At 38.9% G+C, this 275,279-nt stretch overlaps 4 protein-coding genes across 13 annotated transcripts; 3 read left to right on the forward strand and 1 right to left on the reverse strand.

The window, feature by feature from the left end:
• Positions 1 to 30,986: 30,986 nt before the first annotated feature.
• On the reverse strand, positions 30,987 to 91,090 carry VEZT (vezatin, adherens junctions transmembrane protein). Of its 6 annotated transcripts, none has more exons than XM_074902723.1 (12): positions 91,010 to 91,090; positions 74,850 to 74,984; positions 67,019 to 67,108; positions 64,371 to 64,546; positions 61,325 to 61,600; positions 56,155 to 56,292; positions 48,375 to 48,522; positions 44,926 to 45,257; positions 44,068 to 44,261; positions 38,660 to 38,760; positions 37,279 to 37,486; positions 30,987 to 33,304 (listed from the first exon to the last, which is right to left on the reverse strand). In XM_074902723.1, the coding sequence occupies exons 1-12, from the start codon at positions 91,043 to 91,045 to the stop codon at positions 32,715 to 32,717; spliced, it is 2,424 nt and encodes an 807-aa protein (XP_074758824.1). In that variant the 5' UTR covers positions 91,046 to 91,090; the 3' UTR covers positions 30,987 to 32,714. The 6 variants fall into 6 exon arrangements, with proteins under 6 accessions (XP_074758824.1, XP_074758822.1, XP_074758825.1 ...); XM_074902721.1 differs by having other exon boundaries at positions 56,155 to 56,304; XM_074902727.1 differs by lacking the exon at positions 30,987 to 33,304 and adding an exon at positions 33,368 to 34,100.
• A 262-nt stretch (positions 91,091 to 91,352) lies between these two features.
• FGD6 (FYVE, RhoGEF and PH domain containing 6) lies at positions 91,353 to 166,448 on the forward strand. Of its 3 annotated transcripts, XM_074902729.1 has the most exons (23): positions 91,353 to 91,482; positions 101,099 to 103,541; positions 104,710 to 104,718; positions 113,489 to 113,514; positions 120,918 to 121,057; positions 124,498 to 124,565; positions 124,658 to 124,688; positions 133,606 to 133,757; positions 134,584 to 134,740; positions 135,953 to 136,040; positions 141,579 to 141,629; positions 144,262 to 144,320; positions 144,464 to 144,535; positions 145,047 to 145,115; positions 146,713 to 146,796; positions 147,960 to 148,039; positions 152,579 to 152,681; positions 153,186 to 153,332; positions 154,171 to 154,273; positions 155,805 to 155,932; positions 156,657 to 156,785; positions 160,479 to 160,621; positions 163,298 to 166,448. In XM_074902729.1, exons 1-23 carry the CDS (start codon positions 91,470 to 91,472, stop codon positions 163,332 to 163,334), a joined length of 4,332 nt encoding a protein of 1,443 aa, XP_074758830.1. In that variant the 5' UTR covers positions 91,353 to 91,469; the 3' UTR covers positions 163,335 to 166,448. The 3 variants fall into 3 exon arrangements, 2 of the variants coding, with proteins under 2 accessions (XP_074758830.1, XP_074758829.1); XM_074902728.1 differs by lacking the exons at positions 104,710 to 104,718; positions 113,489 to 113,514 and having other exon boundaries at positions 120,910 to 121,057; XR_012633400.1 differs by lacking the exons at positions 104,710 to 104,718; positions 113,489 to 113,514; positions 163,298 to 166,448 and having other exon boundaries at positions 120,910 to 121,057; positions 156,657 to 157,144; positions 160,479 to 160,615.
• Positions 166,449 to 169,250: 2,802 nt separating this feature from the next.
• On the forward strand, positions 169,251 to 225,844 carry NR2C1 (nuclear receptor subfamily 2 group C member 1). 3 transcript variants are annotated; one of them, XM_074902730.1, is made up of 15 exons: positions 169,263 to 169,367; positions 189,000 to 189,075; positions 193,918 to 194,025; positions 198,725 to 198,955; positions 202,380 to 202,461; positions 205,836 to 206,015; positions 207,461 to 207,608; positions 207,700 to 207,790; positions 209,091 to 209,275; positions 212,701 to 212,863; positions 214,901 to 215,022; positions 218,154 to 218,293; positions 220,211 to 220,348; positions 224,646 to 224,751; positions 225,285 to 225,844. In XM_074902730.1, the coding sequence occupies exons 2-15, from the start codon at positions 189,022 to 189,024 to the stop codon at positions 225,457 to 225,459; spliced, it is 1,923 nt and encodes a 640-aa protein (XP_074758831.1). In that variant the 5' UTR covers positions 169,263 to 169,367; positions 189,000 to 189,021; the 3' UTR covers positions 225,460 to 225,844. The 3 variants fall into 3 exon arrangements, with proteins under 3 accessions (XP_074758832.1, XP_074758831.1, XP_074758834.1); XM_074902731.1 differs by lacking the exon at positions 189,000 to 189,075 and having other exon boundaries at positions 169,251 to 169,367; XM_074902733.1 differs by lacking the exon at positions 198,725 to 198,955.
• Positions 225,845 to 236,108: 10,264 nt separating this feature from the next.
• Positions 236,109 to 251,105, forward strand: NDUFA12 (NADH:ubiquinone oxidoreductase subunit A12). Its single transcript, XM_074902734.1, has 4 exons — positions 236,109 to 236,268; positions 240,284 to 240,366; positions 241,308 to 241,395; positions 250,833 to 251,105. The coding sequence occupies exons 1-4, from the start codon at positions 236,180 to 236,182 to the stop codon at positions 251,011 to 251,013; spliced, it is 441 nt and encodes a 146-aa protein (XP_074758835.1). The 5' UTR covers positions 236,109 to 236,179; the 3' UTR covers positions 251,014 to 251,105.
• The last annotated feature ends 24,174 nt before the right edge of the window (positions 251,106 to 275,279 follow it).

Here is a 275,279-nt window from a genome sequence, read left to right on the forward strand (position 1 = left end):
AGGCTAGAAGAGAGCAGGATACGCTATTGCAACTATTCTCCAGTGACAGTTGATTTGGCTAAAGGTTCCTTTTTAAATTACACCTCATTCTATCAATAACTTGTACTCAGAAGGCATCTGATCTCTGCCCTATCTCTGGGGCATCTAATAGTGTTATGCCAGCATCACCATCATTAAACACCAGGTGGAATCATTAAGTTCTTTAATTTGTTTTTCCTTTGTTATTTTTAAAGCCAAAGTTGACAGAGCTGTTGATGAAAAATGAAGTTCCAGAGGCAACTGTAAGCCACATAAATGACATCAGTGCAGCCAGAGAACTGAGGAATTTGCAGAGGAAGATCCGGAGCATTGTGGATGACTGGCTGCAGTATTACCGCACAGCCCTAGGTCAGGCACGGTCAGAAAACAGCTGGGGATGTGGGTTTATGATCGTGTTTCTCTGTCAGCAGGTACCACAGTAGACTTAATAGTCCTCTGAAAGTCAGCCCGAGATTGACCATCAGAGAATACTGACACTGCTGGCTTAAACACTGAACTAGACAGGAGGCCAGTGGGCAACCTATTACTCAAATTGGTGAGCAAGTACATGGGATACATAGTTCTTCTGGGGACAGCACATATTTCTATGTTGAGTGTTTCCATACAGCATGGCATTAAAATTGCCAGGCAAGTGCTGAAGAATCCCACTCCACAACTGACAGAGCTGTGTCAGAGTGCCACTGCACTACAGGGATGGGGACATTTAGCCCAGACGCAGCAGCGTGTTAACACACTGTACTGTTCCCAGGGCCAGGCTAATACCTCTGTGTGATACTTCACTGAGCCGAGCACATCGACTTGGTCAGGGATTGCTGCAGTGAGGTACATTTCACAGTACAGACTTGCCCTGTGTAGATCCTTGAGATATATTTGGGTTGAACAGACAGTGGATTCCAGTCCTGTATTGAGGAAACTACTGGGGTCAACAGGACAGGTAATGACCCGTCTGATTCCCTACTTCATTTTTAGTACAGCTTTTGTTAGACTGAGACTGTGGAGGTGGAGGAAGAAAGGTTTGGAAAAGTGAAGGAAAAAAGCGTGTAGTAACTAAAAACCTTTTTTGAAGACTGTTGCTCTGTATGCATTAGCTGTAACATGTACATGAACTACTTGATAAAGTAATCCACTGTGAGTTCACATAACTGCTATCTGCATGAAAGCTAGGCATGGGCAGAAGGCTAATATAAACTTGATTTCTGCCTTGAATGGAATTAAATTGATTTAGAGATCTCATGCTGGTGCATTACATGCCATGGGAATCATTCTGTGAGTGCTTGATGCATAAAAGTCTCCTTAAGAATACAAACAAAAGCTATAAGAACATGCTGCAGTTTACTGAACCAGTGGTTCAGAATGGTGCAGTAAAATTGGCACTGCCTGAATTCTGTCTTTGCTGATTAATTGAGAAGAAGATACATTCCTTATATTGGAGTCCTGTTATGGTGAAGACAGTTTGAGCACCACTGTGTTCCTTTGGCAGGATTCATTTTCCCTCTTCTACTTTGTCAACATCATCGTCAACACTGATAATGTTTTCTTCTGGATTATAATCTAGCCACCATTAAAAACAGCCAACATGCCAATTAGTTATACCTAATCCAACAGTAGGGAACTGGTTCTGGGCAGGAAGAGGGAGGTATAAAAGGGTGAGGATCAGATTTAACATCTACCTAAGTTAAGGAAGGGGATCCTTCCCCTCTACATAGCACTACTGAGGCCATACCTGGAGTACTGTGTTTAGTTCTGGGCTCACTGGTACCAGAGAGACATGGACATACTGGAGACAGTCCAGTGAAGGGCCATGAAGATGATGAAGAGATTGGAGCATTTCTCCTATGAGGAAAGGCTGAGAGAGCTCGGAACTGTTCAGCTTGGAGAGGCTTGGGGATCTCATCAATATATGTATATACCTGATGGGAGGATACATAGAGGATGGAGCCAGGCTCTTCTCAGTGGTGCTCACTGACAGGACCACAGGCAATGAGCAGGAACTGAAATAGAGGAAGTTCCCTCTGAACATGAGAAAACACTTTTTCACTGTGAGGGGGACCAAGCACTGGAATGGGTTACCCAGAGAGGTTGTGGAGTTTCCCACCTTGGGAGATATTCAAAAGCCAACTGGACATGGTCCTGGGCAACTGGCTGTAGGTGGCCCCGATTGAGCAGGGGAGCTGGACCAGATGACCTCCAGAGGTCCCTTCCAACTTCAACCATTCTCTGATTCTGTAATTGTGTGATTAACTTTCACTATTAATTTTTCTAATTTTTCAGTTTGGCTCACACAGCAGATGAGTTACATTTATAAGTGCAAAACCACCATCAGTTACCACATCAGGGCTTACTTTGTCACTGATTTCAGCAGTGGTGGTGTATTTCAGGAACTGACTGCATACGCCTTCAGAAAATGTCTGACCTTCCTCTGCGACCCTTAAGGAAAGGCATAATTCAGTCTGCAGATGCTCTTCCAGTTACTTCAGGTATGCAGAGATTGCAAGGGAAGAGGAAAGAGAACAGCCAAGCTCCCAAGTCAGAAGCACCTCTCCTCCTAGATCATATGCAGTCGCCTCCTCCTTGCAGCATGCAGCAGGAACCATACTCTTATCCTTGCAGGTAAATGGTGGGGACAAAGTGAGGAGATGAAAGAACTACTTTTCCCCCAAGTCACTAAATGGTTCTTTTAGGATTGCTTACTTATGCTACACATAAGAATTTACATTCTTCTCCCATGAGATGTTATTATCAATACCTCAGGGCCTTCATATATCCCTGTATGATACTCTAAAAGCAGCAACAACAATGAAGCAGCAGTTGCAAAGGTTTGGAAAAATACCCGTGTTAGAACTTTAAATACTATTTCAGCAAATCAGATTAACCTGTTCTTACTATCAGCTACATTTTTGATAGTAGCATCCAAAAAACTCTCTTTGGGAGCAGTGCCTCACTATACCAGGCACTGGTATACCAGCATTTATGAAGCTGCAAGCCCTGTGTGTCATGTGCTTGACTGATGCTCTGCTCTTCCAAGTGCCACTACCTGCCAAGTATAATATATAGAAAATATGAACTTCAGACTTGCGTTCTAAGAGTTTGTTTAGAGTCGTAGTCATACTATTTTGTTTTACTTCTTAAAAATGTGTAAGGGAAGTCAGAGAAATGGAGGGAATGTTGTTTTCAGCATCTTTCCCAAGTCCTTGATTTTTCAAGCAAGACAGCCTGTATTTGATTTCAAATTATCTGCTAGTCTCAGACAAATGTCTTTTTAATCAATCCATTAAAGCAAAGAGGTTTGCAATATCCTTAGCAATCATCTGAAACCTGACTTCATGCATCCATGGCATATCTTACTAATGCAAGATACTTGTCTGTTTTGTTTTGCCATTAAACTTTCACTTACTTGCTGTTATTTTCTCATACATGTTCTACTAAACAGTAGTACCAAATCAGAGAAGCTGCATACAACTAAGTTCAATGTAAATAAAAGAAGGAATGTACTGTATGTCATTAATTCACAGTAAGGAAATCTAAGCTAAGATGGGACAACGAAGGCTCCAGCATAAATATTGATGGTAGTAGTTTACTAGCAGTTAATTTCTGGATATGGCTAAGTAGTTCACCTAGGCCTCCAAGCTGTTACACCATTGCATAGGATGCATTGCATATGGATGAAAAGCAGTAGTAACTTTTCAGACCCAAGTAATCCACAGTTGTCATTCATGTTGTGTCGGCAGTTTCTCATAACAGGAAAACAAGGTGACATGATTCCTAACTGTATTTTTGGTGGCTCCCTTGTGTCTTTGATGCAACTTCGGTTTTACTGATACCTTTCCTATGGGTGAATAGCAACAGTGCTTTTTTACAAACTCAACGATGTCTAAAAATGACCAAAGTTAAAGGCACAGAGTAGTTTTAATTTCATATGACTAGTCTGTAGCTCAACTAATAAAGTAAAAATACCATAAATCGCAAGTATTTTATTATTGATCCTAGTATGATGAAATTGTAATCTTGTTTTACATACATGTGAATCTGAAAACCCAAATTTTGCACATTCTCCTGCATGGTCTGTGAGATCAGTTATGGTCACTTCTCCTTGATCCGTTTATTTTAGACTTATTTCTTTTTTCCATCTGCTCTCTCCAGCCCAACATCTGATTGAGGCCGGTGCTCCTCATAGCTCTCTCTTTTAATGCTTTTCTTCTGGCACAGCCATTTAGGGATTGTTCCAACATCCTCAAATACAGCAACAATCTTTACATTAGCTTCAGAAGGCCACAGGGGAGGCCGGTGGGTTTTAGAGTCTATTGGGTTTTTTTCTGGTCTAAACCTTTCATAGAATTTGCTCTCACTATGATGAAGCTGTGTTCAAAAGGTACCATCATCTAGAGCAGGGTGGCAGGTTCTTATTGATGACATAATGTCTTTGCTAGAGATCTAGAGATAAGGCTCTGGAACCTGGCACTCCTGCTGCCTGCTTTACAGGAGCAAACAACCTACAGAATCCCCCCCAAAATGTTGAAGGACTTATCAAACAAATTAGTCTTCACCACATTCATGAAAGACAAATAACACCAACGCACATAGCTCATACACATGAATATAAAATGAGTATACTACAATCAGCTGTCTGATATAAGAGGTACCTGTAAGACCTTCAAATAATTAGGGAGTAGCCTTTGAAGTCTGCGCTTGGCTGCTACCAAAGCCTGCCTGGCTAGCTCATCTGGTTAAAGTACGTCCCTCTTTCTCCTGCCGGCTTGGTTTCAGAGGCTGTGTTTTGGCATAAGCCAGGAGGTCCACAGAACTCATGGTTGCATCAGACCTTAAGAAACACCTGAAACACTTAGATGACTGCATGTCTTACATAACAGGGCATGACTGGGCCTAGGCCTCTCATTTATAGTGATGATTTTAAATTATTCTTCAATCTGTACTTGATTTATTTGACAATCTAACTTGCTAACACTTTCCCCTATATTTTCTCTTCCTCTTGGCAGGGACAAACTGTGGGTCAGATCCCAGGCTGCTTGTCCTGCTGTGCTTCGAAGAATTATGATAGGGGAGGAAGGAAAAACATGCAGGTGCAGTAATCATCGGATTCCCTATGTGTCAGACCTGGAGTATGATCACCTCATTAACAATCAGATATCTTTTAAGGAGCAGATTATAGTGGTCTGTGTCTCATCTTCTTCACAAACAAACAAGGATCCTAGTGAAGACAAGATAGAGCAGCTGTATAAAAGAAAGAACAAGAACAGAAGTATGCCATGTGCTCAGGTGGGTTTTATCAGACAGTAAATAGTTTTTCCAACACATGATTGAAAACTTTAAAGGCTGTTTTTGGAATAATTTTCTGTTTATCTGGTTGCTATAATATCTGAAAAGTTGTGTCATGAGAAATGTCTAATTGGCACCAACTCCAAGTATGTGTTCTATAGGAAATTTAATATTAAAAAAATACTTCCAAAGTAGAAAAAAAATTTAGAAATGCTAGTTTCCTACAAAACCAGGGTATTTAAAAAAAAACCAAACCTCTTTCTGAAAACTGAATACTACTTGAATCTGTATCTTTGAATATGGAGTAAATTGCTATTCCCAATTTAGAGGAATTCCTCGCATCATTCTTTTTTCTGGAACAGCTGAGGGAGTAACCCTGAATAATCCCTTGGTGTAGAGCAGGGACCTCAAACCTTGACTGAAAATCCCTAGAATTGAGTTTGGAGGGGCTTTCTAACTCTGTGGCACAGGAAACCCTGTGGGGTGTGTGTGTGGCTACTGTGGCCTTGTGGGCACCAAGGATTAGTAATCACAACAATCTTTTGCATCAGTTGAGCAGAAACCTGTGATTTGGTAGCAGTGTGACAAAATGTTTTGTGAAACATTTTGGCTTCCAGGAATCAGCACTTTGTAATAAAAATGAATGAAAAAAACATTTCACACAGAAGCATGCTGCTAGAAAATTTCAAACCAGTTCATTTTCCTTACAGTGTAAACTTAGCGAGTAGTAATATAATGCATCCATTTAATTCACATTCCCATGGCCAAGTACTAAGGAAATCACAGCACAAAGTGTCTTTGTAAAAGTCTGTATTTAAAAGGACTGGAAATACAAGTAAGTTAAAGTTTGGAAGGGCAAAAAGGCAAATGATAAATAATATGATAAACACTTTAAAATAAGGAATATTTTTTGTTTCAATGTCCCCCAGACATTGTCTATTCCTAAAATTACCTGAAAATTTCTCAGTAAAGCTAGCAGTGGAAGTGGTAGTTGATTCGCAGAAAAAAGACTCTACAACTCGAATAGAGTTATAAAGCAGGTATGTTTACTCCGGCGCCAGGGTGCAAGGGAATCTCTCCACAAAGCTTGCACACCCACCCCACATTTTACCAAAACCTCATAGAGTGGATATACATACTTATTGGATTATATAACACAAACATACATATGCATGAGTAAGGCTGGGTTAGTTCGAAAGGCTGGTGTCAGCAGTTTATGTTCTCTTTGCACTCACACATTGCCTCCTGGTGGTCATCTTCAGGGGTCTTTGGGAGGAAGGCTCGTAGTCTTTCTCACCTTGTTTTTTCCCCGGAGCATGCACAGATTCTCTTGGCCAATTTCTTGAATAACAAGAGTGTTTTTCAGACGGTTTACTTTCTATCTTATCTAAGAGAACCAATAGAACTTCTACCATCCGTATATGGCTATCTTTACTCATTACCAAGATTCCAACTAGTTAGAGCACACCTGTTTCTTAAGGACAAAAGCATAATATTTTGCTGAACATTGTAGTTCTTGATAGATTTTCACAGGGAACTGCTTTGTTCTGATGAACACAGTAGTCCTTGGTAAAATTCCACAGAACAGTCTGAGCAAGCAGGATTCTTAGCAATATTAAAAAACCACTATAAGTAACACTATAACTTGCTATAAGTAAGTAAATAAGTTGCTAAGCAGATTTCTATAAGTAAATAAGTAAATAAATCTCAAAACAAGTAATCATTTCTCTGTATCATAGTAGAGACTCAAAAGGCTTTTTTATCATCTTGACATAGTGGGCACAACAGTAAACATCAGCGACTGCTGTATTCGAAATCTTCCGCTTGTCACTAGACATTAGTGGAGCTGCACCGACATTAAAACGTTAAGAGGATTTGAGTCTGTGTAGATGCAGCTTCAGTATCAACTAAGGCATTAAAATTACTTCTTTTGCTATGTCTTATTTGTCCATTCTTTGAGAAACTGGTCACACAGCAACTATAATTTCTGATTTGCATTTGAAAAAGTTAGCACAGAAGGGGTCAAATTCTGGCCTTCGTGAAGTCTTTGGGAACAAACTCCCATGCATTTCAGCACCAGCAGAATTTTTTGACCCAGAAGCAAAGGCTAAATCTGAATTAAATATCTACCTTTTACATAAAGAGAAGAGGAAGGAAGTAAGGGTGTTTTCAGACTTTAATTTTCATATTGTTCTTTCCTCCTGGAGGCCTGGAAAACCTCAGGCCCAAAAACCTATTTGGGAAAGCAGTGGAAAAAAGGCTTGTGTATTGCCTCCTTGTCTCACAGTGAGGTCCTGTAGTGGGCCCCTGTCCACTAATGGCAGGAGCACAAGACTTCTAGAAGCCAGGATTCCAGGGGATTATGACAAATCCATAAGGAGTCTGCACAGTGACCAGCTACCACCCCTGTTCTCACAACTATGAAGTCTAGTTTTATAAATCAGAGGACCTGTTTCTTTTAAGAAGAGAGGAAGGCACCCACAAAGAGAAACTGAGAAATTTAGAAGCCTCTGTCATCAAACTTACAGTGTAAAGAGCCATTGCTACCTGGTCTGAAGGAGAATTCAGTTAAGTTCATAAGCAGTTCTTTAGAAGGAATGTTACTAGCTTAATTGGTTGGGCAAAATTTACCACCTACTTGATTATATAATTGTCCTTCCTTTGTTGCTTCAGGGTTATCTGGATTCCTTTCGCCTCCTCAGATATGATACTGCTTCTGCAGATGCATTGACAGACCATAAGGGTTCCTTACTGGAAAAGAGACATAATGTAGCTCCTGGCATGGTTTTGGTATGTTAAAACTATTATAGTCAATTATTTAACTTTTAATGCCATTACTGTGATCTGGTTAGAAATGAGTGACTTTGGGATGGCTCCGTGTCATGAGTATTTGGGCCATCAGGAGAGTGGAATGCTTATCTTCCTTCCTGAGGAATACTGAAGTTGTCCCAGCAACCCCAAATCTTCTTTATCTGTTAGTAGTTCAGGATTTACAATGCATCAGGTCAGTCTCATTCCACTGCAAAGGGCAAGGAGCACATGCTAGTTGCCACAGCATTAGAAAAGGAACAGGATTTCTTCCACTGAACTTCGTAGGTTAGATCTAGCCATCTATATGCACTTAACCCCATTTCTGCTTCATCTGTGGCAAAAAGTCTTGAAGCACATCACATAACAGCATGTTTTAGTCTTTAAAAAAATAAAACTTTTGTTTTCCAACATTCTGAGAGCACTCTTTCCAAATCAGGGAAAAGTCTAAGATGAAACATGCACTGAAGTTAGTTTTAAGTATTTGCATAGTTTTCATATGTGGTCGGGAAACATTATAATTTCTTGCAAGAGATTAACTCATAGGTGATTTATCCTATGGAAGTTTTGCATGCAAATCATACATTGCATGTTTGGAAATACATTACCGTAACACTGTGAAGAAAGGATTCTCCAGATCTTGTTCGCTTCTGTTGACAAGCTGTTCACCTCTGTCGCAAGCTGTTATTAGGCTGAGAAAATGCAATCTTGTTTTGCATTGCACAGAATTGCATCGTAATTGGATTTTAATAATCCCCACATCTTTCTGTAAACACCAGCACAAACACGGTTTCGCTTGGTTATTTTAGTACTTTCTCCCAGTAGAAGAGAGTGCCCACTAATTGTTTTTTGGTTATTCTTTGTTCACTTCCTAATTACAGTGAGGAACAAGTACTGCTTCCTGTGTTTGCTCTACACATTTTTAGTAGTGGCCGTGGCATTAGAACAGAAAACCTTTCAGATATGGTCTCATCTTAACTACTGTAAAATTAAGGCTATTTCTGTTAGTTAGGAACGAGCTATTCCTGCAGAAAGAAAAACTTCTCTACACGACACTTATCTGTGATCAACGTCTCTGTCCACTGGGTGACACCAGCAGCCTATCCGACATTGCTTAGCTGTGTATAATACTACAAAACACGTCTGAAGATTAAATTCTGAAACACACAGCTTATGTTTTCTTTCCTCTCTGGTGGCAAAGTGATATAAATAAACGGGAAAAACAAAATGCAGAAAACTTCTTCCAAACCTACTACCTGTAGTTTACAAAGCTGAAGGAGACAAAAGTGGGAAATGCTCTGTGAAATGCACAATGAACTAAGGGTCTGCTGTAGAGAAAGATGAAGATGACATGCTTTAGTCTGAATGTCCCACAGCAGATAAAAGTGATTGTTAACAGCTCTGAGGAACTCAGGTGACCAATTATTGAGGCGCAGTTTAATTCTTTTCCATGTTACGTTTTTGCATTCCCATATGAAAATAATTTATTATTTTTGAAAGAAAAATTAGGAAAAAACAGGCCATTTTTTTGTGGCTGATGAACTCTTAGAACATCTCAGAAACTACTTCTGGTTTAAAAATCATTTAAAGACATTCTATAGTATATGTGCAGGATTTTGTTTCATTTTGATTTGCTTGGTTTTTTAACTTTACCTGTAATTCAATGCTACAAAGATTAGCCACCAGTACAAGCAGCAGTTTCAGTCAGTACCCAGCTACAGCCATATATAAACAAAAGATGCATGAGGAGTAAAACCTGAAACCTAATTAACCTGTCAGCATGGTCTCAATGACTGTTTTTAAAAACTGAATGGTAAAGACAAGGCGGCTATTTCTTTTGCTTGAACAAGAAACTAACCATTGTTTAAGGAAGAATGGAGTTTGTTTTTAGAAGGAATGTGTTAATAGGCCTTTCTATCAATATGCATAATGCCTCTCAGATGGTAAATAATCACTCCAAGAAAACAAAAAGGCCAACGGGTATGAGCTATGTCACCTGGCATAGTGAACATCCTATGCAGATGGAGCCTTCTTTGCGGTTTCCTGGGAGGTATTCATTCCATCCTCAAGCAATTTCCAGTCAGACTCATCCAGCTGTTACCATGCTCAGACAAAACAGCTTTATCTACAAGAGCAGTAGCTATTCAGAACAGTTTCACAGGACTGGCTTTGAAGGGCAGACTTTACCAAAGCTGTACTACAGGATACAAGCATTCTCTAGGGTCCAGGGAGCACTAAGGAAACCTGCTAGAAGTAGCAGCTCCAGCTCTTGCAAAGAGCAGAAGGAAGATAAGAAGCTGTCAAATGCAACTCAGCCAGAAGTCATTTCCAGAGCAGCTCAAAAGCAAAATAACAGGTAATGTTCAGAAGTTCTGGAATATGAAGTAGGCTATGGTTCTTTTCTGTTGGACAAAAGCATGACCTCTGCTGAAGGACTGGGACTGGCCTGATTCCAGTTTAGAAGTAATAATCATTAAGAATGAAGTCACTATATTTAGGGTAGAACACAACTGTCATTTTTTTGTAGTTCTGAAAAATAAGACATGACAAAATGCCAGGTCACACTTGATTGTCTGGAATGTTTGAAGCTGATCACAGAGAGCTCCAGAAGGATTGTGCAATGTTCAGTAATTGATAATCAGTTGGTGTATGAAATTCACTGTCAATAAGTGCAGAGTAATTTACAGGGGGGAAAAGAATCATAATTACTTATACAGATGCAAACATGGACACAATAGCTCTTAACACTGAAGTAAGACTCATTCGTTGACATATCCCTGAAAACTTCTGATCAGTGCTCTGCAAATGGTCATAATGCAAGCAGAATGTTAGTTAAAGGGTAAATAAAACATTCCTGAGATTCTGGTACACAGCACATGACTGTCTTCACTGCATCTCAAAAAAGGTTATAATATGGAATGGCTATTTGTATAAGGAAGGGCTAAATAGGGTAGCTTACAAAAGAGACGGAGACAAGATATGAGAAAGTTTTATCAAGCAAAAATGGTGTGGCAAAGGAATAAGAAATAATTATTGATTGTTTCTTAAAACACGGGCACCAATGAAGAGATAAGCAGCAGATTTGAAATAAAAGGAAGTTCTTTTTCTCACAGCACATCATTAAAGTGTGGAACTTTGCCACAGGATGTTGTCGAGGCCAAAAGCATAAGTGTATTCGAATGGAAATAGATAAATTCCTGAAGTTTAGCTCCATTGGCAGATATCAAATGGGATGGCCCAGACACAGCTTTTGGTTGAGGAAATCCCTGAATCGTTAACTGCTTATGGCTGATATGGGTCACAAAGAATAGGATTTTCTTATAAATGCTCTTCCGCTCCTCCCCCAGCTATCAGCCACTCACAAAGATGGGATACTGGACAGGTTAGATGAGCCTTTGGTATAAGCCTGCACAGCTGCTTTTACACCAGCATGTGCAAAGTTGTTGCTTTAATTGGGGTGAAACTTTAATAAAAGGATTAGGGAGGGAAATGCAGAATTCATGAGGAGAAAGTTCTTTGCCTCTGAAGTCATCCTCAGCTACATATATCAAACAATTTTGTATATATTTTAATTTGTAAAGCTTCAGTAAATCAAAGTTCATGTTCCCAGGCTCTCTCAAACTGCGTAAAAGTAGGATTAAAAATTTACTTATTTTTACATGCTTTCTTCTTGAGGCGTAGAACTCATTTCCTCTGGCCCTTGGGAATTTCTTCAAATGATCAGGTAAAAAACTTCAAAATGAAACACAGTTGTCCTCTGTGTCTAATGAAACAAAAGACTACCCTTAGTACACTGAGAAGGACAAAGTCCATCCTTAATTTCCTACTAAAATAACTATTGTTCAGCTAAATAAATACAAGTGAGTTTAAGAGAAGGAATTCATGGCTTCAAAGAAAAAGAACTGAGTTTAAGTTTTAATGAACATATTAGGCAAGAAGGAAATGTTGTATGATATTAAACATTTGCTTTTAGACAGATTTCTATATAGTCTTAGATGCCTCAAGGAAATGGTTTTACAGAAGCACTACAATAACGTAGTTGCTCCCAGGGGCAGTTGCTTCTCTCTGATCATGGCATGCACTTCCTGCCATATGGAGAATTGCTCTCTCTCCCCCTGCCCCCCTAAAAATCTTCCGCCAGGACTTCATTCCTGTGCCTTCAAAATGTTAGGGAGCTGTCTGTTTGAGGGGCAGGAGGCAGAAGGGAACCAAAGTTTTTATTTTATTTGTAAGACATGTCTTTTCAAAAGCATTGTTTGTGCTGAATTTAAAAAACCACAACCACCAAACACCAAACATTCCTGCTGTTTTCTTTCCCATAGGATTTTCATTCCTCTTTTTTCCAAAGTAGATGCCTTTTCTGTGTACTTTACAAATTTATAATCATACATTACGCAAATAAATTACTAGGATAACAAATATATAAATCTAACAATAACAAAGCATGGTGTGCTTACATACATATACACACCCAAACACACACTGCTGTTCCACTTTTAAGAATTAACTTAAGCCAATATACTGGTTTTCATCCATCAGTGCTGTACTACACAGAATGATGGTTAAATATTGTGGGAGCTAGCTGAGGGGAACTGACATCAAATGATTACATTTCTAGATTTATAATCATCTCTGGATGTGACTGACTGAGTGCTAGCAGCACAATTCTTAAAGGTTGCATTTTCCAATTTCTGGAGCACGTCAGACTGACACTGATGCAGTGGAGGTAAGGCAGCCTGAGGTCAAAACCAAATCCGTGGGTCTGGAAATGTGTTCCTGCACTTGAAGAATGCAACATGAGCTGTGGAAGTTACTTACATTTACTTAGCTCTCACTTGCAGTGTAGACACATAGTCACAGATGGAAAGTAGCAGCTTTAGATTTCAATCCATTAGTCCAGATTGTCTGTTTATCCCAAACAATAACAAAGGTAACTGGCCTCTCCAGCAAGTAGCAGTGTGCCTGGTTTGTGTAACTGGTAACTGGCTAAGTATGAAACACGGACAGAAGTCCCCCAAATGCATGAGGAAGCGAGAAGAGGAAAAATAAAAACGAAGCAGGAAGGGGAAAAAGCTTGCCCTCAGTAACACCTCCTGCAATTGCCTTTAGTGGTGAGACTCACACACCCCTATAAACAGGTATCTGTGGAGAAATCAGCCATACAAGCATAGATGCAAGGCCCTGGATGAAGAGCAGGAGAATCCATGGGTTTTCCCCCCTAAGATGTGAATATGTACAAGAATTCCAGAAAAGGTCAGGTGAAACCAGTCTGACATTAACCTATCCCAAACTTCTTCCCCAGCCAGTGTTCTAGCATGCAGGTTTGAAATGGGAAATGTAATAAAGATTTCATTAAATCCACTAGTGACTTTTTTATTGCCATTCCTAGATGACTACAGGTTGAAACAGCATAGCGATAAGGGGCAGTACACATTTATAACTGGTTGTAGAAGTGATGCTAAGCTATCAGTATGAGAAACTTCACAGATGAGATTTTCTTGATTCTTCTCCCTTGAAAAACAGAGTAGTGCCCTGAAAACAGTGAGGGAAAATCACACCAATGTATTTAATTCCAGCTGATCTCAAGATCTACAATTTTTTAAACAAAGTCTAGGTTCTGTAATTGCATTTGCCTTGCCGGCTTTGTAAGTGCACTCATTACGATACAGACTGAATGCTTTGAGCTGATTCTGCAGCTTATCAATAGCATGGAAGGAATTCAGGCCATTCAGTGAGTTTGGACTTGTCTGGATTCAAGAGCTGAATGAGAGTCCTCTGGGAATATCATTCAGAATTGTTTCTACCATTTTCTGCTGCAGATAATTCAAGATGACAATGTTTTTAGTAATTTTTCTCTGGTAAAAGTAATGCTTATGAAATAGCCCAGGATGTGGAATCCTCTATTTATATACAGAACCTAACAATACACTCAGCAACTGTTTGTACAGTTTTCTGTTTCACAAAAGCTGTTCTGGAAAGGCCAGAGTCAGGAACTTACAGGATAATCAGTCTCTATGCTGCTTCTACTCTTGACTTCTTTGACTAACTATGAATGCTAGTTTGCTCATTGTCTGGTGATAATGTACTTGTTTGCTTATTAACCATTAAATTATTCATTATCTTGTTCCAAATTTCTCAGCCAAGCAGCCATCAAACAATACATTTTTGTTACTGTCATCCTACTGAACAGGCAACTTTTGTTTTCAGGTTAGGCCTTTAGTTAGGCAGATCTTCTGCAATGACAGTTCTTAATTTTTTTCATAGTCTAGAAACAATCTCAAGAGAACATGTAGCCTCACCATTTTCACCAGTAAAAAATCAGCTCTGTCAGTGCAATTGTGGAGACAAGAGATAGTACAGAGGCCTGACAAAAGCTGTAGACATCTACAAAACAGACCTTTAGACTCGAATTGGATTTCTAAAGTCTTTCACAGCCCCTGAAGAGAAACGGGCACTTCCACAATGCAGTTAATCTCCTGCCAATGTATGATGGAAGCGGCTCAAATGAATCACATGCTGGAAATGCCTGTTTCTCTCTTGTGGCATTCAGCCATAGGTGAGGTGAATTCCACTCTCACTGCTTAAGCTGTTCATAAAGACTCAGTGATAGAGAAGCCACAATATCCTTACAAAAATATATCTGAATGCTTTATACTCAGATTGCTTGACAGCTTTTTGTATTTAATCTTTCTTCATACAGTTAAAGCACATTATTTCTTGCTCTGTTTATCATAGACATGGAAAACAGCCATTCTCTTTCTTTCTGTGGCAGGTCATACTTTTATGTTCCTTCTGCCTCCTGTAACTATACTCCCACACTTAGTCTTCACGTCTGTATACTAAACAAGCACAGGTTATGCAACCTTTCTTTACAGGTCATATTTTCTGGAGCTCAGGTCATTCTCCTTGCTTTCCTGCCAGTCCTTGCTGGTCAATACACATTTGGCCACTCCAGCACTGCTGAGCTTACAAGTTATACTTTGTATTTCACAGGTTAGATTCCTATTTGCACACCCCACAATGATTAAAAGTTGCATGTCATCATCAGCACAGATAATCTATAACATGAAAAGGACAGCTCAACCTTCTTGTTGGTACATTACTAGCCCGAGAAGGGTGGTACTACAAAACCCAAACAGATAACAAAGCTTTCATTAAATGTATTTCAACGCTGGTGATTAAATTTAAATGAACTTTAGCATGATCAAATCTTTTTTACTTGAACATCTGAACAGACGTGCACACATACACATGATGTTGTCGAATTGTTTCTCTGAGGGGCAATTTGAATCAACAGAATTGTTTTTATAATATGAACATGTGAAGTTCGCTAATCTGCATGCAATATTCCTAGACAGAAGCAAGAAGGAAATTAACCTCAAGAATGACCGTCTAGGTCAAAAAAGCCAGGGAAAGAGAACTTGTGGTAACTTGAAGACAGCCTCATTTTAATCCTTCAGTCAGCTGGAAAGATTCAGAAGGACACATAAGGGAAAAAGTATGGGCTGAACTCCCAAAATCCCAACTATGGATTGCTTAATGTCTCTGTTAAATCTCTAAAAGTTCCCCTTCTCCCAAAGGTTAAAAGTGAATCAGGACGGAAATATATATGTTTATAAAACCAACCTGCTGTTGCCAATAATAAAACTATTTTTTGGACTTATTCTGACATATCACTGCTCTGAAGTTCATAATTTCTTTAGTATTAAAGTTCATCTTTGACCTTTCACCTTTTTATGTGGAAGAATTAGTCAGGGAGAAAAAAACATTCCTCTTTGCCCTGGCTTGCTTATTATGACTCCTTCAAGAATTTCAGTCTGAGGCTATTTGCCAGAACTATGTTTAGTACTGAGAGGAGAAAGAACCTCCCCCACTGCAAAATGCCGCCATCCAAATTTATCTCTTGGCTTTCACTAAAGACTAGGGTTTTAAAACACTCTGGATTAAATTTACCCCAGTAGGGGTAAAAGAGTTTTGCTATGCCAGGTTATACCTACTGAGAAAAGTTGACCTTCAGAACTGCTTGATAACGAACCTTCTTATTCTATAAATTCCTGGTGTTTTAGGAGTGAACCAAGCCAAAAAGATATCCCATAGAAGATAAAATTATTAATCATGCCATAAAACGCCAGCCTGTGAAAGTCACATGCTACAGAAGGTCATAATGAGAGTGACAGAAATTTGAAAAACACTGGAAAACTTTGGTAACATTTATGTATTATGCAAGCAAAGCAAAGCACAGCTTCAAGCGGACTTGAATTTTATGCTTGAAGGCACAAATTGATTGCTTGTGGTGGAAGGAATAATGAAATTCCTCTGTGTCATAATATCACAGAATCAACCAGGTGAATTGTAATGGAAAGGGCTACATTCCTCTGACAGCAACAGTGATTGCCAGAGGCAGCCTTCTTATTTATATTCACTTAGAAAAGTTTCAATGCATTGTGTATTCATACATCAGATCATCTTTGGAATAGATTTATCTATCCCTTCTATCAGACTCTTCATTTTGTACAATTACAGACCACATATGTATCAGAGAATAGCAGTGTTATTTTCAAAGCATTCTGTAGGTAATCTTGCAGTGGCAAAGGCTGCTTCCCTATCTGCTTGTTATAATTTTCATCATTAGCCAAACTGAAACAGAGTCAGAGCTCTAAGTGATATAACAAACTTGCACCCCTACCACATTTTGGCAGTAGGATAATGCCAGTGGCAAAACAGACCCAACATGAGAGGAGTGTTGTGTGTTGCTTCCTTATCAACATGGCAGTGAAAGACAATTAAATTGGACAACACAACATGTAAGGGCTTGCAGCAGCAAGAAGCAGCTAATTCAGACTATCTATATGGGGAACCCAAAGGCTAGAAGAGACCAGGCAGTGGTGCCGAAACCAAAGCACAAATCCCTGGCACGTGGAGCAAGGGAGTAAACTGGCCTGTAGGTGGGTGGAGGTTTCTTCTCTGTGCTCCTGCCGCAGAGAAGGAAAGAACATGCAGAATGGGGGGAGAATGATAATAGAGATAACAGAAAAGTATGAGAGACTGGACATCAGATCAGAAGGATCTGTGTAATGAGAAATACAATAGGGAAGGGGAGATAAGACCAATTATGGGAAGCAGATGAAGCACTGGTTATGAAAAAGGAAAGAAGCAGGGAAAGAAACACAGGTACAAGTAAAGTATGAGAAAGAAACTAAAAAGAGAATAGGGAAATCAAGAGAGAGTCAGGAAAATCAGAATGAATGCAAAGAGTTCACCTGAGGGAGAAAATACACAGACATAAAGAAGTACATATATCCAGAGAATCAGTAGCTGAGGCCAAACGTTACGGTCATTTCTACCTCCTGACATACACTCAAAATTATAAGGAGAGCTTACAGGATGCTGCTTACAACACTGGATTTAAGCAAGGGACCAGAGAAATTAGGACCTGTGCCATAGTGTACCATGTATTAAACTATTCATCACTTCCAAATCTGCACTGCTGTGAGCACTCCTCTCACAATCAGGTAAACAGAACTGTTCATAGTAATGAGACAAGCTACTTCACTGAAAGAAAAACGTTTCAGAGTAAAAGACTGCTATCATAATAACTTTTGCCTATAAAACTGCAAAATACATGATATAAAATGTTTTTTCTCCCTTTCAATTACCTAGAGGCAAAAGCAGCTTTCTATGTCATGGTCATCAGTGCTTATATTACAGATGAATACATGTTGGTGTGAGCATAAAATGAAGATAATTCAGTGGTCCTCTGGATTTCCTTCTAGTGAATACATCCATTGTTACTTGAATATGCATTACCCTGAAGTATTCAAAGAGTCCTGACTTGGAGTCCTGCATGCTGAGCTTCCATGAAATAAGTTAAATATTTCCAATTGTGTAACACTGGTAACATCCCACAACACAAGCAGCTTTGGATAGTACATCAGCTTAAATGACTTTTATAGTTTTAAATTCAATGAAGCCAATTTTCATTTAAACAAAGGCTCCTTTACTCTGCCAGAACAATGACACAGGCCTCCACGTCAGTGAGAATCTGGCCCAGCTATATCACTGTTTCTTTACTGACTGAGAAAATGCTGTTTCTCTCACCTTAATTCTTTTTATATCTATTATTTCAACAGGCTTTTCTTCAAGCCCTAATTCTGAGATCATCCATATATTCCATCTGTGTGAAACAAGTCTTTGCAACATGTTAAAAAAGTATTTATATTTTCTTGAACTTGCTCTGGTAATTTTGAGTCTGGGGACATTGAAACCAAAATGGCCCAATCCAACAAACTGATCCCAAACCAACAGATATACTCTAAAAATCAACAGAAATACTCTAAAAATCCAGAAGGTCGCCTCCTTTCAGTTGTTGAGATCTTACTACAAAATGCATCATTAATCTGACCTGTTTAAGAATTCTAAATTCTACACAAAACAGAATTTGGCTTTTAACTCGTCTGTTTTGTTGAAGATGTCATGATTAAGATAGTCATCTACAAATGACAGCTTCAGGAAACATGCAAATGATTGACACATTATGAAATACACTTCAGAATCAAAAGCAAGTTCGAAATTGTGGAAATAGAGTTGAAAAATCTTTCTGGATCTTTCAGAACAGCTCTGAATTAGCTTTAGTCTGCTGGTTTACTTTTCCAGGGAGAGAAAATTGCTGAAGTTTCAGATTTTGCGCTTATTTTGAATCCATATGGCTTTGAACATCAGGCCTAGTTAATTCCTGTAGGTTTACAATCACTTGTCAAATGATCTTGGTCACCTCTCTTCTCTAGAAAACTGTTTCCAATGAGATAAGTATTTAAACAGGAAAGTTCATTGCTACTTATAAAAGTTTAGAAGTAGGATACCCTACTTCTATTCCTTTTCAGTAAAAAAACAAACAAAAATTTAGTTAACATGTGCAAAAGAAAAAACCCAAACAAACAGCTGTTTTTCCCTATTCCTAACATATTTGTCTGTGTTCATCTTCAAATACATCATGTTATGCCATACCTAAACTATTACCTGGATGGATGGTGGTGAGTTTTGATAGTCCATGAAGCAGCATGCAAAATGTTGGTTTATACACTCCAGTGTGCTGTGTTTTGAAATCTTGGAGGGACTAGAAAAATGTGATTTTTTTTTTTTTTTAATTTCTTAAATGAAATAAAATATTTTGCATAACAAAATCATGAAAGGTGAAAGCTGTAAGCCATAAGTTGTAAGTCAGGCTACCTAACAAACAACTTCCTGTGTTTGTTTCTCAACCTATCATCTTAATTTAGAATAAGGGGTTGCTCTTGCTAATTCTGCAATTTTTTTTGTTCTCTTTGGCAGATGTACATTCAAGGAAAGCTACTCTTTGCCAACTGTATTTTCAATGGGTACAGCAAGTCAACTAAAGACCTTCAAAAACAAATAGCTAAGACAAGGAGTGATTATCGCATGGGTTACTGTCTTCCAAGTGATTTCAGGTTCAGGTACTTCTTTTATCATCAGGGTTTTATCATCATCTTCATTCTGAGACCTTTGGCTTATTTGTTCATTTTCTTAAAGCACTGTGACTCAGAGCAGCAAGTACAGCAGTCAATTACAAAGCCTTTGCACCTTTTTGGTGTGTTTACAAGTTCTCCATCTTGTATATTCCTTCCTATCCAATTCAACAGTTAAGACTGTCTAACCCTTAACTGCTGAGCTACAGCATCTTTACTGGCAGTTACTGGCAAAGAGGAAATAACAAAACAGAGGTGAAGGTCCTGGGCACATCCCTCATTTCTTTTGTGCATGTCTGACTAAGACTGACTTGTTTTATGGGCTGTTCTATTTACATTTTGGCACAATCCATACAAATTTAATTGCAATTAAATGGCCAATTACTTTTGTCAGGTGTCTTCTGGCAACTAGCTTCTTCATTTAATTAATAGTTGCAGGGAAGCTTTAGAAGCATAACCTGGAGAAACAGCAGCACATGGTCAAATACTTCACAGCTGCATACTGAGCGATACAGCTCACAGAGGGAGCATCCCCAGGAGCTAAAGTGTATGCTGCAACAAGTTAGCTCTCTTGTAGACGAGTTTCCAAAGCAGAAACAAAGACAGGCAGAAAGAGGAAATAATTGCAAATTTTGCAATATATTTATTATTTAGCCTTTTGAAACAATATAATTATTTTTCATTTAGGGGTGCTGCAAACCAGTAATCAAACTGGAACATCAGAGTGCTTGGTATGAATGCAAACAAAGGCCACTGCATTCCACTACTGATGTAACCAATACATCTTGCAGGGTGTGATGATGGTGATGATGCTCTATTAAACTAGTGTTAATAGATGAGAAGCAGTTGACAGCAGTGACAGCAAGGAACACAGGATATAGCCCCAAAAGAACTGTGCAGTCTTTTGCTGAGCTGCTCTTAGCTAGCTTTCACCAGTCACGGAAGGTCTGTTCTTTTACTTCTTTGTAGCTTAACAAAACAATGTATTTCTTTTATATCGGGCAGCAGCAGCAAACAGCACATACTCTAGTCGTAGTCCATTCTTCTCTGAAGAAAGCTTGTCATTTCACATGTGTACACAGAACAATTACTGGAATAGTAGAGAAGTCAGCAATTAAATATGACAGGTAATTAACAGTAGCATTTTCAAGTGCATTAATTACTGGCCTACTGCACTTTCCCTCCAAGTCAGTGGCAAGCTTTCTTGATTGCAGTCAGGACAGATTAGCTTTAGGCTGGGTGTTTTGCAAATACTTCTCTGAGTGACTAGAAAGGCTGCCTGGCCCGTGGAATTCCCTGTGATGGTTCTTCTCCGTGCTAGAATCTTCCTAAATATTTCCCACTGTGGCATTATCCCTAAATGCAACTTTAGAAGCAAATGTACGCAGTCACACAGATGGGCATTTGACTAACCTAAAATCTAAGCATAACCAATGTCACATGTGGTTGGAGCCAGCATGGTTATTCTACATGTGTTTCTGCTCCTTGCTACCACAGTGCCATGACAAGAAATCCTTAAATGCTACCAGTGGGACATTCCACAGGGTTCGTGCACCGACAGGCTGTGAGCACATGGGCAGGTGCAACTGGGGGTACAAAAACAGTTTTAATGAAGGAGAGAGTGATAAAGAGTCTGAGAGAAAACCAAGGCTAGGTGACATAGCTATTTCCATATACACTACTATAATTACATAGGTGGTGCTAAAGGTGTGATTAATTTAATCCTTAAGTGTCTAATTACAGGTGAGACAGTAGGCTCTCCAAGAGCAGATACTCCCCTCTTGTCAGCTGATCTTCCAACCTCAAAACTGCCAAATACTAAACACATAGGTGTATGTGCATGTTCTGTTCACCTTCTTTATTTCAGTACCTTGGATGCACTGTAATGGACCTTTGAACTCTTCCCTCCTGCATACCATGCTGTGGAACAGATACTATTCAGAGGGCAGCTGTAGCTCAAGGAAGATCCTGCACTGCTAAAAAGGGATTAGCATCAGTAAAACATTGAAAATCTTGCTTTTCGCTGGGAGGATAAAAGAAGCACTATACTTTCTTTATCTGTTCATGAAAAGATTTATTGGGAGATGGCATTTTCTTGTTTGGGAAGTAAGCAAACAGGTCCTACCCTGCATTCATTTTTTCCTCTTCATCTACGTGGAAGATGAGTTAAGCATGGAGACAGCATAGAGGACTGACTGCCTTAAGTTGAAGCCACATTTCTAGGAAAAAAGTGCCCTTAGATCCCCCTTCCAAATCTCAGCTCAAAACTTGCTTCACTCAGGAAGACCACAGGTTTCTTAGCAAATGTCAGCAGAAACAACCATCCATGAGACTCATGGACTTTATTTCTCAGTACATTTTTTGTGTTTTGTCCATTTGTTTACATCATGGGTATCCCATTCTAGGTTTCTTCTTCACTATCTTATAAAAGTATGGACTATGCTGCAAAATAACCCTAGGGAAGACAAATACAGTAGAACTGATTACACGTTGAGATCAGTGGAACAATATAATAGCAGTCTGAATGACAAACTTTTTAGGACTGGTCTGGCTTCGTCTCAGACCAGGTTACCTGATACAGTGTGAGTATTTCCAATATGAAGCAGCACAGTAGAAGGATGAGAAGAACAGGTTTTAATGAGAGAAAGGAGAAATACAGCAATACAGCTGATACAAAAAAAAGTACACAGTATAACACAAGTGTCTAATAAATTAGCAGAGAACTTGAGAAACAGGAAGAAAGTTTCAGATGGTTGAAGAAAGAGGCTTGCTCAAAAAGATACAATCTTAAGTCTTCAGAGATATATATATACATTCTTGGCAGTATAGGAAACGTACAGTTCTTACATAGAAAATACTGACTGTCTGAAATGGTAGTATCAATTCCTGAAGAATATTTGCATATGGTACATTATGAAGAGTACACACAGGCAGTTTATCATTCAAAAAATCTCCAAGTAAAGGAAAACATTGCAGACCCCTCTTGGTAAACACACTTCTTCTAACAGCAGCAACTGGATCTGTTCAGTATTCCATATGAAAACAAACAAACCAACCTGGAAATAGCAAAGAATAAGCAAGACCTTTTGTACTACACAAGACTGATGCACCAATTAGGCAGCAAGATTCAATACATAAGAATAAATACTCCTGCCTCACCAAGCTTCCCCTTGCCTTTCAAGATCAAATTATTTCCCTTCCCCAGTTATCTCTGAGCTTTCCTTCCTGGGGATATGAATTAGGTGAAAGTGAGTCATACCTAAGTGAGAAGAGTGGTCAATAGCTGTTAACCTTAAAACTAATACAGGGAAAGTTTAGAGGAAGAGGTGTGCATCAGCCACAGCTCCTAACATCAGCAGAACACAGCCTTTGTTCTAATAATAACATGTAAGCACTATGAGGGAGACACAGAGCTTCAAGATAAAAGGAGCCAGTCAGTACTGTTGACACTATTTTGGCATTTTTGAAGCACACAGAGGAAGACATCTCCTGCAGAGCACCTACACCTGGTTCCTAAGTTAAAGATCTACCTGCTACCATCAGTCTCCTCAACTGACACATTATTCTCTTCTTAAAGCCCCACCAACTAGCAATTTCTGTGATGCTAAAAGGGATTCTGCTAATAGTTGCCACATGGTTGCACAGCATACAGGTCTCTAAAAGATGATGGGAAGAGGCAACTGGAAGCATATGACACACAGAAGAACATTCTTTCTTCAGTCATCACTTATGACAAGAGTAATCAGGGTTCATTACTAAAGTGCTTGTACTAAGGAGCCAGCAAAATATACTGCAGAAACTAACTATTGCCAGGATTGCTTAAAATTAATTTAATCTTCGGGATGAAAGAGGAATTATAAATAAACTTCTGTACAAAAGATCAAAGGGCTGATACAACATTTATGTGTCCCTGTAAAAGCATTCCCTATTCTATTCAATCATTACTAATTGAAGGATGGGTAAGTCACATCCATACCACCTAGACAGCTGTCAGGGATACAGGATAAGGAGAAAAAGCGATACATGGGAGTAGTGAGGCAGAATTTTACTACAGATGCAGAAGAAATAATAGCAACCAAAAAGACTTTGAAAGTGATTACCATTACAATTGAGAAAATGACTTCTGAAACTGGGGAAACCCAGCCAAAACCAGTTTAAAGTGGCTTAAAAATAATCCTGGTAATGCATATCATCAAATATGTAAAGAATACTTTAGGACCTGATTCATATCCATGGGAAAAAGGAAGGAGGTAAAGTGGGAAAGGAGAAACAAAAGGGTTTGGGAAAATATCACAGGCAAGAAACCCTATCACAAAGAAAGGACAGAAAACCTGCCTGAGGATGATCTAATCAACTGTGTTTAAAGCAACAGCAGCAAATGGCAGGGTAGTTGCAGAAGAGGCTCCCAGTGGAGCCAAACCACACAGGTTGTCAGTGTAGTCGAAGAAGAGACTGAGGTCATACAGAGCTTAAAGGAAAAGATATGGACATTGATTTATATACAGCTTGATACACCAGCACAGCAGGACCAAGTCTTTCTGTGGAAACAAAATGCAGATAAAATAGAGGGGGTTTTAAGAGCTCCTGAAGGCTACCAGTCTGGTGAACATTTCATGTCTCCACACTGAAAAGAAATTGCAGATCTTTCCCAGCATCTGCAGACTTCTGCGTGTATCACATGTGATTTTCCTCTGTAGCCCTGCCAGAAGTCTTCTGCTGCATTTTGTCTTTTTAATATTTCTTCTTATATTTTAGCTCTCATTATTTAAGCAATTAAACAGCAGCTTATCAATATTCTTTTCTTTCCCTTCCCTGTGGTTTCCTTGGCAATGTATACTGCCCTTAGGCCCTGTTTTGGGAGATTCTAAGACCTAGCAGGCAGAAAATGTTGAGGAATGTGTATTTGTTTACATGCTTAAGACAGGGCAGATGGGCACACAGGCACTCCCAGCAGCTCAGGTGCAAAACCTTGGTAAGAGAAAACAAGATTAAACAGCTCTTCTAATTAAGGGTGTAAAATCAGCATGCATTTTAAATACCTCCATACAGCCTGCCTGGTAGAACAGAATTCAGTTCTTTTGCCATTAGACAGCAAGAATTAAGTTTTTGTTTACCTTCTGAGTAAGTAACTGGGAAGTTTGATATGAGAAAAATAGTTCTTTGTTAGACAAGCCTTTCAGTGTGATACTTGTCAATACACATGTACAATATGAAGAGTGTGGGTGTATATATATACACATATATATAAAAAACCCCTCACACGAATTCCTCAAATTAAGTTAAGAAACAATCCATTAATGCTGCTCAATAAAAATTCAGAATGGTTCAATTCAGGTGAGGTTTAGTAGTAATTGTGTTCTGAAAATGTGATCTTTGGCAGTGGGAAAGGTTTAAGCGTGACTGCTAGATCCCAGAGCTTCCAGAGCTCAAGGCTAGGCAGCTGTGGAGCCAAAGCATATTGGCATAGCAGCCAGAGAGCTTGTTTCCAGCCCCCACTGCAGGAAGAAGCAAGCTTGTTCAGGGGAACACAGACTCAGCCATAACTGCCACACTCCTGTTGGAAACAAGAAGTAAAGCTCATGTAATGAAGAATATGTGTTCAAACATCAGTCTTGCTGAGGAGACATTACCATCTTATGATCATTAAGGAGGGAGATTTCTGGAAGTGAATGTTCTGAAGTTCAGAAAGGATCGGGAGGGCCGGATTGAAATGCAGGTCAAAGCTCCTTGGAAAGAAGATCAGGACAGACAAGTTACCAGCCCTAAGAATCTTTCTGTTTACAAGTTTATGACTGGGAATGTGCAGCAGCACATTGGTGTGGATTTCCTGTAACCTGCCATTTCATAGGTGCATGCAGACTGTCTGTGAACACTCACGCTAGGACATTAAAAACTTTGAGTACAATGTCATACTGAGCAACGCAGGAACAGACAGCATGAACTTGTTTAAATCTGACCAGCTGTTGCTTTGGATGAAAGATCTGAAGGACAATTCATAGATTTCTGGCTTACATCCCATAATACATTTAAAGCCTATTACTATTATTTTAGAAACAGAGATATCAAACATTATAAAACAGCCCTCATTTATGGTGCTTTTATTGAGATCAAATGCGTGATGACTACTGAAGATATTAAGCACTGACTTTTCTCTTTTTTTTTTTTTATTTAGGAATGGACCTCTTTTTAATAGCACAAAGTAACGGAAAGCATTGGTCACTCTCTATTTGGAAATTTGAGATTATTTTCAGTTCTCGTCCATTCAGCTGGAGAAGGTCAGGAAGCAGTCTTTAAATATTAAGATTTGAGCAAAAATCAAGCCAACTAATGATACTTATCTGGGGACCTTGTACTTGAATTACAGTGATTTCTAAAACACAACTGATGTTTTTCAGTAAGCCAGAATTACTTATAAAAGCGCAGTATACACCAAAAGTGTGGTATAAATTTGAGCTGCTATACATTACTATTTCCATTCTGACTGTAGTACTCTCCATTATGGTGTCTACCCTCTGTTTCAATTCTCAAGTCAAGTGGGAAAGTCAGTATACATTTCTAGATCTAGTCATTCCAATGCTGAAGATACAGAAGAATCAAGCTGTGTTACAAACACACACAAAAAGAATTCGTGTGTTATTTTAAAATCTGAACCTCTTAAGAGTGGTGGTAAAGGGAGAGGAGCATGGGTGTCAAGACAGACCAGAAGGGTTAAACAGTCAGCAAAAAACCCCATGCATGGTAATTTCAGTTTTGCTGGAAGTATAATAAACAGTCCATAGATACTCTGTGGAGTAAGACACAACAGGCACAACAGGTCTTGGGCAGCCTAGGCCTGAAGAACAAAAAAAATTGAGTCAAAATGAGTGAGGAAAACAATGAGTGGCATCATCCTCAATCAACACAAAATACGGAGATGAAGGATGCAACATACCGAGTTGAGTTTCTGCCACTGCAGTACAGACACTAATGATGTAACTCACAGCATGTAAACATTAATTCAAACCGATTTAAATTTGAGCTATGGCATTCCTCCTCATCACCCAGGCATGTATTCCCTCCCTCTCCCCTGAGATGCTACTACTCTTTCAACGACACAATGAATTAGTTGAGGGAGCCAGCTGCAAGTTATAGCAGTGGTGCATTTTCAGCCAGATCCATGTCCTGAATCACGGAGTTATTACAAAAGACAGCCTAAAGGGGGGACTGAGATTGCAAAGCCATGGCAGGGTTGTGGCAGCCTGGACCTGGACTGGTTTATGCTGCTATAGAACAGCATCCCCTAAAGCAGACTGTCCGTGAGGCCTTTCAGATTTAAAGCTGAGAAGGTATAAAGGTCAAAATATGCTGATCATGTGAAAGTATTCAAGTATGGTCCTATTTAACCCTTTAAAAATAAGCTACTTTGTAACAAACAAAGTTTTGTTTGTTTTTTCCTTGTCTACTTTGTTTCTTTTCTTTTGTTTCTTTTTCCTTGTCTACTAAATTATAATCACCTCTTCAAAATCCTATGTTCAATTCAGAAAGTGTAATGTGGGCTAACAGAGCATTCAAGCTGTTGAGTCAAGTTTTATTCTGGCAAACTTGCCCATAATTAGAGACGGCAGTGTGAAAGGTGAGGCAGGTATTGAGAACGGTTACATACTGATCTGTAGCTCAACCTATACTGCTGTATCCATCTACAAATGTTCATGGTAGGTAGATTTCACCCCTACCTAGGACCACGTCTTATCATCACAGTTACAGTACCATTACATCTGATTACTGCACAAATTTCCAAGTCAAATAAAATTCAAGGTGGTAAAATAAAAACATACATAAGGGAACTGAATATAATGAGAATACAAATAAAATAAAGCATAAACCTCCAAGCACTTTAAAAATTAACCACAGAAGCCTTCCGTTTGATCCCTGATATCTACAGATCCACTGCCATGTTTCTTGTGCGATAATATATTTTGTGATACAAGCTTATTCACCAGAGACCAGAACAGTCAAGCTGAAATTGAAACAAGTGTTGTTTGGCATCTTTAGTTTGTGTTAGACCAGGTGGCAGCTGTTGGAAGATCATTTTGATTTAACAACTTTTTGTTTTGTTAGCAAAGAAAAACATTGTCAGTCAAATCCTGCTGAAAGTGAATAAATATTTCTCCTCTGTTAGACCAAATATTTTTATTTGTCATCCTAATAGCTAGGGATAAAAGATCAGAAAAGAATTTTTTCCTATATGGACTCAAATATATTTGAATGCTTCAGTGGTTTATGTGAGGTGATTATTACTCTAACCTTAGCACTGCCGATTTTACGTCTGGAGTACTTCAAATTGGACAGATTTCTAAGGAAAGCAACCAAAAGGTGGAAAACATGACCTCTGCAGAAGGACTGAGAGAAGTGGGCTTGCTCATTTTAAAAAAGAAAATTGGAAAACATTATTGACAAATCTTGTTTGTAAAAGACTGTAATAAAGATGAGCGCACAGTGGCATTGGGACTAGTGATAATTGACCAAACATGAGACTGAAGAAATTTATAGAAGAGAATTCCATTGGGACGTTGTGAAGCTGACAGCCACTACCACTGGCTCAACAAGACCCTGAGCCACAAATTGTTGGGGAGTAGCCTCGGGAAACATCACTACACAATCTCTCTTTTCTCATACTCCTCCTTCAGCATCTGCTACTAGTTCCTGTCCCAGACAAGATCCCAGAGTAGCCTGACGCTTTATACTGACCAGGTGCCATTCTCACACTCTGCCTGCTTTTTCAGAAAGACAGTATCAAAACCTGTTCATTCTAAAGAGTAATTAGCCCTGGGAACAAGCCACTTGCAGCAACAAGCAGCCCTTCACTAACTACTTTAAAGAACACGGGAAGTTTAGTATATTTGACCCGTTTCTGTTAAGAAAAAGGAAAAAATTTAAAAAAGGGATAGAATACAAGATTACAAAGTTCAGTGTGGGCCAACAACTCTACACAGTCCACCACTTAAATGGTTTTTTACTAACAAATTAATAAGACATTTGCAAAATCTGCACATCAGATACACATAAAATTTCCAATATTGTAAACAGTTGAGTCACATACAGATAGGCGTGCTCACCACAAAGTCTGAAACCTCAGTAAAACTGGCTACTCTACCAGATTCCATCTTCCATATAGAAAAATAAGGGCAAGATTCAGTGATGTCTAGTAAACCTCTGTCAGGAGTAAACCTATCATTACTGCAACTGATAGCAGGAAGCCTTCACATTTGTGAATCTTTCTTATAGTTGACACAGGTACATCTGAATCTATTTGAAAGATGCTTGATTATCTGTAATTCTCAAAATTTGCTTCCCTTACACTGCTATTTCATTTCTGTCATGAAGACAACAGACCCAAAAAAAGGGACAGATCTTTGCCCCCATTTAAGCCTTTATCTAGGTGGTTAGCTGTAAAGTTAAGTGACATAAAAGATGTCGTGCTAGATTGCAATCCAACCTAAGAAGTAAATATTGTCTGTAGCGTGCCTTTCAGGTAGGACAGGAGGAGAAGAAATGATTTAACCCTATATAATTACTTGCTTCTTTACAACTTCACAGAGCTGCTAATTAGAAATGGAATAGGGAAAATGCATTTATTGGTAGCTCTGCTCTTTGCAAAGAATTTTGGCTGCTGCTATCCTTTGGCATAACCCATTATTTAGCATGGATTTCCTGATTAACACATTTCAAAAAGTTACAAAGCTTGAAGAAGTTCTGTTTTCACAAAAATCCCTATCTAGGGTAATGAGCCGAAGAACACAGGACAGCCCTCAGACCTTGACATGCTCAATATATTATTAATAACACAAGTCTTTAGCACTAATGCATATTTCAGTGTGTGCATATATATTAAATGCAACAACAAATCACGATTGCCAAGAAATCTGTCAGGAAATCGTTTGTCAAGAAATCTGAAGGAATCTACAGCATGTACGTACAGTCCTTTCAAATTACATAATTATAAGGTAATCTGGATTCTAAAAGACTATTTCTATGTAGATGGAACTTGGTTATTAAATCAAGGGAAGCCATGCTTTGTGTGCTGCACACTGTTAGCCATAGTTTTCTGCAGGGAGAATATTAAATAAATCAAAAGAAATGATTGACCAAAATAACTGATGGCTGTTACATATAGCTGTAATGAGGCAGAGAAAGCAAGTGAGCCCAGGTGTTCATATGTGTAGCTTCTAAGACTGCATTAAGTAAAACCATGGAAAACAGTTAAATTGCTTGTAGAAAAATCTATTTGTTCAAAATAGGATCAGAACTTGCTCCAAAAAGTCATCCTTTGATCATACCCATGTCTAATGTTAAGGCTGCAATTTCACACTACATCACCTTTGCCAATAATGTAAATGTGAGCAATCCTGAGTCTCACAACAGGAACACAGTATGTGCTGATACAGCTGCTTGGAGGTAAATGCTGTAAACTGCATCACTGCAATAAGAACGGTGAAAAGTAACCTCTAAAAAAAGGTGGATTTTTGACCTAAATTTTGACCCTAGTGAGCTGGTTTATAGTTATATAAATTATATAACTAATATATAATAATATATTATGGCCACAAAACCCTGTGTTGACCCAGCTGGTAAGTGAAAATGAACAAATGATGGGGTTTCTTAGGCCAGTTTCATCAACAAGACCAGCGTATTATAAAACTTGGCCCTAAGTAAGCCACCAAAGTAGATTCTCCAGGTCTTTTACTAAGGACTCCAGCAAAGGAATGAAAAGCTAACAACTGTTATAATTGTGAGATCTGAAGCCTATTTTAGTAGCGATGCAAAGCACTCAGACTACTACTGACTTCATCCAAAACTGAGAACAATGATAACTCGTATCCTAAATCTGATCATTTTTCCAGGTTGGTATCGTAGCCATACACATTGTAAATTAAGGTTTGGATCCCATGGGAAAAGTTCAGGAGTATCACTTCTGGGATACACATCAGCTCATGAGATGCTGGTGGATGAGTTCATGAAAAAGTAGTAATGGAACAAACATTTAGGCAGAACAATTAGCTAGGAACAAAAAATATCTGGGCACTTTGTGAACTCAAGGATCTCAAGTCGAGGTTGAGAAAGACTTCTTTTCCAGAAGCACGGACAATGCTTCAAACACAATTTATCCAACGCAGTTGTTCTAGACTTGGTAAAATAACCTGCTTACCACAGAGAAAATAAAACAGTTTTCAACATCTTAACCTAACCTTTACAGGTTACAGAAGAATATACTCTACCACTAAGAGGAGGCTTAGCTTCTGAATACACTATGAGAAGCATTCTTTTTTCTTTTACGAGTTCCCCAAGACATCATCCATTCATCTTCCAGTCACCTACACAAAATTAAGGGCACAGAACACAGTATTACTGGTTAATGAAAAAAGGCAAAACTTTATCTTCCCAAAATCCGTGTGTGAGGGAGAATACCGACATAATATTGTGAAAGAACAGTGTAAGTCACATTCCCTTCTCTATCAGTTGATATCTACCTCTTAATGGTCTGTGAAAAAATCCACATATTTAACAGCATTCATACAAAATCACTAATAGAAGAGAGAGGCTGAAAGAAAGCTCTCGTTTTCTGACATACGGTCAAGAGTGCCACCCTAAGTCGCTGACCTTCATTAGCTTCCCCAACTCCCACAACAGCATCCAAGGAAAGATACTGTGCCAAACCACTTGCATCTAAAAAACCCTTTATAGAATCAGCAAGAGACAATAAATCCCCTAAGTAACAGATGAGGTGTTTTGTGACTGGAATTGTATCCAGGCCCAAGGAGAGCATTCTGTACAAAGAGGCAGCATTCTTGCCATTAGAGACATGAGGCCTTTGTTTCATTTTGTGTCAGAGGGCAAAAGGAAGAGAAGGCAGTGAAACCATTAACCCGCTCCTCTGTGAGGTGAGCATCCATTTGCTGCTCCTCGTAACACCACCACAGAGAAAGAAAACAACCCACATAACCTCATACCAAACATCCAGACTTCAGCGTCAACTAAGTTACAAGATACACCTTAGAAAATACACAATTCTTGTTCTCTCATGGATTCTTAATCACACAGGTTATAGCTGTGATCTAAAGAAAAATGAAAGAACATCAGGGAAAAGCAAATACGCTGTTTAAACAAAGTACCGTATGTTGTTAAGCACTCAGATGTATTTGCTTTAAGAAAATTACTTCAGGACATAATCAAAAATGTACCAACAATCATCACATCAAATCAAACAATTATATTAAGGTTCAATTTACAAAAGGTTAACAAATAATTAATACCTGTTTTAATAAATAGGTGTTTACTTCTCATCTATTATTAATCCAGAGATAGCTTCTAGCTGCCTACAGTACTTTCTACTGATGTGTTTCTAACCCTCCCTAACTTGTACTACACATGAATTAACATGAATTACAAGATCTAGAAATTATTTATTAACCCTTCATAAAATTCTAAATAAACCTTAATATGAAGCATGACTAACTTTATACTATTTCAGCCCCATACCCCAAGACACATCAAATACTAGCTCTTTCAAGTTTTTATTTAAAATTCTACATTTTAGTTGGGAGCCACATCACTAGCCACAGAATCACAAATGCCTACGGTGGCTTAGCCAACACACTGCAGAGACAAGTAGTGAAACAAAAGTGGTGGGGAAAGATCACAGGGAACAGTTCAGGTTCTTCCAAAAAGAAATGTCCTGGCTTTTTTGATGGAACAAACATCAATACCACGATAGCAGAATCAGAGAGAAAAAATTCAGTCTGTTGTGATTCAAGACATTGTTTTTCCTTTTTTTTAGAACCAAAAAAATCCACATTACATTATAATATAAATAAATAAAACAGAAAACAGAAAGGTAAATTCCAAAACCCACCACTAGGATCGTAAAAAGGGAACGGCCAACTATTTCTTGGATGCAGCCTACACTTCTCTTACCTGCAAATTTTCAAATACTTAGAAGTCCTATTTAGTGTATCAGACTTAGGGAACAAGATGTATTATAGTTAGGTCTCCTTTTTTTCCATCCAGTATCTTCAAACCTTCACCTTAGTTTTTTCCATAAAATTGCCTGCTGTTGGTTTAACGAAGTTCAGCTCAGACTAATACTTTTCCTTCACTTTCAGAGCCTCTATCTTCATTCTCACAGGCCTCCCCAAGGTCTTCACACTCCTGTCTCTTCTCTTCCTCCTCCTCCTCCTCGTCCTCCTCCTCATCTCCAAAAGTCTCTTCTTGCATTGTAGTAAAAGTGAAAGACCTGGCAGCAACTTGTGCAGCCAGACCAGATGTGAAGTTTAAATCTGTTGATATGTGGAGCTGGGCCAGCCTATGCTTGATTTTTGAATGTAATGCATCCTTAGATGGAGACTGTGAAACCTCTACTCCATCCATATTGCTTGGCTTGAGTTCTTCAACTTCGCCTTCATGCTGATAACACATTCTTTCTTCAGCCCCTGTAGAAATACCTTCATCAGCAGTACTGTCTTTGTTTTTTTCCATCTCAGGATCTTCATACAAGTATTCTGTCCTGCTTTTATCAGCAGCATTCACTTTTGGATTAGAGTCTTTTTCTTCAGATTTATCACAACTTTGGCTGCAGTCCTGATTTTCTGTATCTGAATTCATATGTGATTCCATATTATTTGGTAGCTTCAGCAGTTCTACAGGAGACAAGGGTTTCACTGCAGCTTAAAAAGGGGGAAAAAATTAAATGATAACTAAAAGCAAGCTGCTACATATAAATAATTTATTTGTGTCTGAAAAGATGCAAGATTGTAAGGGTCAAAATGGCTTAAAAAAACCCCAAAACAACAAAAACCACAATCAAACAAAACTTAAAATAAAACAGTGTTTTGTAATCACAAAGATGAAGTGAAATGTGATAGCTGCTTGTTGTAACTACTCCTTAAAATCTGTGTCATAAAGAGACAGCACGAAATTGATGATGCTTAAAACCGGCATCAAACATAGATGATGCATTCAATGTTAAAGTAAAAAACAAGAAAAACTACTGCACTGTATACAGATAAGAACTTTCTTCGTTTTAAGCAACAGTTTACCTAATCCATTAACGACAGCTGGTTCATGAAAAAGTCCTCATAGGCAATATCTGATCTCATACACCACAACATATAAATACAATACGTATTCATACAGTCAGATAAGGTGTCCTCACAAATAAAGTGTGGTTTAATTTAGCCTCTCTTGAAGTTAGTAGCAGCAGCGAGTCCCATTGCCAGCAACGGGATGCTTGCCAGGAAGTCTCTCCTCTCCCAGTGTTAAGGGTTAGTATAACTTGGTACAATCACTTCTTGAAGAACAGACGTCTTTCTTTTTAAGAAAACGATATAATGTCCATTTCCAAGTAACAGATTCCCTAAACTGCAGTAGCTCCATTACAGTAGCAGCACGAACATAAATGAGAGCGGCAACAGCAGATTCCCAAGTAGCATTTCCCTTTCTAATTCCATTCTGACTTTACCCCTGTAAGCAGAGATGAAAATAACTCTGGGCAATACACAAACTTTTAACGGGAAACAAAATTTACGGTATTGATTTTTCTATCGCATCCTATTTTAGTAATATTTACTTTAGCTAGCTGAATACAGGCACATAATTTGGTTGTCACATTGATAATATTTGTCATTATCACACTGAAAGACTGTGACTTCAAATTTGTACTGTATTGTTTGTTTTAAAACCTTATATACCAAAGGAGCACTGCACCAGATTTATCTCGATTGTTAATAGGGTAGATCTCTCCCCATTTTGTAAAAAACATGCTCCTGCTTATTTCTGCCCATTTGTTTGAAGAGGCAGGAATATGCACAGTAATCTTATCATTTGGGAGTGAACTTGTTGCTTACTTCCTCCAAAGAATACTTCCAAAGCCAAAATTTCTTGAAAAAAACCAGATACTTCAGATTGGTAGCTGGCCAATTTGCTGAGTTGATTAGGTAATAAGGGAGGTGGAATTCATCAATTCTCAGAGTGTAGCTTCACAACTCTGAGAAACAGCTGTATAAGAACTATTGTATGGACAAGGTTGGAGAAGGGGAAACAGCTGGGTACAACACAACCACTGCCAGAATGAACTTTTTGGGGGGAAGAGGTTAGAGGAAAGACTAGAAGTGATTTTGCACCAGAAGAAAGTTGTTTTCCAACGTTTGGCTGGTAAATGAAAACGAAGCCCCTAACAACTTCACAGACCTCTTCAAAGCCACTTCCATTTTACAGGCTCAAGAGGATGCCAAAGGACAAAAAATATAAGGTCACCAACACTTCTATAAATTACCTACCGCCCATAAATTACCTACTGTAAGTAGTATTACCATGGTGCTGGGCCTTGGCAAATTTGCTTTAGTCTGGTGCTCTGCTAAGATGGTGTTTTTCTCCTGGAATTCAATCTATCATCTCCAGTTGACTTCATGCTGTGTTCTTTAGACATATCAACTTGTTTGGGGCTGACCTCTTTTATGTGGAAACCCTCACTAGCTCCTCCTTCAACAAACCAAAACCCCTAACAAATCACAATGGCTTGCTGGGTGACTTGACTAACAGACTAAAGCCTTTGAATATTTCAGGATCTTTTTTTTTTACAATAACCACAAGTTAGGAGAACACAGGATTTCTGGAATACAATTGTCCTGTAAAAGCAAGATTTAAGAGAGCTATGGAAAAGTGTGATATCGTGGCCATCCGTTGGCTTGGGCCAATGAAGAACAAGAATATGAATCTTTCTGGGTTTAAATACTCCAGATAAAGTAAGTCACAAATGTGGAAAACACAGCTCACAAAAATGTTTCTTTAAGGAATGACTTGTGTGTATGGATAAATTAAAGTCTGCAGCAATAATATAGCAGGGTTCATTATGTCATATTTAACTGACTTGTGTTTTTTTTGAAGACATCGTGAAGAAATTCCTTAAAAAACAGTAGAAGATGTTATGCCTGCTGTCCATATCAGTCTTTCAGACTAGACACACACAGCCTCTGAGCCAAAAAGAGACAATATTTATTACCTTCATGAACTGCCCTCTTTTTTCCCAGTTTTGTACAGGATGGAAGTAATCAATGATCAGTCTTAGGCAGTTGGAGGAAATCACACTTTCCTCCTTCCCCACCACTGAATCTCTAATCCTAAACCAACGTAGTACCTATACATGGAAAGGAAAGGAACAAACATGAGCCACAAAGGCTTCCAGGTGAATAGTTAATGAAGACTACAGAAGTCAGCTGACTCTTTCCAGCTATGGCCACAAATGGCCTGAGGATATATGGATGTGGACAGGTAACGTGCTAAACTAGATAAGGAAATATTCTACACAAGCTCTCCTGACAAGTACTCTTTCTGCAGCAGTCACTAGATCTGTCAAGACTTGAACTGGAGGGAGGATTTCTTCCTCCTCCCTTCAGCAAGGAGTAAGGGAAGACTTAAAGAGATTTATGTGAAGAGTTGTGTGGTGTCACATCTAACACCAGAACGATTATACAGAAACCCTGTTCTTGAGCAGACTGATGCAATCTGGTGTCTTAGGTTTTTTTAATTCAACTATAAGAGAAGTCATTACCAATGGCCAAGTGATTTCTTTTACCATAGTCATAGCTAAATGGACATGAAGTAAGCTGTGAAGAACAGATATTTTTGTGGATTTGATGTCAACAGAAACAGTCTCATAAATAGGTATGGTCTGTTACTGTGTGTTCCCAATAAATTATTAAAAGATGCAATCCATGGTCTTTTTTTCTGGTAGACATTGGCAGAAGCAGAATCCTTGGATATGTTACCAGACTTGAGGGTTGGTTTTCATAACACAGAACTTGAAACTTTTTAGAGGGCTTTTCCTAACTCATCTTTAAGAGGAAGGAATGAAAATGGAAAAAAGAAGGGAAAAAGGAAAAGACGAACTACTGCCAATTCTGAAGATAATAAATCAAACAGCTCAAGCAGTGAAAAGAATCAGGTTGTATCCAGTCTTATTGCTGGAACAGAGACAGACTGGTTGAGGCAAGAGAAATTTTCATATTCCTGCCTTCAAGTGCAAGTGGATGGAGCAGTTCTCACAGTTGATAAAGGCTAGTTTAGAAGAACTCTTCTTGTTAGGTGCTTTTTTGTTGTTTTGTTTGGTGGTTTTGTTTGTTTTTAAACCCATATTCTATATACTTACTTTCTCATGGAAACTAAAGCCAGTCTTACTCTTTTATGACCCTTTAATATTGCAAAGACTAGCTCTTCACTTTAACCTATATGTTTTTCTAAGTCTGGGATAATCTCTGAAGGTTTCTTTAAATTCTGGAAAGTAATTTATTTATTTATGCACCCTGATTAAGATTCATATTACTGGAAAGCCATGAAATAAAGTCAGTTCTGTTTTCATGGTTTATACCTGACAGTTCTCTTTATGCTTTCTTAATATTTTGTGTGTTTAATATTTTAGCTCACTTTTGAGAGCCAAATTCCCATTTCTCTGACTTCTTTTCAATAAATAGTAAAATGATTGCTGTAAGTAATATGAAGAGATGGAATAGCAAACTAAGGCCACGCAGATCTATCAAAGACATTACTATAGCTAAGCACTGTCCAAATTCTAACATAGTCAGAAGCTGATGGCAGACACCTACCCTTTCTTAGAAAGGCATTAATTTTCAAAAGCAATGCTTACCATGGTCACTGAATAGCAGCTGTTTCCATTTCTGTCTTTCTATTTCTGAAGCTTTAAATCCCAGTACAGATTTCAATTCTTGTAACACCCTCTTAGATTCTTGTCTCTCTCGTTCTTGTCTCTCTCTTTCTTCCTGGGAAAAGCAGTAAAAATCTTCCCTTTTGTATTCATTCTCTGTATCTGAATAATCAACATATGCTTCCAATTCCTACAGAAGAAGAAAAAAAAAAAAGATCTTCACTGTCAGTGTAGACCCTTGTCCTACAATCTGATGCACAATCAAGTGATCTCAACACAAGCCAACCACAGTAATAGGATGGAGTCCTGTTTGAGTAGAGCCAGTGGATCTGACACTGCTCTCAGTTATATATGTATAATTTTGGAGCAAGTACACTCATTGAAAGTTAACTTTACTGCAGTCATCTAGGATTTACTTTCATAAACAATTATGATCAAGTGATATATCTTGAAAAGGGGAGTCTATTTCCCCATAATTACAGGTGGAAATAAGCAATGATGATGTGGGTTACTTTTTTTTTTTTTTTTAAAATTTACACTGTAAGGAATTCCTCCTCAATCAGGCATCTTGCTAATTTAAGTTCTGTAAATCCCTAGTAACAGCCTGTTGAGAACAGCAGACTCCTCCAATTTTAACTATATTGGCTTACAAGCATGAAAAAACAGACCTCTGTTTATGTTGTAACAGACAGCCAGTAAAGTTATTAGTCCTAGCAATTTGTTATGGAAAAAAATCTAGAAGGAATACATGTCGGTAGGCTTGGGAGAAGGTGAGGGAAGGACAGAGCAGAACACGGGTGCTTTCAGAATGCATCTGCCACTCAGGTCTGGGATGGAGGAGGCCAGCCTCTCTCCAAGATGGCCCAACACATGAGTTCTCCAAACACCACAAAACTGTCCAGTGTCACAGTCTGTTTTAGGTATCCAAAACTGCAGAGATTACTCAAACTAAAGTCAGGCTGGTTTGTTTTGGAGCTTGTAACTTTTTTTATCTGTGTCAGTTCATCTAACAATATGCAAGTAGGACTATTTCATATACCGCCTTTTAGCAATTCACATTTTTTTTTCTATATTACTCTGACTTGTGTTGCTGCTCTGCTTTTGTCACTTACTTCTAATGATATATATGAGAAGAAGTGAACGCTAGTGCTCTTTTTTCCAGGATGGGGAATACCTCCCCATGGAACAGCAAAAGGAATATACATAATCTTTTTCTCTAAGTCCAATTATGAAATGGCACTGGTTACCTACTGGATCTGTCTTGGCAAGACAAGAAGATCACTGCACAAGCAACTGAAAAAGGAATGGATACAGCAAACAAACCCCTTAATTATTCTTTCAAATGGTCCTTTTTTTTTTTTACCTGCTCTTCAGGGATTGGATCTTTGTTTTCTATGTATATGGCAGGCTGTGTTAAAGGTACTGTAGTACGCTGTAGGTTGTCACAGGAAACTTCAAGTTTGCCTTGAGAGGGAGAGAAGAAAAGGGAGTAAAAAAAAGAAAAAGATTGAGTGTTGAATGATGTTTTTGACTCATTCAGGCAGGACTGACACACATGAAAATAACGGTGAGAAGACTGATTAGAATACATTGAAACACTGTGTTAGAGAGCACTTAAATAACACCTATTTTGATATAAGATGGGTCTGATGAAGTTAATCTTTAAATACTTAAACTAACAAATTCCCAAATTTTTATTGACTTTGAAAACCTGCAGATGGCAAGAAAAATTGGTAAAACCAAAAACCAGACTTGGTGTTTAAAAAAAAGTTTAAAAGTTTAAAAAGAGAAGTAAAATAGAAAAATTATAGGCAAATCAGCTTCAAATCATTGGAAAATATTGGAAGAAATAATCAAGCAAAATTTGCAGGAAGCTATATGGAAGGTAGAAAAGAGAGGTGACAGCCAGTGAAGGTTTGCTGAAAACAGAAGATGTCAAATCACTCCATTTTCATATTTCAACGCAGTAACAGGTCTTATGAATAAAAAGAAGCCAAAGAAATTCTGCATTTTGTTTTCAGTATGGCTTTTGACATGGTGTCATGGCATACTCATAGGCAAAATGCATAGGCCAGGAGAAGTTTGTACTGGGTGCATAGAACAGTCTCTTGAACAACCAGCGTAGTTACCATTTTCAGACAGGAAAATATACTGATTGAGGACTTTTCTCAAGTCCAATACTCATTAATATTTCCAATGGGTGAAAGAAAAGTGCTTCAGCTCATTAAATCTGCTGACATTGGGATAATCTGCAAGGATACTGAAGGGCACAATAAGAATCAAAAATAATACTGGAAACTCAGAGATACAGCCCAGGAAGAACTCGATTTCAGATACAGCAGTTTGGTGACAGTGGCTGCAAATTTCTGTGCTTTGGTACAGTCAAATGCACAAATATATGACAACTGACTGGGGAGCACCACTGCAAAAAAAATGTGAGGAGCCTAACAGCCAACTATACCCTGCTGCAAACAAAAAGCAAAACTACATACTAGTACACGTAAACAACAGCACTGACTGTTAGACACATGAAATTACATTTCTACTCTGGCACTGATCAGGCTGTGGATGGAACATAGTGCCCAGTCTGGGGCTACTTCATTCAATAATACTGTGGACCAACTAGAGGGAGACCTGACAGTGGAAATGATCAGAGGACTAAAAGTATAGTCGTGAGGGAAGACCTGAAGGACACAGAGTCATGTAGAGAAGATAGAAAAAAACATATTAACTGTCTTCAAAAATGTAAGAGCTATAAAGAAGAAATGGGTTTCCACTGTGGGTAGATCAAAAGTACTGCTTTTAAATTGCAGCAACAGCTATTTAAATTCAGTAATAACTTTCTGCTGGTAATGGACTTAAGTGCTGGAATAGATGCTGGAAATACTGTAAAATGTATCTAAAGAGAGGTTTGTAGAAACAGGTAAACAACATTTACTCACAAACACTAATTTACCCTTGAGAAGGGAAATGGGCTAAATGACCTTGCCAAGCCCCACCTATCCCTCTTTTCAAATTCTAATCTATACACTGAACACTTAGGGAAAATAGGCAGCTCACATTAATGACAATTTTAGTGGTGCTCAGTTACTTGCTTTTGCAAACAAGGAAAGTATGTAATTCCCTAGTTGTCTGGGCTGAGCTAAAGATTTGACATTCCAGAAATATCTAAATGCAGTTTAAAAGAAAGGTGAAGCATGTTGTAAAATTTGACACATGGAAAATTGACAGGAGATATTTATCAAGGCCCCTTGTCCATTGCATAACTTTGCCTTGTAATAAAAACATTTTAATAATAATAATAATAATAATAATAATGACAGCAACAATAGAAATATGCTCCTGAAGGTATGAAGACAAATTTGGAAGAGTATATCTAAGTTACCAATTAAAATCTCGCCTTCCCAAACTAGGAGTAAACCAGCTGCTCTAATATCTACAGACTGCTCTAATATCTACAGTCTACAGACTGCTCTGTCTGCCACCTATATGGGATGATGCCATTGCTAAGGATATGCTTCAATATCATGAATTCACAGTGTTTAACTAAAACTGCTGCCGTGCAGTGAATTAAAGGACTGCAAGATCCAGCAGCTTGCAGCAGAGTACTATGGCCTTGCTCTTATGAATATCTAAAAAAGTTGTATACATTTGCAAAGATAAAGACAGTTTAAAAGAAAAGAGCATTGAATTTAAAGTTTGAGGGATATTATTTCAAAGATCATTAAAGCAACACTGTAACTAGCCACAAAGGGTATCCCATTCTGTAAAATTAGCAGCAGATTACTGCATGCTTACATTGTTGAGGCCTTAAGTGGTAAATCAGTTTTATCAGTGACAAAAAAAGGTGAAAGAATAAAGATGACTGAAAGTCTAGAATCAACTTATGTTGGAAATAAGCAAAGATCTACATGTAGATCAATGATAAATAAGGCTATCATTACCCAATGAATTTAAGTAGAGGTGAATTCCCCTCAAGGTGCTAAAGCCCCACTTGCTCTCAGGCTCTTCTCTATCTGGCAGGATCAGTGACTAACGGCACTGGTTCTAGAAATACACTAAATATCCTGTAAACAAAGAGGCCAAACAGCATTCAACTAAAGTAACCATATACTATAATATATGCTAGTATCACCACCCATGAAAGGCTGATGGGAATGTATGAATGTTCAGTCAGTTAGACTTCAAGGCTTGGCTTTGACAGAGTTTGACAAAATGAACTATTTAACATAGCTTGAGAAACCTGCTTTGACACATAATGATTTAGGGCAAGAAGTATGTAGTGCTTGCGGAAGGAGACTTATCTGTTTAAGCAGAAAACAACTAAAGATACACAAAACTGCTCTGAAAATAAGTGATAGGCAGCTATACATGATGCTACAACTAGGATAGCCCACAGTTCAAAACAGCTCCTTAGTGGTTGGAAACTTCCAACTCCTGCTTTTGTTGAAAGCATGCTGATGCTGGATGGACCAATATGTTCCCAGTTTCTTCCTCTCTGAGGAGCAACATGGGCCTTTTGCTGCTGCAGCTGCTGAGCTGAGTTCTACTTCTCATGGAAGAAAACCTTCCAGTGCTGAAAGCAATAGGAACAAAGACAGACAAGCAAAGATATGTTTTTGCTTAGTATATAAACATGGTCAGAATGAAACCCAAGCAAACAGTAAATTTAAATATTGGACACATTTGTATTTAAAGAAGAAAAAAGACTTACTTTGTTTAAATACTAAGCACAATTATGAGATACTGCTTTTAAAAATATTTAACAAATATATACAGCTTTTAGGTAATGAAATATTTCCTCTCAAAACTGGGTCTAAGCCATCACAAACAGCTGCCTCTTCAGCAATGTTCATAACTGACATTGAAAATGGTATTTCTACTGCTCTACTGGTTGAACTAGTTAGTTGAACTAAACATCTATTGCAGCAAAAGTGCTGGGCATCCACTCAGACACAACAGTTTACTACCACGGGGTTCTTACTACAGGTCTTGTCAAAAGATTAGTTTAGTTTTGGATAATAGTATATAAAGACAAAAGAAAGATGTGCTTAGCTGCTATATTATTTCATCAGGAAGGTGTCTTCTTACAAAGAGCTTTCAGGAAGCATTGAAAAAAAGCCAAGATGATTTAATGAAGTAATTCACATAATCGTAACTGACAGCCAGCTGTTAAGATTTGTAGAAAGACAGCAGAAGAATTAGACTTGATTTTATGCACAGCTTGAAAAGGTCAGCTCACAGAAGCTGGTCTGCTTAGAAATACATCAGGAAAGTCAAAGTAGTCAGATAAAAATAGTTTTCAATGACCAACATAATTTAAAAGTAGCTCCTGTGGAGTAATTCAGTAAACTTGTTGCCAGATAGAGATTCAACACCAGCACATTTTCAGGAAAGTCACTGGGCAAAAGTGAAAGTGAAGGATTTTGGAATTTTTTATTTCCCACACAGTACCTCCCTTCTAGATCACACACTAGGTTATTTTTGTACTGAACTTTAAAAGGAAGCAAATTACCATAAAAATGCCTGCAGTGATATTTATACACAAAGTAAAAATAAAACTAAAATAACTAAAAATCCTATGGCATGCAGTCTAGAAGAGCATTTAAGGAAAGGGGAAAAAAAAAAATCAGTAGAACTGCTGGTTGTTGAGGGTATCAACGAAACACAACAGGCCAGTACATGCAAATGTATCAGACCACATCTAATATCCTCATAAGTTGTTTTACGCAGTACTGAGATGGAAGTTGTAAGACTAGACTATCAGGCAAAGTACACACAAATTTGGTTATATCATGTCTGGACCTGCATGGAGCCTGCATTAGGCCTCCCAGTGCTCCCAGTTCTGATGTAAGCACGAACAAGGTCAGCTTGCATACCTCTAGGCCCACAGCAGTCTATCTATCTACTGGATATCCCACCCATGTATCATTAAGAGCTTAGCTCACTACAGATTTGGATTGCTGTAGGTAACTTGCTGATACCCCAAGTCATCATTTTCCTAATGCAGTCTCCATTACGAGCATTTTTCAGATGCTGGCCTGTGCCTTCCTAGGACAGTAAAAAAAGTTCCTGGAAGAAAAGAAAGATTAGAAATTATAGGTTCAACTCCATGTCAGGAGAGCCTGAGCTCACTTCCATTAGTTAAGCTAGTTATGATTCACAAGAACCACATGGGTAGTACAGGTCACTGAGGAGAGGGACATGAGGCAAAACACTGGGATATGGGCTCAGTGTGACTTTTAAGCACACAGAAGATTAGCTCTAGATTAGCACTCGCTCTCTCTCAGAAAGCAGGCAAATGGGTATTATATGTTCAATACATCTTCTACAATTTAAAATGTTCAAGGAAATGTTATTGTCAAGAAAGTTTCATGACAAAGCCATTGTCATTTCAATTAACTATGTAACTTTTACTCAGTAAATAAATGAAAATCTCAGGTATGGTTCATTAAAATCCTACCCCTTCACATGTGATTCACCAATCAAAGGTAAAAAGCCATTATCGGCCTACACCTGGAAATGTAACAATCTGAATCCACAGGTCTAACAGACTGAGTTAACGTGTTTACTTTTTTTGCTGAAACAAAAGCATCAAGGTCATCACAACGAAAAAGTCTGACATATGTATATAGTTTTCCAAGCTGTATAGTGGTAAGACCTTCTTCAGCTCAAATTCTGATACATGGGCTGACCACTGTTTTGATCCATTTGACCATTCCATCTCTAGAGTGTATCCCATTAGTTGTTAAATTTCTCTCTCACATTTACCTTTTTTATTCGGGTTTCTTCCACTCATTTTTTCCACCTGAGAAATGGCTTCTTCCCAGCAGCTGTTGCTTGCCTGGATATGAGGCTGAATAAACTTTAGTTTTTGTTCCAGAACCTGATGGGCTTCTGTTGTCAACTCAGGTGTCTCCTTAGTGCTAACAATTTTCTCAAGCTCATCCTCAAGAATTATTACCCTAAGTGATGAGAAGGTGAAAGGAAATAAGTAAGAATAAATACTTGACTTCATCATTCCTTCGAGTATTTAATTTAATATCCTGTTAATTTCTTCAAGTTTTAAGAATCTAACTCAGCCAACTCCTCAAAGATGACCCAAAATTTTAAAAATAATCCTTTTCTCCACATCGATACATTGCTCTCCTGCATTCACTATAGTAATTCTTATATGTAAGATTAAAGGAGTAGGACAATTTCAACTATTTCACCAAGGCAGTGAGGAATCTTTAAAAACATTTACTAGGTAGTTAGTATGAGCTAAACTTTCTTATAAAGCATTTGGTATGTTGCAAAATTGATGAAAGATGTTTTCAGAATTTTTCAAGGGAGTGACATGTGAGGCAAGATCTTAATGCACTGCTTAGCTTTGAATTTTCACCAGACACTTAAATAACCAAGAAACAATATCAGATTCCATATTGAACCAAGGATTTTTGACCTCCTACTATGTGAAGATATGCCTATCATTCCATAGATATGACTATATATGATATAGTCATAGATATGACTATACATATCTGCCTTTTATGGTTTTAATCTGGGATACAAGCTGACAACTCAAAGAACTCAAGTTTGAAGCCTTCTTCTTACAGGCATATTCTCATAATTCATGTGTAAACTTACTCATTGAGCAGTGCCTTGAGATGAAGCTGCAAGCTGCGTACTGCTGCCTGAAGACTGTTCAGCTCTCTTGACTTCTGCTTTGTTCTGGTTGGCCATTCAAAACCTGACTGATGCTGAGTTTCAAAGTATCGATAAAACTCATAGCTTCGCTTAAGCTCCTCTAAGCAAGCAGCGTGTGTATGAGGTAGGCCTTGAGTCACATCAGACAAGATATGATGAGGCAGCCGTTCAGGGGAGACCAAGGGCTTAGGGGACGCGTTGGCTGGGGAGAGAAGCAGCACCAGCCTTCTGAAGAATTCTGAACTCTGCCCTACCCAGAGCTGAAAGAGGACCTGCAAAACAGGGTATGGTTAGCTCTGTGCACCTGGGAAGACAGCCAGCATCCAAAGTAAATGTACAGATACACCATGGGAAAACATTCCTTGGCCAGCAATAGGAACTTTGAAAAACTGAGAAAATCTGCTGAATGTCTTTGAAGGGTATCCCAGACCACGTGAGGTTCAGATTTTGCAAGCCTTAGGTGACTGTTAATTATTCAATGAAGGATATTATGAGCAATGATGCTCAGAAGGTTGTCAGAGGCCTAAAAACTCGTATTCTCAGCCAGTTTCATTATTTGCTATAATCTCCACATACCCTACAGCTCATAAAGGGCTGCTTAAATTCCAGCTGAAGCAAAGACATTTTTTTCCTTTATAATGCTAAGCTATTGTTGCTATGATCTACTAACTACCACACTGCCCCACACCCAACCTCAAAACATGTCTAACTGTACTGTACTTCAACAAAAAAAATTCTACATCTGAAGAAAGCTGTGCTGCTAACAATTTTTATTTTTTTTCAGTTGAAGTGTGAAATTTCACCAATACCACTAAGGCAGCTTGTAAGAAATTAATTGATTCACAGTGTTATATATGGTACAAAAGAGGTCAGTCCATCTGGGAGCAAGGAAACGCTCTATTTCAATTTCTTGAGAACTTCCACTTCCAATGAAACTAAAAGAACGGTTTTCTTAATTTAGGGAAGACTGTTGGCTCAGTAGACCATAACAGAGCAGTAGCATCTTATATCTCTAAAATGAAAAGGAAAGGTTATGACACTTTTCTCTGCAATACTGGCCCTTACTAAAAGGCATCAACTGTAGGTGACTATGAGGTGTAGTCTGAAATCTGTTCTCAAGCATTTCAGACCAAGGAAGATGAAGTAATTACTCATCATGCTTTTTTCCACCCCGCCTTCATCTACAAAATAGGAGTACATCAACATCAACAATGTACTCGTACTGTGATTTTGGATCTATAGGATTTGAAATAATATATTTACGTTTTTGTACTCATACTACTATGGACAAGTAGCATTTTTTTCCACTGTGCAAACAATCAAGAGCAAAATGTTCAGAATATTAATACAAAAAATGAAATGCCTTCAGACAGATGTGGTCTGATATACCTCAAGGGCATATAAAAAAATACTTGGATGCAAACTAATATTCCAAAAGGAAAAAAAAATAATTCTCAATTTACAGAAGATGGTTATGAAAAGAAAGAACACAGAAAGATATTAAATTAATTTGGGGCACACATATATATTAAAATAAAAAGCAAACAAATAGGCAGCAATTACCCAAGTGTCCCTGATAGTGTGGTGCTCTGGATAGAAAGTTAAGAGCCCATGCTGTAATAAGCACAAAAAAAGACCAATTTCTTCCACCAGACACAAGGCAAAAGCAGAGAAAAAGTAGCACACAAAAGTAGTGGACTCCAGGGATTGATAATAATAATAATCCAAAACCTACCTGAAAAAAGGCACAATGATGAGAGAAAAGGAAATTTCAGATGTTTAGGGTTGCAAATAGCTTGCTCTGCCAATGACTTCTGATGATTTTTACTGACAACTAAATTTCACCCAAAACATCCATCTGGTCTCCTTCTCAGCTTTAATCAGTTTTTTTTCTTAAGCCAAAAATTTTCACTCTTTAAATTGGTTTAGCTCAAGGACAAGGCAGCCAAAAGACACAGGCTACATTGGTCGTATGGCCTAGACATGGACTTGAATGAAAATGAAAATATTAACCAAATCTGGATACACATCTGTATTCTACCTGCATTTTAGCAAGACAAGTTCTCTCAAATTAAAAAAAAACCTGAAGAGGACTGACCATAAATCCAGGGCTTGCAACACAAATATGTCCCAAGGTTATCGAAGTATATCTATTTTATTATCTATGCCAGAATCTGTTTGAGGACTGATTTATGTTAATTTAGCTTGGTTCAACTACACAATACCTAGCCTACATAGTTATGAGTTAATGTAAACTGAGATCTACTAGTTGTGAGCTTAACTGTACCCAGAAAGCATCCCAACCAGTGGAACTAAAGCAGATTTTGGTTAAATTACTGCAAAATGCAGGTAAACAAAGACATAGCTTACAAGCTTGGGCACCTCTGACTGGTTGCTTGTGCTTAAAAAGAAGTGGGTAAATAAATGGGATGAATAGTTGCAATTAGAACTTTAGCTAAGGAAAAGGAAAAAAAAACCAAACAAACAACAAAAGTTTACATCTGATGTAGCTCCTACTTTACATCTAGTTAGACAAAGCCTCAAAGCAGCAATCACTATTACTGGTAACATTCACTGTCAGAATAAAAGAAGTTAAAGTCTAGGAATTAAGTGAATAAAATGTAACAAGAGCCAACCCCACAGAAACACAGAAGCCAGATAATAATGGAATTTTCCATTAAAAAAATAATGTTAAAAGGGAGCTGCCTCAGCGGAGAACCACTAGAGTGTGGAAGGCTTGCATTCAAATTAGATCTTCTTTCCAATTGCAAACATTGACTCATGCAAATTAAAAATACCTAACATCTCAAAACAAAATACATATAAAGGCCATTATATGGTTGTCATTCTGTTCAGTTAAATGTTTTTCAAAGATCAAAGAACCACACTGGCTCATAGCAGCAGGGGTTCAAGCTTATGATATCTAGTCACTCTTCAGTGTAACTAAATGCAGCTATTTCCCCTGGCAATTACAACTAATTTATATCCTATGATGTTTCTCTTTTTATTCAAGTCAAGAGATTAGCTAAAAAAGATGTAAGTACAAATCTGGAAATTATTTTATTCAGCTGGGAATCAAGTGAAATCAGAGAGCAAAAAATCATGTTTAAGGATATTGATCAAGCTGACTATAAAACACTGGCTTGAATTTCCAGGATTTGCCAAAACCAATGCTGATGTATTGTGCAACTTCTCTTCAACTACATGAAAAAAAAAAATCACTAAATGCAAATAAATGTAGGAACGTGTGATATGAGACTAATTACATCTCCCCCTCAGTTGACTGTGTTACTACAAGCTAGTACAAACAAGCCACAGCTTCACAACAGCTGAAAGAGATTTTCACCAGGAGCCTGCATGGATGCGTCTGTCCATCTAGGAGAGGTTACCTTGAGCGCAGGCAAGCTGAAGCCATCAGTTAGATTGTGTGCCTCCTCTTCAGAGACCTGCTCTTCGCTCAGTCCCAGACCCAGCTCCTTAAACGGGACTACACAGATGTAGCTGGTCACGTTGTCACTCTCTGAGTTCAGAGGGTAGGTTTAGCTGGAGTTAAGGTGGTTAACAAAGCAACTTTTGCATTAAACACACAGAAAAGTAAAAAACCACCTATATGAGGTTTCTTATTTCTGGTAATTTGTATGAAAGCACATACATTCCACGCAAACTCACCTGAATGCTGTTTAATTGGATGTTTTGCAATCCTTGTTCAGAGCACAAGTTTTAAAGGCTCTTAGAAGGATGAGAGATAAGACACTGACAAAACACCTTTGGCTAAATACAAACATATAAAAAGAAACAAAACAGACTGATGAAAAATCCCTGCATCCCTTTCAAGTGAGGAAAATATCTTTAAATATTTTCTAAGAAGTAGTTCATGTCAGTCTTAAACCAGAAATCATATATTTAACAGAGGAAAGAGGAGAACCATTGTGCAATTTTAAGTTTCAAAGGTAGCCTGTGTTATAGACCAAACTCAGGAGATGCAAATTCCCTGCAAGTCCTGTCTGTGGAGGAACCACCCAGAGATCTCCACAATAACTGCTCTTTTGACATTTCAGACGGTACCGTGAAAAACAGGAGCTCCCTGACTGTCACACCATTAATTTTATTGATTTAATCGTGTAAAAACACCATGATCTTGACAGGAACAGTGGCAAACTGTTACCTACCAACACTATTCAGCACATTTAAGCTCGGAATATGAGAATGTGCATTTCCAGTCATCAGAAATGCTTAAGAAGTAGGAAGCAAGCACAATATAATTGATACCAGAAAACAGATAAAAATACTTCATAGACTAGGCAGCATTTATTTTAGAATAGCACTAATTTTAGGCTGGGAAGGGGGGAGGAAGAGGAACAGTTCAAGATTTCTGACCATTTTGGATAGTTACCCAGTCACAAAATAATAAAATTTGCTTTAAATTAGAAACCTACAACTTACGGTCATAAGAACATCTGTTCCACAGAAATACATAAAAAGTATTATTTGTGAAGCATTCATGAAAATAAGGCCTTAATTTTAACTATGTTTTTTCATTTATATCTTGATTTACAAATTGAAGACTCTCATCTCTTGGGGCACATAAAGATGATTACAAGCACCTGCCTCCTGTCCAACTAATGTGTTTTTCTGGGGAAGCTAAAAGTCCCATCCACTTTGACTCCCAAATTTTCCGTGTGCTAAATCCTCATAGGATTAAACTTGTAATAATGGTTTGCCCAAGAACATTTTTACCAGTTGAGTAAAAGAACATTGCATAAAATAATATTTCTGTGGCCCAGAAAACAGCAATACTAAGTGTCCAGGCGCTAAACAAACAACTACATTTCTCCGTAATTTCTACCCTAAATCCAGGAAGAAAGAAGTTTATTAAGCTTATTCTCCAGAAGCCTGAGTGCAGACAAAAACCTGCAAGGCAAATCACTTAGAATATATTGTTGCCAGCAGCTGCTGCCTCACATAAACATGGTGTCTATTCTAAATTAACCTGACAGCAGGCCCAGCAGATGGAGCACATGGGACAAGGATGGCAACTCCCATCAGAGATTGAAAAGTCATGTCAAAACCCTTCAGGGCCAGTTATCTCAGGCCAGTTATTTCTTGTTAATCTTTTCCTGCAACAAGACATTTCCAACAGGAACACTATTAAAAAGCAGTTTGGACACATGTGAATTTGTAAGTTGTGCTAAAAAAATACTCCTAAGAAACCTCTCAAATGTGTGGTCTGACCCAAGGAGCCACTTACTGATATTACATCTCAGCTAGGAATTCCCAGTGGACTCACACACCTCCTGCCTTGCCCTCCTCTATTGTAGCCCTCCCACTCCCATTTCTATGTGATAGATGAAAGCAGTGAACCGATCCCATGCCCTATTAGCTTCCTAAGGACTAAACCTTTAGAAAGTTTAAACACATACACACCAACATATACATATACATATACACAAACATACTTCCTTCATGTGCTTTGCTCTAAAATGCAGAAGTTTTAGTGCTAATGTTTTCTATTAAAGTGAAAATACAGTAACTAACCATAGGTTAGTTACATTTTTCTATGTCCTTGTGAAAACATTTTATTCATCTGTTTAACTTATATTCCTTATTAGCTTGGAAGAAGGCAAAGCTACTTAATAATAAACTGTCAAATCCAGAATAAAATATCTGTATCATGAATGTCTAACCTCTGTCAGGAGGCTGATCTTATTTACCTATAGAAAAGCAAGAACAGAACACTAACGTACTGCTGTATGTAACAATGTAATATTCATACTTCGCTCTGCAAAAGCACATTCCCATCTGAAAATCTAACAGGAGGGTCTCACAAAATCCCTGAGAAATCCAAGCTGCTCCTTTACAAAATTCTCACCTGCTCACCAGGTGGGAAGGGATGAGCTACGTAAGCATGGGATAAACTGGCTGGTCAAAGGAGAAACATCACACTGAAAAATACCCAAGTATCTTTACTCAGACCTCCCAGCACTGCATTTCTGATTTAGGCTTTTATGACCCAAAGAAGATACTACTTTTTGTTTAGTTTACTGTTTTCTTGTGTGAGCTTTCTCTTTCCCAACTTAAAGGTATGTGGTTTTTCAAATATGTCATGATGCAATAACTAAATTTTTACAGAGAAGGAATAATTTTTTACTAGATTTACTAGAGGAAATTTGCAAGTTTCCCTGTGCTCAGTGCATCTCAAAAACATGGAATGTATTTTATATGCATTTCACCTTAATGGGGTAAGATATCATTCAGTTTAAAATACTGCTATCCAATGTCTGCGTTTATAACACTATTTATGCCTTGTCATCAGAGAATGACACCTTGCACTTACAATAAAATTAAAGTTTTTTCAGTTTATATGATCCAACACCCAGGTCTTACCTATCAATATAGTTCAATAAATTGGAGTATCACACCATCTTGCACCAGCTGAGGATAATCAACATCATCCAGTAACATAAGCTACATAATTTCCTCCATCAAGTTTGCACATAATTAAATAATTGAATAAACCATAAATTTCCATGATACAGAACGCACAAGGCTCTAGAGTATAAAAATATCAAGGAGCTAGCATGCCAACTGAAGTACTGCCTGAGTTACTACACAATTCAATGGAGTGTAGTGCAGAGATCTGCTGAACTAGTAGTGATTGGTCTGCACAACATCCTGTAAATACTTAACCCAAGATGCCTAATTTCTAGTTTAAACTTTTGCCATTGCATCCTGCTATACCCTTATCTTCCAGATTCAAAGAGAAATACTCTTCTCTTTTCTCTCTTCTGACTTTATTCTATGATTTTGAGCAATGTACTCTTTCCGATATGAACAAATCAGGTTAAGAACGTTATGAGAAAATGCTGAATTGTTTCTGTAGGTACTCAACTGTCCCTTCACATAAAATGTAAGGAATATGACCTTCCATGTCATTAAATTACTGGTCCACCAAGTTTGATACAAATGCCTGCTGTAAGGGTAAAGTATAATTGCATATTTTTTCTATTTTACATGGGAATAAATTTTAATTAGGAGAGTATTAATTTATTCTACTCGCTGAAGTCAGCTGTCTAGCTAAAATATTACTAAGCTTCTATTTTTACTGAAGCAAATAATGACAACATATCAAGTTCATGCAATTTGTATTGCCATGGATAAAACTGTGAATTAAGATTTTTAACTCTCTGTAACAGGTTCATCAGACAGACTTCCCTCTAACACATCTGAGATATACATTAACATAAAAGCCTAATTTGCTGCAGGTATTTTGGCCGAAGAAATAATACTGATGGTTACAAAATCTACACCTAATGAATTAGCATAGATCAATATATCCCTTAATATTTAAGATGTTTTTACTAATTTATTGTTATTTAGTCACTCATTTGTGTCTCCAATTAAGATTAATACTTAAATTGGACAGTTTTTAAGACTCAGCCCAACAGTTACCAGCTCAGCCCCTCAAGTATATTTTCTTCCTTTTCTCTCTTGAAGTTGTAACGAAGTGGCTTAAGTTCAAAGCAGTTTCCCTTTGGCTTCCAATAGGATTAGTCTTAGTGATTCAAAGTATGAATTTGAGACTTATCTCAGAAATAATCAAGTACATTAAAGTATATGTTTAGCAACCTACTCAAGATTACTAACAAAAATATCTCTCCAGGCAGTGTAAAATAGAGAACAATAAGATTTGAAGTTTGCATTTTTTGACAAGATGAGATACAAATCTATAAATGTTTTAAAGATTAAACATTTTTCTACTTTACTGCATAGTTTTAAAGATCTACATTTTGCTTATTTCTGAACACTTTTTTGACTTAACATTACATGCATGCAACTTGTCCTAGAAAACAGTTCTTATAAGGCTGTTCAGGTGATTTTGTTAAGCACACAATTTTCAAAGTAGAGAAAATTATCAGTCCTTACTAAGCCATGAGTAAATTGATCTTGTTGCAAATTATTTTTGAAAGGAATATTCTGACATAGTAAGCTTGAAAAAATTCAGCTGCAGATATTTCTAAAAAGTTCCGAATATATAAGAATGTTTTAAATGAAAGCTTCAATCAAAGTATACCTTTTACTACATTAGTAAATTTAATACCATTTCCTACAATAATTTAACCATTATATCTAATAATAGGCATGTCTCAGTTCAAGTCATGTTTACCATAGCCTTAAGGCAACAATTATCTTCACCGAACTCTAAACTTCCATCTCGGATTTCCATGTTTATTGTAGGAAACACAAGGATGAAGGAAAATAGGACATACTTCACATTATCATCCTTTTGTAGGCCTGTATACCACTCACAGACTAGGACCTTATTTTGATTAGTGGACATCACACAGAGAGCATCTCTGGAGTCAAAGGCTCACTGCTGTTGTTGAATGACAAGTATCATGCCTACGTTGCAGTATCTACTGAAAACTGTCAACCAAGGAAAGCAAACTGTAATATAGAAGGTTATGTCCCATTTACACATGCACCTAAATGTTTCCATGAAATGCACACTCCATGGTTCAAAGTAGGGTCTGTCATATGTATTTGCTCACCCTCTTAAGAAATTACTACTTCCTTATTCTTTAAAGAGAAAAATCACCCAAAAGAATGATCAGCCATCAGTTAAAATGGAACTAAGATTTGATCTTTAGTGTACTAGCTGGGAAGATTCAATTTTTATTGCCATTGAGACTATGAGGTGTTTCACATATTAAATTTATACTGAAAATTGTTCCAAGTGAAAATAATTCTGTTTTTCACTTGCCTAAATACAGAAATACACCTGCTTTGCAACAAAAATACAAAGCAATATCCAGTAAAACAAAAAATATTTATTTAACCAGTATTATGACTAACCAGGGAAAATAGGTTTTAGGGGTTTTTAATGTAATCTTCTAATATTAATCCAAATTTTAAATATTTGGAATGTTTCTCCAGTATCTTTAATAAAAGCATTTTGTTTTGCTGATGCCAGTGTAAATCATTAGCAGTGCTACTGGATTCATGTGTCTCACAATGCGCAGAAAAAGCAAATTTCAAAAAGCAATTCATACTCAACCTAGAGGAGTTAAAGTCAAGAACATCTGATTTTGTGCAAAGCAGAACTTACTAAAAAGAACTGTAAAAGTCAGAATTGAGACCTCACTTTCAGACTTTGGATGGGAGTTCCTTTTCTTTAATTTATCAACATTCCTTTCCTTCAATTTATCATCTCACTTAATTTAATCTCTCCAGTTCCTCTTTCTCCTTGCTGTAGGCCAGATTTGTGCTAACAATCTGATGACGGACAAGGGCATTAAAGTTGTCACAAGTGGCAGCTGTGAATGCTTTCAACATGAAGGAATCTTTGTCCCCTCCAGCATAATAGTACTATTTAATTGCACAAGGCACTGGAATCTATTTGAAAGATGCTCCTTGCCATCAATACCCACGTAATGCACATAACATTTTCAGGTATTCATGATACGCAGGGAAAAATTCAAACTAAGGCAACTTGGAATTACCTTAAAGATGCTCTTAATTATCTTGGTGGGGAGGAGGAATCCTTCTCTCACCTTCCTTACATTTAAATTCCTTACTTTCGATTTTCATGCACTGGAAAATTGGCTCAGCCTGCATCTCAACTCACATGCTACCACTGTTTTTGCCACTACATTCTGCACAAATATAATGCTTCCCTTTCCATTTGTCAAGAACTATATACGCCTAACTTCCATAAATTTTTGGCAGTTTATTACTGCTGGACCTTACTACTGTGACACTTTTGTGAAAATTTGGCATAATGCTGCTTGCATCTTTAAAATATTTCAGAGACAGATATAAATGTCAAATTATCCAAAGTAAACAAAACTTTACTTTCTCCCATTCCTTAATTTAAAAGCCATTCCTTAAATTTAGTAGTTACAAAACTACCAAACTTAAGGACAGTCTAATACATGCCAATATTCCTTGAACCTGTAACTTCCCCTGCCACAGCAACAATCTACACACCTGTCATAACCACTGCTGGACTGACTTCCCTGATGCTGGAGGATATTTGGGAAGGCCATGTAACTGATCCTGTTTTCAGATCTCTCTTCCCATGTTCTTAGAAGTGATTCTTGATTATTTCCAAGGTAGGTATCAATTGCTTTTATCAACGTGTCTGAAGCAGTCAGAGTATTTTTTTCTTTCTTGACATAGCAAATACACCTTACTCCTCAGAGCTAAGAGTGGTCTTGGGCCTAGAATGAGGATGCCTATCCCTACACAACTTACTATTTTGCAAAGAAATACTCATTTCCTTCAAAATGAATTCATGCACCTGTAGCTTTGTGTGCCTCTGTGTGTGTACACATCATCACTCAATATATCCATCCAGTTGCCAGGCAAAATATATTAGTCAAATATTTTCCAGGAAGACAAAACAAGTAATTTGCCATGTCGGATTTTCAACTCTCACATTACCACCAGCTTTTGTTTCCCTGCATGTTTTTTTTCAGATCAGGAACATATCTGTTTTAGTCTTTACTATAATACAGCGTGAAGACATCGTTATTTCCTATATAGTACAGTATAGTACAATAAACACAGAAAACCCCCTTGAAATGGCTAGTGCCATTAAAGAAAGTATACAACTCACTGAAGAAATACAGATTACACTTCACAAAATGGAATCTGAACAAAGTGTTCTGCTTTGATTCAGAGTAGAAACGCCTCACTCTTAATGTGCTTTTTGGCTAATTAATGTGATCAGAATTTCACCCAGCTTGTCTGAAACAGGTAATCAACTTACCTTTGAACACAGGAATGTTGAGTGGAAGGTCATACTGTTTAGAGAAGAAAGTATTTTGGTGCAAGGGAAAGAGGTGGCTAAGAGGAATTATAAAACAAAGTGCCAAATGACTCTGAAACACATTATGAGTACTCACACCAAAGACATGGGTGTCAGTAACTGGGACAATGTTTTCAGTGCACAGAATCTTATCTCACACTGCACAGTACAAAAAAAGACAAAGATTTAAAGAATGTTCCAAACCAAGCAGAAGTCTCAGTTTACAATGTTACTTTTAATCTTGTCTAGATATGTAATTAGATACTGTATGTTTCTAGATATCTAATTCTAAACATTGTCACAATTACAGGTAGGAAGCATGGAATATCTGAACTCACAGGTTTTTACAAAAAGGATATTTTTTCAGCATGTATAGAGTAGCCAGTCTTGAAGCTCGAAAGTTGGCTCTGACAGATCGATAAACAGCTTTCCGGAGACCAATAAGATGCTGACTAGGATGCTGTCCAGCTTTATTAAATGGGCAAGCGGCACTGACCCTGTCAAGCAAACTTGAAAAGTAAAATGTGATACAACTGTACAGATGTCCTAAAGTATTTTTAAAAGTCAGTACATCAGATTTTCTTACCCATTACTTAGAAAACTTTTTCAAACCACCCAGTAACTATGAGAACAAAAAAAATTCCATCATATTAATGACATATTTAAACAAAATTTCAGGTAAGCAGCCAGGATTCCTCATTAGACCGCCCGATTCTGTTCTCATCTGAGCCATAGCAAAACTCCTGAGGATATTTGTCTTCTCCAGTTTTCCAAAATGATACACTAAGGCCATAACATTATCCCCAATACAAAACTATCAGAAGCGCACTGTAAGCTTTGGAAGTTTTAACACACAGATATTTAACATATACCTCTTTATATGCAAACTTGTTCTTTAAATAATTCTTGCAGAAAAAGCGTGCTACTACATATTGCTCTTCATGCAAAACACTATATTCTTTCAACCTTCTCCACGCAGAATCTTCTCTAGGTCAGCAGAAATATTATTTGATTGGTGACATAGATTTTATCATTATGCAATGAATTACAGCTGTGTTTATGGGAGTCTGAAAGGTAACATAAGAAATGTAGACAACTCTAAAAGCATATTTGAAAATATATTTTGGTGTCCACATATTCAGGGGAATGCACCATTTAAAAGAAACTGTGACATTTGCCTAACAGAATACACTTCCAAATGGCTTTAAAACTGTAAGAAATTGCCTCATCTGGAAATGAACTGAATTGTGAACTAGGTGAATGTTAAATATGTCTGTGCAATACTAAGCAGTAGAAAAGTAAAAAAAAGATTAATATCCAGTTACATCTATTCATATACAGTCTGATGCCAAACCTATGACTGCAACACTGAAAACAGTGCATTCTACTTGCTGGGACTGTTTTTACTAGAATCAACTCAGGAATGGATGTAGTGTGGACAACAGGATGATGAATTGTGATTAATTGTTGGCTGGACTGGAAGTCTGCTTCTGCTTTCACCTTTCTCAGGGTACAGTGAGGAGGTGATTTCATGTCCACAGTCACTTAAAAGGGAAAAGCACACAGGGTATCTGGTAAAACTGAGGTGGGTTGCTACACTGGTAACTATTTCTGCAGCCCATCTGACTGAAGAGCTAAGCCAGCAGATCTGACCCTGCTGGAAAAATGTCAGTCCTACTGCACGTGCATAACCGGACCGAGAAGGGAGAAAACTTATCACCTTCACCGTCAAATATGAAAAGCAATGCAGCCCACCCAGTGAGCAAGGCTGGACATATATCAGTATGTTAAACATGATTAACACAAGGAGATTCATGCCAAATACTGCAGTAAATTGAATATGCTAGCTGAAATACCCTATTAAAATATCTGTGTACCATATTAAATTATGTGAGTTATGATAAAATGGTTTATATAACATCTCAGAAAGTACTTTAAAATATGAATAAAACCAAACTGTGTTAATTTCAACTTCTAAACATAAATTTAAAATGTTAGTCTTGCTATACATTCCATAGGGAACACAACATGTAATATAGTACGTGCCAATCTCTAACGTTTCCCTAGCTTTTGAAGGTAAGAACTGGAAGTATTTATTTATGGATAAACTCTCACATCAGTTTGTAGACTCAAGACCTGAGTGAATTGTCAGAAGCAGGCTCAAAGAAAAGGAGTAATAACTTTCTACTCTAAAAAAGAGAGAGATATCTATATTCTGCTACAGCAATGTAAACATTTCCAGCTCCTATACAGACCAAATATAGCACAACTCATGTGCAGCATTTACTGCCAGTATTCAGCAAAACAATTTGCTTTACCTCTCAGAAGGCTTGTTTCAGTGTTTTTATAAAATAATTCTTTATTCCAGTAATCTAAATTAGTATAGCTTGCTACAAATGTCTATATGCCAGACAAGCCATATCCCTGACTTTCTTATGTTCCATTTATCTTCTGTATATTTTATTTGGACTCATGCAAAGCTGATAACATTTTGTATGAGCCACAAATAGCAAGAAGAAAAAAGGTTGAGGGTCAATTTCCTCTTTCCTACTGCCCCAAACCAATTTTACTTGTAAAGAACAGTGATGTATTTCTCCATTAATCTCACAAGCCATATTTTAAATCGGCTCTCAACTTCTAAAAAAAAATTGTATAGACGTGTTAATAAAAACCTATTACTGCACTCCAATATGAAAGCAGTTCTATAAAGATACTGTATATACACCAATATGTGATTGTAGAGCTTGATTCTAGTTTAGAAAGGAAGCATTTTGGAGAGAAGCTCATTATTTCAGTGACAGACAAGGAAATAACTACTTGGTGCTTATTGCTGCAGCCTTTCATTACATATTCCTACAGTTTTTATTTTCTAATATGCAAGACAACGGACATACTTTCATTACCCAGTGGAAATCCCAGGCTGCAGCTGGAGATCAGGCCTCATTTGTCTAATTGCAAATGAAGCAATTAGACAGAAATACTGCCATTCAGCCAGAGCAGAGCACTGCCCTACCTTGGCTACACAATCTCTGCAATCCAAACCACCCTGGTGAGGTATCGGCCATCTCTGCATCGCAGAGCTTGTACCATGCAGACATACCTGAAAAGCCAACAGCAGTGTTAAACACTTCTGAAGGACATTCTGAAATCAGAATATCCAGTTGCTTTTGAGAGCAGCTAATATAACAGAGGCCTGACAGGGTTCTTAGTTCCTTTTCTAAGGTGCTGTGGGGTTTTTGTGTGGGAGGGGGGTGAGGGCAAAATGATGCTTGAACTAGTTAAGCATATAGCAGTCACTACCACACAGCAGTAAACCAGTGAAGCTGTGGACAACTGACCAAAATCTCATCAAGAATAATTTCACATTTACAAAGACAGCCAAATATCAATTAACAAGGGGTAAATAGGGTAGAATAAAGCAAAGTCATAGATATTTCAAAGCATATGTAAATCAGTCTACAAGAACACAGCAACGGATGGTGCAATGGGGAGAAAAAACCAGCAGTGGAACACAAGGAACTTCAGGCCAAAGCTGCAGACCTAGGCTTGCCGTATCAGAGTTTGGCTAAGTACAGCTATCCAAAATCTGAACTCAGTACTATTTAAATGTCAGCTTTGGTATCTTTCCATTCACAATATGGTTAATGCGCAGTCCAAACTAAGCTGAGCTAGCAGTATATTAAAACAACAGCATACATATCATTGAACAGGCTGCTGTGCTACATGGTTGAAATCCCATTCCTTCAAGGATGTAAAATGACATAGGAAGGTACTCAGCAGCTTTTCAGATGCAATCATTTCTATTGCCATGTGACTCTTTCTGAACAGGCATTAAGACTTTGACAAGGTTACTACAAGAGAACATACTAAACTTTGTTTTGCTAAGGTTTACTGTGACAAAAATTCTGGAAGAAAAAAGGAGTAGCTAGTTTTTTGGATCACACATGAAGTGCTATCTCAAACAAAGAATTTAATGGTGCCTTGTGCAGCAGCATCTCTTGCATATATGGATGCACAAAAGGACACTCTGGAGTTACAACTTCCTCCAGGCTACACAAACCAAAACCTATAGAGCACTGAGAGTTCTTCATACTGAACAACTGTTCCAGTGAGGATACTGGCACAGTCAGACTTCTCCCACTCCATCCCTACTCCGAAGTCTTTTGAAAAGCTTGCCAAAGCTTTAAGTAAAGAGGCTATTAGATCAAGCATCAGCTTGAAGATCAGTCTGGTTTTTGTTCATCTGTTATCTAAGATATGTAGTAAAAGAACAAGGCACCAACAACTTAGACTTTGACCACAAGTTCATTTGCTCAAACTTAGGAAAAAATCCAAATGTTTTTCTTATTTGTAATTTGGACAAGCCCTAACAATAATTTCTCTTAAGAACCCGTTTGCAAAGATAAGACTGCCTATTGCTTAACTATATGCTTCTTCAGCAAAAAAACAAACCAAAACAAAACACATAGCTAGGCAGACTGAAGACATGCTTATGCATTCCAAAGGGAGAATGAAACATTTCTTCAGTGAAGCATACTGAAGGTATCTCAAGCTAGAAAATTAATTCAAAATGTTAAGTCTACTTGTATGTAAAAACATGTGCCTGAGCGCAGAATAGTTGGTCTAGCATGAACAATTTCTTGGTGCACACAAGGGAATTTTTAATTGTTTTTAGAAACAAATCAACTGGATTTTAACTGCCAGTGCTTCCCACCTCCTTTTAACCTTAAGTATAACTGGCACATATCTAACCATAGGTTGTTACAAGGGAAAAGCACACATGGCAATTAGAGTGCACAGAAGTGGGCCTGTTGGCTTTGGGATCACTGCATACACTGAACATGTTCTGATGTTCTTCCACTAATAAATAAGCAAAAATTATCCAATAGCTACAAAAGCTAAATAACCAGGAACACTTTCACGTCTCTTAAGCAGACAAGAGGCAAATTCAGAAGCAAATAATACAAGAATCTAAACTTCTCAACAATTGTATGCAAGAGAAAAAGAGTAATGTAAACTTTATGTGAGGTGGGAAATGACCTTTGATGGTCTTTGCTGATTGCTGTGTTGTCATTACTTCAGACTGTTACTTATTAAATAAAACCAGAATGGTTTGCATGTCATTTTGTTTCTAAAATATAAATGATTACTTGCAGGTCAGTTTATTTACATATATTTGGTAATAGATACAAAAAACTCTCAAACAACCAACCCTCTAAATGACTCCCAAAATAGTTAACTGTATTGGTTCAAAATCCATTTATTCATGTATTTCATTGCTAGCAGAGCAGATTTCAAAGGCATATAAGTTTTGTGAGACTTAATTCTCCTTCAGGATGAAGGGTTTTAACACTGAGTTGTTAGAATTCATACTTTCAGTATGATTGGTATTTTGTGTAAATAAAAAGCTTTAAGTATTATGTTTTTCAGTAACTCCACTTGTTATGGGAGACAGCGTAACAAGACAATTTTAGAAGAAATCTGACCAGAATGGATCTGTGTATTAAATAAAATGAAATATAGACTCACAGGGTAAATCCTCTGGAAATTACTTCAGTCTCTTGAATGAGTCGTAGAGCTTTCCTCACGAGATTAGTAAAAGCTCGGCTATTTGCCACTGTTTCTTCCAGCTGGATACAGTATTTTTGCAGGGACATTTGCAGCTTGGCTGTCCTCCATGTGCCCCACACTCGAAAGACTGCATAGACAAGCAGAACTAGTCCCCACAGCAGCCACGATGATTCCTTCCACCATGAAGGGAGCATAAGCAGTGCACTTACAAAGGCAAGAAACAGTGAGACATCCCTGCAAACAGAGAAAGTATTGTCAACCACAGATTCCTAAGGTCAAACAAGTGGAAAAATCATGAAGATTTCAGTTACATTTGAGATGACAACATTAAGGGGCTTTAATGTAGGTCCTGAAGGGAGCTGTATACACCAAAAACTATTCCTGGTGGCAGATTCAGATGTATGCATATGTGATATTGGTTGGTATACTCTACGGAAATATTTCTGACTTTTTTATGGCACAAGTAGAAGAATGATGCACCACTTTGAAAGGTCAGTTTCTCCTACACGTATGACTTTAAAAAAAAAAAGAAAACAAAATAGAAAAAGAAAAAAACTTGGCTACTCAGCATTATAAGCCAGGGTGTGTAAGAACTGGAATATCTGTACTTCCAGGTTCAAGAGTACAGTAGGGAAGGGCATGTTTCTTTTGGTAACAAAACCCTCAAGTAACGCCAGCTTTATTTTTTTCAGAGTCTGACTCATTTAACTTGGATACCAATACACCACTAGTTTTTAACACATTTTTATAAAGATGGCTTGTATAATAATTCTAAATAATGTGGCAACTTTTGAAAATCCTTAAGGAATTACTAGTGGCTCAGTTCAGTTATTTCTCAAGGACATTTTAAAAACTCCATAAAGCTGTTATTTTCATATAGAAAAATTCAACAAAAATAAGTAACTGCTAGAAAACACACCATGTTTCATGTATAGTATTATAGTTGTGGTTTTGTAAAATTATGGCAGTCTTCACAGAATTGGATGGGATATGGACTTCAAGGTGCATAACAACTTTACTTTTTCAGAATTTTTTTGAAAGATAAATATTCACTTTCTTCACTGTTAAAGCTGCACGTCCTGTATTTAATTTTGGAAGTCTTCACAAGGAGTATTTTCCCATTTCTGAAATAAGACATGATCTCTGGGTTTCTATTTTCTGGACAGTTTTGTGGTCATATTTCAACAAGCTTTACAAGTGTTAAGTCTTCAAGGCTACTGATAGGTTTCAGTAAAGGTCCAGGGTTAAAATATTCCAGATAAGTAATTAACTTTAAAAAGGACAGACACACAGTTTATCACTTCCTTGGTACATTAAAAAAAATAAATCACACAAAAAAATTAATCACAACAATGAAAGACTGGAAGGGATTTAAGAGCTCACTTTGTTTTCAGCTTCTGGTCAACCCAGATCACTGCAGATAGACTGAAGAAGAAAATGGAGACTCCACAAGCCACCCAGGTAGCTATTTCAACTCATAAGTATCCTTAGAGTTCAAAAGATTTCCCCAAGTCCAGTCTGAATCATTGAGAAATTAATCACATTATTTTCCCTCACATCCTTCCCTTTTCTGAACAGAATAAACAATTGATCACCACCTTCTTATTGACTACCCTCTATACATCGTAACACTGTTCCCTCCCACCTCAATTTTCTCCATTTTGGCCAAACAATCCTAGCACACTCTAGTGTCCCTGAAAGATTACATTTTCTGAACTGATTATTCTTCTTTTTCTGTTCTGGACTGTCTCTAAATTACCTGTGCCTCTCCAAGTGTGGCATCCAAAGCCAGACGCTGTAGTCTAACACAAGGCTTAGGGAAATGGACAGAAAAGTAACCCCCTGTGTCCTGCATATAACAAGGACACCAGGATAAGGTTTGCCATTTTCTGTATAATTTACTGACTCATTCAATTTATACTCTGCAATGATGTGCATATCCTTTTCTGAAGTAGTACTGCCTACCCAATTATTCACCACTTTAATTAAATTAACAATTAATTTTTTCCTTCTCAAATGTAGCAGTAGACTTCTGTCTTTATTGACTTTTCTATTGATTTCAAGATATTTCTCTATGCTACTTTTGAACTTCACTCTGTCAAAATACTTACAAACTTGGTGTCATCTGTAAGCTAAGCAATATTCACAGATTTTGTAAGTGTAGTTTATCATCTGAACAGTTAAAGAAACAATGAATAGTGCTAAGACCAGGACAAACTATTGGAAAAATCTGGTTCAAAAGTTCCCTCCTTTGACAGAGAGCATCAATAATGACATATTACAGCTTAAACAGTTGGGTTTTTTAACCTGCTGTGGCTTTATAATAATTTTATCTATCTTCCTAACATAGGTATGAAAACATAGCACTGGCCTGTATTAGGAGATATTTTTATCTACCGATTTCTGTCCATTTCTGAAAAAGTCACTGTCAGAACACCCACCGTCCTCGTTATTTTTCAGATACAGGTGGTCACTGTTCAGCAACTGCTGCAGCTAGCTCCTTCAGTATTGGTGAATTTCACCAGCCTCTGCTGGTTTCAGTGCATCTTATTTATATATACCGAGTCTGTCCTTCTGGTATTCTACGTCCGAAAATTAATTGTACGCACCCACCCACGCAATGTATTTTATGAAGATCAAGGCAAAGAAAACACTTTTCAATTCAGTCTTCACAATCATATCTCATTTATCAAAATCACCATTGTATAGCTTTAGAAATTAATGAATTAATCAACCATGTTCTTCCTTATAGCGCATAATAGGGTTTGGAAGTATCCATTCATGTTCATGTAGCTGTCTCAGACTAAAACTCACTCTTGCAATAAAATGTCCGAGGAAAAAAATGTGCTTATACCAAAATTTGGGGACTAGGGTACCAAAGACTCAAAGGCCTGAGAGGAAAAAAAAAAAGTTGCTTTATTGCTGCATTTTACATAAAGAACCCACAATATATTTTTTGCTTGTTTCTCAGTGAATACAGTGGTAGATATTCTCTGTACAATACCAAATATTAGGAGTTGCTAGGGAGCGTAGTGTTGGAAGCTGTCTGTTTTCCTGTTGCTTACACTGCCCTGCAGACAGGATACTGGGGTCAAGGAACTCAATCAGTTCCACATCCTCCTGCAGCAGAACTTCCTGTTGCAGGATGGTACGGAGCGTGTCAAATCGAAATCCAACATCCTTACCACAAATGGGCAGGAGAAAAAAACAGGCATTAGTGAAGAATATACGAATTCTTAAAAATAAGTTAGCAGTACAAGAAAAGCACCCAGACACTCTACTGACAACAATCTACTCCCAAAGACTGTCGGAATGTTCCACATATATCACAATTAGCTACTTTGTTTTTATTAAACTTGCTTAACTTTAAAACTCACATACTACCTAACAGTTCAGTCTTGCAGGATGCATCACACTGACTTTGTGATGTGACCTAGATAGTAACAATACCTGGAAACATGCCACAGATTATGCCAATATATTTGCGTAAGAATCAGAGAGGTACTATATCTATCAGAAGATCATTAATAAAACAGCAAACACTTTTTTTTTTTTAAGCCATGAAATAATTTACATCATTACAAACAAACAAAAATTAGAAAGAGTAAGAGAGAGATTAGAAATCAGTCAACAAAAAGTCACCTGTGGACACTTAAAAACAGTAGGGTCAATGCACTGGTCTCAAGCCCCAAGTCAAGGCAGTGAAGTCCTCTCCTGCAGGATTCTGTGCCTTTCCCAAGGGAACTTGATCTAAACATGCAACAGCATGGGACTCTGAAGACCTCACACTTGCCAAACTCCAGGCAAACTTCAGGGAGTTACTTGTGGACTTGATGCCAGGATAAGCATTTGTTATTTTTTTCCCCTACAACCATAGCTCTTCAAGACAAATACACAGCTCTTGAAGACAAATGTATCCATCAGAGAAGTCCCCTGAAATTTTAATTTGCATACTGCACCAAACTATAATTACAGAACACTTCAAGTTAAGAATGTCATAACAAAACCCAGTAAACATTGAACATGTGCATCTTTGCATCTAGCCAGACTACAGGAGGGAGAGTATTTCTGAAAACCCTCCAATAAAAGCTGTTAACCGAAGTTATGACATTTCACAGTACAAAATCGGTTTAGTGCTGTCATTGACAGAATGAGATTCTTTATGAAACCAAGATAGCTAGTCAAAAGTTTAACTTGAGGTAACTTGCATTCTACTTTTAATGGAAAACATCTGTTTCAGGATTGTGTGCAAGAGGAAACTCTTCCCTTCTCCGATGCATCCTGTGCCATTTCAGTACCCTACTGTAGCAAGCAGCAGGAGAAACATGTTTTCCATATTCTGTGGTTGTGTCTCCATCTCAAGAAAGTAAGGCTAAAAAAAGCTGTTAAGATGACACCTTTGATTCATAGGGGAAGAGGGAGGAAGGAAAAAGACAACCAAAGATCGTTAATAAGAAGTTTCAGAGGAAATTTTGTCCTCTTGAGATAAGGGAGAAGAGAGAGCAACTGGACTCAGCAGAGCTCTCTGAGAAATGGAAACCCCTAACTTCTCATATTGCTCAACTTTTTTTTTTTTTTTTAAGCTACGTTTGAAGACATCATCCCTACATAATGTTAGAAAAAAAATAAATCAAAATTCTAAGTTTTAGATTCTGGAACAGTCTGACTAATGTGACATTTGCAAGCCAGACTAGGAACCTCAAGCAGCTGGGTGCAAGTTAAAGCACACCTCAGACAAGCCCAGGCTAAGGACTGAACTGGCTAGAAAGTGGTGCTGCAGAGAACGGGTGTAAAGGCAGCACAAAACTATTTTTAGCTATCTAAGGTAGAACTATCACCCTTCAGATCTACCCCACACAGGCTGACTTCGGCCCTAATAGTTCCTGCAGGCTCTGGGAGTAGGAGAATACAACTTCTGGTGAGGTAGATGGACACCCAGCTGGCTTCTGAACTGCAGAGAGCACATAGGTAGTACAGAGACCTGTTCTTGCCTCTCTCTACAGCCAGGCCACTACACAGATGTCACCTGCTCTTAATGGCAACGCTGTTCTGAAGCACTATAATGGAGGTGCCTTAGTTTGCTTTATTTTTTCCAGACGCAGAAGAACTGTGGACAGAAGTGCAGAAACAAATAGGCCAGGATGGGTCCAGGAGTATTGGAGCTGCACTGTGGTGGAGTTTCAGCTTTTTAGCCTGAGCTAAAAAGCTGAAACAGAGGGTGAAGCAATACTCAGGTAAAGCTCTAGAGCCTTCTGTCTTAAGCTGTGTCTGCACGGCATGAGGCTGCAACATACGGATTTTCTCAGTCAGCGTCTCCATGCTGCCTTCCACTGAAGGGGGTAGCTAGGTTAATTCCTTTCAGCTTTCAAGAATTTCTTTAATTTCCCACACATTTTATTTTAATTTCTCTTCCACATTTTGAACATCTTCAACCTGGCTACTGATATTTTTCCTGTTCTTATGTGCCCAATTTACCTGGCACAGTGGCTCTGAAAACCAGAATCAATATTATCTGAAGAATAAGTAGAACTCTTAGAGCCAAAACCAACAATACAGACCAAAGATGGTGCTCAGAGGACAAGGTATGGAGGAGAGGAAGACTTGTGGATCAGGAAAGGAAACGGGAAAAAAAAAAAAAAAGCAATCACTTACCAGTCGGTGAAGTATGTCATCATTTTTCTTATACTGTAGAAAAGGAAACCAACTTCTAAAGAACTCAACTAGTTTTGACAGGATGCCTTGCTGAAGGGAACAGAAATTACTCCAATTAAAAAAAAAAAAAGCCAAAAATAAATAAATAACAACAGACAATTCCTTTATTTCTGCATTTGCTTTTCTTGTTAACTCAGACTTAAGTACCTCTAAGGAAGTTTTGCTTACACTGTCTGGCCTAACTTCAGAGTATGCTAAGGGAACATCTGCTTCCCGTCAGCTTGCCTGTACACAAGCACGTGAAATAAAGCTTTCAATAACCCCACCTATTTGGAGCATAATGGATTGTTATGTTGTACTGTTAAAAATAACTACAGCTAGAATTAGTTTGATCTCAAGTTGGCAGCTACCACATCAATATGAAAGACTTTCTCTCTCCTTGAAGATAAAAAAACCCAGGTTAAATGGCTGACAGGGACAGAAGTAAAAGACCAGAAGAGGAACAACCTCTCTTTGGTAGGCCACCGCAGCTTGGGGACAAGGTTTGATTTGTGAACAGAGACAGGGAAGAGTGACTGTATGAAGGGAACTGTCCCAGAAACTCCCTTTCCCAACCAGCATGTGCTATCAGGTACTTTATCTCCATGTTGTTTCCCATGCAACCTAAATCCACACTTTCATCTGAGCTGTAAACAGAACTTTGAACGCCACTATTTAGAGGGACTTCTTCTCAGTCATCACATGTTTTACTCCTGTATCTTCCTAAAATGTGGTGCATGAAAGATTGTAATTAAATACATGCATGATTTTGCTTTACTCTGCAGCCATTCAATAAAAAAAAAATTGAGTTTTTGACACACACTATGTATCTATTTTCCTAAGACTAGGCTGACAGGAGGTATTTTTCAAAATATTTACTTACACATATTTCATGAACTCTGAGGCCCTACCTCTTAATCTTCAGACTGCTAACCTCCAGACTGCTGACATGTAATACAATCAAAACGAAATGCATGCAAAAAAAAAATTGTGGAGCACTTACATTTTGTGGCATACTGTTTCAAAATAAAAACCCCAAAACCAAAACAGATTATAATAGCTTAATGTATAAAGGGAGTCTGTACTGGATCAGATTCTTCTGTCTCTCCCTCTTTGCTTTTTTTTCCCCCTTTTTTCCCCAACTATAAAGGTAGGAAACAGAAGAGTAAAACGAAGTAACATGAACTTGGAGCTTTGTGGTTAGCCCTGTGATGAGCCCGACAGCCCTCTGAAAGGCAGTGTGAAACAAGTTTGATGCAGCAAGCCAGGGCAGAAGGGCTTTGAGTAACATCAGAAATTGTCACCCTAAATCCCTTATGCTTCAACAATTTTTGAAATAACTTACTTTAGCATCCATTTAGGTAACCTAACTCAAGTTTTTCTTTACATATGTCTCACCTTTCTATGTTAGAAATTGCAGACCTATGCCAAAAGGAAGTGTTTTTAGGTCAGTGGAGAGACAAAGCAGTAATAGGGGTTTTTTAAATGATAGTGAGCTATCCCAGCAATCCATAGTTCTTAGACTGGAATAAATCCAAGTGATTGTACTTTGATGTTGCTCAAGAGCACTGACATAAGATGGAAGAGAAGTTTGTCACAAACTCCAGCACTAGGTTATCTTCCAAGTTTCTTGTCAAGTGATGCAAAATAAAACAAAATTTTCCCATTACAATTTGTAGAAAATTGAGATTCAATAAAGGTCCTTGCTTTGCATCTGAGTTGCAGACAGATACTTCATTCAGAAGTACTTTTACCTGTACTTTGAAAGCATAATACAGAAAGAATTTCCATTTACTATTTCAAATTATGCTGCTTGGAGCCTACCACTTTCAATGCTTAGCCTTCATAAATCTGGGGTTTTATCATCAACATTTGAACCTATACCAAGGATAATTTCAAACTGCTACCAGCTGAGTAAACTAGACTGTGGAATTACTGAAAAAAAACCCCCCACTAGTGTGCTGCATAAGTAATATTTTGGTTTACTTCCCATGTTTTAGTTTAAAAATAAAAATCTGAGCTTGCATAAACAGTCAACAGGCATGTCAATGCTTGAAAACACAAAACAAGACAACCCACTGTCTTGGGCTGTGACCCAGTAGAGTACAGTAACACATTAAAATATTCAGATCCTTTGAATAGTGTCTCACAGTTTGCATTCCCATTGGGAGTGTTACTGACAAGTAAAACAACTTTCATCAACACACAAGTCAGGTCATGTTGCCAGTGCTTCTGGAGCATTCTTCTTACAACTTTAGAACACCACTCAGTCAAACTCTCTGTAAACTGAATAACAGAGATGTATAACTCCTAACATTAAAAAAAAAACCAGCATAGGACATGCACATTTTAGGTACATTCATTTGAATCTAAAATAAAATTCTAATGAACCTGAAATGGCAAACTATCAGGTATCTAAAATAGCATTCCCATTGGCACCTTCCAATTCTATGCACTTCAGAAATAAGATACTACTAAATATTAAATACCTTCCAGCTACCCAGAGCTAGCATTAAGTTGGTGGGAGCCCTAGACAAATGCAAAGGACTGGCCCCTCTGCCTTTCCACATCAGATCACCTGCACGGATACTGAGGGGTAGCCCCAACACAATCCTCAGTAGCTGCCTCTAGCACCAGCCCTGTTCTAGTGATGAAATATTATCACATCTAAGATGGGTTAAGGTGTGACAGTATAATAAATTTAAATATTCAGATACGCACAGCAGTCCAGGAAAATCACTGAGAAAGGAAAAATGTAAATGGAAAGAAACGCATTCCTTAAAGATCAAGTAGAATTATGTAAATAGGGCTTAATTCCAGAAAACAGGTCTACAAGTTCTAGCAAACAGTGATTTGAGTACCAAGTGATCATGAGACCAGAAGTTTAGCTGTAACTTTCCCCAGAGATTGGTACAGCCAGAAACACTGCACATATAATTACTGTGCTAAATCACATCTCTGTACTCCCTCAGATGAGAGCATTGCATCTCATCAGCCCTCATAGAATCACAGAATCTTCTAGGTTGGAAAAGACCTTGAAGATGATCCAGTCCAACCATTAACCTCACATTGACAGTTCCCAACCTCACCATATCCCTCAGCACTATGTTGACCTGACTCTTAAACACCTCCAGGGATGGGGACTCCACCACTGCCCTGGGCAGCCCATTCCAACGCCTAACAACCCATTCTGGAAAGAAATGCTTCCTAATATCTAGTCTAAACTTTCCCTGGTGCAATTTGAGGCCATTCCCTCTTATTCTATCACTTATTACTTGGCTAAAGAGACTCATCTCCAGCTCTCTGCAACCTCATTTCAGGGAGCTGTAGAGGGCGATGAGGTCTCCCCTCAGCCTCCTCTGCTCCAGACTAAACACCCCCAGTTCCCTCAGCCGCTCCCCGTACGACCTGTGCTCCAGACCCTGCACCAGCTCCGTTGCCCTTCTCTGGACACGCTCGAGTCATTCAATGTCCTTTTTGTAGTGAGTGGAACAAAACTGAACACAAGGGGCCCAAAACTGAACACAAACCTCAGAACACAACCCTAAAGGACCTTTACAGCAGAATGTTCATTAGGATCATGCTCTGATTAAAAAAAACCACCAAAACCACACACACAGAGAACTATGTAAGATGTGCTTCAAATTCAACAGATGCTTCTGCCTTTTGTCAAGCCTGAAACAAGCTCTGCTTAGCAGGGCAGAAAAACACAGCAGCAATGTTGTATCAGTCATTACGAACTTCTTTTTATTTCAGATTTGTTTTTTCAGTCCCTGAAGATCCCAAACTACATCTTTGCCTTGCCAAAATCTTGCTATATGTCACCATATCTGCATCTGCAAAGGGTTTCTACTTGACTGAATACAAAAGGAGTAAACAATCTCAACTCAAAGACAAAGAAATATTGCAGTTCTTCTATTTTTATTTAATAAAGTGTTTAAGGCATTTGGAATCTTGCTTTTCAGAACAGAAGGAAAATGATATACACATACTAGGCATCACTCAGCATGAATCATCATCTACTCCCTGTGATTGTATTTTGCATTACACTAAGCCTCAACTAAGATCATTTTACGTTAGAACTGTGGGTAGGTACATATTCAGAACTCAGAAATTATTTGTTTCCCAGACATTTTATGATTTCAGTAGGTTAAGGCCAGTGAAGGCTGAGAGAAGGGAAGTGATAATAGTATCATGTAAAAATGATTAAATGATTGATTGGATGGGAGTGTAAATTATTTGCCTGTATGTCATACAAAAGTTTCAACAAAGCCTCAGACACTAAGTCCAGTCTACTTCAAACATGTGGCCAGCTGACTCTCCTTCATTCTCTTTCCTACCAAAATGGCACACAGAAATCAAATGACAAAAACCAGACTTTCCTACATCAGATTACAAAAGAAAAGTGTTAATGTTCCCAAACAGGTACTGGAACAGCAGCACGAAGTACCTATGACATTTTATCACTAGAAATTACACACAGGTTTCTTCCTTATTTCCACTACATATCCTTGTCTAGACAGAGATGAGACAATGTGAATGTCATCCTAGTATTTGCAAGACACAGACAGCCCATTTTCACACACCCACTCCCTTCAAGGTGCAAGGCAACCCATGACAAATTACATCTACATCTGACACAATACTGGAGGACTTGCTCCCAACACAACAAAATCAAGTGCAAAATGCTTGAGAGGAAAAACCAGAATACCTGAGGCTTTTAAAAAACAGTATATCTTAATATTTTTGAGGTTCTTAACCCCACAGCACTTTTGTAATAAATGTGGTGGAAATTATATATATGAACACCGCATCATACTGCTTTACTGATTTCCACAAAAGTAATTACGCAAAATAAAGTAATGCAGCTAACAAGTGATAGTCCATGCATTACTTCATAGTAATAAACAGATAATCAGCCAATGAAATATGTCACCTTAATTTTCTATTAACAGTGATTTAATTAAAGTCTTCCTGCACTAAGCCAGAATAGGTTATCTTCAATGTAAATGTACCACAAAACTGCCAATAGCTTTAAAGCTGTTTTTTCAAGTAGTTTCTTGAGGGTTATGGTGAGTGTCAGCTGCCATTTCGAAAAAGTAAGGGTAGCAGGCCTAATATTTCCATTAATACTTTTAAAGGTAGTCTAAATTAAATTGTAAAAAATTGTGCGTTAAACCCTGAATTAAATTCAGCCTTGCCTTGTGCCCGATAGAAGCAATCATTATCACAAATGTAATAGCTATCCACATCAAGAGTAACTAGAAATCAATTTATTCACTAAATTAAAAATAATCTTACATTAGAGAAACCAGCCAAGGAAGCATGGAGACGCTGCAAGAATCACTTCTCCTCCTCCCATCAGTTAATCTGTATTCTGGGCTCACAAATCCCCAGCATACTAGACTGGAGTTCTGTATGAAGGTTCTTCATAATCTTTTCTACGTGATTGCTGAACTCTTTGAAAAGCTTTAAACTCTACAAGAACACTGCTGAATAGTACTCAACTTGGGGATTCTTATTACAGTATGATTATTTTTTACAGGCTGTCTAATCCATGTGCTGGACACGCAGTGGTACTTACTGGTCTACTCAATGGATATGCACCCTACATCTTATCTACATGGTCATCTTTGATCAGAAAGTGGGGCATGAGAGAAAGGAGACATAGCACACTTCCACAGGACTGACTACAAGTCTCAGAAACTGCAGACTGAGGCTGTGAAGCAAAGTGTGCAGTGCACCTGCCCAACAGGTAAACACAAACTATGTCAAATCTATCCATGAAGATAGAGTCCAACAGGACTGAAGACCAAAGCAAAATGTTTCATGTTTTATTATCCTGTCTTTTCAAATGGACTGATGAGTGTGTGAGGAAGCTTATATAATCTATACAAAGAATGGTTGAAATTAATATCACCACACGAAAATATGACCCATCAAAACTTCTCTGAATACTGTTAGATGAATAAGCTTCACACTGCAACTTCTAAATTTCCACTTCAAAGACTGTGCATGTCAGTCCTTTCAAGTACACCATACTATTGCAAATATTTCAAAAAACACATTCTTCCTCCTGATCAGAAAAAAAATCGACTGATGTTATCCACATCAATTCACACACTTCTGAATCCTACCCCACCTAAGATCCTACACAGGGCAGAATAGATTAAAAATGCCACAAGAAAAAAATACTTCTGACCTAAAACAAGGGAGGAACAAGAGGGACTTGTACAAAACTGGAAAAATGTTGCTGAAATAAAGCCTAACTAACAACTGTGTCTATTACTCAGCTAATTCCTTGAAGCATCTGAGAACTGAGTAATGGATATATGTCAAGATGGCATTATTTGAGAAAAGATCCTAAGAAAAGCATCAGCTCTCCTCATTTGCCATATGATCCCCCATCCACCAAAACCTGTAAGGAGACCTTCTGGAGATCTCAGGACTACTCATATCATATTGCCTATGTTCAGGAAAAACAGGATGCTCTCCCCAGTTCACTGCCAGCCAATTGTGAGGGTGGAACATTGTAGAGCAGAGAAGCAGCAGAGGTTACAAACAAGAAAGTGGTTGTGAACCTCTGATTTGAAGATGGCTGAGGTATAAATCAAGAATGAACAACAGGAAAACTGAACTCCAATGGAAGGTTAAAAGCCACAGCAGGCAAGAATCAGATGACGTAAGGTGCACAAAAATGGAAGATCCATTTTTGTGTAGATATGGGGAGAGAGGAGAAAGAAATGGTAATTTTTCAGAGTCAACACATCAACCCATGAATGCTTGGTTTGGGCTTTTCCCTGTGAGTTCTGCCCATCTCAACCTGCAGTGGCCAGGACAGAGAAGTCTACATGGAAGCCTCTTTTTTCCCCCTGATTTAGCACATAGTGGAGCATGCCCACTGAACTCTCCACTGTGGAAGTGAAAGAGGTAGGCAGAAAATAACTGCTCTTTGCACGCTCCATCTAGGTGCTATGGAGAAGACAGACAGACTACTGAATTTTCAATATACTTGTTGCAAAGAGATTGCTACATTAGCTGCCTCAGGAGAGGAATTTCCTCACCCACACTATGGCTCCTTGTCCGAGTCACACTGCCTGTACACTACCAATAACAGTAAAATACCATTGAATTTTAATAAGGAAAACAAAAAATGTGTAGGCTGTAGTAAGTGTTAAATGGCCAAATTCTCAAGCATAATTTTAGTAACAAAATGTTCTAAAAAAATCCACAAGTCTTTACTTAAAATGATAGAGAAATAAGAAGTCTGAGCTAATCAGCTGATGATCTTGTCAGCTGTTACTATTAGAAAATTGCCATAACCTAAGCACAGTTCTCCTATCTCATTCAGATTGGTTATTGTATTTATTCTTCCCAGAAGTCCTCTTTCTTAATATGCTTTGTCACAGAGTAAGCAATATTTAGCAACTGAATGCCAGAGAAGGGCTGGGAACCATAAATATTCTGTTTCAGAAAATTACAGGTTTTATTCCCAGAACATCATGCCAAGCTCACATAATAATATCCAGTAAATAATATAAAACACAAAAAATTCATTGTCACAGTCTCTTGCTTCACTAGCTTACATAAGTGCAAATAAACACTCCAAACTATACTGGTAAACCATGCATTTCCAAACACATTTGTAGATAAGATATGACAACTGGTCGGGGGTTTTTTTTGTTTTGTTTTCTTTTTTTAAAGAAATTCATGTTTATCTCCTCTGATTTCACTATTTGTGAAGTAATGTGGTTGTGAGAAGAGAAATACTCAGGAACAGGAGAGTGCTTACTTTCTGGGCAGCATGCACAGTCTGCTCTTTCTGTCTTTCCGCTGCTGCACATTGCTCTGCCTTCTGTGACACAGATGAACATACTTCAAAATCTGTGTGTCCCAAATCCTGCAGATATTGGTAAAGTGGGGAATTCTGAAAGAAAGTTAAATAAGCAAAGTAAGAAAAAACAGTGTTAAAAATCATTCCCCATTTCCCACAAAATACAACTGCACAAACATAGCAACCACACAACTAGCAATGGATGGACTGAGAGCAGCCCTGCACTGGCCTTTGGGATAGTAGTGGGTGAAAAATTGGACATGAGCCAGCAATGTGCACTTGTGGCCCTGAAAGCCAACCATATCCTGGGCTGCATCGAGAAGTGCGGTGAGAACCTCTGGTGAGAACCCACCTGGAGTACTTTGTTCATCTCTAGGGACCCCAGCACAGGACAGACATGGATCTGTTGGAGTGGGTTCAGAGGACCACGAAAACAATTACAGGGCTGAAACACCTCTCCTATGAGGAAAGGCTGAGAGAATCGGGGTTGTTCAGCCTGGAGAAGAGAAGGCTCCAGGAAGACCTTAGTGTAGTCTTTCAGTAATTAAAGGGGGCTTATAAGAAAGATGGAGACAGACTTTTTACCAAGGCCTGTCGTGACAGGACAAGGGAGAAAAGCTTTAAACTAAAAGAGGGAAGATTTAGATTAGCTATCAGGAAGAATATTTTCACAGTGAAGGTGGTGAGATACTGGCACCAGTTGTCCAGAGGAGCTGTGGATACCCCCTCCCTGGAAGTGTTCAAGGCCAGGTTGGTCAAGGATTTGAGCAAGCTGGTCTATTGGAAGGCTCATGGCAGGGGGATTGGACTAGATGGTCTTTAAGGTCCCTTCCAACACAAACCATTCTGTGATTCTATGCAACTGGAAAAAAAATCCCACAGTTAATAGCAAAGAAGTCAGAATTTTGCTTTAAATATCCCCCTGAAGTTTTATCCTGACCATAGTCAACATCCAAAACAACGTGATGAGAAATAAACATGCAACCAGTCAAATTTTCCCACAGCAATATTTTTTCTAGGTTATCTGATAGGGTTCTTTAGCTTACAGCTTACATGTTTTCAATAAATAATGTACTGGGTAATATATTTTAAAATATTATTGTGTGACTTCTGAATATTTAATTACAGTTTTCCTAAAGTTTATAAAAATTGAATAGATTATACTTTGAACCACTTCTACTGAAACAAACTTTAAAACTAGAGCACTTTTCAAACTTCAGTAAATGAAACCTCAGTGTAACCTGACTAGGTACCTACACAGTGTTTTACAGAAATGGAAAAACAAATTAGAAAAAGGCTTCTGCTCTCTCCAAGGATGGTACTAGCACTTCTGACAAATGAGTATCACAGTTATTTAAAAAAACCCCACAAAACAAAAAAAGACCCCACCCAGCTTTTTTAAGCTACTGACAAAACTACTAATTTACAAAAAGTCCTTAATGAAACTTCTTAGAGAAAGCATGGAATTCTGATTCCCAGAAAGTGGGTTTTTACATGTTTAGACAGTTATCTGTATAGACTTCTGAAATTTTTTGGTCACCTACATTAGATATCTAGATTTACTTAACTCTTATTTTCCTGTTTGCAACCACATATATGGCAGTATCTAAGACAGATTTGATGGAAAGGACATTTATGCTAACTCCAGTTCTACTCAGGACACGTAAAGAGACTTTTGTTTTTAAGAAAACATCTTAGCAACCAGTCCTAAATAGCCTAGTTAGTCTGGGATTCATTCTGACTTCTGAAAAATGTTATCAACACCCCACACTGCACAGGAAGACTGCAATTTTTAAAATAATAACATACTATTAGTAACAAAAATACTGTAAATAAAAATTAAAAGCTCTACAGTAAATAATGCACAGAAGTCTGCAGAAACAACCACCAACAGAACATCTACTACAAATTGTTACATTAACTATCATTAACTTTCTGGTATAAATTGCAAAGGTGATCCATCCACTACAACTATGTACCAACATAGCCAAATCTCAAATGACTGCTTGCCATACAATAAAACTTGGAAGCAATCATTTGTATTAGCTGAACAAATTAAACTTGTTACCTCTTGGGATTTTTCATTTAAACCCATCACCAAAGTACTATATGCAAAGTCACACTTTTGCACGCTCTCCTTGAGTTACTCACAACACATTCAGCATCCAGTCATTACCTGAAACTCAAACATTCCTACCAACTCACAGGTACAGACAATACCCCTCACCCACAATGACAATGATTGTGCAAAATATTAGGACAGGTTAATGACTCACTTCCTTCTGGGAATTTTTCCAGCATGACAACTCAATCCTATCTTTTTTCTAAGTACTCTCCCCTCATGGTTAGACTTCTTTTTCAAATGCATCTAACTCTAATTAAACAATGTGCTGTTCTGGACAGCCTGGAAAGAAGGTATGTCTCTCCCTAAGGAGAACATGACATTTTACCAGAATTACTTAACTAAAATGGAAAAGAAAACATAAATAAGTATTCTAGTCTATTAAGACACTGTTAAATTCACTTAACTTCAGGACAAAACTCAGAATGCGAATGGATATGCACGACCTTGTCTTCTTAAAAAGGTTTTCATACAAAGCCAGGCTGTGCACTGGCAGAGCACCTGGAACAACCTGAGCACTCTAACATGAGAGGCTTTAGGGTAGCATGGAGATTTCAGCCAGAACCAATTTTTCCCATTTAGATGAAGACACATAGACAAAACAGTGAGTGAACAGAGAATGTTTTATTCAAAATAATACTAAAACAGTCTGATGCTTGGTCCAGGCAGGACTCCAAGGAAATCATATCTAGGCTCTTGGCAGACCTGTCCATCATCTTGATCATACTTGTCACAAGCAAGGCCAGCCATCATCTGACACATGACTATTCTTGTACTTTACTGGTACTCACCTATACCCAGACAGCTAGCAAAACAAACTAAATATACCACGGAGTTTTTCCACTATATCTCAGGGTGAACCTTGCTTTGGGGTCCATGATGAGATAATCTTCTAAAAGCTCATCAAGAAAACCGGTCTAATGCTGCTTAGATTGGTTCCATTTCCCCATAAAAATGGATGAAGGAAGGCAGAGAGAGAGACAGATACTCTGTCCACTGAAGACAGAATAAGCTAAAATCCTGAATGCTACATTTAGTGAAATATTGCAAAGATGTAAGAATGACCAATTCTCCCCTCTTACTGGGTATTTGGCAACATCAAAACCTTCCATCTAACTGTAATTAGTACATTTTCTACTCTACAGAAATAGAAAAAAATAACTATCTCTCCAAATGTTAACGAAACTTTAGCCCCTAGCTAGGATGGATAATTTTATTTGTTCTTGTAATGGAGGTGGAATACAGGCACTTTACTAGGTTTTACATAATTCCTTTTGATTCACTTTTTGAAAGTTTTACAGGGTCTCATTATGGGTAGATCTGCAATTGTTCATCACTGCTCAGAACCAGAAATCAGTTTTCTGATTATTGAGTTAGCAAATGATCACTGATTAAAATTTAACTTGAATATTTATCACATATTCCTTCAAGTACGTAAGGGTTCTCCTCTTTCAGTTTCTCAGAAAGTACTCTGGCTACGATAATCCTCCTTTAACACATTTCTTTGGCTCCACATGCTTTCTCTTTCCCATTCTTTTCTAAAAGATTAGTAATGTAATTTAAACGCACATTAGAAAACATTTTTTATTAACTCAAGTGACCAAGAAATATACTGTGACTAAATTCCTTTATGCTGTAAGTAAAATCACATTGTTCCCCATTCTGAATCCATTAGTAGCATGCAAGATGTGGGCAAAGAAAGCACTGAATAAAAAGTGCGTTGAGGCCCTTGTGAAATTAGATTATTAAGAACCTTAATGAACCGAACATAAAATTCTCCCATTAAGAGTGAAGTTTCTTGTGTAGCACACTCAGCTGTACATTTTGCTCAGAAAATTTGAAGATTACACTCCTATCAGAAATATGACTGATGACATATATACATTCGCTTGTGCTGACATAAATAAATAAATAGTGTGTGTTTATTTACTGCTCAGCTTTAAGTTATACTGACAAACCTGTCACCAGTAAAGCTGTTTGGTCTGTATAACTCACTGATGATGTATCCACCAGTCTACAGCAAATCTCTTCTGGCTAGAAGATCCAGTAAAAGAATTTTAAAAGGTTGAAGGGTAGATTTTATGCATGTGAACATGAAAGTTCCAATATTATCAAAGAATCAGAAAATTAACAATGCAAGTACAGAATTGCAATAAGATACCATTAAAATATCCTATTCTGTATACTGTTTGATTCAATACAAGAAACTAAAGTATTATACTTAATGCTTACAAAGCATTTTTCATCTTCACAGAGTTTTAAAACCAATAATTAAATCTTATAATGTGTCTGATATGCCACAAATTATAGCTCTGGATTTCTAGCTTACATCCTTACCCAAACTTCTCACTCCTAAATTCATTATTTCCCATAAAAAAGACCACAGATATGCATATATTCCTGCATATGCACTTCTGTCAGAAAAGTTCCTTGGTTTCAATTCAGCCTGTCATCCATCAGCATTGTCAGGCTCAGCGGTTTTCACCTGCAAATGCACTGATAATATTAAAAAAAAAATCTGCTTCTTGGTTGGGGAAAATAGATCTGCTTTTTTTCCTCCCAACTTTCTTTGCCCAAAATTCATGCCTTCTTTTTTTTAACAGTCCAACATTAAAAAAAAAAAAAGAGCAACTTATTTTACCTTTCTGCATATATTATAGATACTACAATTTTAGTTTAAGAAATTCAAAATATATAAGAAAGTTTATCCTTGCAAGCAGTAATAGGTTGTAATTTAAAAAACCTATAATTTAGACTTGGGAGAAAGCTTTTATGTTAGGATGTGAAGTAAAGGGACAGTAAGGTTGTTTCAGTGGATGGCATGAAAACAAAATTTAAAATATAAAATCTCATCTTCCTAGCAATACAGCATCATATTATTCTGGAATAATCTATTTCCATGTATTTATGAATCTTTACTTTCAACCACTCTCAGAAAATAACCAGAATAGTTACTATTATTCATGTTTAACAATCAGGTTTGTTTATTTATTTCTAGTTGTCTCTGAATAACATGGTAATGAATCATTTACAAAGTAGAGGGAACAAATCCGTTAATAATTCAGCTTATTGTTATGTTACCATCATACTACCAGTTACTGATGGGAAATATCTAAAGTAAGTGAAGATACCAAGACAGGATTTTTCAGCAATATGCTGTATTTATTTCTGAAGTTTCTTCTAAGTTTCTTCTTCTTCTAAGTCACTTTCTGAGACCACCTAGATACAAGAGACAGGCGTTACATTTACAGCCAGGGAATTTTTTAATTATGTTATTTGTCCAAAATGTGTGCTGGAAATGTGTTCCAGGACAGACAGAAAACAAAATGTGGTTATTCTTTGGTGTATTTCATACAGATTATACATGGAAAAACCTGTTAAGTAAAGCAAGGTAGTCAGAAACTGTTGATGTACTAAGTAGGAATATACTTTTTGCAAATTTTAAGAATTAGGGTTTTCTGGGGACTGAGCAGAGACTGACAAAAGACACTTATCTTCCTATGACTTTTCTAATTCACTACAGCCAGTCATATTGCAAAGCCATTCAACTGTAACTAGATATTTATAGTATAGGTTTATATAAGCTCCCATTTCCAGAATCAAGAAAGAAAATCCTTTCCTCCTCATTCATAACCCCCTGAGCATATTTATTTTAGATACATACTACCAAAATTTAACTCACATACATATGTTTAATTACAACTCTCCTTTCTTCATTGATGAAAGTGGTTGAGTCTCATTCTAAAGATATATTATGCAGAATTAAAGAACAGTCCACTAAATCAGTTTGGTTCTTTAACCCTTTCCCAGTGCTTACTAATGCCACTGGCCATACAGCACTGACTTCGTTATAAAAAAAAAAAAAAAAAATCACCTTAACTGAAGACTAAACATCATGTTTGCAACTCTAAGCCTACAGTAGAAATAAATACAAAAAACCCAAACCCAAGCCAAACATTAAAAGATAATCAAACATATAACATTGACTACTGCTATGTCATGGAAAGGTTGTCATAGTAGAGAATTCCCTACTTTCAGAAAAGAGCTTGATTTTGATAGATATCTACTCAAATACTTACATCTATTGCAGCCGTGCAAGCACAGACATTGCACTTCAGCATGTGAGGTATTTTGTGTGTATTCTGAGAAAAACCTTTGCAATCACAAACTAGATTAAGACACTGTTAGCTTTCATAGTCTTGTTACAATAGCAGTTGAAAATCAAAGCCACACCCAAATTATTTTTGCTGATGCATCATGAAGTAAATGACTCAGGATTTCTCCATTAAAGGCAGGGGCTTCCCACACCCAATGCTCTTTACTATGATAAAATTTACTACCTAGTAAACCCCTACTCTAGTTTCCAACCATGGCTAATGGAACAGATGACCCTTAAAAGTAATATTTAATTCCACTTCACAAAATAAGATGTCTAAAGATCTCTTCTTAAAATATGTATATGTTTTTTCAAAGCTGAGGTTTGCAATATGACAAAACCACCGTGGGAGCTTAAATCACCTCCAAAATAAGTTATAAATTATCAGCTGAAAAAAACCCACCATTTCTATCACAGAGAGAGCAAAGGGTAAGATATGCTGAACAGGTGGCTAAACTCAGAACAAAATAAACAGTATTGAAATCTCACCCCACCTCTCAAAACACAGATTTGAAGAAGTTGAGCTAACACTCACAGACAGCGCGATCTTTGTCTCCTGGAAGAGGGTATTCCATTTTTCTCTTCGGTACCGCTCCCATGCACCTGACAGAATCTCACCCACCTCCCCGTTTCTTTCCGCTTGTCCCTCCAGGATGACCCGAGCCGAGGATGAGAAGCAGCTGTCAGTGTAATTGCACCCGTGCCCCTGCACAGTAGCATTTTCCTGACAGCATCAGCGGACGCCGTTTGAAACTTCCCAGGACTGTGCGATTTCTCCTGACTAATGTGGCTTTCTCACTGGGGGGAGGGAGACGAGGATGACAGATTGCTAAAGGCTTTTAAAAAGATACTGCTTGAAAGAATTACTGCACATCGATCTTCTATATAGCCATTAATAAGACTTTCCAAGCAAGAGTATTTAAAAGCCTTGGTCATATTCTCTCTCCTGGCTGGTAACCACCTCCTCCTGTGCTCCAACTGACAAAGAGCCAGGCACTTGACAGGGCTAATATTAGACAATGAGTTCAAGGCAGTGAAAGAGTCATTTAAATTTCCTATTCTGCTTTCACTGCCACAGGAACATAGACCTCTCCAGCACTACTGTACCATCTGATTTAGAAGCAGGCTCTCAAGAACTTCTGAAGCCATTAATCTGTTACTGTTCCTGGGTATTTTCTGCATGCACCCACATGTCCTGAAGAGTTAGGAAAGTTTTAGAGTTTGTGTATAGTTCTGTATCACTGGATCTGTAACATAAGAAAGCTTTTTCCTTTGCATTTTCAGCAGGTGCTTGCACATTACCATTGTGGAAAAATCTTAGAAAGAAATATTATGTACTAGAAAAAGCCCTGAAAGTCACTGTGAGCTCTGGTTTATTTACCTGTTCAGAAGTTGGCCTGTGAATACAGGTGAAAAGCTGAGCAGGACCTTTCTGAAAAGGACAGAGATGAAGAATACCTGAAAAACTGGAAGTGGTAAACATCACGTTCCCTGGAGGATGGGGTAACAGGCCAGCCAGACTATGTACCTGGAGCTTTGGGTGGGAAGTCACTGATCACACAGGTCATCGGCCTAGCCTGACACAAGTAAACTGGTTTGGTTTATAGCAGTTACTAACAACTCATAGATTTTATTCTTCACTTACATTCAAAACTAAATGAAATTAATGCACCTGACTGGTAAAACTAGTGGAATATTTCGGAAACATTTTTGGAAACCTCTTTAAAACACCAGCTCCAAAGAATCAACTTGTTTATCCATTGTTAATTCCGACTCCTAATAGCAACAAACTATAAGCAAATATCTTGATTGAAATGAAAGGTATCCAAAAGCCAAGAGACATTATAAAGCCTAAAAGAAAAGTACAGTCAGTCATTTATTTTATTCAAGTGTCTTAAAGAAGCTGATTCATCACTTGAAGTTGTGAGAGCAGTACTGTGGTATTAACCTTCCTGTAAATGTGACCTCAGACTAATTAACAAAGAGGAGGGTTAAAAAATATTTGGACCAACAGACCTCAAAATTTACTATGAATCATCATGTACTTTTATATTTAAATTTTCTGTTAAATATAATAAAGGCAATATGGGTTTACATACCATACAGCCCATTTAATTCTTTCCTCTATTTGTTCAGATACAACATTAGTGTTGTCCAAAAACACCTGATGAGTTTACTTGGCCTTTGCAACAACCAGACTGTTCTTTATACAGTTTTAAGCCTGCAGTTTCTTTTATTTTCTCTCTGGTATCACCTGCCTCGCAGTCATGTGATGAAAAGGTGTACAGCCTGTCTGTCCTCCTCTTCCTTAGTGGACTGTTGAGAAGCAAAATATCCCAGATAGCCCATCCGTCACTAGACCAGGTGCCTCTACAGTACAGTGCAATTTGTAGCAGAGATAATCAACCCAGGCTGCATTTACATGGTCAATTTAATCAGCCATTACCAGTGGGTGCAGATGAAAGCTGCAGTACCATTTTAGAACACTAATGATAATATTTATACAGCCAAATGGTGAGATGGAACAAGGAACTGATCTGATTGTAAAAAAAATAAAAGCCATCTTTTTTTTTTTTTTTTTTTTTCTTTCTTTCTTTCTTAGCCAGGTTAGTTTATAGTCTAATCAGTCTCCTGAGCCAGGTTACAGCATCACTCACAAATCCAGGTGCCAGCATAAGGAAGAAGATGAGAATAAGCTGGAAAAGAGCCAAGCCCAAATACCTCTCTGGCAACAGCCCACTCTTCAGGCAGACAATGCACAGTCTCAGAACCAGCTCATCAGAATAACAAGTAAACTCTGGTTTTGACGGAACTGTGTATTTAAAATTGGCTTTTTATTTCATGCATATATATATATATATATATATAAAATGAGAGTACTACATCTATCATCCACTCAATATTCAGTGAGAAAAATCCTGTTGAGGGAGTATTACTAACACTACCATTGAAGTTATGTCAGTGTTCTTTTTTAGTTTCTTCTTTTTCCTAATTTATAACGTTTGAGATGTTATTTTTTTAAATACAACATTTATAAGCCTGATGCTTGACAAAAATCACATTACTTTGCAAGTCCTAAAATTTTCAGGTTTTTGAATGAATATGACTTAAAATTTTCATCACAACAAAAGGTTTCTGAGGTTAGGTTTCCTGGCATTTTTATTTGGTTGTTTCATTTTTAATCAAAATAATTTTAGAACAGCTCAATTTAGGTAGAGAAAGCATTTGTGGAAACAAACACCACTGAGTGTTCTGATAAAAGCTACATTTGGTTGAAAAGGGTTCAGATGAGCACCTCAATTTAGTGATGCACCAGTATTCTAAGCAAAGAAATATCATTTTAGACATGTATTACTATTGTAGGCACACAGTGAACACATCAGCTAAAGGCTGTTCTGAATGTAGTTGTACTATACTGGGAAATGGTAGTGCCTCTTGCTGGAATCTCTCTTAAATCTTACAGAAATCTGCATTTCAGAACATTCTATGTAGTCACCGTCCATGCCCCTCAGCACCAAGCAGCATCTTGGCTTGTTGCCTAAATACGCAGTGAGATGCCTTCCTGAACCTGACATTTGAACACATTATGATGTTGCCCAATATTTCCCAAGTACTTCTGTCTTACGTCCCTCCTAAATGGACTCCATCATTCCTACCTCCTCCCCACACAGGCCAGACCCAGTGCCATGTAGTTGCCAGCTCTGCTGAGCCCTGGTGCTTCCTTTCTCTCTCAGGATGGCATGCTGCTTGTAAAGCACTTTTCCACTGTTTTCAGGACTCATTTTTTACATTAGCTTCTTCCACTACAGGAAGAAGACAAAGAACGCAGACCATGTCTTGGCCAGTCTCTAGAAAGAGTAATTCCATTTCTGCGTGTATTTCCCCCCAATGACGGGAAGATGACAGCTTGAGCAAGGGCTAGTGTGAAATGACAGTACCTGTTACACGTTTAGAATCTTTGTTCCGAGTTCGTGGGTTCCAATTCTAGGTTCAGTAGAGCTGTGTTCAATATTTCCCATAGATATAAACTTTTGAATTTGGACATGAGATTTTTTAGTCTCTTTGTGTTCATCCTCAGCTTGTTTTCTTTTTAAATGCAGATTAGGATGGATTCTGAAATTTGATGCAGATAGGTGAGCCAAAGAAAGTCTCATTTTGTTAATTTGATATTATTCTCCCATTTGCACAAAACAAAATTTGAAGTCAGGAAAGATACATATACAATTTATATTGTATTTTTCAGTCTGGGATTTCTAATGGGACAAGCAGTAAACCCCAAATTTAAAAGTCTGGAATCATACTAAAGATCAGATTTTCTAGACCTAGAATAAAAGATTAGATTCAACAGTGACACTACCATCATGACACTCAGCCACCCTTTACTGGGGCTATTCCTTAACATGTATTTCCATTAGTACCGAAATAGCTAACAAATAGCAACTTTACGTAAATAATATGGACAGAACTGGTTGTAAGAATGGCACAAGATTCATGAGTTAATTAAAACAATGCCTCAAGTGCATTGAGAGTTTTTATTTCCTAATTAAACTTAAAAAGAAAAAAAACAAAACAAAACAACAGAGATATCTTTATGGCAATGAAATTATTTCAACACTACGTTTTACACAATTCTACATGCAAGGCCTTATATTTCAAACACTGTGTATGAAAAAGCCCTAAAAAATGTAAGGTGGTGGAAGTTTGACACTGTGCATGTCAAAATCTCCTTTTTTAGTGCAATCTGGTGAAAAATCTTGCAGAGATTATCTTTCTTCTGCAAACACAGCATTAAAATGGAAAACAACAAATGTCAGCTCCAATGCTTCCATCAGAACCGTACAGAACATACACCTGACACAATCAGGAAGACTTTCTGGGGTTAGATTCCAACAACAGGCTGAGTGAACCTGAAGGAGGAGCATCTCTCACACATGAGGAAAGGCTGAGAGACTTGGGGGACCTCTTCAATGTATGTAAATACCTGGCGGGAGGATACATAGAGGATGGAGCCAGGCTCTTCTCAGTGGTGCTCACTGACAGGACCACAGGCAATGAGCAGGAACTGAAATACAGGAGGTTCCCTCTGAACATGAGAAAACACTTTTTCACTGTGAGGGGGATCAAGCACTGGCATAGGTTGCCCAGAGAGGTTGTGAAGTCTCCATCCTTGGGAAGATACTCAAAAGCCGACTAGACACAGTCCTGTGCTCTAGGTGGCCCTGCCTGAGCATGGGAGTTGGACCAGATGACGTCCAGAGGTCCCTTCTAACCTCAACCATTCTGTGATTCTGTGAGCATAGCTTTAATATCTATCCATATGTGAAAAACAAACTTGCTTAAGCTCATTAAAATATAGTACAAATGACTCAGCTGGAAGCAGAAATTGGGAGCTGAAAATGCACTCAAAGAGCAGTGTTTGGATCACCTTCATCCCAGTGTTCTGAAAGAATGGGCATAGGAGATCAGAGATCCAGCAGGAAGGATTTTTAAAAAATCTATAAACTCAAAAGTGGAAAAAAACAAACATAGTGCATACATTTACAAGGAAAAAACCAAAAAAGGCAATCAGGAGTATGTCAGGCCTATGAATCTGATCAAAAGCCAGCATGCTACTGAGAATAATTATTTCTTGCAAAATTCAAAGACAAAGAAGAAAACAGATGATCATCAAAGAAACTATCACATGGGTTCATCAGAGGTAGATTGTGCTAAACTCACAACATCTTTCTTTGATGAGACAGTTAATTTGCCTAGATAAAGGAAATGCAGGAAGATTATATGGACTTTTTATACTGTGCCATATGATGTATGGACTTCTGATACTGAGCCATATCAGTTAAGATGAAAAAGATGGGAAAGGAACCAAATATGTAGATGGCAGAGATAACAATGGGTTACGCTGAACAGAAAGCTATCAGATCAGAAACAGGTTACTAATGGAGTTCCTAAAGAATGAGTCTTTGGACAAAGCTTTTTAATTTTCCTTAATTAACCTTATAACAAAAAAGGACGCTAACAAAATTTCCCGATAACATCAAGTAACTCATATAATCAGAAAAGGATTGAAACCTCATGCAAAAGGAAACAACATACAAAAGGAACTGGATGACCTTGAGTGGGCATGCAATTTAACAAGTAGACAACAGCATGACCTTACACAGAGGGACTAATAAAACCAAACTCTCCAATAATGCAGAAGCCGTTCATAAAAATAAGGACAGACATAAAGTGGTTACCCTATCATATCACATTACAACAAGTCAAACAGTATGAAGACTTGAAAAAGTTGTTGGCAGGCCAAGGATGCAAGAAACAAAGTATTCCCAGCAGAAGCACGTGAAAGTAGTTGTACAAGACCCCAGCAAGAACACGATTACCATGCTGCAAGCTCAGGTAAATAAAGATGAACTCAAACTGGAGTAGATGTAAAAAACCCCAACAAAGAAACAAACCAAAAACCAAACAAAAAATTAAGACGAGGAAAATCTGTTTTGTGAAAGGAAGCTAAAATATATTAGATTATTCTATTTAGCAAAATTCTTAGCCAGGATAAGATTGCTTTCTATGAATACATGAGGAGAGGTAAATTCTAGAGAACTATAAGAAGGATATATGCCAATGGACAAGATAGCAGAAGTGCAAGTAGGTATGAAGTGGCCATGAATAAATTTCAAGCCAGAAATTAGATGTCAGTTATTAACTGCCAAAGCAATGAAGTTCTCATACAGTCCTCCCACTGCAATAATGATGCAGAAATTTAACCAGTTTGAATAAGGAGCTTATTTAATTTAAACATTAAAAAAAAAAAACACCAAACAAACAAACAAACAAAACAGGGAGGAGATGTCATTGTCCAAACAACAACAAAAAAACCCCTAACACAATTCCAGTCTCATAGCAAAATAGACAAAACACTGCAGTTTTCCAGAGGACTTGGGTACACTAACTACACGTAGTGTGCACTGCCACTACAGCATTCTGTGTTCTAGCCCATTTTGTAAAAAATTCATCTCAAGTAACTTAACATCAAATTTCCTATCTCATGATCTCCCTTAATAAATTAAGGCAGACATTATTAAAGAATGCCATTCATTATTCCTCCACTTTTTAGTACAATCTGCTCTACCCTGCAACAATTTTTAACTTGATACACTGCTAGCAGATGAGCTCAGGCCAAGAATATCAGTAGAACCTCTGCTTCCTGGATTCTGTCCCTTCCCCTTAATATTTGTAGCATTTTAATTACAAGAGCAACCAGTTGTAACAAATGCAAGAACTGAAGTGCTGAGGACTATACAGTGAAATGAAAATTGCTGGCTGCTGTAGGAATTAATTTATAAACTGGGCAGAGTATGGCAGCACTTACTGGGTAGAGTAAAATGTCTGTCATTCAATATTGTTCAGTCACAGTGATCTGCAATGGCTCTTGAACTGGATGGAAAAAAATGCTTTTTCAAGGCAGTGATGCCATGTCTGTTCTTCCCTTCCTTCAGAGATACATTAATGTAAAAGATACTCTGACAGCGAGACAAATGATCAGTCCATAAATACCTATCAGTGGGCTATCATATGTTTGATGTGGCAAAACTGGTAATGTAGACAGCTGTCATTGATGTGTTCAGGGCCTGATGGACAGGAAAATGTCACTGTGCATAACTGTGACGTGTAACAGGTGAAGCACATCCTATGTGTTTCTCTTCCCTCTCCTACCCATTCTGTTGTGTATGAAAAACATGAAGGACTACTCCTCTCCTGATTATGCATTTGTTAGCACATCACGACTCGTTATAATATTGACTGATACTTGCTCACAAGAGCTTCAAAAGCACAGAGAAAACAGCTATTCACTGTAACCTAGGTCTGAATGCTGAAGACCTCCTTGCAACAGTGACTATCGAAGAACAACATAGGAAGTGACCTGCTGAGCTGCAGAAAAAAACGTAGTTGCTTTCCAGAAACCACAAATAATTAACGGGAGAGTTTGGGGCCCAAGAAAAAGATTTTAAAAGTAATTAAAAAAACCCACACATTGTAGCATTTACTACTCAAATACTTTTCCGCGCCTTGCTACTTCCCATCTAGTTCGTTTGTGTGGCGTATGTTCATCATTCTCTGTCGAACCTTTACTTTAGAACAGCATGAACCCTGTTGAGCACTTCTGAAGATAATTTTTGCAGTTATTTCAAGGTGCCCATTATTATCAGCAGATATCTCACCAAGCTCTGCACCCTAACAATCAGCCCATCAAAAAAACCCCTGTATCGTTCCCAGTGTTGCTTATTTGATGTTATAGTTGTACACTAATACATGAAACATACATTCTGCCACTCAGTATACCTGTGTGTATATAACACACACATATACTTGATACAGTACCATATCAAAGAGCCTTTCCTAGTCATGAAAATCAATTCCCAAAATGCAAAGAAAATAGTGACGTGCATATGCACATGAAAGGAAGATCTTTTACTCCCTATGCAGCAGAACTTTTTCAATCAGAACTGTAACTGTTGCACGAACTGAAGAACTGTGGAACTGTAAAACTCGTACCACTTTTACTGAAGAAGGAAATGCAGATGGCAGGCATTTTATCTGTGAAAGAAACTCTCATCAGGGATTTATGCCATTAAAGGAAATGATTTAACATAGAAGTAATGTAAATAACAGATTTTGTTAGGATTCAAGGTCGGTTGTGGATAAACACAAAACTTTGTGGTGCAGGCCAAAGCCACATACAGGTAGTACTTACGCAGCTGAGAAGAAATCATTCCTTATGTAAGGAGCTTTTTGCATCCTGGTACAAACAGAAGTCTTATAACTATTATAATAATTAGTAATTCGAAAGTCAGTATTTCTCTAGAATCACTTTGTCTGTACACCTGCAAAAACAGGTGCGCCCTCCACAAAGATGCAATTACATTTATGTGCTGCAAACTGATCTGATTTTGTTACTGAACTGCAACAGCAGATATATTGAGCCACTTGTTTCAAAGAAGGCCAAGACGGTACTGTAGCCCCACTATCTAACAAGACATGCAAATAATTGTAAAACTTTTATGCAAACCCTAGAAATAATACCAACACTAGAAAGATAAGGTAGTTTCAGTATTTACAAGGCATGCTGAAATGCACCATTTAGGTGAACTACACTGATTGAGAAGCTGGGTTTATGAGCTACACAGCGAGTTTACTACCTTCACCCTCGATCCCACGGTCAGGGCAGAGCCGTGGGAAGCATCACGCACGCCCTGTGCTCTCTGCACCCGCACGGATGAGCCGGCGCGAACCCGGCCGGCCCTTTACCCCTCCTCAGCCCCTAGCGGGTCCGACGGGCGGCGCGGGCAGCTCTAAGGGACACGGGCCTCCCGAGATCCCTCACCGAGGTCGCAACGCCGACAGCCCGAAACGCGGGGACAGGCGGCCCGGCAGCCGCCAACCCGCGCGGCCCCGGCGAGCCGCCGCACAAAGGATCGCCCCCTCCCCGGCCGCTCCGGCCCCGGCCCCGGCCCGGCTCCCTCTCCCGCCAGCGGTCCCGCCCTCGGCCTGCGCGGAGGGGCGCGGCGCGGCTCCGGCCCCCAGGCTGCTCTGGAGCGCAGGACACCCCACGCCGCCCCGCCGGTCCCGGCGAGCACCGCCCCAACCTGCCGGTCCCGCCGGCTCCCGCCCTCCCCCGCCCGCCCGCGGCAGGCGCTGCCCCTGGCCTGGCCCCGCGTCCGCCTCACGCCCAACGGTCACCTCGGCCCGCCCGGCGCACGCCGCCCCCGGGGGCCGCGGCGCAACGCCCCGGCGAGGGGCGGAGAGACACGGGCCCAACCCGCCCCGGGTCGCCCCCGCGCCCACCTCAAACACCACTTCTTCGTCAAACTCCGGTGTCATCCTTCTCCGCCATGCCACCCCCCGCGGGCACGCCGGGAAACGGAGTCCGCCGCGCGGCCGGCGGCCCCTCCCCTCCCCGCCCGGCCCGGCCCCGCGTGGCGCCGGGGAGAACCACAGCCCCCAGAAGGCGCTGCGCGCCGCGCTTCCGGGCGCCGGGGGCGGGGCCGTGGGGGCGGGGCCGTGGGGGCGGGGCCGGGCGCGGGGGGCGGGGCGGGGCTCGAGCCCGGCAGGGGGCGCCGCTGGCCGCGGCGGGCGCTGCTGGCACTGACCCTGCCGGCAGCCGCGGGGCGTTATGCGGTGGCGGGCGGCGGCTGCTGCTGCTGGGTGGCGGCGCGGGGGAACAATGGGCTCCTTCTCCTCGGCCCTCAGAGGGGCCGTGGTGTAAGGGACGAGGGGGAGGACGGCGCGGCGCGTAGGGAGCACTATGAGCTCCGCCGGTGAGTGCCCGGGGAAAGTTTGGGGAGCGGCGGTTTCCGCCCGCCCGGCGGGCAGTCCGCGTGTCCCCGCGGCCAGAGAGCCTCGCCTTACCCCGGGGCGGCCGGCGGGGCACGGCGCCGCGGCGGTGGGCATTGACGAGGGAGGGGCAGCGCGGCCGCCCCGCGATACTGGTGCGGGACGGGAGCCGGAGCCGCCGCCGCGGCGCTCCTCGTCCCGGCGGCGCGGAGCGGTTGCGCCCGGCTCTGCCCCACCGTCGCGGAGGCGCCGGGCGCTGCGTCCCCCCCTCGCCACGGGGGAAGCGTGGGGGGTGAGCGGGGCTGGGGGCCGCAGCCCTTCCCCGGGGTCCGGTACGGGCGCCCCGCTCCCTCTTCCCCCCCACCCCCTCCCCGCCCCGGCACGTCCTGCCCCGGCGCTGCGCGGAGCGAAGCCGGTCTCTCCGCTCCCCCTCCCGGCGTAGGGCTCTGGCCGCTCTCGCGTGTCCGGCGGCGGAGCGGGTTCTCTGGCGTGGGGCTGAGGTGGCGCCGGGAGCCTCCGCCGTAGGGCCGGGGGTTCTGGCGGGGAAGCCGAGCACGGGGTTGGGTTGTCGCTCCGTCTGACTTTGGCGGAGCTGCCAAAGTTTGTCAGCGGCTGAACTGCGGCCTCGCTTCAGGGACGTACCTGCCCCGCTCCAGCCCGTACAAACTGGAGCCCTCACGCCGGGGCAGGGGCACGGGGAGGCGTTCGCTTCTGGCCTTTCCAGCTGCTGGGTTGAACTGACCTACTTCGGTGCTTTCCTTACCTTTCCGAACCCCCCCTCCCGCCCCCCTTCTTGACCGCTACCACTTTTATGGCTACAAGAGCTGCGAGGCAAATTCTTGGTTTAAAACAAGAGCTCCCCAGGTTTAAGGGAGTTGCTCGTATTTTTTGTTTGTTTGGCTGCACTGTGGTGTGCTGTTAGAACTTTTGTTCACCCATCTGTTAGATTAGTAGATTCCTTTCTTAGTGTGCTTGAAGACAAGAGTAGGACTTCCTGCCCTGAAAAGATGTCATATGTAAATCATAATGTATTGGGTGGAAAACGCAACTAATGACAGCATAATCCTGAAGCAGCAAAGTAAAGTGCTTCCTGTAAGGATTGGGGTGGGGGATGTTCTAAAGAAAAAGCTATACACAGGACATCGAGCAAAACTATCAACCTAATTCTCAGTGTTTTCCTTTCAAATATGTCAAGTTGTTATCAAGTCCAGCGTTAATTATCTGCGCTCTCTTAGTCAGAATTTGCTGAAAAATAAAACCCTTTTTGATGCATCTTTCTGCTCCATTTAGTATATTTCTACTTTTAATACATATGATAGAACTGAGTTTGTTTAGATCTCGAAAAACATGTAAGAGAGGGATGTCATCTCTATTTAACAGCTGCATTCTAAGTTCATGTTTAGGAGTGCTGCTGGTAGTGCAATTCACCCCTGCTCTTTTAAGAGTTAAACAGCTGTGCAAATAAAAGATACATGTTAGGGGGTGCTCAAGAGCTTAGAGTTGGGATCTTAAAATTTGATACGGTACTACGTTTCAGAAAGTTGTGTAGATTTTTAGCGCTAAACAGTGATTTCAGGACTTGTAGAGCTGAGATTGACCGAGTCTCTCTGTTGTTTTAGTTTATGTTGTGATGGTGTTTGTGGGAAGGGGGAGGAGGAAGGGGTTTTTGTGAAGAAAGTCCCTTAGAAGGCAAAAGTGAGAGGGGTGCTGAGGAATATCAGTAAAAAGAAAGTGAGAGTTTCATGGAAAACATGAATTTTAGCGAGAGGTTTGAAGGGGACGGCTTAGAGTCCTGGTGGGCAGGAAGAGGGAAGCTGAGCGATATGTGAAGGCAGTTGAAGAGGGGACGAAAATTTTTTTTGTGTGTGATGGATTATGTAAGGATAGAGAAATATATGGGTAACAGGTGAAACAAGATCAGAGATTCACGATTCTGCAGACAGTGTTATGACAACTTTTGACATTTTAGTTAAGGAGCTCATAGGCAGGGTATGAAAAGACTGAGGACTGCTGAGAGACAGTTCTGAATGTTTAATACCTGTCTATTGGTATTGCTGCAGAATTCAGTTCCTGAATACATAGACATGCTTTATAAAGCTATTGCTCACATAAAAACTTATCAACTCCCATATTTTAATTTCAATCTTGTGATCTATAGGATCTATATCTAACATTGAAATTATTTAATTGTTAATTAAGTTATTACTCTGGCTAGGTAAGGTAGCTAGCTTTCTGACAACTGATTGGTAACACAGCATTTCAGTAAAAATGTTATCATCATGTGTGAAGGCTTCAGATGGAATTTGACATGCCTCAAAACCCTTCCGCTCTTCCTTCAGTTTAACTTGAAGGGCTTGAGTGTCTCTTGCATCTTTTTTTTAATGTAACTTTAGAGCAAAGCAACTGGGTACAGCATCATCAGTATTGATTTAATATTTTTAAGTAGGATTTGCAGGTATGAGTGACTCCAGCTTGATATGCAGGACTCTGTAAGAGATACTCTGCTACTTGAGGAGACTGTGGTATGGAGAGAAATACTAAACGCAGCTTTTGTCCGTGGACAGAAGTTGCAAAAGGTCCAACATGGACAACACAGCATTGAGTCCACAGCAGTTTGCTTTCTGCCTTTCTAAATAATGCAGTGCATATTCAGTTTCTTACTAGATATCTTTTCTAGTTCCTCTACAAAATTGTTTCAGTTACATCTCAGTCCAGAAGTGGACATAATTCATTGATAGGTGAAAGAGTTCTGCCATAGCTGTTGCTTACATATTTGAAAATGCATATGTAAATTTGGACATGTTAGAACTAAGGAACTATAGCACTTATTTAAAATACTTCTAGATAATTAAAAATTATTTTAGTGATCAATCTGTGTGTTGGTTTCAACCTTCATTTATAGCTATTCTCTCATTGCTTTCTCATGTACTGCATATTCTTTATATATGATACTGATGAATGCACATTTACTCATTTTCTGCTTGGAACTATTGTGCTGTCTTCAAGTATGCACTTTGCCTTTAAAAGGGAAAAACAAAAGCTCAGAGTTATGAGTTTGCCGTTTATTATTTCTTGCTGAAGAAACAGTCCTTATATGTGAGTCTATACAGCTTATTTAATGTAGACAGAATGTATAGCTTAAATTTGAAATCTGATTTGACAACAACAATGAGAAACATGCAGTGTATTTTAATGTCAAAAATGTAATTCAAAGGGAAAAAAAAAATATAGCAGGAACAGAATAAACAAAATCAACATGACTTTTCTAATCGAACCTCATTGCTTTCAAGGACCGAAAAACTGAGGCCTACAGGGTATAATGTCCCTTTAACCCTCTAATGTGTCAAGTCTCATTAGACCTACTCAGCGTCTATCTCTGCATGCAATCTTAAAAGGTCGTTTATTCATCTCTTGTCCTTACTCTAAAGTTATCCCCAACTTTCCTGTTTTATTTCAACAAGTCATTGAACAACCTGAGATTTTGAAATTAATGTTTTCCTTTTACAGTTTACTTAGGATGTTTTCTAAAACTGTAGTGCCTTGGAAACCATCATTTTCACTTGTATTTTAAAAACTACATGTGCTATCTTCCAGGATGTCATGACTCATTCAATTTTTTTTGTTTTCTTTTGAGCATTGTGGTACTTGAGAAAATCAGAGCCTCTGCATAATGAGAAAATTAATGCACATTCACAAGAAATAAATTAATGATCTCAATACTTTTTTGAGGTGTTTACCTAATGAAATTTTCTGTAACTGAAAGCAAAGTAACTGAACTGAAAAGCCTTGTTATGAGTTATTAAAGCGTAAGTCGCTGGAGAATGGGAGTTTTAAAATACTTATATCTGCTTCTCTGTGCAATGTATTAATTGCTATCACAGTAATTTATTGAGTGTAGCCCAAACATACAGCAACATTTTTCTCTCTCCGTAGATGGGCTTTAAAAGCCGGATTGGCTTTCTTGTTTTGTGTCTGTAAGTTGCAGTGTTTTATGCCAAAAGTAGACCCGAGAATAGTGAATTGGCTGTTGGAGTAAGCTCTTTCTTCATGTAAGAAAGGACATCACATCAATCACTTGGTAGATAACAGCTGGGCATCGTTTTATTTTCATATATAGCCTACAGATGTGATTTCCTAACTCTGAGAATACAATATGCATATGTAAACAAGGTGCTGTGGGAAAGCTGATATGTACATTTGCAGTAGGCCAGCTGCTAAGCGGTAACTGTTTCAAGCCCTTTCATTTACTTTTCCTAGTGCATGTGAAATAGATATGTGAAGTAGTACGCAAAATAGATTTCACCTCATAGGTGAAAAGGAATAAACTACCTCCTACAGTGTGTGGTATGGTAAGAGTATATGTATGGCCAGCTTCAGCAGAGCTGCTGATTTGTTAAAGTCACACCTTGGTTTACCCCATAGTAACTTGACTGTGTGCCCATACTTTAAGTTTAGGTTCTACTGCTGTGAAAATCTTATGTCACACTGTTTAATTGTTTTACTGTCTTCCTACTGTTTTGTGGTTCCAAAAGGCTATTGCTTCAGGGTGGGTTGCAGTATCCTGCCACAGGATTACCTCTTGGGTGGCTAGAGACAATCCCATAGTGGACCCCGAATACCAGGAGAGAGGCCTCTGTTCACGTGGAATGTCGCGTGGAAAGGAATACTAATTTATGCTTGCAAAACAGCATCCAGAACCATTTGTCCCTGTTTCTTGGACAGATGCACGCAAACATAACTTGTTCTTTTGCTGTTCCCAGGTGTAGAAGTTGTTAACATAATCTCAAAAGTATGGGCATAAAGAGAACCTGGGAAAATGTTCCTTTAGCAGTAGTAGGGTTTACTGCAGAAGAGGTAGTGCTCCTTTTTTTTGGTTTGTTGGTTTGGGTTTTTTTGGTTTTTGTCTCCATTCAACTTCATATATCCTTTTTTCTCCCTATTCCTGTGCTGGGCAGGCAAGATAACAAGAGGTTATAGCAAAAGGAAAAGATTTAAAGCTGCGTAATAATAGTGTATTAAGACTGCACTGTCTTACTGACTTTCCTGCTCATTCATGATATTGCCTAGAAGACATGAGCATTTTTAAGTGAGGTGTTCAGTTGCCAAATCCCATCATCTGAAGAACAGAAATGGACACTTTAAGGCAAAACATTGAGAGTAGAAGTTGTTCCAGGGTCTTATCCTCTAAAACAACTTGAAGGTAGCACTGGAACATGTGCCAGTTGAGCAGTAACAAACTTCAGTTGCAGAGGAGCTCAGCAGGATGAGAATGGGTGTTGCTTCTTCCTCAGCATGCTGAGGAGATAATTCACCAGAGGGACAAATGTCTGTTCTGTAGGCTGTGATTTGAAGTTGGACAAAGAGCATATGCACTGACCTGCATAGGTGGTTCTAATGGGTATTTATAGTCAGAAAAATAATGCGGTTTTTAATCCACTTTTTTTAAAGGATGTTGAATGTTGGTATTTTTAAGCATTGGGGTGGGTTTTTTTCAGCACTGAACAGTGTTGGCTGTTCCTAGATGAGCAGTAGATTTCCTGTTGGCGATGGCAGCTTTGTTAGTTACTTTATTTACGGATTTCTTCCTTTGCCTAGTCAAGCAAGTCAGAGGATATCTCTGGCTGCTTCCCCTGGCTCTTAATCATCTAATCCGTTTATGCAAATAAAACCTGGTGTTTTCTGCCCTTACATTTGGGTTTATTACTGGTAACCTGTGATGCTAGTCTGGATGCAGGGATCCTCTCTGAGAAATGGGGTAAGAGTACATGGGGGAGCAGGGGAAGTCACAGTGAATGTCTATTCTAATCTCCAGAGCAAAACAAGTCAGACAAACCAATGTCCCATCCAAAATTTCCTCTGAAACTTGTATACATCTCAGAAACTGAGTTTAGGTTTACTGTAAGTGCTAGTGACTTCACCACAGCCCTAGGCGAGATGTTGCTGTAGTTAATTATCCTTTGGGTTTAATAATAATTTTAAAGCTTTGTTTCTGGTTTGAACTTGTCAAACTTCAGTGGTCAAGTGTGGAATCTCAATGTATCTTTTTTTTTCCCCTTGATTAAAGAGCCATCTGTTATCAAAAATCTTTTACATGTGCATGATATATATGATACTACTATCTCACTTCTTAAATTCTTGGTTAAATTAAGCAGGATGAGCTTTCTTGGGATTTGAGGCATGATTTTTACACCTTGGATACTTCTGTAGTGATTTCTTGCATTTGTCCCAAGTTTTTATCTAAGAATCCCAGAAGATGACATAGCATGTCCCTAGGTCTGGCAGGTGCTGTGTACAGAAATATTTTCAGCCCCCTTTATCTTTTTATATTTATCTCCTTGTAATTTGAGGGGTTATTTACCTCTTGGCTGCAGACCTGCATGGAGCTCTCATGAAATAACTATCTACAATGATTTCCAAATTCTCTTCATCTCTGGTTTTAGGTGAACAGTTCCATATGGCACCAGGAAAAAGCTCATTGTCCATACAACTCACCACTCCATGCATTTGTTGTATAATGGTTTCTTGATTATATTTACAGTTTTTCACTAAAGAAGCTTGCTTATGCTTGTCATTTAACAAAAAGTCACTCTCATATGACTTCCAGTCATTCCTTACACCTTTATATATAACATTTGCCTCCTACTTACTTTTCCTTCTATTCAGGATGGGAAATTGTCCCTTTTAAAGCAGTATTATCTAGAACTGTTTTTTACCCTCACACAGGGGATTGATTTATCTTTAATTTTTGATTTCTAATCAAAATCTAACATAATTTCACCCTTGCCTAGCTGCTGTGATTTTTTTCTAGGAAGTTCATCACTTGTATTTTTCAGAAACTTAAAGATACTTTGTTGAGGAAAACTACTGGTATGCATTCCCTTCCTGGAGTCTTTTGTCTCGCATCATATTTATGTTTGAAAGAGCCCTTCATCACATTCCTTTCTGATTGAGTGGTTGACTGCAGATCTGTATTGATACCAAGATTGTAATGTGCCTGTTAATACATTGACCCATATCTACTCCAGATGAAATGAGCAACCACTTTAAAGCAGACAGTGGTGTCTTTATTATACCACACAACTTGCCCATCTCTTCTGTTTGTCCCAATGCTTTTTAACATTGAAGTAATTTGAAAAATTCTAGTAGGCTTCAGAAATTGTATTGAATCATACATTATCAGAAGTGAATTTTTCTCACTCTGTTCATTATCCAGGTTTCCACTATTGGCTTATCGGTAACTGGTTTGTTTTCTCTGCATCCCTTTACATTTTCATGTTTTGGTTTTGAATCTTATATTCAGGTAATAGTATCATATTGTAACTTCTGAGTGTCCTCCCTAACAAACACTAGCTGAAAGTCCTGCAGAGTAATCTGATTGCTATCCAAAATGTTAGGCAGTCCCACTATAGAGAGAAACTTCCAAGGTTTATGGACTTCAGTTTGCAGAGTCGGACAAGTAATCCACAGGCTATCACTTACCTAACCAGTGTTTAATCTCCTGTATCTTCTGCAATCTGTTTCTTTCATTTGGGCATCAGGGAGGATTCCCAGGCAGACTGTCTCTCCCCTATTTTCAGGGAGCTTTAATAACTTAACAAGTACTACTGAACATGGCCCAGGTCTACTACTGCTTTGCATTCTGTGGCAAAATGGGCATCTCTCCCTCGTTTTTTGCCATATAAAACAAGCTCCTTTATTGCCATCACTTTATTGTCCAATTGGATAGACAGTTGCCTTGTCTGAAAGTGAGTGTACAGCTCTCTTCTGCTGTTCAGGATCAGTAGTTGCCCATCCAAAAAGGGTTATTCTTTTTTTCCTAGCAAACTATTGACTCTTTACTCTGTGGGAAACCTGTCTTTGGACAGGAAGCAGGAGGTGGTACAGCCTTTGCAGTAGCAGGTAGTCACTGCTGACTGTTGTCAGTGGCTATACGGAGCTGTTCCTTTGGAAAGAAATTCTGCATTCCCTCTTGCACAATGTTTTAAAAATCGTCTCTGCCATGGCATTTACCTCTTTGCTAATATAATTGCAGCAAGGACAGCTATTCTAAGTGTAAGTGGAGTCAGTCTGGATACCATTTAATGATTCATGTCCTAGAAAAACATGGTTTTCCTGTTTCTATAGTAGAGACATTGTTTCTGGCCATCTGCTTAGAGCAGCGGCTTAGCATTTGGGAAATGCTTGCAACTGAGGGCATCTGCTTTTTTTTTTTTTTCTCCCCCCATCTAGATTTCTTTCAAACAAACAAGCAAAAATCTAAAACAGAAAAAAACCCAAGCCTGAAACTTTATTCTCTTATTTCTAGGCTAGAGATTAGGATATAGTTGCACATCTATAATAATGATAGTGATAAAAAACAACCAAACACAAAATCCACAGTTCAAATGGAATAATACATCAATGGATTAGACAGTCCTTTTGCATTTGAAACACTAATTAGTATGTTTTCTTGAGAGTTTTATTTAACATGTGTATGACTTCCTGAAAGTATATGAAAATATTATTAAAAATAAAGGTAATAAATACAGAGGTAGTACATTAAAAAACAGAATGAGAAACTTGTTTACTTTATAAATCAGTTTTCATATGTCAAAAATCGCTCAAAGCACTCAAATCTGAAATTATTGCAGCACATGGAAATAAATTGGTCATAAATGATCTACAATATTAAAATGTTTCAGACATACCTTACCCCCCCCCCCCCCCCAACAACCACAAAACAAACAAAAAACTCCAAAGCCACCCAAAGCCAACAACATGGTCAAAACTCCATAATCTTCCAAGTTCCCTGTGTGCTCCTTTTCCTGCTGCCCACTCTCCCCAGGGTTTGTCATATTGTGCTGTCAAGCAGGTCATAAGTCATAGCAGTGGTGACTGTTTCCAGGTTAGACAGTGCCATGTTGGGAAGAGTAATATTCTAAGATGCACAGAAACAGTATTTTACTTTTACAGTAGAAAACTACTGATTTACCACAAATTATTGCATTAACATCACACCACAGACTCATTTAACTCAACTGATGGTAATGACATGCCAGCTTTACAGCTGGTGCAGTGATCCATCTCAATATTGTGTGAAAAGAAGAGGAAGGGAAAGGGGAATTGTAGGCTACATGTTTCCAAGGTGGTAGGGGAAGGGACTGGACTGTCATGGTAGTTACCCTAGCTGTTTTGTTATCTTCATGGCTTATTATATATGAGGCACTTAACATATTTGTACCATTTTTAAACAGTATTATAATAGTTCCAACTGCAAGACCAGGCTAATCTGCTCTGGTTTTATTAGCATCATACTTTAGCATCTGAGCAAGGACGTGCACTTTCATGAAGTTAAACTGTTTTTTAACAAACAAGTTACCCTTGAAGACTTTTCCTACCACTCCTTGTTTGTCCCTGTTAAAACAAAGAAAGGCACCTAGTAAAAAAGCGGTGGTAGGGAAGGGAGGCATGCTTTTAAGAGAAAAATATACACACACACACATCGAGATCTTGTAGATCACATGATTTAAATGTCACAAAACTTCTAATAATACTGTGGTGTAGGTGAAGTTGTTCTGTGGGCTGATGGTGACTAAAGTCTTTGTTTTCTATCCTTCCTAGAAATTAAGAAGCCGCCAGTGGCCCCCAAACCAAAATTTGTGGTAGGACACAAGGCAGCACCTCCACCTGTTGCACCAAAGCCCGATGTTGTACTTTCTGGTGTTATACAAGCAGCAAGGAAAACCAAGCCAGCAATTGCACCGAAACCAAAGGTTCTCAAGAGCTCATCTGTTCCAGAAGTTAAACCTCCGTCATCTACACGAAAAAGCACAAAAAGCTTTGAGGAACACAGGGGAGATTCTTCTCAAACACTAGACCACTTGAACTATAAAAATGAAGCCTCAGAAGGGAGTGCTGGTAACACAGCGTATATTCTACCAGTTTCATCTTGCAAATTTGAATGCCTTCATAAGCTTGGAAATGGGGAGAACACCTGTAAAACTCAGATCATTTTTGAGCACTTTGAAAACTTAGAGAACATCAAAGTTGGTGAAAAAAATACACTAGCTCTGGAGGATAGTCACAGTGAAAAACTGGCAAGTAGAAGTCAAGTGGTTTTGAAAGCCAGCATTTTAGAAGAGAAACTTAAGGATGTTCTAACTCATAGTGTGTTTCCTAACAGCAGTCCTGTGAGGCATAGGTATGCAGACAAACTTGACAAAGGGGATGGCAGTGGTTCCAAGAATGACGTTAAAATAGAGTTTATGGAACTTGTACAGTCTTCATTGTCTTCTGAGGTAGCTGAAGGGAAGCAGCAACATACTGATGGTAAGCTTGGTGCTGATGAATTTAAGATGTCTGAAATCTGTCCTAGTTTGACTGAAAATAACCACAGTTGCTCTTGTCCATTAGACCAGGAAATACTGGAAAATGAAAATTTAAGTAGCAATAGTGCATTTTCAAGTGACATAGATAAGAAAGCAGATGCTGATATAGCCTCCTTTGAAATGTCTTCAGTCCTGAGCTCAAAAGTGCTTCCTATCCCTAAGCCAAGAAAGGCACGTGCTGCATGTCTAGTCCGTCAGGATGGCATAGACACCACAGGAGAAGGAACAAAGGAACCATCTAATTCAGAGAAAGATTCCTTTGGGATTGTGGACCAAGGCTTTAAAAAGCCAGCAAAAATTAATATCCTTGGTCAAAGTGTATGTTATAATAATAATAATGCAGAAGTGCTTCATCCTGAAAAATGTGAGGTAACTCAAAACATTGCAGACAAAATGGATCACGTGAAAGAACCTTCTGTGGAAGAGTCAACTTCACAAAATCTTTTGCCTCAGTTGTCACACAGAACTTCTGATATGGTGGAAAGTGGTAAATGTTCTTTAGATGCAGACCATAACTTAGTTAACTCCATGGATGAGATGACAGATGATACCAGTATGCTAGATGCTGTGGACAGAAGGACTAACTTCATTAGGTGTGATACTTTGTCCATGAGCTTGCCAAAGCAACTTAAATTAACTAGCAGTCAGCACTCATCTGCTTCCATTAGCCTCCATGTTTCCCCACAAAAATTGGAAGATAAAGAAGTTAAAATAAAGGATGAAAGTTCTCCAAAAATCATTCCTAAGAAACCACAGAGACACAGCCTTCCAGCTGCTGGCCTGCTGAAAAAAGCTGCATCAGCAGAACTTGTGGAAAAAAGTTCTTACACCTCCAGTGAGGACAAATCGAACAGCGTTCTGGAAGGATCTCACTTCATGCATCCACCAGCCAAGGAGCAAGGTGTACTGTCATCCTGTGACATTCCCAAACGTTCTTCTGAGAAACCCATCTGGAAGTTACCTCATCCTATTCTTCCATTTTCAGGAAATTGTGAATCATTAAAAACTGCTAACGTTGCCACCAACTTCAACCACTTGACTGTTGTCACAAAGCCTAGGGCCAAATCTCTCTCTTCTGTGGACATGGATAGGACAGACAAGCCTTGCAAAGACCATCAGAAGAAAAACAGCTTGAAAAAGTTTCTCAACATGAAACTGTCGGTTTGCTTAATGAAAAGCGACTTCCAAAAATTTCTGTCTAAAGGCAGCCAGTCAATGGATAGTGCTATTGTCAACCTTTCCACCAGGGATGGATATGGAGGTGGTAACAACCAGAATATAGCATCTGTAGGCAATGAAAGGAAAGCTAAATCTGCTAAGGCGCATTCCATAGAAATAAGTAGTCCGGCATTACAGAAGAAGAGGCAGAGAAACAGAAGTCAACCTGAGATGCGAAATAACCAAAGGCTGGGATCTTTAGATGGTCATGTACTTTTGGGAGAGGATTTGTCACAAATGCGTTTGAATTCTGTAACCACCACTTGTGCTCCAGAGTACGAGAACGTGCGTCACTATGAGGAAATACCTGAGTATGAGAACTTGCCTTTTGCTATGGGTGCTGGGAGGAATCTCTGTTTTGAATGGCATAACTCTGGCAGCGTGGAAGACCAGACCCCTGGCTTCTATGAGGTTGAGGAGCCTTGTGAAGCTACAAGCAGGCATTTGAGACTTGGCAGGTAAAATAATGAGAAAAAGGAAGTTAAACAGCTCCATTGTTGGCTGTAAACATGTTTAGATGATGACATGAGAGGATGTATCCCTTTCTGAAATTGTCAACAGGACAGTCGTTGCTGCATATCTTTCTATATGCTTTTGGTGTTTTGAAAACTGTTTGCACTTGGTAAAGAGTCAAGAGGAAGAGTAAGCTAGTTATTCCTCATAGAGGATCAACATCTGGGAAACTAACCTGTGTGCTTTTCCAGATTTAATCAAAGCAAATCAGATTCAGTCATGTATTTGTATGCAAGAATACTTAAAACGAGGAGGAATGAACCTTACCACAGTCTCAGGATGAACTTGAATGTGTCCATAGAATGCGTAGTTGCTAGGTTAGAAGGGGAAATATATTTTTAGATAGCAGATAGAGCTGGGAAAAGCAGACAAGCTTCTGAGTATGCAAATCCTTCATCAGGTCTTGAAAGCTTTTCAGGTATAACAAAAGATAGGGCCTCTCCCTGAATGTAGTGAGTCTTCTGCATCTCCCAGTAAAGGCAGTAGCAGTGCACGAATTCTGTGCGACTCACACCGAATATTACTGAAAGATGGGGTTTGGTGGCTCTGCAGGTTGCTGCTGTGTTTCATCATCTCAAGAGATGGTGGAGACAGATAATATCAGCAGATTGAAAAAGGGATTGGACCAATTCATAGATATTTCCAAAACAGATGCTAAATAGAATAGGCAGGAACAGATCTTTTAGTATCTGTAATACTATGGCTGTGGATGATGGGAAGAGTGGCCAGGCTCATGTTCTCCCTAAATAGCATCACTTACTGTGTCTGTCAGAGTGTAGTAACAGGTGAAGCATTGTTTTGACCCAGTAGGGTACAATTTAACTTCAGCTAATCAGTTGTCTTTCAGATCCCAAAGATTTTATCTCAAACCAGCAATAAGGGTTTGCATGAAATATGCAGCCTGTATATCTCATAGTCCCCCTCAAACTTCTTTATACTGTTGAGAATATATGCATAATGACAAGAATAAATGAGCTAGCTTATAGATAGTCACATTTAACTTCATTTTTCACTAAGCTTCATTTCATCTTGGATGTGTGTGTAGCAAACACTTGCTCCAAAGAGTCTGATAGCTGGCCATTCTTGAGGGGAGCATGTCCTCTTGCATAGGAGAAGACATATGTTTTAAGTAGCATCCTGTGTTAATTGTTTTTGGAGTTGATATTCTCAACATTGGACTGTTTGATGGAAAGCATGAAGCCTGATCATGGGAAGTAGGATATCTAGTTATGTGCTTGGTATTGGTGTATTTATTTATGTCGTTGTTGAGTATTTTTCTTGTTTACAGTAGGATGTTTCTTGGTTTTGTCTTTGGTATACCTTAAATTCCTGACTGAGTGTATGCTTTTTGTTTAAATCTAATCTTCAGGTATCTTTCAGGGGTTTTGACCACACTCTCTTGGTATTAGCTTGATTTGGTTTACCTAAGAAGGATGACACCAAACTTAAACAAGAATATATTATGTGTTTATGTGATTTATTTTGGTTTGCGTTGTAGTTCTGGATCCAGGTGAATGTTTGTTTTACGAAAAGAACAGGACAGTTTTGCTGTATGAAGCATGGTAGACATTGAGACTGGAGTTGCTCCTTGAGTGAAATTCTGTAGTTTTCTTACCTGGCTGAGTGCATGAGATGTATAGTTATTCCCTCTCCACACAAACCTTCTCCAGTGCCAATGGTGTTTTAAGGGTTTAAGTGATCTCTTGCACCTTGGCACATCTGCACATGTAGCTGCTTCCTAAGCTGGATGTTCTTGACATAACTGGGCTTGTGTTGTGTTTTTCTTTAAAAAGCATACATAGAAAACCATAGCCAGAGCCCTTTATGTAAGTGTTTATTTTAAACTAAATTACATAGTGAGAATCTACCTTAGGAAACAATTAATGCATGCAGTTACTGCAGTAGATCTTAGGGATCAAAGGAATCCCTAGGAGAAAAAAGGGACACAATGGGGCAATGGTCTTCTGATCCGGATCAGCTGCTGGAGAAGAAGGTACAGGTATTCATCTTGACTCTGGCTTGAGAGGTGTAAGGGTCTCCACCCAGACAGAGCTAGGCAGGAAGCTTTTCCAGTTTTCCCATCCATTGTTATCTCAAATCCTTTGAAGCTTCTTTATCAATATCATCTTACCTTTTACGCATAGTTCTTTAAGAGCCTTTTATCATTTCCTGGGCTGGGTGGCATTATAAAACTGGTTAGAGAAACAGTGCTGATGTTACTGAAATAATTACGGCTTGCGTTTTCCCCAGCCTGTCAGAACACGCACTTAGCTCTTTTTTTATAGATTATGGCACATAAAACTCTTGTAATGCACTGGTAATGGAGATCTCAAAGCAAATTATTTTATGATTAAAGCCAACATACAAATGAGATTATTGTTCTGAGAAATTCACAGACCAATTGCCTACACTTCTAGTCATAATAGCGTATATGAAGTATATTAAGTCTGAATGCCAGGCTTGCCATTACCAAAAAATTTCAGTGGTGTCTTTACCTCATACTACATTTTTTTTTCTGGAGGAAGAAATAAAATTTTCATTATGTACCCAGTGCTTTGGTGTTACTGAGAAATTTCCTGCTAATCCCATCTCATGAAACCAGTATGCTTTAATGGAGAATGGTAATAGCTTCTGACACTAATCCTAACTTCATACGTCTTATTAAATTCAGATATTTTTATTTGCTTGGGCTTCCCCACAGGGATTTAAATGCAAATGGCGGGCCTGGGTAATGGGGGGTATCAGTTGTCACTTACCGCTTGATTTTTGCATTGATGTCAGCCTCCCTTCAGCTGAAGGTGGGCTTGGCTTTGAAAGGAAGAGAACCAGGGTCCTGATACAGTGTGTGAACCACTGAGGTGGGACAGGCGCTACTGATGGCAGACTGCTGGGTTTTGTTTGTGTTACATAGTTCAGGGGAATGTTCTCAGGAAGTAATGACAATACCTTGGGAGCAGAGAATCCACGCTTTGTTTCCACTATAGAAAAAAGAAATTTCTTGAAACAGTTTTTAAGGACTGTTTATTTTGTACTAGTCCACCTGTTTGACTACCAGTTTAAAAGGGATAATTAATTTGAATGTGTTATTATGAGGACTCTGTAAACAAAGTGAGTGAACAATAGCTGCTCTGGGATAGAAAATGTACTGTTAAATGTAAAAGAAGTTTTAAATATCATTATCCAGTTGCAGATAACAACAGGGAAAGCAGCTCTTTGGGTTTGTTTTTTTAAGAAATGACTGGTTCAGGCCTGAAAAGTGAGGTGAAAAGTCAGTGCTGCTGGTACCACCACATTTCAATTTAATGTTGTCAGAGACCAATGGTTGTAACAGTTCTGTTTTCAAGTAACACCATTTCTTTAAAACCTCCTATTCAATGAGAAATATTTATGCATTTCTTATCCTCTTTTTAGTAACAAACCTTTATTCTGAGGAGGACAGCAAAATCTTCCTTAAAATTGAAAGTAAAATTGAGTCTACACTTGTCCAGTCATCTAAACATGCAAAGGAACAATGAATGTGCCTTAGGACATTTGTCATGCCACAGAAAACGGAAACTTCTGGATCTTGTGGGCTTCCTTTTGGTATTTGTTACTTTGTTCTAGGCAAGAGCGTTGCACTTCAGGTTGAGCAAGTCTGCTCCTTCACCCTTCAGGGAATAGCATACTGTGTTTACTGGCTACTTTTGACAGCGTTCCTTCAGATGCTGCAAATGTACACGACTGCTAATTGATTTTGACAAGTTTTATAGCTGTGTCATGTTTCTGGCTAGGATTTTTTCTTTGGAAAAGGCTGGGGTGGGGAGTATCATTCGACAACAATCCTTTGAGATCATAATGTTGGTTTAAGTAAATACCGCTTCCTATTTTTCCCACCCCTGCTGATTTAGAATAATCCATTGCTTTTCTAGAAATGAGCATCTCAATGAAAAATGTAAGTTTAGTTTTCCGGATTAAATTCTGCTTTGGTGACTGAGTCCCCAGAGGTCAATTAAGTGTCCATGAAAGCCTTCCTGGAATATTGAATTTAGTATTGAAAGCTGTGTGGTTAAGCACTTTGCTTTGATACATATTCCTTTTTGATGTACTGAACTTTGTTGGGGTTGAGACATGCTTCTTATGAGTGGTATTGCACCAGATAAATGTGGTGGTGTTTACGGTTTAGCTACATTAGGGGAGGCAATTGCAAAATTCTCATTCAAAAACATTTCAAGAGAAACACTGAATTAATAAAGTGCTGCAGGGTCTAAGTAGCATTTGAAAGCAGATTCCAAACAGTTGTGCTGAAATTCGAATGCACAAAATATATTTTAGATATTGAAGTTGTTATACATTAAAAAATAATTTTTTCTTTTTACTGAATTTTATTGGAGGATATAATTTCCTGATAAGTAGAGGCCAGGTATGTGGATTTCATCTCCTTCTTAAAGATGATAATGGGTTAATTTCTGATCTGAAGAAGGCAGGTTCCTTTTCCTCCATCAGCTCTGCAGTCACCCTGTCTTCTGATCTCCCCCTCTGCTTCTAGCTGGCTTCTGCCACCCTTAGTTGTATGTTAAATTCTTTGTCTGCAGTTGTACCTCAGATTTTAATGGAATAGCTTTGGTAATATGCTGTGTAGGTTCCCTATCAGGCTTCATTATCTTCGGTCATGTGTTAGCACTGACTTTTTGTATTCTGCTTACTTGAGCCTGCCTTTTTCTTTTCCCCTCTCTACCTTGCTTTCTCACGTCCACGTTTTGCAGCTGGTAGGCTTCTGCCAGCTCTGAGGGCTTGTCAGTAAGAGTGAGTCAGATGGCTTAGATCTCCACTTCCCGTCCCCCGCAAGGCTGGATGCAAAGCGTATCTGGCAGTCCCAGCTCTGGTGTTTGGGAGCAGGGAATGGACAAAGCAGTTCTTGGCAACTGGGCATAAGGAGTATTGTGTTTTGCTGACTTCTCGTGTTTTGCTGACTTCTCATGTTTTGCTTTTACAGACTATGAAGAAACAAATTCTTTAATGAAGTTAGGGATGTCTAATCAGGGTCCAAATCAGTGAGAAGTGGAAATATTGGTGAGAAGTGGTAGTACTGTTGTTTGGGAATATTGATGTTCTAACACAAGGACTTTGGGAAGGAATTGGGTGCATGTAGATGGTGGGACCCTCACCCTGAGGCTGTAAGCTGCTCAAGGAGCTCCTTCTTTTTCTGCACAGTTAGTTGAATCACTGATCTTGGGTCTGGAATTATTCTGTTTTGTTGTGTAAAGTTAATTATTTTATACTACTAGAGTAGCATGTGAAACTACATGAAAGACTTGCAGTGAACTTTTTCCTCAGGAAAGCATATGGGGTGTTTGGGGTTTTCTTTTCTTCCCTTGCAAGAAACGTTATGCAAGTCATTGTCTCCATGGTCTGCTTTTCCAGTAACAGAAGGAGTTTTCCTTAGTATTCGAGTGGCTTTTGGTCATACACCTTTACAGTTTAGTCTGCTGTACAACCTGAAATAAAATTTATCTGTTGTAAGAATAATATGAATATATGCACTCTGGGAAATGTCTAAATCTAAAGCAATCTGGGAGAAGTATACCAATCCCCCCACCCCAATTTTTTATATCGGAATAAATAGGAACTTCCTTGCTTTAAAAGAATCTTGACACATTCTCATCCAAATGTGTTTGAGATGTGCTGATTTAATCTGTTTTGATGTTGAGAAAGATTCTGAGCTCTGATGCTTTCTCTCTCCAATTAGAGAGAGAAAGGAGTTGGAGAACTACATTTTTCTAATACCAAATCCATTATTCTAGTATACAGTCCAGTCTTGAAAAGTCTTATGAAATGGAAACAACTGTTGTCATGAAAGAGAATTTTTGTCTTTGGTATTTCTTTCAGCCCTCTTTTCAAGCTCCCTATTGATTTTGGTAAAAGAAAGAGGTGGGTGAAGCAGGTTGGCATGAACACAGCACAGAGGGAAACTTTTAACAGAGCTGGAGGTGCAATAATGACAGATTTCCAGTTTATCAGATGGTAGTACAAGTGCTACAGAAAAACAGATGTGGTTTAAGTTCGGGGCTGGGCATGTTTGTGAGTATGAGAGAGGGAGCAAGCTGACAGTGGTGATGAGGCAGGCACTGCTGGGTTGCACTGCCCAGCTGCTGTGCAGATCCCTCTGCTGCTCTCCAAAAGGTTTGGTGGTTACTTTTGTCAGTCTTGTGCAGTCTAGAAAATTGCATCATGTTAACCTTGGAGCACGTGCAGTCCATGTGCATTAGAAGAGACATTTTGAGGGTAAACTGTGCTATCCTTTGTTTCCTACCAAAGAAGTGCTCAGCAGAGATGGCAAAAATGTCCTAACTGTGCTGTTCCCATTGATCTCCCAGTACAATACAAGGATGTCCTCGTCCTTCCTCCCGGTGACGTTGCCTCAGCTCAGCATGTCAGCTCTTGCTTTCAGCTGAAGGGTGGCTTAGTGGTATGCAGGAGAGCCTGAAGTAAGCAAAGCAGCGCATAGAAACCCTATGTCCTTTAGTTTGCTTTCCATAAACAGGATAACTGGAACTCAGGTGTCATGAACTTTTGTTGCAGGGAACCCTTTATTTGCAGGACGAGGTTGTGAGACAAGACACACACCAATATGGTTAACAGTCAAGCTCCGAAGTTTATTAGAAAAACAAGTCCTTATATATTCTTGTACATTCTAAAAATAACAGCAAATCCGTGCGTTGCTCTAGCGCATGCTCATTTCAAAAACTAGTTCCTCTCAGCATTTTCAATAAGGACTACTAACTGCGTGCAGCCGGAAGATAAGTTTCTGCTTTGTTACTTTAAGGAATCCCTTCTTACCTGTTTCTTCCCTCACAAGCACAAATTCTTTTGCTTTTGGCCATCGTTAATCTAGATGCCGTTAGTCTTCTAACACAAATGTAATTAATTTAGACGTCATTTATCTTCTAACCCAAATGCTGATGATACTTTTACATTGTCAGTGACGCAGAAGGTTCACAACCCAGCATATGCACCCACAATTCCCCCTTTTCTTTTTATTAAGGCCTCCATACTATTTACCACACAAGACAGACAACATCTTGTTAAAACAGGAAGACAGCATGTCAATAATCCCAGTATGCATATTGTCTTGCAGTCACTAACAATGCCTAAATATAGATTGAGAGTGATCAGAAAGATTCATACAGCACATACCCTCAAATTCTTCACGTCCATGTCCTTGCGCCAGTAACAAAAATCTATAGTCGCTTTATTCTGCAAAACAGCATGCCTTACACTACCTACATGTTAAGTTAAATTGTTTTACACTCCAAGAGGCTATTTTGTTCAAGGTGGATAGAGCTTTTACAACTCCTACTCCTGGGGCTAAGAGAGATGCAGTGACACACTTCAATAAATTAATCACCAATGCTTTGTCTTTTTCTTTCCTCTTTTACTCCATGTTTTTGTTTTGTTTTGTTTTGTTTTTCTAATTTTGGCATTCTTCATATGTATTTCCTTTTCCTTAAGATGGAGGAAGAGAAGTTAATGTTGCATATTTGTCACTGGATGTTGGCTTTTCTTCCCCACCTCCAACACACGTGCTCTGTCTCCAGTTGTCAACTGTGGTTTAATTGCAGGTTAACAACATGTAGCTCCAGAGAGTATCTCAGATGTAGAATGGAGAGTCAAATGTGACATGAGAATTGAGGAAAGACCCATTTATATGCTCAACAACAGCCTTTTCCTGTGGGTTATTTTCAGCATTGGCTTAGGAAATCTGTTGGTGAAGCTCTGTGATACTCTTGTTTGCATAGTGGTATTTTAACTGCAGCAAGGTCTAATGTAATTGTATATGTAAAACTGGAAGTTATTTTGGGCATAAAATAAATGTTGAAAGGAAGCAATCAAAGTATTAAGTTTTTATTTAAACGCCAGCAGTGATATTAATGTGCCTCATTTACTCAATGTTTATATTTGATCCAGTTAAAGATGTTTTAACAAATAGACTTACAAAACTATGCAACTATGTTGTTTCAATATTTTAGACAGAATTTAGGTTAAGGAATGCCGGTTTTATTTTAAATGCTACAATCCAAGAAGTTTCTTTTAAAAACAGTAAGTTTACACAAGTTTTAATTTTTCCTTAAAACATCTTTGTGCTTACGAGAAACTGCTCCACTCGAGCAGAAGTGGACTAAAAAGTATCTAAGATGTATGTAAATAAATGAGGTTTTATCAAAACTGCCATTTTGATAGCTACAACCTGAGGCTTATGGCTCAGTGATCTCAACTACAGAGTTCAGTTTTGGTTTGTTGGGTTTTTGGGTTGTCCCCGTCCCCCCCCCTGTGTCGTCGTCCCTGTGTCCGTGTCGTGTCGTGTGTCCCGTCCCCCCCCCCCGGTGTTCCTGGGGTCAGATGTTCTGTACTGATTTTGAGATGAGCTGAAAAGTTTAGGCAAAAAGTGTCTAAATCCCATTCTTTTTCTAATCAGTGCTAAAGATCAGAGGAAGAGAGAGCACAAGTCCAATCTTGCAAGCCGCTCAGTTATTCTTTACAGCTAGTCTGTGTTGGCCTCAACCAAACTATTTCATTGTCTGTTTTCCAGCAGACTACCCAGGAACCTGCATCAGCTCCCATGCATGCAGACAGTCATGTGTTTAAGAATTATAAAATATTTTAAAACTAAGTCAGTACCTTTTGAGTACTCTGCTACATTAGCTCTCTTTTGTCATCCTCTAGGTATCTGACAAGTAAAAAAATGGACTGGAATAAGTTGTGCATTATTTTTAAATTGAATGAGCAACTTTTTGAAGAGAGGTATTACAACCCTGATTTCAGGGACAAAGTCACCCAATAATCATAAAAATAATGATAAATTAATACAGAAGGTATTTTGGGACCTTGCATTAGTTCTGCTTTTAGTGAAGCAGAAATAGTTATACATTGGGATGTCACGGTAGGTCTGGCAAGGTAAAATCAATTTTGTTTGAAAGAGGAGGTTTTGTTCTCATTTGGTCTAAGTTTTCCCTTTCCTATTTGATGTATTCAGTTTGAGATTTTGTCACATTTTTATTACAGTTTTCTAGAAATCTGTTCAGTGTGTGTTGGAGTTGTGTTACGGTTTTTCTTTTTTTGTGTGTGTGACTGGAAAGTAGTGTTCTTTTTCTTTTGATCATGCTATCCTCTCCCAATAAACATTTTCCTACTAGGGTCTGTTTTGTGAATTGAGAGAAGTTAGAATAGCAGGTCCTGATTATAAATGAGTGCTGTATTTTGGTGGTTCTGCTTTATATTGTTTCTCACTTCCATGCCAGGAGTTTTTTCCAAAACTCTTGGCCATGAGCACTGCAGGTCTCCCTATGAAACAAGAATTAATGATAAGGGAAGGCAAAAAGCTGTAAATTCTGCAAAGACTTCCCTCTTTGCCTACCCTGGGAGGCAGGTAATCCCTTACAGTTTTAGGTGGTGAAGGGAAGAACTGATGCAGTGAATCTTTCTCCTGTACAAGTCTCACGGCAAGAGTTTAAATCCCTGGGTTTTGCTGCAGTTTCCCTTTCCAGTACCAATGCTCAAGACTGTTCCCTTGTGTCCTCTTGGATTATATTCTGTGACATTGGCATATGTCCTTTTGGCACTTTTTCTGGGGCCACCCAGCAGAGGCAGGGCAGTGCGACCATCTCTCCTGCCTGTCACGACGGCAGCAGTGCCATGCTGCTTGGGAGCTGAGCTGGCCCACTGGGAGCACTGGTTTTCTTGAAGACTTTTAAAACCGAGGCCTCTTCTTTTTTTTGAATGCGGCTTTTCCATGGTGAGTGTGGAAACATCTGAAGTATGTCTGTGTGTTTATGTTGAACTTTCCAAGGAACTGAGGAATTGTCAACAAACGGTCTTGCTGTAGATTGCTCCTGTGAGCATGGGAGGCTGCCTGCAGGGAGAGGTCCTCGGGTGCCTCTGGCCGTGAGAGCTCGTGTTTTCAAATTGCAGCTAAATATGGAGATAATCTGAGAGCTGTTTGCACCCTTTTTAAACTGCACTTTAAAAATAATGCAACAAAGGATGCGCATGACTCTGTTGATCATAGTGTGCCTGAAGTAGGGTGACTGACAGAATGGATTTCTTAAAAAAAAGTACAAAATTTATTAAGTGTGAAACACATATGACAAATGTCTTGCTTATTTTTTGCTTAGAATGTGCGTCAATTTTTTTTTTCTTCTTGTGGAAGAAAGAAATAAGTACTGTCTTGGCCTGAGGATAAGAAATACTAAAAAACTAAATGCTGCTGACTGTAAACACTAGGGAGAACTTGGTTCCAGCAAGTCAGGTGTTGCAGTTTGCAACATGATCAGCCATGTATTAAAGGAGATGCCAGTGGCATGATCTAACAGGCTAAATTGGTGGCAGCTCTTGGCAGTGTTCGTGATATACTCCTTGCCGAGAAAACCCAGGTGTGAGCTGGGAGCACCAGGGGTGAAGACGGGGACAAAGATGACAATTCCTGGTGTATCTCTTGGCAGGAGCAAACTCCCTGCATTCCCACCTGGCCTCTCTCTGAGCCAGCCCTTTGCCCAGGAGGCAGCAAGCAGCTTTCAAAGTACAAGTGGCTCTGAACCAAAATGCATTTCAAATAGATTGTCTTGAGCTTCTCTTTTGACAGTGTTTATCACTGTCATCAAGGGTCCTGACTTCCTATAAAAAATGCAGATGCTTACGCATGCATACAGTTCATGTGATACTGTTTACAAGAATTCTGTTTCAATTCTTAGAGTATTTAAATTGCAATTTGAAAAAGTAACCTGACATGCACGAAGTGTTTTCAGTTTGAGTTGCTTAGCTGGATGCAGGTTGTTTCTGTTTCCTAGCTGTGATTCTTGAGGATTGTTTATGTTTGTAATTGTATCCTCCCCTAACCAGCCTGGACAGAATTTAGCACAAGTGTTGTAAGCGATACAGATAATCATGGATTCACTGGTCTAGTTTGTTTGCATCTTGTTTTGTGGTGCCTTTTTTTTTTTTTTATAAGGACTCGTGAAGGTCTGTCTCATTCCTCAGCCATGTCACCTATGGAAGGATAGCTTGCAGAAGGAGCTAATGAATCTCACAGGTGCAATCTGTTCAGGTGGTCTTAAAAAATATAAATAAAAGGGAGATCAAGATTAACTGCCTGTCATGGTCCCTAGCATCAGACCAGTAAAAACTCTGGTCTGTTGCCTGTTTTGTTGTTATTAGTCCTAATAATATGAAGAACTCATTAAAATCATTGGGTTGTCACTGCGGAAGAATGAATGGCATAACTTTAATGCTATTGTGTAAAATCCTGTTTGAGAGGACACCTTGCTATCTCACCCTCTTGCTGTGAAAAAGCACCATTTCTGGCAGAGAAGTTGAAGCCCAAGCAGCTTGGCTGCAATAAGGCAACCAGTCCTCAGTGCTGGCAGCCAAGCCAGCACTGCAAGAGCCACAGCAGTATCCTGCCTTCCTCACAATGTCCACTCCGCCTAGAAAGGAGAGACGTGATCTCAGCTTCAGCTCTTCCCATCTGTACGTTTGTCATTAAACCAGAGAGGTGACCGATGCTGTAGGAGTAACTCAGATGTAAGCCACCTGGTCCAGGCTGCCTTTCATCCTCATTTGCTTCTTAATGGTCTGGTATGCCTGAAGGAGAAATGAAAAGCCGGGGGACATGAAGAGGTCGATGAGGGAGGGAATTTTTTAGCTTTAATGGTAGACAGTCACCATTGTTCACAGAATCTGAAGTTTAAATGATGATATGAATACGATGGGTTAGGGTCCAGGTGCATCTGGAGTGATAGGAAGTTAATCGTTATGCTTTCCAGGATGGTTTGCAAAAGGAAGCATGCGGATGTTTTTATCTTCAGTATGGTTGTGGAACTGAGGTATTGCAGCAAAATGTAACTCATCCAAAAAGGGTATTGATGCATTATTAATCTTGCTGATTAGTAATCCTGTCATATATTTTCTTAAAACTTTCACAGGAGCTCACTAGTGATCTTGGTTACTATTCATAGTGTTCTGCCAAGTATGCTTGCTTTCTAGAACTGATTTCCTTTTTTCCAAAACCTTGCAGTAAATAAATATTAAAGACACTGAACTGTCTTAAAGTATTAAAATAAAGCAAAAGGAAATTCACTAAAGCAATTTTTAACCAAGCAATAATTTCAGTTTTGCTTTGGCTTTCCAAGAGCATTTTCTGTTGTCTTGAGCACCCAAATCAGATAACTGCTTCCTAAATTGTTCTGGGATTGTAACTTGATCTCTGTATTTGCAGCCCTTCTTTCTACCTTGAAAGAGAGATTCAAAATTTAGATAGGACCTAACAGAAAAGATGCCATAGAACGTTGGGGGGTTTTTTTAAATTCCTTTTTATCCTTGTGATTTCCCAGAAGCATACAGGTAGGATCCATTGAGGGAATCGGTCAGTGAGTCATGTTGCCTTACCTACAGCTACTACAAGCATAAGGTGCTATGAAAAAATAGAACAGCCTTATCAGCTATTGCCTCCACAGAGAGCCAGTGTGCTTTTAGGTCTTTAAAAAAAAAAAAAAAAAAAAGGCAGCTGAACATGCCTTAATTTTTGAAATTGATTGCAGGGACTGGCAATATTAAAAACTGAAAATAGATGAACAGCAGTAGTTGCCTCTCTGGAAGAGATGCAAGCAGTTGTGAAAGGATTGTGAAATGCTTTAACAATGCAAAAAAGATTAGAGATTAAATATTATAGGAGGGTATGCTTATTGGCTCTCTGATGTTATGGTTGTATTTGTTATTTGAGTAGGAACTTCAGTTTGTGTACTTTGCCTGTATGTTGAAGGCTTTCTTCAAAAATTAACAAAAATACACACAAAAACCATCAATGAAATAATGGAGGAAGAGACAGAAGAAGGGTAAAGAAGCTGGGGCACTCCTACAAAAAGCAGAGTAGAATGGACGCTCCTTTAAAAATAGCAAAAGGATGAGAAAATAATAGAGCAGAGTGTTGTGTGCAAGTTTCTGTTCATTCAGCATTCCTACGTATTTTTGATTACTTACTGGAAGTAGAAGAAAATCTAAAAATAATGAAAATCACAAGGAAACGTGTAAAGCAGCAGCATGGATTAATCTATTTTAACAAATACTTTGGAGCTGTGGAAACTTGCTTTTTAGTAATTATGGAGATGCTAACACTTGAAGTAATTCCAATATACTATAAAATAATGTTAAAGGTGTTCCATGTTAGAGAATCTCTCTGAATCATCTCAATCAAGCTTAAAATACTATTTGCTTTCTAAATGAATTGGGAACTGAGACTGAAATGTTAACTGTGACTTCAGGCTCTAGTGTCCTATGCAGTGTCTAAATCAGCAGTGCATAAAAGTGAAGCCTCAGGTGTATTTGAAGCTTCTAATACCAATAAGCTAGTCTGAACTAATCTTGGTCATCTTTCAAAGACAATAAGTTTTAATGCTGATTAGGATTTATTTTGCTGTAATGGCTCCATGGCAGTTTTGACAGTTTATTTTGCTGTATGTCTTACTAGGACTGGCATGTTTTGTTTCATTAATATTTTACTATCACATTAGGAGAATACAGCGCAATGTATATATTTCATCCCGTAAACTGCTCATTCCAAGGCAAACTAATGATCCGTTCATTTTATATGTCAAATAGAAAAACCCCACATCTATATTTAGATAACTTGCTCACAAGATACAGCAAGATATTCTTACTCAGTGGGCAGCACGTTGAGTTGGCAGTGATGGTGTTTCACATGACTGATAATGCAGAAGTTTCTCTTTAGTGCTGTGGGTAGGACAAAGAATCGTGATGAAGAGGGAACAAGATAGAGATAGTTCACAGTATCCTCAAAATACCTATCAGAAGAGCTGCTTAAAAATAACCATTACTGCATGCTTGTGGTATTTTGGAAAAGGGGAACTGATATGTGGTAGAATAGATTATGTTTATTTAAAGTTTTACTACTCGTTCCAAACTCATTTAAAGGCTACAAGGGATTTCACTTCATCTAGATCTAACTGTTTTAAGATAAATATCTATACACTTACATTATAGATGGCTACAGAGGTACAGAAAAGAGTAATCAGTAAATACAAAACTGCTTTCTGTTTCGACAGAAAAGCCGTATTATTTATGATGAAAAGTTAAGGGGTAAGGTACAAGGAGAGTCACATGTTCTCCAGCACATGGCTGATAAAGGCAGATCAACACAGTGACTTTGTTTACCATCTCCTCTGAAGAAGAGGACACAGCCGCAGAATGCCTGTGGCTACAGTATTGCATCCTGTCCCTGAACTGGTGTCTTGTTTGATTCTGGAAAATGTATGGGTACGAAATGATTTTTGATCGTTAATCATCTAATCATCCACTTAAAAAAACAAAAATCAACAAAACATAGCAGGTGGAAGAACCTGAGGGCTGTGTTAGGCAGTGAGCTGAGAAAATACAGAATAAAGATGTATTGGTGTTACTCTGAAGTGCTTTGACTGGTGGGGCAGATACTGTAGGCAAGATTTGGTAGATGGTTCTCACAGTCTCCTTTACATGAATAGTAGGGGTGTACGCACCACAAAGGCAAGAAAAGGCGTTTACCACTTAAATGTTGTGATTCACAGAGAGAAAAAAAATGTGTACAGCTCTCATTTGTGGATAACTTACTAAACATCCTAAATCATTAGGACTAGGTTTTTTTACTGAAACTTTCTATTAGATAAGCTGATAAACCTTTCATTTAGAAAATTCTTCACCAAATATAAGCCAGCTAATATGATCTTCATCCTTCAGTGGTGACTGGATTATGTTTGTGCAAGCAGAATACAGCCTTACATAGAAATATGCTTGATTCTGACATCCAAAAGGACAGGTTTTTTGAAACTTTTAAGTGTTAGCACAGTTGCCCTGAAAAGTTTAAATGTAAAATGATAGGAAAATATGGGAGTGGGCATCCTGTAGAATACGCTTCAGCTAAAGAACTATAATTTTACAAGTGTGAAAATAATGTTTTCTGTATGGGAAGGAATCTTAGTTAAAGGAAATTGAAGCAGCAATTAAAACAAATATTAAGTATAGGAAAAAAGGCAATAAAAAAGGTGAATTCCAGTATGGTTACAGATAAAGTGCTTAATACCTTTTGCAGTAGGGAAAAAATATCCCAGATCAGATGTATATTCAGTGACAGATGTGGATGATAAAACTGAGTAACATAGTAAAGGGAGGAATAGTAGTAATTTCTGTTGCAGGTTTTGAGTAAAGCAGGGGGATATAGCTACCTCATGTAATGCTACAGATGTAATAAAGATGTTTGTCATCTGTAAAAATAAAAGGATGAGAGGCATCTGCTAAAATAAACATTCTCAGGCCAACAGGTCATTTGACTGTGTATTAGATAGACTAGACAAGGAGTTTTCTGAATTGAAGTTAACAAGTAACTGCAGAAGTCTTATGCTAGTGCAGTTCCAGGGAAAGCTCCAATGAAAAGACACTTTTTTGCCTTCCTGAAGCTCATGGAGGCTCTGTGGGAGCCGTCCCTGGTGTACTCCATGCGCTGTTGACATCAACGCTCATCTCTCTGGTAGCTGCTCTCTTCCCCTGGAGGTTGATAATTTCCAAACTGAAATAAATGGGTGTGTCTCTGCACCCTGGGTGCTGCAGTTTTGGCTCAGGGACTTGTTTGAACTTTGGGTGATGAACTTGCAATCTCCTTCCACCACCCCATTAGATTCTGGGAGACAGTAACTACTTGAGTGTTTCCTGAGTCCTTCCTGTGTTGCCTTAATAGAACCAAGCTATTTCAATCTTTTCTATGTCTTCATGGCTGACTAAGGTCTGTCCACAGGCCAGCTTATCTTGTCTCATCTCTAAATATATTTCTATTTTTAATCAGCGTTTGTGTGTTGCTTTGTTTGGTTGTGGGTTTTGTTTTGTTTCTTTTTTTTAACTGTACCTTGAGCACTGAATAATCAGCACATTGCTGTGGCTGCCAGAGCATCCTCACACAGCTGGTATTCCTTACTTCTGCTTTACACGTTACTGGCAGCCACCTCCCATGAGATGCATGCTGATAGTTACTAGAAACGATCACAGTTGTTGGTAGTGAGTCTGAAGAGCTGCCCTCCATCCCTGCTTTCTTGTGATTCAAAGCTGGGAAAAGAAAAGATCAGTTGTAAGCCTCCCTTACGTAGGGAGGTAGAGGGTAGCTGTATGAAGAAGCCCTGACAGATGCTGGCTGCACAAAATTAGGTGTTGATCAGCACAGTGAGATCTCTGCTGGCTGCAACAGCTTGGGGACAAGGGTTTCTGAATTTGCTTTTTGTTTTGTAGGGTAGCTAATCACTTTTGGCTCGTATCACAATAAGCCTGCTGTGGCATCCCAGCATCTTTTTTTTCTGGCCCTTGAACACAGATTATGTGAATTTAGACCCAGCTTTAGTGTAATTGGCAGTTATCAGATTTTTTTTTTTTTACCAAAACTTAAGGCTCTGTTTCCTCTAGTAGTCTGTTTCCTTCTTTATCTTTCCCTACCCCCTTTTTATTTGCTTCTAGAACTGCATTTCTTAAATCTCTACTGAAGTTGTCAAGGCTAGTTAGAGGAAGAAGGTTGTGTGCCTGTCTCATGCAATTTCTGTATTGCAAATACAGCTGAAGCTAATGAAAAGTGACCTCTGTAATCATTATATGGCAGCAGAAAAACGTTATATTTTATACCTTTGACAGCTACCTGGAAGGTGTCATTCTCTGAGGGATGGGAGTTTTTAATCACAAAAGATTCTGCTTTCTTGTTTTTAAGAATTTTTGGACAGAATGTTTATAATATTTTCATCTCTGATGCAGTTGTTTAGCATATCCATTGAGAAACAACCCTATATATAAACATGTCTCTAAAATTTCAGACAGAAAGCTCCAGTCTGAGTATCATATCTGGAACAAGTCCTGATGCTATGAGATAGAGGAGAGCAAAACAGCTATGATCTTTCTTCATCCTGTGGCAGACAGTACAAATGTTGCACCATACATGCACATAGCAATAAGGGAATAATAGATTTATCACACTTTACTGTCAGGCAAACTCTGATGGTCAAGAATAACATAGATACTCCAAAGGTACTGTGGCTTTTGTTTGTTGTCAGCGAGCATTGTATCAATACCAGCATAGATAAAACATTATGGAGTTATGTTTCCACTGTGGAAAAGCCTATCACTGTCATCATCATCTTCAGACTACCCACTACTGTTCTCAATGTTTCTGATACCAAGTAGACCATTTATAGTGGGGAAAAACAGAAAGCTCATTACAAAAATAAAGTATGGTATGTTTGTCAGCTATACATATTTTAATTTTAGGTCCATAGAAGAACACCATGATCATCCTAACGTGATAATGGGAGATCTTCAGTCAGATGAAGAAGATATCATGAACAGTTCTGATGAAGATGATGACACAAATTCTGATTCCAGTAAAGGGGAGCCTGATCCTCAAGAAGATAAACAGGTATCTCTTTATCTTCTGAAGCTATTTCTCACTCACGCTGTTTCTAAAGTTGTAACCTGTTGGGATATTTTCAAATAAAATGTATTGAACATAACATAACTTTCAACATAACTTTCTATATTTATTTTTGTTATTCTTATTGTTTAGTGTTTATGTTCTAAAATTTCAATTTATGTACGTGAGCCTGATATCAAGGAGTCAAGTGTGGAAATATCCCACTACAGAGTATGTGTTGCCTGCCATATTTTTCTTAGTCTTTCACTGAATCATGGAGCTGTAGACCTTCCTGCCATGCCCCTCTAATAGAGTTACATGCACAGATGTATGTTCAGAGATCTTCAGTTTTGAGACTTGTAAATACCTTTTAAGGAGGCTGTCTACGCCTCACAGATCCTGGAGTGCGTGGTATCTCTTGCACAATGAACATTTAAAATCAACTTTTGATTTGTCAGCTTTGATGAAGCCCAAGGAAAGGGGCCACGTGAATGTAGCTGAGTCTGAGAAGGCCCTTCTGAAAAATCTCTGGGAAGCTGTAGTTTTGCCTGGATGGTCCTATTTTGGGGGTCTTGTCAAGGGCTGTGTCCCAGTAACCATTTCTGTGCAGGCAGCTTTCTTGAGTTTTCAGGTTCTCCATACTAACCTACCAAATCACTGCTTGTCACACAGGGGACAGATGACTGAACCAGTTTTTAATTTTCCTTTTCAATGGCATGAAGCACAAAGGGCGCAACCTGCCTTTCAGCATTTAAGTTCCTTAATTCACTCCTTTGGTGCTGAGGAGAGATTATTGGTGTGCTCATGAGAGACATGTTCTTGTGGGCTTGCAGATCCACCTCTATGGCTCATGGAGGAGTGTAAGTCACACTTGACTGTTGGGTTTGAGGTCTGACCTTCTGCTAGCTTCTGCAAGTGCCACCCGGAATGATTCTCCCTTATTTTAATGTTGTTTCCTCTTCATATGAGGAGCAGGAAGACAGTGCTACTACTCAGTATGAAGTAAAGTTCTGGGAGTCCTATCCCTTTCCTTGGGGATAACCACTTTTGTACTTCTCAGTCGTGGATGCCCTGACACCAAGGTGGTCATAGACCAGTGCCTCTCCTCAGCATCTGTCCTGGCAGCTCTGTTTCCTTTGATGGTAGTTATATTTGCTTCCTTTCCTTAAAAATGAATAATAATTTTTAAAAAGTAATGAGACTTTTTAGTGCTGGAAAAGAAGACTTGATGATGACATATCAGACCTGAATGTCATTTAATCAAATTTTCTAAGAGGAATAAATTGGGGGAGAGAAAGAGTCGAGGGAGAAGCTTGTTCCTGTGAAACTAAGCAGGACTGTACCTGTATAGAAGCTAACTTACCTTGCATGCCTCTAGAAATGCCCTCAACCTTTCACAATGGAGTTTTCCAGGAAAGTATTGCCATTACAAGGCTTCTTGGGCGGTTTTCACATAGTAATTCAGCGCTTGCTGTGAAGCATCTGCTCGTTGGCTTGCTTCAGCCGGTTGTGGCACGTGCAGCCAGCAGCTGGGGATTAATAACCAACTTCCAAACAGGGAGAGCAGCTGCAGAGGAGAATGAAGCAGGCTCTGCATTGGTCATCAGCTGGGCCTGTTCTCTTTTTTTTTCTTGCCACAAGCATCTGGCTGTATTGATGCTTTTTATCCATTAGAGGAGTTATAAGGTTCCTTTCCAGTGCTGTGCCTGAGAGCCCAATTTGTATCCCTTCAGTTCTGCCATTAGAGACTCTCTTACGCCTGGAGTATCTTTGAGCAAATGCAAAGTGGCCTTTTCAGTGCCAGCTGGTATGTGAAAAGTCTTTCAAATGGGGTTGAAAACAGACTGTGATATTTCATTTTGTAATTGTTTAGTGGTAGCATCTTGTTCTCAAAATACTGATTTTCATCTCATTTGCAACTGTCACATCTACAGTGATGGCAGATACCTTGCTCTGCATAATTGAGTTTACTTGTGAATTCAGTCTTGTAGGGAGCATGTCAGCTGTGGTTTCTGAAGAGGCACGGAGGCCTGAGGATGGGTGTTACAATCTCGCTTGAATCCGATTGTCCCTCACTGGGTAGATCTAAGTGGGTTTTGGAAATAAATAGTATTTTACAAGTAAAATCCCAGCTCTGTGTGAAAATGTCTATGTAGTATATAAATAAATAATGTATTTTACATATATGTGCTGCAACACCAAATTATTAAATTTAGAAATTAATTTTAATTTAGTAATTTGGCACTATGTCAATTAAAATCAAGTTAAAAATTAATTTAGATTTATTTTTTATTTTGAATATAATGGTATCATTAAAACTAACCTATGAATATCATCAATTCCGTGGTTTGATTTCCAGCACTTGAGACTTGTTAATAGGTTTGGAGAAGAACGAAAACTCAAGACAAATCTTGTAACATTAGTGCTTATGAACCAAAAGCTCATGCATGCAATGACACCAGTATCTGCTTTTCTAGATAAACTGTTCAATGCCTGTATTATACTGCCACACTCAATACAGCTTCCCCAGGACTTCCATCGCACTTGTGTTGTATATCCAACGATGTTTTAGCACTCCTCATCACGCTTTTTCTTTGCAGCCCATGGAAATGAATTCCTGAATATCTAATAGATGTGATCACATCTGGCAGCAGAGAAGCAAATGGCAAACCATGAGAGCTGTTACAGAGAAAGGTGGTTTATTGAGGAAAATTATACATGGGAGTTATAATGTGTAGGAAATTCATTTGCATCCTGACACCTATCCCCTTAAGCTTTGCTATACCTGTTTCTTCTGTCTGATGTTGAGTAATAGCATTGATTTTTTTAGAAGCCAAATGTGCGTATAAAACCCAGCATATTCTCCATAGTGCTTCATGTAGATGACAAGGCTCACACTTCTACATCTTTGTAGTACAGTTGCTATGTATTCCAGCAGCTCCGTTAGTAGATTGCCAGAAGCAGACTTTTTCTTCAGTGTGATTTTTTTTAATCTTCTTTTTCAGTAAAGAAAATGTGTATTTTTAAAAGATGTTTCTAAAACCCATTTGAATTTACTGCAAATATTACTGTTGCTGTATTAATCAGAAAAAAACCCCAACATAGGAATATTATCTGTACTACTTTTACTAAACAATAATTGTCACTTGCTAGGGCTTCATTCATTATGGGCTTCAGTGCTTCCTATAAAAATTAAATAGAAAGGCTGATAGTGTTACAAACTCTTAGCTAGTATTGTTGTTTCCAGCTACATGCTGAATTGATTTTTCTCACAGATCCTGAAAAGCCAGAAGATTTCAAAGCCAAGAGATTTCAAAGCAGTATAAAAGATTTTTATTAGAAATAACTATTGATTAATTACATTGGATTTAAGGAACTACTAACTGGAAATTATCTTTATGACAATTTTAGTAGGTGCATCGTATAACATATAATTTTATTTGCAGAGTAAGGCAGCTGGAAAGAAAACAAAGGTTTACCATATTGCCAAGGAGATCATGAGCTCAGAGAAAGTGTAAGTGTCAATGATAAACTTAACAGTTACTCAACTTATTTTAACTGGGCAATTAAAATGTAACTATTTGCTTTTTCTTGCTTTTCTGATAGGTTTGTGGATGTGCTAAAGCTCTTACACATTGTAAGTACCCCAAACCCAAGAATTTTCCTCTATGTTTGGGCTTTATTGTAATGAATGTGTCCTTTTTTCTGCTGTGTCTACATATTCAAAATATAAAAATTAATTAAGCAGAACTTTAAAGTTTCAGTTTATAAATAATGGATGAATGTTTTGGTGGTTCCTTCTGCATCTCCTTAATTAATGTATACAATCTTCCATCTGAGTGGGGGTATTGCTTGAATATTGAAAATGAAATATATATCCTTTTATGTTAATCAGTATCATATTTATAAGCCAGCTTGTACCATAGCAACCAAAATAAAATCTTTGGTTAGAATAACTTTTAAAGTAGCAGAGGTTGTTACCAAAATGCTGGAAATAAAAACTTATTGACACCAATGTGATGCAGATAAGCAGACACTTCTTTATTGACGGCCGGACGTGTAGGGGAGTGCTCTCACCAACAGCACGTGCCGGGCACCAGAATCATACACCTTATATAGAACTTACTCATACATATTCATTAAGTATCCATACATAAACATACAATCTCCAAGAAATCATTAACATATTCTCCTCCTATTTCTGATTCTGCACAGTAAAGGTTAGAAATGTCTAGAAATGGGTCTGGGGTTTAATGTGAGTCGGTGATCGCGATCTCCCCCTGCCAGAATTGCCTTTTGCTTAAGGACACAGTTTTCTTGGCAGGTACTTGCAAGCTGTTACAGTTACTTCCCTCAGTTCCCATTAATCCTGGACCTTGACAACTACTTGCATTCTTCTAGTCCTATATATGTATTATAAATCAGTTTACAAACCATCTTGTGTTTTGCTACCTAGGTTCTAACCGTTCGTACTAAACAATTATGACCAATCCCTCCAGCCTTGGTACGGGGCTGTACAGGGAATTTTAGAGTAGCAGTTGGTTGCTAGATTCAAAATACAATAAATGTAAAATGATTTTTACTAAAATATCTCTTAATTCTATACTTACGTTAAAATCAAACACAATTTAATTTCAGTTGATAACAAAATCAGTAACATTGGGAGGCAAGAACAATTTACCTTTAGAAATGGTACATAAAAATACATGTTCTTTAGGTAATTAAGTAATTAGCTCTAATGATGCATCCATCACCAATGGCAGCATTTTTTTTTGAGGTGCAGTTCTTTGATAGATGCTTGCTTTCTGATAACAGTTGTGATTGTAGTAAGTGCAATGTGTTGTCCACAGCAAGGGTTAAGTATTTAATCTATGCTTATGCAGACCAGTCATCTGTTAAGCGTGCTATGTTGAAGGTGATAATAGTAAATTAATGAAGAATTTAGCTTTCTCCAGCTCTGTTTTATGTGTTTTCTGTCAACTTCTAAGTGACGTGTGTCTGTATCATTTTGTCACTCTATTAAGTGTAAGCCTAATGGTTTTTTTTTTCCCTTGGGCAGTAGAAGTGGTTATATTGCAAAGAGATGCATTCTATCTCGGTCTCTTGAGAAGTGTGTTCTGTGAAACTGGGAACAAAGGCTCTTGTAGATGGATGTATAGAGTTCTGTAATATGGAGATCTTTCAGGAAACAAAAAACTTACCACACCACTTGCCGATTCCTCTTTTGCCTTCCGTTTTAGTAATTGATTTTCTTACTCTGTTCAAGCTTGGTTTTTAAAAGCTGGGTCAGACAGTTGTGGCCTATACATAATTTATAGTCATCATGGTTTCTAGTACAGAACTCAAGCTTAACTACTGGTTAAAGGAAGAGAGTTTCCCTGATGAGTATAGACAAGTTTTAACTTGTATTTTTAATCTTCATATTTTTCAGGCACATAACTTAAAGGTGTCTTCACCTGTAAGATGTATTTTGTTTTCTTTTAATGGATAACTTGCAGCTCTATTCATGACACTGTGCTAGTTTCTAGTTGCCAAATAAAAACCATTAGAAATGTTTTTACTGTCTAGCAATAGCAATCGACATGTATTCAGCCTGGTCTAACAGAGAGGATGCTAAGCTAGGAGTCAAGGAATACTTTGTTCTCAACTTGCCCATTGGCCTGCAGCAGGAACCTTAGTGAGCATCCTTGTCAGAATGGGCACCAGTTTTGAGGCTCTGTGTATGCACTTCATTAAAGAAAAATTGCCATACCTGAGAAAGGTTGCAGAAACACATCTTTTTATTTCCACAGAGTGATATGCCTGCGGACTTGTTTATATTTATCACAGATATTATTACATATGTTTGTTTAATCATATATTTCTTATGTATAATATTTAAATGTTGACAGAACTATTATTTTGATCCTACATGCAGTGAGCCGCTTTGACTTATTAGCTTCAGTGTCAGAATTACTATCGGTCAAGCAACCTTTGACAGATTTCTGGAATTAAAATTTAGATTCTACTCAGGCTGAGCAGTTCTACACATACTAAAGATTAGGCTGGTCAGGGGATGCTCCTTTACACCTTCTGAACCATCTATTAGTGGTATTCCAAAGAGTAAATACCCATTATTTAGTTTAATTTCATTAGCCATGATCTGAAATTAATAGCATTTTCCTCAGCCTGTCTTACTAGTGCCAGTCAATGCAGCTCATGGCTTTTAGTACAGCCAGGGAACAGGACTGTTGATGAAAGAAAAAGGTTTTTATGTTGCTGCTGCTGCTGCTTAGAGCACTTGAAGTGGAATCTAAAGCAGTTGAGAAGGTGGAAATGTGATTGCAAATTGCTTACAAGAACCACTGAATTTTTTTAGCATTTTTGTCTTTTATATTGACAAAGTCAAGTTAGGTGGAGCAACTCTTCCAAGATACCAGAGTGTCAGCCTGTTTGGACACTGTTGCTCTTCATAAGTACACCTGACTGTTTCTGTTGAAGACAGACTACAAAAGTGCTCTAGAAAATTATAAACACGTGGTGATGCTTCTATAATAAGTAATAAGCTGGTCATAGCAGATAAGGGACTTAACTGGCTTTGCCGACTGATGCTCTCTCAAACATACTTGGTGAATGGGCTTGCTTGAGGGAGTCTGATCAAAGATTAATATGATGTCTTGAATTGTCTGTATTTCTGTAACTATCATAAATGCTCTTTTAGAGGACAAGATTCCAGTAAAATGCTGTTACAAACTCCTGAAAACAAAGGGGCTTAAATCAAACCAGCTCATCTGTATGCATCCTTGTGGGATGGTTCATGCATGGCCTCCAGAGGGTAAAGGAGGGTTGAGAAGATGTGTGAAGTGCTGTTTCTTCCCTAAGGGCACTTGCAGGAAAAAAAAAAAAGGAAGGGTAAACTGGATGTAAAACATATGTGACATAAGAGAAACAAGCTTGTCACTGCTGCCTGAGATGTGCCCCAAAACCACCTGGTGTTCCTGGAAACAGAGAAAGGCAGGATTGGTGCCATTTGTACTTCTGCTTTGGAAATGGTTTGCACAAGTGAGAGGACCTCCTCAGGAGCACCGTGGTGCTGTGTAAGCTGCCTGGCTTGTTTGCTGTAATTTCTTTTGTCCATTTTAATTCTGAGTTTTGAGGGTTTTTTTCCAAAACCCACTGTTTTTGTTTTTACATCCTTTTAGATTTCCTTTTTCCCCTGCTGCTACAGTATGGGCAGTGAGGCTTCTCATCCAGGAGAGGAACATTATTTTTGAGATGTCTCCTTCCACTGCAAGGCTTCATGTCTAACTTTGTGATGTGTGAGCAGAGAAAAGTTTAGGCCTGTTGTCTTTTACCTGAGCTTTTAGATTTGTGCTTCTGACTTAGACTCCTGTTCTGTATTTATTAGGACTCTGAGAGCAAGTAGGAGGTTGTCAGGAGGCACCTCTAACTTTTCTGTAGCCACAATTGGAGAATTGAATCTACCTTATTGGAGAAGACAGACAAAAGGTTAAAACATCTCTCTTTTCAGAAGGCAACTGCTAAACTATATATATATTATATATATAAAACCACTATATATATAGTTCTATATATCTGTGAAAACTTATATTTTTGTATGTTGTAGCCAAATATTAGAAAAATAATTAATAATAGGCTTGGTAAAAGGATGTAATGTGGATATTGAGAAAAAAAGTAGCTATGGTTTTGGAGCAAAGGAAGTCCTGACCTCTCTGGACCTGGCTTACAACTGACCTACTGTTTGGCTGTGACAAATTCTCTCAACCTCCAACTCCTTTTTCTCCAACTGTAAAACTTCAATATTTGACTAGTCTGAGGTGAATATGTTGATAAATTTTTAGTCTGTGAAGTGCTTTAGAATTGCTGCATTTGACAATGAATTGCAGCTGTATCATTTTATTAAGAAGGCTAATGAAATAGTTTTGGTTTGGAAGGAAACGTTGTTCTACTACCCAGCCTATTCCTTGAAATAACATTCTGGGAATATGCCATAGTCAAATAATTGGTTATTGTAAAACATCAACTATCTTACATTGTTAAAGACTTATAAATGATTTTACTACCTGAGAAAAAAGGTGTGGAACTACTTGGCAGCTTTCCAGAAGCAATCTCCTGTGTTTGAAAAATGTCATGGTCCCCACTTACTCATAGTCTTCATTAACTGTCATTGCTATAGTTTAACTTAACAGTATATGGCTAATAGTCTAACTCTTGTTGAGACTGCCTATTTATATTTCAAATATGGTATTTGTGAAATCTTCTGTATTCCTAGCAGTCGTGTTTACAGTTTGTCACATACAGCAGCCTGGCTGTTGCCCAGCACATGAAGCTTCCTCCCCTTCCCTTCCCACCCCTGTAGGATGTGTGTTCCTTGAAAAGCATCCAAGCACAGACTTCTTTTTTTCCTTAAACTGAACTGATATTTGAGTTACCTGCTGGTGTATTTAGCTGGGAGTTGTACCTCAGCAGAAGGGATTGTGGCTTATTTTTGTTTTGCTGATGGTATGTTCAAGGAGAACAGATCCAGGATAAATATTGGTTGAAGTCTTAGGAGTAAAATACATGATCACATTTAGATCATGTAGTTCTTTCTCTTCTAGTTAAATTTATTAGAAGATTTCATTTCACCCATTTGATGTTATCTACATTCAGCTATTAGATACCTGAAGGCGCACTTAACCCAGTCAGCAGCTGAAAGAGGGTTTAGTCTGGTCGGTACCTATTGTGGTTTACAACTAAACATGTTCCTTTGCTCCTTAGGCTGATAGAGGCAGGTTACTTTGCTGTGCACTGGGAATCCTCCAGTGGAAAGTGTGGAGAGAGATTGTGAGTCAGGGCCTTTGCAGAGGGGAAGTGTGTGGGCTGATGGCAGATGATTCACAACAGGGTCAGAATTATTTTAGATATCACAGCCCTTTGCTTATTTAAGGAAGCTACATCGAAGGAGGGCTGGGAAGAAACAAAAGTAGCAATAGTGTTATCCTCCTCAAATATTGTTTAAAAACTGTACAGCTGTAGGGTGTATACTAATAGGATAAATAAAATTCCCTAAACATTTTCAAGTTGGGATTGTTTTATCAGGCAGTAATTCAGCAACAGTTAGTACTCAGAAGCCTTTAAAACCGCTAAACTGGATTTTCATATGGACAGGTAACCAATGGGATGCTGTCTTAGTTTAGAATAAACTAAGACGGGTTCTGGTTTGGAAAGAATGTGCTTTCCAGGCATGGTGATGAGTGCTGTCCTCTTATAGTAGCTGTGTGAAGACAACTGCCTTTGCCTAAGCAGTAAAAAGTGGTATCAGAAGATTATTGGACCAGAATATAATGTAGAATTAGAAACTGTAAACCAGCATTTCAGAAAGTGTACAATAGCCTCCCCCATTCCAAAAGAAAAAATTACCCTGATGAAAAGATGGGATGATTCAGTATAAATAACATAATCTTTTGTTTTCTGTCATGCAGCATATGAAACTTTTGTCTAGAGTTGCAAATGGTGTTTTTCAGTGAAACAAGTACATTAATTCCAAAGCATGGCAAGTTTGGGGTTTTTTTTTAATGAGTAAGATTTTAATATTTACAAGGTTCATTTTTAATCAGAAAATCTCTCTTTAAAATTCACTGTAATGGACTGCTGCATTCCTTCAAGCAGAATATTTTCTAGGACAACTCAGGTGACTGTCTTTGAACAGATTGATGAAAGCAGTGCTCTTCAGCAGTGTTATATAGTACTATATGCTAAATATGGTTGTAATATGAATCACTTCTTGCAGGTATATATAGATATCAGAGCAGTGTATATATTATTTGCAACAGTGATTCTGTTTTTATTCAGCAGTTAAAGGATTTAGTTTTAGAAGGAATGAGGTTCTGGTGTGTTAAATGACTTACTGCAATTTCTAATTTCTAAGTCATTCACCTAATTGTACAAAAAGTTGTCCTTATCTGAATACTTTCCACCCTTTGGAGTGAAATTTCAGGGTTTACTTTTTAAATTAATATATTTTACATTTGGTAATTAAAGCAGACCTATTCTATGTTTTGTCCTTTTGGGTAAGAAATTACTTTCTCAGAAGGCCAGTACCTTCAAGTGTAAACACTGTTAACTCCAACCTTGTTACATTTGTTTGACTTTTCCTACCCCAATTCCTCAGGCATGTGCTTTCTACCTTCAACTCTTAAGTTTATCTCAAGATGAACTTGGCATGACAGTTACTTCACACCCACTGCCAGGTTAAAAATAAATCTTAAAGTGATTACAGTGACAAATGCATTGTACTGCTTCTGTAGTGAAGACTTAACAATTTTTTTTAAAAAAGTGTTGAAGTTTAGATCTTTTGTTGTTTAGCGGGCTGGTTTGCATCATTAGAAAGCTTCACGTTACCTTTCTTCCCGTCGTTTCCTCTCTGCAGGGCTTCCTCCATTTACTCAGTTGTGGAGGGGGATGGAGGAGGTGACGAAATAAAGTTGTGGTTGGCTATTTTAATGACAGTCTTTCATGGTGTTATCCAAAGCCTGATGAAGCTGATGGACTTTGGATCAAGCTAGTCAAAAAAACAAATCTGTATTTGGAAAAACATCCTGCAGACTCTTTGAATGCTATATCTGAAAGTTAAATAAATGCTCTTAACTACAAATGACATTCCTGTCTTATCTACTGGTGCTTAAACCTGGCTCCTTGCTCTCCTTTCATTGTTTGGTCAGGGAAAAGCCTGGGTTGTTGATTACGCTACAGACAAAACTGCTTTTCTTTTCATTGTGCAAGTAGCCATGTAACATTCAGACAAAATTCTTGTTTCATCCCATGGCAAAGTACATACAGTGTATTGTGTGTGCATGTGATTGGGGGAGTGAATATTATCATAATATGGTGATGCATTTTGCATGAAACTCTCCAGAATGCCTCATTTGAGCTTTTGCCATTGTAATTCCATGTATCATTTCAGTGTTAAGCAATGCCCTAGGGTCAGGAAAATCCATAAGATGCAGCTGGTAGTTAACCTATGTGTCACTAGTCTGCACAGAGGATGTAAAACTGAACATTTCCATATGAATAACGCCATCTGTTTTTTAACTCCCTTGCATTTAGTTCTCAGCCTTCCCCCATCACAGCCATTGCCCTGTATCTCCTTTCAGTTTCTTGTCATAACTGCCCAGTCACAGCCTGTATGACCCAGAGGGTCACAAAGCAAGAAAGTGTGTCTGGAGCTCACACTGCCCAGAGATGATGTAATGAGGAGAGAGGAAGGCAGAGGGAAGTTAAGACTTAAGTTTGGGAGACCAGATGCTGAACTGATAAGATAGCTAGTAAGACATGTAGTAGTGGACCTGGGGAGAGGCAAAGAAGAGGCTTAATTTTTTTTTTTTTTTTTTTATCCCCAACCTGAGGACCCTATAGATTTTCAAAGTCAGGTGTGGACCCCATGCACATTGAAAATATAACTCATTGTTGTACTTAAGAACATGTTGTTGGTCATCTTTTTCAGGATACCTATAGATTGTGCATGCATTATCAGGTTTCAGCAGACCACAAACTCAGAAAGAGCTATTTTGGATTGTCTTTTTTCCACTATTGCTCAAATTCAAGTGAGACACAATAATACAGCACACCACCTAATTTACATCTCCTTTTTTGTCACTTAGTGTTGTTTTTCAATTCAAATGCTAAACTGCTAATCTTTTTTGAAAATTTTGTTTGCATGTGATCAGAAATACCTCATGTAATGGATACTGAGTTTCAATATGGATACAATTCTTGCCATACTGACTTGTCTGGGGCCAAGATTTTAATTCTGAATAGTTTAATGAGGACCAGTAAGCCTGAGCTCTGTCCTGTTGGTTGCTGGTTGTTGCATAAAAATACTGTAAGAAGATCCTTCAAGTGTAAGCAGGTTTTTCCTCCTCTCTGTAAATGTTTTGAAGGTACCAGTGTTGGTTTTGATCACTGTTAACGTTTGAAATCTCATGATTCTTGCATGTGGTTACTGTATCTTTTTGTTAGATATTAATTTTCCTGTGTGTAGAAGAGCTGCTACATATACTAATTTTTGTGACCCTACATTTTTGTCCGAGGCACATTTTCCAAAAGGGCATTTGTAGATGACCTATGAAAACTAGAATGATTTTAAAATAAGATATTATGATTCTCTTAGCTGATAGAGCATTTTTGCTTTTTGACTCAAATATTAACAAGAAGGTACTCAAGGCTGCCAACACCCTTACAGATACGAGCTTTTTTCCCCCCCCTGAGTTTCCTCATGTGTAGTACTAGCACATTTCTTAAGGGCATGTTATAAAAATAATGAACACCAACTCTATTATGCATACAGGAGCAAGAAAGTAAAGCTCCAGCGTCAGACCAAAGGGATTAAGGTAGTCCCAGGGGAGTAAATTGAAACTGCAGAGAAACATAACCCAGATGGTACACGCCTTGTCCTTGGTAATAGGGAGCAGTGCCTGGAATGTCTGCAAGAGAGAATGCTGTTGTCTGTGCTGGTGCTTTGAAGGCTGTTCTCTCATGGGATGGGGGTTTCTGTCCTCTTTGTACTCCGGCAGGATTTCCGGGATGCTGTGGCGCATGCCTCTAGGCAGCTTGGAAAGCCAGTGATTGAGGACAGAATCCTGAATCAGATCCTTTACTACCTACCTCAGCTGTACGAACTCAATCGGGACCTCCTGAGGGAACTGGAAGAGCGATTATCTCACTGGTGACTATCAATAAAGGGATACCATTCCTTTGATGTTGAAATTTATCTGTAGGCTTATGTGATTCCATGTGACCATGGTTTGACTCTTGTTTGTGTTTCGTGAGCCTTCTTAAATGACAGAATTGACTTTGAAGGGATGGGAGATAATTTTCCATTTAGATGTACTTTTTGCCGAGTAGATGTACCCAAAAAAGGTCCAGGAGGCATCTCAATATATGTTTTTAGCAATCACGCTTTTTTATTTAAAATCTCATTTTTAATTGAAAGTTCTGGTCCCTGCATGGACATGATAAGTTGACTGATTTCACTAGCGGAAAAGGATGCTGTCCTGAAGACTGGTTTGCATTTTAAAGGTAGCTGAGATCTACTAACCAGGCACAGCACTGATTGACAGCCACAATACTACTGAAGTCCATTCTCAGTTACACTGGTGGGTGGATCTAAATCAGATATACAAAGCTTACCGACAAAGGCACTGAAATGGGTAGATTGCAGTCCCATGCTTGCTTTTAAGGGATGGAGACTGCATCTTGAAGTTTGAAGATCTGTCTCCTCAGAAATCCAGCTTGTACTGAAGTGTTCAAACAGTTCAAGACCATTTTAAACAGTCTATTTTGTCATCTAACACTAAACTAGCGTGTTGAGGTGTGCCTAGTTAAGGTTTTTCAGAGTAGCTACTGAGATGGATGCCTGTCTGCTGAACTGTAAGCTTTTTCTTCAGAACATAAATAGCACATCATGCTGTGAAAAAGATAGATGTATTGCTGTAGGGTTAAGATATACACTCTCTATGGCTCTTTCTAATTGCTCTGTTTTTTGTTTCTAGGATTGAACATCAAAGAATTGCTGATATATTTGTTAAAAAGGGTCCTTACTTAAAGATGTATTCAACTTACATCAAAGAATTTGATAAAAATGTTGCACTATTAGATGAACAGTGTAAGAAGAATGCAGGTTTTGCTTCAGTTGTCAAAGACTTCGAGGTACTGTAGTCTTTTGTAAGATATATTCTATTTTGTGGCTTTTCAGCAGTTGTGAGCCTCCATAAGGCTTTAGAGATTGCCCCCCCCCGCAGTCTTGGTTTGAGACTTAGGGTATAAGTGGAAAGAAGTAAATTCAGATTTTGTGAAGTAACTAGTGATTTTGACTACCACTGTGAGATATAAGAAAGGAAGTCGATTTTCAGAAAATGTAGCACTTGCTACAAATTATATCAAAGACACATTAACAAAATCTCTAGTTACTTTTTTTTTTTTTTTTTTTTAGTTTTGTCTCCTGATCGTACTATCCACCAATCCAATTAACTATCATATTTTAACCAGGTCAATTTATCTACCACATCATAGGGCAGTAGCTTACTCATGGAAATGGTGTTTCATTTTAGTTGGAAACATTAAAAAGTGAATTTTCTTATCTGCGTATTTCTAGAAGTTTCAAACCCAGTGCATGCAACAAACAGATGAAAGCTGATTCATGTCCCTAAGAGCATTGCCAGATTTTTACATAACTCTCTTAAATCAGAGAAGAGGTGCAAGCTCCCTAAGTACATGATCCACACAAATGGTGAATTTAACTCCTATTACATGGGATTCCCCTTGGGTAATCCCAGCTCTATTTTTTTACAAGTGGTTCAAAAGGCTGCTTACAGTGGTCAAAGGAAGAGCTTAGGGCAGAGTCAGCAAAGACAGGAAGAAGATAAAAGGCCTTTTTAAGGACTGGGTGTTTTAGACATTATTATGGATGCGAACTTAAGATAATTAAAATTTTTGAAGCACTGATCTTTTAATTCTGTGTTGCCTTTAGAGGAGTGGATTAATTAAAATTTCTACTGTGAGCATTGCTGTCTTCTCTGCCTTTCTGCCTCATGGCCACTGAAAGTGATTACAACAGAGCATGTTGCCCTTGCCACTGGTGTTTCCTTTATTTCTGGGAAGATTCACCTCTCTTCCTCATAAGCAAAAGCACTTTGAATCCACAGATCATGAGTGCTTACTGATGTCTTTTAATGCATGATTAATTTTGCATGCAGTCTTCCACATGGAAATGCTTGGCCTGTAGCGTTTAACACTGCTAGCTGAACCTTTTTAAAGATAAAGCTTATCCATTGTAACTGGTAGTTTTTTGTAGCTATGTTTTCTTCTGCTGGAACCCTTGACTACCACTGAATCGATACATATTTTGGGTTTTTCTTTCAGATGAGCCCCCGCTGTGCTAGCCTGGCCCTCAAGCACTATCTGCTCAAGCCAGTTCAGAGGATTCCCCAATACAGGCTCCTGTTGACAGGTACAGTCGGGCTCTTTTGCAGGCTTAAGAAGCCAGTCTTCACAAGTCTGAGGAAACTTGTTTTCAGGTGGTTGTATCCATCTGTAAAGCATGTTTATCTGACTTAAGATATGTGAAGCTTTTTTTAAAAAACATGCCATGGGTTTAGAGGTTTTCTTTGTTAATACTGATTGCAATAGGATACACAAGTAAGGTGCTAATATTCCCAACATTGTGGTGTGTTCCCTGATAGTACATTCAGCACTACTTGGAAAACATGAAACCTGTGGTGGTTTTTTGTTTGTTTCTGTGGTGATAGAAGCCTGTAATTTCCTTAGAGTGTTGGAATGCACCTGTTCTGGTTTGGGTTTCAGGGTTTTTTTACTTTTGTTCAGGGTTGGGGGTTGGGTTTTTTTAAATGAAGGAAAAAAGCCGTATGGAAAATTGGAGCTAGGAGAAAGAAGTGAAAGATGTCTATGCAACTGTGAACTTCTGCAAGTAGCTTCTCTATTTCTCCCCCACCCATGTGTTTTGTCTGTAAAATCTATTCTCTTTTAAAGGCAAAACACATGTAAGTCCTTAAGACTTGTTACAGGGGCATTGTAGGCTGAAGATCTGATTTGGGACTAGGAAGTCTGAGCTCTATACCCTGCTCAGGCACTGGCATGTTTGGGTGACCTTGAGCAACTCATCTCCATGATGCAATGCTTTCTTTTCTGTAAAAGAAGGGCAATGATAGAGGCCTCCTTTGTTGAAGTATTTTGAGATGTGTTTGTTGTAAGAGGGGGATGGCTCCTGTAAGGATTTGGAAATACTTACGGCATTGTTTCTGAAAGTCATTGCCTCTTGATGAGCAATTTAAAAATAGCCTCTGTTTATGTAGTAACTGCAAAATAAAATGCTCTGTGACTTTTTTTTGGCTCTGTAGCAGGTTATTGGCATTTCCCCAGCAAGTACTTAGACTAGTGATGCTGTGATAGATACAGACTTAAGTGTTATACAGCTGTTACCAAGTTATTAATGTTGACTGTTTTCATTTTAATCATCTCATTAGTCTCAGGTGTTGAAAAAAGGGTGAAAACCTCTTATTAAATGGAATATTTTGTTGGGGAAAATCTTAGTGACTCTTAATTGATGAAATCAAACCATAAAACAGCATTTGGAGAGTTGCTTTATTTTAAAAGGATACTGACTCAGGGCACAGCATAGGCTTGTTATACACAAATCAGCAGATCTTTGGGTAAATTTGGAGGTTTTAGTTAAAAAGATTGAACAGAGGATCAGGATGGAGTGAATGCCGTTGTCAATATACATAGCAGAGCAAGAGATGTCAGGGGCGAGTGGCACTGAATCAAAACTCAGATGTTGAAGGAGAATTCCTTGTGATCTTTAACTGTTATTGTGGTGGGTACAGGCTGTTTCAGACCTGAAAAACCTTATTCTGTGGTGATGGGAGTTGCTGTGGGTGTCCCTGTTCTGCAGACCTTACTGTGGCTGCCCAGCTTTAAATACACCTTGAAATGCTATTGGCAGGAATGGGATTGCAGTGCTGGCTGCTGATTTAGAAAAGTAATTTTGTATTGTTCTATGGGAGCAATAAAAGAGGTCAGGCTAAATTTAATTATGCTGGATCTGGGGAGTGGGTTTTTTGGATCTGTTTAATTTTTAATTGGTTCAATCTATCATGCCTTTCTGTTGTGCTTGAGATTTTCACTCTTCTGTATCTCTGACTGGGATGACCCATCTGCTCTGTAACCCCCTAGCAGCTCTGTGCAGTATTGAGCAATCTCTGTATAAACTTGTGCTGCAAAACCTTTGGAGGACATGCAAAATATTTGGATCTATTGTTGGAGTGGGTGAGATGCAGTGATACAGCAGCTGCCCAGGCCAAAGGGGGGGTGTGTGTGTGTGTGTGTGCAGAATCTGTTAGTGAGGGAGGAGGGGGCAGTGGGTAAGAGCAGAGGAGCGAAAATAATCCAGGAAATGAAGCTGCTAGGCCTGAGTCAGCAGGGATTTCTTCCTATTTAGATGTTCTGTGTCAGTGGGACAGCTTTGTACTGGTAACCTGCTGCTTACACGGTCACATCACAAGATTGTTGCTGTGCTTTGAAGTGGAGTTACTTTTGTGCTCACAAAAGCAGGAGCAGGTGGACTCGTAAATCAGCCAAGGAGAGGCACAGCTCAGCTGTGTTTCTGCTTAATTACACAGCTTCTCCAGTCCAACAAGTGAACTTCTCCAAATACTGGCCCTGAGCTCTATACAGCAAATATTAGGTGGGTTTTTGGGGGAGGTTAATTAGAGGCCTCCGATTTCTTCTAGAAATGAAGGAGAGGTGATTCTTTCCTCCTGAAAACCTCTGATTTAAGTAGATGACTTGAGACTGTACAATATGAACAGGCTCTTCATTGTGATAAGCCTCTCTACTCTTTTTCTCAACATAAGGTTTGCAGAGAGTCTTTTATTATACTTAACTGAAGTATAGTGAGAGGCTGAGGGGAATGAAAAATAAGCCTTTGAGCACACTGCTCCTTTGCAGCTCAGAGTTGTCAGACTTGAGGCCAATTGCATGTTGAGGAAGCACTGCTTTGAGTTTAACTTAATTAAATTAGACAACCTGAGACAAAAAAGTAGTTTATCAAGTGGAAGAGAATTTTTAGTGGGAGAAGAAGTAATAGGCGTTGCCCCCCAGCAAGAAGGAAGAGAGAATTGCTGACTGCTGTTAGGTGGCAGCAGGGCATAAGGAAATTTTGTTTGTTGTAGAAACAGTGCTTGTGTGCTCTTGTGTTGATTTTTGTTGTGTTTTGGGGTATCCACCAGAGTTATGAATTTTAATTTCTAAGTCTGCCTTTCTGAAGGTATACTTACGGTTTTCCTAGTCTCAACAACTAAAGCATATTTCAGAGGGGAAAATTTTTTTGGCAAAGACAGTAGGTATCATACCACCTTAATATCTGACTTCTGTATTTATTTTATCTAGGAATATTTTTGCTAAATTTTTACTGTAATGTTATTCACGTCTCTGAATTCTGCTTGCCTGTTTAAGTCAGTACTTCCAGAAAGTACTTGCAAGCACAGAATTTCCAGTGTGTATTCACAGAAGAGACTAAAAATATCTGTTCTGATGCTTCTCTGAAGCTTTTAGCTATGAACTGAGGTTCACTTACCAGATATACATAGAGAGTATTATGTGTTTATCACTTTCAAGATTGTGCAGTTGCAAGGTTTTTTAGCTGCTTCAGTCTTGTAAAGCAAAAGCTGCCTTCTTTTTTAAATACAGAATTTTAAATGAATGCAGTTATCTTACAATCTCTAACTTACACCTCTTCTAGTCACTGATGATATAATTTAAAGTGCTAGAATATACCCATCCAAAAAATGTTTTTGAGTAATGTAAAGTGGTGTTGTTCTGGGGAACATGTCATGAAGCATGAATTTGCAAAGACACAGTTCCCATGTTGGGTCTCTGGTTTTAGTTTTCCAGTGAAATTACTTTGGGTAATAAATTGAATGTCTCCATGTAGTAGCAACAGTTTCTTAGAGTGCCAGCAGTACATTTGCAGATGACTAAATTATACTCACCTCATCTCTTGTTCCCAGCCTATAGAGGTGAGTATGTGGTTGACAGCTTTAAGAAGCTGATATTTCTATATAAGCTGTAGGGACTCGTTCTTTATACTGGGAGGTTCCCAGTGGAGTCTTTTGTGCTGGCCCCGATGAAGATCAAGTTGCACTTGTAAAGCTTTGTTTGCTTTATGATGGGGTCCTGAGAGTGCTTTGCCTGGACAGGATGGCACAGCTCTGGTGTGAGAGAGCAGGAAGGGCAGGAGAGGGCAGAGCTGCTGTCTTATGTGTGACAAGTTCCTTTAGGTGTTCAACCAACTTTAAACCAATGTCAACTCTCCTCAGTTCCTTTCAAAATACGTCCTGTTGATTTTTTTTCTCTTGCACCAGCTTCTTGCCAGCATAACCCAAGGTGAAGCAAGATGAACATTGCTTTTAATTGAATGTTGCCCTGGAATGTCTGGTAGCTACTACAGAACAAGATCTTGAGGGATATGAAGGATGCAGTATTTATGGAGCCTAGCTGGAGAGGTTTTGGTGCAGTGTCAGACTTCCCTTAAAAGATCACACATTGACCAGTGCCTGATAATGATCAGATAAAACTTTGAGGAGAGCAGAAAGCTGTGGGTGTTCCCCTGGCCCAGACAGTCCTCCCAATGCTCCCTTCCCGCTTCCCTGAAGGAGACCTCAGTCAGTTCCTCTTCCTTCACCCCAACCTGCTCTTTATGCTTCTCTCTTGGATCCTTCCTTAGGTCTTTACTAAAAAATAAAAGTTCAGTGCCAAATGTTTTTCTTCCTGTAGTTCTGTTTTTCTCAAAGCTGTCATTAACTGACAAGATTTCTCACTCTTCATAGTATTGTTACTGCAGAAACATGTTTCATGATTCCCTCTTTTTTTTTTTTTTTTTTTTTGCATAAGGAAAAAATTACAGTACACTGAGCGGTCTCTGAGGGGCATGCATGAAGCAAGACATCTTATGAAGGCAGGAACAACTGGCTCCTGTTCCTTCTTAAGTAAAAGGATGAATTTGGGTAGGGCAAACATATGGGAGTTGAATTATTTCACTCCTACATGAAACTTGCACAACTGCAAAGCTAAAATTGAATGTTTGCTAGATCACATATAATTAGTTTTCAGTAGATCTGCCAGAATCTTAATACCTCATTTAGAAGGTAATTATAAATCAGTATTTGTTGATATTATCAAACGTGTATGTTTATTTCAAAGTTTCTGATTTGATTTCTTTCAATCAGTTCTAAGCTGTATCTTTTAGAGAATAGATGGTTGACTTTTTACTGAGAAAGTATATTAATTTTTGACAGGACATTGTACTTTTTGGTGAACTAGACACTTGACCAGGGAATGGAAGCTCAGGGGGGATGCTTTCTTGTATAGTCTTACATTTGGAGTTAATTTTAGCTAAGTAAAATAGATTTTTAAACTACCAAGACTTTCATGGATTGAGGGTGCCATCTCGTGGCTGAGGAACTAAGTTTATAATTGAAAACAAAAAATGTCTATTTGAACATTGGGGGGCGTATAATACTTTTATTGAAAAATATTAATCAGATCTTCTGTCATGGCCTACTTTTTTCCTTCTCTTCTATAGACAACTTAGGTGCTCAAGCAAGTATCTATAATCTTCAAAATTTTTTTCATCAGCTTAAATGTAAATGATAGCAAGCGTGTACTTATTTTTCACTTGCTTGTTTTGTTCTAGAATAATATATAAACCATATCATTTTTCTTTAGAAAATGCCACTGCTTCAGTAACCTTCTTTTTCCTGAACAAGATACCAAGATATACTTACATTATGGAAACACTAGTTTTCCTTTTCTTATTACTTCTACAGATTTAAAAGGTTAAGCAGTAGATCTTTGTGGGACAGATCTGCCTGAAAAGCAGATTTCCAGGAAAAAGGGGGGTTTTACTACTTTCTGATGCTGTTTATTTCTTTAACAAAACTATCTCTATGTTATTTTTTTCTTTATACAGATTATTTAAAGAATCTTTTAGAAGAATCTGCAGACTATAGGGATACTCAAGGTAAATGTCTCTTTAGATTAAAGAAATAACAGTTTATGTACATATGATAATGTTTCTAAATTTTATATGCATGCAAAATGTTAAGCTAGTATATAAAAGTGTTTTCTATTTAGTTCTAAGTTTCTTAACAGAGATATTGAAAGATTGCAAACTTGTGTTTCAGAAAAGTTTGGAGCTGACAGTGATATCAGTTCACCCTTGAGTTGAAACTAAGAGATAAGAGTGAAATTCCCCAGGCAGCTTAAGCAGATACTTTGGGCACTGCTATTGAAAGAGATGGTCCTGGCATCTGTAGACCTCTCATGATAGGCAGTCTGGTCTACTAGCTGTTCTGCCCAAGCTATGAGCCTTTCTGGCCTCTTCCTCTCTCATTGTGCCAGGACAAGTGTTCACATGTCAGGAGTGAACAAGATCAAGGAGCTGCTCAGGGTTATATTTAACCTGAGGAGTTTTCCAGTTTGACTTATCACAAGTTGCACAAACACAAGTGACTTCCACAAGTTTGCGTGCACATAGCGGGAAAGGAAACAAGAGGAAATGAGAAGGAATAGTTGGTGATGGAAGAGGACAGAACTACATGTTTCATGGTAGTTTGGGATTAAGTTGGTTTAACTTGAGTGTAGCAAGGCAATATGCATTCAGACTGTTTCCTTCTTCCATGTATGTGCCTCAGCAGTACTGAAAATGCTCCCAGCCAGTGTTTCTGTTTCATTTGCATGAGCCCCTGTCACTTATTTCAGTCTGTTTAGTGACATTTGTGCAAGCCCGTTGTCTTTAGGCAGGTTGTGCAGGTGTCATTGATTGGACTGCAATAAATGCACTGAGCCATGTTTGTTTTCTTATAGCTTTGTCTGCTGATACAGTACTGTAAAATTTATGAGCAAATATCTTTCTTAGGACATTTAGACATATTTGTTTGAGTATATTGAAAATATGAGCCAAAAATATTTAAAATCATGTCTCTTCAAGAGATAGAAAAGTTTGTATTGCACTTCTTATGGCAGTGAACCAACTAGTGCTTGCACTTCACATTAAATATTTGACCACTTGAAACGTAAGCAATGTAAATATACATATAGTTTAAATTTTCTTGTGATTTCTTCAGCTTCTGTGTGTTTTGTAGTTGTACCTCCCACAATATTTTTCTGTCCATTCATACATCAAAGCAGAAGCTTAGTTGTAACAATAGCAGCGTTAATTTTATGCATTTAACATGTTCCATACTCTATCTTTGAAACTGGGTAAGAAAAGAAAATCTAATCTTTACTCACCCAGATCTTTCTCGTGATAATTAAGTTTAACTTAGTTCTGACTTTGCTTAGTTTATTAAATTCCCTGGTGAGGGCAGGGGGAAAGCTAGGCTTGGTTATGGTTAGTATTCTTGGAAGAAAAACCAAACACCACAATTCTTCCTGATGGCCTTCATTTGAATGCATTACTCCAGCTAAGCGGTATAGGAATTGGAATGCTCTTCCCTGCCAAAACCCACCTTGCTTATGGACTTTGATCCTATACATTATTTTATATTGTTGTTTAGTTTTGTTTACTCTACAAGTAGCCCTGAGATCTTGGAACTTTGCCTTCAAAACCCAGCAAATTCTAACATTCTTCAATCTATCTTAGAGTCAATGAGTAAAACTTTAAGTTTTCAATAGATACGATAGATGATAAATGAAGGAAAATATAACAAAAAATTCAGGTACTAATTCCTGTCCTTGTGAATTTAGCTAAATTTCCCTTCATTTTATTTCAAGCATGTGGGAGCTGAGGATTGTTTTGTCTGCAGCAGCTCCAACATTTTCTAGTAGGAGACCACCAGCTATTTTTTAAGCAGGCTCAGTTGACATCATGACATCTATATCTATACTTAATTTTTGATCAGGTACTTGATATGTCCTATGCTTTTTAACTATTTGACTCCTGTGCTTGCATTGCCTTGGTTCATGAAAATCTTGAACAAAAATTCTCCTTAGATTGACTTAGGAGGAGCTTTTAGTTTGCACCTCAGTTTAGTTTCTTATATGGCTTCTATGACCTTCTGAACCTTTCCGTTCAGAAAGGTGTATCTTTTAACATGCTTTCTTTCTGAATATGAACTCAACAATAAGGGAAATATACATTCTGCAGTACTAATACTCCAATGATTATCTGGAGAAAAACCCCAAGGCTTTGGTTTTACCTGGTTTGGTATACTTCTCTGTGGACTTCTAAGCAAATGTAGTTCCTTTATTTCAAGTGCCTGACTGCACTTCTATTACTCAGAAGGTGCTAAATGCTTTAGAGACTACAGTAGTCTCGCTTAAAATGTTGTTTTCTGCTGTAAATAGAGACAGTGACATTAAAGTAATTCTTTCTGTGAGAAACTAGAATTTAATTTTTCTCGTGGACTGTTTTGATTAACTGTAAGAAATGGCTGACACTGTTGGTTGAAGCAATGAGTTGGTAGGGCACACTTATTAAACCATGATCCAAAGACTCTGAGATCTATGGGAAGTGCTCCTGAATCCAGCAACTGTACCATCATGTCCTTGAATCTTGGCATAATGTGGAAGGTTGATATTGGACCCGTGCTTTACATAATACCAATGCTAACTAGTCTGAATAACCAAAGAATCATTTCTTCATCCTTCAGATGCTCTAGCTGTTGTCATAGAAGTTGCAAACCATGCCAATGACATCATGAAGCAGGGCGTAAGTATTTTGACTTACGAAGCTAGTTGATGAAAGCTTTTTCTTTTTTTTTTTTTTTTTTTAAAGTAAGTAATGAATGCAAGGGCAATTACTTTTTTTTGCTTACTTACCTTTTTTAATTACTTACCTTCTGCTTTTTCCAGGATAACTTTCAGAAACTCATGCAGATTCAGTACAGTTTAAATGGACACCATGAGATCGTACAGCCAGGAAGGGTAGGTCCTGCAGATGGCATTCAGCAAATTGCAGTAAAAGTGCAGCACAGATGATATGCAAGCAAAGTATTGAAGCTGGCATATACCAAGAAAAAAAATGGTCTATCACTTAATTGTTCAGTTCTAACAGTCAAATGAATACTGCCTCTCCATATGTGTGTGGGGTTTTTTTAGACATTTATCTGATGAAAACTTAGGATTTTTAGAATATGATTCCTTGCCAGACCTTGCAGGCAGGTTTTCTTCCTCAAGTTTAACCTTGTATCTGTCATGGTTTCAAGTGCAGCATGGAAAACTGCAATGCAGCTATTTACACTCACTTTTAGAGAAACCTAAGGATGGACAGCCTTTCTCAGAAAGGGAACCTTGAATCCAAAAATTTTTGCAGAACTTCTAGTGTAGTAATAATAATAATAATAATAGTAATAATGACGATGGGAAAAAGTCAGCTCATTTGTACAATTTGTGCCCTGAAAAGCTAGGTTTTGAGTTACTTGTTTTAATTTGCTAGGTCTTTCTGAAAGAGGGAACACTGATGAAGCTGTCCCGGAAGGTCATGCAGCCACGAATGTTTTTTCTGGTAAGCTGCTGTGTATGATGCTGTGTGCCTAACAGTAGTGTAATTTTTAGTGGTTGAAACATTACACTACAAACATAAATAACTTCAGGCAGTGGAAAAAATGACCAGTTGTTGCTGTTCTGCTTGCCCAGTTTTAATTCAGAGAGATCTGTTGCATATGTACTAATTTTAGTAGAAAACCATTTCTCACTAAAATGTACTGTTTTGAACAATGCTAATTTCACATTTGAGCGCTTTTATGAGATGTTACCTGTAGTAGTGTGAAAACTAACACAGTTACTCCATCCCACTTAGTAACACCAAATATTAAAACCTACAACTCTGCCACTGCTCTTGCACCCTTCCCTCCCTCCTTTTGCCCTGCCCGAGCCCGCTCATATCCTGAGCATGGCACTGGGCTGGAATTTAGGTGCTCGGTTCTCTTCCTGTCTCTGCTACCGTTTTGTTTTGAAACTCCTGTACATCTCTGAGGTTTCTGTTTCCACTTGCACATTTTGTTTATCTCTTCTATTGAGATAGTAAAGCAACTGTTGCCATGTGTAATTTGTTGCATTATTGGTCCACAGTCCTGGCTGAATACAAATAAATATTTCCCAAGGCAGTCATGGAGTATGTATTCTAAGACTGTCTTATGCTCTGGAGATGACTTTGTAGCATATAAAGCACTGAGATAACTGCAAATTATATCAGTTAAGGAAATATTCTCAAAAATCTGGTGCTATCTGGAGCTGGACTTTCCAAATCAGATGCTGCTAATTTGAGTAGCTCTTGCTCATATTTTCTTTGTTTTGTTTTTTGGGATGGTGGTTGGGTTTTTTTGTTTGTGGTTGTTTTTTGTTTGTGGTTTTTTTTTTTTAATATAAAAGGTATATAATATATAGTATATAATAATATAGGCTAGTGTTTATATCTTGAGGCGCTTAAGCAGTGATTTTTTTCCATTGATCGTGTGTAGATTTAGCAAGACTCCTGAAACAGTTGCAAAGAACCTCATAGCAAAAACTTATGAAACAGTTCAGTTTTCTGTCTGTCTTTATGTGCAGTAAATGAAGTTTGGTTGAACAACACAGAAAATTTAAAAAATCTTAATAGCTGTTCAGTAAGTGCACTGAATAAAGCCAAGTCTGGTTGAACAGGAAATAAACAGTGGATGCACATTTAAGCTGGTAAAATTCACATGGTACACATGGATAAATTTGTCCTTATATATTGCTAATCTTAATTCTGCTCTCTGAGTTTCTGGAATGTTTTGCTTTGTTTGAATGGTTAATTCTAATATCCTTTTAAAGTAGTTTGTTATACAGTATAGCTGTATACACAAGAAACATTTTTGTCTTTCTTGACATCCGTGCACTGTTTGCTCATGTGCCAAATGTATATTTACACAAAGAGGATATAAATAGACACCTATTGTTATCTAAATTCATACATGAAAATGTTTCTTGGGTTCCAAGTGGAATAATAGGAAGTGGAAGATGCCCTTCTGGACAGTTGATCTCAGTGCTGTATGAGTTCTGTACTTCCAGTAAAATGCATCTAAAATTATCTGTCTCTAAACAGTCCTTAGTCATTAAAAAGCATTGTTTTTATATTGCAGTTCAATGATGCCCTGTTGTATACTACTCCAGTTCAGTCAGGGATGTATAAACTCAATAACATGCTGTCATTGGCTGGAATGAAGGTAAGTCACTTGTTAGAATGAGTCTTTCTCCAAATCTATTTAAACTGAGGCCTTCAAATTTTAAAAATGCAACTATATTTATTGTTGGAGAGAGATATTAAAGAAGCTTATGTTCCAGAGCAATCCTATAGGCTCAACATTTCTTGCATAATATGGCCTGGGGGATTGCTGTCTAAGTTACGCTAAAAAATTGTTGCTGCAGGATCATCTCACCTGCATTTCATACAGTATTGTCCTACTCTGAAATAGTCTGCCTACTTATTTTTTGTACTGTGTTTAGAGTGCCTCACTTTTGCATTGTAACTGCTTTTATTGCCCACACCCAGAGCTTATGTATCTCTGCCTGATAAGCTTCTGGTGGATCAAATCTTCATGGTTTATAGAGATTTGCTAATTGTCAGGGAAGATACAGCTTTGGTTTTGGAGCCTTTGTGAAAAGCTAATCAAAGTTAAGCCCTGAACACCTCTGGGTAGTGAGAGGGGACATGCATGCCATATATTGACAGTCTCTGACATGACAGTGGGAATAACAAACCGTTGCCTTGGAAATCAAGTAACTTGTCTCTGGTCCTGTCAGATAAGATGACCAAGTCCAGCTGCACCGTAGATCTGGTGCTCAGTTCAAGGCCTTCATAGAGACAGAGCTGCAAAACCTCTTCTTTCAGGAGATGTCTCGTGGTGGCTCAGAACCATACTTAATTTTTAAACCTCCTTATGTTTGAAACTTGATGGCTCAGAAAGATCAGCAGGGTGGTCCAGCCCCTGTGGGTATGGGGCAGATGCCCACTCTGGGGTGCACCAGTAGGCTACATCTTGTCCTGCAGCAGTAGCAGTGCCTTTTCTTGCTCACTTGCAGGAAGTGCTCAAGAGGCCAACAGGCCTGGGCATGTTGAAGCACAGCAGAAGGTGTCTGACATCTCTTGAGTTTCATTCCCCTGTACGTCTCCAGTGTTTTATGGAGCCACAGTGAAATGAAATGGAGGGCTGCATGTAATTTTAGTGTAGCTGGGCCTTCTGGACTGGTGTATGATCTCCTACTTTTGAGATTTTTCTCTCCAATATACCCCTCTGCAATAAAAAATGTAAGAGACTTTATGGTAAGTAAAACTAAAGCAACTATAAGAGTACCATTTCAGTTTGTCAATTTTCTCTCTCAACTGAAGGTTAAAAAGCCAACCCAGGAAGCATATCAGAATGAATTGAACATTGAAAGCGTAGAGAGATCCTTCATTCTTTCAGCAAGGTAAGTCTTAACAAATGAATAATGATTTAAAAAACATTTCGAACAGGCCACGTAAACTTTATATAGCTTTATTCTGCATTTACGTAATGAGAAGTTAGCCTTGGCTAGAGTAATTACAGAATAGAGGGACTGACAGATGGGTTTCTGGAAATAAGGTAGGCTTTGTTCTAATTAATTTTGTTCACATTCAAAATCTGATTTTGAAAATTTTATTTTTAAATGGGCTGGCAGGAAGGAAGCCTGGTCACATGTAAAAAGCTTCAGATACCACATGAATTTGTAGTCTCTAATACAGTTCACCCTCTAAGGAAGGCTGTCCATTGTGAAGTGATGGACAGAAGCACAAAAGCTATAGTAAATATGGCTGGTATTTGAGCAATTTGGGCTTAAGGTTGCAACTGGTAGGGATTCTGCTACCCTCAAGACAGTTAACATAATCAGTGAGTAAAACTCTTGCTTGGTTCCTCCTTTTCAGCTTAGCTACAGCTTCAGAAACTTGAAGTAAATTGAAATATTATCCTCTCACTGCCTTCCCTTGAGAGGAACAAGAATTAAAATTGCTTCAGTTCAGTTAATTTTAGACTTTGCTTTTCCGTATTTTTTGTTCTTCCAAAGTTACTGATATGCTCAGTTCATTAACAGGACAGAGTATAAAGCATGACAATATATTTTGATATTATAGATAACTGATATAAATTGGAAGAAGTCATCCTGGTCTTCTAGCTAAAATAGCAGTGTAATTAAAACAATAAATGGATCTCAGTAAACGTGAAATTATGGAAATGGCAGCAATTATTGGAATGGTGCTTGTCTTTACGAGAAATCCAGATTCTCCATTGTCCCAATCCAATGTCAGGGGAGGTTTTGATACGATCCCAAGAGTGAGATTAAGACACAAACGAGGTCAAATGCTGTATACCCAAACAGGTTTTTATTATTAAAAAAGTGAAGAGGGGTAGTAATAGGACAGAATGGAAGTAAAAGACATTCTAGGGCTGCAAGAATAGGCACCACCATGGATCCAGCAGCGTCCTGTGGGTGGGTGCCCATGGATGCACCCTGAGCAAAACTGTTTGCTACCTTTTTAAATTCATCGTATCCACTGATTAGCATATCTGCTCACCTTTAGTTTTTTATCTCTGGTCCCACAGATTTTGTTGCATCTGGCTTCAGGGCAGGAACGTTTGCCTCTTGTCAGTTCATTAGCAATGCATGCATGGGGTCTGGCCTACACAATAGAGCCACAAACGGCTACACGATGGGGCCAGCTCAGTCCATGTCTGCCCCTCTGAGGTTTATCTAAAGAGTCCGGACAATGCAACCGCCAAGAAGTGGGGGGTGCATCCTTCAGTGCACTCCTGCTTCCCTGGGCGACATCCCCCAGACCAATTCACAGGCCGCAGCAGCTTCTCTTGGAGGTTTGCACAGACACAAGCAAGCTTTGACACAGTCATGTGACATTTCAGTCTCTCACATCCATGTAGCAGCAAAACGATACATGGCCACTAAACCACCTCTGGTCTGCCTTCACTGAGATGCCTTTAGCAAAGGCCTGTTTTTGTAGATTGTTGGTTTTACTGTGTTTGTGTTGGGAGTTTTATATGTTCTGACATCTGTGACAGTGCTGATACCAATGAAGACAGACATGTTTTCTGGTTTTGTTTAGCAAAGTTGAGCAAGGGCAGCCTACTGCTTTTTGTGTGACCTTGTAAATACCAACATGAGGATGTCTGCACAAATATCTCTAGCTAAGGGGTAGGTGAAGGTTATCCTTGTCACAGTAGCCAAAGGAAGCAGCTCAATTATCTGAGCAGTAGTTGTTTATAACAACAGATTCTAAATGAGTATTTTTGTATTTTCTCAACAAATTTAAATGTTTCTTATGGTTCTTTTGCACATTGGGGAAAAAAGATGCATTTCATAGTTTAGGGTACGGTTCTGCTCCAGTATAATATGAGCAACTCTGTGCTGCTTAGATGCCTTGGTGACTGGGTGTTGCACAGATACATGAAGACATTTATGGGATTGCAGTAGGCAATATGGATTTATCTCTGCTTGACTTGAAACAGTTTTAATTCAGTAATTTTAAAAAATTGTAAAAAAACCCATCGGAATTGGTGAAAATATTATAATCTTTAAATACAACCTACCTGTTTTCCACAAAACAGGTTAGACTTGTCTTTTTGAGGAGCTGATTAAGTGCTAGATTTTAAAATCAACTCCTGTGAAATATGTACATTGCATCTTTGGAGACCATTCAGCTCTGTTACTCTGTTAGTTTTATACTTGGTGGAAGCTGTGTGTGCAAGAGCCCTGAGTTACACAACAGTGCCAGAGAGAAGTCGCATTTGCTTGGGATGAAGGAGGTGCTGGGGACCCCAGGTGGAAATGAGGATTTTCAGATTGTTACCTGTCTGTCAGACCTGGGTCTGTTATGGTATAGGAAGGAAACAATTGAAAAACTACCAGCAATAGGTAGGTGGACTCTGCAGTCCATTTAAAGTTTTCTGCTGTCTTGTTAAATCCTAAATAAATAAAACCCAATATTTTTAAAAAACTCTAAGAAAATCCTGCAATTTTAATAAAATTACTTTTGGAAGGATGCAACAAATACTGGACCTGCAGTGAGGGAAGTGGGTAGGGCTGTGCAGCTGTGGAGGAGGACTGGGAATGACAGCAGAAGAAACACTGCCTATTTTGCTGCAGCAAAGCATTACATCAGTTCAGTTGCTGATGACACTGCCTTTGCTCTTGAATTCTGAAGGATTGTAAACAACCTTAAAGTGCGAGCTCCCTAGTGAAATATTAGGGCGTAAGCCATGTAGCTCTTTGTGCAAGCAGCCCCATGTGTAGCAGTCCCCACGTGATCAGGGGATGCTTGATCTCCAAAAACTATGCTAACTAAATTTAATTATTTAGTATAGTTTTAGGAACCTAATTAAATGTAACCAGATCTTCAGAAAGCCAAAGGAGTTAGAGTTATGAATGTTGCATAGCTAATGCAGACCAGTTGTTCTTGCTGGATGAGGAAACAAAGGTAAATGAACTGAACAAAATGTTCCACTCTGCGATATCGAAACAGACAATAATACATTGCTCTTGATTGTATCTTATTTCCTCTCTTTTTGTTGTGATTTTGTTGCTTGTGTGCACTACATTTTTTTTCCCTCTTATCCTCTCTGATTCTGTATACTACTTGGTTCCATCCAGTTCAAAACACCAGCTCAAAGTATTTTCCTTAAAGGTTTAAAGATGATCAAAGCTTCCAAATTCACCTACAAAAGTTATTTAACAATAATTGGCGTTGCACACTTAATTTTTGTAAATCATTGCTCTCCCCCAATTTTCCTTTTATATATTCATCATGTTCAATTACTTGGTTTAAAAGAATTAATTTATTTGATAATATCTAAGAAGTGGGAAATAAAAATGTTGGTAGTTACTGGTTTAAATTTTAGAAGCCCTTTTTAAGCTGGCATGGCATCTCAAACAAGCATTCTAGCTGTTCCTGTGCCACAAACCTGATCCTTCCTTCCTCAGACACCCCCCGTGGTGCTGGCACAAGTAGCTTCTCAGCTGCGTGAAGAGCCCAGTCGATAAAGCGATCCAGAGGAAGGGCAGGTCGATGACTTGCTTTAATACGGATTTGTTTCCCAGTCCAGCCCATGGCGTAGCATGTGTGCTCTGGCACAAGGGAGAAAATAAGACTTAGTGATTGAGAGGGAGTATAGTAGGCTGCCTTTTGTGGCAGCAGCAGCAGCATGGATTTATATTATGTGCCCACGGCCCGAGGGAAGTGCTTTGGCATTGCACATAATCCAGTATAGCTGCAGGCTCCCGCTGTGCCAGGCATTCCTTGTTCTTCCTGCTTCCCCACTTCAGCCTAAGGCTTTCCTTGCGCTTGGTTAGTGACCCACCAGCTGTGGGATAGATGCAGTAAGCTCATCTGTTTATCTCTTCGGGTTAGGTAATCCAGAGGAAAAACTGGGGGGTGGGGTGGGGGGGTGTGTCGGGGGGGAGTTGTTTCAAAGCAGCATGACCTGGTAGGAGTTAAGTCAGGAGCACGTGGCTGGAGAACAGATTTTTCTGACAGAAGCTCGGGGTTTCACAGGGTTGACTATAACTGCAGCCTAAAGCAGAGGGAAGGGGGAAATTTCAGAGTCACTCAAGACGGAGGCCACATGCCTTTGTTCTGGGAGCACCACTTACACCAGTGTTACTCAAGCTATTCAAGGGTCCAGGGAGAAGGGGAAATCTATGACATACAAGCCTTGAAACAATCACAGGGTATTTTGGAAAGAAGAAAGGGTGGGAAGGAGGGAATCCACATTATAACAGACACAAAGTATTAATATTAATCAACACAAGTAACTGATACCATGTGGACAGTTAAAAAAATAGTGCCAGTTTCGGTAGGAACTGGAGAGTCTATAAAACTGAAATTGCAAGGGAGTTAAGTCAATGTGTAATAAAGCTAATGGAATTCTAATCAACACTTGCTTAGTTTTAAATGTAATTTTTTTTTTTTTAATCCAACAGTTCTGCTACAGAAAGAGATGAGTGGTTAGAAGCTATCTCCAAGTCAATTGAAGAATATACAAAAAAGAGAATCACGTTTAATCCTAGCAAAAGTCTTGAAGAGGTATATCACGTCATTATTGCTGGGTTTATTCCCTTTTTGAATATAAAGTTTCTTTGCAGGTGTTTAGAGAAACAAGAGACACTCCATTATGAATGATGAAACAGGATGATAAATTACAAGTGAACATATGATAGGAGAGCATGATATTTCATAATGTTATCTACTTCATACATTTAAAATTCTTTTCTTCCAGAAACCCAAACCATCCTTCTCAATTCTCTCAATAATCTTGAGAACAGAAGGATGAAATGAAAAGATTTTAAAGTATAGCAGCTATTGATAGGAATAGGCTGGTAAAGGTTGAAAGACAGCCTTTTTAAACTAATTAAATGCAGCTCTGTCTTCAGGCTTGTATTATAATGGTCACTGATGAAGTAGTGGATAACATTTAAGACCATGACAATTTATCAGAGAAGGCTTTCCGACATATAATTATCCAACTGATAAATACTAATCTTATTTCTCATTGCTGAATGTAATGGTATTCTGCCTGTGTTCTCTCAGGCAGATCCAGAGAAACAGGAAGAAGATAGTCCGCTGGGATCAAAGGCTCCAATCTGGATCCCTGATACTAGAGCCACTATGTGTATGATCTGTACGAGTGAATTCACGTTGACATGGAGAAGGCATCACTGCAGGGCATGCGGAAAGGTTGGACAATTTTATGATTACCTTTTCCAATAGTCATTCAGGTCCCTTGTGTTTGTCACACAGGTGGAGCCTCATTGCACCACAACAACCCTTTTAAGGGAGCACTGTACTATGACACAATTATATGGATTGGATATAACCTGTCAGGGTTGGGTTTGTTTGTTTTGTTTTTTAGAGAAAGGTGTTATGACAGACCGGTGTTCAACCTTTTAACCTGTTACATTTCTTACTTTGCATTTTGGAGTACTATTTATGGTTCTCTTCTGTCTCAAGTTATGTACGACAGACAAAAAATGGTAGATGAAATGAGAAAAATATCTTCCACACTAATTTTTGTAAGATAAATAATGACTTTTTTAAGTTACTACCAAGCTTTTTTTATATTTAACACTTATGGAAGGTATATCTAATAAACCTTTATTTTTCTTGTTTTAATCAAGTGAGAATACAGAATTCAGTGCAGTTGAGACATCTGTTTTGTGGAGAAATTGTCAAGAGAGCAATGACTATTTTTAGTTATTTCTTTAAAAGCTTGTGATTTAAACAATTCAGTAACACAGTAGGCTGATTCTGCTTTTCATGGACTGTTAATGTTGGCTTATTGACTTGTGTAATATAGTGGGGGTTTTATATTTAAATTTTTATTATTTAGAGGAGGAAAGAACAGCATGTCCATAAGGACATATGGAAAAGCCAAGATCTTAAACCATTTAAAGTGTTAAATAGTGCCTATTTCATGTTCTGTTGTGGGCTTAACAGTGCTTAAGTGAACATCTTTTGAGTGTTTGGTGATTTACAGATGCACATCATCTACAGTAATGCTTTTATCTGTTTCCAGATTGTCTGTCAAGCTTGTTCATCAAATAAACATGGTTTAGACTATATGAAAAACCAGCCAGCAAGAGTATGTGATCATTGCTTCAGGGAGCTACAGAAACAAGGTAAAGAAAATCTGCACAAACTGTCTTATTTTTGTGGGCCTTAGTAATATGGTATGTCTGTAGCTCGTTTATACTTCTGGGTTCAAGTGCCTAATTCTGCTACTGCCTGAAAAGCAATAGGCATAGAATCATTTAGGTTGGAAAGGATCTTTAAGGTTACCGAGTCCAACCATTAACCTGATGCTGTGAATTCCACCACTAAACCATGTCCCTAAGTGCCACTTCTACACATCTTTTAAATACCTCCAGGGATGGTGACTCCACCACTTACCTGGGCAGCCTGTTCCAATGATACCACTGTCCCAGTGAGGTGGGAATCCAGTCCCATATCACAAGACTTGCTCTGAATTCTGTCCAAAGAATTCTGTGCAGAATACAGAAATAAGTTATAAGCAGGGAATGAAACAGTTTGCTGCCCTTCCCTCTAGCAGAGGCTCCAGTTCGACACAAGCTTTCTAGGGTATCAGGAAATCTGTGATGCCCCAGTGAAATAATCAAGCTATGGCTTCCAGCATGCTGGGAGTGACATTTGTCATGGGGATGTGGAAAGCAGCATTGACAGCCCTTGAAGTGGTGGTGGGAGCCCGTGATGAGGGGGATGGATTGTCTGGCCCACCTGCAGGGCTCTGCATTGGGCACTAGAGGCTGCTGTGCTGCAGGCAATTGCAGGTGCTTTTAGCTAGAAAAAGAGCTGCAGAGCAGGTGCAGGACAGCTGGCAATCCAGTTACTCTCCTGCTCTGCTCATTATTTCAGAGCCTCACCATGTTCAAGGACAACTCTAGAAGGGGACTTAATGAAGCTTAGGGCAGCCCTACTCCTTCCAAGTTGGACTGGAAGATAGTGGTGGGTGTTTCTAGAAAAGGGGGTTTTAAAAGAGCAAAATGTTTCAGAAGTCTTCCAAGAGACATGAAGGAACTGCCTGTGGCAGCACATGCTCTGGAGATGGGAATCTTCGGAAGTGTGTGCGTGATGGCATGCTGCTGGAAGAGGAACCCTACAGCATCTGTACTGAAAAAAGCTGAGAAGATAACAGATGTAGATAATTAAGGGCTGGGTTGGAGAAAAGAAATAAAGCACAGACTGAACTGCAGAGGACAGCTCTAAAAATTTGGTGGGGTTTTTAAGACTTAATTTTCACCCTGATTATGGACAAAGGTAGTTCAACACCAAGAAAACAGACTTTGAATATAAACAAGACCAATCCGTTTAGTTTTAATTTTCTTGTGGTTTTTTGGCCTGATTGTGATTTGGGGGATTCTAACTCATGGTGTTGATGATAATATTGAAAAGTTAATTCACAGAATCATCTAGGTTGGAAAAGACCTTGAAGATCATCTAGTCCAACCATTAACCTAATACTGACCATTCTCAACTACACAACATTGAATTTAATGTGATCAGGTGTTACTATTAAAACACTGTAATCAGAATAAAAATGTCAGCTGTTTTTAAGAAAAAAAATCCAAGAATCATTGCCTGTGTTTACTCATCTGTGACATGAAAGCAATATGTTCATCCTATGCATTTTAGATAACCAGTGCACTCCTAAGAGTGGATCCCCAGTTAACCATAAATCTCCATCAAGTGCCTTGTCTACAGTATTACACAGTATTCCCTCTGGAAGAAAGCAGAAAAAAATTCCTGCAGCACTCAAAGAAGTAAGTGCTTTATTGGTCAAAAGTAATGCCTTGTTGGTACTATATCAGCAATATTAAGAATGAAAAAAACAATTCTGTATTTTAGCCATCTTCTCTAGAATCAGCAGTCAAAATTTGCCTGTAACAGTGGTTTGGGCGTTAGTTTTCTATAGGCAGGAACTGAACTATGAAGCAGTGTATAAACTGCATAAACACCTGTGAGACTCTCATTCAGAGAGATAGTCGGAATTGTAATTTCTTTCTTGCTTCCCTGTGTTTCAAGGAATTGTGATATACCTATTCACCAGCAGTCAGTGAGAAGACTCCTACACCAACTCAGCTCTTGGCTTATGATTAGGAAAGGTAGAGCTAGTCAGCCTACCTATGCTGGAGGCCTTGGGAACGGGAGGAAGTATTTTTTCTTCTTATATAGGACTGTGTGTTCTCCAGCTGTACGTGGTCCTCAGTGTTTCAGCCCTCTCTTGTCCTGTTGCATCAAATTTAAGTTCCAACCCCTAGTGATTGCAGAAACCTCTCTTCCAGACCAGATAGATGGTAGCAGACAGAATCGTCTTTCTTTTAGCCATCTGACTTGATTAGCAACATTAACTTGGGATCAGGTAAGCATCCGAGTCTTTGACAGGACAGGGCTCTGGAGATCTGTTTTAAAAAAACCTGTACTGCAAAAACCTGGACAGATGCATACATACTCTTGCGATTTGTCTGTTTTTTTTTTTCTCTTCAGGTTTCAGCAAATACAGAAGACTCTACAATGAGTGGCTACCTACACAGATCTAAGGGCAGTAAGAAACCATGGAAACACCTATGGTTTGTTATAAAAAATAAGGTGCTATATACATATGCTGCTAGTGAGGTGAGACTGCATACTAGAAATCAAATATCCAATGATAATACTGTCTTTGTAACAAAGTTGCTTATTTTTATGATTTAGAAACAAGCTATAAAATTAGGTCACCTTAGATTAATCAGATTGCGATATAGTATTTTGAAAAGGCCCAGTGAGCTTGGTGCCATAATACGCTGATATAGCTACGCTGTTTCTGATTCCAGACCTAGCTTTGAATACCTCTGCACTGCACACCATTCACAGTTGTAGGTATGTTCTGAGTCAGTTGAATACATGGGGGTCTGTTTGGATGCATCACACTGGACTAGTGGAAAAGACAACATTATAAAAGCATCTTGAAGTATGTTGTTCTGCAGTTTCATAAGGTATTTTGAATGCTCGGAAAATGAACAAACTAAATCTCTTCTCCTCGAACTGCCATCTTCAGCCTGGAGTTATTATTTAATATGTGGTGCTGCAGTAGAAAAAAAGAAATGCATCTTATCTAATGGCATTTGCTTTTTTATTTAGAATGTGTAGTCCTGTTGCAGTGTGGAATAATCTCTAACCGTATAAGCTATGTATAAGCTCTGCACGTCCTAGCATGTGTTGAGGATGTAGTTTTATTGCATCTTACAATGTTCTGCAACATATGTAGATGTATTGTAGCACTGGAAGATCTTGGGTTTTGCTTTTTTGGATTATATGTTATAGTTTGCTTTCAAGAGAAAAATATCCAAAGCATCTGTTTAAAGGTATTGCTATCCCTCACTTTCTTTCAAAATGTAAGGCCCAGCCTATCCTGACTGTGTAAAGAATGGTCCTTCTCCACTCCCACACCACCATTACTCTAGTTATTTCCTGTTTTGTGCTCAGATTTTTTCCTGGGTTGTTCCCGCTGTAGTGCCAACCTTTATTTTAAAACTTCTGAATTATGTCCAGAACCTGTGATGTTATTTCCACCACAGTATTTGCAATAGTAAAAAACCCAAACAAGTAGTTCTAAACATATCTTAAATAATCATGTACAAAACAATTACTTTTGCAAAGATTTGAAAAATATTTTAGAGCATTGTGTCTCTTCTGGCAGTTGCAAAGAAGACTGGCAACTGTAAAGAAAGGCATATTGGTCTGTGACAGTCACCTTAAATTTTCTTGTGCTTGGCTTCCTCTGAGATACCAGCCTTCCAGAGTAGCTTCAGCTTGCAGCTCAGAAACACAAAATTAATTCTTTCTATTTTCTTTAAGCTAAAGAATATCTGTCCCTATTTTTCATCTCTGTGAGCCATTGCAGGAGATGTTTAGAGAGTCTCAAGGAAAGGTCCAGTGTTGCCTTTAGCCAGGAAGTCCTGCTTAAGCTACTTACATTAGTTCCAAGTGATAGAATGATTAGTGGTGAAAAGACCTAAGATAGTAAAACAGACTTCTAAGCCTTACTTGACTGTTTTCCAGTATGAAGAAATGCTTTCACAGGATACTCTTGTTTCAATGCAGAGGAAATCACAAAATCACACAGAATCACAGAATCAACTAGGTTGGAAAGGACCTTGAAGATGATCCAGTCCAACCGTTAACCTAGCACTGATGGTTCCCAACTACACCTTATCCCTAAGCACTATGCTGACCCGACTCTTAAACACCTCCAGGGATGGGGACTCCACTACTGCCCTGGGCAGCCCATTCCAACGCCCAACAACCCGTTCTGGAAATAAATACTTCCCGATATCCAGTCTAAACCTGCCCTGGTGCAACTTGAGGCCATTCCCTCTTGTCCTATCGCTTGTTACTTGGTTAAAGAGACTCATCCCCAGCTCTCTTCAACCTCCTTTCAGGTAGCTGTAGAGGGCGATGAGGTCTCCCCTCAGCCTCCTCTTCTCCAGACTAAACACCCCCAGTTCCCTCAGCCGCTCCCCGTACGACCTGTGCTCCAGAGCCTGCACCAGCTTCGTTGCCCTTCTCTGGACACGCTCGAGTCATTCAATGTCCTTTTTGTAGTGAGGGGCCCAAAACTGAACACAGGAATCGAGGTACGGCCTCACCAGTGCCGAGTACAGGGGTAAGATCCCTTCCCTGTCCCTGCTGGCCACGCTATTGCTGACACAAGCCAGGATGCCTTTGGCCTTCTTGGGCCCCTGGGCACACTGCTGGCTCCTCTTCAGCCGGCTGTCAATCAACACCCCCAGGTCCCTCTCTGACTGGCAGCTCTCCAGCCACTCCTCCCCAAGCCTGTAGCGCTGCTGGGGGTTGTTGTGGCCCAAGGGCAGCCCCCGGCATTTGGCCTTATTGAAACTCCTCCAGTCGGCCTCAGCCCATGGCTCCAGCCTGTCCAGGTCTCTCTGCAGAGCCTCCCTACCCTCGAGCAGATCAACACTCCCACCCAACTTGGGGTCATCTGCAAACTGACTGAGGGTGCACTCGATCCCCTTGTCTAGATCATCAATAAAGATGTTAAACAGGAGTGGCCCCAACACTGAGCCCTGGGGGACACCACTTGTGACCGGCTGCCAACGGGATTTAACTCCATCTGTTACAACTCTTTGGGCCCGGCCATCCAGCCAGTTTTTTACCCAGCAAAGCGTGTGCCCATCCAAGCCTCAAGCAGCCAGTTTCACCAGGAGAATGCTGTGGGAAATGGTGTCAAAGGCCTTGCTAAAGTCAAGGTAAACTACATCCACAGCCTTTCCTTCATCCAATAAGCAGATTACCAATAACCAATTACCAAAGTCTTCACCTGATTTGTCAGTATTTATGCACCATCTTCGTTTATTTTTTCTATCCAGAAGCATTTCAGGACCCTGCCTAGTTAAAAAACACTGTTTTGGAATTTGCACAGGATGAAAAATTCTTTTTCCTTCCAAAAATGCTGTGCATTGTATTTATTAACTAAGAAACAAGAGTATAAAAAAAGAAGTAGTTTAGATGAATGAGGAAGGAAAGGGTTGGTTTTTTAGGCAGGTTTTGAAATTAAATTAAGTGAAGGTAAAAATATACAGCTTCTCTTGTTATTCTTTCCTAACCAACCACTTATGAGCACTCAGCAACTTTTTTCCCCTATTCTGTTAATTTTCAGCAATAGAAAGCAAAATAAGTTTAGTCATCAAAAGTATTTGGAGTGTGACTTTAGTGCTTGAGAACATAGGCTACATCCATAGGTCCTCTTTTTAGCATACTCAGTGCAGCTAATATCATCCCATATCCCTTTTAAGACATGAAAACTTACTACCAAGTTTGTTGGAGGGGGCACTGGACTAGTTGGACCTTTGGTCTGCTGCCAGGTGGTAGTTGATATTTTGATATAAGAAATCCTTACCAGGCAGAATGATGAGACTATACAGTGAAAGACAAGGTAGGTGTTACCAGGGAAAGAAAAAGAACAGCAGCAGTGTTGAAGTCTACAAGGTTTTATTTCCTGTTCGCTGATTCATAGAATATCTCAAGTTGGAAGGGACCTATCAGGATCATTGAGTCCAACTCTCCCTGTTCCTCACCTAAAACTAAATCATGTGGCTAAGAGTGTCATCCAGGCGCTCCTTAAACTCTGGACAGGCGAGACTCATGCATGGAGACTATAAAAAGCAGCATTTTGTGCGTGACTATTTGTAACAACTTGTTTGTTGTATAATCTGTTGCAATGGTATGGTGCATGAGTAAAGTCTAAATGCATTCTTTGGTATTTCTTACAAGCTGTAACTTTGTCTTGTTTTTTTCTCTGTAAAATAGGATGTGGCAGCATTAGAAAGCCAACCTTTGCTTGGATTTACAGTCAGTGAAGTTAAAGATGAAAACTCCAGAGTGTTCCATTTACTGCACAAAAACACTTTATTTTACATATTCAAAGCAGATGATCCCCATTCAGCTCAAAAGTAAGAAACCATTTGAATTCATTTCTGTTACTTTTTTCTAGAAAATGCTTTGGAAGTCATGAATGTTAATATTCACTTATTAAGCATATGTAGAAAACATGCATATTTTATAATATGTAAATAAGACTTTTAAATTACTTAAACACAAGATCCTGGTTTCATTAGGACTTCTGAAATACTTTAAATGAAGAAGCAGACTGTCCTTTGCAAAAGAATGAATGTATGAGCATGGAAAAGTCTAAGATAAAATAAGAAATCTTTCTTTTTCCTAGCTCATACCTCTATGCCTGGTCTGCTTAAGTGAAAATTGAATGTTACCTTTGGAGAAATCCAGACAATGTGTTTTAAGAATTAACTGATGTGTCCCTTTTTTATTTCCAGCTGTAAATTTTAGTTAATTTTTAATTAACATATGGCAGTGAAAAATAAAGCAAACCCTCAAAAGTAAGGGACAGAAGCTGGAAGTGTGTGTGCAGATGTGCATGAGTACCCAGAAACGCTTAGTATGTTCAGACCAAAAGCTTGAATTCAAAGAATGCTCACACAAGCTGTTTCATTTCAAGTCCTGCTGATGTTTCTGAGCTTAGAGTCATATTTATCAATTTATGTATTGTGTGTTCTATATAAAATAACCTAGAACCTTGGTCATTAATCAGTAGAAAAAATTTGCTATATGAATCACAGAATAAACTAAAAATGGTCGTGGAAGCGATACATCATTTAAGTTGTCTTGCCTATATGCCTAGCTTATCTGACTGGTTTCACTGCAGTTTTCCCAAATGAATTTTACATTAATAAAATAGATTTCATGCGCTAACTAGTCCACTATTAATACTTTAACATTCAAATGGCTGCAGTCATAGTTTTGTACAAATAAGGATATTCTAAAAATCAGAGTACCCAGGACAACTGAAAATTTTAAACAGCTGAGAAAGTGCTTAATGACACTTCTCTACACACAAAATCTGGAAGCCTTTATTTGATTTTGGGGGGTATTTTGACTTGCAGATGCACACAAATGTTTCCTTGTTAATGTTTCCACTGTGTCACTAAAAAAATCCAAGGCATTCATATAGCTTTGTTTTCCTATGCAGACAGTGGCTTTTGTCATAAGTAGGAAGACTTGAAATTGGACATACTTTGTTTTACTGAGGCTAAGAATAATATTAAGAACCTTAAATTGCAAGCTTTCTCCAAGTATTTAATATTCCTGGGAGATTTATGCTGAACCACCAGAATAAATGCTGCTTTGATAGCATTAAAAGAAATAACAAAGAACATGCTGTTGTCCTGTTTGCATCAGTGGACACTATTTTTTTCCTGTTAGGGCAAAAAAAAATATCTGATGTATTTGTGTAAGTGCAGTAATAAATTTTAACAGATGTTTGCTTTCTGATGAGCTTTTAAATTTCTTAGTCCAGTGCTTAAGCTGTTTATGAATTTGTTATATTTTTATTCCAATTTAGTTCTTTTTAGTGAATATATGGCAGTGGAAAATACAGTGAGCCCTAAAAAGTAAGGAATAGAAGTTTGAGTTGTCTGTGCAGACAGGCATGAGCATGCTTAATACGTTCACACCAATAGGTTGAATTCAAAGAACATGCACACAGTTACAAAGTTAAACAGTCAGGACAAGGAAGAGCCAACATCTGTGACTACAGTTTAGATACCCTGTGAATACTAAGGCAGATTTGAATTTCCATGATAAAGATAACTTTACGGTCTTTGTCTCATTCAGTTCGTGCAAGATTTTCACTCAGGAAAAAAAAATCACTAGTATGTGGGCCCCTTTATATGCACACAGTTCAGCCCTCACTTGAAAAACAATTATTCAATTTTTTCCATGTATTTGTCAGTATAGCATTGGAGTGCTTCAGAAACATTATTTTTTGCAGCATCCTTGAGAAGGTGGGGATGTTTATCACCCTCATAATCAAGTAGGAACAGAAACCATAGCTATAGGGAGTAAAATTATCTGAATATTAACTTTGAATTTCCATTTTGAGACACATTGGATCAGCTCTCTAGGACTTCCACGCCCTTTACATATACTTGTATTTTCATGGATAGAATCTGCAGGGTATCTGTTAATATGTGATTTGGAAGAGCACATATTTGTGTTTGTGAATACAGGGAAGTTCTGTCATCATGTAAAGGCACCGTTGCTCCACCCCAGCCCACGTGCCTTGTGGCTTTCTCCCTCAACTCCAACTTTTACCCTTGTATCAGCTCCTAAAGCAGAGGGCATGGGTTATGTAGATGGCTACCTCAGTTACAGTGGTGTCCTGATTCATCCCAGATCATGTTTGCATTGAAATAAGAGGAGTATTGGGTTTCTTTAAAGGGCATGCAATCATGTTAAAACTGGCAGAACCTTGGCATATCGTACTTTTTGAGCATTTGATTCCCCAGCTTCACTTCTTTATGCATGTAACTTCAGTATGGAAGAGGAAAGGAAAAAAGTTTCTGTCATCTGGCCTTATACTGGAAATCTAACATGTCTCTAGCAAGCTTTGTATGTTTGGACTCATTGGATAGATTTCTGGCATTTGCACTAACAGACCAACTGGTAATGGAAGTATGATGTTACTTCTTGTGTGAATCTGTAGCTAGTCACAGCAGTGTGATATATACTTTTACCAGAAACTTCCTAACAGTGTTTAATTTTTCTAATAGGTGGATAGAAGCTTTTCAAGAAGGCACCATATTATAGCAGTGTCAGCATCATGTCTGCAAGTGTAAAGGAACATGTCCAAGGATGGTGGTAAAACAGAGTACAGCAGCTGTTCAAAGAAACGGAATCCTGCCGTCTCAACCTACACAAAATTGTATATTTGTCAGGATTAGGAGTTGTTGCATTTTTAGTGTAAGGTAATATTTTTTTAAAGAATTGTGTGTATTTCTGTGTTGATACAAAATGTGTTATTTATTGAATTCCAATGTTTACTGTAATGGTCAGAATTATTTGTGAAGTCTGCAGTGAGGTCCAAAATTCCCATGCCTTCGGAATTGCAGGTGGTTGGTCAACATATTCCTAAAGTATGTGCTTTTTCAAAAAAAACAAAACACAAAACAAATCTGTTGCAATTGTACAGTTTCTCATGATTTGTGTATAGTTCTTGAGTTGCTGATGCTCACTTTGCAATTTAGCAAAATCAGATCAGAATAGGAATTTCAAAGGTTTTGGATCTTTGTTGGCTATGTAAAATCCTTTATGAGAGGTTGTATAATATTGCTGCTCCTTTCCTTGAATGGCAGTTGAAATCTTGCATGCCGGTACATTTAAAGTGTACAAGGAATTCTGTATCACAGAATCAATTGCAAAGTATGGTTCAATTATTAAAAAAGAGAAAAAGGAAAGCATTTTAAAATGGGCTTTGCAATTACAGAGATAAGGCATTAAAGCTGTTAGAGTACTACAGATGCCAAAGAGACTAAATTGAGTTATCTTTGAACAATTGCAGGATATATTTTCTTTTACGTTTCCAGTAGTAATTTAAAGCAGAGTAAAAAATACATTTTTGATAAACAGGGAAGAGATGAAATATCTTATTTCAAAATGTTGTGTTAAATGAGTTCTGTACACAGTATGAAACACTGTATAAATTATTGTTCAAAGAACATTAAACAAATATATGCACACACACTCCCCACCCCAAATTTTAAACTATTGTATATTTAAATACTATGTTTAAACTGGAATTGCCATACCAAGAAAACCCAGGATTTTTAGTGCAGATGGCATTGAAATGTATGCCATTCTTTGAAATACCGTTTGTTTACACTGATTTGTTCTGTTTGACACTTTAAAAATACAATTAAGTTTTAGGTGTTTGGGGTTTTTTTCTTTAAGAAAATTGTCAGTATACCTCATTAGGAAATACCAATTAATCTGGTGCAGTTATTCTATTTAACTTTTGAAATTTTTTTAACACTGTAATAGCATAAATGGAACTAGAACTATGAAAAATACATGAAAGGAAGCCATTTTTATGTCAAATGCAATGCATATGTAGCCAGTTAATTTTACTGTATGAAACACTTCTCAGTAGCCCTCTGAATCAAGCTAGTTGTGGTAACAGAATTATCAATTCACTTTTAATTTAGTTTGAATCCATGTTAATAGCTATTCTGTGGCCTCACGAAGGGAAGAGAATAGATGGTAGAATAGTTAGTAGTCATCATAGAAAGGCCAAGAATGAAAATGCAAACCAAAATTCTCTTACTCCCTCATATACCTCAACATCAGGTCTAAGATACTAATATAGCTCTGAAGAAACTTGATTTTCCAGAGCTTCTGTTAAGTTAGTAGTGGGCCTGGAAGCCTAATGCTTAATATTAAGTATGCAAGTAATTTCCTTGACTTCAGGCATTTCATTAGAGTACCTTTCTGAATCAGGGACTTAAGGCTGTAGATCTGGCTTCCCTCATAAACACTAGAGATTTGACCAGATAGTATTTGAAATTCAGTGGGAGTCTGATCAAAGCCTTTATTCTCTTTTAATACAAACATGATAAATGAATATTTTTCTCTTGTTATATATATAAAGGGCTTTTACTTCATTTTCAAAACCAGCTGGTGACTGAAGCCACGTAAGCTAGTAGCGTATCTCCTCAGGTTGATTTCTGACATGGTTTTTACTCTAGCCAAAACAAACTGATACCAATGTAACGTAGATGTGATGTGGCTCTTCCAGTTGATATTATCAAAGGGAAGCACTGCTTAATATTTTCATAGGAACTGCACACCAGCCAAGATGGAAAGCCATGAACTGGCAAATGAATCAGAAATTTGGCTAGGAGCACACTAATTTAATTTCAGTTTATGGTTTGATATTGATCTCCCTGCTGCAAAACAGAGCAATAAAATAAAACACATACTGAATAAGGTGCCCAAGATCTGCCTTGTGTGGTGTCAAACTACCTCTCAAGGATTTGGTGCAGAGTGAGAAAATAGTTTAATATGTACTGTAAAAATCAGAAGACTTCTTCCAGAATCAGGTGATCAATCAAAAAATCTTTCTGTGACAGGCATAGATTGGAATGGAACCTTAAAAACAATAGTACCCATATTGCAGTCTAATTCTGTGTGAAATAAATTGTCTTTGTAAACATGTTTGAATATTTCTTTTCCTCTTTCACCAGCACTAGTGGTATGTGTCATATGAAGAATCCACAACATAGGCATTTTCATAACATTTTCAGATGGCTGCTTTTCAAACTTACCCTTTCTCCAGCCCACCTCACCTTTTGATTCATTACCATCAAAATATTCACTTCTTGTTTGACTAAACACTAAAACAAGACCAGAAGTTTTTAAACACCTGGCTACCTCTTCTTATAAGAATCTATAGTTACTAATTAATTTAAGATTCGTTAGTAGAGTATGAGACAAACATTAGCATTGAATATTAGTTCTAGCATCTTTATTCTTGGATAAATGAAAGGTTCTAGGATTCTGAATTCTCTTTAACTTAAAGCTGTTTTTTGTGCCCAAAGGACTTAAAACAAATGAGCTGAGCAGCTATGGAACACATTTTACTGAATATTTTGTGTGTGTGGAAACTTGATTATTTGATTATGTATATTACATCACAACATAAAGAGATGTTTGGAAAGACACATTCAATGCATTTGTTTGCCATAACTGCTGTCCCCTGTATTTACCTTCCAAATAGGCTTTTATTTGGAGCAGTCCTAAATTGTACTGTCTAAATGAAAGAAATAGAATCTTTATTTTGTAAATTAAAACAGTTTAAAGTTGTTGTAAATATTCCTGTGGATATGTATCATTTTTGTATAAATAAATTCACATTAGTTGAGTCTGCCTGGGTTTTCAGGTTTTTATCTATTATGTAATTTGTGTATTCATTGATTTTTCAAATGGCAATATTCACTGTCATTATTTTGCACATCAGTCTTGCTTTAAAATTCCTACTACGTTTTGCCCTTATAAACAGAAAACAGCATGCTAAGGTAGGCTGTATGCACAGGCTGACACTGCTGCTGGATCTGACCACCTGAAACATTTAACTGAATTACCTTGCTCGGGTCAGCCAACACTACATACTCTCACTACCGAAACTGCTGTCTTTCCTACAAAAATGATTTCCATCTTCCTGCCCTCCTGTCTTTCCTTAGTTGCCTCATGTGGTCTAGTTCTTCACTTTATGTTCCTTCTTCCCTAGCCCCCCCAAACTAAAAGCCCATGCCTTCATGAGTCTGTGTTTGTTTTCTATAAAGCCCTTCTGCAACTGGGTGTGTCTTGTAGACAAAACATCACAATCCAAAAAGTTGCTCCAGAGCAGTCTCACGTGTAGGACACCAAGCAGTGGGGTTTCATCTCCTGAAGTCACCTCCTAGCCCTGGGGGATGATGGCCCTTTGGAGCTTCATCGGCCCAGGAATGAACGAGGCTCCCTACGCCCCCATGGTATAATGCACAGTGATATACAGGTCTGTGAGCAGAAGCTGTAGCAGCAGCAACAGCTGACTAGGACACGTTAGCCCAAAGAGAAAGGACTTTGTTGATGCAATATTCTTGAACATTTACCAGTGGAGATAAGACTGTTCTGGAATCCAGGATGCAGGATGAGAGAGCTGTTCTCTTGGTCTCCTGGTGAAGAGATGTACCCTTGGCAAAGAAGGCATCCTAGGAAACCATCGTTCTAAAGAATTAAGGGAGTTATGTCTGTATGAAGGCGAACTGAAGGGTGTTACATTAATAAACCCTTTTGCAAAATCCAGCTCTACTGCATTTATTAAAGTATGCCTGAATTACACAGTTCCTGTTGGCATAAGTATTTTAGCAGGGCCTGTAAGGGAGAGATTTTTCTGTCAGGTTAGTTATGCTGCCTCCTTGTACTTCTCTGACAGATGTTTGATAACTTGCAGTAACAGCATAAAGGGTTTTGCTTCTCTGCATGTTTTTGATAGGGATGTGTCTGTTGTAATCCTGGCTGACACAGCTACATAGACATGCCTTTGTAATACAGATCAGGTGTGAACTGGGTCACTTGCTAAGAAAAAGAATCAAAATATGTTTTAGTGGTTAAAGTGACATTTCTGCTCTATTGAGGATATCACAATACTTGTCTGAAATAAGCTTTGGGGCAAATTCTTTGGTATTTGTGAAATTAAACTGCAATAAGCTCCTTCATTTAGAAAGTCAATATGCAGCTCAGGCTAGTTTGAGAAGTGGCAAGTACTGTAAATTGAGAGTGCTGTAACATTTTCAGGAAATACTTAGCAAGTTTATTAATTGCTTCAATTTTAAAATTCTTCATAAGGTTCATTTGCATTTGGCTTTTGGGAATGTGCTTGATCAAAAAGAAAATACGATGCTTGCAAGTACTGACTGAACTAGTGATCTTGAGGTGGGATGGCTAGATGCAAGTGCAGCTGTGGGACATGGGAGGAAGAAAAGCAGTAAAGGAATGGGCAAGATAAGAGCGTGAATTGTTAATGTTAACGCATAAATTGCTTGTATTCTTTAGGGGTTTTCATATCACAGATTATCAAATGTTGATGCTTATTTCATCTGATTGAGTAGAAATTGCATAAAATGATTTAAAAGAATTTCAGGTAATGAAATTGTGCATACGGTCCCAGTGGCCTAAATGATCTTGGAAGTTCCTGCTTATCAACAGCCACATCTATACAATCTTTGTAGAACAGATAGAAGAGGAGGAGGGGAAAGGGGCATATTTAAAGTTTAAAACTCTTCCTTAAGGTCACAAATAACTAGCATAAACAAACTAGCTAACACAACTTTGGTCCAAACGGATGTCGAGACACAGCCAGAACAGCGGTAAGTGGTTCCTTTGGCACTTGTTCCAGGCCCTACTCCAGCAGGACGCGCACTCAGTAGCAGCGAGAGGCTCCCCGTTGCTTTTCCAAACTCTGTTCAGAGCAGCGTTGACATTTAACGAAGTAATTGGCGGCCGCCATGCCGGCGGACAAAGCCGGCTCTTTCAAGCCTCGCCGGCTGAACCGCTACAGTAACTGCGAGGGTAGTCAGCGTGATGAAGCGCTTTAAGTCTTCATCGTGCTATCTGTTTCAAGCCGAACCTGCAAGTCTCATCTACGCATCTGCCTCAGCGGGAAGAGCCCACCGCGCTACCCAGAGGCAGAAGCAAACGCTTCGCGCCTGTGATGCTGAAAGCCGACCCGTTCCCGTTCCCTTGCAGGGACGCAGTGCGCTGCGCGCTCGCAGACTCGAGTTCTCCTGACGGGCACGACGGCGCCCGCAGGGCTGTTGGACCGGCCCAGGCCGGAGCCGCCGTCCCCCGCCTGCGAGGGAGCTTCGCCTCAGGCGTCCCCTCCCGAGGAGCGCTTCTCTGGGGGCCGGGCCCGCAGCACCTCAGCGCTCGGTGCTTCCCGCGGCAGCACCCCCGGCCCCGCCGGAGCGGACAAAGAGCCGCCCGCACCCCCCGCGGCTGCTCGGCCACGGCGCCGCCACCGCCCCGCCGCGCCCCAGGGCGCCGTTAGCGGCCGCCGGAAGGGCGAGGGAGAGGGGGCGGGCGCGACCGCGGCGCCCAAGGCCTCGCGCGAGCCCCGCCCTCCCCGCACGGCGGCCGGGCGCGAGCGCAGGCGCAGCCGCCGCGGCGGGGCGGGGCGGGGCGGGGCGGCGCCGAGCGGAACCGAGCGGAGCCGAGCCGAGGGGGCGGGGTCGCGAACTCTGACCTCCGGGAGTCGGAGCCGCCGCCGCCAAATAAACCTGCCGGAGAGGCCGCCGGGCCCGCCAGGTGAGCGACCCCCACGGCCGCGGCGGCGCGCTAACGGTGCGGGCCCGCGCGGCTGCCGGCCCGCCTTCTCCGCGCCGCGGGGCGCTGCCCGTCCCGTCGCGTCCCGCCTCAGGCCTCGGGGCGTCCCGCGGGCGGCCCCGCGCCCCCCGACCTTTCACTTACAGGAACCGCTTGTGCCTCCCGCCGCCCCGCATCCGGGCGGCGCCGGCTGCCGCTTCCCGCCAGCGCGGCGGGCTCCGGTCCCTCCTGCCGGGTAGAGGGAGCCGCGGAGCGGCGGGCGATGCCATGCTCATGTTGGGCTCCGGCTCCCCGCCCCCCTTGGCCCGGCCCCGCGCAGCCATTTTGTGCGGGGCGCCGCTCAGCGGCCCCGCTGGCCGCGGTGGAGGGCGAGTCCGGGCGCTGGCTCGCCGCCCCCTCCCCGCGTCGTCTCGCCGCAGCCCCGCGAAGCCTCCCGGGGAGAGGCGAGGGCAGCCTGCCGGCGGGCGGGGCAGGACGGGCCCCGGGCCCCGGGCGCTGGGCTGAAGCCTGGCCGCCACGCGTCTCCATCCCCCCTCCCTCCCCGCGGCTGCCGTGCGCGGCCTTAGCCCTGGCGGGGGGGTGGCCGCGCTCCCCGGCCCCCCCATCCACTTCATGCTTGCTGAGTCCCGTCACCCCACTGGTTCGCTCTCCTCAGGTTATCTGTGGCGCTGTCTGGGTTCATTTGGGTTAAGGTAGTACGTCCTGTGTAATACCCAGTGTTATTCTTGTTGGGGCAGGTGACCCTGTCGCTGTTCCTTATTTTGTCTAATTGAGCGGGGTTTTTCTTCTAATCTTTTGGATTTGTGGGTTCTTTTCTCATTGCTGCAATACACTGTCTGAAGTGTAAAACACACCGCCCTGTACTATAGGATAAACTTACATTTGCACGTTGTGGAGGGAAGAGAGGAGATAGCATGTGTTTTGCAAATAAACTTGCACAACAGTGGGGGAAAAAAATATTTTGATACTGATTTTACTGCAAGATGAGTGTGTGGACATGATTCTTGAAAAACTGAGTTGGGCATTCTTCATATATGAAATCTCTGATCTGAAGCTATTGATACCATCATCAGCAAGGTCGACTTGGGAAAGTGGTGTAGTAGGAAGAGCTGCATCCATGCCTACCATAGAAAAATAAGATGGCAAAAATTGAAATAGTTTTTCTGTAGAACAGCTTCCTGGTTTTGGAATCAGCATTGTATAAATAATAATATGAGTATCATGGGGGAGGCAGTGTTCATCTGATGGTCCTATTACACTTCATAGTTTTGGATGGCTTTTTCTGTAACTGCATTTGTACCTGAAAATAACTGTATAAATACTTTTCCCACTCTGTTAGTCCATGGTAGCCAATTGTGACATGAGATGTTCAACAGTATTTAGCCCACAGCTTACTCCTTGCTTTACAACTTTCCTTAGGGACACTTGTTTGAGGGAAGTCTTAAAGTCTGTGTAACGTTTGACTGTGTCTGTCTGTACCTCTTTCTCCAGAGACACTGCAGACCCTCTCTTATCACAGGACTAAGTATTTCCATGTGATGGTGGTCAGCTCTACGTGTGCACGTGCATGGTAATGTAAGGAGCATAACTGACACCACTGGGTGGGGTGTACAGTTCTCAGTTGCTGCCTGTCATGCGGACTGCTTTAGCTGGATGATTGAACACGACTTGCTATATCTATAGGATTCTGCAGGTTCAAGATGTTTATTACAGAAAAGAGCTTGCAGTACATCAATTAACTAGCTTTAACTTTTCCTCTCAATTCTTACTAATACTTCTGGGTTTTTTTTGCTGTTTGTATTTTCTTGTGAAATGTTGTCTTGAAGAGAACAAATTTGGTGATAGTTCTGATGTCTTTTTAAGAATAGGCCCTGGCTAGATTGTGGGATAGAAGGGGAGATTGGGTTTTGTTTTGTTGGTGGGTTTTTTTTTTCAAGCCTACCTTGATTTTTCTGGTCAAGTTTCTTAGCCTCTGACCACAAAGACCTTAGCAACATGTGTAACTCTGAAACAGACCTTGCTTTGGGGGAAAGGGGTTGGGCCAGACAACCTCCATCCAGAAGTACCTTTCAACATGAATTATTTCATGATTGTATTCTGTTGTTAAAGTGTGTGGGAGGGTGAGGCACGGGGAACCAAAACAGAACAAAACCCCACTGATACTGTAGCATGCAGTTAAATAGTTCACATGCAAAATACAACTACAGAATGCTTAAAGCTAATGTGTTAGTCCAGTGAAAACTGTCTTTCATCTGTAATGTGAATTCTAAATACACTGGTAAGATTAGTTTGCTTGTTCCTTATGCAGTTTTTGTTTCGATTTATTGTGTGCTCATTTATTATTCAATTAAAGTTTGTGCAGCCAGTGAAATTGCTGGAGTTTCCTTACAGTTTGTGAAGGAAAGCAGTGTCCCAGAAGAAAGTAACCTGTGTATAATGTCTGGGTAAAAAAATCTCTGAAAAAACCCAGAACCTCTTGCTTAAACTAGGAAGCTTAACTGTGTAGAAGGAATAGAGCAGTGTCAAATTTTTAACTTGTACATGTTTGTTCTGCTGGCAGACTTAAGTGTGGATCTCAGCTGGCAGAGGGTATGTGTGCCTTTCCTTCTTCAGTAGCCATACTGGCTTAAGCAGTTTTAATAGTAAACTTTGCTAACCTGAGTTATTTTGGTTGATACAGGTCAGGGAGCTCTCATGTGAGTATCTGCTTTCCCAGACCTGCGGAGGTATTAGCATGTGGTGTGAGGAAGCAGTAAGCAGCTGGGGTGGGTGCTGGGGCTGCAGGCTCTGGCTGGCACAGCTGTCCGCATATACTTTTTTGTCACACATAGCCTGCAGCATACAACCCAGCAGTGACCATTGGGGAAAACGAAATAATACCCAAGTTACTTTCTGGTAAACTTTTCTCATTTTTTCCTCAGTGATGTTTCAAGCTGCTCATAGGACTTTAAACTTGTGCCTGTACACTACTGGCATTAGGTAAGCAGCTACAAAAGAGAATTTCATCAGTGTGAGAATGATGAATAAAGCTGCAAAGGTACAATTAATCAAATTCTTACTCTTGTGTATGCAGACCTGTCCATATTCTTACCCTTCAGTCAGCAGCTTTTGATTCCAGAGATTACTGTGTTAGATAGTACTGCCAAACTCTTAGAGCAACAAAGGATTTATCTTCTGACAAATCAAACTCTTAATTTCCAGCTCTCTGAGACTGGAAGGTTGCTTGTGCTTTCTGAGTGAGTCCCGTGTATCTTATGGTGCAGTACGACAGATTTTGTAAGGAAGTACATTCCTTCCTGATCACGGTTTAAGAACTGCCTTTCTGTATCAATATTTAGATTTTTTTTTTTGTTTGACTAGGCCTTCTTTCAAAGGCTGTTCAGATTTGTTTAACTTAAATTATTTTTGTTCATCTTGAAAGTAGGACAGTCTGGACTAAGCTAAGTATTTGACTGTAAGAAGTTAAACCAGAAACTTGAAAAACATAAATCACCAAAAAGCTAAAGCCAAACCCTCTGCTATTGTCATACTAGCTAAAATTAATGGTTATTTCATTCCAAATAAGTTGAGGTTGCTGTTTATAGCTTAGCAGTAAATTTGTGGTGTGAAAACTGCCCCATTTATATTTGCAATATGTTTCCTTCGAAACAGGACAGTGTGTCAGCATAACTAACACTTTCACTCTTGACAGATTTATCTGAGTATTTTTTCCAGAGTGCTTTATATACATGTTTACAGTAATTAAAAACCAGAAAACTACACACCAACTAACAAAATCTAATCCTGTGGGGTGGATAAACCAAAAAAAAAAAAAAAAAAAGGGAAGATGCAAGTGATGATATTTATAAAGGTTATATTTTTATCTGATACACTGATTTACTGGAAGGATGTGAGTGAAACTCTGTAGGTTTTTTCTGAAGGAAGTTTCTGTTGATATGAGCTTGTGCAAGCTGTAAGGGGAGAGTTAGTAGTAGAACAGGCCTGCAAGTCCTTTCCATAGTGTGCTTTCATGTATCAGCTGCCTCTTTTGTGGCTGTAGTTCAGGGAATACTCCAAGCAGTCATCTCACACCATACATATATAAGCAATTTGATGTTATACATAAGCTGGTATAACAGTATGGGCTTTTGCCAAAAGAAGTGGTCTTATTTCTGCTTCTACCTCATTTCCTTGTGTGTCATATAGCAACTGTTAGCTGCAGAGTGAATAAATTCAGGAGATGAGCTTACCTTACAGCTATGCAACCACAAGGTCAAATGCAGAGGGAGACAAAGCTGTCAACCAGGAGTGGGGCTGCCTCTTTGTGAAATGCTGTAATTGTACCATAGTGGATGTAATGCCTCAGTGTGTTTGGAAAGAGGGGTTTGCACTCATTATGCTGTGTTAGCAGAATCTTTGCATGCCAGGTAGGAGAACGGACCTGGTTGAACCTAATCCAGTGAAGGGGGAAGTCTGCAGTCGGATGAACTTCCTTGTCTGGTTCATCGTGCGGATTCAGCTCTGGTGCAGAGAACTAGTTTGAGGTTTTTTTCTGTACCAGTGCAGGATTTTGCAGGCTTCAGGTGGAGATGCAGGCTGTGGCTGACATTATGCAGGGCAGCTTGACCTGATTAAATGGCTGTGTCCTTACCTAGCTCTGGCATGCAGCCAGTGCCCGTGTGAGGGGACTTAGCTTGCAGGCAGGCCCCTTGTCTTTCCTCCTTCCTCTCCCCTGTTTGTGGGGCTGGTGAGCTGAATCAGCTCTGCAGCTGTTCAGGCAGGTTTTAGAGATGGGATGATAAAAGCAACAGGAGCCCATGGCTAAAAGTGAGACTGTCCCTTTGGTGGCCCAAACTATGAGAATGACTCGACAGACTTCTGAAAATTTATCCTAGTGATTTTGTTTTCTCAGTTCTCCCACTGTAGCAGTCACTTACATGAAGAAGCAGTGAGAGCAATCATTCTAAATTAACTGTACAGGCATGCCTGCAAATGCATCTTTCTCTGTTGCTGTGTACATTTTAATTACTCCCTTATGCTTTTACAAGCATCTCACCTACCTTTGCTTGCCTGCAGGTTTAGCTGCTTCCTGTTGTTACCCATCTCTTACGTATGTACTCTCTAAGTCTTGATGTCATGCACATTTAATAAACCTAACTGGGTTTCAGGAGTCACATAAATATTCTTCAGTTTACTGATAAAGAGAATGTTACTCCTTTAAGTCTGCTAGCTGTTCTACCATATTGAGCAATATGGCTTATAGAAGGATAATCCAAGAATAGCTCATTTGGCTTGCCATGCTCATTGAGCTTTTCTTGTATGTTGAGCAAAGTAGGGTTGTTTCACAAATGTCTTTGGATTCCTTGGCTTTTTATCTATAAAGCATTGCAGAATACTGTTCTGAAGTATAAAGCAGTCTTAGTGCTTAAAACAAGTAACAGAATCCCCTAACTCTGGCACTTTTAATCATAGAGGGATTGTTAAGTGCTTTCTATTTTATGTGTAGGTATTTCATAAGTTTGGCACATGTTAGGTTGAATTCTTAATTAGTACATGATGAGTTTGAGAATGGAAATGAAGGACTAGTTTCCATTTTAAGGTACAGAGCAGTTGTAAGCCCAGTGTGATGACCTGATCTAAAATAGCATATCCTTAGTTCATTCTCTAAGATCTGTTGAATTAATTACTACTGAAGCAGTATGACTATAGAGAAAGATAAAGACAGTTTCTTATAAGAGGGAATGCTTTTCATTTGTTGAGGTTTGAGCCCAGAGGACAACTGAGTGCCACACAGCCCTTCACTCACCCCTTTCCCTCTCAGCACTGAGAAGGAGAGAAATGGATCAAAAGGCTCAGAAATTGTGATAAGGACAGGTGATTATGGTCACAGGCAAAAGACATGCTCATTAGGGGAAGAAAAAGGTCATCAGTTCAAAACACTAAGGACAACACCACTTATCAGATAGAATGGGACAGTGAGAAGTGTTACCATATCTTAAAAACCCCCCCATCCCTCCCTTTTTCCGGGGCTCAGCTTTTTCCCCCCAATATCTCTACCTCCTTCTCCCAGCTGCACAGGGGCAGGGCATGGTGGGGTGCAGTCAGTTCGTTGCTTCTTCCTGCAAGGTGTGTGGGGGAAGCACTCCTCTGCATTCTTCCCCCTGCTCCACGTGGCATCTCTCTCTTGGGAGACAGTGCTCCACCGACTTTCTCCATCATGAGACCTCCCCACAGAATGCATTCTTCTCAAGATGCTATGGCATGGGTCACCTCCACGTGTTGCAGTCCTCCCAGTGCTGACCTACAACAGTGGGGGCTACTTCTTCACACAGAGTTCCAGGGGTCTTCCATAGGGTGCAGGCGAATCTCTGCTCCTCTGGTGACCTCCAGGGGTGGCAGGAGGGCGGTCCTGCTGTCTCACCATGGAATACAGGGGGGCTCTCTGCTCTGGCGCACATCTCCCCTTCCTCTTCCTTCCTTCCCTTGACCTTGGTGTTCACATAGGTGTCCTGACTCCTACTCACGAGTCCCCCCAACCCCCTCCCTGGTTCCCCTTCTTAAATATGTTATCACAGAGGTACAGCCACCATCACTAATCGGCTTGGCCTTGGCCAGAGGTGGGTCTGACTTGGAGTTGAGGGAGCTTTCAAGAAGCTTCTCACAAGGGGCCGCCACTGTAGCCTCCTCCACTTGCTGTCAGAAACTCCACCACACAAAGCCAGCATAACATATTAACCGTTTGAGCTTTCCTAAAAAGTCACGTTGATCCTCCTTTATTTGTTCTTACTGTGATAGAAGAACAGAAACTAAAGTTCACAGTAACTTCTGCAGTCATGACTAGTTAACATGTCTGTACCTCAAAAGTATCTAGAAAGTTCTTATGTAACTTTATTAGTTTAAATGTGCATCTGATCTTCTACAGGTGGATTTAATCTAGGGAAGACCCCTGTATTAACACACATTACATACATCTACATAATCTTTACCAGAATCTTTGCGCATTTACTTACACAGAGTCAAACTGGTTTGATAGTGCCAGCAGGGTAAGTTTTTTTACAAGCATTGTTTTTGCACCAGTAAAACTACACTGGCCAGATTTATGAAATTATTTTTTTTAAAAAAAGTAAACTGAAGACCTCTGGGATGGACAGAATTTTCTCATGTTGTATCTTTATACCAGTGCGGTTTGTTCTTACTCATTTAAAGGGTGTTAAATCAGAATAAAGGTACTTAATAGTGGGGCAGACAAGAGATGTCCCCATTTATATCAACGGAGACCCCAAATATAAAGAAATATTTGTGCTACTGCTCTTAAAGTCCTTGGTCTGTATTGGTATAATATTTTGAAATACTATTAGTAGGAACTTCCTGCTAGGACAATTAAAGTTGTGTAACTTTTGTCCCTGGAGAAGGGTGTGAGTTAAATATTGATGTCTTCTGGGTATAACTGTACTAGTGGAGAGGTTAGTGCTTCTGATTACCAGCCCTCAAAACTGCTGGCTGTTCTCGTGGGAATGTTTCCTAACCCATTTCAGTTGAAGTAACTTAAAAAGTAAGGCTTTCCTAAGTTAGTTTGACTAAAATGTTGGGGAAAACTGGCACATAAAAACTGAGAAAAAAGTATAGAAGAGTGGTTAAATTAGTGCAAGCTAATGAAAGTTTTCCACTGATGCAGTGGCTCATGGAGTGGGTATCTAAAGTAACAATGGAAGACCATTAGCAGTGATGCCAGTTTCAACACCAAGTTTGGGCTAATGCTGATGATAGTGATGTATTTAAAAGTAATTCTGACTCCTCCTGCCAAGAACGCTCATGAACTCATTTACTAGGGGCATAAACTAACAATATATAGGATTTACATACAGAAAGAGATTCTAGTTGCATTTCATTTGAGTCTGAATGTTGAAGAAATATGCAATAAATGTGCTGTAATACAGAGGAAGTCTAATGCCCATCTTTTGTCAAAACACCTGCTTTTAGATGCTACTTCTAATAGGGTTAGGCGATTGTGGTTTTGAAAAGAAAAGATGGATATATAATTCTGTCTCTGAGTTTCTTTTTCAAAGGTTTTTGAAAGAGCTTAATTCTTTTATTTAATTACATAGGAAGTAATACTGTCAGGCACTCAAGAAATAACTGAGAACAAATGCAGTGATTCCACTTGTAAAGCAGGTCTAATCAGTATAAGTACAGATGCTAATACTTGTGTTAGTCTGTACTTAGAGCAACCTTACTGTGTTGGGTATCTTTTAAGAAGGGATTTTCCCTGGCCCCAGCAGTTCACCACTAATGAGAAAATAAACAGATCATCACAGACTAAGGAAACAAAAGTAGAGTATATTGGACAGTTGGAGATGTAGTGATCTAATCATGCTGACAGTCTAAATGTTGTTAGTTTTGACATTGTGAGCAGCACATCTCCTTTAAGACAAATTGAAGGAAGGTTACATATTTGTTTTGTAGAGTTCTAGAGTGAGTGTTTCCAATCTTAATGGCAGATCTGCAAAAAGTTGTAGAAGGAAGTAAGAGCTTAAGCAGTGAACAGTATCATTAGCTAAATGATCATGGGACAAAGCATTTCTTCTTGCTTCATTTTTCAGAACCTTCATGGTAAAAGTAAAGGCAAAGATCTTAAGTCTGGTGTGTAAAAGGAAAACCAATAATTGCTGTAAGCAACTGTAGACTCACTTGTTGACACAGTGAGGGAAGAAAATTTTTTGAAAGAGTATTCAAAGTGAGGCATGAATGAAGTAAAGTTTAATTGAGCAGTGTTTGCTGCAACTTAGTGCTTTGGTTCATTAGCAGGAGCTTTGACTCTTCTTCCCCCTCTTGGAGTAGTAACTAATATTACAGTTTTAAAGAAGATCCTAAAAGTATGTACATTTTTTTCATGTTGTGTTTTCTTGTCTCTTTTAGAATTCCAGCTCTTATCCTTTCATTATTTTAGGTAACTCTAGAAAGGAAATATAAATGTGATCAGCAGTCTTTAACTAGCATCTGGATAAAGTTTTAATTTGTGATGATTTGTCTCATTCTCTTTAAAAGGAGTACAAAGCATTCTCAAGCAAGAAACGATCAATTATTTGACTCAGTCTACTTCTTTTCTATCCTAGCAATAAAAACCATTTTTTGCATGTTGCCTGATGTCTACTTTGAAGGTATGTGGCATGGTTTGGTCAAGTGTGGGAAAAAGAAGCATTTCTGAAATCAGGAAGACTCACATTAAATGAGAACACCTTGAAGATTACTTCCAGTTATTGAAGATCAAAACTCAGACTGTGGCAATAGTTAATTTAAATCTTTCTCTTTACTGGGAAATGAAGGTTTCTTCTAAAGTTTTAAAGGAATATTTCCCAATTTCAGATAGCTCAGAGTTTAGAATGTATTCATTTCACATGAAACAATTCAGCCTTTGGGAATGCTGGCTGGATTAACTCAGGAAAAGAAGCTTTTAAAAACATGAAAAATATGCTAAATTTGAAAGTTTACATAATAGAAAAAAAAAACCTAAAACATTTTTTCCACTTAATTCTTTGCAAGGATCTCTTAAAGAGTGATTAAGCATACCCGATGTGAAGTATAACATAAATACCTTAGGTAAGCAAAAGGCGTTTTCTACATCTGTCCCAAAGTTAGCTTAGAATTTGCTGATAGCCAGTTCTTCTTGACCTGTCCCACCCCTCCATCTCTGATGTCAAGATGCACAGCCTAACAGGTAGCTACTGCTCAAAGAGGCAGCCTTGCTGCTTTGCACAACTGGAAGTGGAGTTTGTCTCACTCCACAGTGAGCTGCAGCAGGCAGGCAGCTGGACAGACTGAAAATAAAGGGTATAGTTTCACAGTGCAGTTGACCTGAATTATCAGCTCTCCACCTACAGCAGTGGAAAGGGAGGTTTGCCTTAATCTTCCTTTTTTTTCCTCCCTCCCTTGACTTCTTAGTATGTTCTCCCTTTTGTCTGTGATGGACTTTATCTGACTGCAAAGTTAATTAGTTCAATGTGTTTACCTAGCAGATGTTTCATGCATTTCTGCCGGCTTAGTTTTCTCTCTTTTTAGTGAGTTAATTGTCCTAGTGTGTAGTAGTCAACACCACCACAGATTGGTCAGGGTGAGAAGGATCTTCTCCCCAAGGATGAGCTGTAATTCTGTTCAAACTCCTTAGAAACTGAGCCCTGATTCCACAAATAAGAAGTTTCTGCCAGTTCAGTTCCTTGAACTAACTCCTCACAACGTTTTGTGTATGCCAATGCCAGAATAAGAAGAGTTGAAATAATAAAGCAAAAATGGGGAGTGGGATAGGAATGCCTGTTTCAGCTATCCATTTCAGCAGTTGGGGCAAGAGGTAATGGCCTCAAGTTGCACCAGGGAAGGTTTAGACTAGATATTAGGAAGCATTTCTTTCCAGAATGGGTTGTTGGGTGTTGGAATGGGCTGCCCAAGGAGGTGGTGGAGTCCCCATCCCTGGAGGTGTTTAAGAGTCGGGTCTCAGCATAGTGCTGAGGGATATGGTGTAGTTGGGAACTGTCAGTGCTAGGTTAACGGTTGGACTGGATCATCTTCAAGGTCCTTTCCAACCTAGATGATTCTGTGATTCTGTTGAGCTCTGGCATAAAATGATGTCTGGAAGTTTATCATGTAAACATTGAAGTTGGTGAGTTTTTTCACCAGTATACATGCTCTTCAGAGCAAAGTCACATGGCTTATTAGAGGTAATTTAAGTTAAGGCATTTCAGTACAGATTACCATTGTTACCAATAATGGATTTGTCAATTAGTGCTCTGATGTTTAGTGTTTACAAAGTTAAATAAAGCAACAACACTCAAAAGAACCTACTACTGCATGTTTATGCAGCTTGAAATTGCAAGTGTCAAAATGTGAAATACCATATAATTGATCTGTAAATTCCTGTCAATAATACCCTTTAATTTCACATTATGAAAAAAGAGAAAACATAAGGAAATAAGTCTGTAAATTGTATCACTTTTTCAATGTATGTAATTACAAATCACACTGGTTACAAAGGATGTACTTGGCAGTGCATGAAGTTGTGCATCAGCATGAGCCATAGCCTTACTTATGCCATATCAGGTAAATGAGGGAGGAACCTGATCTTCATTAGCCTTTGTTTTAGGATATAGTTGAACATGACATTTGCAAGTGTCAGAGAAACTAGTCATTCACAGTCTTGCCTTAAAGTCCACAGAAATTCCAGCTCCTCGTGTTACTGTAAATCCGGTCTCAAAAGAACCCCCTAAGACTTAGGTTAAAGTTCTAGAAGGCAGGCATTCTTTATTGCGGGGCTGGATGCATGGGGGATCATTCCACCTAACCTGCATGTTGAAAGACAAAAGCACACTTATATACAATAAAGGAAATTAATATTAATGTAATTCCCAAAAAGTACACACCTGTTTCCAGAGGATCCAATGCACATGTTAATACATTGTGCAAGTGTACTAAAATTTGGGGGTCTCTGAGGGGCTTCCATGGGGGTTTTCAGTGGTCTGTGGTGGTCTCTAGTGGTTGTAGAAGAGGTGTCTTAGTGTCATTTCTGTGAACTCTGAGGTTTTTTTCATATGTGGCCTTGTCTTGGCTCATTGCTCTGTCTGTAGAGTTTCTCAGCTTTCTTTGACTACCACAGGTGTCTGTTGGTTTCTCTGCCTTCCCCAGGATGTACCCATCACAGTTGAAAAAATTAACTTCCTTGGATGCATTCTTGTCTGAGGCACCTTACAGCAATTAGCACCGTCTGCAGGCATCAGCTAGCAGGTATCACTCGGGCCAAAATTTTACACTCTTCAAGAGCTTTGTTACATAATCAAGGACCTCAGTGCAACTCCTGACAGTTAGCACTCCTAGCTCTCATCCCACCTATAATACACAGGTGCCCGAGGTGATGTTGAGCCAGTTGCTGAGCAGTACTCGTTACTGCATGACATTCTAACACAAGTGGTAAAGACAAACTTCAGAATATTGCTCTACTCTGGTGATTTCAGCAACCAGTTCAGAAATAGCTCATCCACATGTACACTTCAAGGGCAATGATGAGACAGGGGATTAATTCAGTAGAGTGTTCCAAGCTATGATGCGTATGCTTATAAGCACTGTTAAAGTCTGACCAGTGTTTCAGACTGGTTGCCTGCTTCTGAGAATTTGAATTGGTACTTTACTCACTAGCAAAAGCTGCAGTGGGACTGACTGCTAAGGAGTATTAATATACTAGTTGTTTCTTTGTACACGAAGGTATTTCACCTGCTGAAATTAAGCCAGCATAAGATCCTAACTTCATAATCAGTATAACTTTGCAGATCAGACCTGATGTTTATCAGTCCTAAGAAGTGATTAAAAAAAAACCAAAACAAACCACCAGGTGGATATATTGGCATTTAGTTTAGTTTTGTTTACACGTTTGTTTTACTACAGAAGTTTAAAAATGCAGCGTTGCAACAGTGTAAACCACTACATTATCTGCCTATAATAGGACTGTTTCTAACTTAACTCTTGAGCTTTTAAACTTAACAAGTTGTGAGTCAAAGCAATTAAAATTTCATGGCTTCTACATAAATGGGTTTATCAGTATTTATAACTCCAGAACTCCAGACACCTCTGTAGTATATCCTCAAAAACATGTAATCACAAGATTAATACCCTAAAAAACTGAATTTGTAGTGAAATAAATAAGGCTTTACCAGATTGGTGCTTCATGCCAAAAACCTCAATTGTATATATTTTTAAAATTTATTTAGTGATAGATTTGAATGATAAAACTTCAACACAAAATTGTGAAGAACTAATACCCTCTTCATTTAGTTCAAGTGACAGGTTTTCTAAAAAGAATCCAGTAGGATGATTAGTGTCACATCAAAACAGGCCTCAAATTTCCAAGTTCTAATGTATGCATGAAAATGCGGAAAAACTGAGTACAGTCTTCCAATGCATCAATTACTGTAGCAAACACTACTTTAAAAAATTGGTTTCATAGCTCTTTTTTAATGTAGCAGTTGTCAGTCGGTACTGATATGAATTACATCTAGGAAGGAACCTCGTTATTGTGTTAGTCGAAAGATATTTTTTTTTAGAATTTTAAAGGTATGCTAACAAATTCTGTCCCTGCAATTATCCTACTTGAGTCCCAGAAATTGAATTTTTTATATATATATACACACATACATACGCACACACTTTGTGCTACTGCAGTACTTGAATCGTAATATTTTTCGAGGCAATGGATTGTTGCATATAGGTTATAATAACTGCATGTCAGAGGTGGTTTGCTTAATATTTATATTGATTACCAATATGGTTTTCAGGGTATCTTCTAAGTTATCAAGAGCTAGTGTATACTGTTTCTCTACCAGCTTCTCTCCAGAAGTTTTCCATTGCTACGGTTTGACTTTGGCTAAATGCCAGGTATCCACCAAGTCGCTCTATCACTTCCCCCGCCTTTTCCCCTTGTTTTCTCAACAGGGCAAAGAGGGGAAAGAAAATAAGATAAACCAACCCTTGTGGGTAAAACAAAAGCAGTTTTAATATAAGCAAAACGAAGCAGAGGTCCGCACATGGAAGCAAACCAAACCAGATTTATTCTCTCCTTCCCATGAAGAGGCGATGTCAGGCCTTCTCAGGAGCAGGGCTCCCATACGCATAGTGGTTGCCTCGGAGGACCAAGGGTGACCCCAGCCCCTTCCTGCTTTCTCCCAGCTTTGTACTGAGCAGATGTCATATGGTCTGGAATATCCCTTTGGTCAGTTCGGGTCAGCTGTCCTGGCTGTGTCCCCTCCCAAGATCTTGCCCACCCCGTCCCACTGGGGGGAAATGTCGGCAAGAGCCTTGGTGCTGTGTAAGCACTGCTCAGCAGCAGCCACATCACCAGGGTGCTACCAACACCCTGCCAGCTCCCAGCATAAAGCACAGCACCGTGAGGGCTGCTATAGGGGAAAACCAATTCCAGCTCAGCCAGACCCAGTAGAGTCACCAGTAATACAGTTGTAGCAAGAACACCACTGACAGTGTTAATGTTTTTATCTAAGTAGTATGCAGAGCTAAGGAAACAACGTTAACAGTCTATGCAAACTATTAAAAAATTCTTTCAGTTTTATACAGCAACTATTGTGGTCTGAGTGTAGTAGTTACTCAAATGAGTATATTACTTTTCCATTGTATGTATGTCCCATGTGCTCATGGTCAGATGATTTGTCCCGCTTGTAACAGCTGGTTCTGCATCTGTAGGCTGAGTTTCCCTGTGCTTATTCCAGGCAGCTTGAAGAGATAGGATAGCCTCAACCAATGTTCCAGATTCCTCTTCATTATCAGAGTTCTGTCTTGTTTCTGTGCTTCAAGTACTCTGTTCACACAAGTCTAGTTCAAATGAGAGTCAGATGACTCTTTCAGATAAAGCTTCAAAAATTCACTTCTACTGGTTTGTGTCTCTCTCAGAGTTAGTTTCCTGATGTCTGGAGCATCATAGTTGAATACATGTGTAATCTGTCATTGCTTTACTGCAAGGTAAAACACATTAGTTTTGATCTCTTTTAGTTTTTAAGCTAACTTGTTTTACTACATCTTAGCTGTGAGGGCAGTCATGTCTGGTTTAGGAGAACTAACTAGCAGGTGCAAAGTAATTCCTTAAAGCACACATGTCTTGATTTGGAAGGTCCATCTTTTTGTTTCCTACCAAGACAACACTGCAGAAGCATGCCTCTGAGCTGTGGGATCATCTAACTAGCAGCACAGAATGGTTGGGTGAGCAACTGAAAAACTTTTGCTTTGGTTTGAGGTTTCTGTGTTTCAACAGGTTTGGGATATATGGAATTCGTACTTGAAGCTCACAGCTGGTGAATTCACTACTATGATCAAGAATTTATGAAATTTCAAGATGTATTTCCCTCTTTCTCAGTTTTTATTGTTAACTACTTACTGATAAAAGAGAATAATTTTTCTAAGATGCACTGTCAGGCTACAATGAAGCATTCTTAAAAGCTGTCTTTATGTGGTGGTAGAGGCCGTTAATGACAGAAGCTTGAATGTTTGCTACACTTTTTTGAGGGATTTTTTTTTCTGAGTGGTGCCATTTACAAGTCATTCTCTAAAGATTATAGCTGTTAAGAAAAACCTTCCTGAAGGTGCTTTGAGTGGAGAGGTGACCTTCTTCAAGTCCAGAAGTAGCTGGGTTTGAAAGCTCTTGTGAACAGGTATTTCTCTTTATTGGTTCCAAGAATCACATTTCAAAGAAAATATTTTTGACCAGTAGAATTCTTCTGACAGGTGAAGGGTAGGAGCATCACTTGTTTAGGGAATATTAATCCAGTCAGACTTTCACAGTCTGTTGTAATTTCATTAGTTTTTTGTTTCTGATCATCACCTTTAAAGAAGTTTGATTATAAACAATTTGTCAAAAGATTTGCTTACCACTGTTCTTTTGGTTTTCTTTAATTTTGCTTATTTTTGGGGTATTTATACTGTATTCAAACAGATGAGTACATCTTGGAGGTTGTGGTTGAGTAACTCTATTCTGTTCCAAATTCCTTCCTACTTTTTTCTCATCTGTAATTTAAGATTCCTGCAAAAATAATAGCAAAAATAATACATCATCAAGACAGGGAATCTCTTTCAGAGAACCTTTTCCACTGCTCTTAAGAGTAAAACAGGGTATACTTACATTGCTCCTAACAGCAAGAATAAAGGAGGCCTATGGCCATTTCTGGATTTGAGGGAGCTGAGTGTTTTCAGTATTTTACTAGCTCTGTTTTATAGCACTGAATTAATAATCCTCTGAATTAATAATGTAAAAATACCTGTTCTCTCATAGCCATTCATTGTGCTCACAAGAGAGAGATGTTGTTACAGACAGGTGTTAACACCATAACCTGTACAAACTCTCTCCATGCTATTGGTGAGGATTCGGCAGTATGGCAAAGAACACAAAATCCAACATATCAAAGATGAAACGCTATTTAGTTCTGTGTTGGGACTTGAAAAGGTCAGTCAATATCTGTTAACTGGAGGACTAAAATCTAGTAAGAGGTTGAAATGTCTATACTGAAGAGTATTTCTACGAGAAAATGTGAGGGTTAGCTCTAAATAAGCTCATATGTGTGAAACATGACTGCACGTATTTCCTTGCATTGTTTTTAAAAGTAGCTTTGACTATTAAGGTTCTCATAATTCGAAAATAACACCCTCCCTAGAAATAAGGGGTGAGAAAAGAAGATAGATTTCTGTCAATCTCCTAATTGTACAGTACTTTAGCTTATGGACCAAAAGTCTCAGCTAGGCCACTTCACCATCAGAAGTGTTGCCTGTTTTGTCCTGTGGCCTTTTTTCATCCTCTGTTTATTGTTTCTTCACCAGATTCATCTGTAAAATCCCATAATAAGTGTGTCTAATCTCCAAGGCTCATCTTGCAATAATTTATAGAGCTGTGGGAAAGTATGGGAGACTTCAGATGGCTTAAGATGATGTAAACTTTTACTGCTGTTGAAAGGTGTGATTTACAGTTCCCCTCCATCACTGGTACAGCAGCAGCATTTGCATGGTAATATAGCAAGTGCGAGTCATTCCTTGGGCTGAGAACTAACACGGACAAAAATAAAGCTTTGCTGCAGGCTGTGAAGTCACAGATGTACCAGCGCTGGCAGCAGGGAGAGATGTTGGAAACTCAGGCCAAGAGATAGACTAGGGCTAGCCCTTTTTGGTGACAGAATTGTTTTGAAAAAGGTAGTAAAGAGTCTGCAACATAAAAAGAAAATACCTTTCTTTGTTGTTAAGACTGTGGACAAAGTACTCATGGAAGCTTGGAGAAATCAGATCTCTCCATCTTTCATTTATGAGTTTGGCAAAAATACTAATGTGTTAATGTTTTTTTAATGCTAGTTTAATGTTAATTTCATGAAATTGTATGATAGAGAACATTAAAGAAAATATTTAATTATAATTTTGCAGTGTCACAGGTGTGATAGGTAAGAAGCTTTTTTTTTATTATTCATGTGTGAATCAGTTTCTGTAAAAGTTGTTTTCCAGATTTTGCCTTCTGTGCAAGTTCAGTATTTGACTGCAAGCTTTTACTAGATGAGCAATAAATTAAGCTTTTCTTTTCACTGTGCTGTATTGTTAATTTTCATGTGCTGCTGAGTTGGTGCAACACAGCTATAGCAGTAATAATTAGTATTCAGTATTCTTGTTGGAAGGCTGAAGCACTAAGAGTTTTAGAAAAGCATAAAATAAAGTAGCCATAGGCTCTGTTGGTAAATATGACTAAAATTGAGAAGGTTATAGCCATACTTTGTTATGGGAAGGATTATAGGTCTTGCTTTTCTGATGGAAAGATGGTATTGATGTAGTCTGGTTTCTTTGGGGAAAATAATGTAGAAAATGCTAGAGACAAGTGATTGCAGAATGGTAGATGTTACTGCTGTCTCAAAAGGCTAACACAGCAGAACATGTATTCTCCATAAAATTGGTTTAAACTGCTCAAAATAAGCTTTCTTTAAACTAGATACTTGTGAAGTAACACGTTAAAATTAGGTAATTGTTTACTGTGTCATTGGAAATATCTGCACAGTAGACTTATATGGAGGCAGTCAAAAGATTTTGCAAATGAAACCGTTTTCAAAATATTAGGGATTTTTTGTAATTGGAAGCAACTCTTGCTGTTCCTGTAGCTAAGTAGTGTAGTTTTGAGTTGTACAATATTCCACGGGGGAAGGGACATCAGGAGGTTCTCTAGTCCAAAACTCCACTCAAAGCAGGATCAGCTCTGAGATCAGACTAGAATTTCAGCATTTTACTTAGTTTACTCTTTATTTTTTTGCAAATTACCATGCTATGGACAATATTTCTGGTACGTCAAATTGTCATGAAGCACTAAGATCTTCCTCTGAAATAACTCTTTGCAAAAAGTACATCTCTCTTACCCAGAAGTGTCTGTCTTACTAAATAGTTCACTGGTTTGCTTTTAAGATGTTAAGGTTTTCTTTGTAGCGCGCTTTTTTTTTTTTTTTTTAATGAAGTAGTACTAATTTCTGGCACTGTGTGTGTAAACAGTGCAGTATTTTGTTGCTAGCAAGTATTTTATTTAAAAGAAGAAAACATCTGATAGAATACATTGGCTGACTTGAAAGTGCTCTTTGAATAGTGATTGTGCTGCAGCTCACTGCCCGAAGAAGTGGGTTAATAGATGGCTCCTGCAGGGGTGCTGACCTTTATTGGATCTTCTAAGGAGATAATGCTTTTCAACATAAGCTTCAGTCTCATGTTTTATGCATATGCCTGTCATCTTTTGTCTTAATTTAACTAACAATGCAGCATGCTGGTGGGTGATTTAGAATGGTCTACATTTCCCAAATATTTCTGTAGTCTTCCCTTCCACACATCGATCAGGGTTTAACATACTGCTCTGCATACTTCCAAGGCCTGGAGTTCTTGCCCTAGTCAAAAGAGGAGCTCTCTTTGCAGTTATAAGAGCAGAATGAGCTTCAAAATGAGTTAACATTTTTATTTGTATAGTTGATTAGGAAAGTTTAGAGAGAACTGGGGTAGGAAATAATTTGTATGAGTTCTAGCAAAGTTAGAGTGAAAACGTACTAGCTGTATATACTGTTTTTCTACATATGTAACTACTTTCATTACTATTTTAACTTTTTGTATGCTTACACAGCAACATTTCTGCTTATTAAATAAATAAATAAATCTTCTGTACTGTGTAAAAAATCCTTTATGCTGACACTTTATTTTTATGTTAATCCAGGAATATGTGTGTTGGTATTAAACATCTTTATAACTTTGTCTGCAGTGAGGAGGCTCTATAACCTGAGTACATTGTATATTTGAAACAAAGCATATTTAGTACATAGGCAAATCCTTTAGTGTAAGAGTACTGTCTTTGTTCATATAAGAAGTATGCATTACAGTTTTTTTAAATACAGCTTTTGTCAGGAAAATTAAGTGTTTATGGTGCTTCATAGTTTGTGTATGTTCCTTTTAAGTACTGTCTGGTGAATATTTGTAAATCAATACCCAGACAAACAAGGCATACATCTGAATACTTTATACTGTATATTTATATTAATGTAGTAGTGTCTCTTGAATCCTACAAAATTATTCTTATGCAGATTTGGACTTCTTATGCTGTAACTATAGCATTGATAACAAAACAGCATCTTTTTTTAGACATGTCTATTTTCTGCCTCCCAAGTAGTTTCTCCTATTAATTACAAAATTGACCTTCAAGCACTCCTATTAATACTAAAAATCAGTATGAGCTCAGAAGTTGGATTTCACTCCCTTGTTTTACATTAACAAAACTGGCTCTGTTCCAGTTTTTAAGATGTAAATTATGTCCCTGCTGATGTCATGGTCAGTAATACTCTTCTCACAGGAAGTTTATTATTTTGTTGCTCTTTGGGAAGTCAGTGGAGAAAAATAGAAAGTCTCCATGTGTGTTATTTGAGTAAAAGGATACAGAATTTTACAAGTAGAAAACAAATTCTTACCTTTATAGTATAATCAAACTTTAAATTCTGCAGGGGTGACACCTTCAGACAACCATGAACATACTTATGTAAACGCTGTTTTCCCTAAGATATTTTTACTTTTGAGGCTATAGATGTTAAGCATCTTCTTTCCTTTCTTTGACAGGAAATTCTGGTGATTAAAGATCATGGCAACCATAGAGGAACTGGCCCATCAAATTATTGAACAGCAAGTGGGAGAGGTATATAAATTTTGAGTCCTATTTAAGAGACACTGAATAATAAAATGTACAGACTGATATGTAAAAACCAAAATCATAAGAGAAAATAATTTTTAGCACACCCAAAGATTCCAGAGACTCTCCTCTCTCATGGAAGACTAGAAGAACTTTTTATGTCAGTTTTAAAGTTATGCTGCAGTCTTTTTTGTCAAAGTTTGCCCCACAGAGTTACAGAATCAACTAGGTTGGAAAGGACCTTGAAGATCATCTAGTCCAACCATTAACCTGACATTGACAGTTCCCAACTACACCAGATCCCTCAGCGCTATGTCAACCCGACTCTTAAACACCTCCAGGGATGGGGACTCCACCACCTCCCTGGGCGGCCCATTCCAACACCTAACAACCCGTTCTGGAAAGAAATACTTCCTGACATCTAGTCTAAGTCTTCCCTGGCACAACTTGAGGCCATTACCTCTTGTTCTATCGCTTATTACTTGATTAAAGAGAAATGAAGCTAAGGAAAATCTAGCAGTGTTTCCAGTAAGTGACTAGCTGTGCAGGTCTGCTTTTTGGACCAGTAGTGGTCTTCAGAGAGCTATCTGGTTGTGTAATTGCTTTGCTAACTTTCAGTTACAATATTTACAACGAGAGTTGTCAATACATAACTTTTACTTTGCAATTAAGCAATTGCTTCAGTTGTCATTTTTGTTTTAGCTAGTAAAGGTTTGCCATGCTCTTCACTGTAAAATATTTGTTGGTGTTTGGTGTAAGTCAAAAGGAGGACTGAACTCTTGTTTCTGCTAACTTCTGGTTTTCATTTTCTGTAAACTGTGTGCAGAATCTGTGTACAGGAGCCAGAGAACTTCCATAGTTTGGGAGTGTGGATAATACAGACTTGTCTAGAAAGTTTAATCATAGCATAGTCTATTTAAAAATAGCACCGCTTTAATTTAGATAAAAGCAGTAACTTATCTTAAATAAATGGTATTTTTTAACTTGCAGTGTGCAATCTTGGTATCTTGTCTAGATATAGACTTACTTTTCAAGTTTTGATTTCAAATAGAAAGGCTGGAGGTGGGGGGGATGCTTAATTTTATTCTGTATAAATTCTTACAGCTTTTATTGTAACATCTGAGTGTTGCTAATGCTATCTCAAAGGACATAAGTGATGTTATGTGATATATGGTGTTTTCTTCCTCTCGCTTCTCTTTATCAGTGAGAATGGTATGTGTAGTGTAGCTTTGTTTTGGTAGTATAATTCCTTGTGAAGGTCTAAATAGGGCTGTATTTCCTGTTTAATTATTTTTTTTCTAAAGTACAGGCTAGTCAAAGCTAGCTGAAGTGTACATTCCACTTGGAAAAGAGGATGGTGTGATGATGGTGTTTAGCCTCTGTGAGGGGTTGTTTCTCACTTTCATAATATGATTCCATGGTCACTGAGCTGACTTAGTATGTCAGTGCCATGGGAGAGGGAAGGTCCTTTTTCTGTTTCTTACCTTATTTAATTTCCACACTAACAGCAAGCTAACCTAGTCAAAACAAGTGGAAGATTTTCTGCTGGGTTAGTGCATTGAGTAGGGTCTGTGAAGACCAATGAGTAGCAGAGCCAGTGTAAAGGAGATGGCTGGTATCCAAAGGAAGGCAGGGAAGAAGATGGAGGGAGTGAAGGTGCAACACTGCAGAGTAGCTGTTAACTGTTTCCTGTTCATGGTGAAAGTGCAGCCTTACAGTTTTCATGGATATCATTCCGTCAGCAGTGTAGATTTGTCCTTTATCAAGGTTTTACTGAGCCTGAGACTGTCACGTCTTATTTGGCAGCAGTGTGACTTAAGCATTCCCCAGTCTTCAGCCACTTATTCTCGTGCTATGCTAGTCTTGCTCTTGTAAGCTCTGTGTGTTACTGTGTGGTGGACAAAACTGGGACAAAAAAATTACAGGATAATGGAGGAAGGTCTTCTCCCTCCCAGATGTTGTCAGTTCCCTTCTCTGGTACAAGGTGCAGCCCAACCTGGTACATGATTAGAAGGACTGAAAATCATAACCCAGGGCAGTGCAAGGTGGGACTCTGTAAGCCAAAATTAAAAATTACTGTCAAAGATGCATGCCATGCATGAGTGCACAGCCTGAAAGGTGAAGTCAGCAAGGAGAATGGTCTTACAGGGGCCTTCATGTAATATTATAGCTTGCATTCCTACCTACTTGTGACCTACTGGCTCTAATTGCTTGGTGGTGTTCCTATTCAATGTAATCATTGAAAACCATAGTTTAAGGTCTATGAAACTTCAGTGGTATTTTTGTCAGCATTTGTAATTCTCTTGAATGTTGAAATAGTTTTAATTGAATTTATGAGAAAAATTTGCATAAGTAGAATGTGAAAGGAAAAAGAAAGTGTTCCCATTCTGAGAAGAATGGAAATTGCTCCTGTATCTCGTTGAAATAATGGTCAGAAGCATTCTGTGATACAGGTTTTGATTTATTTATAATCTTGTTCATGAAGCACTTTAAAAGACAAAATTATCGCAGACAATTTTATGATGATGTTTGCAAATGTGGTTTTGTTAACTTAGGGCTTTTTTGATAAAAGCAAAGGTTATTTTTTTAAAAAAATTATAGCCTTGTCTGTATGGAGCATAGCACAATGTTTATATTTTCTCAAATTCTGCCAACTGCTAATCATCTTTTGCTGAGTGTGAGGTAATGCATTTTTCTACATCAAGATCACATTCCTTGATTCATGTAGGGAAGTCATCTGTCAAGAGCCTGCCTCATTCTTCTTTCTTTAAGCTGTGGTTGGGTACACTGGGATATGGCGATTTCTTTCCGCAGTCCTGCCAGGTAACAGTAACAGAGGAAAGCGACGTTTTTGTTGAAACAGAGTCTGTCATACACAAAATACAATTTTTTACAAATACTGCAGCTATTCTTATCAGTACTTTTTTTTAACTGCAATAAAAAACTGTATTGTGTCTAGAAGTAAAACTGTCAAGCTGACATTTTGTGGGGTTGAAGAGCACTTTTACCTTGCACAATAAATAGACTGTGACATTTTAAGGGAGCAAGCATAAAGCAGTCCTGGAATATGTAGCTTATTTTGTAAAGCCAAAGTAAATTCACATAAAACTGCAATTGCCTGTAAATCACCACGTGTACATGTCATTTGAAAGGCTGACGCAGAATTTGAAACTGTAAATGTTGCTGTATAATAACTCTTCTTTGTCCTTTACTTAAGCAAAGAAGTGGATGAATTGTTTGAACATGGAAAATATTCATACTCATGAAAAATCGGGTATTTTTAGAAAGCAGTATTTGAAAACGGCTTGAGCAGTAGTGTGACAAGCATTTCTTTTGACGATGCTGGCAGTTTAAGTGTTCCCCCCAGCAGCTTAATCCCACTCTCATTTGTTCTGATGCCTCTGCTTCTGAGCATTGTGGAGATCTGGATTGAAGGTTTGGTCTATGCTAAGTATAGCCTTTGTTTGTCTGTCTGTTTGCTGGGCTGCTTTTTAACCTGCATCAGTGTCCTATTCCAGATCACTGAATGACTAACAAACCAGTTTTACCTTCCAAGCTGAAGAGATAGGAGCAAATATGTTATAAGAGCTGAGACTGGTACCAAAAATAATGCCTTTTCGGGTAAAATTTCAAAATCAGCTTAGTCTGATGGAAGCTTGTATTTCTGCTATAAGGGGAAGTCCCACCACTCCTTCCCCCTTTTCATACTTACCTCCAGATGCATGTTCTTGTCTCCTTTCTTCTGCTGGTACTAGGATTTACACGGTGGTGTGGTTGCAAAATCAGGAAGCTGATCCAGGAGGAATAAAAAAAGGTCTCAACTTGTTATGAAACAGTACCTTTACTGTGATATAGATACATATATTCTATATTGAGGGGGGGGGGGGGCAGGCGGGCAGGGGAGGCGGACAGTTGAAGAGGAGCATTTTTATAATGGTGTGAATACTGGGAATTAATAATACAGAATTTCAGGATGTTCCAGAGTTTTTGAACAGCAAAAAGTTTGGGATGTGACTTAGGAATTTAAGACAGAAATTTCAGTTTGTAGGTGTCTGTAAACTCTGTGAAGACAGACTTCGTTTGTACTACAAAAAGTCCGGCCTTCCTGATCAAGCCTCTGCAAATAGCAGCTGTACTTCTAATTTTTATTGGCAAATAATGTAATGAATCATACCTTCCACCATATTCCTTTGGCTATAGAATGTGAAGAATTTTTAAAATACTGATAATCATTAAAGCACTTCCACAAGTTGTGTCCGAGAGCATTCACACAGGGATTTAAATTTGTTTTGAGATACACTGCTTGGCAACTTCATGCATTTCATTAATTCTCTCTGAATTTTCTTGGTAGTTCTCCAGTATAGAATTCTGTTGTTCTGGTTTTGCTGCTTTAACAGAAAAACAGAACAGAAAAGGCCAACTGCTGTGTTTTCACTCCAGATATTCTTTTGTCACTTTAAGCCATTAAGGTAAAAATATTTTAGTGTAAATGTAGCACCGCTATGATGAAAGGTATTGTGTCTCATGAACATCAACAGATACTCAGTCTGGTTGACTTATATGGATTTGTCACCAGTGAATTGTTTTACTTGTTTCTGAATTGGAAGGTATTTCCAAATGGGTTTAAAACAGTGAAGCAAGCAATTTTGTAACTAGCAAAATTAATCCATTAAATTAGATGACAAGCATTAGCATTCTGTATGCAGTAAGAGTGTCAGACTTCCCATAGCCCTGTGCAGGGAAGTCAGAAATCGGTGACATCTTAAGGTTTCATCCATTAAACTAGTGTATCCATCCTTAAGGCAGTATATCAATTCTCAATCCATTACATTTGTTTCCTCTTTCTAGATTGCCCATTCCCAGGAAGCTGTTACACAGACACTAATGGATGGGACAGCACAACGAATACAGATTGTCCCTGCAGATTCAGGCCTCTCTTTACCACAACGTATACAGGTATGCTTCATTTGATATGTTTTAAAAACAAAGATGAACTATTTATTTCTGTCAGTTTTCACATATGGTTCTTTTTTATTTGCATCATATTATTTGCTTGAATGTAAATAATCAGCCCTGGGTGGCAGAGACCATTTCTATATAAATGGGAATAAATATCTTTCCAGTGTTTCCCTCTTTTTTTCTTTTTTTCTTTTTTTTCTCCTAAGAATTTTAAGATTACAAAAAACTATTAACTACTGAGCAGAAAAAGACTTTTCCCAATGTTGTAATGGTACTGCTCATTAGAAGCTGAGTAATTTTTAGATTTGGTAATTCAACTGAGTTGGAACATTTCTAGATTTTGGAGCAGGGAGGGAGGGAAATACTGGATTGTATTATTGATAGAAGTCATTAAAAAGGGCAAGGCAACCTAATGTCTGAGAATGATACTGGTTTTTTGTTGTCCCAACCAATGTTATATGTCCTGGTATGCTAATTCTTAGCCCGGCCAGATAATAATCTCCAATTCAAGTGAGGGTATGAAGTTCTTGCAATGTAGGTGGTTAAAGCAATATAGATATGTGTATATGGAGATTAGGAGTATTCGAGGAATGGAATTTTATATTTTATCCCTTAAAACTCAATGCAAATACTTTCAAACATTTTATTTTTAAATTTCATCCTAGAGAAAAATACCAACTGTAGAATAAATTTTTAAAATATTCTCAGATACATGTTGTTGCATACAAAACCACTCATTTAAGTGAGCCAGCTGCTAGTATAATCTTGGCCGCTTTTTCTTTAGCTGGCTTCACTCTTCAGTATTTTCCACTGTTTTTTCCTGTTTTGGTGCACTGCGTTCAAGCTTTCAACCATCCAAGGCTCTTCACAACTGCCCCCCATACATGATCTTGTGTTTTGATTTATCACCCTCCTATCTGTGCACTAGTCATGGTATCAGTCTTACCTATCCAGTAGATCTTTATTTTTTCAGCTGCATCTACTCCTTTTCTATGCTTTGTGTACAGCTGTACTTTTTATCAAGTAATTTATGTCAATCAGTTAACCATCTCTTTATCCTCTGCTTTCATTGTCAATACCCATATGATAGAATGTCCCTGTAGTGTGAAGCCATTTAATGTCATTTCATCATCAGTGTCTGAATGTGGGACAACGGCATACAAACCCATGAGCTTTTGTTGATGAACAGCAGGACAGTTCTGTTGGTTCAAAGCCAGTGGCAGACTTCGAACCTTGCTGCATCAGCTTTTTCTTGTGGGGGGAGAACTACTTGTGGTTAGGTGCTATAATTACTGCAAATATGATGAACATAGAAGAATTGTATTTCTAGGGACCAGGGACCTTTATATAGTTTTTCCTTGTCTTATGGAGCTGGAATGTCACTTGTTTCTAACCCAGCTACTTTGTGCCTTGTCTTTTTTCACCATACTCATTGATTCTTGCTTCAAAATGGATGGTGAGCACTTTGGGATGGTGGTTGTCTATTGATATGTATGAAACAACACTCAATCAAATGGCATCCTTCCTGCAACAGACATCTGCAAGCATGCCACCAGTATCAATGTTAATAAATTAGATATGAGGTAAAATTTAGTAATGAAAACTTTCCTCAACACAGCATTCACGTGAAGAGCAAAGAACTTTGTAGGAACAAATAAATCTCAGTGAAATGTTAAAAATAAATGTTAAATTGATTCATTTTTAGTTTATATTTTCAATCAATATTTTATTATTGTTAAATACACATAAATAATTATCTGAAGTCTTGAAATACAAAATCTTCAGTGAAATGTTCTTTAAAACATGTTTCATTAGTTACTCTTTTTAGGGAATGTTAATATTTTTCTAGGATAAAAGTTGAATGTCACATTTATTGTTAAACAGACATTTCTGTTCAAAACTGGCTTTGTTATAAGCAGGTGAATTAGTCCTCTGTGTTTAGACACTTTATTTTTCCTAAAATAGGAACACAGAATTAAGGTATTTAATTTATTGAAATTATGTTTAAATGGAAGTCAAAACTTGTTAACAGGCAAGGTTTAAAAGCAATAAAGGAAAATACTATCCTCCATTATCAACAGGGTCGTTAAATGAAATATATCAGGGAAGCATATTTTTTTAAGCAGACAATCCTGAATTAATATATTCCTCTTTTATAACATTACCACTTTAGTAATACTGATTTTCAGATTATTAAGAAACATAATGTGTTGTTACTGAGCCCTGATGGATTCCCTTGAGAAGATAAGTGATTTTCTTTTTTCCTCTGATTATTTTTTTCTCTTATCTCAACATTTAGGTACTGGAAGTTGTTATACTTTGGTGAACCGCTCCACTTTTCAGAGTCCCATTGCAAGTTAGGTGGAGTTTTTGCAGGTATATGGCCATAAGAGGTCAGCTACAGACAGACTGTGCTTAATTGTTTAAACTACTTTCTCTTATGCCTTTGTCAGCTGTCAAATGCTTGGCAGCTGCAGAAACCAGTTGTGCAGATTGCATAGCTTTGTACAGATATCAATGTAACACTGTACCTACTATATCATGTAGTGAAAACTACATGGGCATCCTCCTAGAATTGAAGAATTGGGATACTATTTTTTAAATAGGTGAATTGTGTGAAGTAGCAATGGTTCTTCCTACTGTCCTACCTTTTTAAAATTATGGAGCTGGACTACAATAGAAAAAATCATCATTTAGCATTTATATCCAAACCAGAATTTCAACTTCAGTTCAAATTTGTATCTTCACTGTTAGGGACATGCTGGGTTTTGAGTTAGTTTTATACTGTACTTTGTATAAACCTAACTGGATCAAGTGTATGCCTTTTTTTAGGTACACATAGTTACATTTTAAGTTTTGATGGGGAGGTAGATTCAGAGAAGAGTGTCTTTCAAGAGCAGATCTGGAAATTCATGAGATGACACAACATTCTGTGTTTGGCTTTTGTACGTGTGTGCATCCTGTTGAGGATAACATACATTGGATTTCTCCTAATCTCAGAAAAGTAGATGTGTTTGGAGAGAAGGGGAAGGGAACATCAGCTACTTTGAAAATAGCCAGAAATGACACAGGAGAAATAAAGATTGTAAATGAAGAATTCTGAATGGAAGGAGAAAGTTAAGCAAAGAAGGGAATTAAAAGGGCAAGGAAGTTTGCCTTCTAAAGAATATAGAACCAGCATAAAGGAATTGAAAGGAGAAATAAGGGACTGCTGTAGGCATTTGCGGTCCTGGACATGTGGATATCTGAGAAAAGTGAATGGAAAATCCTGTATCAATCATGTTGATAACTATGGGGGTTTCGCATTGTCTTCCCACCCTACACCCCAAATCTGATGATTTACATTCTTTTCTTCTATCTTTAGTGTCTGGAATTTTAGCATCTTACCTGGACTTCTTAAATAATCTTTTAATTGTGTTTTGCAGAGAAAAAAATTGAAATTTGATCTATTTAAATGTTAATAGCAAAAGACCACCTAAAGGAAACACATTCCTTTTGTATATTTTGAAACTTACAATTTCTGGATATTTGAAAGTGGCAGTATTGATTTATAACTGCTGAAATTAGATACTCAATAATTTATATCTCTCACTGCTTATCTTTTTAAAACAAGCTATACACGTTTTGTAACAAATATATTGAGCATTTAAAGTTGTGAAGGTGCAATTACAAAGTTGATAAAGACTTGTATGAAATTGTGCTTCATTCTGTTTCTTTGTGCTCTTGTTTTCCACATAGAAAATAAAATTATGGCTGCCCTAATTACATGAAACTAGTTATGATAAGGGTTAGACCATGAAATAAATAATTTCATCAGTAATAAGGACCATATAAATGTTAGGGGTAGATAGATGGACCTAAATGATTGGTCATATGTCTTTGTAGGATGATTCTCCTTAGTCTCCAGAATAAACCAGGCAGTTTTCCATATAGGCATTTTGATGAAGAAACGCAGGAAGTGACTAAAAGTGAGATAATGGAAGATATATGGAATCTTGATTATTTTCTCTGAGGATTATAATAGTATTAAAATAGAAAAAAGAGTCTGTAGGTCTGATCTTGATTGTGAAATGAAAATAAGTTTTTCCTTTACAAAAATTTTTAAAAAAATGTCAGGGAGAGAGATTCTGATTTGTTTATTTTATGTAGGAATATATAAGTAAAAAGAAAAAGCCCATTGAAAAAATGAAGCTTAAAATATATATAGAGAGATACAACAAGATCATTGCTTTTCTTGCTGTTTAATGCTTTTTCACTTGGAAGTCTACATCTGTGTTTTTAAGAATAAACAGCCAAACACAAGAGGTGCTAATCACTTCATATGGTATGCAGTTAATTCAAGAGTTAAGATTTCTTATAACCTGATGAGTCCCAGGGCTGAGCTACAGACATACCTCAAATTCTGGATGCTAGAACTGTCAATGGTTTCAGTAGTGTTGTAAAAGCATGGGCCAATTGTAAAACTTGAGTATGAACTCAGGTTTTGACTTCAAACACCCTCGATTGAAATGTGTTTCAAATATGGTGAAAATCCAAGGTTTTGCCTGAGTTTACTTAATTCTTGTGTGACAGAGGGGAAGACGATCCTGCTTCGCAGATGTCAAAGGCAAAATTCCCGTTTTCTTCAAGTGCCCAGATTGGGCCCCAAAGGTGAACTTTAAATTACCATAACAATTTGAGATAAATGTATTATTAGATTGTCACAGATCAGCAGACGGGCCAGAAGATTCAGATTGTTACAGCACTTGATCAGAGCTCAGCAGGCAAGCAGTTCATCTTAACAAATCATGATGGCTCTACCCCAAGCAAGGTCATCCTTGCCAGACAAGATTCCACTCCAGGAAAAGTTATCCTAGCAACTCCAGATGCTGCAGGTGTCAACCAACTGTTTTTTGCATCCCCTGATATATCTGCACAACACATCCAGGTAGATAATCCACTTTATTTCATAATTTTGGTTCAAATGGGATAAGAAGAGTTGTTTTATTTCCAAATATGTCTGTCTGGGTTCTCCTTTTTTGAGTAATTTTTTTTAAATGGTATACTTGTCCTTGCACTAGGACTCAGCATGGATACATAGAAATTATGAAGAAAGCTTTTTTTTTTTTTTTTTTTTTTTGGTAAATTTATTGCTTTTAAAATATATACCCTGGCTCATGACATTAGAAAGAATACTGTTATTTTTATTGTAATTTCCAGCTCCTGCCATACCAACAGTCCTTTATTTCTGCTTCATTGACTCTCCACCTGTTTTCACGTATTTTTGAAAAACATGCTCTCTTCTCCATTGTCTTTATCGCTTAACATTTCCTTCTGCTTGTTTTCCTTTTTGTACGCTGTTGTAACTACTGTTCAGCTGTGTGAACTGTACTCCAAGGTAGTTTCTCAGAGAGACTGTTTAGGATAGAAGTCCATTATTCAGTGGAGATGGGGAAATAACAGTAAAGATTTTGGATTTACTAATGCAAGATTGTAACTAGTCAGGGTTTTGTCTCCCTAAACTGGTCCCCAGTGCACCTTACTCTCAGGCACATTGTATGTGCCACTTCCTTAGTTCACACCCTCCAACTTTGAAGCTTTCTGCCACATATCCTCACCTGGCAAGAATGGAATGGCACTGATGTGAAGAACATGCACAGAAGACTTGGGAGATGTAAGCTCCTTCAGCATGAAGTAGGAGATTAGTGCACTTCAGCTAAAGTGTAGTTATTGGATATTGTTTACCCATGTACATTTATGCTGCTGTTAAAGTACATCAGTGTGGTAGGCCAGCACATTAGGATAGCTACAGTCTATTTAGTCTAATATCTTACACTTAAACGATGACCAGCAACAGTTGCTTAAGGAAAAATATTAAAAACTGGACAAGTAAATAATGATTCTTATGAGAATATCATATTCTCAGTATTATATTATATTCTCAATATATCAGTATTCTCATATCCTTTCACTTCCATTAGGAGATGACTTAGAGCAACCTCCTGATTTGGAGATTGTAGTAAGACAATCATATCTGATAGCTGCCGTTGAAGTTTAATAACGTTTTTTCTTGTTTATATAGACCATATATGCTTTGGTCTGTATAATATCCTATAGTATAACTGTATGTTGTGCAAAGAATACTTTAGTTTATTTGATCTTCTGAGAGAAGTATTTAATTAGGTGTCTCTTGTACTATAAGAAACAGCTACAAAGGATCCTAATGTTTTTATAAATCATTATTATATCCTCTTTCCATGTAATGTCTTTTCAGCTGAAACTCCTGATAGTTTTAGTTTGTGCTCTGCTGGGAGCCAAACCACTACTCCGACTCACTACTCAGATGTTGTGTAAGCTTGAAGCATATCTCTGTATTACACATTTTTTTTGAAACTCACAAGTCTTTGCAAATGGACATCCAGGGTCCTTGCTCCAGAAAATTTGATTGCTATGAATAGGGGAGCCATAACAAAAGCCAATCCTATTGAGAGGCATTTAAGCATGTTTAGTGGTGTTATACACTATGTATTTTAGGTAAACTTCAACAAAAGTAGAAACTAGTGGGATATGATTGGAAGTAATCCATATAAAAAATTATTTTCAAAGACATGAGATGAGAGCTGTGACACACTGTTTTAAAAGGCAAAATTCAGGAATATAGGAAGTCTGAACAAAACATTGAAAGCTCTAGTTCTGATTGTCACAGTTCAGGCAAAATAGATTAGTCTGAGAGGCAACAGAGTATTCTGTCACTTCAGTTAGATTGTTCTATTGTCAGCTAATATGTATGATTGGAGATTTCTTTTTTCCACTTAAATCTCATGAAATACAGAGTACCATTCATTTATTGTTCAACTGCATCCTTTTTGGGATCTTTCATATTTTCTCCCCTAAATGATCTTTTCATCTGCAATGTCACTTTTTTTGTTCTTCTGTAGCCTCCACTTGAAATGCCCATTCATTTACTCTACAAAAAACCCTCTCTTTTATTGCATCTTATCTTTACATTGACTCATTTGGCAAAGCCCTTTCTCCCATCATCTATTTTACCTTCAGTGGCTCTTCTTCATCTTAATAATAAATTTTTATTCCTCATGTTCAAGGTCAGTCCTCAGAGTCTGGGATTTTTATCTCTTCATGGGCCCAATTCTTAGTCCTTCCTTATGTGGAACTTCCCATTTCAGTTTCATTATGGAAGGACTTAGAAATTGTTTATATATATTTTATATAATATCATGAAAATACATAATGTTAATAATGGAAATTAGGAAGGAATGAAAGGTTAATATTCTTCTAACTCATCAATATGATTTTTTATTAAAAGAAAATAGATGAATCTCTGAGACAGTATTGTTAACAAAGGCTAACGAGAAAGAAGTATTCTTGCTAAACATGCCCATATATATCGTCTATACTATCTTCTGAACCTTCTAAAAAAAGTGATTTCTTAATTTTCTCTATAGAAGATAGGGTACTTTTGGTAAGTTCTCTTTTTATCAGAGGTCCTGTTTTGAATATGCGAAGCAAGAATGAGTCTGACTTCCCATTAAGACACAGTAAAAGTTAGAAACTCTTTAAAACTTCTAAAGTATAATCTTTTTAATGGGAAGAATTTTTTTCTTTTCTGCCTTACATAATTTTCAAGCTTGGTTGTTACTTGTGATGTGTGTGTTCTTTTTTTAAATTGTTTTTTTGCTGTGCTTTATTTATGGCACAGTGAGATAGTTTTTAAAGATCAAATGAAAGGCTATAGTGCCTACCCTATAGTGCTGGGGTTCTAGTATTATGTGCTTAATGAAGCTTTACAGCTTTCAGAGGTTAATGAGATGAGACAAGAATACTGTGATAATGACGAAGTGTTACTGAAAGACAAACTATATACCACTTGATAATTAATGGTAGTGTCCAGAATACATTTTCTGTTGATCCACCATTTATGTGTATCGTTTAAAAAAGGAGTTAATAAACCTGAATATAGATGTAGTAGCCTTTACAAGGGATTTTTCTGTTCCATCTGTTTAATGCTCCAGTCTCTTTGGTAATATGAACAAGTCATTAGGATATAAATACAAAATTGAACAAAAGGTAAGAGTATGCAAATGCTGAATATTTTTTAAAACAGCAGTCTGTTCAATGAAATGTTGAGTTCTTTTCAGAAGTATTGCAAGTAAAACATTTGTTCCATCTTGCCAAGGAACACACTGGCATGGCAGGTAGCTCCTTTCTGTCTATGAAGACTGTAATTTTTAGTCAAGAAAACCTTATACTTTGTAGAATGGGTCCCGTATCTTAGAGAAAAAACACAGGCATGAGATACATTTTAATCTTTCTTGATGGTAAGAAAAATTAAATTCTTTCACACTTTTTTCCAGATTTTAACAGACAACTCCTCCAGTGAACAGGGCCTAAATAAAGTGTTTGATCTGTGTGTTGTATGTGGAGACAAGGCATCAGGTATTTATTTTTTCTTTCTTCTTTTTTTCTTTTAAGTGGTGCAATTTCATAAAAGCAGTTTAAAATTCTTCTGAAGCTATATAACAGTTCGCATGCATATATGTATCTTTATATATACTCATGCACAAACAGAAAGGATACACTACTCCTTAAGTGGAGAATAACACTAAATGGTATTCTGGTATTCATGGTTGGGATTGATTGTTTTGCATCATAAAATTAATGTTTTCTACCACATAATTTTTGCCTTTTTTTCTTAGACTGATGCATTGAAATGTTGGGGTTTCAACCCCAAGCCCCAAATTAAGGTTGACATATGGGTGATTCCCACAACCCTTCACAAAGGGGGGGTGAGTTTGCCTTTAGGCTTCCCTACAGGGTGGTGCCGGCCTTGCAGGGAGAGCCATTGGGTAAAGGAGCCCCAGGTGTCTGCATTGAGTAAACAAAGGTCAGTGTCCCACTGAGGGATAAAAGCTGGGACCACTTGCAGGCAGGGGCAGTGTCTGTCTGTGAGGTGGATGCCCTGTGCAGAGTTCCCTGTTGGGGAAGGGCCTCCTGCCTCCCTGGGACTGGGCTCCAGTCAGGTCTGGCTTTTGTAAACGTGGGCTGTGTAGAGATTCAGTATGTGGCTTCCTTGGTCTTATGTGTTTGGCTTGTTGACTCGGTTGTCTCCTGTCCCTTCTATGGGAGACTGCATGTCACCATTTATTCCACCCATTGTTGGTTGTGTGGTGTCATTGTTGGGGTTATTGGGATTGATGTCAATTATGTATAATCTGACTGACTTGTTTGTACCTCTACCGCTCACCCATGTACTGACCCTTTTGTATCAAATACAATTTGGTTATTGGTTTATCTTTATACTGGTTGTGTCCTTTATGCTAGGCCTGATAATTGGCAAAACACGCATTTTATTTGTTGTCATAAAAATTTGGCCGATAAAATTACTTAAGCAACAGTGTTGTGAGTTTTTTCTTCCTTAAAATAAGGTCATGTGGTAAACTTTGTTATGGTTGACAGGTTCTCTTAAAATATGAGAAATATGTTCATTATTTTAAGTATGAAACCAGTAGACAAGGAATACTTTGCAAGTATATGAGAAAAATGCTAATACAAGATTTATGCAGAACAGTTTGGTATTTGAAGAACACTATTAAAATTGCAAAAATGCCTTATAATTCTAGTAAAAAATAAACTCAAAAATGGTATATTAATATATTGCTAAGTTAAGAAAAGAACAATGTTTCACGCACTAAATTTTTTGTAATGATATTAAGAGACCAGGAAGAAATGTAATGGGAGCAGTGCACTGGAGAACTTTGTCTTGCACGTTTCCTTTGTATGTGTGCCTGCCATCAGGTGTTCCAGATCTGCCAGAGTTGGAATTATTTCTTTATTTGATTTTTAATTTTAATTTAATTTTATTTTTATTTATTTAAAATTGTAGTATATTTTATTTATTTAAAAAATAAAGAGGAGAGAGAACTACAAGGGCTGTTCCTCATCGTGGTTTAGCTGAAAGCTTCTTTTTTCTTTGCACGTTCTTTGTTACAGAAGATAATGGAACATAAGAGAGATGAGACATTTAACTTTACTCTTTACTTAGCTAAAATTAGTCTAAGTAACGAAATGATTGCTCCATTAGAAGATTTTTATGGTTTGTTGGTGAAGTCTCTATGATAGACCTCCAGTAATATCAAAATACAACAGCTGCAGTTAAATGCTCCTTTTGGAAAGTAATGGGAATAAAGTGTATAAAAATGGGGGGCTAGGAGGAAAAAGTAGTTAATGTTAGGATGTCATCATGAAAAGTAGTAAGATGGGGAGCAAGCTTCCTAGAAAACAAAACTAACTAGAAGTTTTCTACTGCAGCAAAATTTAGCATTAAAAATATAGTTCCTAGAGCTCTAAATACATGTCAGACCTCACACATCTCAAAGGAAATTTCTTTCAAACATAAGGCAAAGATCTGGTTCGTCTGCTCCAATTGGCAAGACTCCTCTGGCTCCGGAGGGCTGGAGCATACCTTAAGAGGCTTTAGATCCTGGGAGCTATTCCTCTTGTCCTGGCCCGGAGATGTCCAGCAGTGGTAGTGAATTTGGAGAGAGTGCTACATTTCCCCAAGCAGCTGCAGGTTCTGGGGAGCATCCTGTATGACAAGCAGTGTCATGCAAACTGCTTTGCAGACCCCTCCAATCTGGAGTCCAAGAAGCTACATTAAAGAGCAGGTGAAGAATCAGCCCCTTCGCTTTGCAGGATGTGTATTACGTATTCATAATCCAGCTGCTGTTAAAATGTTTCACTTGGTAATAATCTTTTAACATACATGATGCTTTATAAATTTCACATTTTAAAATCAATCAGAATTTCTAGAAACTTCAGGCAGATGAGATTGATGTATCTAAAAAAAAATTTGTGACAAGTGAGGAAAGAATCTAAAAATGTATTTTCTCTTAAATTAGTTCATATTTGAGATTTGTTTCTGTAATGTGCCCTACTTAGTGCAAAGAGCAGCCTTAGTGCCTCCAAAGTATGTGTTTTGAGTGTTTGTCAGTGATCTTTGGGTTTAGATTTTTTTTTTCTTCAGGATCATAGAATTTAAAATTGTTGGAATTGCCAAACATGCCTTAATCAAAACCAGTACTTTTTAGTAATACTTGTATTTTACAAACAATTTACTTCTGAAAAATAGTTTTGAAACTTTACTTTTTTCTGTAGTGTGTCCTAGAAATTTTTATATGTTTGTATTATATATTAGAAAATTCACAGAAGAACTCATTTTTTTGAAAAAAAGATTCAGCTATTGTAAATTACTCTCTCCTTGAGGTTTCACTGAAAGAACTAAGGATGTACTGTTACCCTGTTAAGAAAATGAAAGGTGAAAGTAAGCATTGAAGGGATTACCTACTGCTGTCAAATTCCATGTTTGTGCTTTCCATGGTTCCATTAGTTTTAATGCACACAGTTTCATCAGCTGAATTTGTAATGAGCAATAACAGGGCTTGACTGTAGAGACATTTTTAAAAAATTGCTAAAGAATGTATAACTAAGAGCTCTTTCCTTCTATGTTCTTACTAACGTGTTTTCTTAGGGTTTTTTAACACTGCTGGCAACAGATTCAGCAAGAATTTAATAAAAAACCTGCCTATTTATAAAATCTGTCGTTTAAGTGCTTTGAACTAGAAAAATGATATGTTTGCTTTTTTTGTTTGATTTATAGCCACGATATATTTTAAGATCTGTAACCTATGGGGGGGAAAAAAGTGTTCTTTTTCTGGGTAAAATAGCATATACTTTGTTTTTAATAAATACAAACTCTAAAAAAAATATTACAGGTTAAGTGAATGTCATGATTTATGTTGTTCTGTAACTAGGGCGTCACTATGGAGCGGTAACTTGTGAGGGATGCAAAGGATTCTTTAAAAGGAGTATACGGAAGAATTTAGTTTATTTGTGCAGAGGAACAAAAGACTGCGTCATTAACAAACACCACCGGAATCGATGTCAGTACTGTAGACTGCAGAGATGCATCGCGTTTGGGATGAAACAAGATTGTAAGGCTGATTAACGTAGCTGCCAGCTAAACTACTTTACGTTTAAAGTTTGTGCTATAAAAGATAAGCTTTGTGTTAATACAAATTGTTATTTCGATTTTATGTTTCTAAATCATTCTATCTTTTTTCTTTAAAGAGTTGTACAGGTTTGGTGTATCTGAAGTCTGAAATGTTTTCAGGTATACATATTGCTTGACAAACTTAAGTACCTCGTGGTAAAAGTGATTGAATTGTTATTCCTAGGTGGCAAATGTCAAGCATGTCTCCATTGTTGGTTTTTATATATGCAGTTCAGGTTTTTTATGCATAAATTAAGCTACTGAATGTTTTGAATCCTTCTACCTTGTCACTTTTTTTACAGCTGAGATTACTGGCAATTGCTGTTCAGTTTTGGCAAAGCTCTGCAGAGATTCATAAGAGATCCGTCCATAGCGATCTAGAGTGGATCCGTCCATAGCGATCTAGAGTCCTTACTAATTCCTGCAGATTTCAATTTCCTTTTTAGATTTCCACACATTAGATGTAGTAATATTGCAATACCCCAGCCATATCAGAATACTAAATAGGCAGAAAATCAAGCAATACACAGGTTCTTCAGCCCCAATAGTGCCACACTGTTGCTGTATGCACAATATTAGTCTTGTGCTCTGCTCTCTGCAGTCCAGCTCTTTTGCTGACCATCTCAAACCTCTGTGGACATTCTCTTCCTTACAACCCTACTTCTGTCAGCAGAAACCAGTAACACTTTTCCAGCACAGAGGAAATTAATTCAGAAAGGGAAGGAAAAGCTGGGGCAATGAAGTGGATCTTTCCCCACTAGTTCAGCTGGCAGCAAACTGTAAACTGGTATCTTTTGGCTTCATTCAGTAGGGCTAGAGAGTTCCCCATAGGGTATAATACTGTAAGTTTCATTTTACTGTTCTCTAATCAGTCTAAAGCAAGGCAGTACATCTGTAGGCTAAAGTCCAGATTCATTCCACCCAGTTTCACTGAGCTATTAAAAAATCTGCTTCAAGTGCATAGAGTTATGTGAGTTCAATCCAGACCCACAATCCATGGAAAAGGGTACCATGAGTCCGTTATGAATGAACTGAGACTGTGGGATATTGAAATTGAGAGAAAGAAAAGCCATAAGCCTCCACTTAGAGATCAAATTTTAAAAAAGGTATAAGGCATTTCTCCCTTAATGTAAGTTGAAAAATTTAGTACTGTATGTTTGGTCCCAGACTTTGACTACTACATCATTTTATTAAGAACAGATCAAATCAGTGTGTTTGGGTTTTTTTAACCAAGTTGTTAGCTTACTAGTTATGGGAATTTTTTTTTTTTTAGTTATTTTCAGAATAATTATTAAAATTGCAGATTAAATAGAGGGGGGAAAAAAAGGATTATTTCTTAGTCTGTAATTTGGCATGTGACTTAATAGTTGCGTATTGTTTTGTTAGCTGTGCAGTGTGAGAGGAAACCTATTGAAGTGTCAAGAGAAAAATCATCCAACTGTGCAGCTTCTACAGAAAAAATCTACATTCGGAAAGATCTTCGTAGCCCATTAGCTGCAACTCCAACTTTTGTAACAGACAATGAAACAGCAAGGTATGTAAATTCTACTCAGCAGCAGCTATCTCTGTTTCCTGAAACAGGAAAAATTAATTTTAAAATTAAAATGTGTGCTGTTTTGTGTCAGATCAACAGGTCTCTTGGAATCAGGAATGTTTGTTAACATTCATCAGTCTGCAATAAAAAGTGAGCCTACTGTGCTGATGACTCCAGATAAGGTATATGATGATATGACTGATACATTAAGAGTTCATTGCTGTATGTAGGGAGGGAAGGGTGTTCTGTTTTGTTGTACTACTGTTTTGTTAAACTGATTTTTGAAACACTCCCTCACAACATCAGCCGGTGTTGCAGATGCCTTCTTAAGCATGCTTTTAGCGTTGCACATTAAAAATGCTAAAACTCTACAAAGTAAATGCCTTTGTCCATGTTTTTTAAGAGCTTTAAGGGCTGCATTATTTTTCTTTGTATTGGGCAATCCTGATGCTTGGATACTTCTTTTGTACCAGTTAAGTGAGGTGTTTGTGAAACCACATGGCATTATCACGATGCATTTCATAAATATTCTTAGTTTTTTTTCCCCTGAATCACACTTTTTTTTTTTTTTTTTTTTTTTTTTTTTTTTGCAAAGCTATAAGAGCTATCTTAGCAACAATCTTATTTCTGAGCTGGTGTTCCTTTGTTTCTGTTTTGTTACACTTACCAAGCCACTAAAGCCATATGGTAACTTCCCTACACATGCACAGTAGGAAGCTTTTGTATTTTTCTAGCTGATATTAAATTACCTCATACTGTTTTCATGCATTTTGCCTCCCTTGCTCTGTCTGCAAAGGGCCCCATCAGAAGTTGTTAATTCGATTTCACTTTTCTGACTCGTGTCAGTAGAGTATGACAGCACAAGCTAAATGATGTGTAGTATGCTGGTGTTAGCAGCAGCTTACTTGTCTGTAATCATGCACTTTCCTTATTCTTTTTTTTTTTGTGGAACATAGTGGGAAACATGTCTTACTGCCTTTCTGAGTTGCTGGTCAGTACTGAATCACCTTGTTCTCTTGCAGAGACATAAGACATAAAAACCAAAAAAGACTGCAGCAGAATTCTTTTTCTGCTCGCTTTTGAAGGTGACTTTTTATCCATTCCTTCTTTTCAAACATTCTCCTACACTATTACTACTGACTCATTTACACGACAAAGGAAGAAAGATGCTAAAAATATAATCTAGTGCAGTCATGTAGTCCTGGTGACTGACTAGTGAGTAGAGATGATAAATTCTCTTTCTGCACTTGCTTACCATCTGTAGCATTCTTTCTGAAAGACTTGTAAATGTTTAAATATTGTGTATTTTAGAAGCAGTGCAGTGTCTAATTGCTGCATTATGATTACTCATTTACTGAAAACAATAATTTTCTCACAGGTCTCTTCATATGCTCAATTCTTCATTTCTGTAGAAGTAAGATTCTTCTATTGAAGTTAACTGCTGCCAATATGGGAGAATTAAAAGCTGTGCTTTTCCCTTAGGTTGAAGCATGTCAGGGAGATTTAAGTACACTGGCAAATGTTGTAACTTCATTAGCAAATCTCAGTAAATGCAAAGACATGTCACAAAGCAGTACAGAGCTTTCTATGATTGAGAATTTGAGTAATGGAGATGCATCATTATCTGAACTCCAGCAAGAAGAACAAGCTAGTAGTGATGTTACAAGGTAAGGAATGTTACACTCAAAAATACTATTCTTTTTGAAAAGGTCTCTGCCAATACAGACCATTAATTAAGTCATCACAGTGTAGGAAATTTATCTGCATTAAAAATAATAGTAATAACAGCCTAAGCTCATGTACAACATAAATCTTGTGAGATTTTTCCAAATGAAATTATAAGGAAGTTCCATTTGAGAAATAAATACTTCTAGCTGTTTGTACTTGAAATGTATTTCAATGTAAATATTACAGCTGTTTTTCTTATCTTACCAAGGCCAACCAAAAGGTATGTTAGGTCTTGTACTGTATATACTCTTAGTATATTGTATCATCCTTGGAAATGTTTCTTACAGATCTCATCTGTGTAACTAGTTTAATGCCTGTAACTATTAATCGCCTTAAAAGCTAGAGAAGCATTTTCGTTCTAGATAGAAGTCAAAGAATTCTCACCATCAATACAAATATATTCACTGAGTATCTTACAAACTTGTGTCTAGCACTGGTTTTAACTGAGTCATTTTGGTGAGCATATGTGTAAGATACTCTGTGTAGTACGTACTCAGTTGTTCCGTCAGTCGCAGTTGTGTTCTTCCTTGGTTGTCATCTCACATAAGCTTCTGACAGCTGTCCCAGCAATACTCCTTTACACACCATCTGCATTGTACATACTGTTTTGAAAATGTGTAAGTGGAGTAAATCCATCAAGGAAAAATTAATATATAGTGAAGCAGTTTGTGCTGACTGAATATGGGATTTCCGCTATGGTCTTTACGACTTTGCATAATTGCAAGTGGAGTGCATTTGTTGTGCTCCTTTCTTTATATGCTGCTTAGAAAGTCAATGTGACTTTATGTAGATACTGATTTGGGCCTTTGCTGTGTCCTCCCAGGTAAAGAATATGCCATATATAATGTATTGCTGTTCATGGTGTTAAACTTTATTCAATACTGTGGCTGTTCAGAAAAAATACAGTCTTTCATTTCTTTATTTTCTGGCACTTTCAGATGCTTCCTTTTGCCAACTTCTGGGTTTCTATTCAGTTTTAAAAATCTGTCTATGAAAAGGCATCAAGTTCTCATCCAGAGAGCTTGAAAGAGCTCTGATGCAGCTTAATGCCTACTCTTGTCCAGTAGGTTATCTAACATATTTCCAGTGGGGAGGATCAAGTTAAATATTCCTGTTAAAGGGAAGTTGTTACCCAAGCAGAAACTAAAATTTTTATCTGAATCTTTGATTTCTTTGCTGGGCCCTATGCCAGCTTGGTCTAACAGACACAGATGTTTATGGAAGAAAAGGAGTTAAGGGATTTCAGCAAGCAAGTCTTATCCATCTTTTTTTCATGTATTTTATTATATTCCACTGCTTGCAGCTACAGTAGTTAAGCTTTCACTTTTGCTGACACAAACTTAGTGTACAACTTTGCTGCTTGTGCTGCTGCTTTTATATTGTAAGGTTATATGCCTTGTCCTCTGATGACTTCATTATCTATGTTGATTTTTTCGCAGTTTAGCAGCAGTCCTAATTTAGTTAGCAGTCCTGTTAGTGACTGAACCCAACAAAAAGAGAACCAAAGTTGTTTCTAGCAAAGGATATCAATGCCATGTATTTTAATGTTGTTTATACCTTTTTTCCCCCTTTGCTTTGTGGGCTTGGGTTTTGTAGCTTCCAGGCAAACTTTATTCTAGATTCTCTTTTGCTTGGTGTTTTACCTTGCAATCATTGCTCATGTTGGGGCTTCATGTATGAAAACGACCTGCAATGCTGAGCCAGGAGGAAGCAAAGCTTCTACTGACTTCTGCTGGCTTACTATTGCCAGTTTCTGAGATAGGAGGGATAAGATTTCTTCACAAATAAGTTGGAAACAAAGTATCCGTGGGCAGGCATGGTTAACCAGCATACCTGCACACGCTAATTAAAAAGGACACTTCAGCCTATACTAGAATAAATACAGGATCATGGCAGTTGCATATGGCATTTACCTTTTGTGGAAAGGAGAGATCCGGTTCCTCTCTTCCATTTCTGTCCCTACTACATGCAGAGCCCTGCAGAGATGTTTGGGTTTTTTTTCCTAATAAGCAACTGCCACTGGGTTGCTGGGTTTGCCCTTTCTACCTAAGGCTGCCAGGAGTGAGTAACGCAGGACCTGAAACTCCAGTCTCCTTACAGGAGTCCAGTAATATAGCTTCTAGAGCTTACCCATGAATTCATTCCCTTTCTGTCTCCGGTGTAAGGAACGTAGGCATAAAACATCCCAGGTGTATCTGTGTAGTCCACTCATGCATGCCTCAGTCACTCTCATGTGTACACATCAAGGTATACAGTCTAGTGTAGGACCTAAAACTAGTTTATTTACCATCTCAAGCCTGAGACAATGTCAGCAACTCTTCTATTGTGATGTTTTATTCAGTTGTAAATGGTTATGTCAAACACAGTAAACATTTAGATTTTTTTAGCATGTTAATGAATTAGATGGCTAGGGAGTGTGGGGGAAGAGAAGGTGGCAAAGTCCTACTCCAGATTTTGGCATTGAATCAGTGATTTTAGATTCTGTGGTAATAACCATGTCTCTGTAAATTGAGAATCAGCTCTACATACAAGCTAATAATCATCTTTTGTGAAATTCTCAGACCTCAGTGAATACATTTTCCCATGCAACACTGTATACAAATGATACTGCTCTCGGGTTATGTCATCTGTAGGCAGTGATCAAGTCTGTATATTTTTGATTGAAGATGTATCAGTTGTAGTTCTCAGGTGTGTTCATGAACAGAAGAGATCTGTTATCAGGCAGCAAAGTAATGAATAATATATCTGTGCCTGTCCTGACATCTCCTCTGTAATATTTGTGCACATGACTGGAGTCACTGTCCCACATCAAAGGGTACTGAGGATGGTGTTGAAAGCATGAGAGTGCTTTCTCTTACATATTACAAAACTGTTTTCAAATTAAGTTGAATAACATAACCACAACTCATTACTTAAAAAAAAAAAAAACAAAACAAAGCTTATTCTGTTTGTGCTTCATAGCAGCAAAAATCTGTAAAATTTATACAGGTATATAAGTTGCTTTAACAGCATTCTGTTGATCATGTCCTCAGCACACTCATGCCAGCACTCTCAGTAAACATCACTGTAGAGATCTTGAAAGGCAAACTGTGATTCAGCAGCACAATCAGTATGTCAAAACTGTGAATTTCTTGGCAACTAGTGTGAACAGGATCTGCTGCTAATTTTTGTTTCAGAGCCACTGTAATTTGGAATTTTTAGGGATTTTGTTCAGTAGAGTATTAGGAAAAGCACGCTACTGACTTTATTTTCCAAATCTGGTTCTTTGACACAGACATCTAAATACAGGTTTCAGACATGTGCAGGTTACTCCTAAATTGAAACAATGTCTAAAATGAATTGTTTGTTTGTTGTGATCTTACAGGGCATTTGATACTCTTGCAAAAGCATTAAATCCAGGAGAGAGTGCAGCATGCCAGAACTCTGAAAGTATTGAAGCCAGTGTACAGCTGATTGGTGGAGAAACAAGCATGAATATCGTTGAAATAGAGGGACCACTACTCAGTGATGCACATGTAGCATTCAGGGTACTTAATACGTTTTACTGTTCACTATTTATTACCATTTTAACATAGTAATATAAAAAATTATTAAATCTTATTTTGAATTTTTTTGAAGAGTAACTATTTGTTCAGGTATTGGCATTAATTTATGATGAATGCACCGCTTCTGTTCACTGATAAACTGTTTGGGAAAATTACAGCGCTCTTCAGTGGTTTAGCTGCACTGTTTATTTTATAGCTTATCTTAAAAATACTAGGTAATCCATGCAAAAGGATTTACATAGACAAGCATCATACAAAGCAGAGAGTCAGCATCCACATTCCACATGTTATCAGGTGGATCTGATGCAGTCTGCAACTGGATTTTGAGACCCTTAAGTGTATTTGTCAGTTTCTCCTTTGTGTATATACCATGTTTTAGTATGATATTAATTGACTTTAAGCATTAAGGGAAGATATGGTTTCTTTGTTAGTGAGCCATATATTTTCTGGCTTTATTGCTCATTTTACGAGCCTGCAGAAATTCTTCTATTTTTTTTTTTCATCTTACTATTTATGGACAAATCAAAAAGCTTGCTCATCTGAAAACTTCAGTACCAGGCATTGTATTAAACTTTGTCCCTCCATGCTGTTTTTTGCTGGGATAGAGTTATTTTTCTTCACAGTAGCTGGTAAGGGGCTCTGCTTGGGCTTTGTGCTGGAAACAGTGTTGATAATACAGGGAAGTTTTAGCTCTTGCTGAGCCGTGCTCACAGAGCGTCAAGGCCTTTTCTGCTCCTCACACCTTCCCGCCAGCAAGGAGGCTGGGGGTGCAGAAAAAATTTGGGAGGGGACACAGCCAGGACAACTGACCCCAGCTGACCAAAGGAATAGTCCATACTGTATGATCTCATGTTCAGCAATAAAACTAGAGGGGAGGTTGGCGGGGCAGCTGCTGCTCAGGAATTGGCTGGGCATCGGACAGTTGGTGGTGAGCAGCTGTTTTCATCACTTGTCTTTCTTGGGTTTTATTTCAGTTATTTTTAAATTTTTATTTCCCTTTTCATAATCATTATATTTAAATTGTTTTTATCTCAATCCATGAGTTTTCTCAATTTTACCCTTCCAATTCACTCCCATCTTCCTGCTGGAGGGGAGTGAGTGAGGAGCTGTGTGGTGCTTAGTTGTCAGCTGGGGTTAAACCATGACACCCTCTCATCAGCAGATTTTGATCACTCAAACATCTCTCTAATGCAAATGTCAGGGTTTTTTTAAAAAAAAAAAGTGTTAGCCAAACCATTATATCAAGAAGTGTTAATTTCTGAAGATGAAACTACAGCACTACATTTAGCAGGTTTGGGTCAAATCCCACTTTCTTCATACATGCAGGTAACACTACTGATTTTACTCATCTATGTTGAGAAAGGTAGAGCTTGTCCTTTCTGATGTATATTGGTTATATTTGTAGGACTTGGGAACAGCTGTATATTAGGTACTCATCAAAAGATTTTTTATATATTTATTTGTAAAATATTAATTAAAAGTACAAAAAAAATGTTTTGTGACATAGAATTCACACACACACACCCTCTCCCCAGGAATTGGGGTGGGGGAGGTTTCTCTAATTTTTCAGACCACTTATTTCATTCCTCTGGGGGGAAATTTAGAAAGTAATAATGCTTCTCTATTTATCTATATATAAATGTAAGCAACTTCATTCCAATTACAATGATTCTTTTAAAACTTCTTTTCACTGAGTGTCTCAAAAGTTGAGTTTTATTTGGGATTTTCCAATCTGCAGGTGACCCACACAAATATTTATCTAAGATAAAGATTCAAAATGTTTGTCATCTTTGTTGCTTTGTAGTTATTACAGGATATAACAGTGTGGCTAATAATGAAAAAGGCAGTCATTCAATTTTATTTCAGGATTATCTCATGTTTATCTAAAAAAAAATTTACAATTCTCACTTAAAAGAAACTCTAAGGCTGATTTTTTTTTTTTTTTTTTTTCTTACCATGCGTTTTATGAAGAAAGTAAAATTACACTTCTATTTTTCTGTTTTATTTTTTGGTTGTCAGCTCACCATGCCTTCTCCTATGCCTGAATATCTTAACGTTCACTATATCTGTGAGTCTGCTTCGAGGTTGCTTTTCTTGTCCATGCACTGGGCACGTTCCATTCCATCTTTTCAAGCTTTAGGGTAAGTGTTCAGTTACTCTATTCATTAATGTTGTAAATACACACTATTTAATTTTTATTTTCACTCTCATTCACGACATTTAAAAATATAAATCTACTTATTAAAACTGTTTTATAGATCTTCATCATGAAGATAGTTTTCTGAACCAAAACTACTTCCAACCTCAGACCAATTCAGGTACCTTTGGTTGGGTTTTGAAGGAAAAAGTAGTAGATTTATAACAATTAAATGCCTGCCCACTGCTAATTCTTTAATAAATTTTCAGTAAATAGGACTTACTCTCATTTTTTTAATAGCTAATATAATCCCAAACTAAGATGCTTATCAGGCAGTCACCAGAAAGAAGCTTCTTTCTGAACTCGCAAATATTACCATGGTCATAGGTGAATTAGTAGTCATAATTTTTGCCTTTAATAACCTACATGAAGAAAGGGGTTAGCTAGATTCAACAAGTGCTCAGGATGAAGTTGTTTAATTTCAGGGGATTTTCCAAAAACAAATTATTGCCGGAACCAGACAGTAATTCTTATTATTCCTTTTTACCATTTGTATAACATCCTGCTTTTCCAGTAGGATTCAACATATCACTTAAAATTCTTAAGCTAAATATAGCAGTCCATTGCTGATCATCATGAGAAAACATCTCAGCAGCATGGGGAAAGGTGATCTATGTTGTTTTCAGAAGTAATTTTATGAAGACAGGGCAAACAAATAAAGATACTGTATCAGCTTGACACAGATGGAGTATAAATCATGTTTGTCCGCATATACAGTGTTGTTTTTTTTTTTTAATTCAATATCAAAATAGTGTATGACTGTGGCAGCAAAGAGAATTATTTTTTGAAGTAAGGGATTTACCCCTTTTCCAGGAAGGCTGTCAAAAGCAAGGTGACCTGTGATTACCATTTGCATTTACTCAGATCTTTAAGCCAAGCAATTCTACATTGTTTAAGAAAAGAAAGTGTACTGTATGTAATTGAAGCCTGTGTTTTGCAGAAGGAAAAAGTGAAGTTCTATAAAGTTAAACAATAGCAAGGGTAAAAAATAAGGTAAATGTGTTTTATTTTAGTAGAAAATGTTGCTCTGCAGAATTTAAAAATATGTAGCAAATTAACATAGTACATTATATCATTATACATTTTTAAAAGGATTTTGTAACAAAGAGACACTGCAAATTAGTGTTATAACAACAAATGGGAACTGTGTTTTAAAAATAAAATGTTGTACAGAAGACCTGTCTCTCCAAAAAAATTAAACAAAAAATGCTTATGGAAAATCAGCATATTTTTTTAATATGTTACTTCCCAATATATTTTTCTGTTTGAATAAAAAAAATGGAGGAGTAGGCTGTCTTAATAGTGTTTATATTCACCTGTGCTAGCATTTACAGTCCCGGTCAAGATCATGGGCAACAATATATTTAAACTCCATTTAACGTAAATACACAGTTTTCCTGTTGAAGAGCATAAAATACTAACTCTTGTTCAAGTGAAGATTTATTTGAAGTTAATGCAGATTTTTTTTTTTTAGTTTGAGCCCTATAGTACTATAATTTTGACTTCTGGAAGGGTGACTCATTTCACTTTTAAAATGAAGATAAATTCATGGTACTAGTAATTGAGAGGAGCTGACAAGCCAGAACAAACCCATTGTAATGGTCTTGTAAGGAAGATAGATAATTATATCCAGGTGGTTCCCTCAGGCAATATTTTCCTTAGTCACGGCAAGATAGTTGGCTTCAGCATACTGATGTAGGTAATGATGCCAAATTATTGCTTTATTTATTTTCCTGCATGAGGATCTTGTAGGCAAGAGAAATTCCTACTGAAACATTCATCAAGCTGGTTACAACCTCTTAGGTTTTTTGATGCTGGTTCTGATCCAAATTTGGTCAGCTGTAAAGGTGCTCTAGATGATACATTTATGTACACACATATCAGCTGAGTTGCCAGTACACCTGGCTTTCACTGTTCCTCAGCATAGTGCCTTTGACAGGAGATGAATAGGGGTGTGACAAATATGTGTAGAAGCTGCATGTACAGTATCATGCCTACCATAATAAGAACTGGAGTGTAGTAAAAAATAATGCCCTAGGTAGACTCTCTGTACTCCAGTAGAAGACAAGTCTATATTAGTCTGTCATTTGTCATATTAGTATTGCAGTAAAAAATCAGAAATGTTCTTGAAGATTACATCAACATTCTTGCAAAAATCCATTCCATTGTATTTTTGTAGTTGAAAATCTAGCTTTAATATGCTTTTCTTCTTTGATAGGTCTTGTACTTCTTTTAAGTTTCCATTATTTATATTTACTGACTCAAACTGTGAAACATGGTACCCGAGTTTGACTCCTTACTGGTAGGATTTCCTTTTTAAGGTATTGAGCTCTTGTTAAGCTCTACAAGTTAGAGATGCTTGGCAATACTGAAAGTTAGGTTACTGGTGCCTGAATATGGATTGACATACCTAATTTTAAGCTTCAGCACTGGAAAAAAAAAAAAAAGAAATTGACTACACAAACTTAAGGACCTCTTCTTACAGCAAAGAAATCCTCATGACTTCTGTTTATACTTTGAAGTCTGTATTTCAAACCTTATTCCAAACAGGATACAGAAAGTAGCAGTCAGGAAGCTCAGGAACTTGATCTCACATGTTCTGTTCACGTGTATTTTTAATTAAAAACTTATACCAACCTGCCAGATTTCAAGTAAAGAAAAAACCCACCAAAAACCAGACCTTTGAGTCCATTCTACATCCACAATACAGGAACAATGTAAACATTTTCTGTCTATGCATGTAAATGTTGTTCAAAAGTTAGTGTAAATCCTAAGAAAACTAACATCATGGAATATGCCTAGACAGCTGTCATTCACTGTAACTTCAGCTTGCCTTTGTCATAGAAATCTATCTCCCTTTAGATCATTAAATTACTTTTTTACAAGTCATGCTAAACCAGGAATTTTAATCTTAGCAAGCAGATAAAAATATTTTTGATGCGGGGCTTCATTTTGCTACTTGTTGCAATGGTTGAATTAGATTACTGTTTTATGAAGTGTTCTTCAAATTAAAAAAACTATGTGAATGCAAATGGCTGGGTTTATTAAGTGAAAATTATTGTATTTTTTTAATAGACAGGATAACAGCATATCATTAGTAAAAGCCTGCTGGAATGAACTTTTTACGCTTGGTCTTGCACAATGTTCACAAGTTATGAATGTGGCCACTATATTAGCTGCATTTGTTAATCATCTTCATGGAAGTTTACAGCAAGGTAAGGTGTATACTGTGTGCATTGTCAGACTTGGGGAATTACTTCATGTTTTTTAAGTTTTGAACTGCAAAGAATTACTTTTCTTTATCAAAGAAATACTTATCCTTCAGTTGTTAATGAAGATTTACTGTTTATAGAGTTTTGTGGTTAGTGTTGAAACAAAAACAATGCTAGAAAATACAGTTCACAAGATGGAATCTTGTAGCAATTTTGCAAAAGTCAGCTATGCTAATGCTTACCCCAAAATTTTTTTTAAAAAAAGTTACCCATCTATCTAATACAAGTTAGCATTGTGTGGTTTTATTACGTGTCTGTGTAATGTGTAACAACAGTGTTCTGCTGTTCTGTTAATATCATCAACTCAAATTAGGAATATTTCAGGTAGTGTTAAGAACACAAGTGTACTATAAATACGATTCCTCTTTATCAAGGGTATAAAATAATGTCCTTGCTGTTCATAGCTGTGAAATAAAGTAGCCAAATCCCAACTGATGATCCAGTTCCTTTACATAACATGGCTTGTTGACTTCTGTGTACTAGTTGTAGACTACATGCAAGTCTTCATCAGATCTTCACTAAGTATACTTTGTTCCTTATTAATCCTATGTCCTGCATCTTTCGCACATTTTTTATTCAAATGAAAAAGATGTCAGTTGGCCTTCTCTTTCATTTACTCTACAGTGAAGGAAATGTTCTTCAGAGTGGTAGGGAACTCCTTTGGCTAATCTTTGTGTGCTTGTGAACACTCACAAGCTTGTCAGCACTAAAAGCTAACCAGTCAAAAATAGTATAGTCTTAATCTGTTTGTAGTCTTAACACCTTTTTATATGGTAGATGCACATACAAAAATCTTAGCATTTTTGGGTTATTTGGTGTTACGTGTATGAAAATTCATTGTTGTTAATGCTATGCAAAACCAGATTGGTAAACTGTAGAAAAACAGCCCACCAGACTATATAGATTTTTCCTCTCCTTTTATGATGAAGGAATTAAAGAGTTCTTTCTAAGGAATTTTCTTGATTTTAAAAATAGCCACAAGATCCTCCTATAACAATAAGTTTTAATTAAAACAGATTGATTAAATCACTAAATGTACTGAATCAGCTAAAGATACTAACAAATCTGTGAATGTCTTTAGGAGGGATACAAATGGAACTTGGGAACTTACTTTGGTCTACATAATTTTTAAGCATGTTCACCAAAAAGGGTATTGTAGTAGTTAATCATGCTTTTATCATTACTACAAATAAATATTTTTGCCATTTAATTTGGGAATTCAGTTTGAATGCAAAAATCAGAAATTTTTAACCAATGTCTTTGAGTTGTGTGCTATGCCAGCTGCAGCATCTCCAAGACATAACAAGTTTGTGGGGCCCAGGGTCCCAAATTTGATAGATTATGGAGGGAATGGCGTTTTCAGGCTACATAACTTTGACCCAAGGGCAACAGCTCTGCACCAACCTCAGTCCCTTAGATGCAAATCAGAAAAGGTGTATAGTACACCTTTCTCAGCAGTGGCATGGTCTTTGACTGACTAAAATAGCCCACAAAACTGTACACTAACCTGCTTCATGGCACTTGACCCTTCCATGTAGAGCACAGATCTGCAGTAGCAGTGTATTCTTTACTTATAAGTAGTCTTTCCCTTCCTTGATTGTTTCAAGCTCTAGTTCACTCCTGATTTCTGGAAGCTTTAGTGGCAGGAAGAGACCTAACTGTACAATGTGAGAGGAAAAAAAAAGATTGTTGTAGTCCATAATTGTTGGTGTCAAGATTATTCAGATCTAGTATATGAGTTTATAGAACTCCCACTGTTTGAATCTAATAAAATTATTATTTTTAAAAATTCAGTGTGACCACTTCTTTTGCATGTGTGTTGACTTGGGGGTTTTATATTTTATGTGTGTGTTAACTTAGATAAGCTGCCAACAGATAGAGGAAAACTAGTAATGGAACATATCTTCAAATTGCAAGAGTTCTGTAACAGCATGGTTAAGCTTTGCCTGGATGGATATGAATATGCATATTTGAAAGCAATTGTCCTCTTCAGTCCTGGTATGTAATTATTCCAAATGTAAAACTTCAATCTGTGCTATTTTTTGCCATAAAACTTACGTCTGTTTCATTATATGCGGTTACTATCAGCTGTAGAATTACTGCCTCACTTGTTGAGGAATCTTTGAAGGTGTATAATGAGGACTGTAAGAAGAGGAGGGTTAATCTTTTAATGTAAATAGTCAAATGCTGCTTTGGAGACTTAAGTTTCACTCTTGCCTCTGCTGTTGATGTTTGGGTTTGGTTTTTTTTAAAAATTATTTATTGCTTTTAATTCTGTGTCTCTTTTCTGAGATACTTTTTCTGAGGACCTGCAGTTTAATTTTCTGAAGTGTTGCTCTTGCACATCCAGCTGAGATAGATTGAGGTTGGGCTTTTAATGTATAAAAGACTATCTCTCTGAGCATCTGTTCTTACATGCAAAATTACAGAAATGTATCACCTTACTTCACATAGGTATTTTGAAAATAAATATTACATAGAGTATTTCTGGTGAATGAACACCACAAACATTCCATTATATTATTATTTCTGTCTTCTGAACAGTATTTGCCTAACATACTCCAGGCAACATTAATGGACATACATTAGACAGTGAAGATAAATAAAGAATAAAATAACGATTATTTTTTCCTTTGTGAGGTTAGTCTACAATATGGAGGAAGAAGAGTCCTCTGGTTATGGTAGATGATGTCTGAATAGTTAGATCATATAACATACACATGGACTGCAAAAAAATACAAAATTAATTCTCTTTATTTGAAAATTGTAGAATTAACTTTTCACTAAAGGAATTCAGATATGTCAGTGTTATGGTTTAAACCTGACTGACAGCCAAACACCACGCAGCTGCTCACTCTCTCCCTCACGTGCAGGGAATGCAGGAGAGAATTGGAGGGTAAAGGGAAGGAGACTTATAGATTGAGATTAAAATGATTTAATAATTGAAATAAAATTATAATAATTATAATAATAGAAGATACAAAAGAAGAAATGCACAATGTGATGGCTCATTATCAGAGAGCCACCAACTGATGCCTGGCCTGTTCCTGGCTTGTGAACCCAGAGAAGCAAGAATCCCAAAACCACAATCCTGGAAGTGAGCACAAGGTTCCTGATCAACCCTCCTCTATATACTGAGCATGATGTATGCTACAGAATATTCCCTTGGCCAGTTCAGGTCCATTGCTCTGGCTGTGCTCCCTCCCAGCTTCTTGTGTACCTGTGCACTAGCAGGATATGGGAAGTTGAAAAGTCCTTGATTTCTTAGCAACAGCTAAAGACATCAGTATATTTGCAGGTCTTAGATTCATAGTTCAGAATTTAGGGATTTAATGCAAGATGAAATCTTTTGATAAAAGAAAAATGTACAAACCTCAAGTCCTTTCTGTATCTCCAGGAATTTTTCACTGTCACATTTAGAAAGTAAATCTTCAGTTACTCCGTTTTGCATTAGAAAGTTCTAAAAGCATCAGCAGCTTCCTTAATCTTTGTTGCTCTGCCTTTTTTAGATGCTGATGTCCCACAGAAAAGATCGGAGCAAATTTTAAAAAGTTGGATGAGTCTTGATGACCTGCCCCATTGTCAGTAGTGTAGGATATGGAGGAGAACTGGGTTTTTGGTTCTTGTCAGTTCTGTGGATTTATTAGAATCTGAGAACTTTCTTTTTCCATTCAGTTGCAGTTCACCCTTTCAAAGAAAAGTTAGTTAAGGTGAGAAAATCTTTTGGAACTTGGGACACTTCCAAAATGTAAATTTTAATCAGGTGTTCTAATATATATATATATATAAAAGAACTGTGAGGTTCTTGCTTTGCAGTTTCCCTCATATTTACATGAGCTTTTCTATATGTAGTATCCACGTCTCCCAGTAAAAGTGGCAGCATCAGCAGGAATTCATGGTAACTCATCTAAGTGCACAACAAAACCCTCCATATCCTCCATTGTGCTTTTTTTAAAAAATATTGCATTAACAGAAGACTTCTGAGATGAAAGGCATTCTTGCAAATAAGAGGCTGAAAGGTGATAAATTTCCAGAGGGTATTCCAGTGATGATATTCTGTTGTGAATCACGAAGGAAAATCGGATCCTGGGTGTTTTTACTATGGAACATAATCCAGCTGTCAGTCCTTGTGACTAGGAGAATCTTGCATGATTTTGTGTTTGTTTCTACAGTCCACTGAAGCACAGGAGTGATTTCAGTTTCTGATAAGCAGTACTAATTGCAATATTAAGAGTGCTTGAATGTGTTTGCAGTTTTTCTTTTCTGCTGAGGACTGAAGAGTTGCCTGGACTTTTCACTGTTCTTTCAGATGAAGCAGAGACTTTCTTTAAGTGGAGGGTGGGAGGGTATTTACTTGCTTAATGTTAGTAGATAATGCTTGCAGGAGACTTAATTCTCCTTTAGGTGTTCCTTACCCCAAAATAATTAGTCTTTTCATGGCATTCCCATACTCAGATCTGGTACAGGCTGCTCCAGGAAAGAAACAAAATGATAGAACAATACCTCTAGCCTGTTTTTCTAGCACAATTTCTGCCAGGATTTATGACATGATCTGTTGGCCTGTCTGAAGAAATCAGTTAGGACACCAGAAAATATTTCTCTAGGAACCTCACACTTGCAAAGCAATTTCACTTATTTGTTTAGTCTGAAGTTAATTTGTCTGTTTCCAATTAAATTTGACAACACAAACGTTAGAAGGAAAAATATCTTGGGAAAAGACTATCCAGTCTCATGATCCGGATGAATTTTTTTTATCTCGCATGCTTTCAGGATCACATTCCTAATGACGTGTAGCTGCTCTAATGGCAATGTGTTGTCAATATTCTTGATCCTATGAGCCATATAACAAAATCTTCATATACCTGAAAGTCATGTTCAGTACCTTGAACAGAAGGGATATTCTGGCAATGGTTCACAGGCCAGAAATTACGATTTCAGGGATTTTACTGCTCTGCTACAGGATGAGGCTGGGCCGCACGTGCAGCAGAGTCCGAAGGTAAGAACATCTGCTTTAGTAGGCCCTGCTGATATGCTGTCTTCCATAGCTGGAGACTTGAAGACTACTGAAAATCTTCTGTGCTGAGCCAGCTGTTTGACTGTCACAAGACAGTTTTGTGCAAGCACATGGGTGTAAAGGACGGGCCTAGAAGACTTCACATTTTTATAAATGCCTACTAGTGTACTAGCAGTGGTCTTCAAACTACTCTTTTCCAACGTTGACTTCTAGCTGTGTTTCTGACATTGCTCTAAAAGCAGCGTCGTGGAGCGATGCATATCTCAAGTCAACAACAACTCTTCAAAATGTTTGCTTCTTTACAAAGTTGTTAACTTCTTGTCCTCTGCATAAACTTGAAATCAGGCTTTCAGAATGACTAAATTCCTATACAGGACAAAATATTCCTCTGTGAAATGATGTGTTCAGGGGAGTCCAATGTATCACATAACTGCTAAATTGCTCTGAAAGCTTCTGTACCTGCAGAGCTAGACCAAAACCTCCTGGTTTTGTTGACAGAAGGCCATATATTTGGAGAGAAGGAGTGACTGTTAGAAACAACCTTTTATCTAACATAATTCGGCAGCTCATTTATTATCCCATTTCTGAAAAATAAAATTACATGATTTGTCATGCTAGTATGACAGTAAAAAATTTACATTAAAATAGATGGATAATAAAAATTACAGACCACGTAAAGTGTTCAGAATTACTGGATAATAATTTCCAAATGTGACCTGGCAGTTAGGTTGATATCTTTCATTTTACCAAGGCTTAGATTTCAGTGTTTAAATCGCTGCTAAAAATTGTTTAACACATTTGAGAATTTTGCACCAAACAGTTGAAAAATAATGTTATGCCACATATCTTCTGCAATTTTTAGGAAACAAATGGTTCACAGCCTTTTATTCTGCTTTTTTTACTGATTCTAATTTTATCCTTCACTTCCCACCCAAATTTTATTTGTGCATACAGCATTCCAGTAAATGTCAGTGTATTGTGTAGCAGAACAGCATTGTTTCAGAACAGAGCTGTATCATCAAGACTGATGTAAGCGTTGCAAACACCGCTTTTATTTGAATGCTTAAAAAAATGTCTGGTTGTATTTATAAAAAGCTAAGTAAAACATAAACATAGAGGAAAAGAAATACAAGGAAGTAAAGCAGTGTCCTCCAGTGAAACTGTGAAGTTGCTACAGCTACCAAATAATTATTTCAGTATGCTTACAATTAGATAATCTGTATGGATTTTAGTGGATCTTATATAGAACAGGTATAACAATGTGTAGAGTGTTTTTTGCAGATCACCCAGGTCTAGAAAATGTGGTACAGATTGAGAAATTTCAAGAAAAGGCTTACATGGAGTTCCAAGACTACGTAACAAAAGCGTATCCGGATGATACTTACAGGTCTGTGAACTAAGAAGCTTACTTGACTGATTCTATTTTCAGAGCATTGGTACTGATTTGTACAGTTTTTCTTGCCATAAATATGTACTTTTTATTCTTACCTCCTTAAACCTAAGAAATTACCTTTAGAGCACTTAACATACTATGCATGTGCTCATACATGTTATGAATATTATTTATCTACTCATTCATTATTAATTTCCAAAATGAAATACTGGAAATAAAATATTTTTAACGTTTTAATTTTGAAGCACCTTTTTGGAATACTTCCTCATTTAGTCTAATTCCAAACATTATACAGTCCATCTAATTGACAGGCATATTCACATTTTTTGTACTGTTGAAGACTGGACTGAACATAAATTTAATACTGCACTGATTTAAATATTTAAGCCTTTCGTGAACTAGATATAGTGAATTTTTACCAGTATTGTCCCTTTCTATTTTTTTCTCTTCTCTTACAATAATGTGATTGTGAATAACACCAAAATCTGTGACCACAGGTAACACTTTTTACCAAACTTACTTTCCAGACTGTCTAGACTTCTTCTCCGATTGCCTGCTCTTAGACTGATGAGTGCTGCCATCACTGAAGAGCTATTCTTTGCAGGACTAATTGGAAATGTTCAGATTGATAGCATCATCCCCTATATACTGCGAATGGAGACAGCGGACTACAACTCTCAGATAATTGGTCATGCCGTATAAAAGTAGCAGTCAAGGATTCTGTACCATGGCAGTCATGGTAATGTAAATGCATACCCTGTCTCCAAGAGATGGCAATAAGCCTTCCCACGCACCTTTCCAAAGAAGGCTAGTATTCCTCCTTTCCAATACACTTGGGAAACATGGTGGAGTGTATTAAGGAATATAGGATCACATCCTATTTTACATCTGATCTTCAAGGACTTGTAAATTAACTTGGTATCTGAAGAAAGTCAAGAATTGTCCATCCTATTTTTGTAGATAGAGGAACTTGGAATATTTGTTTATGAAGTCCAGGCTTGTGAGGAATCTGAAGAAGCTTTGACTGAACTAAGGTATCTCAACTTAGTTTGATGTTTTAGACAAATAAATTAACTTTCCTCTCTGAGTTGTGTTTTTGGTGTTTTGCTACTAGTTCTTTCTCACTGATCAAATGGAAAATAAATGATCAAACATCCTGAAAAGGCCAGTATTTCCATGGAAACAAGACCATTATAACCAAACATAGTTTTTTCCTGTTGTTTTGAAGAGAGATTTGTGTCTTGTTGAATGAAACACTGGACAGCATTACAAGTGCAGGGAAAGTAGAAGTTGTTTACATTTTAAAATATTCTGATGATATGTTAATGCAGTTGATCAAAAGTGAAGCAGCAAAGGGTCAGTACTGACTGGTGGATGCAAAGCAATACCATGTTGTAGTATTACATCTTGGTAGACGTCAGCTGTTTTATACTATGAAAAAGTAACAGAAGTGTATATTGCAGGTATTCAAAGACAGCATCCTGTTTTTTCTCATCTCAGAAGTTAAAGCTTTTTCACGCTAACCCTCTTTCATACTGAGTGCATAACAATGGAGGCGTTCTGGATGCCTGTTAGCTTGCATTCAGGTCTTTTGCTTTTTTAGTATTGTTAACCTTTGGCTATGTAGTTCTCTTTTCCAACCAGTCTCATGTAATTTTTTTAATTTGAGTTTGTCAAATCCAGTGCCTCTCCCTATGGGAGTATGGTCTCTGCTGTTTTTCCTTTCCTTATTAGAAATGGGCCTAGATACTTCATATATGTTGCCTGAATCATACTCCGTAGCTCCATCTAAGGATGGGTTTAAATGTTTTTCTATCTTGAGGCATGTGCCTCACTGTCAAGTAACACTGACACATGGTTGCTTCTTGCTTCCTTTTGCAGCAGGAAGTTATACTTCCTAGCACATTTAATACTTGTTGCTTAAAATGAGAGAAGTATCCTAGTAAAAGTGGTGGTCTACCTCTGACTAGCATTTAGGATTATCTAAATCTTGGATCAAGGCTGAATTCTATTTATCATGAACCTTCTCTTTCTCTGGCAACAGTCTCACCCAATCAAGAAACACATGGTTGCACCAGAAATTGTTTATCCGAAAGATCAGCTTAAATGGGGGCCTTTGACCACTCTGCACTAGCAGCTCCAAGGCCACCCTAACACCAAGATACCACTAGATGAGGCTTGGGTGAGTTCTGTAGGTTTTTCTCAGCACCTGAGGATCTCACAGTTCTCTGATTCTTTTTGACTCATCTGACTCAATTTCTGTGTCCTTTTCAATTTCACGAACTGAGCTGTTCGGATCTTCCCCACCCAAGCTCTGTAATCTGAGACTGTATTACAGGGTCGGTCATATCTAATACCACAGGCCAGAGCACTCAGTGCTGAGGACCCTGGTGGGATGGAACCACCCCTGCTTTGCCTTGGCGCTCAGTGACTTGCTGGAGAACAGCCTTCAGTGTTGGAGCTGGCCATGGCAGCTGAGCTCTTGCCACATTCCGTCTTTCGAAGGGCACAGGATTTGAGCTCTTCCTCAACATTCCCTGGAGAGCAGTATGAGGACTACTGTTCAGTGTTTCAGGAGGTACACATCTCATCAGCAGGGTTTATGGAAATACAAAAGTTGCTGCCAATATTCTGTGCTTGTTTTCTCCCCAGGGATTAGAGGTCCACCTTGCTATCTCTAGTACCAAGTTGCAGATGGGAGGTATATCATTCTTCAGTTCAGCTCTCCTTAGAAATTCTGACCCTGCTTTCTCACCCTGTACTCTCCCTAACCTACTTCTGGCCCCAACAGGCATGGGAGATTTACAGTCCTGTTGTTAAACCTTTTAAGGAGGCTGACAGCACATTACTCCTGAATATTTTGGAGGTGGTTTCCCCGGCATTACAATACTCTTGGAAGAGTTTTATTCCAATGTTCTCCAGATTCATGTAACCCAGATAATAGTAAGATGGAAATAAAAGCTTGGTTTCCTTCTAAATGCCGTACATTGTGCAACTCTCACATCTTGCGGAAACCTTCTACTCCATAGCTTGAGCCTCAGTTGTGATATGCACTTCTTTGTTTACAGCTGGCCAAAAGAGTCAGCTGATGTAGCCTCTCGCATGGTACTGTCTAGCTTCAGAAACAGCTGAGAAAGTACCGGTGGTTCTACAGATGTACATCTTTGTGAGTGATTGAATCCCTCAGCTCATCCATCTTTATCCTAAAACAGCCCAGGTTCGAAGGGACCTTGAAAGATCACTCAGTCCAACCTTTTATGGGGAAGGGAGCCTAGATGAAATTATCTCACACCCTGTCCAACTGCATCTTGAAAACCTCTAGTGATGGGGACTCTACCACATCCCTGGGGAGGTTGTTGCAGTGATTGATTGTTCTCAGCATAAAAAATTTCTTTATTGCATTGAGATCAAACCTTTTCAAAGATTACAGACAGTGGCCTTGCACTAATGTCAGCCACTTTTCTTAATACTGTAGGGTGGATTTCCTCTGGGCCCATGGATTTCTGCAGGTTAAGCCCTTGCAGGAGGCTGCATACCAGCCCTTCTTCCACTACTGGCAGGTTGACATGTGTTGTCATAGCTGCTTGATCTAGTGTTGTGTGGTCCAGCTGTGCTGGTAGAGACAGAGACAAGGAAGATACCTCTGCCTTGTCAGCATTATCAGTGAGTAGTTTCCCTGCCCTGTTAGGTAATGGGTCTATATCTTCCCTGTGCTTCTGCTTACTGTTCATGTATCTGAAGAACCCTTTCTTGTTGTTCTTGACATCTTTGACCAATTTCAGTTCTAGCTGAGCCTTAGCCTTCCTGACTGCACCTCTGCATGCCCTAGCAAGGTTCTTGTAGTCCTTGATGTGTATTTAGCTGCCTTTCGACAGCTGGTATGCTTCTTTTTTGCCTTCTTTTTTTTCCTGCTTTTTTTGTCAGAGCACTGTTTTGGAAGACATGGCCTCAACCCCATTTTCTCTGGATTTCTGTGCGTGTTTCCTCTTTGTGCCATAGTCTATTTGAAGACAAATTTGCCTATTTCAGTAAAGTGTGGACTACTATTACCACTGACTGCTGGGTCAAGACTACTTTCTTTAGGATGTGTTAACTCAAAAGCACAAGAACCTTGCTCATGTTTCACATCAGGTTGTTTAAATTCAGGTGTTTGACACATGTCTTGGCTGTTCTTTTTGATGCCCATCATGTCTGCTGGGCAGCAGAAGATCCAAATCCCAATGGCTCGCTTCTTCCCCTCCCACACCTTTTACTGTTTTTTTCCTGGCAAATCCCTTGGTCTTCATCTGAGATTTTTGCCAGGTCACCAAATTGGGAAATTCACCCATCCATGTTTTTCTTTTAAATCTTGCATTTTCAGGTCTGAGATTTTCCTTCACTTGTTGGGTAGCAAGAGAATATTGTCTTAATTATTTGCATGGGTCAGAGACTTTCAGATGATCTTTAATCTAGTTCACTTGACCGGCTGAGAAACCAAACAGGATAACCAGCTCCAAACTAGGTAATGGACTGTATTACCTCTCTTGAGGTATGGTTGAGTCACCTCCGTTATCAGGATATACTCTGATAGTTCTTAGACAACATTTGAGGCTTTGCTTAATAATATCTGTTTCTTATCTTTGCAAACTGGACAACTAGTTCAAGAAATCTTCAACCAAAGAACCAAGAAGTCTCTGCCAGCCACCTTCTCCTGTAATACTGGGACACTTAATTATCTGTGGTGTGGCCATCTATATAGATATGCACATAAAGAAAAGTTGCTTATCTCGAGATTCTAGCTACTTGTGTGTTGTCCACATATGTGATAACCATATACCCTGCTCCTCTGCTGTGTGTGGCTGGGGGAGTATTGTAACTCTATGCTTGCTGTCAAATCAAGGAAGAGGGGGAGAGATGCGTACACAGCCACAGTATGGTGAGGGCCGAAAAACCCCCATTTTATGATCTTGGATACCTCTGACGTTTGGACTTCTGTAGAGCAAATGTGCATACATACAACGCATTGCAGAGCTCTGGCTACTGGTAAGTGTTTTTTTCCCCAAAGTTTTCTTACATTTTTCCATAATAAATTTTCATCATAATTTCAGTATTGATTTAAAGGTAGGGTGCAGCTGGTCTCTGCTGCCTGACAAGTAATCTCTCTTGTCTTTGTGGTGATCTAGAAGCTGGCTCCCATACTGTAAGTTGTTGCTTCAGTGTTACTCACTTTGCTCATCAAGATTTTTTATTAATCATTTTAAAATAATTTCATTAATCATTCTGAAACTATAAATCCATGCTTTTGATAAGGAATACGGCATAACAGTTTTCTCAGGAATGGCAGCTGTAAAACAGGTAAATTAATACAGGGATGAACATGGGTTTTCCTTATTTCTGGTTGTTAATCGTTGTAGTCATCTGAGAATAATTAACAGCTCATGGAAGGTTAAAAAGTCACATTCTGGTTTTGTTGGTTTGTTTTTTTAAGATAACTTGCTGCTCAATTAAATAGAGCATATTGTTACCTTCAGCTCAGGCTTGTAGTGTTTCTAACAGCTATTTTTTTGTGATGACATGATCTCACATTACCACCAGTATGATATATTGTCATTTATAGTCTTGTGAATAAATGTTCTCTGCCAGTGAATGAAAGGCTGGTTAATATTACTGGTTTCTTTCATGCTGTTCAGTAACATTGTTAATCAGCTAACAAAAATGTAAATATTGAAGCTTATTCCACCATGGATGTTAAAATATCTCATTATTTTTGTGTCCTCTTCCTTTCACTTTTAATTTATTTTTCACCTTTTTAATCTTCAGCAATCTGACAGTTTTCATACCCAATCAGGATTTACCCAAACTATGGCGTTTACTAGCCAAAAAATAAGTCGTCTCTTTGTCAAAGAAAGGACAAGTTTAGTTTCAACAGCTTTAAAATTTTCAATGTTAAGAGCAGGAAAAAATCGTTGTAATATAAATCACATGAAAGGAAAAACAATTTAATATATTTTAAGGATGGGGCAATATTACACATAAGAAGCTTACTGGTTCAAACATTTTTCATTTAAAGTATATGTTGTACATACATACGTGGGTTTAGGTTACTTGTGTCATACTGTTAAAGTTCCTGGTGCAAATGACTGTTGTATTTTAAACTTTTTTCAAAAGTACATTCATTGCAATACCTTCTGCAGTTACAAACTTACCTGTCCATACATTTATACCCCTTGTGTGATCTTCTGTGTCCGTGAAAGTCAGTCTGTTGGTTTTGTTCAGCCTTTGGGTTTGCTATTATACATCAGTTTCAGTGTAAGCATTACATCACTGTAGTTGTCTTGCTGTTGTATAAAATAATCACTGTAAATGTCTTAAAACCTGGCTAATTTGGTAAATTCTATTTTGGCTGTATTTTTTGAAATAAATTGTAACTTTCTATTACAGAAAACAATCGCAATAACCTATTACTTTGTTAGTGTTTTATATGAATTGACTTACAGACCTAAACCTACAGAGTTTGTGGATCTTTCACCCTTTTATTACACAATGTGGTATTGTCAATTATATTCAGTCTCTGGGATTTGTAATAGCTGTAATATCTTGCTGTTTGCTAATCTTCGTTGCTATTAACCCTTTTTTTCCATGCTTACTACTTTCTGGCCTATGAATTTGAAAATGTAGTAATTTATTGTAAAATTTTTATTTACCAATTTTCTGCTTTTTACAACACTACATAGAAATATGTATTGTAATGAACCATGATCTTCATGTCATATAATGCAATATTGTGTATTTGGAAATGATTATTTGATTAATTATGGATCAGTTTTAGGTTGGACACAGGTTTTCTTTTGAAAGAAATACAGACTTCAGATGTTCAGGTTTAAATATCTCAGTTTTAAATATTACTGGATAAATAATTAATTTATTCATGTTTAAAAAACTGTGAAACTATCACAAGTTTTGGTCTATTCCTGAATTGATTTCTCAATGATAATTGAAAAAGTGTAATTTTTTTTTTTTAGTCTTTGTCTTCTATTATAAATGAATGTGCCATTTGCATGAATGTGCAGATAACCCCGAACAGCATCCCAGCTTTCCATGTTTAAATTCTGAAATGTTTCTATTATCAAGTAAATTAATTACCCACTGACACACTGCAGAGAAAATGTGTAAGGTGCACTGGTAAAAGATAAAGTTTGGATGATGCAATGAGTTTACTAATTATGGGAGCTGAAAATAAGCATTCAGAGTCTCTTCCCCATCAAAACTTACTCCAGAGTCTCTCTTGCCTCTGTTTTAAAAACTTACCTTTCTCACTACTTGGAATCATAGTATCACCAAATGGTGATTGGAAGGGACCGTAAAGATCATCTAGTTCCAACCCCCTGCCATGGGCAGGGACACCTTCCACTAGACCAGGTTGCTCAAAGCCCCGTCCAACCTGGCCTTGAACACTGCCAGGGAGGGGGCAGCCACAGCTTCTCTGGGCAACCTGTGCCAGTGTCTCACCACCCTCACAGTGAAGAAGTTCTTCCTCTACATCTAATCTAAATCTGCCCTCCTTCAGTTTAAAACCATTGCCCCTCCTCCTGTCACTACATGCCCTGGTAAGAAGTCTTCATCTTTCTCATAAGCCCCCTTTATTTATTGAAAGGCTGCAACAAGGTCTCCCCAGAGCAAACTGAATAGCCACATACTTTGGCTGATGAAGGCTAGCTGAGGAACAACTGTAAAATGAGTCTTTCCTTCACCCTGTAACCAGTGGAATATTGCCACTGGAAAACAGAAGATGAAGGTAGAGTTACTGCTGGAGACACAATCCAAACAGCTCCCAAAAAGTGGCAGGTGTTTTTCTAAAAGAGCAAGTAAAGGCATTATTGGGGGGGGGGGGGGACGGACACTGGGTTTGAGTGCTTTACTGTTGTCACAGAGGTATATACATATTTGAATGTTTTTGAAAAATTATAAAATACGTATGTTTTTTAGTAACATTACACTTTATTTCCAGACTATGTACCTTTTAAAGCAATTGAACCCAAGTGACAACATTTTTTTCAAAATCTACAGAATTTGGTCTTATTTGTTAAGTCTCTCTTCTGTTGGATTTGTTTCTTAGTTTAATTAAGAAAAGGAATGCCAATTAATGTTGCAAATGTATATTCCACAGTTGTGAACCATTGCAGAATAAATTTATGTGAATTCCCATATTAAGAGGGAATGGCAGTGAAATAGACAAAAATAGTTCTTCTAAGGTAAAATGTAAATACTAAATTACTCTGTAAATCGGTTGATTTTTGCACTTTCTGGGAGTATGTGAGCTTAGGTTTTTTTTATAATAAATTGTACCACTGAATAAAGCTCTAAAGAAAAACTAAAATATGTAGGATTTGGTGAGACTCTTGTGTGCTATCAAAGTCAAGGGAAGCTGCATGTCACCCTTTGAATCAGTCAAGAAATTGATTTGTTTTTTGAAAAATAGGTTCTTGTTTGTTATAGTCTGTATTAGAAAAGAAGCAACTAATTCACGGCTTCAGACTTGGGGGAGGGTTTTAGGCCTGAAAAAGAGTTATGTCTGTAATTCTGTGCCATTTACTTGGACCACAGGAGAAAAACAAGGCAGCATTAAATATGTTTAGCAAGAGTTTTTGAGGCAATGAGGTTCAGTGTACTAACTTGGAGAATAAAAGCAACATCTAAGAGTCTTAAATTTTAAAAACTGGGAATTAAATATTTCTTATGGGTGCATGAGTTTTATAAGTTACTTGAGTGACAAGACAGCAGTCTCCTAAAGATGCCCCAATAAATTCTTAGGAAGACACTGTACTCACATTTGCACTCCAGTGTATTTTACCATGACATCTGCATCGAGTTCAGGGAGAATTCTGAACACAGTAATAAGATTCTTTTTTCATGCTCAGTGACCAAACACATTATCAAAAGCAGTTTAAGTAGATGTGGTGGGAATTGAGCCATTAATGTGCTAATGAAATTCTGAATAGAGATTTCACTTGACCCAATTAATAGAGGAAAATAGTACAAGGAAAAATCAAAATGTAATTCAAAGGTGCTGTAAAATGTTCCTGCTACTAAGAATGTATTTCCACAAAATCTTCTGTAGGATCAAAGTTAATATTAAGTTGATCCCTTCTTCCAGCTTTGTGTCACAATGCCCCAACCTCCACTGTGGTCTCAGTCTAAGAACCATGGTGCCACATGTATCAGAGAAATGATCTAGATCATTTTAACCCTTGGGGGGGGGAGAAGAAAAAAAAAAAGTTATTTCACTGCCAGCGGAGAAAATGCTCATGAAATTATACAATTAGTCAATGAAAATGATTCCAGTTATATGAATAAGGAATAGGCTAAGAAGTTGGTTCAAGAGTTGAAACTATCCAGTGCTTCAGAAGTTGATGACCTAATTTAAACTACATTTCTTTCATATTTTACACTCCATCATCAGTAGTTTATATCAAAAAAATGGTTTCTGTATATGAAGTTACAGACAACAAACAACTGAATTCTGACTGTTCCTCCCTATTTTTCTGACTGCTAATGTACAATTACCTGAGCTTATTTTAATATATTTAATATATTTTATAAGAGTTTTGATTGCAAAAATGCAGAATGTAAAACCTGCCACAAGTTTACTGAAGCCTGAGACTTACCACAAAATAGATGCTGCAGTTACAGGACAGAACACTGAATCAGCATGGCTTGTGTTTTGTGTTTGAACACAAAAATCACTTGTGTTCAAAATAAAAAATTTTTAATGGAAAGCTTAGACTACTAGACTTTACATTGAAATGAGTATTATATTTCCACATTGTGAACTTGGATGACAGACCTTTCCAGTCTCATTTTCCTTTCAGGTTTAACACCACCTACTTCACTTTTCACTTCAATTCTAGCTTCGTCCCTTGCCAAATCCCCAGTTCCGATGGTGTTAGCGTCCAGCACTTTGACCTCTCGGTGCTGACTGGCAGCTGGGCTCTGCTGATCAGCCAGTGCTGGTTGCAGCACTGATGATGTGTTTACTTGGTACTTTTCCATGTCCTGTCTGCTCTGACAAGGTACTGTGGATCTATTTTTGGCTAGCCTGTGCAACTGTAGCTTTGTGAAGGTCACTGAAGTAGTTTCTGCACCTTGCCAGACCAGCCTAGCAGCAACAGCAGTAAAGTACTTCCAATGTCCACAGCAGGGTGATCAAAAATCTTTTTTCCTGCTGGTGCAGAACCAGAAGACAGTGGAACAAAACAGAGATGGTGGGGTGGAGTGGTGGACGAGATTAGAGATACATGTTCATGGCCTGCCAGAGCTAGGAAAAGCCAGCGAGAGGTGAGACCGTTAAGCTCTTCTCTGACTGTCACTCACAGTTTGCATGGGGTGGGATGTCACCTCCTCCATCTCCTAATTGTTGATCTAGGCAACCCTGGACTCCTCACTGCCAGTCTAACTCTTCTCATTACACGTCTTGTGACCTGTGTGAAGTAAGTGATAGTGAGTATACATTTCTATTAAAAAGAGGGTTTTTTCCCTATTGTGAAGTTGTCTCACTGTTCTTCACGTGAGTAGGCAAATGTTCTTTTAATGGATCTAGACTATGGGGGTTGGAAGCCCAAATCTGTGTCTTCATCAGAAAACACCCTTCAGCAACCTTAACAAAGGCCATAAGAAAGATCTCACTGCTGGATGTTTCTGGATATTGTATGATCCGTTACCAGAAACAAAGCAAACCATACGCTGGCTGAACTGAGTGAAGCATGGTCTGCCAGTCCTGAGAAATGATCATCCCCTTGGCTGGTGAGGCGGTACCTGGGATACCAGAGTGCTGTTCGAGCAGGATGCTGAGATCCTGCTCCAGCAGAAGCTTGTTCCAACAGCCCGGGACGCGCATTTGTGAAGATGGGTTTTGAGGGAGTTCTGCACCTACAGGCTGGTGAAGAGGTGGACAGGGGCGTCTAATTGCAGGCTACAACTGTTTGCAGGGGAGTTAACCAGGACGATGGAGCCATATTCTTCAGCGGCGTGGATCACAGAGCAGGAGGAGACGGCTGAACACATACTTGGGAGGATCCGGATTAACGTTCTCGGCAGTTGGGCAGGGCAGCACCGGGCTGCCTGGAGCGCAGTAAATTCCCCTCCTCACCCGTTCTCAGGGGCAGGACAGAGAGAGCCACAGCGGGCCTGCCCCAAGCCGGACGCAGGCCTGGACGGCCCCAGAGGCCACGTCCAGCAGGCCCTGCCTCCGAGGCCCGGGGGGAGAGCAAGCACCAGGCAATTGTGGCTGGTAACATCCCTTCTCCACCTTCCCGCCCTCCCCCGGGCGCGGGACGGACGAGCCGGGGCTGCCCCAGCGAAGGGGCCGGGTCGCGGCGGGAGGCGGGGCGGCCCCGGGCCGGAACGGCGGCGGCGCCGGGAGCGGGCGGCCCCGCCTCGCCCCAAGATGGCGGAGTACGTGCAGGTGCTGAAGCGGGCGCTGAAGCACCTCAGCGGCCACGGCGGCGTCCGCGGCGCCCTATGGCAGCTGCTGAGGTAACGGGGCGCCCGGCGCAAGCGGCGGGAGGCGACTCCCCGCTCCGGGCTCGCCGCCCCGCGGGGTCACCTTGGCGGGCCGCGGCCAGCCGGGAGGGCGGGAGCCCTGACCCGTCCCGCCCCGGACGAAGCGGCGTTGGCGGGGTGGGGGGACGACCCGGCCGGGGCGGCCCCTGCTCAGCGCAGCGCAACGCCGGGGTGGCGGCCGGGCAGTGAGTGCCTCGGGCCGGGCGGTGCGCGGTGCTGGGCCAGGCCTCGGGAGGAGGCGGCTCCGCGCAGCCCTCCGCGGGGTCGTGCGGGTCGCCCCGGGGTCCTTGGCGTCGGTAGCGGAGACCGTGGTCAGACCGCGCCCTGGGCGGGCTCCGGCCGCTCTTTTCTTTCGGCATCTTGTCGGGTTCCTCGGTGCTGAGCTGTCAGTGTTGCCCAGGCGGGTTTTCCCGGTGTTGATGGTTAGTCCTGTTGATGCCTCTAGGAAATTTTCTACTCTGCTCATTCTAAACTTGTAAATAGAGCAGTGACAGGGTAAGTCACTGATTTAAGAGTGTTGTGGTCGGAAGAAGGAAGGGAGCGAATTACTCCAATTTTGTATAAACGGTGCATGTCTGGTTAACGCTAAAAAGATTGATAGGAGGGGAGGATTCTTCCCCAGGAGTTGCCACAAGATGGATGACTGACTGAGAAGAAGATCGGCAGTAACTGGGGAAAAGATAAAGGCAGCAGGGAAGGGAGGCTGTGACCACTGACTCATTTTAAGACCAAGGCGTCTGTCGTCGTCCGTCCGTCCCCCCCCCCCCTTGAGTTTGTGAAGATGAATTAAGACACCATAGCTTCAAATCGAAACAGGGCATGTTGTTAACTAGTGGAGGACAAAGTGATAAGAAACTAACCTACAGTAAATGTGTCTTCGTGTAGCCTGAATTGTATAAATACATTGGCGTTCTTTTGTGCGGTGTGCTGGCTTTGTCAAATTACCACCTAGCACCCCAGTCCACGCAGACATGGAATAAATAAATACCTCTGCTATGTGTGTATACTGACATATTGCACACTGGGTAAGCAACCCCACTTGAGGGACAACACTGTGGACGCAGCTGTGTGTGGATGCTCTGCTCTGCTGCAGTTGCCTCCCAGGCTCGTGTAGTCCACCATCACACTGGCCCACTGGCTCTTTGCTCTGGATCACCTCAGGTTGATGATGGCTTCCTTGGACTGTCCAGTGGACAAATCAGAAAGCCATGCTTCTGCTAAAATCCTGTGGTATAAAGCAGAGAATGAGTTCATCTGCCTTACCAGCTGTAATTCTTTAACACTTCCAACCCTATGTCTGACTGTTTGGCAGTGTTTTTTCACCCTTGACCTGTGCTCAGCTTTGGATGCACTCTAGCCCACAGTGGTATTTTCTGCAGAATTAGTTGCAGCCTTTGTTTTCAGTCGTGCCTGTGTACTTTGTTCTCCCAGCACAGAACCATGTGCTCATCCACATTAAACTTTCTCCTGGTTTGTTTGTTTGGTTTTTTTTCCCACTCAAATCACATCTCTACCTTGTGAAGAGTATTTTGAATTGTGATGCTTTGTGCTTGAAACTCCTCCCAAACAGGAGGAGCTGCACATTTACTAAGGTACTCTTTGTCATTCAGATCCTCGATGAAAGGTAGGGTGGGAGTCTGAATGGTCCATCATCCCAGTTTGGCAGTGTCAGTAACCTGTGTTATCTTTGTAGCTGGTCTTGGAAAGTAATGAAACATTTCTTAAGGGTACAGTGAATGTTGTAGGCCTGACCACATAGCGAAAAAGCCTTAATAATGGGAAGTCAGGAGTATGGGATAGGGAGGATTTGCAAAGTTAAAGTTCCCTTCTATATATCAAGGGCTCTTTTATGCTAAAATAAACAAGCCAAGCTTTCTGAGCCTTCCTGAAGACTTTTTTTTTTTCTTCTAGTCATCATAATAGCTCTTTTTCTGTTATTTCTTGTAGTTTAAATTGATCCTGTTCACTGAAGACAGCTCAGTTCACCTGGAACATCCAAGGATCAGCTTGACTTTTTCTCCCCACTTGTCACTTAATTGGCAGCTCATTATTGTTTTGTGACATCCAGATGTGATTTTCCTTGTGATTATACACACAGTGCTTCAGGTTTAATTAGTCTCCAGGTGTATCACCTTGTGCTATGACCTTCATACCATTGAATTTCCATAATACCATAAGCACATCTGAATGAATGTTTTGTCAGGGAGCTTTTGTGAGTCAAAAATCATGGGCTATGTTGACACCTTTCTACCACACAGTAAAATGGAGCGGGGCAGTACTGGAGGCAGCAGTCTCTTTCTTCTTTCATAAGACTGAAGTCAGAAGAGCGGTGTGCTAGGTGGAGAATCACATCTGATCCTCGTAACAGTACCAACCACAAACATAGTTGCTGCCTCCCCTTCACCTTTCAGGCCATTGAATATTCTCTCCCAGCTCAAGGAGTGGACATGGCATTTACAGGAAGACTAATCAAGGTGTATGTTTCTTGCAACAATTGATATCTTTAAGAAGTAATTATTGGTAACTTGGAAAGACAATTTACCCAACTCAGGAGACTCTTTCTCTGCAGGGGTTTTATTATGAATTTCCCTGTTTTTCTCTGTGTTTCCCACTAAGGTGGTTGGAACAGCTTTTATGCAGTAGAAGTCAAATTAAGAGCCTGTGTGCCTGGAAACATTCTCCTTACTCAAGACTCAGTGAAATTGTCTGGAAAATGTCCTCTGGAAGCCATAAATACCTCTTAGTGTTTGATATCAGTATGAGCATGAAGTTAGGACAAGAGTATAAGAACCCTTACAAGAAAGGGAGGGGAAGAAGGAAGGGAAAGCCACAGTGAAATGGGTCTTTTTCTGGAGCTGGTAGCTCAGGCTTGGATAGCTGAGTCAGACATCTTTTAGTGTTTCTTTGACAGAGCAGAGCTGTGTCAGAGAATCTTCCTGCCTGGGATCACAGAAGTTTAATAAAATGGGTACTTGGTCAAGTGATAATCACTTTCATGCACCTTGGGACAAAAGGTGACTAAAAATTTTATCTGTGTGTTATATAGTTAAACTCCTAACTAAGGAAGCATGTATGTTCTTCTGTCATTCCTTCTGTCACTTGGGACTGAGTTGAGAGTGTATGTACTGCTACAAACAACTAAAACCTTTGAGAGTAAACTTTTCTGATGTAATTCTCTGCCTGGGATAAATGTCAGTAAAAAGGAAATCAAATATACAGATCCAGGGGCAAAAGAGCACTTCAGTAATTTTAAGATTTTATCAATAGAATGTAAATCATAGGTTCAGTTTAAGTATTGATACATACACTAATGTTAAAATATGTTCCGTATAAAGAGTTGAAACTGGTATATACCTTATCTGGGTCAATTTAAGTCTCTGCTTTCATCGTTTTCAGTTATACAAAAGCTAGAAAGTAACAGTTGTAATTTAGGGTTGAGAATGCATTTCCTTGTCAAGCAGCTACAATGGCTTAAAATGTTACTATTCCTCTCCTGGAGGTTAGTGCCCACACAGACCGGTGAGATCTCTTAAGCTGCTTCAGTGCTGACTGTTTTCCATGGCAATTCAAGCTGAAATGGTAGTAATAAATAATTGAGAAGGATGGTAACGTCTTCAACTAAGCGAATTAACCTGTCTCTGGGACTCCCTTCCACAGTATTGAAGGTTTTGAGGGTGCTTAGTTGTGCTGTATTGCGGAGCTGCTTTATCTTCCACTATAAAGAACTTTTAAATAAATAATATCCCCCAAAAGCCTTTTTGTATTACTTTTATTATCCTGTCACTGGAATGCACAGTAAAAGCACGGTGACATTAGTTGCAGGAATTGGTGATTATGTATTGCAGTCCTTTAATAGTTTTTTTGATAGCTTTACATACATATGTTTAAGAGTTTTCATTACAGATTTTTTACCAACCCCTAAGAAACCTCTATCACAACTTCATTCTAAGACGATGTCAACTGAAACTGTTGTTTTGGACATTCACAGAGTCAATGATTTGAAGACTGGTACACTGATAGGAACTGACAAGTATGGCAACAAATACTATGAAGACAAAAGAAACTTCTTTGGTATGTGTGTACCTCCTGACCGACTGTCCAGCTCTGTATAGCTTGTGTAGTTCCTTTTAGTGAAATAGAACTTCTTGCCTGCCTGACATCCTCGCACTTGAGTTGTGCGAGTCTTAGAGAGGGGGCTCATAGAAGTGCTTTTACATCTTTTGTCTTTCTACTGCTTCCCTCAAACATGGTCAATCTGAAATAATAAATATGGGATAAATATAAACCAGTCAGATGCTCTCCATGTAGGTCTGCCTGTATGGTAGTGTGACTGAGAGTTGAATTTGGTCCTTGCCCTAAAAGCTAATAGCTTAACAGGTAGGGGAAGAAAGAGAGGTGACTTTAAAACTTCCTCACAGTTGATCACAGATATGATCACTTCAGGGCAAGGAAACACAGGTTAGCTTAAACTTCCTACTAAGTAATTGGATTTTAAATAACATTTGTAGAGTACTTAAAAAGGTAGGCTTAAAACAATTGAGGTGATGTGTAAGCAGTTGATATGCTGGTTAGGGTAAGCTTTGCCTAGTTAACATGTAAGGTACCTGGGAAAGCAGTTGCTGGTAAATATTCCTTGGTAGTTTTTTATGGCTGAAACTTAGTTTAATCTTAGGTTATTAATGACAATGTCCTTTGGGAAAAGACTCCTTCTAAAGAGGAAAAAGTCCCCAGACCTGTTTCACTGCCTGAAAATTTTGTAAGTTCCTATTTCCCGGTACTTACACAAGAACAAATACTAACTTCCTTGTGGGAGTGTTAGATTCAGCCAAATAAAAATACAGTAACGGTGGAAATACAGAAGATTTAGAAAAGCTCTACTGACTTTGAAATAAGTGCCCATAATGATAGATACTTTTAGTGAAATTACTTTTCCTTGTGTTTTCATGAATTCTATCCTTTATATGAAGATAATTTTTTTGAGCTTATACAATATTTCTGTCTGTTTATTTAAGGTCGACACAGATGGGTCATCTACACTAATGAAATGAATGGCAAAAATACGTTTTGGGAAGTTGATGGAAGTATGGTGCCCCCCGAATGGTGAGTGATTTAGCTTAATAATGTGGACAGATAACAATTGTGTAATTGCCCATATATTTTCTTGTCTTGCAAAGCAGAAGACTAAAAAAAAACCACAAACAATTTTATGGTAATAAAATTTTCTTGGATGCAGCTATTTTATAGATGACCAGAAGATTTCAGACTGGTTACTTTTAATTTCAAACTGCATTCATAATGTTACATTGCTCACTGTCCTGACAGTCTCACTCGCTGCTTCTTGGAATGAGAAGAGCATTTTGCCAGCCAGATTGAGCAGGTCAAGCCAGTCTTCCAGTTTTCCTTATTAGTTGTAGTTCTGTTTTACAGGCTTTGCCAAACCATTAGTGTTGAGCAACCAGAGGTAGAAAAAATATTTTTATTATCCATCCTATTCAAGAACCTAAAAAACTTAAGGCAATGATGGAACAACATTCCTTAATCCACAGCCATTAACAGCATAATTGTTTCAATTTATATACATTGTTACTCTACAAGATGATGAGCAGCAAGGGGCAGGATGCTCTGTATGTTGACTTCTACTTGACTATAATTTTTCTTAAGATTTTATTTTTTGTTTATACATTTCAGTAATAATTCTGTACAACCTTGAGTTCCAGAAGGTCTCTGGCCACACAACTGTTAATACTTTTTTTTGTGTCTTCCTCAATAGTTCAGGAAGAACACATACCAAATAACAGCGTATGATACCAAAAAAAATCTCAACCTGATTCTTGAGGAATATGAATAGCACTTTAGCCACAAAGCAGTGGAAGGTGATATGAAGTAAGAGGTGCTTGGCTAGACTGAGCATTGGTGAACACTGTTTTTTATTATTCCTGTGATAGATGTTTTGTGCCGAGGCTGAGACTGATCATCTAAACTCTTAAATTGTGTCTCTCCTTAGAACATTTGAGAAATGCATGGGTAGGTTGTCTAGGTAGTCAATTTTGTCAAATTCTCCCAGCCTTAAAATTATGTTTAATGCAGTTAATGCTTTTTTGTGTCTTCTCCAGTAAGAGCTTAATGGCATTGTTTTTTAGAAGTGACATTAGTATCTCCAAAACTAGCATGTTCATGCCAGTGCTAGGCTGTTCCTTGTTATCTGCATAATAACTGTTTGGTTCTATTTTTTTCTCCTTTCACTGTTACACTGTGCCAGTTTTCAAGATTTTCCTTATTTTGAGGCACAGTTTTTGATGTGGGGGGTTTTTTTATTTGCTCGTGCTTATGTGTTGTTTATATATTGTGTCCTTACAAACCTCGACAGAGGTTTTCTTCCTGAATATCGAAGTGGTGTTTCTAGGATTAAGTAGCTTGTTTAGATCACATAAATCAGTGAGGTAGAAAAACTTGTTTTCCTATCAGTGTGGAAGAAAATTGCCTTAGAAGAAACAGTATGTTTCATTATTTTCACGACTAGCCAGCGCAGTGGGGCACAAAAGGATAAACAGTCCTGTGTTCTAAGGTATTTTTGTCAGGAAACTTAGTTGTGCAGTATTGCTCAGTTTTTTGGGTTTGTTTTTTTTTAAAATTGCTGATAAATTTGTATTTCCCATGTTATCCTTAGATGTTTATTATTAGGTAAGAAAACTAGCTTTGTGACACATCTATATCACTGACCTGTGTTGTGTTTAATCCCAGCTGGCAGCTAAGCATCATGTGTCTGCTCACTCATTCCTCACCTCTCCCAGTGGGATGGAGAGGATAATCAAAAAAAGCAAAACTTGCTGGTTGAGATAAGAACAGTTTAATAACTAAAATAAAACATAATAACAACAATAATAATAAGATATAATAATAGTTGTAATAGAAAGGAAAATAGCAAAAAAAGGGAGAAATAAAACCCAGAAAAGACAAGTGATGCACAATGCAATTGCTTACTACCCCACCAGCTGATGCCGGAGCAGTGATCTGCCCCTCCTGGCCCACTCCCCCCAATTTCTATACTGAGCATGATGCTCTATGGTATGGAATATCCCTTTGGCTAGTTCAGGTCAGCTGTCCTGGCCAGGCTCCCTCCCAGCTTCTTGTGCACTTGCTCGCTGGCAGAACATGGAAAACTGAAATTTCCTTAACTTAGGATCAGCGCTCCTTAGCCACAACTAAAACATCAGTGTTTTACCAACATTATTCTCACACTAAATCCAAACCACAGCACTGTACCAGCCACTAGGAAGAAAATTAACTCTATCCCAGCTGAAGCCAGGACAACCTGCAATTCTGTACTGTTTAGATACATTTTTAAAAATACTTCTATTTTGACTGGGAATAAATGCTCTTTTTTAAGATTAAAAAAAAAAAAAATTAACATGGCATAGACTTCTGAATTGAGACTGTTAATATATTATACAAGTTGCTGTCAGTGTAACACTGGGGTTCTGCAACACAGGAAACAAGCAGGTTTTTTTGATCCAGAGTTTGTTGGAAATAAATTTAGATTGTGGGAAATTACTTCTATTAAAAAAGAGATTAATTTGGCCTATAGTATACTAGTATCTGTCCCGTCACACACAGAGAAGTAAAGTAAAAATTGTTCATTTGTTAAAGCACTAGCCCTCCCTTCAACAGATGGAAAGGTGAGACTAATTTGTCATCCTTGGGTCAGCTGTGAAGTATATAAAGTACCATTGTAACAGCTGGGTTGTGATCTGAATACTTCTTCCAAACGCTGATTTTGACTCTGGGTTTTAGTTAATTCAGCTCAGTAGAGCATTTTGTGGGTGTGGTATTGTACCCTCTGTAGGTGGAAGCAGGTTTTACTGCATTGTTTATGCTGGTGCTGGTTTCAGACGATAGTGTGCAAGTGTCATGCCTAAAGATGACACTTTAACAAAATCAAGTCTAAGACCAGGGCTAACCTAGAGATTTCAGATTTTCCTTTTTTAAATAGTAATGCGAACTAGCTTGTAGTGATTTTCTAGCATTATAAAAATTGTACTGTGTGTAGGGTTATGCTACTGATTACACTGTTTTCTTGGGAAGTATAGAGAACACTAGCAGATGTGCAGGAAAAACACTTTCTTCCTTTTTTTTTTTCTCAGTGTATCATACTACAGGTTGTTTTTCTCCATGTTTCTGGTTGTTGAATACACTGTGATCTTAAAGTATAATTTTGTGGTCATGTGCCTTCAGGATTGTGGAATATGAATGATTGAAATACAGTCAAGTGGACCTCATCATGCGTGATGAATTGGAAAAAGGCACTTTGGTATACTGAAAAGTTCTGAAAACAACTGTCTGGAAAAAATAAAATGATAATTCGTTTAACTACCCTTTACCTTCTGTCAGATATTGGAGAAAAGGAAAAAGCAGCAAGAAAAAACATCTTGTATGTAATAACATATTGTAATACCATTTTTAGAAACTACTGAATATTTTCAGTATGCTGAAATAATTGATGTAATGTCTTTTGACAACGGATGTACTGAAATCACAGTCTGGAGGAAATCAAAAGAGTTGTTTTGACATACGTCTACTATACAGAGAATTGAGACTGTTGCTTTTTTAAAATTGTGCCATACCAGAATATGTAGGCTTATTCTGATTTAGTTGTGATATTTAACTTCTTTGTTACTCTGGATTTTCTTTTCTTACTTTCAAAATCAAGCTGTTGGTATCCACTTTTTGGACACAAGTTAGTTAAATTTTTTTTTACATATATATATTCCCTCAATACTTGTGTTAGGAATGATTAGTATTAATCTTGTAATGCTATACAAGATTTTGGGCACATTTTTTTTCCTAAATGAAGACATCTTCTACACTGTTAGACAGTTAGAAAAGCCAAAATACTTGTTTTGTCTCCTCCTGTTCAGAGCATGTTGTTTGCAGGAGCTTAGTACTTCCATTTTGAACACACTGATCAGGTGTGCTCTGTGAACATATAAACAAAAAAAGTTAAATCTGTTTATACCGATGCCTGCCTGTATGCATAGTGCTTTCATAGATGTCTCCGTTACAAATTGCTATAATCGTTGGGCTGTGTGTTGAGCTCATTTCCATTTTACTGTTACTTTAGAAAGCCCAGTGTCACCTTTTGTTCATCATTCATTTATCTCCCAAAAATTCTGCAGTTAGCAAATCACCTCCTGGAGCCCCAGGTGATACTGGTTTTTAGAACTGGCATATGCTGCTTCATGCATGTACTCACATTCACGTGTAGTCACAACTTATGTGTGGATGCACTCATTACAACCAAAACTTTTTTCTGTTCGCTCAAAAATAACGAAAAACCAAGTAGGAACATGATAAATTAATTTCAGGTTTAATATATTATACTTTTTGTTCTGTAGAAAAGCTTTTGAAATGTTTTGGGGAAGAAAACGTTAGTGTTAAGATTAAGACGAAAATGTGACTCCTTGGGAATCCCTGAGCAGCTTGTAAGTACTAGTTAGGGTACCAACAGGCAAAGAGTTTTCATAGTAAAAACTGGCTGTCTTGAATGTATACTTCTTGATAATAATGTGATTTGCAGTCTTTGTAGGGCAAGGGCTATATAGGGGTTATAGTTCCCTCCATCCACCCTGCCACCTGCCCCAGGAGAAGCAGGCTTGGATCAAGGCAAGCTGAAACGCAGATTAAATGTTCTGAGCAGGTTTGTGAGTAAGGAAGTGTGCTTAAAGGAGTGTTAGCTGGTTTTCCTCCTTAATCAAAGGCTGCACAGAGAAGTGAAATATTAGGGGTGTAAAATATAGATAGATGCGTCAGAGAACTCAGTGCTGCTTCTTTCATTGTTATTACCAGGTTATCTGCAGTTATAAGTCTGACAACATGGCAAGTTGTGGTGTCCCAAGAGGAAAAGGAGGAGTGAAATCATATGGCTGAGAGCAGAGACAGAGGGTAGGACCCTGCTCTTCTGGCATCTGCAGCCTCTTACTTTCTGGCGTGCAGGAGAGTAATGGGCAGTGCTGGAGGATGATCTAGGTGTTGCATAAATCCACGTTATCATAGTGTTGAGAAAGAAGCGTGCCATCCTGAGAAGTAGAAAGAATTACTGCCTGCACTCATGCAAAGTGACTCTTCCTTTCTGCTTATTACCAGAAAGATTTATATAGGGTATAGATTTTGTCTCTGGGCACCACGCTCTTAAAAAAACCCAAATACACACATAGACCAGTGGATGAAGCCTAGGGGAGGGCTGCAAGAACAATGAAACCTCTGAGTCTGAAGAAGGAAGAACTGAAATTTGAGAATAGTTTTTTCCTTTTACAGGGACACATAATTTTGCCAGCACTGTCCAATGGATATGTAATAATATCTGTCCTGTACTTTGATGTTTATTTCCTTATGGTGCAAATCTGATATCTTTGGAAGAAGCTTTAGGAGTGCTAACTTCATACAATGAAATATTTCAAATTTAACTTCAGTTTAATAATCTACATCCCCTTAGTTGATTTGACAGCTGAAGGAGGGTTGAGTGTAGTATCTCAGACTTAAAGTGCCAACATACTAAAAATGTGAAGAAATTTGCTATTCTCCCGTAAAACTGCTGCCCCCAGGGAAAACAAGATTGAACAGAAGAGAACGGGGGGTAAAATTTCCACTGTTGCAGCAGCTTCACAATAAGTTTGTGGGTTTTATAACTAGATTAAATGCTAGTGTGGTGTTTTCAGGCAAATGGGATGCTGTCTCATTACAATGGTATCTTATAGTAGCTTGCACGAGAAATCAAAGTTATCTCCCATGTGTAAACAAAACATGTTTCTTGTCCCTTTTTCCTTCTCTGCCCTTTGACCATAACACACATCTTCACTTCCGTTTTGTCTTATTGCAGCATGGTTAACTTGTTGAAAAAAGTGGATGCTAACAAGTTGGCAAACATCCTGAACTTACATAGATGGTGTCTGAACCTTGCAGATGCACATATGGTAGTAGTACGGAGTTTGTGTAGCATCCGTTCTTGTTTGACAGCTTGTACATCATATAATTGGCTCTGGTCCCTTGTAGCTTTAGTTTGAAATCTCCTTGCTTTTAAATGTCTCAACTTGGGAGAAAATTCTACATAGTCTTGAGAGCATTTGAAGATATTTGAGGTATCTTTCATCTGTTTATGCAAGGGAAAGTCCAGAGGCTTTGCTAGCCTCAGTCTGCTTGGTAGTGGCTCTGCTCTGTGAATCAGGAAGCTGCTTCAGCCTCTTCAGAGCTTTTGCTATCCTCCAGATTTTCTTTGCTCTGTGTAAATCATCTGCTTCTTTGTAGGTTTTCAGTCATTAATTGCTTTTGCATCCTGTTTTCTCATGCATGGATTTACAGGCAGAGTTTGTATAGAAATCTGGCCATCTGCAAGACATCAAATCTCTTTATTCATGCTGTTCAATCTAGTGCATGAAAAGCTCTTCTTGAGCATCTGGGAGTAGAGTCTATGAGACGTCAGGGCATCAAAGGACTCTTTGAGGGAGCTTGTCAAGGGGAAAGCCTTCCCAAAATAAAGTTTTCAAATTTTACAAACTTTTTCTTAAGTGGTGAGTGGGAGCTTTTGTTTGAAAGAACAAACTCTGCAAACCGAAGTGCTTTTGCAAGTCACATATTGCACTTTTAAGGGGAATCTGTTGTAACCAGGCTTAAGCCCTGAAACTCTTAAATATAAGCATATTTAATAGTTAACTCCACACTATCCACCCCATGACTATAGTTTTGCTACTTGTGTTTGAGACATTCCTCGGCTCAGAGGGCCTCTGGTCTCCCCCATCCCTTATCTCTCTCAGGATGTTTTTTGTTGCAGGCCTGTTTCTCTTGGGCCCTGTTTTGGGGAGTTATAAGTTGTCTCTCACAAGTTCTAAACAAACTTTTGAAATCTCTTCACGTATTTCAGTACCTGTGACTGTACTGACATGTCTCATAGGTGAGCAATTTTATTTCTACTTTCAAGTGAGAAGATGAGATTTGCTGATCTGTTTACATTTTGTGCCTGATTTCATATTGATGTTATAGAACTTCAGAAAATCCTGAAAGCAAATATAATAATTCCTCCAAAATACTGTATTTTACAGGACTTTGTGGATTTAGTCCCAGAAAAGCTGCAAAACAATAGTTTAAATGACAGAACAAAACTATTCTGTAAAATGAGTAAATAAGTCAATGTTGTGGTAAGTTTTCTGATGTTACAAGAGTGAGTGTACGACATAAGTACATTTCTAATGATGGAGGTGCCAGACATCGTGTAGGCTTGAAATCTACTTGATTTTAACTGAGCTTTAATACAGTTCTTGTGCTCTGCCTGCTCCAGCCTGTCTTTCAGGGCCTTTGTAACTGCATTTCTGTCTGAAAAGACAATTTTTTGTTTGTCCTGTTGGTGTGCATGACGTGTGGGAGTATGAGGCATGATGACAGTTGCATAAATAGGGTTTTGTCTGCAGGGTCCCTATTCACTATTACTAGAAGTGTCACTAGGTGAAGGTGTGTGAGTTTAAGTTGCCTTTATATGTTATGGTAAACAGTTTTGAAAAGCTGAGGCTCCTCTGGAGTGATACTATGAAGCATTTTGAAATGTCATACTTAAATCAGTATTGTCAGAATGTATACAGATACATGGACTGTTCTTTTCCCTTCCTCCCGTGCCACAAACTGTGTGTTTCTTTGTGTTAGCAGTGGAGAGCTGGCTTGTTGGGTATGAGCATATGATGCCACCTCTGACAAATTAGCTCTTTTACAGCATTTCTGCCAACTTTGATGATAGCTGTCATAGGACATGTGGTATCTCAGGTGCTGTGGAGCACAGTAGTACACCTGATTCTGATGGGCTTGAATTGGGAGAGGGAGTTCACCTAAGGTCAGTGCTCCGTGTAGTGCGGCCAGGGCACTTCAGAGGCTGGTAATACCTGGTTTACAATCAATCAAGGCCTGATCCTGTATCCTCAGACCACATCGTGATTAGTAGTGCTATGGGGCTGCCTTCTTTCAAGCAGAAATCATTACTAAAATCATTATTAAAAATCTTTTTTAATAGAAGTAATGGGAAATGTATACTTCAAAAAATACCAAATTTACAAAGGAGAGTGGGGGGAGGAAGAGAGGGAGCCCCTTCCCATTCATGTTGCATTGGGTCACTTCAACTGAACGTCTGTATAACTTTCAGACTCCTAAGTGGATAATTTTTCCCATAGGAGGCCATTCTTTACCCCTAAACAAGGTTTTTCTTCCTACTTTTAAAGGATTTTATGGTTCCATCAGGTTTTGTATTCAGGTCAATTTCCTGGCAGTCCTACAAGTGTGGCTTTGGTTTGGGGTTCTTGTTTGTTTTTTACTTACAGAAAAATGAACATGTGGCTGACATTTTTTTATAAAGTGAGATTTTGTACTGAAGTTATAGCCAAAGTTGTGAGTTTTTTCTGAAATAACTGTCTAGAAGCTATTTGACTGAAAAGATAATCAACCTTCTGTAGAGCTCTTCGGGTTTAGAATATACTTGGCAGTCTGTTTCTCGCTACTTTTATTGTGGCTTTGTTTTGCTGTATCAGTGAAGTGTGCCAGATTATTTGCTAAAGGCTGAAGATGCAATTTTTAGGCTTTTGAATAAAAACTGGAATAGAAGATTTCTTAATTTTAGGTCAGGTCTTTGGGAAAAGCTGATTAGCAGAAGCTTCTTTAATTCTACCTCAGTAAAAAATACGTAAACTTGCAAAAAAAGTCAGAACCTCTGTCATAACTGTGCATACAGTATGAAGTATATGTAGACTGGCAGGTAATTAAAATGTTATTCAGGTTTAAAAGTTGCTTTGGGCACTGAAGCATAAATGGCATGAAATCAGTTCAGTAGTGTTTCAGTAAATTGTTAAGGAAAATACTTTACTTGCTCATTAATGTTGTTTGTACAGGGGAGGATTGACATTTAGTTAATAGGTAAAGGATAATCACGTGGTAATTACCCCATCACTTTTTGGTAGTAATAATTTTATTCCGCAGTCAGCAAACAGTTGCATGATTATATTAGGTGAACCTGCATCATTAATCCATATCCTAAGTGGTAGCCTCGTGAATGCTTTGGAGATGGTATCGAAACTGTTGTGCAGTGTAATCTTCAGGTAATTCAAAACAAAGCAAAACAAAACCCAACAAAAAAAACCCCAGACAACAAAAGAAAACCTTGTGGTTTTGTCATCTGTAGTGCCTGCCTTGACCTGGCTGGCTGGTTAAGGCCATACAAACATGTAACAATGAAATACTGTCTGCCCAAATACTAAGCCTACAAAGGAACAGGAAATTCAAACTCAGGTGTACTTTCAGTTGCTTGGAAGCAGAGCTGTTGTTTGTGTAGTTACTTTACATCAGTATCCTGTAGTCTCGTCCAAAATCATTAAAATTATTTCCCACCACCCACCCCACCCCCTCAAAATAAATGCTTAGTATGTGTTCAGAGGAGAAGCCTTGGGAGTCAGGAGGAAGGCTTGTTACACACCATGTAATGTTCCTTAGTAACAAAGTGTCTTTTTCCTCTTAAGGCATCGCTGGCTTCACTCAATGACGGATGACCCTCCAACTACTCATCCACCAGTTGCTCGTAAATTTATCTGGGAGAATCATAAATTCAATCTGAGTGGCACTCCCGGACAGTACGTACCTTACTCAACTACTCGCAAGAAGATACAAGAGTGGATCCCACCTACAACAGCTAGCAAATAACAATAACAAAAAATGTGACTTGTCTCAGCTTTGGCTTTCAGCATAAATTGTATTTTCACTGATTTTGTTCAAAATAAAAGGGTCCTATAACAGCTGTAGTTTAGTGTATTGAACTGAGGGTAAAACAAGTGAGAAAACATTGGGAAGATGTAGAGGACAGAATATATGACAAGTCTTAATCTTGTCAAGATACTGGGCTTTTTTTCATATTGTCAGTGGCTCTCGCCTGCACATAAGCAGCTTTCAAACTCTTTTTAGCATAATAACCATTCCTGTGACAGTCATGTCTCATGTTTGCACCATTCAGCAGAATACAAATATAAATTTGAAATATGGGATTCTTATCTTTAACATTATCCTGTTATAGTCTCTGCATGGCAAATAATGTACTATTCATGTACTGTTTTAGGAAGCCATCTCTTTAAATATTTATTAGACAAGTTAGAAAAATAAGGCCAATCAGGAATTACAGTTTTTATTAATAAATTCTTTGTGCATGAGTATGCATGCATTTCTGTATTACAATATGGTATGATAGATAATATAAAACTTATAAGGCTACAGTAATCAGATGACATCTTGGCCCCTAAGGGAACTCAGCCATAAGCAGAAGGCCCCCTGTCATAAAAATATTTTTGTTGTTTCCATTACTGAGATTCATTAGAAGGTGTTCTCCCAAGGGTTTGGGATGGGCTGTTTGTCCTATTGTGACAAGACTTTAAAGGTTTTTGGGAGGTAGAGAAGTGAAATGTACCAGAACCTATTCTCAAAAATGTGAAGTTTGCAAGTTCACATTTGAAAGAGAGTTGGTTGGGGCTGCGGCTTTTCTCTGTATCTTGCAGTGGGCTGATTCTTATGCCAGCCTGCTAATATGTTTTAGCAGAGCTGCTCTCTCCACAAGGCTTCCTGTATCTGATGACATAGTCTGTAGATAACTGGTGGTGGTGGGGTGCCCACCCAGACCCTTGCTCATTCCACCACCTCAACTAGATGGGGAAGAAAACAGAAAGCACATGGACTGAGATAACGATGGGGGAGACTGCTTGCCAGTTACCATTATGAGCAAGAGAGACTTTTAATTTTTTTGCCAATTAAAATAGATTTGCATAGTGAGAAACAAAGGCAAATATATGTAAAACACCACCTTTCCCCCCCACCCCGCCCTTCTTCCCAGGTTCAACATCACACCTTCTTCATTCCTGACGCTTCTACCTCAGTCCTGCAGCAGCGCTGGGGAATGGGGTTGTGGTTAGTGCTTAACAGCTCCTCTCTGCGGCTCTTTCCTCATGCATTCCACCGGCTCCAGCGTGGGCTTTCCACAGGCTGTGGTTCCTGTCAGGAGCTATCTGCCTCTTCTGCTGTGGGCTTCTCCTGGGGCTGCCAGGAATCTCTGCTCCAGTACCTGCAGCACCTGCTCACGCTCCTGCTCTCACCTTAGTGTTCGTGTGGCTGCTGCGCGCTCCTTTTCCCCTCCTCCTCTGCCTGTGCAGTGTGTGTGTTTGTCCTCTCTTACAGCCGCTACCCCAGAGGCACCACCATCTCGGCCGAGGGGCTCAGCCGCGCCCTCGGGAGGGTCAGTGAGCGCTGGCTGGCGCACAGAGGCCGCCCCTGCAGTCCCCTCCTGCCAGCGCCTTGACAATTACACCCAATACACTAACTTAGAAAAATCATTCTTAGAGATAACGAAGAAAGGTTCTTAATGTATTATATGCTTGCAATTGCCTGTCAAGAAGAAAAAAAACTACTTCATTCCCTAATAGCCACCCCAGTGGTTGTGCTGCTGACTTCCTTTCCTTCTCATCCCCACCTGCCTGGGTCACTTAACCCCCAGTTGCTTTATTATTAAATCAAATTCTGTATTAATTCATAATTTAAAGGTGGGATTTTTAGCTTTAATTGCTTTAAACTAGTTCCAGTCTTTAAATGAGTAGGGAGTAGCACTTACAGAGATCTCCTAATGTATCTAATGAAAGAAGGATAATGTTTAATTTACTTTTAAGACAACAAAAGCACCAAGCACAGCTGAAAAGCAATTTGAGCCATACTGAGCAGCATATGTGGAAAGGACTCTTTCAACATTATCTTGGTAGGTTATTTGACCTTAAGAACCAAGTTTACCGGAGAGCTGCTGGAGAGCTTCACTACTAACACTCATCTGTAAATGCCCTATGGGCACAAACCAGAGTAGAGCAATTAACTCCATTAGTTTTAGCCTCTACTTATTTTTAGTGCATTTTCTACCTATTGCATTCCTCTTCCTTCTTTGTCCTCTGGATTTTTTGGATTGCAGCCTAAACACCTGTCAGGAGACACAGCTGGGAATGAACCTATGGATGCAGGGGACAGACAAGGATGCAGTAACTCTTCCTACACATCCTGTGCTGAAGAAAGAGGCCTCAGCTGGTTTGTCCTTTGTTATCAGCTGGAACAGAAATGTTGAGGGAGCAAACACTTTTGAAGAGTTTTGTGGGCAGCAATACTCCACAGAAAGGCAGGAAAATGGGCTCATCCTCCTGCTCCACTGGGCTGAAGCAAGCCTAGGACTTGGTAGCTTGGTTTGGAAAATACTGTCAATCTTGTTTCTGGAGAGGACAGAAACCTGCTCATCCTACTTTAATCAGCAGGAACCACAAATGCTGGATTTTAAATGCAGAATTTCACCGACTTCTCTTGTAACATTGCTTCTCCAAGGTAAATTGCTTAAGGCATGTACAGGAAATAAAGCATATGCAGAAAAATCAGCTGTTTTCCACAGGGCTCTCTGTAAATGCTTCTGCAGTTCAGTCTTTCTATCAGCGTCATTCACTTATAGAAGTTCACCTTTGCTGATGACATCTGCCTCAGTATCCAGACTCAGTTGCTTTCTGGTGTAAATGACATTTTAAATGCCAAGCTGGTCGAGTGTTGCAGCAGATGGTGTCTTCAATCAAGTGCAACCGAAGCACTGGCAGGAATATTCCCCTTGCACTAAATGTGAGTTTTAAAAGAGTCAACTTTCTGACATGGGAACTGTCTCATTAAGAAAACAAGTACCTCTTCCAGGGGCAGCAGAGTGCTGAAACTCACTAAAGTTGTGTCTTTACCAGTAGCTTTCCACATCCCCACCATTCCAGGTCAGCCCTTTGCTGTAGCTGCCTCCAGGCTATTGCTGTGCTAACAGCACGCTGGACTCAGCCCCGTGCATTAGCATGGAGCCCCTCTCTCCACCGGGCACCTCATCCTCCCTCGCTGCTGCCCAGGGCTGTGCCTCGCTGCCTCATACAACCAAAACTGGCCATGAGACCTTACTGTGGAGAATAACTGAGAAAGGAGCTTCAGGAGACCCACATCCCCATGTGAAGATCCCACTAACAATAGGTCAATACTGAGGCGTGCAACAGGGCTCAGGCCCCACGGCAGCTGCTCTGCTGGTGCCACGTGCTTCCCATGTGCCGCACTCAACCCCGCTGCCAAGCCAGCTAGTGTTGCATAGCAGGACATGCTGCCTAGTCCCCATCACCAGGGGTGACTCTGCCAGCAGAGGGTTTATCAAGACCCTGGTATTCCAACAGCCCAGGTCAGCACAATACCATGTTAAAATAACAAGACTGGGGTCCATCGACAGGATCCATTAGCAGCACACTGCTTACTAAGACTCCAGATTTTGACCTTAAGACCCACAATTGCCCTGCCTGTGCAGGTCTGGAGCAGGTGGAGTTTGCTTTGCAGAAGACCTATGCTATAGGTGAGTCCAAACAATACTAGTCAATGCTCTCGAGACTTAATATTGGCTGTGACATTGAAAGCAGCTAATGGATCCACTATAGCTCTGTTTGGCAAAATGTTACTTCACCAGGTGAGATAGATGGAGACAAGAGTCAGCACCAGCATCATACTGAAGAGCTTGCAGCAAAGAGTTAATATTTCATAACCATTTCTAGCTACAGCAAGAGGAGAAATCTTTGACAGGCGAGGACACACCCTAGACCATTTAAGAAAGTTGAAAGGAGAGGGGAGGAGGCCTTGTTCTTTCCTACCCAACTTGTGCTATAATACTGACTACTTCATGCTGTGCCCACCTGGCTCCTTGAGGGCACACTGAGAACATTCAGATACTCCCCACTTTACATTTCTATGTCATATAAGCTCAGGCTTCAATTTTGGGGATGTTTCCTGCTAAGGTTGGTGCTGGGAAGCAGTTCTGAGTGGGAATTAAAGGGATGATTGTTTTGGATGCAGTTGGAAGTCATCAGCTCAGAGAGCTGGGGTATATATTTTCCACAGCTGTGATGCATTCAGAGTGAAACCTTTGAGTTACTAATTCTGTGGGGCTTACTATTCTGCTGGCAGCTGAGGGGGAGAGAGGAAGCAGATTCTTACTTTGCTAAAAGGTTAAAACAACTTCAAGTCTAAAGGCTCTCCCTTCACACGGCATTTGCAAGGGGTGTACAAAAGCAGGTACTTCAAGGTGGGGGGAAAGTGGCAGCCTTTAAATGGCACTTCAGGTTCCGCACACAAATCTCACAGTAAATGCTGCATTATGTCAGGGGAAGCCTATCTTAATGGAAGAGATCTGAGCAACATGTGTCAGCAGGGAAGCGCCCAGCAGGGATTTCCTCCTGGAGACCTACTAAGCTTTGAACACCACCCTCCAGTTCCCCAGCAGAGCAGGGCCCACGCACCAGAGCTAACGGTGGCTCTTGCTTGCAGCCAAGCTTAAGCATGGAGTGCAGGAAGGGGAGCGCTTTCCTGCACGTGCCATTCCCAGCTGCCAGCAGGAGCATGGCCACACTCAGCCCACAGAGGGTCTCAAAGCCCCTAGAAAATTTCCTTGGCTGAAGCCAAAACGAGGTCTGGCCATTTCCTTTACTTACGTTTTCAAGTCACTTGAACCCACGTAACATAATTTCCCAGACCGATGAATTTTACAGGTGCTCTTAGCTTTGTTCACATGTGACAAAGGGCAGAACAAAAGCAGCATTTTGAGAAAAAAAGCAGCATTTTCAAAATTTATATATGTAATAATTATCTATAAGACAGTTTGGGTTTTGAAAAAGCAGTTTAAGACTTACAGTTATAATTTCCTCTCTGCATTTTAGAGGTTTTGATTCATGATTCTTCTCCTATTAAATGTCAGGGTAAAAAAATAGAATATGAATACACGTGTGCTAGGCAATACATGTATACACGAATGTGCATAGATACACTTTTAGTGGGGAAAAGAAATATCAAATTTAGCATAAAGATGGTATTTAGTTGGAAATTTGCATTACAGTTTCCAACATATAATGCTAAACTTTCTTCATCCAGTTATGAAGATAGTAATGTAATACAAGTTAAAAATTAATATTTAAATCAAAGTTTCTTGCTTGTTAATTAAAACCATGAGTCACTTCATTTAGGTCAGTTTATCCTGTACTACAAACCTGACAAGGCAGAAGAAATTGATTTTGATGTTGCAACCAAAAATTTTTGTTTGCATGCATAAGAGCAAAACCAAGAGTTACTAACTAATTTTTAAGGAGGTATTTAGAGCAGGGGCGATGATTACAGGACAACTTCACAAATTGCTTCTAAAATATTGTTTTGGAATTTGTTTCCATTGAGAAGGACATGCAGCAAACTACAATTTTAGGATCTAAAATTTTTGATCTAAATTACCCACCAAAAACTACATTAATAACTTAGTGTAATTTAATCTCTGTTATAACAACAGCGGTTACAAAATCGATTTAAATAATCTGTACTACTGTTAGCATCACTTAAGCAAATTGCAGCTCAAAAGACTTCTGTTTTACATTGATTTATATTGTTACGATATTGTATCTGTTTCTTTCTCTTTGTCTATGGTACAATTTCTTTTCCACTCCTCTAATGGACTATTTGATTTTTCCCTGTGATCTAAATGTTACTGTTAGGGCAAGTGGTTGTACAACTATTTTATATCCTTCGTAGCCCAAAGGATTTTTAGTTCATGGAGTAGTAATCCATCAAAACACAGTCTGAAAGTAGCAGATGAAATCTTACGAGGTCGAGCATTCAGACACAGGCCTATTAATAGTTTGGTTTTTGAGAGTAACCCTAAAAATTCAATGAGGCAAAACCAAATTCAGCAATATCAGTGCATGTGGCACTTCCCTTGTGTCTTGCCTCCTCTGGCTATTGTTTCACTGCAAGAAAACTGTAAAATGTTTTAATTTTGAGGCAGCTGTGTTAAAAAATAAAAGCAATTATTTACCCTGGCTGTTGGAGAGTCTGTGGAGCTGCTTTATTTTCCAAAGGAAAAAAAGCTAAGTGCAAAGTTTTTACAGCACGAGCCTCAGGTACATACACCTCACTTGCCCACAGTGCAGCAGCAAGACCATTGTTGGCACAAGTGAGACATTTTTGTTATTTGTCACACCTCAACTCGACCTGGAACATCTCCACTCTGACCTTTACATCTCTCTGGGACGCAGCCTAAGGGTGGCTTGGGCCACTCGGCACAAAGCTGCCCTGAGACAGAGACCTCTCTGCCTCTGGCAGTGGAGATCACCTCCAAATCTTAAACTGAGCCTTGTCACTGTGGGTCTAAATCAGGTGCAACTCCGGGCAGAGCTCTTGGCCTTCTGTGTGTATCAAAGCTTAATTTCTGGATGTCTGTGCCGCAGAGAGTCCATTAATAATGTGAATCTATGCAGAATAGCAAGTCTAAAACTAGAAACAGAAGCTGACGAGGGAGCTGCGCTACCTTCCTTCTGTTTCACGGATGGGAGGATATGCAGGTGACACCAAGAGCTCTGCCTGGCACCTGGAAGTCATGGTGGCTTTAGAGGTCTCTCCAGCTGGAGTTTGGCCAGGCAGTTGGTAAACACATCTCTCCATTCAAGAATTTGCAATTTTCTGTGAATAACTACTAAAATGGAGGAAAAAACCCTGCCACTGAAATAAGCCTGTTACAGATCACAGAGAGGGAGAATATACTTTAAGTGATCAACTCACATTTGTATATTTAAAGAGCAAGAAATCAAACCAAGATTTAGATTTCTTATACTAAAGTGTAAAAATTAAAACTTTTTACTCATCTGAAAAAGGAAGGGTGAGGGGAATATCTGGCTTTATTTCTTCTGCCTTAGAAAAAGCTTTCTTCACTAACTCAAGATCAGCTGTGACAGTTAAAGCCCATGGGAGAATCATGCAGAGCTGACACCGACTCAGACACAGGGCTGAGATAAAAGCCACGGACTGCAGGTCAGGACATAATCTTACACTGTCTGAAAGAGCTCAGTCTAAAGGTATTCATACTTTTTTTTGGTTTTGAATTATTTTTTACCTATCAGATTAAAATCTACCTGGCTTTCGTTTAACTCCTGTTGTTTAATTTGCACACATGTCCAGTGGGATTTGGTTTCATTTTTATAAATAAACTTTTTCAGATTGGGGGCTCTCTGTCCTGCAGTGCTGTTGCCGTAAATACTAACAGAAAATGTTAATTTGTGTTTTATCAACTTTGAATTATTTCTAATGAACTTCAAATGATGGACTTCAAATAATTTCTGATGGATTTTTTTCTTTAAAAAACTTCTGTACACACCTTTTAGTCTTTGGGCTTTTAAAGCTTGATTTGGCCATTAAAGTGTAGGTTTGGGAAAGCAGCCACAGAAGCTAATGTGTCCTGGCAGAATCACTTCAAACTGTGCAGTAAATAGCAATGTGTCTTGTGATGCATTTGAAAGTATAGAGCTTGAAAGAGCAAAAATTAATTCAGCACCCAACTACTACTTGCTGTAACCAATTATCAAAGCTGAAAGAAGAATTAAATTAAGCATGGCTTCTTTTTTGCACCCATCAACGTGGGCTGTGACACTTGCAGTAGGTAGGTAAGTACCTGGCAGCGCAGGACTGGGGACCTGGAGCTGGGTGCAGGCAGCTGGTGTGCGTGCACCAGGAAGGCGCTGCCCAGGAGACGTGGCTGTATGCTGTGCCTGGGTGCTGGGTGCTCAGCTGTCCTGTAGTAACCTATGGTTATTTACATTCATAACAAACAAAACCGAGGTGTGGAGATTAATCTCAGCTACAACATTCAGCTTCGCCTGGTGACTGGAGAACTGTATTACCCACTGGACTTGGATCTGTGCATGCTGTCCCTGCTGTGCTCACACATCCACAGCAACAACTCCCCTGCAGTCCACACATCCATGGGATGTGGCTACCTGGCCCTGTTTACCCTTCACCCCTCAACAAATCTGTCCTGCTCTCAAGGTGCCAGCCACTCACTTGGATCCAAACTTTTGTTAGAGCATCTATTGACTCTGTGCTAATAACTGCCTTCATCCCCAGAGCTGGAAAAATTCTCTGAAGCACAGTCATCTCTGCTGCTTGCTACTTAACACCACAGCTTACAAGAGAAAGGACAGTAATTAATTGCTGTGTAACTTACACCATAATGGCCATCTTACAGCTACAACTTTACTACAGCTACAGGGGGCTGGTGGTGGCTCTATCACCTACCTGTGCTATGGCTGCACGCCTGCTGCTGGCAGCTGAAGAAAAGCACAAACTGGTTTCCAAAAAGCAAACATCAAAACAGGGAACATGTCCGTTGTGGCCAGGCACAGACTGGATGCTCCAAACCCAACTTGTGAGCACAGTTACATACCTACAAAAGAAAAGCAGCAATTAATCTGTGCTATAACACTTGTCAAATTACATTGAGTAAACTTTTGTTTCCTCTAAAGCTCAAGTGGGTTCTTATTTGTACTTGTAGCTCCTATTAGTCAGGATTGTAATTGCTGTTGTTCCACAGCAATAGGAAAACAAGCCATCCAGGACCATTTGTAGCCACAAATCTTTTGCCCATTTGTCTAACACCGCCCTGAGCAAATGAATGCCCTCATGTCACAATGCGTAATTCTACAGTATAATTAACGTCATGCTCTGCAATTACCAAAATAGCTTCTGATACAGAAAAATATCAAGGAAACATACAACTTTTGTCACCCACTATATGCTGCCTAGAATTGTTTAAAAGTTGCTGTAGTCTCACAGTTATGCATTATAATTTACACAAAACTTTCAGAGAAGATGATGTTTTGCAGGCATCAAGACAGTATCTTTCTTGAGCAGCTTGCCAGTGTTAACAAGAAGCTGTGAGTGTATTTGTAGGACTGTCTTGTCCTCCTTTCTGTTGTTTCCTTTCTGTCCTTCCCCTGTGCTTCAATTAAAATAACATTAAAATAAGAATTATCAACTAAAATAACAAACTGTCCAAAAAGAAACACTAAAATCCTAAACAGGGTTAATAAACACATGCACCTTTAGACATATCTATGTTACATAGGGAATATTTGTGCTTATTCCTGGATTTGCTGGAGTCTTTGTCTCTTGGTGGCTATTTAGTTTTGGTATACATTTAGTCTATAAGGGACCTATTCTGGCCTCCAGCATTGCCTGGAACTCTCACTTCTCTTCATTTATTCCCCAAAAGCCATGCCACAGTGGGTCAAGAAAGCCCAAGCCTTGGGGGTGCGTAAGTGTTTTGCCTCTACATTTTAGTAAAGCCTTCAAGAGCACTGAAAAGCTTTTCACTCACTCTGATGTATTGTTCCATTTTTGCTGGGAAGTCCCACACTGTTGAGAACACTGTGGCGATAGTTGGTGAAATCCAGGAGCAACTTCTTTGCTGTGGCACAGTTTCTCCACAGCAGGACATGCTGCTTTTAGTGATGACTGTAGCAGGCAGTGGGAGGCTGGTAGCACAAACAGATTTGCAGTTGTAATAATCAATTCTGAGAGGAAAGCAGGGAGAAACTCTCTGCAAGTGATAGTTTTGCTTCTCTTGAACCAGTTGATGGGCTCGTGTGCTATTGCTCTGAAGTGCACCCTGCATCTTTCCAGCTTCCCTGCAGTTTCCTGCATGTTATTGGCCACCTTCCATCCTGTTCAAGGCAACTCATTCCAGGGGCTGGCACTGCAGCTCTGCGTGCTGCCTCCTGTCCATCACCCCTCATCCACAGCCAGGGTTTTTGTGCCACCCCTGACTTCCTACATCGCCTCTGCCCTCCCTTCTCATGCCAGTAGCTGTCTACCTCTCCTCTTCCCTGTCTAATCCTGCAAGGTCGCCCTTCTGGGTGTTAATATTGTGCTCACCATCGATGGAGCTGTGCTTAATGCAATTGCATCAGTCCAATTTCCAATCTAATTAAAATTGGTCTCTCATTTTCTTCCCCCTGACACCCTACCTGACAGTAAAGTTGCATGATTACTTACAAGTATGAAGGAACTGAGCAAGAGATGTGAGATTTCTATTTTGTCCTGATAGCACATCATTCTTGGCCATTTTTCTTTCAGATATGAGTGGCTCTTTCATTAGCCCACAGAGACTGGAAAGATCACCCCTTGTTCTCCTAATCTGTCAGACATTCATGAACTGAGTAAAATAGACTTTTTTTTTTTTTCTTTAAAATAGCTTTTTTTTTTAAAAAAAAGTAAACGTTTGACCATTTAATTTCTCCTCTTAGAAATTACTAACTTGCATTTATATTTCTCAGAGTTGAGTGAGACATCTTGGGTTTGGCTAAAGCATATCTTCTTGCAAAGCTTCCTGTTTTGCTCTGTGGAACCATCTCTCCTGAGTCACATGCCATAATGAGCAGGTGCTCCCACCATTATAAAGCTGGGCCTGATTTCTAATTGAATTTGTCTGGTTCCAGCTTTCAGCCACTGGATCCTGTTGTTGTCTTTCTCTGCAGGCTGAGAGAAGTTATGATTACCCAGTATTTTCTACCTGGGAATGCACTTGCACACTGTAATCAAGTCACCTCTCACTTTTCTTGTTGACAAGCTAAACAGATGGAAGCCTCTGTCTCTCCATGAAAAGCACTTTTCCCTTGTAATTTTTGTGGTTCTCCCCTCCCTGATTTTTCCTCAGGCTTTTCAGAATAAGGATTACCTACTTTACCAATCCTGTATACAAAATGTACAAATTGTCTTTCTCCTCCTGCTTACTTTATTCCCCTCATGCCTGCGGCATGGAGTCAAGGACATACTAGAAATTTTTTTTTTTTCTTTTTTGCTTCAGGCGTGCACAGAGAGCTCACTTCAGGTTGCCCTGAAGGCAGTGGGTGAGCAGGTCCCATCTGAGAACTTGGCTGTGGTTTGGCACTTTGCAGCAACGCCGGGCTCCTCCAGCTCCAGTACCGAGTATTGCTCACCCTGTGCTCCAGACCTACCTTTTACCCTCCCGTTCCCATCTCACCCACATCCTGCTGGGTGCAGCTCCAGCTCTGCTCTCAGACGTGTCCCTCTAGTTTAAGAGCTGCTGAATTATATGTTAGCAAGTACTGAGAAGGAGGACAGAATGAGACATATATGTGAGATATAGGGGCAAGAGCTAAATAAAAATAAATTCATGGGAACTCCTGAATTAGACAGTTCTTAAACCATTTAGCAAGTGCGTTTCTGGCATGCTGTATTACTAACTTTTCATCAGGTTTCACACAGTACAAAATTGAATCTCCCTGAAATCATGTAGGTGTGTTACATCTCCATGTTTACCTGTACAAGCTTGTACTCTGAAATGATGAAATAAGACTTCTTTGGCAAGTGTCAGAAAAATCACAACAATTGACACTCTGCGCCTACCATTAATTTTTGGATTGCTGTCATCCCCTCTTGTCTCTGCCAGTATGTTTTTTTCCACACTCCCAGTCACTACTAGGATATATTTATCTTAGTTAGGTAATGTCAACATTTTATATACTAGCATCGCATAAGTATCCTTCCAGTCTCCTGGAATTTCCCCAGTACCTTCAAAATTGAGATCAGTGACAAAAGAAAGATCCTCAGCCAGCTCTTCTACCACTCGTGGGGTTCACTGAAATCTAAACCTGCCAGGTCAGTAGCGTTCATCCTACGTGTCCTCCTCAGTTCCTGATAATCAAAGAACAAATTCTCTCTAGTTGATATGAATTATATGAATCCTATTTTTTTCCAGATACAGAACAGCTTAATGTTTTTAATTTTGTATTATTAGCACTTTCACCATCCAAATCTGAACCATCTACTCTCCTGAGATGTTTGGCCCTTAGCATGCTTCTGAATTGACCTTAGCCTTACAGCTGGCATGCACACCTTTTCAGTAGGAGCTGCCTGACCTTTGGAGGCAGTGGTGAGAAGATAAGTGCTTGCATAGCTCATTTTTCCGCTTAGGGGAACCTGAGGACTGGGGAACTCAAGGACTCAGGTGCAGTAAGGCTGATGAGAGCTGTGGGGAAGGCCACAACATGGAGCACCGTTTGTTCACCACCCCTCTCTGATGACTGTTAATCATTTCAGTTGATGATGACCTGCTCACAAACTAATACAGGTTTTAAAATTATAGATGCCTCACACCGCTTTATCTGATAAGGATAAATGCCTTTTATTGGGTAGGTAGAGTCAGGGTAGAGGGCTATTAAGGAAAGATGGAAACTCCTGCTCTGCTTCTAGTCTCCTATGGTTCCCAGTTGTCTCCATTTCTACAGACTCAAGAGCTATGCTGGGACTGTGTTCCCTGATCATCAGGGATGCTTGCCATCATCCTGAACACCATCAGTTTAAAATCATGCAGACAAATGGGAAACTAGAATTAAAACGAAACTGCAAAAATCAAAGCCAGGAATCTCATTAGGTCTGGCTTCCTGTGATCTTAGGTTTCATTTAAAAAGAGGAGGATTTTCCTTTTGCATACATTTTGTACTAATTCTTTTATTGTATTTACTTCTGACTGGCATCAGAGAAACTTCAGGTGATTGAGGGTCTATTTTTTCTTTGTTGTAATGCTATAGCAAAGCCAGAATGTAGGAAGCAGCTAATGTTAAAGTTACACCTTGTTTATATATTTAGTGAAAAATTGCTCTACAGAAAGCTTTGCTGACTGATAGGGGAGTGTGTGCACTCAATTCACAGACTGGACCAGGGCTGAAAACCCCAGTAAGGCTGCTTCAGGCAGCTGCTAAGCAAGCCACAACACGGTGCCATCATAAAACTGATGGGGTGGCTTCGCACCAGCTGTAGCTGCACTCCTAGTTTAGCATTTGGTGGCTCTAAAAACATAGTACTTTATAGTTGCTTGTCAAAATCCTCAACTGGATTAAAATAACACATTCTGTATATCTCATCTGATGCATTAGGCCTTACTTATTTAGCGGCACAAGCTTTATTTTGATTCTGTTACTCTTGCTTCATCCTGTCATTCAGAAATTTCTAAAGGAAACCAAATTACACTGCCCCTATTTGTGATAACTGCTACACATTAGGATTTTTCAGTCATTACCAGTGCTTCCTGAGTCATTGGCTTCTCAACATGTGAGCCTCATGAAGAATCTGGCACCACTGTAATGCTGTTCTTTGCATTGAAGATAGGATGTCTGGTGTTAACCGTTCAACAGAGAAAAATCTTACAGTGCCAAGGAGAAAGGGAGAGGTACAGGTACCAGGGATATCAAGTTCCTGCAAGTTTTGTAAATACTGACACCTGGGTAAAGGAGAAAGAATCAATTACTACCTCACCAGCAGATGGGCTGCTTGTGTGAGCTTCACAGTCACTTGTGCTGCCTGGCCTGTCCTCCGCACCAGCCTGCATGCCCCAGCTAGCCAGTAAGCACGGGGTGTGAACCAGTGTGATGACAGGCAGGAAGCACTGAAAGCAGAGAGAAATTTAGGACATGCAGAGGAAACAGGGGGTGTGATGGGGTCATGTAGGGAGGAAAAAAACAGAGCTATTTTGGTGAGTGCATGAGGCCATGGGGTCTTCCTTAGTTCCAGCACTTGTGCCACAGTGTTTGTATTTACCTACATTTAGCAGCTGACCTATTGAAAATAATAAGCCAAACCATGAGGTGAAAGGTTGCCTCATCCTTACCAGTTCTCTGTGCTGTCTAAGATCCCACCTATTTTTTCTAATCAGAAAGTAATGGTCATCTATGGCTTGACTGAATCCCACTACAGTAGGTGCACAGCCTTTCCCTTCCCATTTCCTGTCAGTCTAGAAGAGCTGAATCAGTTTAATATATGCTGCCACAGACAATTCATTTACATTTGTTCAAAACAAGAAGTCATAGTTTGTTGTATAGACTAACTACTAAAAACAAAAATTAAAAAATCCTATGTCAAGACACATTATATATTGAACTTACGGTTCTAGCATTTGATTTGCCATTCAATAGCCAAAATACCAAACAACCAATCTCTGTGATGGGAATTGATCTTCCTGTGATGGGTTTTATGAAGTAGTAAATATTACGGTACTTGGTCAATTCAACGCAGCCACCCATGGCTTCCCAGTTTGCTCTGCACAGACCATATACCACTCACAGCATACTGTGCTGAGTTGAAAGACAGGAAAATGCCAACTAAATAAAAGCCATCTTTTGAGTGTGCTAGTGCTTGCAGTCTTTGGTCTGGTCACCACTGAGCTTTAAATGGAGATTATCTTGACGAAAGCCACTTTAGGTCTGAGAGATTCCAATTTTGTATTGAAATAACCAGATGTCACCTTGAGATTTAATATATTCTTTCATTCTAATCAACGGCAGACAAACTGCTTGATCGGAAACTGCGTGCTGAAGTTACATGTTTTACCATGCTGTGTGCTAAAGATCACTTTAAAAAACTCTCAGTAGATGCCTGACATCTTTGTTTATACTTGGTAATTAAGGGGCCTGATCAAATGGCTCTGGAAAATGTTATATTTTCTTTGCCAATTTTTGGCTTTATATTCTTATTATCCTATTGTTTAAAACAGTTTTTTCTCTGTTCTGTAGGAGGGGAACTGTGTCCAATTATTGGCTTGGGGAGTGTGTGCTGAATGGAGGGGTTATTCACACTACCTATTTTAAGTAAATTTACCTCATTTGTCATACAAGGAGTCTCCCCCTAATAGGCAAGGTAAAGGTAAACGACTTGCCAGCAGCTGAGCTAGGCACTGAGCATTTCATGTGTGAATATCCACCAAAGGTGCACAAACTGGGAAAAGCAGAGCAATACTTCTCCATTTGATCTGAATTGTCATGTTCCCAAGTCCTTGCTGCTATCAAAAGTAGGTCATTGTTACAAATTTGAAGTGAACTGTAGTGCTTTACATGCCCCAAGTTATGCCGTATTTATATTTTTTTGTGAATGTGCACACCTGCTGGGACTGTTAAGAGCTATGCCATGTATGGTAATTTGTAACAAGAGAGGATCTGCTCCTCAGAATACCCTTCATGTGGAGAAGATATTGGTAGTGGATTGGGAAGGAATGCAGTGAAGGAACATTTCTAAACTGTGTTTCTTCTACAGAGGCGGTGAAAAGCAATGCTAAGAAACACACAGAAAGTCTTATCAGGACAGTCTAGCACTGTATGGTGTAAGTGCAAGAAATCATTTCAGCACGTAGTAAACTTCAAGCACTTTAAGCAAGTGCTTAAGGGACTCAAGGATCTTATTAAATGCTTTCCTGAATCAAGACTAAGAACTGATCACTTAAATAAAATTAAGAATTCTGTAAGCTTAGCCAGAATGCAAAAATGAAGTCAAAACCCAGTTTGATAAAAGATCTACAGCCCATGCAGCCTTCCAGAGGGCAGGCACTCTCAGATGTCAGTGCAGTTAAGATAGGCAGAATATTTCCTGGATGCACCAGGGCCATATCCGAGCAAGTTAGCCAACTCTGGGAAAGCCTGGGTTTATTTTTACAGCAGCTGTGGAGAGAATTACTTTATCTATAGAGCAGGTAAAGCCAAATGCAAATGTGTTTTTGTATCTTTTAGAAAATCAACAAGCTTGAACCAGAATGGCAGTTACCGAGGTTGCTACAAACACAGCTTGGTGTGCTGAGTTCAGGGAAGTTACATCTAGACAATCTCATAAGTAGCAGGGTAGCTACCTGCCATCATGCCATGAAAACATTGGAGGGGAGCATAATTTCTGACTGAGCTTGTTTCTTTAGTCACAGAATACTGTTTTTCCATTAATTCTGATCTGTTCTACCTGACTAGAATATTTTGTTCCTTTCAATTGGTTTTTAATCCCTGAGCTTATTTATGTGCTTAAAAATACATGCTTATGTGGTTTGCTTGGTCTGTATTTGCTTTACTAGTAATTGCTGGATGCTGGTACTAATGCCATCAGTGTAATAATTTTGATCTCATGACTAGAGGATGATCTTGAAATAGTGATACTGAATGTATATATGTTTGATACTACTCCCTTGCCTTTTCTGGGGAAAGTTATGTTTTTAGTATCAACTCTCTTACATTCCAGTTGAGTTCTTTTACTAAGATTTATCTATCTAGTGCTCTCTGTCTATCTGTTGTTCAAAATATACCAACATAAGAACACCATAGCCAGTTATTAAGCTGCAATCTTGCTTGTTTCACCTACAAATATGCTTGAAGTAAAAGTTCTATTTTAAACGTGATCCTTATTTAACAAAGCCAATCCCTTTCATCTTGCAATAGCTCAGTTGAAAATATTCCATGTAAAATTTTCAACTCCCCTGCAACAGCCTATGAAGGCAGAAAAGGCAGTTTCAAAATCTTTGTTGGCCTTGATTCCTGACTACTAGGCAGTTTGATAACTCATCTAATTCAAACATGAAAAAGGATGAGTAACCAATAAACCATTTCAAATCAATCCATCTGGCAGTAGGTAAAATAGCTATAATGAACAGCATGTTTACAGAGCACATTTCCTACTCAGTCTAGTCATTTGCAGGATTCAGACCACAGATGTCACAGGTTGTCTGAGAAGCATTAAATGCAAGGAGATGACTGCATGTGAAAGTGGAGTTTGAGGATAATTTATGATGATGGGTGGTTGCTGTTTATGCACATTTCATTAGCTAAGTCATTCTGGCTAGTGCTCCTGGGACTTCTTGCTTTCCCTACTGCTTGCTGATGGCCATTTGCTCTGAGTTCATAGGTGAGTGAACACAAACATATGTTTTGGGGTATATGGTTTGCTTTACGATGATTAAGAATGCATGAAGCATCTGTTACGGATCTGTTAGGAGTTGCTATATGTGTCCTTCGGTACAGGAGCTGGGAAGAATATGTCATAGTATTTCTGCAGGCAGAGGAAAGACACAATCTATTAAGTTTCTGTTTAAAATAGGGCAATTTTTTTCTGACTTCAGATGCTCTAAGATGTAACAAGATCCTAAATTCACTCCCAACATGAGAAACTTTGTATCTGTCTCAACCAAACCTATCAGCATAATGTCTTGGTATTATGAATCTTTGGATTGCCTTTAGTGGGAACACATGTACATAAATAATCAAAGAATTTGGCTTTGTGTATGTAAACTTTTTAGGCAAATCAGTAGGAGCAGCAAAACCAACCAAATAGCTGTCTGAAAAGCAAGAACATGAAGTGCTCTTTAATGATCCTGAACACGACAGCTAAATTCACAGCAAGTCAGAAGTTATACCATCATTGTGGTAGCATACTCTTTAGCAAGGACAAGCCAATTATTTTGCTTTGTGAATGAGGAATAGCACTAAATTTTTACAGTGATAATCAAACTCCTCATGTAAATGCATATGGAAGCATTCATACAGGCATGAACAGGAACAGTTACTTGATCAACCCTCCAGATTTCTAGGAACAAAGGACACAGTAAATAAATATGTGTTTTGTAATTGTATCTCTTTTGTCTGAATGACAGCTTCCAGGAAATAGTGACAATGACAGTTCTGGACATAGGATTCACTCTGGTTGCTTAATATGGCTTGAAAAGTGCGCATAGCAAAAGAGCTGAGAATATTACAATAAGATGCTATATTGCAAATGATAAAACAAACCCCTTAAGAAATTCTGATTACTGGTGCACCATTTGCCACTGTCATCAAGGCACCTCTGCAGGTGAGGCCAGACAACCAGTATGCATCAGCAGGAATTGAGACTGTGTGTCTACCACACGAGCATCGCAGTAGTAAAACTACTTTCAAGATGTGCTCCCACTTCCTTCCCCACTCTCCTGCACTCCACATGCTTTTTCCTTCAGTTATGCTGCAGGCGTTACAGCAGTTGAACAATTCAGCATAAGAGCTGAACTGACAAAACACTCCAAGAATAGGCAGAACGGTAGCAACATGTTATGCTGGTAATGGAAGTACTTACACTGGAAATACTTGTCCTTGAAACCAATATTCACTATTCTGGTATAATTGTCTTATACAAAATAGCTTCCTTATTGTACCCATATTTTTAAAATTAGGATAGCAGTAAGTGCTCATTCTAACTGAGTAACAGAGCTAATAAAACCGTGATCTGTAAAAAAGGCCTGAGAACCCTCTTCCGTGCTTATTTTGAAATATCTCCCTTCTCCTTTCTAAGGTGTTATGATTCACACACTGCAGTACTGGGCATTTCCTCAAGATCAATGTGGAATATGAGTGAGGCAGCAGCCCTGTTTAGTCCCCTGTATGCTGAGCACTCCCATCTTCAAAGTCCTCCTCAAGTCAGGTCTCTTAATATCCATTCACTCAAAGTTGGTGATATTCCAGTGTTTTGGGTTGAAGTCTGCTTGGGAAACTCATCCACTTCTCTGGCTATTTATATTGTACACGTGAAAAAAGCTGTGCATCTCTCTTGTGTTGTTCATCCTAGGATTTGCACTTCCCACAGTGACAGGAGATCTTAATATCTCTGCGGAGTGGACTGAGCCTAGAACCTGGCCTCTCATTCAGAGTCAGCACCACATCTGACATCACCCTGACTCACATGAGAAACACTGAGGTCTTACTGTAATGTAGACCATCACAATTTTCCTGCTTTAAATCTTACTATAGAATCACGTTCCATTGATATTAGAAAGTTTAGTTAAATAATGCTTATATTAGACCTGAGTGTACGCTAACCTGAAATTCAACACTTTATGTCAGTATAATTTCCTGTATACCTGTATGAACCACAAAGCTCAGGCTATTCTTCTACATTTGGTACGAAGAAAATAATTAAGATGATGCTCACATTTTATTTTGTATTTGTGCATAGTATTATTTTATTTTTATTATGGGCCTTATGAGCAGACAGCTACTTCCTCTATGAATTATCTCATAGCTTTAAACTGACAGCTCCTGGAGGAGAGAGACAGGATGTGACATGTGTACAGAATCCAAGATTGATAAGGGTATGCTTTCATTCATTATAATGTCTAAGAAGGAGTGAAGATTAGCAGCTCAATCACTCATTAATACAGACTTACTGTATTCCCATTCATGAAAGTGTTAGTCAAATTCTAAAATATTTTTAAAGGATATTATTATTATAATTATTATTATTAAAGTTTTATTTAGTACTTTCCCCTCGTATGACAGTAGAAAATTCCCTATCAATAAACAGAATTTTAATTAGTCTGAAAACTGCCCCAAAATTACTGATATTTTCCCCCTTTTTTTTTAATTTGGGGAAATATCTTTCCTGTTTACAGACTGACAAGAGGGAGGACTTAAATCTGTGCTTGCTATAGTTTAACAGGTTGCTAAACCTCAGCAGGGCCAAAGGACAAAGACACCATTCCAGACAAGAGAGGATCAAACTAGGTTATTTTACTTTTAATTTGCTGCAGACAGAGGTCTCTGACTCGCATCAAATGAATTAGGACATTAGTGTCAGAGACTAATTACAGAGCCCACTGTGAAGGACTTGGCAGGGCAGGGTGGGAGCCTTGTCTCCCAGAGCAGCTCTGTCCAGAGCCCCTTTTCCTGGAGGAGCTGGTACTCGATGATGGGCTGGTCCGTGCTCCTGTGGAGTACACTCCAGTCACTGAGGGAAGACAATGCTGACCTTGGCTTCCACAGGCTACCAGGCTGTAGCTTGTGTGAGAGCAGCCTGGACACCTCTGTGGTGGGATGAGCCACAGAGATGCTGTCTCAGGGTACACGGTACGAGCTGATGGAAAAGAAAGTCACCCCACAAACCCATTCTTCACATGTATGCAGGGTAAAGGAGGCAATCACACAATCATGTTAAGTCTTGTCCTCTGTTACAACTATTCTTCTTCCAAATTCTTTGAGGACCTCTTGAAGCTTTTTCCCCCAAAGCAAAATTTAGTAAGATCTGAGCAGTTTCACACCCATTTCTTTCCTTGATTCTACTGCCAAGTGGGATTGATATGTCAGTTTGTCTTATTGTCTGTTCATGTTCTACAATAAGATGGCAATCTCCCATCCCTAAGAAGCTTATAGGGTTTTTTTTGGCAGTCAATGAGCCATATTTTTCCACAGTTTGGCTGTGAAAATGATTGTTCTCTGTCTTGTGTTGACTGATTAGGTGAAGTGCAGATATAGACAATCTCTTAATTTTAAAAAAAGCCCCACCTCTCGTTTCAGCTGATTGGGTGGAGAGAAGGTTTTGTTCCCATAGCAACATTTTGCATTCGAACCTGGAGAATTGAGGCTGGCTGGAGGCATTTCAAATATGTTGCATTTAAAGAGTGGATTGTGTTTTCATTTTTGTGTCTGACAGAATTATTTAGTAAACACGAGAGAAACAAATAGAAAAATCTTTGTATCCCCATTACATGAAACTTGAGCCTGATGATACTAGGTATGTCACAGAGCATTACTTGAACTGCTCTTGTAAAACATGCACAGTGAAGCAACCTGACTGTGTTACTATCCGTTGTCTGAACTGACACCACAACTTAAAGTAAAAACCACTCCAAAGCTTAGATGCCACTTCTGTAAGAGCTCTTCTCCTACCTTCAGCGGAGACAACAACACTGAGCATGGTGTTTGGAGGGAACCGGCTAGTAGGCTGAGGAACAGTAAACCTATGCAGGAGATTGTATCCCAGAGACATGGGGCAGCAGTAGGGGAGGAGCTGTTGAATTCTTCCAGAAGTGGCAGATAGGACAAAGGGAAAAATGTCTTTCCCAATACAAGGAGCTGCTGTAGGAAGACGCCACTGGAGAAAGAATGGAGGACAAAAGCACATCACGCTGTAAAGGTTGATCATGTGGTAGTAGAGGTAATTTTTGTGGCTAAAGAAGAGGGAATTAGACTTCAATGACAGAGGGACAAGACAAGGAACATATTTCACTTCAGAACTTTTGGTTCATTTGTGAAATACTGGGGAAAAGGACGGAGCAGAAGAAATTTGCAGTAGTCTTTAAGGGAGGTGATATAAACTGGCCCTTCCTATTTGGCTGCCATCTATCTGTGTTTCACCAGACATACCCTCTCACTCAGCACAAATCTTCTTTAGGCAGAACTGGAAGATTCCACATATTTATCCAGGATTTCACTTTAGGAGGTACACAGCTCATGGCACAGTACACATGTCAGAAGCACAGTATTTTGGGCCAGGAAAAAATTATGCCAAGTCACCCAGGACAGAACTGCAAACAAAATGCACACATAGAGTCAATGCTAGAGTATTTTAGGAGTTATTTATTATATTGATATACAGTGATACTTTAATGGGAAATTGAGTCACCTTTTCTCCATGTTTGCCTTTGGGCACTGATAAGCAAAATGATGACATTAAGAATAACAAAAAAGTTGGTGTTATTGGCAAATATCTTAGTGAGAACAAGTTGAGAGAGCATTGTTGTAGTGTAGCACCATTCAGCTGGTAACACAAAACTGTAAAAAGGCCCCCATACATGAAGGCAGTAAATTGTTGCCTAAAGCTTTTTTGGGGGAAGGAAATACAGGCCAATAGATTTCAGAAGTTTTGTGGAAGAAAGACACTTCACACCAAAAAATATGCATGAAAGTCAGAGGAAATATGAAGCAGGCATTGTTGTTCTGAATGCTGTTAGCTCTCCAGTTATCCAAGCTTCACCTAAACAGACCAGCTTGGGCTGAAGTTCCCACCTACCGTATTCTGACTAAGTGGCATTATTGCATGTGAGTAAAGCTCTTTGAAGACCAGCAAACTAACATGGCTTTGTCAAGACAAGCTTAAAAATAATTGTACAGTACTCGTCAGTCATAATTTTTATTAGAAGGTTTTTGGAAGAGGAAATAAGTTTGTGTACAGAGAAATTGATCAAGGGTCTGTTCCCAGAGATCATGGATCAATCCCACCAAATCATTCATTGCTTCATGCCCAGACTTCTTCTGAAGATGCCTGGCATCACACAAGGATGAGAAGTAGGCTAAAACTGTAGGAGAAAAGAGGCACACAACATGATGCAAGAGTGAGTGTACCGAGGAAGAACATGGTGAGAGCTTATGGCAGCAGAAGGGCAGGAGAAAGGGCGAGTGCCAAGAGCCATGAAGAATCACAACAACTGATAAAGATCACAAAAAAATAAGATAGTGGTGGGGTGAAAGAGTGGAAAGACAAAGCAATCCTGATGCCCTGAAATGATATTATCTCAGACAAGACAAGACACGTCACCAAAATTAATTGCTGCTGGTTGGCCCAACGGCTGTGGAGTTGTATCAAAAATCCTTGCCCACCAGATTACTTGACAGGTCTAGATTCCAAACTTTTTCTCTACCTTAAAAATGCTTACAGTTTCAAAATAAAGGGATGGACTCAAACTTTTATAGCTCCAGAAAAAAAATGCAGGTGTCAACAGTACAAGAAGGAGGCAGCAGTATTCCTGCTGTTATGAGAAAACACATAAAAAACATGTGCTGAGGTGAGTTGCCTAATACAGCTTTTGAAAGACATGGACATCAAGGTTTATCTCCAGGGCAAATGGCTCAGCCCTGCATTCTGGGAAGACAAAAGCTCTGGCCTTGAGGTGGGAGCCAGATTTCCAACAACCTGTCATCAGAGATTCCAAAGAGGCTGCTCTATGAAAATACGAAACTATGAAAAAGTCTCCTAATGCATGAAAAGCCAGGGTAGCAAGCACTGAGGTTTAGGATACTCTAAGAACCCCATACCTGTAATTTAAGCATTGCAACACTTGAATCTTAGGGTTTCAACTCTCTTTTAATTGTACTCATAGATCTTCTTCAGAAAAGAAGTGATTCCATAGGACATGTCTTTTCATGAGTGTAACTACAGAGGAAGCAAACCAAATCGCCAAAGCAGATTCCCATATGCCTATGGTCCAGGGTTATTGCTGATGTTCTTATTCATCTTGATTATTCCCTTTCAGTTCTAGGCAAAATAGTAATTGTACCAAGCTTACACAACCAATCCTCATGCACAAAGGACACATTCACTTCAGTGAGACATGTTGGGAAGAAAGGAAAGCCATTTGAGTGTCTGTCACGATCAGGGCTGACAGCAGATACATTAAGAGGGATGTGTCCTGTAGCATTTTACACTGGGCAGTGGGCAGGAAGACTCAGACTGTAGCAGGCAGTATTTGTGGAAATGCCACCAATTTCTGTGAATAGTTATCTACTGTGAAAACATCATATCATGACTGTAATATAGAAACGTCGATAAAATGAGAGGTTCTTCATTTTCAGGAGGCAAGAGAAAGGGAAGAGTCAACCTGAGCAAGTGAATAGAAGTGTGGTTGAAGGCTGTATAATCAGACCTGAAAGAGGAGAAGTAACAATCAGTACTGTGGTGTGGCTCCCTGCTCTCCATGATGTAAGGTTATGAACGCTCTGTTAACCAGCCAGCTAATATTCAGCTGCTTCATCTAAACTGCTCCTGTCAAACTAATTCCAAATGTAAATGCAATGATAGCTTGCCCTATCTTCTTTGCTTTTTACTTTCTAACTAGTTTGCTGGAAATGAATTTGCCGTGGGTTGCTATACGCTCACAAGACTGAAGTTTCATGAAAAGTTACTTGAGAGTGTACCAGAACACGGGGAAAACTTGAAATAATGGGTTCCCCCGAGATATGCCACATCCTCCAGAACCTGAAACGTGTGGTCCTGTTCTCCCGAGACACGGCGTGACCTGCTGCTCCGTCGCCCGGGTTGGGCTGCTGGGCGCACAGGCCCACCCGGGTGGTGCGTGTGTGCAGGTGTAACAGGCCAAGCGGTGATTCACCTCCACGCGCCAGGCAACAGGAGCCCCAGGTTCCTGCATTTAGTGTTAATACAGAAAGTACGTTATAATTAGCACTAAATACCTTTTGAGATCGGATTCTATTTTAACTCAAGAACAGCTTGTAGCTCTGACAGTGTACTACAGCTCGCAGTCAGTCGCTCCTGGAATAGGTGTGATTCGCTTTGGGCGAGACTTGCTGCGTTATGGGGAGCTGGAGCGCTATGACATACCACGGACGGAGTGTTGAAGCGCCAGCTCAGCGTGGCCCAAGTGCCCCCCGGGGCCGGGGCCGGCCCCGGCCGGGGCGATGAAGCCACCGAGTCCGGCATCTCCCCCGTGCCCAGGAGGGGCAGCGACCCGC

The sequence above is a fragment of the Athene noctua genome, chromosome 3 (genome assembly GCF_965140245.1).
Source record: "Athene noctua chromosome 3, bAthNoc1.hap1.1, whole genome shotgun sequence".
Taxonomy (NCBI): Eukaryota; Metazoa; Chordata; class Aves; order Strigiformes; family Strigidae; genus Athene; species Athene noctua.

Coding starts and splice junctions, on each gene's coding strand:
- FGD6 (XM_074902729.1), top strand. Junction 144,536..145,046: donor AGATCGTACAGCCAGGAAGG/GTAGGTCCTGCA, acceptor TTAATTTGCTAG/GTCTTTCTGAAAGAGGGAAC. Junction 148,040..152,578: donor TCCTTCATTCTTTCAGCAAG/GTAAGTCTTAAC, acceptor TTAATCCAACAG/TTCTGCTACAGAAAGAGATG.
- NDUFA12 (XM_074902734.1), top strand. CDS start 236,180: ATGGCGGAGTACGTGCAGGTGCTGAAGCGGGCGCTGAAGCACCTCAGC. Junction 236,269..240,283: donor GCCCTATGGCAGCTGCTGAG/GTAACGGGGCGC, acceptor GGACATTCACAG/AGTCAATGATTTGAAGACTG. Junction 241,396..250,832: donor AGTATGGTGCCCCCCGAATG/GTGAGTGATTTA, acceptor TTTCCTCTTAAG/GCATCGCTGGCTTCACTCAA.
- VEZT (XM_074902721.1), bottom strand. CDS start 91,045: ATGACACCGGAGTTTGACGAAGAAGTGGTGTTTGAG. Junction 45,258..48,374: donor TCAGCTTGCCTGCGCTCAAG/GTAACCTCTCCT, acceptor CCTGTTTTGCAG/GTCCTCTTTCAGCTCTGGGT. Junction 38,761..44,067: donor AAGAAACCCGAATAAAAAAG/GTAAATGTGAGA, acceptor CTCCCTCTCAAG/GCAAACTTGAAGTTTCCTGT.
- NR2C1 (XM_074902730.1), top strand. CDS start 189,022: ATGGCAACCATAGAGGAACTGGCCCATCAAATTATTGAACAGCAAGTG. Junction 189,076..193,917: donor TTGAACAGCAAGTGGGAGAG/GTATATAAATTT, acceptor TCCTCTTTCTAG/ATTGCCCATTCCCAGGAAGC. Junction 207,791..209,090: donor TGCTGATGACTCCAGATAAG/GTATATGATGAT, acceptor CTTTTCCCTTAG/GTTGAAGCATGTCAGGGAGA.